General features: G+C 40.5%; 1 protein-coding gene across 1 annotated transcript; it reads left to right on the plus strand.

The window, feature by feature from the left end:
* Positions 1 to 19,788: 19,788 nt before the first annotated feature.
* On the plus strand, positions 19,789 to 149,845 carry CHRNA7 (cholinergic receptor nicotinic alpha 7 subunit; the record flags this gene model as incomplete). The annotated part of the gene is made up of 10 exons (XM_079699708.1): positions 19,789 to 19,834; positions 20,108 to 20,247; positions 73,476 to 73,520; positions 87,998 to 88,107; positions 133,152 to 133,231; positions 137,647 to 137,814; positions 138,783 to 138,977; positions 140,378 to 140,464; positions 143,994 to 144,103; positions 149,327 to 149,845. 10 exons carry the CDS (start codon positions 19,789 to 19,791, stop codon positions 149,843 to 149,845), a joined length of 1,500 nt encoding a protein of 499 aa, XP_079555834.1.
* Between the last annotated feature and the right edge of the window lie 138,513 nt (positions 149,846 to 288,358).

A 288,358-nucleotide genomic window follows, 5' to 3' on the forward strand; every position in this document is an offset into this window, starting at 1 on the left:
CTCTTTACAATAGCCAGGACATGGAAGCAACCTAAGTGTCCATCAACAGATGAATGGATAAAGGATATGTATACATATGTACAATGGAATATTGCTCAGACATAAAAAGTATGAAATAATGCCATTTGCAGCAACATAGATGGACCTAGAGATTATCATACTAAGTGAAGTAAGCCAGATGGAGAAAGATAAATATCATATGATATCGCTTATATGTGGAGTCTACAAGAAAATGATGCAAGTGAATTTATATACAAAACAGAAATAGGGCTTCCCTGGTGGCGCAGTGGTTGAGAGTCCGCCTGCTGATGCAGGGGACACGGGTTCGTGTCCCGGTCCGGGAAGATCCCACATGCCGCGGAGCGGCTGGGCCCGTGGGCCATGGCCACTGAGCCTGCGCATCTGGAGCCTGTGCTCCGTAATGGGAGAGGCCACAGCAGTGAGAGGCCCGCATACCACAAAAAACAAAACAAAACAAAACAGAAATAGACCTACAGACATAGAAAACAAACTTATGGTTACCAAATGGGAAAGGAGAGGGATAAACTAGGAGTTTGGGATTAGCAGATATATAAAATAGATAAACAATGAGGACCTACTGTATATCGCAGGGAATAATACTTAATATTTTATAATAACCTATAAAGGAAAAGAATCTGAAAAAAATAGATATATATGTATGTATAACTGAATCACTTTGCTGTACCCCTGAAACTAACACAACATTGTAAATCAACTATACTTCAATAAAAAAGAAAAGAAAAGGAAAGAAAAATAAAGTACAGAATATGAAATACTTTTAAATGTTATAGGTAGGGAAGTTATCTGCTTCAGGCCATGAAAGAGTACCTTCCACCGTAAACAACTATAAAACTGGGTGAAATATATCAGGCAACTCTTTTTAGATGTTTGACAACAGGCAGTATAGGACTGTGATCCCACAATGAAGAGGAAAAAAGGGAGCCCTGCCCCCCCTTTGCTTTCTGCCTGAGGGAAATTTTGGGACCTTGGGTGGAGAGATGGCACCCAAGCAGAGCAAACTGGTGTTGCTGAGCTGAGGAGGCAAAGGTAGGATTTCTAGGCTGAAAAAAGTGGCTGGAATTTGTGTTGATACCCAAGAGGAGGGTGTAATGTAGAGGGTGGTGGTTTAGAAATTTATGAATTAACCATGAGCTTTTGGCCAAGAACTGGGCTGCACATGCATAAAAAAAGCAAAAGCCACACCCCTGCAACAAGGCCTAAGAGAGATTGCCTGTTATGGGGATAAAACCTGAATAGAGATGCCAAATATTGTGCTAAGTGATATTGGTGTTTTAGACCAACCAGAGTGGAGATATCTTGCTGAGCACCACCATTATTCATTCAAGATCCCAGAAAAGCCAAGGCCTAGGATTAAAGATCACACCCTAGAGTGAGGGCTAGGCCCTGGACTAAGTTTATAACCAAAATAATACACCCAAAAAAGTGTAAAGCCAAGTTGGGCAGGACTAGAACAGTACCTATTAATAACTGCCTACCAGAACATGACTCAGTACTCTTTAAAGCATTCCCTACTATGTACCATCTATGATGTTCAGCATACATTAAAAAATGACTAGACACGTGAAGAAGCAGAAAAAAATGAGGCCCATAGTTAAGGGGAAAAAAAAGACAGTCAATAGAAACAGAATCCACAATGACCCAGATGTAGGAATTAACAGACATAGACATTAAAGCAACTATTTTGAGTTTTTTAAAAACATAATAAAAATATGTTCACAAGGAATGATCAAACTGGGAACATCAGGAGTGAAATTAAAACCACAAAAACAGGGCTTCCCTGGTGGCGCAGTCGTTGAGAGTCCGCCTGCCAATGCAGGGGACACGGGTTCGTGCCCCAGTCTGGGAAGATCCCACATGCTGCGGAGCGGCTGGGCCCGTGAGCCATGGCTGCTGAGCCTGCGCATCCGGAGCCTGTGCTCCGCAACGAGAGAGGCCACAACAGTGAGAGGCCCGCATACCGCAAAAAAAAAAAAAACAAAAAAACCCACAAAAACTAACAAATATAAAATCTAGAAGTAAAAGTATATGAAAAATTTCACCAGATAGGCTTAAACACCAGATTGGAGTCTCCAGAGGAAAGGATTATGGAATTTAAGGATAGATGAATAGAAGTAATCCCACCTCAAGAACAGAGAAAACACAGATTGTAAACAAAATAAGCAGAGCCTCAGTGGTATGTAGAATGGTGGCAAGGAAACTAACATATATAAGCACATTTGTTGCCAGCAGATCTGTTCTATAAGAAGAAGTTCTAAAAGGAAGTTCTACAGGGTGCAGGATATGAGATGGAAACTTGGATTTGAAAATATAATGAGCTCCACAAATAGTAAACATTAATTCTAAAAAATTACCCTTTTCCTAACCTTATTTTTTTAATTGAAGTATAGTTGATTTACAATATTATATTAGTTTCAGGTGTACAGCATAGTGATTCAGTACTTTTATAGATACTAATCTTATCTTTTAAAATAATTCAACTCTCTGTTTAAATACAAAATTAATAACATTATGAGGTGGGGTTTATTACCCATGTAGTTGTAAACTATATGATAATAATTATACAAAGAATAGGAGAGGTTAAATAGAATTTTACTGTTAAAAGATTTTACATTTTACAGAAGGTAGTACAACAGTAACCACAGTAGACAGTCATAAGTTAATGAAGCATATTGTAATTCCTAGAACAAACACTTAATAAATACAAAATAGTATAATTAATAAGGCAATAGAGAAATTAAAAGAAAAAAATCAATCAATGCAGAAAATGGGTTTCATGAAATTAGATACCCATTCATACTCAAATCAAGTGAATGTATAAAAAACCTACAACTAATATCATATTTAATGGTGAGAACTAAACTCTTTTCCTGTAAGACCAGGAAGACGACAAGGATGTCCACTCTCACAACTTCTATTTATTATCATCCTGGAATACAAGAAGAAGAAATAAATGGTATACAGATTGGAAAGGATAAAATAAAGCTATCTTTATTCTCAGATAATATGATTGTTTATGTAGAACACACCAAAGAATCCATACACACAAAAAACACCCCCACAAAACTTGTTAACTAATTAAATGAGTATAGCAAGAGTGCAGGATGTAAAGTCTATATACCAAAGTAAACTGCTTTCCTATATACCAGGAATTGGAATTTAAATTTCAAAAAGCAAAACCATTTACAACAGCACCAAAAGAAATGATGTGCTTTGGTATACATCTAACAAAATATGTTATGCAGAAAACTATAGAACATCAATGAGAGAAATCAAAGAAGGTCTAAATGCAGAAATATTCCATGTTCATGAATTGGAAGAATCAATATTTTTAAGGTACCCATTCTTCCTAATTTGATCCATAGATTCAATGTAATCCCAAATAAAACCTCAGCAAACTATAGGAGAAAACTATAAAATTATAGGAAAAAAATCTATGTGACCTTAGATTTGGTCTCTTTTAGATACACACCACAAGCTCATTTCATGAAAAAAAACATTAATAATTTGGATCTTATTAAAATTAAACCATTTGCTCTGCAATGAACATTGTTAAGTGAATGAAAAGACAATCCACCAACAGGGAGAAAACATTTACAAATCACATGTCTGATAAGGGACATCTAGGCAAAATATACAAAGACTATTGATATTTAAAGCTTAACATTAAGCAAACAAAAAACTGAATTTAAAAATGGGCAAAAGATCTAAACGGACACCTCACCAAACAAGATATATAGATGGCAAATAGGCATATAAAAAGAGGCTTAACATCATTTGTCATTAGGAAAAGACAAATTAAAACAACAATGAAGTACCACTCTTAGAATGGCATATTTACAAAAAATGGTTAATACCAATTGCTGGCAAGGATATAATGCAACAGGGACTCTTCTAATTTCTGTATGAGAATGCAAAATGGTACAGCCACTTGAGAAGATAATTTGGCAAATTTTTTTTTTTTTTTGCCAATTGGATCTGGTTGAATTTATTTATTTATTTATTTATTTAACTTAATTTGTTTGGAGTCAGCCCACATCTTATTATTTATTAATTTATTTATTTTACAACTTTATTGGAGTATAATTGCTTCACAATGGTGTATTAGTTTCTGCTTTATAACAAATTGAATCAGTTATACATATACATCTGTTCCCATATCCCTTCCCTCTTGAGTCTCCCTCCCTCCCACCCTCCCTATGCCACCCCTCCAGTCAGTCACAAAGCACCGAGCTGATCTCCCTGTGCCATGTGGCTACATCCCACTATCTATCTACTTTACGTTTGGTAGTGTATATATGTCCATGCCTCTCTCTCGCTTTGTCACAGCTTAACCTTCCCCCTCCCCATATCCTCAAGTCCATTCTCAAGTAGGTCTGTGTCTTTATTCCTGTTTTACCCCTAGGTTCTTCATGACATTTTTTTTCTTGAATTCCATATATATGTGTTAGCATACGGTATTTGTCTTTCTCTTTCTGACTTACTTCACTCTGTATGACAGACTCTAGGTCTATCCACCTCATTACAAATAGCTCAATGTCGTTTCTTTTTAAGGCTGAGTAATATTCCATTGTATATATGTGCCACATCTTCTTTATCCATTCATCAGATGATGGACACTTACGTCGTTTCCATCTCCGGGCTATTGTAAATAGAGCTGCAATGAACATTTTGGTACATGACAATTTTTGAATTATGGTTTTCTCAGGGTATATGCCTAGTAGTGAGATTGCTGGGTCATATGGTATTTCTATTTGTAGTTTTTTAAGGAACCTCCATACTGTTCTCCATAGTGGCTGTACCAATTCACATTCCCACCAGCAGTGCAAGAGTGTTCCCTTTTCTCCACACCCTCTCCAGCATCTATTGTTTCTAGAGTTTTTGATGATGGCCATTCTGACTGGTGTGAGATGATATCTCATTATAGTTTTGATTTGCATTTCTCTAATAATTAATGATGTTGAGCATTCTTTCATGTGTTTGTTGGTAGCCTGTATATCTTCTTTGGAGAAATGTCTATTTAGGTCTTCTGCCCATTTTTGGACTGGGTTTTTGTTTATTTGCTATTGAGCAGCATGAGCTGCTTATAAGTTTTGGAGATTAATCCCTTGTCAGTTGCTTCATTTGCAAATATTTTCTCCCATTCTGAGGGTTGTCTTTTGGTCTTGTTTATGGTTTCCTTTGCTGTGCAAAAGTTTGAAGTTTCATGAGGTTCCATTTGTTTATTTTTATTTTTATTTCCATTTCTATAGGAGGTGGGGCAAAAAAGATCTTGCTGTGATTTATGTCATAGAGTGTTCTGCCTATGTTTTCCTCTAAGAGTTTGATAGTTTCTGGCCTTACATTTAGGTCTTTAATCCATTCTGAGCTTATTTTTGAGTATGGTGTTAGGGAGTGATCAAATCTCATACTTTTACATGTCCCTGTCCAGTTTTCCCAGCACCACTTATTGAAGAGACTGTCCTTTCTCCACTGTACATTCCTGCCTCCTTTATCAAAGATAAGGTGACCATATGTGTGTGGGTTTATCTCTGGGCTTTCTATCCTGTTCCATTGATCTATCTTTCTGTTTCTGTGCCAGTACCATACTGTCTTGATTACTGTAGCTTTGTAGTATAGTCTGAAGTCAGGGAGCCTGATTCCTCCAGCTCCATTTTTTGTTCTCAAGATTGCTTTGGCTATTCGGGGTCCTTTGTGTCCATACAAATTGTGAAATTTTTTGTTCTAGTTCTGTGAAAAATGCCATTGGTAGTTTGATAGGGATTGCATTGAATCTGTAGATTGCTTTGGGTAGTAGAGTCATTTTCACATTGATTCTTCCAATACAGGAGCATGGTATATCTCTCCATCTATTTGTATCATCTTTAATTTCTTTCATCAGTGTCTTATAATTTTCTGCATACAGGTCCTTTGTCTCCTTAGGTAGGTTTATTCCTAGATATTTTATTCTTTTTGTTGCAATGGTAAATGGGAGTGTTTTCTTGATTTCACTTTCAGATTTTTCATCATTAGTGTACAGGAATGCCAGAGATTTCTGTGCATTAATCTTGTATCCTGCTACTTTACCAAATTCATTGATTAGCTCTAGTAGTTTTCTGGTAGCATCTTTAGGATTCTCTATGTATAGTATCATGTCATCTGCAAACAGTGACAGCTTTACTTCTTCTTTTCCGATTTGGGTTCCTTTTATTTCCTTTTCTTCTCTGATTGCTGTGGCTAAAACTTCCAAAACTATGTTGAATAAGAGTGGTGAGGGTGGGCAGCTTTGTCTTGTTCCTGATCTTAGTGGAAATGGTTTCAGTTTTTCACCATTGAGGACAATGCTGGCTGTGGGTTTGTCATATATGGCTTTTATTATGTTGAGGAAAGTTCCCTCTATGCCTACTTTCTGCAGGGTTTTTATCATAAGTGGGTGTTGAATTTTGTCGAAAGCTTTCTCTGCATCTATTGAGATGATCATATGGTTTTTCTCCTTCAATTTGTTAATATGGTTTATCACATTGATTGATTTTCATATATTGAAGAATCCTTGCATTCCTGGAATAAACCCCACTTGATCATGTTGTATGATCCTTTTAATGTGCTGTTGGATTCTGTTTGCTAGTATTTTGTTGAGGAGTTTTGCATCTATGTTCATCAGTGATATTGGCCTGTAGTTTTCTTTCTTTGTGACATCCTTGTCTGGTTTTGGTATCAAGGTGATGGTGGCCTCGTAGAATGAGTTTGGGAGTGTTCCTCCCTCTGCTATATTTTGGAAGAGTTTGAGAAGGATAGGTGTTATCTCTTCTCTAAATGTCTGATAGAATTCGCCTGTGAAGCCATCTGGTCCTGGGCTTTGTCTGTTGGAAGATTTTTAATCACAGTTTCAATTTCAGTGCTTGTGATTGGTCTGTTCATATTTTCTATTTCTTCCTGAGTCAGTCTTGGCAGGTTGTGCATTTCTAAAAATTTGTTCATTTCCTTCAGGTTGTCCATTTTATTGGCATAAAGTTGGTTGTAGTAATCTCTCATGATCTTTTGTATTTCTGCAGTGTCAGTTGTTACTTCTCCTTTTTCATTTCTAATTCTATTGAGTCTTCTCCCTTTTTTTCTTGATGAGTCTGGCTAATAGTTTATCAATTTTGTTTATCTTCTCAAAGAGACACCTTTTAGTTTTAGTGATCTTTGCTATCGTTTCTTTCATTTCTTTTTCATTTATTTCTGATCTGATCTTTATGATTTCTTTCCTTCTGCTAACTTTGGGGTTTTTTTGTTCTTCTTTCTCTAATTGCTTTAGGTGCAAGGTTTACTCGAGGTGTTTCCTGTTTCTTAAGGTGGGATTGTTTTGCTATAACCTTCCCTCTTAGAACTGCTTTTGCTGCATCCCATAGGTTTTGGGTCATCGTGTCTCCATTGTCATTTGTTTCTAGGTATTTTTTTATTTCCTCTTTGATTTCTTCAGTGATCACTTCGTTATTAAGTAGTGTATTGTTTAGCCTCCATTTGTTTGTATTTTTTACAGATGTTTTCGGTAATTGATATCTAGTCTCATAGCATTGTGGTCGGAAAAGATACTTGATACAATTTCAATTTTCTTAAATTTACCAAGGCTTGATTTGTGGCCCAAGATATGATCTATCCTGGAGAATGTTCCATGAGCACTTGAGAAAAATGTGTATTCTGTTGTTTTTGGATGGGATGTCCTATAAATATCAATTAAGTTCATCTTGTTTAATGTATCATTTAAAGCTTGTGTTTCTTTATTTATTTTCATTTTGAATGATCTGTCCATTGGTGAATGTGGGGTGTTAAAGTCCCCTACTATGAATGTGTTACTGTCGATTTCCCCTTTTATGGCTGTTAGTATTTGCCTTATGTATTGAGGTGCTCCTATATTGGGCGCATAAATATTTACAATTTTTATATCTTCTTCTTGGATTGATCCCTTGATCATTATGTAGTGTCCTTCTTTGTCTGTTCTAGTAGTCTTTATTTTAAAGTCTATTTTGTCTGATATGAGAATTGCTACTCCAGCTTTCTTTTGATTTCCATTTGCATGGAATATCTTTTTCCATCCCCTTACTTTCAGTCTGTATGTGTCTCTAGGTCTGAAGTGGGTCTCTTGTAGACAGCATATATATGGGTCTTGTTTTTGTAACCATTAAGCAAATCTGTGTCTTTTGGTGGGAGTATTTAGTCCATTTACATTTAAGGTAATTATCAATATGTATGTTCCTACTCCCATTTTCTTAACTGTTTTGGGTTCGTTATTGTAGGTATTTTCCTTGTGTTGTGTTTCTTGCCTAGGAAAGTTCCTTTAGCATTTGTTGTAAAGCTGGTGTGGTGGTGCTGAAGTCTCTCAGCTTTTGCTTGTCTGTAAACCTTTTAATTTCTCCATCAAATCTGAATGAGATCCTTGCTGGGTAGAGTCATCTTGGTTGCAGATTTTTCTCCTTCATCACTTTAAATATGTCCTGCCAGTCCCTTCTGGCTTGTAGAGTTTCTGAAAGATCAGCTGTTAACCTTATGGGGATTCCCTTGTGTGTTATTTGTTGTTTTTCCCTTGCTGCTTTTAATATGTTTTCTTTGTGTTTAATTTTTGACAGTTTGATTAATATGTGTCTTGGCATATTTCTCCTTGGATTTATCCTGTATGGGACTCTCTGTGCGTCCTGGACTTGATTAACTATTTCCTTTCCCACATTAGGGAAATTTTCAACTGTAATCTCTTCAAATATTTTCTCAGTCCCTTTCTTCTTCTCTTGTTCTTCTGGAACCCCTATAATTCGAATGTTGGTGCGTTTAATGTTGTCCCAGAGGTCTCTGAGACTGTCCTCAGTTCTTTTCATTCTTTTTTCCTTATTCTGCTCTGCAGCAGTTTTTTTCCACTCTTTTCTCTTTCAGGTCACTTATCCGTTCTTCTGCCTCAGTTATTCTGCTACTGATCCCTTCTAGAGTATTTTTAATTTCATTTATTGTGTTGCTCATCATTGCTTGATTCATCTTTAGTTCTTCTAGGTCCTTGTTAACTGTTTCTTGCATTTTGTCTAATCTATTTCCAAGATTTTGGATCATCTTTACTATCATTATTCTGAGTTCTTTTTCAGGTAGACTGCCTATTTCCTCTTCATTTGTTAGGTCTGGTGGTTTTTTATCTTGCTCCTTCACGTGCTGTGTGTTTTTCTTTCTTCTAATTTTGCTTATCTTACTGTCTTTGGTGTCTCCTTTTCACAGGCTGCAGGTTCATAATTCCCATTGTTTTTGGGGTCTGTCCCCAGTGGCTAAGGTTGTTTCAGTGGGTTGTGTAGGCTTCCTGGTGGAGGGGACTCGTGCCTGTGTTCTGGTGGATGAGGCTCGATCTTGTCTTTCTGGTGGACAGTTCCACATCTAGTGGTGTGTTTTGGGCTGTCTGTGGTCTTATTATGATGTTAGGCAGCCTCTCTGCTAATGGGTGGGGTTGTGTTCCTGTCTTGCTAGTTGTTTGGCATAGCGTGTCCAGCACTGTAGCTCGCTGGATGTTGAGTGAAGCTCGGTGCTGGTGTTGAGATGGAGATCTCTGGGAGATTTTCGCCATTTGATATTATGTGGAGCTGGGAGGTCTCTTGTGGACCAGTGTCCTGAAGTTGGCTCTCCCACCTCAGAGGCACAGCACTGACTCCTGGCTGCAGCACCAAGAGCCTTTCATCCACACGGCTCCTCAATTTGGGATGATTCGTTGTCTATTCATGTATTCCACAGATGCAGGGTACATCAAGTTGATTGTGGAGCTTTAATCCGCTGCTCCTGAGTCTGCTGGGAGAGATTTCCCTTTCTCTTCTTTATTCTCACAGCTCCCGGGTCTCAGCTTTGCATTTGGCCCCACCTCTGCGTGTACGTCGCCGAAGGGCGTCTGTTCTTCGCCCAGACGGGACGGGGTTAAAGGAGCAGCTGCTTCGGGGACTCTGGCTCACTCAGGCCGGGGGGAGGGAGGGGTAGGGAATGAGGGGCAAGACTGCGGCGGCAGAGGCCGGTGTGACATTGCAACAGCCTGAGGCACGCTGTGCGTTCTCCCGGGGAAGCTGTCCCTGGATCCCGGGACCCCGGCAGCGGCGGGCTGCACAGGCTCCCTGGAAAGGGGGCATGGACAGTGACCTGCGCTCGCACACAGGCCTCTTGGCGGCGGCAGCAGCAGCCCCAGCGTCCCATGCCCGTCTCTGGGGTCTGCGCTGTTAGCTCCGGCTCGCGCCTGTCTCTGGAGCTCCTTTAAGCAGCGCTCTTAACCCCCTCTCCTTTTGGGGGGTCTGAGGTCTTCTGCCAGCGTTCAGTAGGTGTTCTGTGGGCGTTGTTCCACGTGTAGACAACGTTCTGGTGTATCTGTGCGGAGGAAGGTGATCTCCGCGTCTTACTATTCCGCCATCTTCCCCTGAGCTCCTCCTGGCAAATTTTTAAAAAACTAAATGTTATGGGTTGAATTCCTCCAGCCCCCACCTCATGCTGAAGTCCTAAACTCCAGTGCCTCAGAATATGACATTATTTGGAAATAGGGTCATTGCAGATATATAGTTATACTGGAGTTGTATACTGGAGCTATAATACTCCAGTATTAGATATACTGGAGTATGATGGGCCCCTAATCCAATATGATTAGTGTTCTTGAGAAAAGGAAATTCAGAGACATGTACACAGAGACAGGCCACCATGCAGGGAGGAAGGCAGAAATCAGGGTCATGCTCCTACATGCCAGGGAATGCCAAAGATTGCCAGCAAACCACCAGAATATAGGAGAGAAATAGAATAGATTCTCCCTCACAGCTCTCAGAAGGAACCAACTCTTGCTAACACTGATAATCAGGCTGTTAGTCTCCAGAACTGTGAGACAGTAAATGTTTATTGTTTAAGCAATTCTGTTTGTGGTTCTTTGTTATGTCAGCCCTAGGAAACTAACACACTAAACATAGTCTGATCCTATGATAGTCAATCACATTTTAGGTATTTATCCAATGATTTGAAACTTTATGTACACTCACACACACACACACAAATCTGCACTTGAATGTTAATTACAGCTTTATTAATAATTACCCCAAGGGACTTCCCTGGCAGTCCAGTGCTAAAGAATCTGCCTTCCAATGCACGGGATGCGGCTTCAATCCCTGGTCGGGGAACTAAGATCCCACATGCCGGGGCAACTAAGCCTGCGCACACAGCTACCGAGCTCGGATGCCTCAACAAGAAGAGCCCACGTGCTGCAAACTACAGAGCCCATGTGCCCTGGACCCCATGCACCATAACTACAGAGCCCACACACCCTGGAGCCCATGCACCACAACTAGAGAAAGAAAACCCGCATACCACAATTGGAGAGAAGGCTGCGTGCCCCAACGAAGAGCCCATGCCCCGCAACTAAGAACCAGCACAGCCGAAACAAAAAAAAAAAAACCCCAAAAACCCAAAAAAGTTAAAAAAAAATTACCCCAAACTGGAAGTAATCAAAATGCCCTTCAATAGATGAATGGGTAAATAAACTATGTTACATTTTTGGAATGGAATAGTATTCAGCAATGAAAAGAAATAAGTTATCAAGCCATGCAAAAACATGGAAGAATCTTAAAAGTATATTGCTACATGAAAGAAACCAGTCTTAAAAGGCTACATACTACATGATTCCATTTATATGACATTGTGGAAAAGACAAAACTATAATGATGATAAATGTATCCGTGGTTTCCAGGGATTTGGGAAGAGAGAGATAAATAGGTGAAGCACAGGGGAGTTTATAGGACAGAGAAACTATCCTGTATAATATTTTAATGGTAGAGGTATTGAGGCAGGAGATAGATGGGCTCCAGGCTAGACAGTTACAACTGGCCTCTTGTTCACATTTCCTGGGGTGAGAAGAAGATGGGCTCCAGGCCAGACATTCATTATCAGCCCCCTGTTTACATTTCCTGAGGCAAGAGACAAACAGGGTCCAGACTACATATTTATGACCGGATTCCTGTCTATATTTCGAGATCTGCACTTCGATTAAGAAACAACAACAGGAATAGGGTAGATAACTGGACATTTGACACTTTTATGGCCGGGACAGAGAGGAGCTAAATGCTGTTAAAAGATCAAGAGGTCATACATTTCCCAACCTTGGGGCAAGAGAGACACTACACATGCACAAAAGGCTTCATGGGGTCAAAAAGGCAGGGGATGCTAGACCATAATAAGTCTTGCCATCGTCCCTCCCAGAGGCCTTTGCGATGAAATCCATCTTGACTGAGGGTTGCGTGAGCACCCAGGGGAGAGTCCAGAGACAAATTAGCCATAGGGTCAAAATAATACGGTTGGGGTCTTCCCTGGTGGCGCAGTGGTTGAGAGTACGCCTGCTGATGCAGGGGACACGGGTTCGTGCCCCGGTCCGGGGGGATCCCACATGCCGCGGAGCGGCTGGGCCCGTGAGCCATGGCCGCTGGGCCTGTGCGTCTGGAGCCTGTGACCCGCAACGGGAGAGGCCACAGTGGTGAGAGGCCCGCGTACCAAAAAAAAAAAAAAAAAGTACGGTTGGCCCAGAAGAAGACAAAGACCCGGAAGGCTGCCCCCTTATAAGGGATTTAAACTTCCCAAAGGCACGGCTCTCTCTCTGAGTTTGCCCATGCGTCTTTCCACATGTACTTTGTTTTTCCAGTAAATGTTTACTTTTCTCTTTACCTTCTGCCTCCTCACCTGAATTCATTCTTGACAAGGCAGGCAAGAACTGGGGGTTTAGGCCCTAGCAGCTGGCCTCTGTGGTCTAGCAGTTAGGACTCCCGGTCCAGGAAATAAGATCTTGCTTCCAGCTACTGCTTGCTGCTGCTTGCTGCAAGCTGCCGCTTACTGCTGCATGCTTCCAAAATCAATATGACATTATGCTTTTTAAAAATCCACAGAACTTTATAGCAAAAAGAATGAGCTTCACTTGATGCAAAATTTTAAAAAATCACTTTGGGATTCAGGGGAATCCCATGATGGAATGTTGACTGTGACAAAAATATCTAACAGTATCTAACAGTGTCAGAAATATCTAAAATAACCTCAGTGAAGGGGATGAGGGAAAATGTACTTACCTAAGTAACTTTGGAAATGAATGGAGACTTAAAGGCAAAAAAGACTACATAAGCACTGTACTCCATTCGGCAAAGCACATGTACATCCCCTAAGGGTACAGGTTAAAAACAGGGAGATCAGCTCGTTGCTTTGTGACCACCTAGAGGGGTGGGATAGGGAGGGTGGGAGGGAGGGAGATGCAAGAGGGAAGAGATATGGGAACATATGTATATGTATAACTGATTCACTTTGTTATAAAGCAGAAATTAACACACCATTGTAAAGCAATTATACTCCAATAAAGATGTTAAAAAAAAAAGAATTCTGAAACCTTTATAGATGCATACTGAAGTTCAACCAGTAAGTAAATAGATGTAATGGTATGAGACAGGTTTCTCACCGTAGGAGATGGGGGTTACCCACAAGCAAGGGGGAGGGGGCTAAGATGATCCATGTTGCATTATAGTTGGAGAATTCAGTGTGGACTTATGTGGAGTTTAATATGGATATAGATGGGTTTGTGCATATATACATGGGTTAGATAAACATATATCTCCTTCCTCTGAAAACTCCAGAGGTCCTAGAAGCAATCTCCCCCAGTAGCAACAAGCACACCCAGGATTCAGATGTTCACTTCTAATACCATTTTCAAACCAAAGGAACTAGGGATCCTTGGAGAAATGGCTGATTCTAGGACTGGGGCCAGAAATATTACAAGTCTGGAGAATCTCGTAGCGCTAGAAAGAATGCAGGTGCTCAAAGACAACCCACAAGGGAGGGTATCAAAGCAACACAGGAGCCAACTGAAAGAGCTCCCAATGACCAAAGCTGGAAGAATATGGGCAATAAAATAAAGTCAGGGGATTAGAACCCAAAGTAGAAAGTAAATGTCCATGAATCTACACTGATATAAATTATTGAATTCATAAATGTGGGAAGAGAGATGAATTTCCCAAGAAGAATAATTTGAGATAATTTATGTAAATACTTTAAGGAGTATTTAAAATGTATGTAAATATTTTAGTAGATAGAGTATAACTCCCCACTCCTTAAATGTGAGCTGCACATTTTGCCTTCCTTCCAAAGACCACAGGACAGAGAGGGAGGTAAAAAAGAGGAGCTTCAGGGTACTTCCCTGGTGGTCCAGTGGTTAAGACTCCACACTTCCACTGCAGGGGGCATGGGTTTGATCCCTGGTCAGAGAACTAAGATGCTGCATGCTGTGTGGCATGGCCCCAAATTAATATAAAATAAAATTAAAGAATACCTATACTATCCCTGACATATATCAGTTCACAATAAAAAAAAAAGAGGAACTTCACAAAGGAGAAATCTGAGAAACATTACCTCAACACAATTGATCAAGGTCAACAACAGCAGTGATAAGTCATGTTAACAGTATGTACCCTTGATATGATGTGATGAGAATGGCACTTTACCTTTGTGGTCTTCTTCCCCAAAACGCACAACCTCAGTCTAATCCTGAGTAAACATCTGATAAACCCACACTGAAGGACTTTCTACAAAATACCTGACAGGTACTCCTCAAAACTATCAAAATTATCAATAAACCGGCATAGCTGAGAATCTATCACAGCCAAGAGGAGCCTAAGGAGACATGATATCTAATGTGATGTGGTGTCCTGGATGGGATCCTGGAACAGAAAGATAGTGGGCAAAAACTAAGAAAATCTGAATAAAGTGTGGTCTTTAGTTAATAATAATGTATTCATATTCTTTCTTTAGTTGGAAAAATATAACATACTGATGTTAGATGTTAACAATAGTGGATCCTGGGTATTGAGTATATAAGAATTCTCTGAACATCTCCACAGCTTTTTTTGTAAAGCTAAAATTATTCTAAAAATAAAAATGTATTCAGAACAAAAACATGACACTTGCTGTAGGCTTTTATAAGGCACACTTGATAAGGTTAAGATAGTTTTCTTCAAACCTAGGTTTGTTGTTTATCTTTTAGTCCTGAATGAGCATTGGATTTTACACAACACACTGAATTTTATTATGTCAGTATATTTTGTTGACATGATATTTTTTATTTGCCTGTTAATGTGGTGATGAGTATTTTGCCTTCGTGGGATAAATTCTCTGTAGCATGCCATGCTGTGTAATAGCATTTTACCCACATTAGAACTTCTTTCAAAATTGCAGTCAATCCTCTCAAACCCTGCCACTGCTTTATCAACTAAGTTTATTCAACATTCTAAACCCTTTGTTGTCATTTCAACAATCTTCACAGCATCTTCACCAGGAGTAGATTGCATCTCAAGAAACCACTTACTTTGCTCATTCATAAGAAGCAACTCCTCATCCATTAAAGTTTTACCATGATATTGCAGCAATTCAGTCACATCTTCAGGCTCAAGTTCTAAGTCTAGTTCTCTTTCTAAGTAATCTGCAGTTACTTCCTCCACTGAAGACTTGAACCCCTCAAAGTCATTCATCAGAGATGGAATCAACTTCTGTCAAATTTTTGTTAATGTTGATATTTTGACCTCTTCCCATGAATCACAAGTGTTCTTAATAGCATCTAGAATGGTGAATCCTTTCTAGAAGGTTTCAATTTACTCTGTCCAGATCCATCAGAGGAAGCATTATCTATGGTAGCTGCAGCCTTGCAAAATGTATTTCTTCAATAATGACATTAAAGTTGAAAGTACTCTTTGATTCATGGGCCACAGAATGAATGTTGTGTTAGCAGGCATGAAAACAACATTAATCTCACTGTCCACCTCCATCAGAGCTCTTGGGTGACTAGGTGCATTGTCAATGAGCAGTAACATTTTGAAAGGGACTTTTTTTTTTTTTTTCTGAGCAGTATGTCTCAACAGTGGGCTTAAAATATTCAGTAAACCATGTTGTAAACAGATGTGCTGTCATCCAGCCTTTGTTGTTTCACTGAGAGCATAGGAAGAGCAGATTTAGCATAATTCTTAGGGCCCCAGGATTTTCAGAATGGCAAATGGCATTGGCTTCAACTTCAAGTCACCAGCTGCATTAGCCCCTAACAAGACAGTCAGCCTGTCCTTTGAAGCTTGGAAGCCAGGCATTGAGTTCTCCTCTCTAGCTATGGAAGTCCTGGATGGCATCTTCTTCCAACAGAATGCTGTTTCATCTACATTGAAAATCTTTTGTATAGTGTAGCCACCTTCATTGATTATCTTAGCTAGATCTTCTGGATAACTTGCTGCAGCTTCTACATCAGCACTTGCTGCTTCACCTTGCACCTCTGTTATGGAGATGGCTTCTTTCCTTAAACCTCATGAACCAGCTTCTGCTAGCTTCAGACATTTCTTTTGCAGCTTCCTCATCTCTCTCAGCCTTCACAAAATTGAAGAGAGTTAGGGTCTTCCTCTGGATTAGACTTTGGCTTAAGGGAATGTTGTGGCTGGTTTTATATTCTATCCAGACCACGAAAATTTTCTCCATATCAATAAGAAGGCTGTTTCATGTTCTTATCATCCATGTGTTGACTGGAGTAGCACTTTCAATTTCCTTCAAGAACTTTTCTTTTGAATTCACAACTTGGTTAACTGTTTGGTGCAAGAGTTCTAGCTATTGGTCTGTCTTGGTTTTCAACATGTCTTCCTCACTATGCTTAATCATTTTTAGCGTTTGATTAAAATGAGATATGTACAATTCTTCCTTTCACTTGAGCACTTAGAGGCCACTGGAGGGTATTAATTGGTCTAATTTCAATACTGTTGTGTCTCGGTGAGTAGGGAGGCCCTAGGAGAGGGAGAGAGACAGGGGAACAGCCAGTCAGTGGAGCAGTCAGAACATAGAACCTTTACTGATTAAGTCTGCCATCTTATATGGGTGTGGTCTGTGGTGTCCCAGAACAACTATAATAGTAACGTCAAAGATCAGCCATAGATCACCATAAAGAACATAATTTTAATGAAACAGTTTGAAATATTATGAGAATTACCAAAATGTGACACAGAGGCATGAAGTGAGCAAATGCTATTGGAAAAATGACGTCAATAAACTTGCTCACTACAGAGTTGCTGCAAACCTTCAATTTGTAAAAAAACATCATATCTGTGAAGTGCAATAAAACGAGGTCTGCTTGTATAGCCAAACTCACAGACCTACTTATTGGCACAGCACAGACTGGAATTTATTTTCCACACTCACATTGGCTCTAAATTGTCAACTGAGTGAGTGGATTGTTCTTGTTGCTGCTCCAGGCACCTAGCAGAAAGAGGGCATAAACCAATACAGATGGTCCCCAATTTAAGATGGTTCAACCTATGATTTTTTGACATCATGATGCTGTGAAAACAATATGCATTCAGAAGAAACTGTACTTCAAAGTTGGCATTTTTATCTTTTCCCAAGCTAGCAATATGTGGTACCATACTCTCGTGATGCTGGGCAGCAACTGTGAGCACAGCCCCCAGTCAGCCACATGATCACGACAAGGATAAACAACTGATACCACCATTCTGTTTTTTACTTTCAGTACAGTGTCACAATAAGTTACATGAGATATTCAACACTTCATTATAAAGTGTTTTGTCTTAGATGATTTTGCCCAACTGTAGGCTGATGCACGGCTTCTAAGCACATTCAAGGTAGGCAAGGTTAAGCTTTGATGTTTGGTAGGTTAGGTTGTATTCAGTGCATTTTCGACTTAAAATATTTTCAACTTATGATGGGTTTATCAAGATGCAACCCCGTTGTAAGTCAAGGTAGATCTGTACTTACTGACCTGTTGTCCCACTGGAAAATGCTTTAATTTGAGGTTTCTGATATTATGGGGTACAAGGGAGGCAAGGAAGTAGTTACGCTTTCAGAAACGTGATCCCCATGACCATATGCACATATATGAAGTCCCTTGGCCTCTCTGGGCTCATATACCTCTAGGATGGAAGGCACGGCTTAAAGGTACCTTCAGGAAATGTGTAGGAGAGTGGGTGCTGCATTCATAGGACCAGTGGAGGTGGTGTGCCAGTGGGAATCTTCCAACTGATGCTTCTTATGTCTCCTCTATTCTGTTGTTGGGTTTTATTTTCCTTGTCTGACTCTCTTTTTGCCAGTGGCCAATACCGTGTAGTTCATTCCTTCACCATATGCCAGCTCTGTGTGTATCCAGACGGCCCCAGATGGTGTGGAACTCAGGAGCCAGATGAAGTGATGAGCATGCCTGTGTGCTCACCAGGAATCCCTACTCTGGTGTTCCCGTCTCCCTGCAAACCCCTCCTTTGAGGCAAGCCCAGGTCAGCAGTCACCTCTTCTATGAACCCTTCTCCAGAAAGAATGAATCCTTCCTTCTTCTAGGATCCTGTTGCAGTTATCAAAGCCTATACTGATTATTTATTTATATGTGCATCAGTTAACGGGTGTGAATTTGCTACAGGACACTTCATTGCAAGGCTGACATAATTCTTTGTTTTTCCATATCAAATAAGTGGCTTGGTCGCCCTTTACTGCTGCTGGGGTAAATTCAAGGGCAGTCACATTTTGGTAAGCCTTTCCCTAGTTTTTGGTGCCATCCAGGAATCCTGGGCCTTATGCACTTCAGAGATGTGGGCATTGCCTCTGCTGGTCCACAGCGATCCCAGATCCTGGTGGAGCTCAGATTCTCTGGGGCCTGAGGAAAGTGAGCTGCAGAACCCCCTAAGTGGGCACAGGGAACCCCTCTGCACTCAGCCTTCTGCAACATGCTTGCTGAGAGCAAAGGGGACAGTGTCTACACACCACTTTTGAAGGCCCTCGTCAGCATTCTCTCTCCCATCCTCTTACAGAACCATGACCCCTCCTCAATATCTAGGATGTAACTAAGCCCCTGACCCCTTCGACTGGTGTCTGCTCTGAGCTTCCTCTTGGCAATTAATTCTCTTGGCCTCAGAAAAAAAAAACAATGCCTAGATCACACCACCAAGTTTTGACTGTCCTTCTGACAAGCCGTGGGGAGTTAACTTTTCAACATTTTCAATCGCCTTTAAAAGAGAATGAGATATAAAGAGGATATACACTGGGAATTCCATGACACACTTTTGCAGAGTCTCCTCCCTGTAGAACGCCTCCCTGGCGGACTTCGCCTCTCCTCTTGGCGCCTCCAGAACCGGCTGAGAAGCAGGCTGGTGATGCCCAGCAAATGGATGCTGGAAGAACATCCACGACCGGCGGGAGGTAGGAGGGGCCTTTCTCAGGTCTGTCTCATCTCCTTGGAGGGAGTCGCGAACCTGTGGGAGCCCGGTTCCCGGGCGCTGCACCCAGCCCCGGCGGGGGGCAGGAAGGGCCCTGGAGAACCGGACCCAGGAGGGTCCCGGCCTTCTCCCATCGACCCGGCGCAGCTTCTGAGAGCATCAGCGAGCGGAGTGGGGACAAAGGACAGAAGGGACCGGCAGAGCCTGGCCTTGGACAGCCTCGGGAGCGCGGGGACCGCTTGGTGGAGACAGAGGCGGGGCGGGGGCGCACCTACCCGGGAGCGTTTGGTCTACTGTTCCCCACTGCGGCCGCCGAGCCGCCCGAGGGCCGGCGGGCGGGGGGTGGGCCCGAAGGGACGGGTGGGAGGGGCGCGGGTGGGCGGGGGCGGGGCTCGTCACGTGGAGAGACGAGCGGGGGTGGGCGGGGCGGGGGCGCGCGCTCGACTCTTTAAAGACGCGCGAGCCGAACCGTGAGAAGCGGCTCTGCGGCCGCAGGCGCAGGCCCGAGCCGACTTCCGAGACGCGCTGCTCCGGCCCCAAAATGCGCCGCTTACTGTGCCTGGTGCTGGCCGCGTCGCTCCTGCACGGTAAAGCCGCTGGTCTCCCCGCCCTCCACTCTTCGTCCGCGGGATCCCGGGCGCATCCCGGGTGGCTTGGGGCGCCCTGCGCCGGCCCCGGGTTTGGGGGTTCGCTCCCGCCGGGGGCGGCGGGGGTCGCTGTCGGCGGTGCCGCGGGAAGGCGAGCCCTGCGCGTCTGGGCTGCGCCGCTTGGGCGGCCGGGGGTGCGGGCAGGGGGCGCGGGGCGCATCCCCTCTGGCCTTCCCTGAGCAGCCCGCTCGGCTCTCCTCTCCTCTCCTGAAGTGTCCCTGCAAGGCGAGTTCCAGAGGAAGCTCTATAAGGACCTGGTCAAGAACTACAACCCCTTGGAGAGGCCCGTGGCCAACGACTCGCAGCCGCTCACCGTCTACTTTTCCCTGAGCCTTCTGCAGATCATGGACGTGGTGAGTCCCGGCCCGGCCCTGCCCGCCGCCGCGTGCCTCGGTTTCCCCGGTCGCCTGGGAGGAGCCTGGCGCGCGCCCCGGCCACCTGTGCGCGGGTACTTCAGACCCGCCTTGCCCTCGGTTTAGAAACTCAGGACGAAAGTATCTCCGTCCCGAGCCGGGAATCCTCAAGAACAGGTCCGAATGATCACGTATTAGTACCCCTTCTGGTATAAGTATTGGCATGCAGTCCGACATTTATAGTCAATTTAGACATTTCTAGGCTTTTCTGCTGCCCGTGGTATGCAACTTCTCTGGGTAGAGGCCTGGCCTTGGGCTTTAAAGCTGGTTCATATGTCCAGGCAAAGGGCCAACTCTGAGCATTTAGACCCCCTCCCCAATTCCAGTAATGGGCATTCTTTGCCTTCCTGGTGAGGGTAGTGTGGGTCGTCTTGCTTTGAGGATGAACAAAGCTCCGCCGCAGGGATACACTTGTCTGCTCCTTCAGGCAGCTGCTTTCAGCCCCACGGGCTTGTGCACTTCAATTGGCAGATCTGTGTAATACCTGGGTAAGTTTGTTCTTTCGCTCTTCTAGACTGCTTTGGATATTCAGTTTCCCATATTAAATATGGATATTGGATATTTAGTTGGCACATCCTCATACGATATAAATATTTTACAAAAGCGTTTAAGTCATTATAAATGGGTTTCAGTGTCTAGCCTGTACAAGGCATTCATTGGACTGTGCTCTGGAGAAGTGTACAGGTGTGACGCTGTTTCAGGGAGGGAAGAATGTGGTAGGAAGGGGGTGTGAGAATAGCTACAATAGGTAGAAAGTGCTAAGAGCCTCCAGAGGTGTGCAGATTAGAGGTGTAAAAAGACAGGTAAGATTTCATAGTCTTGCAAATAAAGAGTGCCCCGTTCTCTTACACTGATGTATGTTGCATCACTTAACCTAGTTAAATTGCTGTGATGAATGGCTTGCTTTCCCACATGACACCTGTGTTAAATGTGTACTTCCTTCTACAGATAGACCTATGCTTCAAAATATTGAATGTGTGTGCGATGACGTGGGCAGGTTATCACAGAGGAGAGCTGTAAAGGCAGACAAGTGCTGTCTCGTGGGTTACCAGGGCAAAAATTCCTGTTTTCAGAGCTTGGGCTGCAGGAAAGGGGAAAGGATGGAGATATGGGGTTAGGGGAAGAGGGCCTGAGAAAGCTGCCCTGGTGTTAAGCGGAGCCATGGTGGAGAAATGGAGTTACAGGGGCGTTGGAGCAGCACAGGCCTGCAGCATTTGGGGAGGCAAGTGCTTTATGGAGCAGCTTCTCTGTTACTTCAGAGAGCTCAGGATTTGTGCTTGGGACCTTTGGTAGGTTCTGGCTCTGCTCGTTTCTGGCTGGTTGTTCTGAGGAAAGTTTCTTAAACATCCTGAGTCTGTATTTTCCAGTTAATACATTGTTCTCACTGTGGATCTAGCCGGGAATGCATTTAACTTCCCAGCCCAGCAATTCTGTGAGCTCATGGAGTGGCCTTGAGCAAATTACTTTACCTTTCTAAGCCCTGTTTCCTCATGTGTAAAATGAGAATAATAATACCCACTTCACAGGGTTTTGAGAGGATTAAATAAGAGAAAGTGCTTGCCACACACTGGTGATTCACAGAAGGTTTGCTTGATCTTCATTATGTAGCTACTCAACTCAAAGGTTGGGATGTCAGTGCCTAGAAAGGTGTGGTCTCTTGCCCAAGGTCGCTCATTGGTTAGAGGCAGGGCTGTGTGGAACATCCACATTTGCCTTGCAAGTCCTTTGCATCTCCTGCCTCTTTTAGAATCTGTAACTTCTTTTGCAGGTAGAAGTCAGCTTAATTTATTTAAACTGCCTGAGTGTAACTGATTGAATGTAACTATCCTGAGATCCTGGGTGAAAAGGAAGTCTCTCCATTAGAAATAATGAAGTATGCAAACATTTGTATTCCAGCAGGACTCGGCTCTGTCTGGTTTTGAAGCAGAGCCAGGGCTTTCCAGCCAGACTCTCGGGGCCCTGGACAGAGATACAGTGACTCATAAGTGATCCATGTGGCAGAGCCCTAACTGTTGTCAGGTTCTCTTTACAAATTTTGTTCCAGGGGTCCTTTGCCCATTCTTACTGGGCTGTTCTAGAGAACATTTTTTCTCCCAAATCTTGTTATTGTTCCTCTTTCTGCCAGCAGAGATTTCCTGGCGGGAGTAATAGGGAAGATAATGTGTGATTCTACATATCTTATTTTCATGGAAGATCATTTACCTGTTTATCAACTTATTCCACACATACTTATTGAACCCTTCTTGTGGACTTTGCTAGATTCTGGGAGTTTATACATGGTTAAGGGATTATTTCTACTTCTAGAATTCACAGTCTATCTAGGGAGACTGACGTGTAAATCCAAGATTATATCATGTGTAATTGAACAGAAATGTCTGTAAAGTGGTACAGACACACATAGTAGGAAATATTTACTTCCAGCCAGGGTGGCTAGGAATTAGATTTCTAAAGGTGAGCAGAAGTTTGCCAGTTGGAGAAAATAAGAAAGGCTTTCCAGGTGAGACGAACAGGGTGAGGAAAGATGAGAGTGGGGTGAGAACAGCACACCCTCAACAAGGTGTGTTCTGTGGAACACTGGCTCCCAGTTGATCTTCGCTGCGGGTTTTGCTGAAAAACTTTTCAGAAACTTGAATGTGCTATGTGTATTGAGAATTTTTTAAAGGAGGGATATCATACTAACAAAACTACTAACTTTCTCTTAGGTACCCTTTTGTAATAATGATGTTCTAGAAACACACCTTGCAAGGATGGGGTTATCTTTTGGTGGGAGGGCTGAGGTGAGTTCATACCGTAGACAGAAGAGATATTGAACATGAGGTGTGTCGAGTGGCTCTGCAGAGTTTACATTTTGCCCTGGACCCTCGCCTGGGTATCTCCCAGTACATGAGGCGGAGGTGGTGGTGTGCCAGAGGATTTGTGAAGCTGCAAGACCAGCTTGCCATTGGATATTTTCCTAGAAATGGAAACAGTCCAAACCATTATATTTGTATTCAACACAACAAGTATAAATTATAGACTAGAATGAAAAAAATGTGCATAAATTTCTAAAGACAAAGCCTGTGTGTTTAGAGGGATAGTTTTACCTGCAGTGGCCTGCTCTAGCTATCCACCAGGCCCCCTTGGTGAGGCATGAGGTGAAGCATGGGAAGGGGTGGTGGATTTTTAATCAAGAGGAGGGATGTTACTAGATCTGTGTTTAGATCGAGGATGCTGAGGGCAGTGTATGTGTGGGACAGATTAAAGAGAAGAGAAAGTGTAGGCAAAGGATGAAGAGGTCGAAACTAGAATGGTCACTGTGTGAATGTGGAGACGTGGACAGATTCCAGAGACATTTTGGGTATACTATCTATGATATATAACCGTGTATGTGAACTTCATGTAGGTATATAGATAAATTTATGAAATGAAAGTACCTAAATGCATACTCTGACTTATGGTGATTATTAATTTACTTCATGGGCTTGTATCTGGGCTGGGAATGAGATAATACCTAAGAAATCATTTTGAAGTGATGCAAGTGTAAGGTTCTTAAACTACCAACAGTTTTCATAATATTTCTCCTTTATGCATGCCATTTAGTCATTTGCCTGTACACATATATCTGAAGGCCATTCCGAGTGTTGATTTGCATAAAATAAATGTGTACAGTTATGAAAGCATGGCCAGAAGGCAAGGTATTTAAAATGAATAATAGGAATCAACAGAAAAGTATACGGAAATGTATAATATATAATGATGCGTGGATGATTTTTGCTCTTTTGTACGTTTGGAATTGCAGATTCAACTTTTTAGAAGCTTTAGTCATAAGACAGCAGAACAAAGTGGTTGTGCATTTGGGGTTTGCTACTGCAGAGGGCAGGCATGGGTGTGGAGCCCAGTATCTGAGGGCTTGTGTGTTATCTGAAATCCCTTGGTGGCCACTGCTCTGGTTTGTCAGACTTATGATTTTATATTTACTTTTCACTATGTAAAAGGCTACAACTCTAACTTAATATTACCAAATATTTGCTGTAAAAATTGCACACCTTGAAGACAGTCTATGAGGAAAACCCAAGGTGCAATAATGTAATTATCCTAATAATGTTTTTATAAGTGATATTTTTTACAACTACAAATATGTGTTTTGTGCAAGAAATCAAATTAAACCAAAAAAGGACTGCAGGGGGGAAAATCACCCAAATCACCAACACTCAAGGCCTTCTGGTGCAGTTCAGGCTGTCTTTTCTCTGTGTTTTGGGATGTTTAGAGAAATATTTAAAAATTAAAATGGCATAACACCATTATGGTGCCTTAAACAATATTAACAGGCATTACTTTTAAAGTGACATAAATAGGCCAAGTAATAAACTGAGTTTTAAAACAAAATTGTGTTCTTTCCCCACTATTACGTAACTCTCACCATCGCTGCATATTCAATCCCTATTCCTATTTTTATTTTAGAAATCTCTTACAAAGTATGTATTGAAATGATTCATGATGTTACTTCTAAGCCTGGATGCTTTTAAATATTGTCCCAGATATTGTATGTGAAAAATCACAGAGCTAATTTGAAGATCTTGACACTACCTCCCTCCAGTTTTATGTTTGCTTCTGACCAACACCCAGGCTATAGGTACCAGCAAGCACAAATCACCTTAATCCAGTTAGTGATTGAGTAGAGGAGGACCTGGGCTTCCGTTCCTGTGAGGGCTGGTTAGTTTCTGAATTTTGCATATATGTTTTAGGGTGTGCAAATAGAGAATTCAGCAGGGTCTTCCTTCTATTCTGTGGATCCTGCACCCCTATTTGTCCTGCTAGCTGTTGAGTCTGCCAAGATCTGTTTAAACTTTTGGCATTGTAGGCGTTGCTTTAGAAATCATCACATGGTTCTGGAAAAATGGCCCCAGATCCTGTTATTTTCCTAAACTTCCCTCCCTTTTCTGGACCTTGGCCCTGCCGTTCGTCATTGCCCTGCTAGTTCTCTGGTGCCTTCATGCACATGGTCATTGCATTTTTCTAATGTAGCCCAGAGGGCTGGTGAGAACTACCTTGTTCATCATTGCTGGTAGCAGAACTGAAATTCTAAATTAAAACTTGTTTACAATGTACCTTTGTAATTGATCCAGATTTATTAAGGTAGAAATTGTATCCCTCTTAAACCTCTTTATGGCTCTGGAACATAAAGGTACAAAATTCTTTTAGCTTTATAGGCTGGGGATTATGGGCACTTTTAATAAAGGAAGCTTTCTTGTAAATGTTGCCTTTCAAGTCTACCCCTGAAGATATTCCCCAAAGGCTCAGTTCTCTCAGAGCTCCTGATTCATCCTTGACATGCTGTTAAAGGAAGAGAAGTGGTCTTGTCATGGAGAGATGCCAGTGAAAATCTCTGCTCCCTTATTGATTTATCAGGATTAGGTAGTGTTTTACTCCTTAGAGAAGACGAAAGTAATTTGGAACTTTCTGATTCCCATGCTCTTTATTTCAGTGATTTCCTTATTCCCACTCTATATTAGCTATAAACTGTTTTAGCAAAAAGAGCCCTCAAAGTAAAAACCAAAACCATTGTAAAAAAAGTTTGCATGTGCACATTTATTTGTATATAAACACACACACACACATACACACACACACACCTACCTATTACTCTTATCTCTCCTTTTTGAATATTTTTTTTGGGATATTACAAGATAAGACATCACATAGTATGCTTGTTAAGTTTCCAAGAGAAAAAGCTAGAAGTTATAGCAAAAGCCATGGAGTCATATCTTCCAGAGAGCCAAATAATTGACTGAAACTAACATGAAATTAAGTAAGGAATTGTTTAAAATCCTGCAGGGGAGGAGGCTGTGGGAGAGGCCTGGACACAGGGCTGACTCCATGCTCTGAGTCAGGTAGTCAGGTAGTAGAAGAAGGAGCTGACCCATCCCCCCTGCAGGTGGAGGTGGGCAGAAAGGGGGGAACGTTGTGGCTGCTGTGGTTAGTGAGTGCCACCTGTGAGATGACTCCCAGCGTGGGAAATTTTCTGGGATCACTGAGGGCAAATTGTCAGTAAAGATTGCTGTCTTGGGGTAAAAGAGGTGGTGTCTGAGCAAGAATAAACGTGTTTGTTTTATTTTGTGGAGAGAAGGCAAGTGGTCAGGTTGAGCTCCAGGTGTTTTGAAACTTTAGAATCGTAAAATGGTTTTCTGCTCTACTGCAGCCATCTTCAGAAGCTCACACATACAGTGTGTCATCTGGGGGGGCTCAGATTAAGCAAATTAAGCCGAGGCTGCTCACTGATTGATTAAACTCAAATTGATAACATTTACAATTGAAATCACTGGTCTGGAAACATTCATTTATTCAGTTTTTTCTTAAGATGTTTTATTGACATTTGCAGTAACCTTTAATATGCTGGCTAGCTCTTAGTCAGATTTCATTTTTGAAGTCATTTTCAACTTTGAATTGCAGTGTAGTATGTATCCACTGTGTAGCACAATATCAAAACCAACTTGGTGAATTATCACAGTGAACCCACGCAGGTAACCTCCACCCAAGACGGCTCTTCCCCCCTTTTTTCCCACTGGAAAACCATTAACATGAAGTCAAGTGCCAGGGTTTAGTTTTGCCCTTCTCCAGAACTTTATAAGTGGAATCACACAAGCACACAATATGTATTCTTTTGTTTTCTTTTACTCACGTTTATTTTTGTGAGAGTCACCCAAGTTCTTGCCTGTTGCTGCAGTTTATTCATTTTTATCAAGTGGATATAACATGATTTATTATTCTGTTGATGGAGATTTAAGTTGTTTCTAGCTTTTGTCTTATGAAGGACACTGCCATGAATATTCTAAATGCTCATGTCTTTTGACGCAGATGTATTTGTATTTCTGTCACGTATGTATATATATAGGAGGGGACTAGCCAGGCCATAGGATGCCATATCTTTAACTTTTCCAGATGAAGCCAAACCCTTTTCAAAATAATTACACCAATTAACGTTCTCACCAGCAGCGTGTGAAAAATTCTTCTTATTCTACATAATCACCCACACTTTGTATTTTAGTCTTTTAAATTTACCATTCTGGTGGGTGGAGAGTGATACTTCCTTGTGATTTTAATTAGCAGTTTCCTGATTACCAATAAAGTCGAGGACATTTTCATTTGTTAATTTTCCACTTGGATATCATCTTCTCTTACAAAGTGTTACTAAGTGTTTATTCATATCTCTTGCCTATTTTTGTGTGTGTTGTGTGTGTGTGTGGTTTTGTTTTTTCCTTATTGGGATTTGTATGAGTTTTTCTGTATTATGGACATGAGCCCTTCGTAAAATATTTTTGCAAGTACTTTCTTTGACTCTTTGGCTGATCTTTTCACCCTTCATGTTCTTTCCCTCTTTTGTAAACTTTTGATTGAAGTAGAATATGCTTACAGATAAATGGTATCTTTTGATGAACAGAAATTCTTAATTGCCTTATTTTGTAATTCGTTACTTCTATGTTTAGGGCTTATGTTATCTTTAGAAAGTCTGACCCTTCCTCAAGCTAATGAAGATACTTTCCTATATATTTGCTTTTAGAGGCTTTTTGTTGTTGTTGTTTTACCTTCACGTGGAAATCTCAACTGATTATTATTTTGTTTTTCAAGGATAATTTAAGGGTTGTTAGTGTAATGACTGCACAATTGGTGAACTTTCTCAAATTTAGACATTGTATTATCCACTGTGTCTGCCCCCAAATGGACATTTCAGTTATTTGGTGTGTGCATAATACGGAGAAAATGTAGGGGCTATGACATTTTTAATATGACACAAATGAACCTATCTACGAAACAGAAAGAGACCCACAGACATAGAAAACAGACTTGTGGTTGCCAAGGAGGGGGTAGGGGAGGGATGGATTGGGAGTTTGGGGTTAGCAGATGCAAAGTAGTAAAAATGAATAAAGCAGGGATTACAAACTATAGCCCACAGGTTAAAAATATGCCCACTGCCTGTTTTTGTAAATAAAGTCTTACTGGAAGACACACACAAATAAATGTCAGTAGGGCACACACAACGTTTTCAGAGCCAACAGTAAAGGATTTCTGAAAAGTCCTGGGCCCTCTCCACATTTCCCATTTCTGACCATTTCCCAAAGACCTTCAGCTGCCTCTGTTTCTGATTATGACTCCAATTTTAATACTCTGCTTATATTCCTCTTCCTGGATTGATCAACTTTACCCATTTTCTGTGAATTCCTGTTATGACAGATATAAACTTGGCTCATTCACAGTTCTCCCCACCTCCCCTCTTAACCTTTGTTCTCACTTCTTCCACTGCTCACTTTTGCACTTTCAGAAGGGCAAAACGGGTTAAGGGCATCAACAGGATGGTGACAGATGGAAATTAACCTTCTGGTGGTGAGCGTGCTGCAGTGTGTACAGAAGTCGAAATGTAACGTACACGTCAAACTTATATGATGTTATAAACCAATATTGTGATACCAATTATATGTGAAATCTAAAATACGACACAAACATATCTAGAAAGAGAAACAGACACGCAGACATAGAGAACAGACTTGTGGTTGCCAAGGGGAGGAGGGGTTGGCAGAGGGGTGGATTGGGAATTTGGGATTAGCAGATGCAAACTATTACATATAGAATGGATAAATAACAAGGTCCTACTGTATAGCACAGGGAGCTATATTCAATATCCTGTGATAAACCATAATGGAAAAGAATATGAAAAAGAATGTAATGTATAACTGAATCACTTTGTTGTATAGCAGAAACTAATACAACATTGCAAATCAACTATACTTCAATAAAATAAATTTAAAAAATTTACCTCAATAAAAAATGAAGAGTAATCTTAACTATATCTACAAACTAACTTGGTGAAAAAAAAAAAAGACAGTCTTAAAGCTTCTTGTTATTTCTGTCACCCGGAATTCAGTTTTCCTTTTCTGTAATCACTCTTGTTCTGTCCCTACTTCTCTCGAAGTCCTTCCATCTCCATGTTGGTAACATGTACATTCCATTCTTTAGCCATATTTAATTTCTTTGTAATTTAAAGTTGGCTTGATTCGACTTAAAAAGAAAAAAAAAAGCAGCCCTCACGATTCTGTGACAGTGTAAGCACTGATCTCTGCAAAACCATTTTTCTGAGCCCCTGTTTTCCTTCTGTGTGCGTTTAGTGCTGTGGCTTCCATGCCATTCAGTTGAGTGTTCCTGTTGTCAGCTGATCTGGGGTCAAGCTAAGATGCTCTCCCTTTTTATCTTCTTCACCAAACCTTATTGTACCTTCCTTTCCCGATGTCCTTGGTCACGCTGTCCGTCCTCCTTTTGCTGTTCCCTCTGTCCTTTGTACATTTGCCCCTCTTTCTCTGAGGATACCGCTTGGAGGGTTGTCCTTTCCTTCTTTATTTTTGTAGTTCATTTGTTTTAAACCAAACAATGTTATTTCTTCTAGGGTAGGGTTACTTTTCTGCCTTTCTTTTAATTTTGCTTATTTGTCTTTCTGTTTATTTTTACTGTTTGTTTGGCAAGACTTCCTAAAGTGCCTTCTGATTCTTAGTATTCTCTTCCTATTTTTAAATTAGGGAACAGAAACATTGGTAGAAGTGCTATATCAGATGGGGGCTGTTACATTTTTGAGGACCCTAAATGCTCAAGGACTGAATGCTTTGCTTCGAGGCACCTCTTTTTTTTTTTTTTTTTTAAATCTTTATTGGAGTATAATTGCTTCACATTACTGTGTTAGTTTCTCTTTTTGTGTTAGCTTCTTTGTTCCCTAATTCAGGGCTGTCCAATAGAAATGTAATATCAGCCCCAGATGTGATTTTAGATTTTCTGGTGGTCACATTTAAAAAGGAAAATGGTGCAGGGAACATTTTAATAAGTATCTTACTTAACCTAGTATTACTAAATTATTAAAGTTGCAACAGGTAGCAAACATAAAAAATGTTAATGAGATAGTTAGTGCTTTTAGGGGAGGGCACAGCTAAGCTGTGCAAATCCTGTGTGTTAGGCTCACAGCACTGGCCACACATCCAGGACTCAAGAGCCACGTTTTGGAGTGGCTACCATATTGTACTGTACAGCACTCACTGATCAGATCAGTTTGTTTGAGTTTTCACTCCTTGGAGTGAGGAGAAACCTGGTTGCTCATTATTGTCAGAAGGGAGTTGACAAAGCTTTCTCTGAATTCACCTGTTACAGCTCCACTCCATACTCCCTGCCCTCCTCCAGACTCAGGGCGCTTCTGAACTCTATGGGTTTCTACATGGCAGACCTGCTACCTCCATCCTGCAGCCCCCTCCCCAGTGTTCAGCACAGGGCTTCCTTCATCTGCTTTTGCAGTTACCAAACCTCCGTCTGTGTGTGTGCTCTCTTCTTGTAGTGTATTGAAATACCTTGTCTTTTTATGGCCCCATTCCCATTCTCTTTGTTTTGGGGAGTTTATACCTGGCGACTGAAAAAAATGCACAAGCTAAAAGTTGAGAGTTATGTTTTATTTGGTGGACAGAACTGAGGACTTAGGCCCGGGAGGCAGCCTCTCAGGTAGCTCGGAGTGACGTCTCTGAAGAGGGAAGGGAGGAGCCAGGGTATATGGGAGTTTTTGCAACAAAGACCAAGTGGTCAGAACATCAGAAGATTACTGTTAATTAAAGAAAACCAGACATCTCAAGTTAAGGAATTCAGCGCTTTTCTATGTATGGGAAGATGCAAGAGTATGGGCTCACTGAAATCATTCCTTTGATATGCACCTCAGCTCTCTGGGGCCAGTATCCTGTGCTTTCTCATCCTGAGTCCCCTCAGGGTGCATGTTTGGGGGTGGCTGCAGTGACCGACTGCTTGATGGCAGCCATCCTGTTTCCATCCCGAGTTCCCTCAGGGCTCACCACCCAGGGAGGCTGTGATATGATGGCTTGATAGCTGCAACATCCTCTGTTTCCTGATATGGCAGGCAACATTTTTTTCATTGACATACTGTTTCCCTTCTTTATTTTAATTTGAGTGGTCTTGGGGGGAAAGGGGAAATAGATTGGTATAAGCTGACATCTTAAGCTAGAAACTTAAAGGATACTCTTATCAGCAAATAAGCAAATGGGCAAAATATATGTCATTTTCTCTTTTTAATTAATTATTTGACTCACAAATCCATGTCAGTATTTCTGCAATATCATTTTGATATATATTTTTTAAATTTATGAGATATACATTTTAAAGTAATAACTAGAATTATGACTTATAACATTATACCAAAACATATAAGATTTTTGGAAATTTCATGTAATGTCTGAAACATTTATATTAACATATTTCCATACAAATTACCCAAGGAAAGTTTAGTATTAGTTTTTTTATTTGTTTGTTTTTTTATACTGCAGGTTCTTATTAGTCATCAGTTTTACACACATCAGTGTATAAATGTCAATCCCAATTGCCCAATTAAGCACACCACCATCCCCACCCCACCACGGTTTTCCCCCCTTGGTGTCCATATGTTTGTTCTCTACATGTGTGTCTCCACTTCCGCCCTGCAAAGCGGTTCATCTGTACCATTTTTCTAGGTTCCACATACATGCGTTAATATACGATATTTGTTTTTCTCTTTCTGACTTACTTCACTCTGTATGACAGTCTCTAGATCCATCCACATCTCAACAAATGACTCAGTTTCGTTCCTTTTTATGGCTGAGTAATATTCCATTGTATATATGTACCACATCTTCTTTATCTATTCGTCTGTTGATGGGCATTTAGGTTGCTTCCATGACCTCGCTATTGTAAATAGTGCTGCAGTGAAGGTAAGGGGGGAATGTGTCTTTTTGAATTACGGTTTTCTCTGGATATATGCCCAGTAGTGGGATTGGTGGATCATATGGTAATTCTATTTTTAGTTTTTTCAGGAACCTCCATACTGTTCTTCATAGTGGCTGTATCAATTTACATTCCCACCAACAGTGCAAGAGGGTTCCCTTTTCTCCACACCCTCTCCAGCATTTGTTGTTTGTACATTTTCTGATGATGACCATTCTAACTGGGGTGAGGTGATACCTCACTGTAGTTTTGATTTGCATTTCTCTATTGATTAGTGATGTTGAGCGGCTTTTCATGTGCTTCTTGGCCATCTGTATGTCTTCTTTGGAGAAATGTCTATTTAGGTCTTCTGCCCATTTTTGGATTGGGTTGTTTCTTTAATATTGGGCTGCATGAGCTGTTTATATATTTTGGAGGTTAATCCTTTGTCCGTTGATTCATTTGCAAATATTTTCTCCAATTCTGAGGGTTGTCTTTCCGTCTTGTTTATGGTTTCCTTTGCTGAGTAAAAGCTTTTAAGTTTCATTAGGTCCCATTTGTTTATTTTTTCTTTTTATTTCCATTACTCTAGGAGGTGGATCAAAAAAGATCTTGCTGTGATTTATGTCAAAGAGTGTTCTTCCTATGTTTTCCTCTAAGAGTTTTATAGTGTCCGGTCTTACATTTAGGTCTTTAATCCATTTTGAGTTTATTTTTGTGTATGGTGTTAGGGAGCGTTCTAATTTCATTCTTCTACACGTAGCTGTCCAGTTTTACCAGCACCACTTATTGGAGACTGTCTTTTCTCCATTGTATATCTTTGCCTCCTTTGTCATAGATTAGTTGACCATAGGTGCGTGGGTTTATCTCTGGGCTTTCTATCTTGTTCCATTGATCTATATTTCTGTTTTTGTGCCAGTACCATATTGTCTTGATTACTGTAGCTTTGTAGTATAGTCTGAAGTCAGGGAGTCTGATTCCTCCAGCTCAGTTTTTTTCCCTCAAGACTGCTTTGGCTATTTGGGGTCTTTTGTGTCTCCATACAAATTTTAAGGTGATTTGTTGTAGTTTAGTAAAAAAATGCCATTGGTAATTTGATAGGGATTGCATTGAATCTGTAGATTGCTTTGGGTAGTATAGTCATTTTCACAATATTGATTCTTCCAATCCAAGAACATGGTATATCTCTCCATCTGTTTGTATCATCTTTAATTTCTTTCATCAGTGTCTTATAGTTTTCTGCATACAGGTCTTTTGTCACCCTAGGTAGGTTTATTCCTAGGTATTTTATTCTTTTTGTTGCAGTGGTAAATGGGAGTGTTCCCTTAATTTCTCTTTCAGATTTTTCATCATTAATGTATAGGAATGTAAGAGATTTCAGTGCAGTAATTTTGTATCCTGCAACTTTACCAAATTCATTGATTAGCTCTAGTAGTTTTCTGGTGGCATCTTTAGGATTCTCTATGTATAGTACCATGTCATCTGCAAACAGTGACAGTTTTAATTCTTCTTTTCCGATTTGTATTCTTTTATTTCTTTATCTTCTTTGATTGATGTGGCTAGGACTTCCAAAACTATGTTGAATAGTAGTGGTGAGAGTGCACATCCTTGTCTTGTTCCTGATCTTAGAGGAAATGCTTTTAGTTTTTCACCATTGAGAATAAAGTTTGCTGTGGGTTTGTCATATATGGCCTTTATTATGTTGAGGTAGGTTCCCTCTATGCCCACTTTCTGGAGAGTTTTTATCATAAATGGGTGTTGAATTTTGTCAAAAGCTTTTTCTGCATCTATTGAGATGATTATATGGTTTTTCTCCTTCAATTTGTTAATATGGTCTGTCACATCGATTGATTTGTGTATATTGAGGAATCCTTTCATCCCTGGGATAAATCCCACTTGATCATGGTGTATGATCCTTTTAATGTGTTGTTGGATTCTGTTTGCTAGTATTTTGTTGAGGAATTTTGCATCTATATTCATCAGTGATATTGGTCTGTAATTTTCTTTTTTTGTAGTCTCTTTGCCTGGTTTTGTATCAGGGTGATGCTGGCCTCATAAAATGAGTTTGGGAGTGTTCCTTCCTCTGCAATTTTTTGGAAGAGTTTGAGAAGGATGGGTGTTAGCTCTTCGCTAGATGTTTGATAGAATTCACCTGTGAAGCCATCTGGTCCTGGACTTTGGTTTGTTGGAAGATTTTTAATCCCAGTTTCTATTTCATTACTTGTGATTGTTCTGTTCATATTTTCTGATTCTTCCTGATTCAGTCTTGGGAGGTTATATCTTTCTAAGAATTTGTCCATTTTTCTAGGTTGTCCATTTTATTGGCATACAGTTGCTTGTAATAGTCTCTTAGGACGCTTTGTATTTCTGCAGTGTCTGTTGTAACTTCTCCTTTTTCATTTATAAGTTTATTGATTTGAGTCCTCTCCCTCTTTTTCTTGATGAGTCTGGCTAATGGTTAATCAATTTTGTTTATCTTCTCAAAGAACCAGCTTTTAGTTTTATTGATCTTTGCTATTGTGTTCTTTGTTTCTATTTCATTTATTTCTGCTCTGATCTTTATGATTTCTTTCCTTCTGCTAACTTTGAGTTTTGTTCGTTCTTCTTTCTCTAGTTCCTTTAGGTGCAAGGTTAGATTGTTTACTTGAGATTTTTCTTGTTTCTTGAGGTAGGCTTGTATAGCCATAAACTTGCTTCTTAGAACTCCCCTTGCTGCATCCCATAGGTTTTGGATCGTCGTGTTTTCATTGTCATTTGTCTCTAGGTATTTTTTGATTTTCTTTTTGATTTCTTCAGTGATCTCTTGGTTATTTAGTAATGTATTGTTTAGCCTCCATGTGTTTGTGTTTTTTACGTTTTTTCCCCTGTAATTCATTTCTAATCTCATAGCATTGTAGTCAGAAAAGATGCTTGATATGATTTCAATTTTCTTAAATTTACTGAGGCTTGATTTGTGACCCAAGATGTGATCTATCCTGGAGAATGTTCCATGCGCACTTGAGAAGAAAGAATCAACTGCTGGTTTTGGATGGAATGTGCTATAAACATCAATTAAATCTATCTGGTCTATTGTGTCATTTAAAGCATCTGTTTCTTATTTATTTACATTTTGGATGATCCGTCCATTGGTGTAAGTGAGGTGTTTAAGTGCCCCACTATTATTGTGTTACTGTTGGTTTCCTCTTTTATAGGTATTAGCAGTTGCCCTATGTATTGAGGTGCTCCTATGTTGGGTGCATATATATTTATAATTGTTATATCTTCTTCTTGGATTGATCCCTTGATCATTATGTAGTGTCCTTCCTTGTCTCTTGTAACATTCTTTATTTTAAAGTGTATTTTATCTGATATGAGTATAGCTACTCCAGCTTTCTTTTGATTTCCACTTGCATGGAATATCTTTTTCCATCCCCTCACTTTCAGTCTGTATGTGTTCCTAGGTCTGAAGTGGGTCTCTTGTAGACAGGATATATATGGGTCTTGTTTTTGTATCCATTCAGCAAGCCTGTGTCTTTTGGTTTGAGCATTTAATCCATTCACATTTAAGGTAAATATCGATATGTATGTTCCTATGACCATTTTCTTAATTGTTTTGGGTTTATTTTTGTAGGTCCTTTTCTTCTCTTGTGTTTCCCACTTAGAGAAGTTCCTTTAGCATTTGTTGTAGAGCTGGTTTGGTGGTGCTGAATTCTCTTAGCTTTTGCTTGTCTGTAAAGCTTTTGATTTCTCCATCACATCTGAATGAGATCCTTTCTGGGTAGAGTAATCTTGGTTGTAGGTTCTTCCCTTTCATCACTTTAAGTAGATCATGCCACTCCCTTCTGGCTTGTAGAGTTTCTGCTGAGAAATCAGTTGTTAACCTTACTGGAGTTCCCTTATATGTTATTTGTCATTTTTCCCTAGCTGCTTTCAATATTTTTTCTTTGTCTTTAATTTTTGCCAGTTTGATTACTATGTGTCTTGGCATGTTTCTCCTTTGGTTTATCCTGTATGGGACTCGCTGCACTTCCTGGACTTGGGTGGCTATTTCCTTGCCCATGTTAGGGAAGTTTTCGACTATAATCTCTTCAGATATTTTCTCTGGTCCTTTCTCTCTCTATTCTCCTTCTGGGACCCCTGTAATGAGAATGTTCTTAAGTTTAATGTTGTCCCAGAGGTCTCTTAGGCTGTCTTCATTTCTTTTCATTCTTTTTTTTTTGTTCTGTTCCGCAGCAGTGAATTCCACCATATTGTCTTCCAGGTCACTTGTCCGTTCTTCTGCCTCTGTTATTCTGCTATTGATTACTTCTAGTGTATTTTTCATTTCAGTTATTTTATTGTTCCTCTCTGTTTGTTTGTACTTTAATTCTTCTAGGTCTTTGTTGAATATTTCTTGCATCTTCTCGATCTTAGCCTCCATTCTTTTTCCGAGTTCTTGGATCATATTCACTATCATTATTCTGAATTCTTTTTCTGGAAGGTTGCCTATCTCCACTTCATTTAGTTGTTTTTCTGGGGTTTCATCTTGTTCCTTCATCTGGTACATAGCCCTCTGCCTTTTCATCTTGTCTATCTTTCTGTGAATGTGTTTTTTTTTTCCGCAGGCTGCAGGATTGTAGTTCTTCTTGCTTCTGCTGTCTTCTCTCTGGTGGATGAGGCTATCTAAGAGGCTTGTGTAAGTTTCCTGATGGGAGGGACTGGTGATGGGTAGAGCTGACTGTTGCTCTGGTGGGCAGAGCTCAGTAAAACTTTAATCCACTTGACTGTTGATGGGTGGGGCTGGGTTCCCTCCCTGTTGGTTGTTTGTCCTGAGGCAACCCAACACTGGAGCCTACCTGGGCTCTTTTGTGGGGCTAATGACAGACTTCTGGACCGCTCACACCAAGGAGTACTTCGCAGAACTTCTGCTGCCCCCACTTGTCCCCACAGTGAGCCACAGCGGCCCCCCCCACCTCTGCAGGAGACCCAACAACACTAGCAGGTAGGTCTGGTTCAGTCTCCATGGGGTCACTGTTCCTTCCCCTGGTTCCCGATGCACAGACTACTTTGCGTTTGCACTCCAAGAGTGGAGTGTCTGTTTCCCCAAGTCCTGCTGAAATCCTGCAATCAATTCCCACTAGACTTCAAAGTCTGATTCTCTAGGAATTCCTCCTCCCGTTGCCGGGCGCCCAGGTTGGGAAGCCTGACGTGTGGCTCTGAACCTTCACTCCAGTGGGTGGACTTCTGTGGTATGAATGTTCTCCAGTGTGTGAGTCACCCACCCAGCAGTTATGGGATTTGATTTTACTGTGATTGCACCCCTCCTACTGTCTCATTGTGCCTTCTCCTTTGTCTTTGGATGTGGGGTATCTTTTTTGGTGAGTTCCAGTGTCTTCCTGTCGATGATTGTCCAGCAGCTCATTGTGATTCTGGTGTTCTCGCAAGAGGGAGTGAGAGCACGTCCTTCTACTCTGCCATCTTGCTTCCTCCCCCTCTCATTTTGATATTTAATGGGTTCCTTTAAACTGATTGAGTGGAGAACACTTGGGCAAAATTGTGTCTGTCATTTTCTTAAATCAGTGCAGTTCCTTGGAAAGGTGTATGAGCATGTCCTTCAGATGGTTTTTAGTGAATTGAATATATGCCTACAAGGTATTATCTAAAAAAAAATACAGTTAGAAGTTGTAATGTCCTATTCCATGGCTACACTTTTGACTTAATCAAGAAAGAGCATTTTACATACTTCTTATATTTATAATTTATTTAAATGTAAATGAATGTTTTCTTCAGTGTAGCCCATGTAGAAGGAGATGCAGTTATTCTAAGAAAGCTATTAAAATATCAAATAGTTTCGGAATCCTGATAGGATTAAAGCCCGATTATTTGAAAATTTTTGGTAGAGATATTCTTCTTTTCAGAATGAGTTTATTTATTAGCACTGGCTGGTGTACCTCAAAGCAGGGTCTCATGATGGATGTTGATGGCTCACAAATGAGATGGAGATGGATTTTCTGTTTTTATTTTTGTTTTGGATGAATATAATCTGACACTGGAGAAAAATAAAAATTCCCCAAAGTGTCCTAAGCAACTTAAAACAGTTCTCTACTGACTATTTTCAAAGACAGCCTTAATGAGGTAATGAACTTTTTGGTATGTTAGTTTGAAAAATTTATAGCTTATATATTAGTAAATGAAACATTTTATGGGTCTTAAAAATCAATTGGTCCAAAACTTTAAAACACTTGAGAAAACATTAAAAAACTATTTTACAAGGTTTTTTTTTTTAATCCAAATATGTTACTCTTAGATGTTTTTCATTAAATGTTGTAGCTATTCAGCAAATTATGACTGAATCATTTAGGACAATATTTTATATTTGCCTAAAATATCTGGAGATTGAGGATCAACAGAATTCCTTGATGGAAACTGAAGAATAACAGGCATGTTGATTAAAAAAACAGACAAAGCCCAGAGAATCCCGATATTTACAAACATTCAAGGCTTCTGGCTAGTCTTCAGGGGCACATTCTGTAGACAAAATTGCATACAGCATAGATATTTAGAAATAGGAGAATATCTCCAAATCAGGCTTATCCTCTGTATTAGTGGTCTTGTGTTTTTAAGTTCCAGAGTGAATGGAAACTGCACCAGAGGCTTTTCTCTGGAAGTCTTTATACCCGGGAGCGGTCTGTACTGACATCTGGTCTCAGGAATGAGAGGCATTGAAGGCAGCTCTCTGTCCAGGAGTTGGACTGATACCCAGCTGCAGGAAGGTCCCCCTTACCTCCTTTATTTCCCTTGGAGGGCATCAGGCCAGTTGGACCCCTCCTCCTGTTCCATGTATGGAACAATTAATGTGATGGCCACTGCCCAGGACGCTTCTTTGTCAATAACCATTGGGTATGCATTAAAGCAACAGTGTGCAGATGGCACCTTCATTGTTGATGACAGGAAAAATTATAGGCAGTGGATTAAATTAAAAACTGAAAGGGAATGAATACTCATGACAGGAAATGTGTTTCCTTTCCAGTGGTGGTTTGCATCTGCAGGGAGCAGCCGGTCATTGATGTGTCATCACAAACCAGCTTTCCACCAGCTCCCTCCATTTTTTTTCAGATGTCACTTTAAAAGCACACAGGGGCTTCCCTGGTGGCGCAGTGGTTGAGAGTCCGCCTGCCGATACAGGGGACACGGGTTTGTGCCCCAGTCTGGGAGGATCCCACATGCCGCGGAGCGGCTGGGCCCGTGAGCCATGGCCGCTGCGCCTGCGCGTCCAGAGCCTGTGCTCCGCAACGGGAGAGGCCACAGCAGTGAGAGGCCCACGTATCACACACACACACAAAAAAAGCACACAGAATTAGACAGAAATACTTTTAAAGGGCTTGAAACTTAATTTCAAATAGAGGAAGGGAAATAGTAAGATGGGATACATGGTGTGGCTTTCTCTGGATTGGAAATATTGCACCTATTTCAGAAAGGCTGCTCTTTTGGAGGAAAATGAGACTCTTTCTGAGTTTATCATCATCGTTGTAGGAAATCTGGAAAGGGTGGTAGGTGTCGACCTGATCTCGGAGAGGCAGCGTTGAGCGGTGGTGTGAAGTGAGATCTTAGTTCCCTTCCCAGGAATTGAACCTGGGTAGCCTGGATGAAAACCAGGAATCCTAGCCACCAGACCAGCAAGGGCTAGAGGTTAGAAGCTATTTTTTCCCTGGCTCTTGCCCCAGTGAAAAATGCATTTCTCAGGGAGGCAAAAACTGTAAAAACAGCTACAAAGTTTATTATTAGAGAGACAGCACCATGGGAGAGCACACAGAGAAACAGTTTGTTTAGTGAAGATAGGAGCAAGGCAGAGAGAGAGAAAGGGTAGGATAGGAGCAAGGCAGAGAGAGAGGAAGGGTGTGGGCCTCCTCCTTAATGAGGAGGAGCTGAGGAGGAGCACAGTAAAGAGGTGGTTAAATCATTCACATAGGGCAGTTCTTCCGGGTCCTTGTTTACCTTTGGCCAATTATCTGGTTTCTTTTTCCACACTTGACCTGCCCTAGGGCCCTCCCCAACATGCTTGCACAACTTTTTTCCAAGATAGATTCCAGCCCAGAGGCCTGTGACACTGCTGCCTTAGCATCACATGTTATGGGGTGGTGCCTCCTTCCTGTTTGACCCCAAGGAGCCTTTCTGCCCATGTGTAGTGTCTCCTGTGCCCCAAGGAAGGGAAATATATGACCTCTTGATCCTTTACTCAAACAAGATTTAGCCCCTGTCTCTTCCTGCCATGACTGTTATCTTAAGGTGTCTGCAGGAGACAAAGCCTGGCTATTTACCCTGTTTCTGTTGTTACTTTCATTTCGGAGAGCAAATAGGAGGCTGGTTGTAAATATCCAACCTGGAGCCCACCTATCTCCTGTCTCAGGAAATGCAAACAGGAGGCTAATTGTAAGTATCTGGCCTGAAGCCCACTTTTTTCTCGCCTGAAGAAATGTAAATAGGAGGCCAGTTGTAAATGCCTAGGCTGGAGCCCATCCATCTCCTGCCTCAGACCTGGGCTGGGGGGTATTCAGGGCCCATCTCCCCTGCTAATAGGTAGATTTGTAGGTGTATATCAGTGTCTGTATTTGAAAAGCCCTAAAATGGCATCATTTCTATGCATGTAAATTTAAAGTTTTCAGACACTTTCACACACCTAATTTTTGTCTCTTCTTTGATCATATGAATGAGGTGTTCTATTATTAGGACCATTCATGTATAGGCAGAGAAGATTTTGGGACTTGAACCTGGGCATTCTTCATATTTTTTGTTTGGGGATATTTTTGTTTGTTTTTTAATTTTTAAATATGTTATGCAGTATTCAAGATAGCCAAATAGATGACCAATGAGATTTTATTATTATTTTGAATAATTTTGGGGGGTATTTGATGTGTCTTATTTCATTCCAGTTATTTTTGTTTCTGATGCTCAGATTATCAAGGTGACTCCTGTCCTTTTGGTAGGGTCATTATGATCCTTGATAGGTGCTCTGCTTTCAAAATGAAATGAGGTGTCCCAAGGCTGTCTTGTACCTCCCACTCAAGACCTGAATCCACTTTTATCAAGAAGCCTGTCAGTGGGAAACTATTTGGAAACCATGGATTGACAGCAGGCATTGGAATAAATTCTCACTGGAGCCCAGTAAGTATCTCAGAAAGAGATAACTGAGCAGATGGGAAGTAAAAATATAAATAAATGATCTTTTTAAAAAAGCTTCTAGAGTTCAAGGAAGACATGAAAACTTGGATGTAAAAGACCCACTGAGCACTTGAATTTCAGCGCACCAAGGATAAGAAAAAGAAAATCTTAAATTCATCCAGAACAGAGGGAAATCATTTGCCGAAGAGTAATTGCCAAACTGGGTTTTGAGAAGACAGTAGGCTATAATGTCATAGCTCAGGTGAGAAATCGATAATTATCCCCAAATTTCTACAAAGCCAAGTAGAAAAATAAACAAAATTTTCAAATATGCAAGGATCAACGTTTTACCACCCACAGATTATCTGAAAGCATTGCTAGATAATGTATTCCAGTTATGCAAAAACCAAAATAAACCCTAACCAAAGTAAGTGGGGTGTAAGAAAAACTAGTCAGAGGTCAGAAAAAAATTTCCATCAAGGCTAATTGTGTCAAACAACAACCATCCCTGAAATGTTAATAGCAATCTGTAACCCAAATATGTGTATTTCTCTCTCTCTCTCTCTATATATATATATAAATGAAAATATGTGTTTTCAAAAATTTTTAAATAACCACTGTACGAGCAGAAAGATGTTCTAACATTTTGAAATTTTGAGGGGGAAACTGGAACAAAGAAACTTGAACATTCCAATAATATTTAGAAATGGTTTTAAGAAGTACAACGAAATACTGTGGGAAAACAGCAGCACATGATGACAGAACAAGCCCAGTCTCATCCATAATCACTCTGTTGTGAGATGGGTAGACACACTTATTTAAAAACAGCAGCCCTGGGTTCACTTTTAAAAAGTTCCAGATGTGTGCCACTTTCAAGAGAAGGACTTAAAAGTACTCAGAGGGCTTCCCTGGTGGTGCAGTGGTTGAGAGTCTGCCTGCCGATGCAGGGGACACAGGTTCGTGCCCCGGTCCGGGAAGATCCCATATGCCTTGGAGCGGCTGGGCCCGTGAGCCATGGCCGCTGAGCCTGCGCGTCCAGAGCCTGTGCTCTGCAACGGGAGAGGCCACAACAGTGAGAGGCCTGTGTACCGCAAAAAAAAAAAAAAGTAGTCAGAAAGGCAAAAATATGTAGACAGACAGACATAGACACAGACAGTGAGTTTGGTAACACTGCAGTGAGCCCTGTCAAATGTACTGTTATTCTCCTTATTCTGTTGATTGCACACCCACATTGGTGCAGTTTATGGGAGCTGTAATAGTGGGGCCACCAGGTGCTGAGAAATTGTAGATGGTTTACAGACTGTTGAGAGCTCGCCAGACCCCCGCATTAGGATCATGCGGTGGGTGGACTGCAGGAGCTCCATCCTTCCCCCACCCCAGATAGGAAGTCAGGTAGTGGCAGGAGAAGAGGGAGGAATATGGTCCAGGCACTTTCCTTGCCTGCAGGGAGCAGCCTGAGATGGCTCGAAGACTAGTTTAAAGGGTACTTTCTATAAAGAGATTTCCCAATCCCTGCCAGTCAGAATTAATCTTTTTTACTCCTGTGATGTCAAAGCACTTTACTTATTGACAGGTTGCTACTAGGAGGATTGAGAGAGAAACACAAGTTTTGGAATCATAAGAACAGAGTTTCAAACTGGATCCAACCCTCCGTAATTGTGTGAGCTCAGGAACCCCGCCGCACCTCTTGGGTTCTGCCCCTTAACTTATACTGCTTCCTGTGATAACATCACAGTGCTGTTGTGGGTAGTGATACTTTTAAAAAAATTGTATTTTTGTTAATATGATTCTTGCACATAGGTTAAACACTGAAATAGTTATACAAGACCTATTTATACCTCTCTCTTTGTTTACATTTTCCGGAAGCATCTGATTCCAGCTCTGGGTGTTTCTTTGAGATTCATATCTATATCTCTAAATAAAATGCTTATAACAACTACTGCTTTTTGGTTTAGAGTTGTGGTCCATATCTAAGGGCTTCCCAATACTGAAGGTGAGGATTTAGTTGTCCTTTCACACACACCCCCACCACCAGATAAGTAATATACTTCCTTTTCTTATTCCTTATCCTCCCAATGAAGTTATATTATCATTTTTGGTTAAATTAATTTACAGTGTATATATTAAAATTGTTATGAAATCACTGTTCACTTGAGCCAAGTAGTGGGCTATGATTGCATTTATCTTGTAGTATTACTTTTTATTTTTCCTCAGGGTTAATGCTATTGTCTTTTCCTAGTTGTTGAATTTTTCATGTAACAATCATTGTTTCATCCCTAAACTTTCAAATGGAAGTGTAAGTTGCTCTCCTTGGTTCAGACACATGTGGTTCTGTATCATCCACATTTTTAGTGACCTTATCTTTAGAAGCATTTGTCTTCGTGCTTGTAACTAAATTGGCAAATGTTGAACTGGTATTTTCGTTCACTATCGGGTTCTGTCAACAAATCTTGGACACCAACTGGTGTCTTACAGTTCAGTCCAATTCTGACCCTGACTACTCTGTGTTGGCATCAAACCCCACAAAGTAAAGGGCATGATTCCCAACGAGGTGCTCTTGCTTCAGACACCAGCTGCAAGTGGGGTCTTCAGGCTGTCTGCACGTCTGTCTGGCTGACTGCAAATTTGGGACTTCCCTAAATCCCAGGTTTTGATAATTCACTAGACTGACTCACACAACTCAGGAAAATGCTGTGCTTACAATGATCATTTTATGATGAAGGATGCAAATGAGCAGCCAGATGAAGAGTATGTAGGGCAAGGTTGAGGAGGTCTCGGAGAACAGGAGCTGGTTTGTGCCACCCTCCTGGTATATGGTGCCACCCTTCCAGCCAGGAAGCTCTCCCAAGAGCTAATATAAACAAACAGTCAAAAATATAAGCAAGGAATAAAAGGGCTTTGAAGAAACAGACAGTACAGGGAGCCGATGAAAACTTCCAAAACTTAAAAAAAATAACTTCAGAAATGTAAGAGAAACAGTTGCATCAATGTAAAAAGAACAAGGTGTATCAGGTTGCAGATACTACCAAAAAGGAACAGAGTGCAAAACAGAGTTCTTGGAAATTGGAACATTGGAAGGTAGAAGACAAAGAAACAGCAAAATTCCAAGGAAAAAATTCTTTAGCTTATCCCCAACCAAACTAACCATCAAGTAGAAGGGACAAAAATAAAGCCACATAAGACCTGGAAAACATATTCTTCTATGCTCCCTTTCTCAGACTGCTCCTGATGGACACCATCCACCAGAATGAGAACATACATATTGAAAGGAAATCACATGGGTCCCTGAAAAGGATATACCTGGAGAAAAGCAACAGGAATTCTCTGCTTGAGTTGTGGTATAATAAAATATAAAAAAACTGTAAAATATAATATATATATATATATATATATTTCCTTTGTCTCAAGTTCCTGACATAACACAGAGCTTCAGAAATGCTTAGAATTTCCTGATAGGAATATCTTCATTATGCTAATAAGGTAATTTATGACGGGTTATCCTGAAGAGCTTCAGGATAGATACTGTCATCAGAAAAACCCTAGAGGAGGTTAGAGGGCTGGAACTTTCAGCTCAACCTTCAGTGAGAGGAGGCAGTGCTGGAAATGGAGCCCAATAATGTAGCCAATAATCTAATCAATCGTCTTTACAAAAGAGAATTTCAATAAAAACTAGCTGGCAAAATAACTTCTGAAGTTATATATATATTTTTAAGTTTTGGAAGTTTTTATTTGCTTCCTGTATTGTCTGTTTCTTGCTTTTTATATTAGAGGCTTTCTCATAATGCTAGGTGATCCCTTGATTGGAGCTGTGTGTGTGTGTGTGTGTGTGTGTGTGTGTGTGTCCGTCCATGTCCCTGAGGGTCTCAGAGAGAGTGGTAGTGTGGGCTTCACTATAGCATGATCTGGCTGGAAAGGTATCAGTATTATTTTGGAGACCTTAGTATGATTAGATCTTTTCTTTGAGGCTGATCAGTTTGCCCAGAGAAAATTTTTCTAGTTTGCCACAGGGGCAGCCTGAGCCTGGCAATTGGAGTTCTGAGAGCCAAGAGGAGACAAGGGCTGGAGGAGTTGGGTATTCTTAACCCCACCTCTATTTGTAGTGTGTTACTTCCGTTGTAGCTCTGCCTGTGTCTGGTGTACAGAATCCTCTGGTCTGTCTTCTCCAGAGAGTAAGATTCTGATATCCTGCCTGGCAGGGAGGAGCAGCTGCCACTCGTGCATATGAGTATATTGGGGCATTTGAATGATTCTTATAAAGACTTGATGTCAGCCCTCCTGTTTTAACCTCATCTGCGCTTCTGCTTTCATGGTTACCTGCTCCTTCCAACTTGTGAGCTGTTCTGGGCTTCATCGCAGTCTCCTCCATGTGGACTTAGATCTGCACTTGGAAGACTGCGTCAGTCATCATTTCTTGTCCATTTACTTTTCAGATTCCAAGTTGTTTATGTTGTCTCACGTTTGTTTTGGTAAGTTTGAAATTATTCCTTAATGCATTTCTTTATCACACATTTTTTTTGAATTTTGGGAAGAAGAGGATGTATGCTTATGCCCAAATCACATTTTTAATAGGAATCCTCTGAATGGTGATTCTTAACCAGGACTTTGTACCAGAACCCCATGAAAAGCTTTGTCAAATATGACTGCTTGAGGGATGGAAGTGAAAATGGTGGGGTAAGGACTTCTGGAAATTCTCTCCTTCATAAAATCAAGGAGAAAACTGTCAAAAATTTCCCAAACAAACTTTTCCAAAACTTTGGAAATTAACCAAACGTATGCAGAAATCCAGGGGAACATTAATTCAAGAAAATTAGCTGACCTTTGGTAAGAACAGTGAGCTTTGTAACTTGCCCTCTATTCCATCCAGGGTACCAGCCACCACAGGGAAAAGAACTCATTGCCAGAAAAGAGTTTTCTTTGATCTGTCTGGTGCATCATTAGAAAACCCCACTTGCAAGGCTGTCTTTAACAGACCTAATCCAGGGCTTTCTAGTCCATAAAGCTTTTCCTGGGAGCATCTGTTGAATTTTTTCCCCACTCATCTCCCATTTCCATATTTCTTCTGTGTGACCATAATTTTTCTTTTTTCTCTTTAACTTTTGACCCCCTTCCCCCATTTCTCCCACCTCCCACCCTCCCTATCAGGTTTTTGTTTTGTTTTCTTAGATTCCACAGGTAAGAGTGATCATACACAGTATTCGTCTTTCTGTATCTGACTTATTTCACTTAGCATAATGCCATTGAGGTTCATCTACATTGTCACAAATGGCAAGATTTCATTCTTTTTTATGATTGATGTATGTATATATATAGTGAAGTATACACATCACAATTTCTTTACTCGTTCATCCATCAATGGATAGTTCAGTTGCTTCCATATCTTGGCTATTATAAACAATGCTACAGTGAACATGGGGATGCATATATCTTTGAGTTAGTGTTTTTCTTTTCTTTGGATAAATACCCAGAAGTGGAATTTCAAATGGTAGTTCTATCTTTAGTTTTTTGAGTAATCTCCATACTGTTTTCCATAGTGGCTGTACCAATTTACATTCCTACCAACTGTGTACAAGAGCTCCCTTTTGTTCATCCTCGCCAGTACTTGCTATTTCTTATCTTTTTGATGATAGCCATTCTAACAGGTATGACATGATATCTTATTGTGGTTTTGATTTGCATTTCCCTGATGATTAGTGATGGCATCTTTTCATGTACCTGTTGGCCATCTCTATGTCTTCTTTGGAAAAATGTGTATTTAGACCTCTGCCCACTTTTTAATTGGTGATATATATATATTTGCTATTGTGTTGTATGTTTTTCATGTTGAAAATTTACTTTTCCATTTTGAAAAGTAATTGCTTAAGCTTGGAGCTGCCTGAAGCAATGGATGACACTTGGGGAAAAAAGATTAAAAGGAAAAGTTGAGGAATTAGATGCCCATAGCATCTTTGAAAAAATCTCCAGAAAGCATGTGTAGGCTATGCACATGCTCAGGAAAAGACCTGAGAAGACCCTCACTTCTCACCTCTGATTGACCTTGAGGCTGCACACAAGCAGGAAGTAAATGCTAAAGCAATGTAGTCAACTGCCTGGCTGAGTGCTGAGGATGTGCCCCAGCACATACAGAAGATCCCATTGACAAAGACTGGGAGCCTTGTTGGTTCCAGGCATTTAAGGAAATTTCTGTTCATTCTATCGTTATCTGAAAACTAAGCTAATCAAACAGAGACTTCAGTGGCCACACACAACAAAGAATACACTTTACAGAATTAATTCAGAAAAATGACTACATAAATAAACAACAACAAGATCAAACCTGGGTGGAGAGAGAATATGATTTCCAGAGTTGTCATGTTATATTATTTTAAATGTCCATTTTCAGCAAAAATATATAACACATGCAATGAAAAAAGAGTTTGATCCATACACAGAAATAAACAATAGAAACTATCCTGAGGAAGCCCACACATTGGATTTATTAAACAAAGACTTTAAATCAGCTGTTGTATATCTTTTCAATGAATTAAAGATCATCTATAAAGAACCAAAGGAAAGTTCAAGAATGATGTCTCATCAAATACAGAATATCAATAATGAGATATAAATTATAAAAAAGATATATATTCTGGCATAGAAAATTCCAAAAACTGAAAGGAAAACTCACTGGAGTGTTTCAACAGCAGATTTGAGTAGGTGGAAGAATGAAACTGGGAACTTGAAGATAAATCAATGGGATTATCCAGTCTGAAGAACTTAAAAAAAAAAAGAATGAAGAAAAGTAAATCTCAGAGACCTGTTAGACACCAACAAATGCAAAATGGGAGTTCTAGACGGAGCAGAAAGAAAGGTGAAGAAAGAATATTTGAAGATATAATGGTTAGAAACTTACCAAATTTGATGAAAAACATTAACCTACACATCCAAAGTGCTCAGTGAACTACAAGTAGGATAAACTCAAAGAGATCCACATGCAGATGCTCATAATTAAACTGTTGGAAGACAAATACAGAGAGAATCTTGAAAATAGTAGGGGAGAACTGACTCATCCCATTCAAAGAATCCTCAATCAGATTAACAGCTGATCTGTGAACAGAAGCAATGAAGGATAGAAGGCAGTGGGATGACATATTCAAAATGCTGAAAGACAAGACTTTCAACCAAGAATTCTATATCTAGCAAAACTACCTTTTAAAAATGAAGGATGAATTAATACACAGTCAGCCCTCTGGATCTGTGGGTTTCACGTCTGCAGATTCAACCAACCTCAGATTGAAAATCTCAGATTGAAAACCTCAGGTTGAAAATCAGATTGAAAATCTGAAATAAAATTTCAGAGAGTTCCAAAAAGCAAAACTTGAATTTGCTACATGCTGGCAACTATTTATATAGCATTTACATTGTATTTACAACCATTTGCATAGCATTTACGTTATATTAGATATTATAAGTAATCTAGAGATGAATTAAAGTATCTGGGAAGATGTATGTAGGTTATATGCAAATACTACACCATTTTTTATACGGGACTTGAGCATCCTTGGATTTTGATATCTGAGGATGGTCCTAGAACCAGTTCCCCTGGATATCAAAGGACAACTGCATTCTCAAATTTTAAAACTCTGAGAGAATTCGTGTCATATGTCATCAGGTAAATGAAAATTAAAACAACGGTGAGATAGCAGTAACACCTATGAAAATGGCCAAAATCCAGAACACCTACAACACCAAATACTGGCAAGGATGTGCCAACAGGAACTCTCATTCATTGCTTGTGGGAATGCAAAATGCTACAACCACTCTGGAAGACAGTTTGGTGATTTCTTATGGAACTAAACATACTCTTACCATAACATCCAGCAATCCCACTCCTTGGCGTTAACGCAAAAGAATTGAAACCTTACGTTCACACAAAAACTTGCACACAGGTGTTTAAAGCAGCCTCATTTAGTATTACTGCCAAAATTTGGAAACAACCAAAATGTCCTTCAGTCAGTGAATAGATAAACACTGTGGTACATCCAGTCGCTGGAATGTTATTCATCACCAAACAGAAATGAGCGATTAAGCCATGAAAAGGCATAGGAACCTTATATACATATTACTAAGTGAAACGTCAATCTGAAAAGTCTTCATACTGAATGATTCCAACCATATGAGTTTCTGAAAAAGGCAAAACTGTGGAGATAATAACAATATCAGTGGTTTCCAAGAGTCAGGGGAGGGAGTGATGAATAGGCAGAGCACAGAGACCTTTTAGGGCAGTGAAACTACTCTGAATGATACTTAAATGATAGATATGTGTCATTATACATTTGTCCAAACTCATAGAATGTACGCCAAGCGTGAACCGTAATGTAAACTATGGAATTTGGTTGGTAATGATGTGTCTATGTAGGTTCATCGGTTGTAATGATTCTAGCACTTCGGTGGGGGGGGGCGGTGTTGGCAATGAGGGAGGCTATGTATGTGGGGGCAGGTAAATCGCTGTACCTTCCCTTCAGTTTTGCCGTGAATCTAAAACTGCTCTAAAAAATAAAGTAAAAAAAGCTGAGATAACTCTTGCTAGTAAACTTACTGTACAAGAAATACTAAAGGGAATCCTTTAGGTGAAATGAAAGGTCAGTAGACAGTATCTTGTATCCACATGAATAATAAATAAAGAGCACCAGTAAGGTAACTACTTAGGTAAATATAAAAGACAGTATAAATCTATGTTTTGTTTATCACTTTTTTCTTCCTATTTGACTTGAAAGGCAACCCAGTAAAGCAATAACTATAAATACGTGTTGATGTGCATACCATATATAAAGTTTGTGTGGTATAAAGGAAGAGGGGAGAGAAAGCAGAACTACAGAGGAGCAGAGTTTTTGTGTAATATTTATTTAAGTTAATATCAATCCAAACAGGATTGTAATAAATTGTTAATTGTAATCCCCAGGAAAAATAGCTCAAAAAATATATGGTAAATGAAATGACAAGGAGATTAAAACGGTAGTCTAGAAGGTTTTGATTTAACACATCAGAGGCAATAAGAGAGGGATTCAGGTAGAGGGAGCCACATAAGACATTGAAACAAATAGCAAAATGTGAACGTAAATCCTCCTTTTATCAGAAATTACATTAAATTTAAATAGTTAAACATTCCAATTGAAAGACAGAGATTGACAGAATGGGTTAAAAAAAAAAGATCTGACTATATGTCTCTACAGGAGTTACTCTTTAGATTCCAAAATGTAAATACACTATCATTTGAATTGCTTTTGCCCTATAGATAAGGTATTGTCTTTCTCTTGCTGTTTCAAAGGTTTTTTCATTGTGTTTAGCTTCTGGAAGTTTGACTCTGATGTATCTTGGTAGGGATTTCTTTAGATTTATCTTGTTTGGGGTTTGCTCACTTCTTGAATCTATAGATTGTGTCTTATCAAATTTGGGAAGTGTCAGCCATTATTTCTTCATGTACTTTTTTAGTTTCACCTTCTTTTTCATCCAAGACTCCAATTATACAATTATTAGATATTTTATTTTAGTCCCATAGGTCCCTGAAGCTCTGTTCATTTTTTAGTTTTTTTCTCTTTTTCAAATTGGGTAATTTCTATTGTCCTATCTCCCAGTTCACTTATTCTTTGACCATTGTGCTGTTGAACCCCTCCATTCAGTTATTTAGGTTATTTTGTTTTTCAGTTCTAAAATTTCCATTTGATTCTCCTGTATATCTTCTATTTCTCTGCTGAGACTTCCTATTTTTTCATTTATTTGTATCATGTTTGCAATTGCTGTTTGGAGCATTTTTTGATGTCTGCTTTCAAATCTCTGTCAGATAATTCTAACGTCTCTTGGTCGTAATCTTGTTGACATCCATTGGTTGTCTTTTTTTTAAATTCAGTTTTAGATCTTCCTGGCTCTTTGTCTGGTAAGTGATTTTCAATAGGAACCTAAACACCGTACTTATTTTGTTAAGAAACTCTGGGTCTTATTTAAAATCTCTGTTTAAATAGGTGGGACCTTCGGAAACTCCTTCTGAGGGCAGAGGGGTAGGTGAGACTTGTGGCATGAGGTTGGTCAGGGGAGGTTAGGGAAGGTAAGGTAAGGGCAGGTAAGAAGAGGTTAGAGAGTGATTCATTCTGGTACTCCATGATAGTTCTTGAACTAGATTATAAGATGTCAAGAGGGTACTTCCTTCCCCAGGAATCTCTCCTTATTTCATAACCTAAGCCTCTCTAATAACCTGTATCTGTGGAATCTAGGTTAGGGCAAATGCATTACTTCATTAAACTGAACAGAAACTGGTGGTTGTTCTAGATGATAATGAATATAAAAGTAGGTACAGATTAATTTTGATCTACAAGTGAGACTGTGATCATCTATAGTCTGGGGTGAGGAGGTGGGGGGTTGTGGGATAGAAGTTCAGCTGTAGCTGTTGTGTAGATACAAGCTCAGGCATCCCCTACATTGCGTACTTTCTTCCTGTCTCCCAGTCCCCCCAGAGTTTATAAGGAAAATATTGTTCCTGACATGTTAAGTGGCTCACACTTAACCAAAGGTCATTTATGAAACAAGGAATGACTTGGGAACTTTATGTAAACTATTTAATCAACTGAATTATGAAAAAGTTCCCGAAGTAATTCCCTTCCTGATTTGGTGATAGGAACATTTTTCTTGGCAATTGATGTCATGTGCTTTATGGCCTGAGTCACTTCATTGTACTTCTCAGAAGCAAAGAGGTCTGTGAATAGTCTGAATTTGGGTTATTTAGCTCCTCATTGTTCCCTGTAAAATAGGAATCCGAATATGCTCTGGATTAGATGGGAAATGGACTTTGGGGCTGGGGAAGGGAGAGGTGTCGAATTTTCCTTTCTGAGTGTTAGAACTCTGTGGTGATTAATGGTTGGTGAATTGCCAAATTATTTCTGGGCACCAGTAATTTATTAGCTTCCTACAAGTCTCTAAAAGATAGAGTCTAAAGATCCGTAGGGGACTCGTTATTTATAGATTTTACAGAAAAACAAAAAGGATTCTATAAACCCGTTTGGGAAGCACAGGCTTAGTCAGATTCTCCAGGACCTCTTAGAGCCCTTGTGATAAATGGTGTGAGCTAGGAATCTGAGAGAGGACATGGTAGTGCTTTCTCTTAGTTGATGTGTATTGTTTGGGCAGTACTCTTAGCCCAACAGGTTTCCAAGGTGACCCTGTCCTGATTTGACAAGGGGAGGACTTTTTTTTTTAAATTTTATTTTATTGAAGTATAGTTGATTTACAGGATTGTGTTGTGTTCATTTATCCTGTACAGCAAAGTGATTGTTATAAATATATATTCTTTTTCATATTCCTTTCCATTATGGTTTATTACAGGATATTGAATACAGTTCCCTGTGCTATACAGTAGGTCCTTGTTATCTATTTTATATATAGTAGTTTGTATCTGTTAACCCCAAATTCCCAATTTATCCCCCATCCCTGCTATCCCCTTTGATAACCATGTTTGTTTTCTATGTCTGTGAGTCTGTTTCTGCTTTGTAAATAAGTTCATTTGTATCCTATTTTAGATTCCAGATATAAGTGATATCATATGGTATTTGTCTTTCTCTTTCTGACTTCACTTAGTAGATTTAGTTTTTTAAATACATATTTTATTTTAGGACAGTTTTGGATTTAGGGAAAACTTGCAAAGATTTACTCATTTACCCCACACCCAGTTTCCCCTATTATTATCATCGTACATTTGTATGCTACCTTTTATTATAATTAATGAACATATATTGATAGATTATTTTAACTCAAGTCCATGCTTTATTAGGATTTTCTTAATTTTTTACTTATTGTATTGTCATTTTTCTGTCCCAGAATCCCATCCAGGTACCACATTCCATTTAGTCATCTCTTTAGGCTCCTCTTGGTTGTGACAGTTTCTCAGACTTTCCTTGTTTTTGATGATTTTGACAGTTTTGAAGAGTGCTGGTCAGGCATTTTGTAGAATGTCCCTCCGTTGGGATTTGTTGGATGTTTTCCTCATAGTTAGACTGGGGTAATATGTTTTGGGGAGGAGGATCACAGAGCTAAAGTACCATCCTCACCCTGTCATATCAAGGGCATATACCGTCAATATGATTTGTCATTGTTGATGTTGACCTTCATCTTATGACCTTAGGTAGGTCAGGCCTCTCCACTGTACAGTTACTCTTTTTCCCGCCCCCCTGTCTATACTGTAGTTTTTTCAAGGAAGTCGCTCTGTGCAGCCCACATTTAAGTAGTGGGGAGGTAAGCTCCATCTCCTTAAAAAGTGGAGTATCTACATAAATTATTTGGAGTTCCTCTGCATGAGAGATTTGTCTGTTTTCTCCCTTTTATTTATTCAATTATTTATTTATGGCAGTGTGGACTCATGGATATTTATCTTATACTCTGGTTATAATTCAATACTACTTTATGAATTTTGTTTCTCAAATTGTTCCAGCTTTGACCACCTGGGTACTTGTTCTGTTTGTTCCTGTGACCCTTTGATGTACCCTCATCATTGTGAATTTATGTATTTATTTTTTGACCACTTTCTTACTTCCTGGCACTCAAAGATGCTCCAGGTCATCTTGTTTATTTCCTGCCCAACACCTGGAGTCAGCTGTTTCTGAAGGACGCCTGATTCTTTTTACTGGAGAATGATTAGGAAACAAAATCTGGGTGCTTGGTGTGTGTGTTCATTGTTCCTGGGGCATGTTTCTAGGCCCTCTAAATTGATGGAGTAAGGGACAGGTGTATGTATACAGTATGTGTACTAATGCATGTATATGCACATATCTATGGTATTTCTATGTATAACACTGGAATCTATACTAAGCTAAACGTGAATTCTGCCTTATGTCTCCAACTCTAATCCATTACCAGATAGGTAATTCTAACCTCCTCTCACCCCAGTGGTGAGAAATCTGACTCCCACTTTCTTCCATCCATTTACATAATTGTTCAATTCCAGTATACATGCAGTGGTTTTAGAATTGTTAGGTCAGACCTCTATGGAGAACAGCTTCATCACCTAGAGTGCAGTGCTAGTGTATGGTGCCTTACAGACTCCCTTATTTTGGAATTTATTTAGGTCAGCACCCTTTTCCTCCAACTCCATCAGGGAGGTTCATACTTTTGTGATGTATTTAGATCCATTTCTCACATTTTGCATTCCATCCTGGATCCTCTGACTTCCTAAATGATTTTCTTTTAAATTTGTGTACATTAAGGTTTACTCTTTGTGCTCTACAGTTATGTGGGTTTTGACAAATGCTTTATGTCTTGTGTTCACTATTGCAATATCATACAAAATTGTTCCCCTGCTCTAAAAATCCCCTGTGCTCCATTTATTCATCCGTATAACCTCACACACAGCACAACTGATCATCTGTTTACCAGCCCTAGTTTTGCAGTGTCTTATAATTGAAATCATATGGTATGTTGCCTTTTCAGCCTGGCTTCTTTCACTTAGCAATATATGTTTAAGGTTTATCTGTATCTTTTGTGGTTTGATAGCTTATTTCATTTTATCCCTGAATAGTAGTAGTTCATTATATGGATGTCACACAGTTTGTTTATCCATTCATCTACTGTAGGACATCTTGGTTGCTTCCAGGTTTTGGCAGTTATGAATAAACTGGCCATAAACATTAACATGAAGGCTTTTGTGTGGATAAAAATTTTCAAACCATTGAGTAAATATCTAGGAGTGCATTTGTCGGAGAGTCTGGTGATACTACGTTTAGTTTTATAAGAAACTGCCAAACTGTCTTCCAGACTGGCACACCATTTTGCGTTCCCACCATCAGTAAATGAGAGTTCTTGCTGCTCCACATCCTCTCAGCTATTGGTATTGTCAGTTTTTTTGGATATTAGTCATTCTAATAGGTGTGTGGCAGTATCTCACTCTTTTAATTTGTAATTCCTTAATGACATGTTGAGCATCTTTTTGTATGCTTTTTTACCATCTGTGTATCTTTGTTGTTCAGGTGTCTGTTCACATCTTTTGCCTATTTTTTAGTTAGGTTGTTTGTTTTCTTATTGTTGACTTTTCTCCCAATATTTCAGATCCAAGTCCTTTATCAGAGATGTTATTTTGAGAAACCGTCTCCCAGTCTGTGGTTTGTTTTTTCATTCTGGTAACTGTCTTTCACAGAGCAGTTTTCAGGTTTAATAAAATCCAACCTAGCAATTTTAATTACTTTATTTTTTGCATGGATCATCATCCCTTTGGCATTGTATCCAAAAACTCATCACCAAGCCTCAGATCACACATATGTTATCCTATGTTTTCTTCTAGTTTTATATTTAGTCTTATGATCCATTTTGATTTTATTTCTGTGATAGGTATTAGGTCCATGTCTATTTTTCTAGATATTTATCTTGCTTGGTGTTCCCTCAGTTTCCGGGCTATGTGATTTGTGTCTGTCATTAATTTTGGAAAGTTTTCAGCCATTATTACTTTGATTATTCATCTGCTCTGCTCCTTATTCTTCTGGTAACACAACTATATAGAGTTCTACATTTTGAAATCATCCCAGAGTTATTGGATGGTCAATTTTTTTCATTCTTTTTCCTTTTTTGCGTTTCAGTTTCAGAAGTTTCTATGACATATTTTCAAGCATACTGATTCTTTCCCTGGTTGTGTCCAGTCTAATCATGAGACCATCAAAGGCTTTCTTTTTTTCTTTATTTTAAAAACGTTTACATTTAATAGAAGTTTGTATATTTTGGACAAAATATATTCAAATTGCATACAGGCATTCTTTATTTCTGTTATGGTGGGTTTTTTGTTTTTTTCTTGGTTTGTTTTTTTTTACATCTTTATTGGAGTATAATTGCTTTACAATGGTGTGTTAGTTTCTGCTTTATAACAAAGTGAATCAGCTATACATATACATATGTTCCCATATCTCTTCCCTCTTGCATCTCCCTCCCTCCCACCCTCCCTATCCCACCCTTCTAGGTGGTCACAGAGCACCGAGTTGATCTCCCTGTGCTATGCGGCTGCTTCCCACTAGCTATCTGTTTTACGTTTGGTAGTGTATATATGTCCATGCCACTCTCTCACTTTGTCACAGCTTACTCTTCCCCCTCCCAATATCCTCAAGTCCATTCGCTAGTAGGTCTGTGTCTTTATTCCTGTCTTACCCCTAGGTTCTTCATGACATTTTTTTTCTTAGATTCCATATATATGTGTTAGCATACGGTATTTGTCTTTCTCTTTCTGACTTACTTCACTCTGTGTGACAGAATCTAGGTCCATGTTATGGTGTTTTTGATTCCTGGTATTTCCTTTAGAGTCTTCCTTAGAGTTTCCATATTCCTGCTGACATTACCCAGCTGTTCTTTTATTCTTTTGTTGTTGTTTGTTTATTTGTTTTTGTTTTTAGCATCTTTATTGGACTATAGTTGCTTTACAATGGTATGTTAGTTTCGGCTGTATAACAAAGTGAATCAGCTATATGTATACATATCCCCATATCTCCTCCCTCTTGCATCTCCCTCCCACACTCCCTATCCCAGCCCTCTAGGTGGACACAAAGTAGTGAGCTGATCTCCCTGTGCTATGTGGCTGCTTCCCACTAGCTATCTGTTTTACATTTCGTAGTGTATATATGTCCATGCCCTCCCTCACTTCATCCCAGCTTACCCTTCACCCTCCCCGTGTCCTCAAGTCCATTCTCTATGTCTGCGTCTTTATTCCTGTCCTGCCCTTAGGTTCTTCAGAACCATTTTCTTTTTTGGGGGGAGGATTCCATATATATGTGTTAGCATACAGTATTTGTTTTTCTCTTTCTGACTTACTTCACTCTGTATGACAGACCATCAGGACAGCAGGTCCATCCAACTCACTACAAATAACTCAATTTCGTTTCTTTTTATGGTTGAGTAATATTCCATTGTACATATGTGCCACACCTTCTTTATCCATTCATCTGTTGATGGACACTTAGGTTGCTTCCATGTCCTGGCTATTGTAAATAGAGCTGCAATGAACATTGTTGTGGTACATGACTCTTTTTGAATTATGGTTTTCTCAGGGTATATGCCCAGGAGTGGATTGCTGGGTGATATGGTATTCTATATTTAGTTTTTTAAGGGACCTCCAAACTGTTCTCCATAGTGGCTATATCAATTTACATTCCCACCAACAGTGCAAGAGGTTTCCCTCTTCTCCACACCCTCTCCAACATTTATTGTTTGTAGATTTTTTGATGATGGCCATTCTGACCAGTGTGAGGTGATACCTCATTGTAGTTTTGATTTGCATTTCTCTAATAATTAGTGATGTTGAGCATCCTTTCATAGGTTTGTTGACAATCTGTATATCTTTGGAGAAATGTCTATTTAGGTCTTTGGCCCATTTTTCGATTGGGTTATTTGTTTTTTTGATATTGAGCTGCATGAGCTGTTTGTATATTTTGGAGATTAATCCTTTGTCAGTTGCTTCGTTTGCAAATTTCATTACATCCCATTTGTTTACTTTTGTTCTTATTTGCATTTCTCTAGGAGGTGGGTCAAAAAGGATCTTGCTGTGATTTATGTCATAGAGTGTTCTGAACATAGGCAGAGTTTCATAGTGTCTGGCATTACATTAGCTCTTTAATCCATTTTGAGTTTATTTTTGTGTATGGTGTCAGGGAGTATTCTAATTTCTTTCTTTTACATGTAGCTGTCCAGTTTTCCCCACACCACTTATTGAAGAGGCTGTCTTTTCTCCATTGTATATTCTTGCCTCCTTTATCAAAGATAAAGTGACCATATGTGCATGGGTTTATCTCTGGGCTTTCTATCCTGTTCCATTGACCTATATTTCTGCTTTTGTGCCAGTACCATACTGTCTGGATTACTGTAGCTTTGTAGTATAGTCTGAAGACCGGGAGCCTGATTCCTCCAGCTCCGTTTTTGTTTCTCAAGATTGCTTTGGCAATTGGGATGTTTTTGAGTTTCCATACAAATTGTGAAATTTTTTGTTCTAGTTCTGTGAAAAATTCTATTGGTAGTTTGATAGGGATGGCATTGAATCTGTAGATTGCTTTGGGTAGTATAGTCATTTTCACAATGTTGATTCTTCCAATCCAGGAACAGGGTATATCTCTCAATCCCTTTATATCATCTTTAATTTCTTTCATCAGTGTCTTATAATTTTCTGCATACAGCTCTTTTGTCTCCTTAGGTAGGTTTATTCCAAGATATTTATTCTTTTTGTTGCAGTGGTAAATGGGTGTGTTTCCTTAATTTCTCTTTCAGATTTTTCATCATTAGTGTATAGGAATGCAGGAGATTTCAGTGGATTAATTTTGTATCCAGCTACTTTACCAAGTTCATTGATTAGCTCTAGTAGTTTTCTGGTAGCATCTTTAGGATTCTCTATGTATAGTATGTTATCTGCAAACAGTGACAGTTTTCTTCTTTTCCAATTTGTATTCCATTTATTTCTTTTTTTTCTCTGATTGCTGTGGCTAAAACTTCCAAAACTATGTTGAATAATAGTGGTGAGCATGGGCAACCTTGTCTTGTTCCTGATCTTAGTGGAAATGTTTTCAGTTTTTCACCATTGAGAATAATGTTGGCTGTGGGTTTGTCATATATGGCCTATATTACGTTGAGTTAAGTTTCCTCTTTGCCTAATTTATGGAGGTTTGTTATCATAAACGGGTGTTGAATTTTGTCAGAAGCTTTTTCTGCATCTATTGAGATTATCATCTGGTTCTTCTGCTTCAGTTTGTTAATATGGTGTACCACATTGATTGATTTGCATATATAGAAGAATCCATGCATTACTGGGATAAACCCCAGTTGATCATGGTGTATGATCCTTTTAATGTGCTGTTAGATTCTGTTTGCTAGTATTTTGTTGAGGAGTTTTGCATCTACGTTCATCAGTGATACTGGCCTGTAGTTTTCTCTTTTTGTGACATCTTTGTCTGGTTTTGGTATCAGGGTGATGGTGGCCTCATAGAATGAGTTTGGGAGTGTTCCTCCCTCTACTATATTTTGGAAGAGTTTGATAAGGATAGGTGTTAGCTCTTCTCTAAATGTTTGATAGAATTTGCCTGTGAATCCGTCTGGTTCTGGGCTTTTGTTTGTTGGAAGATTTTAAATCACAGTGTCAATTTCAGTGCTTGTGATTGTTCTGTTTGTATTTTCTATTTCTTCCTGGTTCAGTCTCGGAAGGTTGTGCTTTGCTAAGAATTTGTCCATTTCTTCCAGGTTGTCCTATTTATTGGCATAGAGTTGCTTGTAGTAATCTCTCATGATCCTTTGTATTTCTGCAGTGTCAGTTGGTACTTCTTTTTCATTTCTAATTTTATTGATGTGAGTCTTCTCCCTTTTTTTCTTGATGAGTCTGGCTAGTGGTTTATCAATTTTGTTTATCTTCTCAAAGAACCAGCTTTTAGTGTTATTCATGTTTGCTATTGTTTCCTTCATTTCTTTTTCATTTATTTCTAATCGGATGTTTATGATTTCTTTCCTTCTGCTAACTTTGGGGTTTTTTTTTTCTTCTTTCTTTAGTGCTTTAGGTGTAAGGTTAGGTTGTTTATTTGATATTTTTCTTGTTTCTTGAGATAGGATTGTATTGCTCTCAACTTCCCTCTTAGAACTGCTTTGCTGCCTTGCATAGGTTTTGGGTCATTGTGTTTTCATTGTCATTTGTTTCTAGGTATGTTTTGATTTCCTCTTTGATTTCTTCAGTGGTCTCTTGGTTATTTAGTAGAGTATTGTTTAGCCTCCTTGTGTTTGTATTTTTTACGTGTTTTTTCCTGTCATTGATATCTAGTCTCATAGCATTGTGGTCAGAAAAGATGCTTGATATGATTTCAATTTTCTTAAATTTACCAAGGCTTGATTTGTGACCCAAGATATGATCTATCCTGCAGAATGTTCAGTGCACACTTTAGAAGAAAGTGGATTCTGTTGTTTTTGGGTGGAATGTCCTATAAATATCAATTAAACCTATCTGGTCTATTGTTCATTTAAAGCTTCTGTTTCTTATTTATTTACATTTTGTATGATCCGTCCATTGTTGTCCCCCACTATTATTGTGTTACTGTTGATTTCCTCTTGTATAGGTGTTAGCAGTTGCCTTATGTATTGAGGTGCTCCTATGTTGGGTTCATATATATTTATAATTGTTATATCTTCTTCTTGGATTGATCCCTTGGTCATTATGTAGTGTCCTTCCTTGTCTCTTGTAACATTCTTTATTTTAAAGTCTATTTTATCTGATATGAGTATAGCTACTCCAGCTTTCTTTTGATTTCCACTTGCATGGAATAACTTTTTCCATCCCCTCACTTTCAGTCTGTATGTGTTCCTAGGTCTGAAGTGGGTCTCTTGTAGACAGCATATATATGGGTCTTGTTTTTGTATCCATTCAGCAAGCCTGTGTCTTTTGGTTGGAGCATTTAATCCATTCACGTTTAAGGTAATTATCTATATGTATGTTCCTACGACCATGTTCTTAATTGTTTTGGGTTTGTTTTTGTAGGTCCTTTTCTTCTGTTGTGTTTCCCACTTAGAGAAGTTTCCTTAGTATTCATTGTAAATCTGGTTGGTGGTGTGAATTCTGTTAGCTTTTGCTTGTCTATAAATGTTTTAGTTTCTCTGTCAAATCTGAATGAGATCCCTGCTGGGTAGAGTAATCTTGGTTGTAATTTTTTCCCTTTCATCACTTTAAATATGTCCTGCCCACTCCCTTCTGGCTTGCAGAGTTCTGCTGAAAGATCAACTGTTAACCTTATGGGGATTCTGTTGTATGTTATTTGTTGCTTTTCCCTTGCTGCTTTTAATATTTTTTCTTTGTATTTAATTTTTGATAGTTTGATAATGTGTGTCTTGGCATGTTTCTCCTTGGATTTATTCTGTAGGGGACTCTCTGTGCTTCCTGTACTTGGGTGGCTATTTCCTTTCCCATATTAGGGAAGTTTTCAGGTATAATCTCTTTAAATATTTCTCAGTCCATTTCTTTTTCTCTTCTTCTTCTGGGATAATTTGAATGTTGTTGCATTTAACGTTTTCCCAGAGGTCTTGAGACTGTCCTCAATTATTTTGTTTCTCTTTTCTTTCTTCTGCTCTGTGGTAGTTACTTCCACTATTTTATCTTCCAGGTCACTTATCCGTTCTTCTGCCTCAGTTATTCTGCTATTGATTCCTTCTGGAGAATTTTTAATGTCATTTATTGTGTTGTTCATCATTGTTTGTTTGCTCTTTAGTTCTTCTAGGTCCTTGTTAAACATTTCTTGTATTTTCTCCATTCTATTTCCAAGGCTTACTATCATTACTCTGGATTCCTTTTCAAGTAGACTGCCTGTTTCCTCTTCATCTGTCAGGTCTGGTGGATTTTTACCTTGCTCCTTCATCTGCTGCGTATTTCTCTGTCTTCTCATGTTGTTTAACTTTCTGTGTTTGGGGTCTCCTTTTCGCAGGCTACATGTTCATAGTTCCCATTGTTTTTGGTGTCTGCTCCCAGTGGGTAATGTTGGTACAGTGGGTTGTGTAGGCTTCCTGGTGGGGGGGACTGGTGCCTGTGTTCTGTTGGATGAGGCTCGACCTTGTCTTTCTAGTGGGCAGGACTGCATTCGGTGGTGTATTTTTTGGTGTCTGTGAACTTACTATGATTTTAGGCAGCCTCCCTGCTAATGGGTGGTGTTGTGTTCCTGTCTTGCTAGTTGTTTGGCATAGTGTGTCCAGCACTGTAGCTTGCTGGTCGTTGAGTGGAGCTGAGTCTTAGTGTTGAGATGGAGATTTCTGGGAGAGCTTTCGCTGTTTGGTATTACCTGGGGCTGGGACGTCTCTGGTAGTTCAATGTTTTGAACTCTTCTCTCCCACCTCAGTGGCTCAGGCCTGACACATGGCTGGAGCACCAAGACCCTGTCAGCCATGTGGCTCAGAAGAAAAGGGGGAGAGAGAGAGAGAGACAGAGAGACAGAGAGACAGAGAGACAGACAGAGACAGAGAGGGAGACTGGGGGGGGAGGGAGACAGAGAGGGAGACAGAGAGAGAGAGAGAGAGAGAGAGGGAGGGAGGGAGACCGAGGGAGACAGAGAGAGAGAGAGAGAGAGAGAGAGGGAGGGAGGGAGACCGAGGGAGACAGAGAGAGAGAGAGAGGGAGAGAGAGGGAGAGGGGGAGGGGGGAGAGGGGAGAAAGGAAGGAAGGAAGGAAGGAAAGAAAGAAAATAAAGTTATTAAACGAAAAAATAAAGAAATTACTAAAATTTAAAAAGTAATAGAAAAAAATAAAGAAAGAAGAGAGCAAGCAAACCAAAAAACAAATCCACCAATGATAACAAGTGCTAAAAACTATACTAAAAAAAAAAAAAAAAAAACCGGACAGACAGAATCCTAGGACAAATGGCAAAAGCAAAGCTATACATATAAAATCACACAAAGAAGCATACACACACACACCTCACAAAAAGAGAAAACGGAAAAATATATATATATAAACAAAAAATGGAAGAGAGCAGTCCAATCAGTAAACAAATCTACCAGTGATATTAAGCTCTAAATACTAAACTAAGATAAACATAAAACCAGAAACAATTTAGATGCAGATAGCAAACCCCAAGTCTACAATTGCTCCAAAAGTCCACTGACTCAATATTGGGATGATTCGTTGCCTATTCAGGTATTCCACAGGTACAGGGTACATCAAGTTGACTGTGGAGATTCAATCCATTGTTCCTGAGGCTGCATGGAGAAATTTCGCTTTCTCTTCTTTGTTTGTATAGCTTCTGGGGTTCAGCTTCGGATTTGGCCCTGCCTGTGTGTGTAGGTTACCTGAGGGCGTCTGTTCCCTGCCCAGACAGGATGGGCTTAAAGTAGCAGCTGATTCGGGGCCCTGGCTCACTTAGGCTGGGGCGTGGGAGGGGTACGGACTGCAGGGTGAGCCTGCGGCAGCAGAGGCTGGCATGATGTTGAAGTTGTCCCTCAATCACGGGACCCTGGCAGTGGCAGGCTCCAGAGGCTCCAGGGAGGGTAGGTGTGGATAGTGAACTGTGCTTGCACACAGGCATCTTGGTGGCTGCAGCAGCAGCCTTAGCGTCTCATGCCTGTCTCCGGGGTCTGCACTGATAGCCGCGTCTCATGCCTGTCTCTGGGGCTCCTTTAAGCGGTGCTCTGAATCCCCTCTCGTTGTGCACCCGGAAATAATGGTCTCTTGCCTGTTAGGCAGTTCCAGACTTTTTCCCGGACTCCCTCCTGGCTAGCTGTGGTGCACTAGCCCCCTTCAGGCTGTGTCCACGCAGCCAACCCCAGTCCTCTCCCTGGGATCTGAACTCTGAAGACCGAGCCTCAGCTCCCAGCCCCCACCCACCCTGGCAGGTGAGCAGACAAGCCTCTCAGGCTGGTGAGTGCTGGTTGGCACCGATCCTCTGTGCGGGAATCTCTCCGCTTTGCCCTCTGCACCCCTATTGCTGCGCTCTCCTCTGTGGCTCTGAGGCTTCCCCCCGGCCACCCCTGTCTCTGCCAGCGAAGGGGCTTCCTAGTGTGTGGAAGCTTTTCCTCCTTCACGGCTCCCTCCTAGAGGTGCAGGTCCTGTCCGTATTCTTTTGTCTCTGTTTTTCCTTTGCCCTACCCAGGTACATAGGGAGTTTCTTGCCTTTTGGGAAGTCTGAGGTCTTCTGCCAGCGTTCAGTAGGTGTTCTGTAGGGGTTGTTCCACATGTAGATGTATTTTTGATATATTTGTGGGGAAGAAGATGATCTCCACATCTTACTCCTCCGCCATCTTGAAGGTTCCCCCTACCCATCTGTTCTTGCATGTTGTTTATTTCTCCTTTAGAGCCCTTTAACATATTGATCATATTATCTTAAATTTAGTGTTTGATAATTTCAACATCTGTGTCATATTACAGTCTTTTCCTGATGCTTGCTTTGTCTCTTCATACTTTTTTCTTGTCTTTTAGTTGCCTTGTAGTTGTTCTGTTATAAATCAGAAATATCCTATAAGGTAATAGAAATTGAAATAAATATACCTTTAATGTGAGAATTTATGTTAGTTTGGCTAGTAGTTGGGCTGTAATGTTCGCTGTAGCTTTCTGTGTCAGAAGTTTCAGATTCTTCTAGTGTCTGTTTTTGTCTCCCCTCTTGATTTTGGTCTTCGCTCAGTACCCCTCCTCAGAGGGAGTCTGCAGCTTTTTCAGTGGTTCCCACTGCCCTTATTCTGGTGTGTTAGTGTGATGGGATGATGTGGGGGAGGGGAAGTGTTCTATAGGTTCTGTAGTGTTAGGGTTAAATCTCAGCCTTTCAGTGGGTCTGTCTGTGCTCCTGGGCTGTGGCCTTAACAAGTGTTTCCCTCCTATGATGGCTTTTGTCCCCTCCTTTGCATGGGATAGAAAGGCTCCAGGGCACCGGTGTGGGAGGAATGGTGGACATCAAGCTCTGGAAAGCTTGGAGAGTAGGCTTTTCTATTGAGAAGGCTTTGGGTGGCCTGTTTCCTAAGAGTTACTCCTTCCCTTCCTGTGCCAGAGTTACAAGGGGATCTTTCTTGCACATTTACCTTGAGAACTTGGTGGGGCTCCTGGAGATGAAATCCATGAGAGTGTAGGGTGTCCCCAAGGTTGTGGCTCCCTGGAGCTTTCTTATTCTCACTCAAGTTTATCCTCAGCAAACAGAGACTCATCAAAATGACCTTGTGGGTGTTACTGCAAGTTTATGGCTCTAGTAGCCTCTGCCCCAGGTAAGCAGATCTTGTCTATGACTCTGAATTCGCCTGTTTTCAGATTTCGGTGTGGCACTTTACACTGTGACATCAAGCTCTCATGGGTCCAACCAAAGTCACTGATTTTCAGTATGTTCAGTTTTTTTTTTCTTGCTATAAGAGCTTAATTCTAAGCTCTTTACATATAGGAGCTGAAAAGAATGATTAAACTTTGATTAGTTTTTGAGTCATATTTATCTTCTTGAGTAACTTGTTGAGCTTCCTTAAACTGAGGATTAGTTCAGCAATTCTGGAAATTTCTCAGTCATTATTTCTTTAAATTTTCTCCTTCTGAAGCTTATTTTATTTTTTTAAAGGTTATTTATTTTTGGCTGTGTTGGGTCTTCTTTGCTGCCCGCGGGCTTTCTCTAGTTGCGGCGAGTGGGGGCTACTCTTCACTGTGGTGACTGGGCTTATTGCAGTGGCTTCTCTTGTTGTGGAGTATGGACTCTAGGCACGTGGGCTTCAGTAGTTGTGGCATGTGGGCTCAGTAGTTGTGGCTTGCAGGCTCTAGAGCACAGGCTCAGTAGTTGTGGCTCATGGGCTTAGTTGCTCTGTGGCATGTGGGATCTTCCTGGACCAGGGATTGAACCCGTGTCCCCTGCACTGGCAGGCAGATTCTTAACCACTGCACCACCAGTGCCCCTAACAGTGTTCTTTTCCGTTTCCTATTGGATCTTTTGTTTTTGAAGATTTCTCTTCCATTTTTGTGAGCTTCCATTTGCATTTAAGAAGGTATTTCTGTGATTTTCTCCAGCATTTCTAGGTGTTTGGTAGCAGGACAGTGTTCAGGTCATGGATTTTACTGTTTTGCTAGAACCAGAAGTGTGTCTCCTGTGCGTGGTCCCAGGACACTTTCTGTTTCACACGTGCGTGTTCTCTGTTTCAGCTCAAGTTGTGCCCTCCTTGTGGCACTTCTGTGTCCACGTCCCTAATTGACTTAATCTCTTTGTGTTTTTCCTCTACATACTGTGGTTGTCTCATGCCTTGCCTTCATGCCAGTAACTCAATTTTCAGCTGGGTCTGTTTTGTTCTTTTCTGGCTCTAATTTATTAGCCATGTAACCGTATTGTTTTGGTTCTCAGTTTGTTTAGCTCTGCAGTCTCCCTTTTATTTCATTCGGTATTTTATAATCTCATATTTGAAATCATGTTTAATTTGATCCAAGGCTTTATTGAGTTATATAGTAGAAAGAATTCATGGGAAGCATGCTTGTCTTAATTGGGCTTTTTTCCAGATTATATTTTGTATTTTAGTTGTGTTTGTCTCCTTGCCTTCCTTTCTTCCTTGCATTTGCTATTTTAAATTATTTATGTATTCATTCATTCATTCATTGCCAAACTATGTGAATCTGCCATTCCAATTTTTTCATCTTGCCCATGCCTTATGAGGGTGTGTCTACTCATAGTTTTTAATTTTCTGAGCTATAATGGTGGTAATTCTTTTCATATATATTCTTTCCTTTTATGTGATCTTTATTTTTGCTTAATTTATTAAACCAATTAATCTACATTGCTTGTAGAAATATTATAAATGTCAAATAACAAAAAAAGAAAACATTACTGCTTTCACTTCCAGCTCCTGCCTTCTTTCATGTATCTCATCCCTTTCCCTTCCCTTTGACCTTTTGAACCCACCTTGGCACCAGTTCCACACTGAGGGTTGTGTTGAGATCCCCTATCACTAGCTCCTGTCTTCAGAGGACCTCGTTTTGATGGGACTTTCCACAGCCAGGTTCCCAAGAGAGTTTGTTGGAGAAGCCTGATGCTGAAGCTCCAGCACTGGTTTCCATGACCCAGGCATTTGTGGAGTCCATCTCTGCGTGCAGTTGCTTACCTTGAGTCCTGTCAGAGATAACTTGTTATGTGTGCTACGTTTGTGAAGGGGATGCTTAGACACTGATTCAGTCAAGATGATGGCTTCAGAATAAAGGGAAATTTATTGTTTCTGTCCAGAGAGAGTTCAGATGAAGCTTGAGTGGTTTACCAGTGTGACTGGAGTCCACCTCTTTCCCCCTCTCTCCTATATCCATAATCCCCTGGCCCCTCCACCCTTCCTCCACTTTCCAGCCCTGCTGCCTCAAGATGGACTCTCTTCTCTGGTTCTGCTCTCATGATCTCAGGCTTCATTCTTCCAGATTTGGGTCCTCTTGGGGGAGACAGGGAGGCTCTCCCTCTAACAGAAGTGGAAAGAAGCCCTTTCAGTCCTAGTAAAAAGTGCACCCTCGAACCCCTTGCCCCTCCCTGGGGAGGCTGGGGCAGACTTTTCACACTGTACTCCCAAAACACAGACTCTGAGCAACCCCCAAATGAGAACAGAGATGGGGCCGGGCCCCTGGGTCCAAGAACCAGGAACGCCTTGTCTTAGGAACGCCAAGCCTGCACCAGTGGCTCTCAAACTTCTAAGCTTCCGGACCCCTCTATTCTCATAAAAGTTATTGCAGATCCCCCCCCGCCCAGTTTTTTTACATGGGTTACATATATCAATATTTATTACCATGTTTGAAATAAAAACTAAGAAAACATTTTCAAGTCCATGAATTCTTTCGAAATAATAACCCCGTGCCTTGTTACCCTAACTAATACTTTAAGAAAAATAACTATATTTTCCCAGGAAAAACACATTTAGTGAGAAGAGTAGCATTGTTTTATATTTTTGCAAATCTCCTTAATGCCCAGCTTCGTAGAAGACAGCTGGATTCTCTGATCCACTTCTGTGGCAGTCTGCTGCATTGTATGTCACGTGGTCTCTGCCAAGCTCTACCAACCGTTCATGAGTAAATGAGGGTGAAATAGGCTAATAACTTCTCATGATTGTGAAAAAGATGTGGCTTCACTGATCCTCTGGAAGCATCTCAGAAACTCAGAGGTTTCCAGCCTGTAGTTTGAGAATGTCTGTGCTGTATAGATGCCAAAGGGAATCATTTTCTGTGACCATCACCAAAGTGTTTCCTTAGGACGTTGGGAGCAGAGTCATCTGGCGGCTGAAACACTGGTGTTGAGCTATGAGATGAGAATAATAATAGTACTGACTTCACTGTGTGGTTGTCACAAGACTGTAATGAGTTTGAAAAAAAAGTGTGTGTGTGTGTGTGTGTGTGTATGTATCACATTCAGAAGACTGCAAACTCTATTTAAGGTTTAGCTGTGTTATTTTCAAATATCATTTACTGTTATTCTCTGTGGTGAAAATCATGGGTTTGTTCATCTTTTGCCCATTTTTCTGTTGGATTGTCTGCCTTTTTCTTATTGACTTTTAGGCGTTTATTTCTTATGCTGGATATGACTCTTCTCTCAGCCCTAATATCTCGCTGACTCAGGGAAAATCACAGCCTCTCAATTTATTTTTCTGTAAAAACAGGACAAAAATATGGTTAATGTAAAGATTAAATTAGATAAAAGAAGTGATCCCTGTTAAAAAAAAACTGCAGAGTACTACATAAATAAAAATTTATGTTATCTTTCTCTGCAAACAAGAATTGAGACACAGATCTATTGTTACCTATTTTTTTTCTCAGCATTTACACAAAAGCAAAGGAAAAGTATTGGGAGCTCTGCAAAATAATGTTGAATAATGTCACCCTGTAACTTCCAGAAGAATAATTGCTGCAGGTGTGCAGGATAGCACATCAGAATGGTTGTACTCTAAAACAGACACATGATTATTCCGGGAGATTAGTTTTAAAAAGCATGGCTACTTAAAGTATACTTTAAAAATCCCTTTATTGAGGTATGACTGACATACAAAAAGCTATACGTGTTTAATGTACACAATATGACAAGTTTGGAGAAAACCATACATTGTGAAACTCTCGCCACAATCTATGCCATAAACATACCCATCACCTCCCAAAGTTTCCTCCTGCCCTCTTTTTTATTTATTATAATTATTATTTCTGTGATAAGAACACCTAACATAAGATCTACCCTCTTAGCAAATGTTTAAGTCTACGCTACAGCATTATTAGTTACAGGCTCTGTGCCTCACAGGAGATCTCTGGGGCTTGTTCATCTTGCAGAACTGAAACTTTGCACCCTTGGACTAATACCTCTCATTTCCCACCCGGCCCCTGGCAGCCACCATTCTACTCTGTACTTCTGTGGGTTGGATTATTTTAGATTCTTTATACAAGTGGAATCATGCAGGATCTTTCTGTGTCTGGTTTCGTTCACTTAACGTAACGTGCTCCAGGTTCATCCACGCTGTCGCAAATAGTGGGATTTCCTTCTTTTTTGAGGCTGAATATATTCTGAAGTGCTCAGTTTGAAAAACAAAGAAGGGGTTGGCTTTGGGGGTGTTTTGTGCACTGGTCTGTGTGATTCCATGGCACTCAGGGGTCCTGTGTCCTCCTGTGAGATCCCAGGGTCAGCAAGAAGCCTGGGTCTTGTGGGGGAGCCGTGTGTGTGTGTGTGTGTGTGTGTGTGTGTGTGTGTGTGAGAGAGAGAGAGAGAGAGAGAGAGAGAGAGCAACCACACAGTGACACACTAGAGCCGAGTCATATGTCACAGCCTGTGTGACTCTACCCTCGTCCCTCCTACACTGGGAGGTGGTGGGGGCAGCTATTGTCTCCCTATTTCTGAGAAGAGAACACTGAAACCACAGACACTGAGTGCCCGATAGGGGGCAGCTGATTGGAGCCCAGGGGTTTTTCTGGCAGCCAGTGTCGGGGGCTCTGCTCCTGTGTGCTGTCCTGCCAGGTTGGGTCAGGGCTGTGATGGGCAGGCGGCTGCTGAGGGTCTGGAATCACCGTAACCCATGCCCGGATCCTGTGCTGTTTGTTCTCAGGGGGTTGTACCTGCTTATTTTTTACAGCCCCTGGGCCAGGGTCTGGAGTCAGGGTTTGGAAGCCTCATCCGCCTCTCCCTCCCGAGAGTCCCAGTGTTGGACCCGTGTGCCTCCAGCCTGTGCCAGTCGTGACTGCTGAGTTCAGCATCAGTGGCTGGTTCCTGATTTCACACAAGCGCGAGAGCAGTACGGGGGTTGGTGACCGGGGTGTCAGTGGAGGAGGACGAGGTGAGAGAGGAGGGAGCTTCCGCCCAGGGTGAGAATTGATTTCCACCCGGCTTCAGTGTGTAGGACGTGCAGCCCCTGAGGCCATGCAGTTGAATGCAGAGGCGAAGACTCCATCAAGAAGCAGGGCACCGTGGGTGGCAGGGTGGTGGGGACGAGGCTGGGAAGCTGTGGCAGGGGCACTGGGTGTGCGGGATCTGGCTCTGCAGACCTTGCAGGCCCTGGTCACCTGGCTTCGCCCTCAGGGGCCAGCCCAGGGGTGGACCAGAAGGGTGGCCATCCTCTGTGCTTACAACTCAGGAACTGGTCTATAGGTCCCCTCTTTTTTTAAATGGAAAATAGATTTATTAAGCATTAAATGATGTTCAGCTAACTTGTTATCCTTGTGGATACATGTTAGGTCCCTTCTAAAGCAGCTGGACAATTGGCAGGAAGGTTCCTCCTTGGGTTGAATTGCACTCTGCTGTCCGAGGCCACAGGTCTGCCCAGGTTGCCGGCTCCCTCCCGGAGCCCCTGGGCTTGTGCAGGAGGAAGGAGGAGGGCATGGGGCAGGGCAGGCACTTGGGGGTTGAGTGGGGAGCAAGATCTCGAAGGGTAGGGGTGCACACAGTGGGCGTGAGGGGTCGTGGCTTTGGTGTTGCAGGGTCATAGGGAGTAAAGGTGATGTCTTTTCCTCAGGATCCCATCCCCGTCACTCTGATGAAGTTCGTCTCCCTGTCATCCTCTGAAGGGGCTCTGTTCCTGTCCTCTGTGACTTGTCACCGTTTGTTAATCATAGGTGTGTCATTGTCGAATTGTGTTATCCCACCCTCCACCGACATTTTATATTCCATGAGCTCAGGGACCGTGTCTATTCAGTTCCCACTGTGCATGTCAGGCTGGCATAATGCCCAAAACAGGAAGTGCTCCAGAAATATTTGTCAAATGAGTGAATGAATGAATGAGCAAATGAACACTTGGCTGGACTGTGGGTTGTAGAAGGGGCTGTGTGCTGCCCTAAGGACTTGAGACTGGATTCTTTGAGCAGTGCAGCTGGAGGAGGGCAGAGAGCCTGTCTGGAGCTGAGCAGAGTTCAGACCCTGTGAGGGCCCTGCGTTCCATCAGCTCGGCTGCTGTAACCAAAGTACCATAGACTGAGTGGCTTAATGACACACATTTATTTCTCATAATTCTGGAGGCTGGGGAGTACAAGATCAAGGTACCTGCAGCTTTGATGTCTGGTGAGAGCCTGCTTCCTGGTTCATAGATGGCTGTTTTCTGACTGGGTCTTCACATGGCAGAAGGGGTGAGGGAGCCCTCTGGGGTCCCTTTATTAAGGACAATAATCCTGGTCATGAGGGTGAAACAACCCTCATGACCTAAACACCTTCCAAAGGCCTCATCTCCTAATACCATCCCCGCGCAGGGTAGGTTTCAACATCGGAAATTTGGGCAACACAAACATTCAGTCTTTGGGGGGAAGGACATACTTCACAAGGGGGTGGGAAGGAGGTGGGACGCCTTGTCACCATGCAGACTGAGAGCTGAGACTCAGCCAGTGGGTGGCCCTGGGATGAGGGTGGTGTGAGGGGCCCACCTTGGGAACACAGAGAGTAGTCTCTCTGCTGGTCCTGCAGGGTTTTCCCGCATCTCCGTGGAGGCTCCCCCACCCACATTGCTGCTCCCTCTGTTGGAGGCTGGCTGCTGCTTTGCGTTGATTACAGTTTGAAATGCCTGCTCAGTCCCATGCTGCCACACACCACAGAAATCTCATTTCCCTCTAATGAGGTTTCAGCTAACATATTGGAAAGAAGAAAGCCTTTTAATTAGATTGGTCGTAATTGAGCTCCCAAACCACAGAAGCCTTTCTCTCAGAAGATCTCTCAGAAGACATGGATGCAATTAAAAGAAAGAAAGCCACGTGAATGGAACACTGGCTAATTTTAAGTCGATTAAAAACAACTCCTTAATAAGTTGAGACAAGGGACATATGTCCTATAAGAGTTTATCAGTGCTTTCAAATAGTACTGGAGATCGGACTGGAACTAGAGCCCTCTTGCAATTCAGATGCATGGCTCTGTCAGGGACTGTTCTCTCTGCACAGAGGATAGAGAGAGGTTAGCTCCACAGCTTTTTCTACCAAAACCCCTGGCATGTGTTATTTTGAAAAAGGGGATGTATTTTTCTTGTAACAGAATTGGCAGCTTCTTCTGGACACAGCCCCTGGCCTGGGACCCTTGGGACTTGGTCCCCTGTCTTTCCTTAGACAGCGTGATCTTCTCTGTGAGATTTACACCCACCTTCCTGCCCCCAACTCTCACCTCTCAGAGGCACCCAGGGTGAGCTACTGGGACAGGGGCATTGATGCATCAAAGAATCTCTGCCAGCTTCTTATCCATTCAACACATTTGTATTTGAAGGAGAAGCAGCATCTATTTCTCACTTGTGTCCCTGCCCTGAGACCATGCACCAGTAGATGGTGTTCTTTCTGCCACTGGGTCTGTCTTTGTGACTGCCATCAGGGAGCCAGGCCAGGTAGTTCCTGCTGGAGGGGCTTATGGCCTCAGCCTCTGGGTATCTCAGCATTAATAAGTACTTTCTCCTGGAGAGGGTGAAAATTGCTAATTTACAGAGTCTTTTAGGTGGAAATTGAACACGAAATAGTGAACAGCGTTCTCAGCAGAACTATTGCATGAAATAGGCTTGTTTGTCTCCGTGTGCACTGTGGCTTTTGCTAGGCCCTTTTGGGCTTTGCCAGCCATGCTAAAAAAACAGTTGCATCCCAGATGGAAAGGCCCCATGTTGACTAGCATCTTCTTTGGGTGCCCAGTGCAGGGGCAAAGCCACGGTCGATGCGCTCTCCGGAGCTTCCTGGAAAGAATGCAGACTTTGGCGCCCAGCTTGGAACCCACTCTGTTTGGAAATGTGGAAAGAGGGGCTGTTGACTCAGATCCAAGTGTGAATGGTTCCTTCATAAAGGAACCACCTTTCTGATCCTTAGTTTGCTCACCTGGACAGGATGTACCCTGCAGGTGTGTGTCAAGGGCCTGGGTGCTGCCAGGCTGATGGAGGATGGGAGGAAAGGCAGGCAGACCCTTGGGGCTCAGGGAGAAATGGGGCCCACGCAGCACTGTTAGCACAGGTGCCGCAGCTGTCACGGGATGGGGCGGGGACTCCCTTTCCCGGGGGGAGGGAAGCCTAAAATATTTCAGTTTGCTTAAAACTCTATCCATTCTGCTAATAAACTTGACTTTAAAAGATTAGAATCTGCACCCAGTCTTATTTTTTAAGTATACAAATGATAAATAATGTGTAAGGAAAAATAAGATAAACCATTAGCAGGTATCATCTCGGGATGGTGGGGTTGCAGGGTTTTAATTTTCTTTTTTATACTTTTCCATCTTTTGTAAGAGCTCTGTAATGAATGTGTATTACTTCAGCATAAATAGAAAAGCTGCACTCTGGGGAAATGCTGGAGTATATTTGGAAATGCTCCATGAATTCTATTTTCCACACACGCCAACCTTCCCAACCATCAAATTGGTGCATGAATAAGGGTATCATTTCTTCTTATGTAAATCATATAAACCATATTTTTGACTTTTTTTTTTCCTTTAAAGGATGAGAAGAACCAAGTGTTGACCACCAACATTTGGCTGCAAATGGTACGTTGCGACCGTGGCTTCCTGCTCTTGCTTCCACAATGCCTGTGCTGGAATCACAGTGAAGGTCCCGTAAGACAAACCAGGACTGTCCTCCCACCTTCACGTATGCAAACAGTGAACCAGACCACCCCGCCTTTGCATGTCCTGCACTAAACCCTGCAAGACAGAAATATGCACAAGTCATAAGTTGCAGGTCTGCATGTGCATGTCCACGGCCTGCACCCTAACTGGTCCTTAGGGCTTGGGAGTGCGTGCCCTGCTCCCCCTGGCTCCAGCCATGCATGTCTGAATGTGACAGAGTGACACGTAAGCCAGAGGCCTTCACACTTCCTGCTCCAGTGACCCCTGCAAGAATTTTGAGAAGCTGTATTTTTTCATTCATGTATTTTAACCTTGACATCTAAAGTTCTAACCCCAGATTAATTAACTACAAATTATGTTACTTACATTGAATTGTAAATATGGACGTTTAAAAATAAAACTGTCAGTCTCTATTTTAAATTGAATCTATTTAAGTGCCATATAATTTGATGCCCATATCATTAATTTAAAAAAATATACAAACAAGCCCTTCTTTAACTGGTTGATATTTTACATACTCCCATTTTCTCTCTGCACTTATATTTCTATTCCACTTTCCACACAGAATTTTATCCAAATGTGATATAACTTTATGTTTGAAACTCTTATATTAATCATTCTGTCTTGGTTCTCTCAAATGTAAGTATTTACATAAAAATTATTCCTTCAGAAAATAAGTGTTAAGAATTTTTCTTCTGGATCGATTTAGGATTATAGTGATTAATGGTACATAATTCCTCAAGGTGACACTAATTACAAATCTTAATAAATAATTATTAAACATAAAAAATGGGAAATCTACCTCTCTACCAAAGATGGGGCTTTGGAAGAGATTGGTTCAAGATGGCGGAGTAGAAGGATGTGCTCTCACTCCCTCTTGTGAGAACACCAGAAGCACAACTAACTGCTGAACAATCATCGACAGGAAGACACTGGAACTCAACAAAAAAGATACCCCACATCCAAAGACAAAGGAGAAGCCACAATGAGATGGTAGGAGGGGCACAATCACAATAAAATCAAATCCCATAACTGCTGGGTGGGTGACTCACAAACTGGAGAACACTTATACCACAGAAGTCCACCCACTGGAGTGAAGGTTCTGAGCCTCACTTCAGGCTTCCAAACCTGGGCATCTGGCAATGGGAGGAGGAATTCCTAGAGAATCAGACTTTGAAGGCTAGCGGGATTTGATTGCAGGACTTCAACAGGACTGGGGGAAACAGAGACTCCACCCTTGGAGGGCACACAGAAAGGAGCAGTGACCCCGTAGGAGACTGAACCAGACCTACCTGCTGGTGTTGGAGGGTCTCCTGCAGAGGTAGGGGGTGGCTCTGTCTCACTGTTAGGACAAGGACACTGGCAGCAGAAGTTCTGGGAAGTACTCCTTGGTGTGTGCCCTCTCAGAGTCTGCCATTAGCCCCACCAAGGAGCCCGGGTAGGCTCCAGTGTTGGGTTGCCTCAGGACAAACAACCAGCAGGGAGGGAACACAGCCCCACCCATCAGCAGACAAGCGGATTAAAGTTCTACTGAGCTCTTCCCACCAGAGAAACAGCCAGCTCTACCCACCACCAGTCCCTCCCATCAGGAAACTTGCACAAGCCTCTTAGATAGCCTCATCCACCAGAGGGCAGACAGCAGAAGCAAGAAGAACTACAAACCTGCAGCCTGTGAAACAAAAACCACATTCACAGAAAGACAAGATGAAAAGGCAGAGGGCTACGTACCAGATGAAGGAACAAGATAAAACCCCAGAAAAACAACTAAATGAAGTGGAGGTAGGCAACAATCCAGAAAAAGAATTCGGAATAATGATAGTGAATATGATCCAGGACCTTGGAAAAAGAATGGAGGCAAAGATCGAGAAGATGCAAGAAATATTTAACAAAGATCTAGAAGAATTAAAGAACAAACAGAGAACAATAAAATAACTGAAATGAAAAAGACACTAGAAGGAATCAATAGCAGAATAACTGAGGCAGAAGAACGGATAAGTGACCTGGAAGACAAAATGGTGGAATTCACTGCTACAGAAGAGAATAAAGAAAAAAGAATGAAAATAAATAAAGACGGCCTAAGAGACATCTGGGACAACATTAAACACAACAACATTCGCATTATAGGGGTCGCAGAAGGAAGAGAGAGAGAGAAAGGACCGAAGAAAATATTTGAAGAGATTATAGTTGAAAACTTCCCTAACACGGGAAAGGAAATAGCCACCCAAGGCCAGGAAGCGCAGTGAGTCCCATACAGGATAAACTGAAGGAGAAACACAGTGAGACACATAGTAATCAGACTGGCAAAAATTAAAGGCAAAGAAAAATTATTGATAGCAGCAAGGGAAAAATGACAAATAACATACATGGGAACTCCCATAAGGTTAACAGCTGATTTCTCAGCAGAAACTCTACAAGCCAGAAGGGAGTGGCATGATCTACTTAAAGTGATGAAAGGGAAGAACCTACAACCAAGATTACTCTACCTGGCAAGGATCTCATTCAAATTCGATGGATAAATCAAAAGCTTTACAGACAAGCAAAAGCTAAGAGAATTCAGCACCACCAAACCAGCTCTACAACAAATGCTAAAGGAACTTCTCTAAGTGGGAAACACAAGAGAAGAAAAGGGCCTACGAAACCAAACCCAACACAATTAAGAAAATGGTAATAGGAACATACATATTGATAATTACCTTAAACATGAATGGATTAAATGCTCCAACCAAAAGACACAGGCTCACTGAATGGATACAAAAACAAGTCCCATATATATGCTGTCTACAAGAGACCCACTTCGGACCTAGGAACACATACAGACTGAAAGTCAGGGGTTGGAAAAAGATATTCCATGCAAGTGGAAATCAAAAGAAAGCTGGAGTAGCTATACTCATATCAGATAAAATACACTTTAAAAAAAAGAATGTTACAAGAGACAAGGAAGGACACTACATAATGATCAAGGGATCAATCCCAGAAGAAGATATAACTTATAAATATATATGCACCCAACATAAGAGCACCTCAATACATAAGACAACTGCTAACAGCTCTAAAAGAGGAAACTGACAGTAACACACTAATAGTGGGAGACTTTAAAACCTCACTTACACCAATGGACGGATCATCCAAACAGAAAATTAATAAAGAAACAGAAGCTTTAAATGACACAATAGACCAGATAGATTTAATTGATATTTATAGCACATTCCATCCAAAAACAGCAGATTACACTTTCTTCTCAAGTGCGCATGGAACATTCTCCAGTATAGATCACATCTTGGGTCACAAATCCAGCCTCAGTAAATTTAAGAAAGTTGAAATCACGTCAGGCATCTTTTCTGACCACAACACTATGAGATTAGAAATAAAGTACAGGGAAAAAAACGTAAAAAACACAAACACATGGAGGCTAAACAATACGTTACTAAATAACCAAGAGGTCACTGAAGAAATCAAAGAGGAAATCAAAAAGTACCTAGAGACAAATGACAATGAAAACACGATGATCCAAAACCTATGGGACGCAGCAAAAGCAGTTCAAAGAGGGAAGTTTATAGCTATACAAGCCTACCTTAGGAAACAAGAAAAATCTCAAATAATCAATCTAACTTTACACCTAAAGGAACTAGGGAAAGAAGAACAAACAAACCCGAAAGTTAGCAGAAGGAAAGAAATCATAAAGATCAGAGCAGAAATAAATGAAGTAGAAACAAAGAAAATAGCAAAGATCAATAAAACTAAAAGCTGGTTCTTTGAGAAGATAAACAAAATTGATAAACCATTAACCAGACTCATCAAGAAAAAGAGGGAGAGGACTCAAATCAATAAATTTAGAAATGAAAATGGAGAAGTTACAACAGACACTGCAGAAATACAAAGTGTCCTAAGAGACTATTACAAGCAACTGTATGCCAATAAAATGGACAACCTGGAAGAAATGGACAAATTCTTAGAAAGATATAACCTCCCAAGACTGAACCAGAAAGAAACAGAAAATATGAACAGAACAATCACAAGTAATGAAATAGAAACTGGGATTAAAAATCTTCCAACAAACAAAAGTCCAGAACCAGATGGCTTCACAGGTGAATTCTATCAAACATTTAGAGAAGAGCTAACACCCATCCTTCTCAAACTCTTCCAAAAAATTGCAGAGGAAGGAACACTCCCAAACTCATTCTGTGAGGCCAGCATCACCCTGATACCAAAACCAGGCAAAGAGACTACAAAAAAAGAAAATTACAGACCAATATCACTGATGAATATAGACGCAAAACTCCTCAACAAAATACTAGCAAACAGAATCCAACAACACATTAAAAGGATCATACACCATGGTCAAGTGGGATTTATCCCAGGGATGCAAGGATTCTTCAATATATGCAAATCAATCAATGTGATACACCATATTAACAAATTGAAGAATAAAAACCATATGAGCATCTCAGTAGATGCAGAAAAAGCTTTTAACATAATTCAACACCTGTTTATGATAAAAACTCTCCAGAAAGTGGGCATAGAGGGAACCTACCTCAACATAATAAAGGCCATATATGACAGGCCCACAGCAAACATCATTCTCAATGGTGAAAAACTAAAAGCATTTCCTCTAAGATCAGGAACAAGACAAGGATGTCCACTCTCAGCACTATTATTTAACATAGTTCTGGAAGTCCTAGCCACGGCAATCAGAGAATAATAAGAGATAAAAGGAATACAAATTGGAAAAGAAGAAGTAAAACTGTCAGTGTTTGCAGATGGCATGGTACTATTCATAGAGAATCCTAAACATGTTACCAGAAAACTACTAGACCTAATCATTGAGTTTGGTAAAGTAGCAGGATACAAAATTAATGCACAGAAATCTCTTGCATTCCTATACACTAATGATGAAAAATCTGAAAGAGAGATTAAGGGAACACTCCCATTTACCAGTGCAACAAAATATAAAATACCTAGGAATAAACCTACCTAGGGTGACAAAATACCTGTACGCAGAAAACTATAAGACATTGATGAAAGAAATTAAAGGTGATACAACAGATGGAGAGATATACCATGTTCTTGGATTGGAAGAATCAATATTGTGAAAATGACTATACTACCCAAAGCAATCTACAGATTCAATGCCACCCCTATCAAATTACCAATGGCATTTTTTACAGAACTAGAACAAAAAATCTTAAAATTTGTATGGAGACAGAAAAGACCCCGAATAGCCAAAGCAGTCTTGAGGGAAAAAAACGGAGCTGGGGGAATCAGAGTCCCTGACTTCAGACTATACTGCAAAGCTACCGTAATCAAGACAATATGGTAGTGGCACAATAACAGAAATATAGATCAATGGAACAAGATAGAAAGCCCAGAGTTAAACCCAGGCACCTATGGTCAACTAATCTATGACAAAGGAGGCAAGGATATACCATGGGGAAAAGACAGTCTCTTCAATAAGTGGTGCTGGGAAAACTGGACAGCTACATGTAGAAGAATGAAATTAGAACACTCTCTAACACCATACACAAAAATAAACTGAAAATGGATTTGAGACCTAAATGTAAGACCGGACACTATAAAACTCTTAGAGGAAAACATAGGAAGAACACTCTTTGACCTAAGTCACAGCAAGATCTTTTTTGATCCACCACCTAGAGTAATGGAAATAAAAACAAAAATAAACAAATGGGACCTAATGAAATTTCAAAGCTTTTGCACAGCAAAGGAAACCGTAAACAAGACAAAAAGGCAACTCTCAGAATGGAAGAAAATATTTGCAAACAAATCAACGGAGAAAGGATTAATCTCCAAAATATATACACAACTCATGCAGCTCAATATTAAAGAAACAACCCAATCCAAAAGGGGAGAAGACCTAAATAGACTTTTCTTCAAAGAAGACGAACAGTTGGCCAAAAAGCACATGAAAAGCTGCTCAACATCACTAATTATTAGAGAAATGCAAGTCAAAACTACAATGAGGTATCACCTCACAGCAGTTAGAATGAGCATCATCAGAAAATCTACAATCAAGAAATGTTGGAGAGGGTGTGGAGAAAAGGGAACCCTCTTGTACTGTTGGTGGGAATGTAAATTGATATAGCCACTACGGAGAATAGTATGGAGGTTCCTGAAAAAACTAAAAATAGAATTACCATATGATCCAGCAATCCCACTACTGGGCATATACACAGAGAAAACCATACTTCAAAAAGACACATGCCCCCCAATGTTTATTGCAGCTCTATATACAATAGCCAGTTCATGGAAGCAACCTAAATGCCCATCAACAGACGAATGGATAAAGAAGAAGTGGTACATATATACAATGGAGTATTACTCAGCCATAAAGAGGAACGAAATTGGATCATTTTTAGAGATGTGGATGGATCTAGAGACTGTCATATAGAGTGAAGTAAGTCAGAAAGAGAAAAACAAATATTGTATATTAACGCATATATGTGGAACCTAGAAAGATGGTACAGATGAACTGGTTTGCAGGGCAGAAACTGAGACACAGATGTAGAGCACAAACGTATGGACACCAAGGGGGGGAAGCGGTGTGGTAGTGGCGGTGGTGATGTGATGAATTGGGAGATTGGGATTGACATGTATACAGTGATGTGTATAAAATGGTTGACTAATAAGAACCTGCTGTATAAAAAAAGAAAAAAAAAGGAAAAAAGATGGGGCTTTATTTTAAATTCATTAATGTATTCATAGATGACATTTTTATTGCTAGAACTGAGACATTGACACAGATTTCACTATCAATTCTATAACTTTTAAAAATAGATGTAGTAACATATATAGTTCAGAATGAAAGGCACTTTGTAACAACAGGTTTACTCAGTTCCTTGAACTTCTTACAGATTACATGCCAAAAATAATAGAGTTTTCATCAAGGTGTATCAGTGGACAACTTGATTAGTTTCTCCTTCAATTTTGCTGAAAACAAAGAATTTAAAGAATCAAAATGCATCTGACCTTTGAAAGTATTTGTCACCCAAGTTTTTAACAAAATTGACATAGACACTGGTATTTTGAATGGACTTTTTCTTGTTTCTTGGGTCAGTGTCCCTAGGTAAGAGTTGAGAAAAGGGAAATAGGTCTTTATTTGTGAAGTGGGAGGGGGATACTTCAACATGGAGGCAAAGGATGCTCCCAGGCAATTCTTGGGCAGGTGAGTTTTAGTTGGATACAAGTGGACATTGAGGGATAGAAAACAGAAAATGGATTTACTTCACACTGTCTGCTGTTTGACCCAGGGGTACCCTTAGCTATGCCTCAGACCACTTGCAGAACTTTCCTGTAGTGAATAAAGTAGGAACCTTTGAGAGTCTCCCCTGCAGGATTTAAAGCAACGTTCTTCAGTGTGTGGATCCCACCTGCACACCTGTGCTTGCCGACTCCAGCATACCTCCTTTTGCCAGGGGTACAGGGTTTGTGTTCCGCTGGAAGCCAGCCCTTCCTCAGTGGGCTTGGTCCTGTCTCCTGGCACCTGCTGAGAGCTGGGCTTTCACAACTGCCCCTATCGCCTGGAGCATCATAATAGTGTCTGTGAGCCACTCCTTAGCATACAGACACGATGCAGTCTGTCCCCGTAAACCTGACCAGTGACTCCCTGGTTCCTCTTAACCTTTATGGCAAGGCTCCCCTGAGCAGTGCCCCTCTGCCCTACTGTCCTCAATCTCTCCACTTGCATTCTCACTTAAACTCACCTTCATCTGGCTGTGTGTAAGCAAAGCACTAACCCCCAGGTTACTACATATTATGAGTAATGTTTTTACCCAATTTTTTTTGATGAGAATTTTCAACTATACCAAGAAGTTGAATTTATAGCACGCACCCATATACCTGCCTCCTGGATTCTATAATTAGCATTTTACTATACTTGCTTTATCCCATATCTGGGAATCTATTCATCTAGTTTATTTTGAAATGCAGCTCAAAGTAGAATAGTGGACAGTGGTGCCCTTTCACCCACATATTTCATGGAGATCTCAAGAGTTCAGAGGTTTTTTTTTTTCTTTCTTTCAAGGTAAAGTATTTGCATACAATGCAATGCACAGATCCTAAGAGTATCTGTCAATGAATTGCCAGTAATGCCTTCAGGTCTGCAGCCCCCGCCCCCATCCCCTGCATTCAGGACTGTCATATAAGGTATAGCTCTGGGAATCCTGGGGCATAATGCAAATGCTTCCTTTTTTACATAAAACTGCTTGTTTCCCAAGCCCTCTAAAGTGCAGAGCTGCTGTGGGCATTTTTCTCATGGAGAGAGAGACACACTGAATTTGCCTCTGGCATGTCAGGTCAGGTTTCCCTGAGTCTCTGTTTCTTAGCCCTCCGTAAGTGATTGATCTTCAGCAATGTATATTATTTGGTGTTTTTTACAAGGGTGTTGGTTTCCAGGAAAAATGTAACTGGATTATTACTTACTGTATTGAGTTCAGGTTCTCCATAAGTAAACATCCTTGCTTTGGAGGATGTCACCAGAAGCCTCTAAATTTCTTTCAAGCACAGTGTATTTCTAATTAAGACTTGCATCTGCAGAGGCATCTGCAGCTTCATTTGTTTTAAAACTCACTTTTTTATCTCATGTACCTATTCAACTAATCTTTTCGAGCACCTGTTTTGTGGAAAGCATTGAACTAGGCCATGTAGGGGGGCCCAGAAAAGGATGAGACCCAGTTTCTACCCAGCAAACCATTTCCAATCCGGCTGTGTAATTTACACTCTAAAGAAGGTTCAAATATCAAGACCAAGTACCTCCCTAGAGAATTGGCAGGAGGCAGGCTGGCTGTGTAGACGTGGAGTTGGCAGGTGGGAGAAATCTCTGCTTTACAGAAACGGGAGGGAGAGGAGGAAAGGCACAGACTCTTCTGAATGTGATGATCAGGGAGCCCGAGTGTTTCTAGGTGTGACCTTGCTAATTAGTGCTTCTTTCCAGGTGCCCACCTTGTGGAAAACAAGTTGGGTGCCTTCGTAGTGCATGTCCTTATAAAGCTGGGTGGCACATTTATCTGGCACCTGTAGCTCATGGAGCAGCTGTAACAGTAGCTCCCAGCTGAATTTTAAGGAATCACAAGTATCTTGGATTTAGAGCAGACCTTAAAAGTTATCTAACCTCTGCCCCACCCAGTGTTTCCATCTGGAAAGCCATGGCATTCCTATTGTGGCCATAGCATGGCCATGGGGAACTCAGATGTCACCCCGACAAGCCTTGGAAGCTGCCCCAGAGCCATGTGTAAGACAACCACCTTGATTCCTGCTCTTTGTGTTCTCCCAACTGGTGACCAGCCTGGCCTGCCCCAGCTATGGGGACAGACAAGAAGTGAGACTCCATGCTGAAGACGGTCAAGGCCAGACTCCCCAGGGAGGGAGGGCAGAAATGTGGACAGGAGAGGACAGAGGACCCAGGAAATTGCTCTCAGCAATTGGTTTTTCTCTCCTCTCATTTCATGTTGCTGAATTCCTGTTCTGAAAACCTGAATCCACATAATCTTTTCTCTAGGTATTTAAACTCTGAGGTCAATATTATACAAATGATGGATTTTCTATACATTCAAAAAGAGAAGCAGAGAAAACATTCTCTTTGACCTACAGTTTCTTGATTGTGTTTTCCTTTCTCTTACCTGCCCTTGATTTGTAGGACTTTCCAGTTATTTAGATAATCTGAAGGAAGAGAAAGTGTCTGATCTTTCTGTTTACCTCTATATTCATAGGAGGAAGCATTTAGTGTATTTTCTCGGCAGATTAGTTTTATCATTTGGGGAGGCCTGTCAGACATAATCTGATTTAATCTACGAGAAGAAACGATAGAAGCCATTTCAGTTTCTAAAGAGACATTTGAGCCATCTAGAGACTTGTAGTTGCTTTAAAAATAAATCTGTTGTCTTTAATTTTGGAATTTTGACCATTCTTCTGGTTTCAGGTTTCCCACCCTTCTTATGCTTATTTTTTACCTCCTAATTCTAATGATGGAATGAATAGCATCATAGAATATTAGATTCTAAACCATATTTAATTCTAAAATGCTTACCTTCTTCATTTCTGCTTTCTTTATCACTTTTCTCTGACAAATAGAAATGCCATACGTTATGCTCATAGATGAGAGGTCGGTGGCTTGCTTAGGGCCATAAGAGTAACCCACAGTTAAGGGTGTTGTTTCAATCAGTGTGTCCCACTGAGAGAAGAAAGTTTTAGGGCAGAAGGAAGGAGGAGGCCCACTCTCTTCTTCTGAGATCAGAACAGTTGACGGGGAAGAATGTTCAGAGCATGTGTGTGTGAGGTGTTTCCTGACACCAGGCGCTTGGCGTCTGCCCATCCAATAGCTGGTTCTGTGATTCTTGGGACTCAACCTTGGTGTCCAGCATTCAGTTTTATTCTGAGTTAGCGTCCAGTCCCTCGAGGTAAGGGCTCAGCCCCACAAACTGCCCCCACTTGAGACACAAACTGTAGATGGGGGAGCCAGGCAACCCACACTTCTGTCCAGCTGAGTTCAAATTCAGACGTTCCCACCACACCCTGCTTGGGTACAGTATTTTCCTAGAACAGCTCCTGGAACTCAAGAGAAACCTTCATCTATGTTTCCAATTTATTATAAAGGATGCAGCTCATGCACAGCTGAAGGAGGAGATGGCAGGGCAGGTATGAGGGGAGGAGTGGAACGTCTGTCCCCCCACCCCCGTCACTGTGTCCCTGCACCTTGATGTGGTCACCAGCCTTTTTTTTTTTTTTTCCTGCTCCAACAGCATCGTTTGTTTGTTTATTTATTTAGTTATTATTAATTTTTATTGGAGTATAGTTGCTTTACAATGTCAGCCTTATTGTTCAGAGTTTAATAACCCAGTCTCCAGCCTCTCTTCTCTTCCCAGAGATTGGGGTGGGGTGGGGATAAGGGTTCCCACCCTCTAATGCAGGGCTGGTCTTTCTGATGACCAGAGGTATTCTGCTGGCCTGAGGCTGACTAGGGGCCCCACCCTAAGCCAGCTCATTAGAATAAAAAATATGCTTAAAAGACATCTGATCACTCAGGAAACTCCCAGGGTTTTAGGAGCTCTGTGCCAGGAACCAAGGAGAAAGGCCAAATATATTTATTATTATACCATACTGTATTTTTTTTAAAATGAAGTAAACTTTCCCTTTCTTCTCTTTCATTCACTTGCTCTCACTCTCTGCTTTCTTTCTTTCTTGCATTAAATATTTCCATGCAAGTGTGCACACACACTTTTTGTGTGTGCTTTCTGTGTGCACACACACATTTAAAAAGAGTTTCCTGTGGGCCCAAGGCAGGTTGTAATAGGGCCAGTTCTCAGACCCCTGAAAGAGTGGGATTCTTACTGTGCATTTTAGATCAAGGGCCCCTTCCTCCCCTGCGTTTCCCCTTAAGCATCCCATGTAATCTTATCTTGATGACTTAATGAGAAGGAATTACACAGAAATAGGGAGAGAATGCAAAGTGCAGCCTCTTCTGATGGGAAGCTCTGGGAGGGTTGGTGTTTCTAGGTTCATGCCTGTTTCCAGGTGCCCACGTGTGGAAGCCGTGCCAGCTGCTGTCTGTGCACAGATTTTGCTCAGTGCCTCTGCCTTCCCGGGCCTTGCAATCTGAGTGGGCAGTCAGTGCTTTGGAGGATAGAAACTCCCCCCGCCACCACCACCACACTTGTTTATGGGCCCCTTTCCACATCCATTCTTAAGAAATCTTCATGCAAACCCAGGAAAACGCAGCACCAAGGTTCCTGCTCCATCCACCTCCTGACACTGAGCTGGCCCTTGCTCTCTCCACTTTGGCTGCAGCTCAGTTATTACAGCTCTCATGTCCTCTGAGATTTTGTGAAAGAGAGGGATCCCTCTTCCTTTTAAAGCCATCGTGTATCACATGCCTTCCAGGGCCATGTGACTTACCTGCTGTGACACTATCTCATTGCATCCTTACAGCGCCTGATGAGGTGTGACACATACAAGCAAACTGCAGCACAGAGAGGGTGGTTTACCTGCTAGAGCTCACACGGTTCTCTGCCGGAGGCTTGGTACAAACCCGCCTGTCTGATTCCAAAGCTCCCGGTAGCCCCCCTTTCTGCTGTGAGGGTGGGAGAGACCCAGCTTGGCTTTGGACTAAGGAAGAGCCCCAGAAGGGCAGTGCCTTCAGGAATGATGAGCAGCCCACCATGTTGGGGTGCAGAATCTGCCTGTGCAGACAGATTGGATGGGAAGAACCAACCACGGTAGAGCCCAGGAGTCACCCAGCTTGAAGTCAAATAATGCCATTCTGAATCCTGATCCAGTGACCAACAAAAAATATATCACTTCTCTGGGCCTCAGATTTCTCTTGTAAATAGGAATAGTAATGCTGGCATCCCGGCATCCTGGTGAGCATGGTACACATAGCAGACACTGAGTGGGCAGGATGGCCGGGATACATGACCTGGGGCACAGGGAGCTAAGTAAGAGCATGAGTAGGGGAGACGGGAGGGGTGAGGAATTGCCAGGGAGGCTTCCTGCAGCTGCCATCAGGTGCCCTTAGGAGAGGTTTGAGTTTGACCAACAGAGTGGTCCCTCTTCCCTGCTTCCCCTTGCCCTGTGGTCATCATTTCAGCAGGCAGAGGAGATGGGTGTCTGCCTGCCACACCTACCTTCCTGCACAGTTCTTGGGGCCCTGGGGCCCTGAGCAGCATGGTGGGGAAGGTGACAGTGTAAGGCTCTGTGATAATCAGCTGCCAGAGAAGCATCCCAGGGCTGGATATGAGGACATGGTCAGGAAAGCACAGATGTTGGGCACATAAGGGCTTGTGCCCAGAGCAGGGGAGAGGAAAGAAGGGAGCGCTGGGCAAATGGGTCAGTGTTGGAGCCACTGGAGCAGACTCAGCATGGCTGGTACCCAGGCCTTCCTGCAAAACCGCTCGAACAGGTCTGGCCCTTTCTGGGTGCTGTGCTGTCCTGTCACAGCAGGGTGAGGGTGGGAGAGACCCTCCCCAGCTGCACGTCTAATTAGAAAAATCGGCCTGGTGGGTCTCTATCCTAAATGCCCCAGATGATACTTCAGCACGTTAGGTATCAATACACCCTCCTTTTCATGGTCCATGGCTGTGAAATGCTGTTACTTGCCTGCATATTCCTTCTTGTCTGACTTCAGGTAGTCCCAGAACTGGGATGCTTGCCTGCCCTTTCCAGAGGATGGTGGGATCTCTGGGACATGCCCTTTGACCCCTGCTGCAAGTTTCAGTAGCTCTAGACCCACAGCCCCTTGGCTGCAATTCTCAAATCTCAGCAACTCTGAACATGACAGGGTTTTTGGTTTGTTTGTTTGTTTTTATAACTTTACATGAAACTGATATTGATATGCATTTATTTTCTCAGTAAAAATATACATGTTTTGCTGCAGAAATAATGATTGATTATAGGGAGTTGTCCCTGGACCAGCTTGGGGTGTTGCATCACTTACCTTTTTAAATCTGAGAAAGTTTGAACTCCAGAGCAGGTGGCCCCAGGGGGACTGAATACAGGATGGGGGCCTTTACTGGGTCTGCTCTGATTATGGACACCTGTAGGAGCTGATGAGTCCAAACCCAGCAGCCCTGCGGTCCTGGCTGGGTGGTGCTGGTTGTCCAGCAGTGCAGGTGGGGTCCTACCTGGGCAGTCTTTACAGAGCTAGTGGACCCCAGGTAGCTCTGGGGTGCATAGTTCTGGGGCGGAGGACCCCAGACATGGGCCTTCATCTCACAAAGATCCCTCAAGAGCCAATTTCAGGCGTAGCTCCAAAGAGATGCACCTGTGTTCACATGTTTATAAATATTTCCTGTACCCTCATGTGCTGATTCATTGTTTTACCGCCAACACCCATGTTTGCATCTTTGAGTTGTGGTGTCAGAAGCACTATTCCTACATGAAAATAATAATTCAAATCCAAAAACAGTGCCTTAGAAATTTCTGAGAGGTATCCCTGCAGCTGGACGAAGTTGTTTTATGGAAATAAATATTCTTCATTTTTCCAGCTTGGTTCTTGTTCTAATTGAAATAATAAATTTATTTGTCCAAAGTGTCTTTACAATGGAAAACTTTGAAAGCGAAACAGTTCTTCATTCGGCTAGGAAAAAAACCCATCTGCTATGGGAGGGGAAGGCTTGGGGGCATTCAGTGAACTGGAATTAACTTTAATGCTACCCTCTGACTGTGGTCATGGTGACAGCAGGATCTTAAATGTGATTTTTTTGCTATTCGTGGTCATTTTGTAAGGGGTTATTTAATTCCCAGTTTCCATATATTTTACAGATAGCAACTCAATTATGTAAATAAGTGTCTGGAACTCTTTTTGGTTTTGAACTTATCTAATAATCTCTTATAAGATATATTAGCAGGCAAGGAAGCAAAGTGCTGCTAATGCCGCCCTCTGTGTTTGTCAGTCTTGGATAGATCACTATTTACAGTGGAATATGTCAGAGTATCCAGGCGTGAAGACGGTTCGTTTCCCAGATGGCCAGATCTGGAAGCCAGACATTCTCCTCTACAACAGGTAAGCACAATGGACAAAGGAAAAAAATGAGTTTATTTTTGGACGTGTTTAACAATCAAGCATATTTGAGTATTTTATAGCAATGCCAGTACATTATCTGTAATTTGGGACTGTGGATCCCCACGAGGCTTTGTAGGAAGCAGCTCTGTCCCATGTCCAGTGTTCTCTGTCCTGGCACGCAGGCCTGCAGCGCCCAGCACACTGCCCCCGATGGCCATGTCCACAGGGCTGTGCATTACAGGTGTGTAGGTACTTGTGTGCATGTTGGCACTGAGACATTTTTGCATGTGGCCATACCTTTGCCCCTGAATGACAGCAGTTACAGTCACAGCACGAGAAGTTGCTGGTCAACGGGACGCATGGCTGGAGTCCACTTTCTGGACCCAGGTCCTCATTTGATGCAGTGTCCTTTGGGCATTGGGAGAGCCCTGTGGGGCAGCTGAGCACAGGAGACTGTCATCTCTAGCCACACTCAGAAGCTTGTACCTGACAGAAGAAAGGCAGATAGCAGTCATGTTCTAATAAATGTAGTCCTTCTCCTGAGGTCAGGAAAGGAAGGATTCATTAGTCACCCAAAACTGTCTAATTTGTAGAGTGGAAGCCCAGAAGGCAGATATCCAGGTAGGGTAAATTTCTAGAAGCATTAAATTATTTGCTAAACTACATAGTCAAAAAAGGGAACCCAGCACCTTTCTTTCTAATAAGGCTTAGGATGTGATAACCAGCTTAATATACAAGAAAGATATTTCCTAGTGATGGCTGCTGCCTCTGGTCCCACCTGGACAAGAAGGAAGCCAAGTACCTTCCTGACTCAGGAAACAGTGCTGCCATTGGCCACTGCCCACGGTCATCCCCCGGGACCAGCTGATGTGTTTGTCCTGCACTGACTCCTTCCAGAAGGCTGGGTATTCCAAGTCTTGTTTTCCCTTTTAATTCTTTTTCTTTCTTACTGACATCACATTTCATTTGAATCATTGGCCCTGTCTCTAGAAGACTACACCTCTTCTAATTTGTTGCCACTCTTCAGTTTCTTAGATTAGTTCAGGCAGCTGAGCTTTGAAAGATGTCTCAGGTCAGAGTAAGTGATCCCAACTGAGTAGAAGCACAGGAGTTCCCATGCCTTCTCCTTGGCTTATCTATTTCCTGGGGGTGGCTATGTTAGTTGCCCAGGGCTGCCAGAACAAAATACCACAGACTGGGTGACTTAAACAACAGAAATTTATTTTCTCTTGGAGGCTGGAAGTCCCAGATCCAGGTGTCTGCAGGGTTGGTTTCTCCTGAGGCCTCTCTCCTTGGCTTGCAGATGGCTACCTTCTCCCTATGTCCCCACAAGATCTTCCCTCTGTGTGTGTCTGTGTCCTCATCTCTTCTTATAAAGACATTAGTCATGTTGGATTAGGGCCTATTCTAATGACCTCATTTTAATTTAGTTACTTCTTTAAAGACTATCTCCAAATACAGTTTCACTCAGAGATACTTGGGCACGTGGATTAGGACTTCAACCGATGACTTTTCGGGGAACACAATTCAGCCTATGACAGGGGCATTGCCGTTGACTGCTTAAGGACAAAGGGTTAGGATTGAACAAGTCTGGGTGTAAATCTTAACCGTAATGTTTACTATGTCTGTAAGTCTCAGGTTCCTCCTTTGCCCAGTGGGGGAAATGCCAACCTCTCAGAGTTTGGAAGGATGACTGCAGATGTACGCTTGGGTGGAACTTGGCAAAGAGTAAACATTCACTAATGGCAGTCGTGTGCTCACAGGCCTGATGATGAGGATTTCTGCTTCAAGTAAGATGGGTTTGACAATTTAAAAAAGAAATGCCAATAATGCTTTTCGTTCTTCCCAATTCAGTTTTTTTATCTGAAATCAAGAATAAATATTATAATATGGTAGAATCTTAAGAATGAGGCTATAAGAGATGGGTCTTATCTGTGAGACCTTAAACCCCAATAAATAAAATGTTTGGAGTTCCTAATATTTTGGCTAATGAAGAGTTACCAAGTATTCTATACATACCTGAATTTTAAGGAGCAAAGATACAGCCGTCTCCGTCTGATGGATGACTCCAGGGACCCGGCCCCCAGGAATAATGCATCCCCTTCTTCCTCTCCTGTATCCCCTGGAGCTCCAAATAACCATCTTCCTCCTGCGTCTCAGTCCCGTATCCCTATTGAATGAGTCCGCCAGCCTCTGTCACGGGATCTGTAGAGGCTGCCTCCTCTTCTGCGTTAGTTTTCTTCCGAGAAGTGAGATACAGGATTTTTTACCTGAAGTAACTGCTAACTATATGGCTGCGCGTCCACGTGAGCACAGCGAGGGCTAAGCAGGTTACGGAAGATATTGAAGCCAGTCGTAGACACGGCGCCAGTTATCTTTTGCTGCTTAACAAATTAACAAATGACCCTGAGCTTAGTGGCTTAAGGAAAAAACACAGCACAGATTATTTCTCGCCATGCTGTGGGCTGGCTGGGCCCGCGTGGCTGCTTGTCTGCTCTGCGAGATGCTGGCAGGAGGCGACGGGCCGGGGCTCAGATGAGCTGGGATGTGGAGATGCACCGCCAGGGCTGGCGGTGGTGGTGATGGTGCCGTGGGTGGGGCCTCAGCTGGGGCTGCACCTGTGCCAGCTCGGCTGTCTCCTCCCTTCCTGAAGGTCTTCCATGTGGCCTGGCGACGCAGGAGAGGCAGGAAGTGGGGGCTCCAGGGCCCTTAGGGACTGAGCATGAGAAACCAGACCAGCCCTTTACCTGGTTCTGTTGGGCAGAGTAGATCTGGGTGCAGCCTGGAGGAGGGAGGAGAAATCAGCTGTCCCCTTATCCAGGGCACCAGGGAGGGAGGTGGGGAGGCTGCCCTGGGGAGACCAGCTGCCCAGGCTGAGAGGGGACAGTGATGACACAGGAAGGTCAGAGTAAAGACTGGGAGGAGTGGAAGGACCAAAACAGACATGTGTAATGAAGGAGCACTCAGCTCAGGGCGCCCTGTGGGGCTAGGAGGAGGGTGAGACACAGGGTGACCCCGTTATCCCTGCCTCCATGGGCTAGCCTCCCTCCGCTGCCACTCCTCCTGCCCCAGGTGTGTGGGGGCCCCCCGCCACCCCCAACCCCGCAGCCTCCTCTTCCACCTGCTGTCCGTCAGCTCAGGAACGTGCCCTGACTCCCACTGGTTACACGTGCCCCCTCTCGGCATGGGACAGTCACCCTTCACTCTGCCCCCAGACCTCAACTCGACACCCCTTTGGCTCCAGACACCTCTCTCTGTCACGTGATCTCCTAGAAGGGCATTCCTGTGCCCAGTAGCACGCATGTTCTGCCCCCTCTCCTGGACACCTGGAAAGCACCTGACTAATTTTTGTGCACAGATGAGATGGAAGCACGGAGGGAGGGTCCAGGTGTGAGGAGGAGCAAAGGGGATGATCTTTGTGATGCCAGTGCCGCTAAGGACAGCAAAGGGAAGAAAGGAAGGAGGGATACCATATTGGCAGCCTGGAAAATGTGAGACTGGGTGACTGAGTCCAGAAACTGACACAGGAAGTAGCAAAAACAGGCCTGAATTCAGTAAGATCCTAACCTTCTGATACTATTCTGTTATGGGGGTTTGGGGAGATGTTGAACTTGATACTTTCCACCAGCCAGAGGGTCTCAGAATGGTATGTTTCCTCAGTGGGCTCATGTGATAGTTCATTATATGTGTGTGGTGGGGCTGGGCGCGCTTCCTTGAGGGGACGTGCCGTCCTTCTGTGTGAGCCATGGTTTGGAAGGGAGCATTGATTCAGGTCAGGGGAAACATCACCAACATGTATGTTACATTTCTCCTTCTATTCCAGCTCAATTTTGTAGTCCAAGTGCGAGCCTCACATGGTTTTTGAGATAGAATACGTTTTCTGTGCTTTGAAGAGGCTGGGTCACTGCAAAACAGCCATCTTTGCATCATTTCTGGGATGCACTGCTTTAGTTCCCTGAGGGATCGTGAACAAGTTACTACTGCTGGCCAGCTGGCTGGGTGGCTCTGAGGAGAGGACGGGCACTGATAAAACCATCCCTGCCAGATGCTGAGCCCAGTGGTTTCTTGGTTACTTTGTTCTGCTTTACTTTAAGCTTGCAGTTCAAGGATTTGTCTGAACACAATCTTGCTCAAAGTGAGTAGCAATTGTGGATGGCTTGTTACAATTTCCTCCCCTTTTTTGGTTATCTTCTGTATGATTATGCTTATTGATGTTCTAGAATAGGGGATACAAATCAATAAAATGGTTGCCTCTGGGAGGGGCATTTGACTGGAAAGGGGCATGAGGGAACTTTCTGAGGTAATGGGAGTGTCTGTATCTTGACTTCATGGTGATTATGGTCACATTAATGTAATCTGCATCAAAATTCAATGAACCAGGACCTCCCTGGTGGTGCAGTGGTTAAGAATCCGCCTGCCAGTGCAGGGGACGTGGATTTGATCTCTGGGCCAGGAAGGTCCCACATGCCGCAGAGAACCTAAGCCTGTGTGCCACAACTACTGTGCCTGCACTCTAGAGCCTGCGAGCCACAGCTGCTGAAGCCTGCGTGCCTAGAGCCCATGCTCTGCAACATGGGCTCTGCATGCTTTGCAGTAAGAGAAGCCACCGCAGTGAGAATCCCGTGCACTGCAACGAAGAGTAGCCCCCGCTCACCACAACTAGAGAAAGCCCACGCACAGCAACGAAGACCCAACACAGCCAAAAAAAAAAAAAAAAATTCAATGAACCACACACCAAAAATCTGTGCTTTCTTCTTGTAAATTATAGATCAATTTGAAACGTGTAATAGGTTGAATAGGAGATGGTTCACAAAGAGATCAGTGAACTGGAAGGCACATTTAAGTCATTTACACAGAATGTAGCAAAGGGATGCAAAAAGATGAAAAATAAGAGAAATGTCGCGACTTGGAGAATAGAGTGAGATGTCCTTAAAATGTTTAATTGGAGTCCGAGATAGAACTAATAGAGAAAATGAGGGAAAAGCAGTGTTTCAAGAAATAATGGCTGGGAATTTTCCAGAAATTATAAAAAATACGAATCATCAGGTAAAGGAACCCCAACCAATCCTAACTGGGACAGATGGTATTTATTGCAGTTCCTGTCTGCAGAACAAATCACTCCAAAATTTAAAATAAGAATCCTTGTGACTTCCCCCCATCACTGTGGGTCAGGGATTTGGGGAGGGGTCCAGCCCGGTGCTCTGACTCCAGGTCTCATGAAGTTTCAGCCCAGTGCTGGCTGGGGCAGCAGTCAGCCAGGAGCCTGACTGGGGCATCCCAACAACCCAGATGGCTCGCAAATTGATTTTGGCCCTCAGTTGGGAGCCTTAATTCTTACGCACATGGGCTTCTTAATGGATTGCATGTCCTCCTGGTGTGGTGGCTGGCTTTCCTCAGAATGAGTCATGCAAGAGACTGACCAGGGAAAAGCTACAATGCCTGTGGGCGGCATGAAAGGCCTGGCTGGTATCAGCATCGCTTTTCAGAGGAAAGCCTGAGCTCCAGCAATGTCTTGGCCACCCCTGCACTGTGCAACCATGGGCGGCTGCCTCAGCCTCTCCAGGCTTCTCAGTTCTTGAGCTGTTTCTTCAGAAAATCTCATGACAATAATGGAATCTTTGTTGATGAATGTAATTTGCTGATGTTTTTGTTGGCTCTGTATTTTTAGGACAGCGTGGGGTGTCAACCATCTCTTTCTCACAGGCTGTGCAAAACCACATTTGCACATCTGCAGGCACCTGTCTGGCTCTGAGGCTGCAGGCCTCTGGCTCCAGCCCTCTTTCTGTCACCTGTTCCCCTGACCCTGTGGCTGATGGCAGACCCTGGGGAGAGGGCAGTGCATGTAGTGTGATCCAGCCCGAGAGGGCTTATAATTGTGCTGATCAGTGAGTCACCAGTGAAATAGAATTTATTCTCTTCCCAAGTGTCTTAAATTCCCTTAGCAATCAAGACAAGGATTCAAATGCACATTGTCTGAGAGAGGACGTGAGACCAGGGAGGGAGGGAAACCAATATAGGATGCATCAAAAAGCTACTGCTGTGGGCAACAGGGCCCATTCTCACCGGGGACATCCGGGGTGTTTATCTGCCAACCGCCTTCTGTCCTAGATTGACAGCTGCTTCCAGGGGTATCATTCTGTTTGCCTGTCCTGTGCACAAACCAGAGCCTCGGTCAGGGCTGCCGATTCTTGGCATGGGCAGCTGTCAGGGCCTCAGGCATGGACAGGACAGCTGTCAGCATGGTCAGCTCAGTGCAGGTGAGTGGCCCACTGAAGTTCCAGTCGTTTTCACCTTGGCCTGATTGGAGGTCCAATCCCAGCTCCTGGGGGCAGGGCAGCAGTGATGTGAGTGATGGGAAAGCATCTTGGGACTCAGGCAAAGTGGAGGAGGCAGGCAGGTGGCAAAGGTAACAGATCAGCTGGGACCTGCATCCTTGTGAGTGGCAGTTGCTCCCCTGGGCAGCATGCGTTGTCATGGTATCACAGTGGTCCACGTGTGGGATGGGATCTTAGGGAGTGAATCTCTTAGAATCAGTGCTGGCGCTGCTATTGGCTCCACAAGGAGGTTCCCAGGTTGATGCTCCCAGGCCCATCACACAGCCGTGGCTGGCCTGGGGGTGGGGGTCAGGGCAGGAGGCATCACTGAAAGGACATCAGTGGCAGCTCTTGTTATGGCAGGAAACTCCAGTTGAGCAAAGGTAATTTTCAGCTTTGGATCTTAGAGAAGGAGGCTTTAGGGCATGCTGTGATAGTATCTGCATTATCAAATCTTCTGACCTAATCTGGAGGGAGGCTGTTTGTAGATAAGGTAAGGTGAGAGGAGGGCGGAGCAGTTTTTAGGAAGTGAGTGGAACCTGCCAACTTTGTCCATCCAAACCTCCCCCTTCTCACCCCTGCCACTGTTGATGTTTGTTTTTCATTTGTCTCTTCACTCAACCAATATTTAATGAAGGATTACATGCTGTTATCACACAGTGTTCTAGGATCTGAGGACATCGCAGCGATCAAGATAGACAGCCCTCTAGAGGAAGGGAGAGAGGGAGGGGAGAGCATGCATCAGGTTTTTGGGGCTTTGAGAATTGGGGAGAGAGCCTCACATGTGCTGGAGCCAGAGGTGGGGTGTGAGACAAGCAGTATGGCTAGAGGGAGGCTGTGGAAGAAGAGCATCAGGGAGGCAAATGCTCTTGGCAGAAAGAACAGGTGCACAGGCCTGTCAGGAAAGGTTGTGAAAGGCTTTGAAATGCAAAACATCATCATCATAAAATAAATAAAATGGTGAAGGAGAGAAAGATGAGTGGGAGTCTATGACATCTCTGTGTGAGGTCACCTGCACCCTCTACTAGAGACTCAGTAGGTCATGGTCTTTGAACTACCTTTCACCTTTGTAAGTTCTAGAACCAGTAGTGGTGGAGATGATTCCAGTCCATAGAGAAGCAAATGGATTCTGTCTGGTGGACTCTGCTGTGAATAGACGGGGTCAGCATTCCTGTTCACCAGTGTCCATGTCTGCTCTTTGGATGCTCCTTAGAATTGGTCTTTGATGCCTTGCTGTTTCCCTCATTAACTAATGACTTAAAAAAAAAATCTTTGACACATGTTCATTTTATATTTGTGTAAGTATCATGATTTTATCTTTTTTAAATGTATCTTTTTTTGATCAACCTGAGGCGGGAACTTGTCATCTAGATCTGTCCTCGGAGCAGAAGGGGCCAGAGTGGCAGGAGTGGCAGGGGAGAGGCTCAGAGACACTGGGGGTGCCGCCCAAGTCTCCCAGGTCTTGGCTTTTACTTTGAATGAGACAGGAGAGCCTCTGAGCCTCTTGGTAGAATTGCATTTCCTTTTTTGCTCTGAATAACTGTCAAAATCCTAATTCATATTCTCCTTTTGACTTGCTAGCAGCTGATTCCCATCCCATGGTTATTTGTCTGGAAGTTATTATCTGTTCTTCTCTGCTTGCACACTCCTCCCAGCTTACAGCAGTGGATGTGTTTTACCTCTGTCATTTCCTCCAGCATCTTGGTAAAATCAGGGGACAGAGGGCACGTGGATGTGCGTCCTCATTCAGCTGCTGGGATCCCAGAGACCCAGCTGCCTCATACTGACTTGGAGCCCAGCCTTCCTGCACAGCATGGACTGTCACTAGCCGACCTTTAGTGCCCCTGCTTTGCTCCACTCTTTCTGCAAAGGGCTGGGTGGCTTCAAAGTCTGTGTTAGCATCCACGTTTCTCAGGGCAGGTAACTGGTGCCTGGAGAAGTTTAGCCACTTGCCCGAGGTTCCCCCCAGGGCATGCTTGACTCTGGAGTGTGATGTACGTGCCTCTAGCTGTGCTTTTAGAGCTCTTGTGTTTTATTTTTCTACAAGTTAGACAAAGTGGAATCACTCCTCTTGCTTCCTGAGAATCAACTCCACTTTCAGACCTTCTCTGGCCACTCTGTCTCAGCCTCTTTTTCTTGCACTCTGGAAGGAGTGAGCCTGTCTCCTCCCAATTTCAGAGCCGCTGGGGGATTTTCATACATCGCTTCTTGCTGACCTTTCCTCAGCATCCGACAACCGAATTTTCCTTGACCAAATCCCTTGCCAGCCAGCGTGGAATGACAAAATGCAAACTGCTGGGTGAGAGTTGGAGCAGAATTTCAAACAGAGAGCCGGGCGCTGCAGCCAGCTGAGTTTTCTAGGGATAGCTTTGTATCCAGGGCTGCCCCGGCAAGACTCTCTTGCTACCTGTGGCACCAGGCCAGCCCATGGAGTCCCCCACCCCCTGCATCCTGAGGGCTGCAAGACCCATCCAGCCCAAGAGCCTGGCTTTGGGAGATGAGCTTATTGATCTTCGTTATGTCAGACATGGAGCCAACTCAGCTGTAAGGGTCTGTGTAGTAAATACGTGAGACAGGAATTCAATGGGGAGTTCAGTCATCCTCAGGAGCATCCTGGGGGAAGGGAGAGGCCAAGATCAGCCCTCACGCTGCCCCCTCCTCGGCCTGCTGTGGGGTCCCTGTGGGATCTCCACTGCCTACCCAGGCTGTGGGCCATCTGTACAGAGGAAGGAGAGCATAGGAGGTTGTGACAGACAGGGACAAGACATGGGGGCGGGGTGCTGGTCCTCCCCCAAAGCCCGGGACTTCAGCTGTGCAGGGGCTGGGTCAAGCTGAGTGTGCCTATGGCATGCATCAAAATCTGGAGGAACTGGGCTGTGGGGCAGGGTCTCTGGGCCGGTGTGTAGCTGATGCTGTCTGTGCAGCTCAGGGGAATCTTCTGAGGACACACCTTCACTGCCCTTGAGGCGTTTGTAATCAGTTACACATTCATCCTGGTGGGCTGATCTGATCTGATTCCTGATTGCAGTGAAGCCATGTGGAATTACTCTCCCTCACTCGCAATTAAGGAAACTGATTCTGAGACACAGGACCAAGGCCTTGACTCCCAAACCTTTGACTTTTCCCAACACTTGACAATCTTGTCATGGGTGTAAGACAGCGGCTCAGAAGATCATCTTACAGAACAGATGATGTGAGTCAGGGGTCGGGCAAGGTCTGGAGGAGAGAGACGCTCATCCAGTGGCGGGGGGAGAAGTTGTTCCTGGGAAGGGGGCCAGACTGGAACTGTCTGCCAGGGGCAGTCCTGGTGCAGCTGTTAACTGTGCCTCTTTCACTTCTAAGAGTGGCCCAGCTTAGATAATAATGTATGTGGTCCTCTCACTTAGGACAAGTGGCTACAGGGAGACAACAGTTAAATGAAGACCTGGAAGGCAACAGGATAGGGCACCTCAGGGGGAAACACTAGGTGAGGCCATGGCACGGAGCTCTTAGGGGGGGACCGTGGGTGACAGTCTTGGAAGGGAACAAATGTTGCAGGACCCCCAAAACATTGCTTTTATTTAATTCAAGGGAGGGGGTAAAGAACAGGATAATAGGCCAGGATGAAGTACAGTAAGGCATTCAGACCAGTCCAGCTGGGCTTCTCCTCCAGGACTCTGCCCTTGATGTCCAGTGCAGTTGTTGCCTCTGGGATGCTGTGGGCCTCAGAGGACTTGGTGTTTCTCAGCATTACATCACGTGCAAATCCAGTTTAACACTCAGGTTCCTCCCCTCCAGCCAGTGAGCTCCATCAAGAGGATCACGTTCTATTCACATCTTTGATTCCTAAAAGTGAGTGTGGCAAACAGCACATGGAAGGCATCAAATTAGAGTGAGTGGATGCAGTGTTGGGGGCTGTGACCCTATTACAGTAGGGAATCGCTGGAGGCCTTAGTGCTTGGCGCTCACAGCTCTGGATTAAGAGATCCATTCCCAACAGCAATAAATAAAAAAATAAGTGAACTCTGGTTGTTTGGGGCAGGGGTGAGGGGTATGGGTCATAAAATGCAAATATCTAGAGTTTATCATTCTCTTTTCTCCTTCACTTCCCTATCAATCTATCATGAAGGATTATCCAATTTAAACTACTCAAGTTATCTTTTAGCATGAGTTATGGTCTTTTATTGAAGATAAACTATACCTTCTTAATCAGATCTTTTTGTTACTCTCATTATGTATCAGTGTGGCTTTGGGTTCCATACTGGAAGATTACACATGCATTCTATTCTAGTATTTTCTCATGCTTTTTGCTTTTCTCATGCTTTTTCCTTTTCATTTTGTGGGTTATTTTTTTTTTTTACTTAAATTTTTTTAATGGTGCAAGGTAAGGGTCTAACTTTACTTTTCTTTAAAGGGTAGAAAATGGTTCTAACGTGATGTACTAAACATTCTGTCTTTTTCCTCCTGAGTTGAAATGGGATAGTTGTATTCATCTATTCAGTATCAGTAGCCTACTTAGTGCTAAGGAGAGAAACAAAAAGAGACATATATTTTGAATATCATGCTGAAATATTAAAATATCCAAAATATAGGGAAAACCTTTAGAAGCCCTCAAAGTGAAAAATTACAGTAACAAGGAACAAATTTGACTTAGTTAATAAGGTCTTACTCAAATATTAGAGGGAAATTATTATTATTTTTTAACATCTTTATTGGAGTATAATTGCTTTACATTGTTGTGTTAGTTGCTGCTGTATAACAAAGTGAATCAGCTATATGTATACATATATCCTCATATCCCCCGCCTCTTGTGTCTCCCTCCCACCCTCGCTATCCCAGCCTTCTAGGTGGAAACAGAGCACCCAGTTGATTTCCTTGTACTGTGCGGCTGCTTCCCACTAGCTTTCTGTTTTACATTTGGTAGTGTATATGTGTCAGTGCTACTCTCTCACTTCATCCCAGCTTCCCCTTCCCCCTCCCCGTGTCCTCAAGTCCATTCTCTACATTTGCGTCTTTATTCCTATCCTGCCCCTAGGTTCTTCATAACCATTTTTTTTTTTTTTTAGATTCCATATATATGTGTTAGCGTACGGTATTTGTTTTTCTCTTTCTGACTTCACTCGTATGACAGACTCTAGATCCATCCACCTCACTACAAAATAACTCAATTTTGTTTCTTTTTATGGCTGAATAATATTCTATTGTATATATGTGCCACATCTTCTTTATCCATTCATCTGTCAGTGGACACTTAGGTTGCTTCCATGTATTGGCTATTGTAAATAGTGCTGCAATGAACATTGTGGTATATGTCTCTTTATGAATTTTGGTTTTTTCAGGGTATATGCCCAGTAGTGGGATTTCTGGGTCATATGGTAGTTCTGTATTTAGTTTTTTGAGGAAATTCCATACGGTTCTCCATAGTGGCTGTATCAATTTATATTCCCACCAACAGTGCAAGAGGGTTCCCTCTTCTCCACACCCTCTCCAGCATTTATTGTTTGTAGATTTTTTGATGATGGCCATTCTGACTGGTGTGAGGTGATACCTCACTGTAGTTTTGATTTTCATTTCTCTAATGATTAGTGATGTTGAGCATCCTTTCATGGGTTTGTTGGCAATCTGTATATCTCCTTTGGAGAAATGTCTATTTAAGTCTTCTGCCCATTTTTGGATTGGGTTGTTTGTTTTTTTGATATTGAGCTGAATGAGCTGTTTGTATATTTTGGAGATTAATCCTTTGTCAGATGCTTCGTTTGAAAATATTTTCTCCCATCCTGAGGGTTGTCTTTTCATCTTGTTTATGGTTTCCTTTGCTGTGCAAAAGCTTTTAAGTTTCATTAGGTCCCATTAGTTTTATTTTTGTTTTTATTTCCATTTCTCTAGGAGGTGGGTCAAAAAGGATCTTGCTGTGATTTATGTCATAGAGTGTTCTGCCTATGTTTTCCTCTAAGAGTTTAATAGTGTCTGGTCTTACATTTAGGTCTTTAATCCATTTTGAGTTTATTTTTGTGTATGGTGTTAGGGAGTGTTCTAATTTCATTCTTTTATATATAGCTGTCCAGCTTTCCCAGCACCACTTATTGAAAAGACTGTCTTTTCTCCATTGTATATTCTTGTCTCCTTTATCAAAGATAAGGTGAGCATATGTGCGTGGGTTTATTTCTGGGCTTTCTATCCTATTGCATTGATCTATATTTCTGTTCTTGTGCCAGTACCACACTGTCTTTTTTTTTTTTTTTGGCTGTGTTGGGTCTTTGTTTCTGTGTGAGGGCTTTCTCTAGTTGCGGCAAGTGGGGGCCGCTCTTCATCACGGTGCACAGGCCTCTCACTATAGCGGCCTCTCTTGTTGCGGAGCACAAGCTCCAGACGCGCAGGCTCAGTAGTTGTGGCTCAAGGGCCCAGTTGCTCCGTGGCATGTGGGATCTTCCCAGACCAGGGCTTGAACCCGTGTCCCCTGCATTGGCAGGCAGATTCTCAACCACTGTGCCACCAGGGAAGCCCCATACTGTCTTGATTACTGTAGCTTTGCAGTGTAGTATGAAGTCCGGGAGCCTGATTCCTCCAGTTCCGTTTTTCTTTCTCAAGATTGCTTTGGCTATTCAGGGCCTTTTGTGTTTCCATACAAATTGTGAAATTTTTTGTTCTAGTTCTGTGAAAAATGCCATTGGTAGTTTGATAGGGATGGCATTGAATCTGTAGATTGCTTTGGGTAGTATAGTCATTTTCACAATGTTCATTCTTCCAGTCCAAGAACATGGTATATCTCTCCATCTGTTTGTATCATCTTTAATTTCTTTCATCAGTGTCTTATAGTTTTCTGCATACAGGTCTTTTGTCTCCTTAGGTAGGTTTATTCCTAGGTATTTTATTCCTTTTGTTGCAGTGGTAAATGGGAGTGTTTCCTTAATTTCTCTTTCAGAGTTTTCATCATCATTAGTGTACAGGAATGCAAGAAATTTCTGTGCATTAATTTTGTATCCTGCTACATTACCAAATTCATGGATTAGCTCTAGTAGTTTTCTGGTAGCATCTTTAGGATTCTTTATGTATAGTTTCATGTCATCTGCAAACAGTGACAGTTTTACTTCTCTTCCGATTTGGATTCCTTGTATTTCTTTTTCACCTCTGATTGCTGCGGCTAAAACTTCCAAAAGTATTTTGAATAATAGTGGTGAGGGTGGGCAACCTGTCTTGTTCCTGACCTTAGTGGAAATGTTTTCAGTTTTTCACCATGGAGAACGATGTTGGCTGTGGGTTTGTCATATATGGCCTTTATTACATTGAGTTAAGTTCCCTCTGTGCCTACTTTCTGGAGAGTTTTTATCATAAATGGGTGTTGAACTTTGTTGAAAGCTTTTTCTGCATCTATTGAGATTATCATATGGTTTTTCTCCTTCAGTTTGTTAGTATGGTATATCACATTGATTGATGTGCATATATTGAAGAATCCTTGCATTCCTGGGATAAACCCCAGTTGGTCATGGTGTATGATCCTTTCAGTGTGCTGCTGGAATCTGTTTGCTAGTATTTTGTTGAGGATTTTTGCAACTATGTTTATCAGTGATATTGGCCTGTAGTTTTCTTTTTTGGTGGCATCTTTGTCTGGTTTTGGTATCAGGGTGATGGTGGCCTTATAGAATGAGTTTGGGAGTGTTCCTCCCTCTACTATACTTTGGAAGAGTTTGATAAGGATAGGTGTTAGCTCTTCTCTGAATGTTTGATAGAATCCGCCTGTGAAGTAATCTGGTCCTGGGCTTTTGTTTGTTGGAAGATTTTTAATCACAGTTTCAATTTCAGTGCTTGTGATTGGTCTGTTCATATTTTCTATTTCTTCCTGGTTTAGTCTCGGCAGGTTGTGCTTTGCTAAGAATTTGTCCATTTCTTCCAGGTTGTCCATTTTATTGGCGTAGAGTTGCTTGTAGTAAGCTCTCATGATCCGTTGTATTTCTGCAGTGTCAGTTGTTACTTCTCTTTTTTCATTTCTAATTCTATTGATTTGAGTCTTCTCCCTTTTTTTCTTGATGAGTCTGGCTAATGCTTTATCAATTTTGTTTATCTTCTCAAAGAACCAGCTTTTAGTTTTATTGATCTTTGCTATCGTTTCCTTCATTTCTTTTTCATTTATTTCTGATCTGATGTTTATGATTTCTTTCCTTCTGCTAACTTTGGGGTTTTTTGTTCTTCTCTCTCTTAAGTGCTTTAGGTGTAAGGTTAGGTTGTTTATTGGAGATATTTCTTGTTTCTTGAGGTAGGATTGTATTGCTGTTAACTTCTCTCTTAAAACTGCTTGTACTGCACCACATAGGTTTTGGACCGTCGTGTTTTTATTGTCATTTGTTTCTAGGTATTATTTGATTTCCTCTTTGATTTCTTCAGTGATCTCTTGCTTATTAAGTAGCGAATTGTTTAGCCTCCTTGTGTTTGTATTTTTTACAGTTTTTTTCCTGTAATTGATATCTAGTCTCATAGTGTTGTGGTTGGAAAAGATAGTTGATACAATTTCAATTTTTAAAAATTTACCAAGGCTTGATTTGTGACCCAAGAAATGATCTATTCTGGAGAATGTTCCATGAGCACTTGAGAAGAAAGTGTATTCTGTTGTTTTTGGATGGAATGTCCTATAAATATCAATTAAGTTCATCTTGTTCAAATGTATCATTTAAAGCTTGTATTTCCTTATTTATTTTCATTTTGGATTATCTGTCCATTGGGCAAAGTGGGGTGTTAAAGTCCCCACTATTATTGTGTTACTGTCGATTTCCCCTTTTATGACTGTTAGCATTTGCCTTATGTATTGAGGTGCTCCTATGTTGGGTGCATAAATATTTACAATTGTTATTTCTTCTTCTTGGGTTGATCCCTTTATCATTATGTAGTGTCCTTCTTTGTCTCTTGTAATAGTCTTTATTTTAAAGTCTATTTTGTCTGATATGAGTATTGCTACTCCAGCTTTCTTTTGATTTCCATTTGCATGGAATATGTTTTTCCATTCCCTCACTTTCAGTCTGTATGTGTCCCTGGGTCTGAAGTGGGTCTCTTGTAGACAGCATATATATGGGTCTTGTTTTTGTATCCATTCAGCCGTTCTTTGTCTTTTGGTTGGAGCATTTAGTGCATTTACATTTAAGGTAATTATTGATATGTATGTTCCTATTAACATTTTCTTAATTGTTTTGAGTTTGTTATTGTAGGTCTTTTCCTTCTCTTGTGTTTCCTGCCTAGAGAAGTTCCTTTAGCATTTGTTGTAAAGCTGCTTTGGTGGTGCTGAATTCTCTTAAACAGTTATGCACCCGACACAGGAGCACCTCAATACATAAGGCAAATGATAATATCTATTGTATTCCAAAATGTAGATATCACATGTCTTCTGTTCTTTCATCACAAAGCTCTAAAAGTGGAATTTATCAATAAAGGGATAGTAATACAGTAATATGTATATATGTATGTATAATATCCACTTAATTGTTTTAAAACACACTCTTAAATTAATCTTGACTATAGGAATTTTTAAGAAATGTCTTTTAAAGAATGAATAGCAATGAGTATGAACATGTCAAGACCAGAGACAGATGTCAAAGTCGTGTCTAAATATAAGAAAACAAGGAAGTTTGAAATTTGATTAATTAATCCTATACCTCAAAAAGTTAGCAGATGCATATCAGAATAAACTGGAAGAATCTAGGAGGAATTAGTAAAGGCATACCAGAAATGATTTTTAAAAGGCATAAAACAAACACACATTTAAAAAAAAGAATATTCAAAACTAAAATCTAGTTCTTTGACAACATCAAAAAAGTGAGTGAATGAAAGAACATATGTATAAATTGAACATCTGGTTGAAATGGGTGCTTTTTGAGGGAAATAAAAATTACTAAATATACCTAAAAAGTAGAAAATCAGAATAGACTTAAAAATACATAAAAATGGAAAAGGTAGGCAAATATATACATTTAAAAGTTACATTTTTACATTTGAATTTTATATCTTCAAAGAATAGATAAATATACATTATATAAATTGTTCTAGAACATGGTAAAAGATAGAAAATTTATAAAGCTAACAGATATTAAACATGACAAAGACGTCTGAATAGAAGAGAACTATTGATAAATCTTACGTGTAAATATGAATGCAGATACCCTAAAAGAATACTGACAGATGAATTCCAGCAGCGCACTAAGTGAAAAATACCAAATAATTTTTATCCCAGGTAGGCAAGGATGGATTAACTTGGTAGATTTACTAATGCAAGTCACATTAATTTGTATCCATGTTAAAGAAGGAAACAAATTAACAGAAAAAATATTAAATTCAGCTCGAATTCTTGATGTAACACATTATAAACCAAGACTAGAAGAAAACTTTCATAATTGGATAAATACAATCCACAGGAAAACTGCAGTAAACATAAACTAATAGTTGAGAAGTTAGATCCACATCCAAGTCAGACATAAGGCAAAGATGCCAGATATCCCTCCTATCAGCAGTCTGCTGGAGGGTGTAGCCAGAGCACGACAAGAAAAAATTAAAAATAAGAGATCTAAGTATAGCAGGAAGACACAGCACTGCTGTTACTTCTAGTTGATTATTGACTTAAAAATAGAATCTGCTGACAAACTTGGAGCTAAATAGAGTTGAGCAAGGAAGACGAGATAATAGCTGAGCTACACATCAGTGACTAACAGGGAAGCAAAATGGAAAACAGGGTCTCATTTACAATAGTGAGTATAACCATGAAATACTGAGGGACAAATCTGGGATAAATGCAGCAGCCCGTGAGAGCTGAATTTAACAATTATTCTGTCTCTGTTAAGATTATGTCTTTGCTTCCTTGTCTAACATGGATATGTAGTGAATTGCATTAGTAAGTCTACCGGTTTCATCCACCTTTGCCTATCCAGGATAAAAACTCACCAAAGCATCTGAAAGAGTGTGTAACCAGAAGCACCGTTGCTGTGGGGGACCAGGTTTCAGGACCAGGGTCTAGCACCGCTCTGCCCCCATGTAAGCCATGTCTGCAGTCCTTCTGCACCAGGTCAGAGAGTTCATGAGGAGACATTCAATGGGCTTTAAAACTTCCAGGCTGCTCAAGAGTTTTCTTTGGTGTGGTCCTCTGAGTCCTTGCAACCCATGTGGGTACTCTCAGTCTTCCTGCTCATTTTGACTTTTCTGATTTGATTTTCTGGCTTCTGCTCTACCTAAGAAACTCCCAAGTACTTATTAGCAATGGGGGCTTCATCTCTGCCTCCCTCAGGGTGCAATGCAGCAGGTGTGGAGTACAGCTGAGGAATATGGTACAGTGGTCTATGGACCAAACTTTGAAAGACTCTGAACTGCTGGGCACAAATACCAACTTACATATCTTTAATTAGGTGGAAACTAGGAGGAATTTGGGGGGTTTGATGTCATGAATTTCAACCCATACAGTAACCTTAATTAAATTCTTGTCTCCCTCTTGCTGTCCAGAGACAGAGACCAACTGAGTGATGAAGGATGCTCATGACATTGGTGGCCTATGGCAAAAGAACAAATGGGAACTTTATTCTAACCATCTGAGTGCTTCTCCCTGGTACTTACCTAGGTATTCTCATTTTCCCAGGGTGTATTAGTGCTTTAGGGAATTATTACAGGATTCCTTATGCATTTTGTAATCAACAGGCAGGATATGTTATGGCTATAACATAGCTCCTTTGATGTTCTCAGTAAGCAGAACATAGGATGGGTTCCATTTTATAGACTTCCAGTGGGTGCCTCTAAAGGCTTGTGGCAAGTGGCATCTGGGTTTGAAGGTGACAGTTGTTCCTGACCTTCCAGTGGACATTGTCACATTCTTTTTATCTTGGCTTTGTTGACCCTTTTACCTCATTTATTGTGAAAGCCAACTTCAGATAGAGAGCCAAAAAAAAAAAAAGTCTTCATGGTTCAAAAGAGCAGTATCATTGGCCATTACAAAGTCAAATTGCTTAATTTCTATCCGCCCTTCCCTAAACAGCTAAATGTCATTTTATATATCTTCTATCAGTCCATCCATTTAATACATTTTGATGTAGCTATAATGACTGCATTTTTCAGTAATTACAAACATTTTCTATGTTTCTATGGGCACTTTCTAATTATAATTTTAATGGTAACATAAGATTCCATTGAGAGGATGTATTTTAATTGACCATTATTGGATATTTGGTGTCTTAATTTAAAAAAAAAATTCTAAAATGGATGACAAATAACCTGCTGTATAAAAAAGTAAATAAAATAAAATTTAAAAATTCAAAAAAAATAAAGTGCTTATTAAGAATATTAAAAAACAAAAAATAATAATTCTACTTTTTATTTTGAAATAATTATAGATTCACAAAAAAACAGAAAAAAATGTACAGGGAGGTACATCTTCCCATCCTTCCCAGTCTTCCCCAGTGGTAACATTTTAAATAAGTCCAGTAAAATGTCATAACCGAGAAATTGACATTGGTACAATCCACAGAGTTTATTCAGGTTTCACCCATTTTACATATGTGCATTTGTGTGTGTGCATAATTCTAAGCAATTTCATCACATGTGTAGATTTGTGTAACTCCTCCTACAGTTAAGCTCTGGCACATACTCATAGGATATCCATCTCTAGAATTATGGCATTTCAGTAATATTATATAAATGGATCCATACAGTATGTAACCTTTTGAGAGTGGCTGAATAACATTCCATGGTATAGATGTACAACATTTGTTTAAATATTTATCGATTGAAGGACATTTGGGGAGTTTACAGTTTTTAGGTATTATAAATCTACCATGAGCATTCATGTACGGGTTTTTATGTGAACATTAGTTTTGATTTTTCTGGTATAAATTAGACAAGAGTATAATTGCTGGGTTGTATAATACATAGGTGTTGAGTTTTCTAAAAAAACTGTCATACCCTTTTTCAGAGCACCTGTACCGTTTACGTTCTCCTCAGAAATACATGACTCAAGTTACACTGCCTCTTCACAAGGATTTGATGTTTTCATTATTTATTACTTTGGTCATTCTGATAGGTATGTAGTAATATCGCATTGTGGTTTTGCATTTCCACAAGGGCTAATAATGTTGAACATTTTTCCATGTATTTATTAGTTATGCATATCCTCTTTAATCAAGTATCTGATCATTTCTTTTGCCTTTTTTCTAATTTGATTGTTGTTGGGTTTTGTTATTATTTATTTTTTACTGTTAGTTTTGAGAGTTCTTTATATATTCTGTGAGTCTTTTTTTGGATATGTGTTGAAAATATTTTTTATCCTTCTATAGCTTGTCTTTTCGTATTCTTTTTGTTTTTGAATTTAATTTAATTTATTTTTTTATGTGGCATCTTTTCATATTCTTAACTGGATTTTTCACAAAGCAAATTTTAAAAAAATTTATGTACATGAAATCTACTTGATGGATTGTATTTAGGTGTCAAGTCTAAGAAATCTTAGCCTACACCTATGTCCTGAAGATTTTCTCCTGTTTCCTTCTGAGTTTTATAGTTTTAAGAGTTACATTTAAGTCTGTGAGTCATTCTGAGTTAATTTTTGTGAATTCTTGTATAATATGTGAGGCTTAGGTCAAAGTTCTTTTCGCCTATGGTTTTCCAATTGCTCCAACTCCATTCTTTGAAAAGGCTGTATTTCTTCTTTGAATTGCCTCAAATCCTTGATAAAGTCAGTTGCGCAGATCTGTGTGGGTTTACTCTTGGGTTCTCTGTTCTGTTCTATCGATCTGTGTCTGTCCCTCTACCAATGCAATACTGCCCTGTTTGCTTTAGCTTTAAGTAAGGCTTAACATTAAATAGAGTTTTTCCTCTCACTTTATTCTTCTTTTACAAAATTGTTTTAGATCTTTTAGTTTCTTTGCCTGTCTATAAATTCAGAATGACCTTGTCCATGTCTACAAAAATCTTACTGGAATTTTGATAGGTACTTTGTTAAACCTACAGATTATTTTGGGGAGAATTGACATACTATGTTGACTCTCCCAACATGTGATTGTGTTTTATCTCTTGTTTAAATCTTCTATGATTTCTTTCATGGGTATTTTGTAATTTTCAGCATGCAGGTCCTGTTCATGTTTTGTTAGATTTATATTTAAGAGTTTTATTTTTTTTAGCAATTATAAATGGTATTGAATATTCAGTTTCCATAGTTGCTAGTATATAGACATACTATTGATTATTTGTTTATTATATAAATTTTGGGTTTACATTATAATCTGACATCTGTATACACTTCAAAGTGATCAGCACTACAAGTCTAGTTACCATCCAGCACCATACAGTTGACCCACTTCACTCATTTTGCCCATTCCCCAAGCCCTCTTTCCCTCTGGTAACCACTGATCTGATCTCTGTACCTTTGAGTTTGTTTTTGCTTTATTTTGTTTGTTTATTTATTTACTTTTTAGATTCCACACATGAGTGAAATCATACAGTATTTATCTTTCTTTGTCTGACTTATTTCACTTAGCATAATACCTTCAAGGTCCATCCATGTTGTTGCAAATGGCAGGATTTCATTCTTTTTTTAATGGCTGAGTAGTATTCCATTTTGTGTGTGTGTGTCTTCTTTATCCATTCATCCAGTGATGGACACTTAGGTTGTTAGGATATCTTGGCTATTGTAAATTATGCTGCAATGAACGTAGAAGTGCATGTATCTAATCAGATTAGTGTTCTTGTGTTATTTGAATAAATAACCAGAAGTGGAATAGCTGGACCATATGATGGTTCTAGTCTTAAGTTTTTAAAGAGTCTCCTTACTGTTTTCCATAGTGGTTGTACCAATTTACAGTCCCACCAACAGTGTACAAAGACTGCCTTTCATCCACATCCTCTCCAACATTAGTTATTTCTTGTCTTTTCAATGATGGCCATTCTGGCAAGTGTGAGATGATATGTCACTGTGGTTTTGATTTGCATTTCCCTAATAATTAGTGATGTTGAACATTTTTTCCATGTGCCTGTTGGCCATCCCTATGTCTTCCTTGGAAAAATGTCCACTCAGATCCACTGCCTATTTTTAATTGGGCTGTTTTGTTGTTGTTGATTTGTGTGAGTTCTTCATATATTTTTTGATATTAACCCCTTATCAGATATATGATTTGCAAATATCTTTTCCCATTCAAGAGGTTGCCTTTTTATTTTGATGATGCTTTTCTTTTCTTTTTTTTTTTTTTTTTTTTTTTTTTGCGGTACGCGGGCCTCTCACTGTTGTGGCCACTCCTGTTGCAGAGCACAGGCTCCGGACGCGCAGGCTCAGCGGCCATGGCTCACGGGCCCAGCCGCTCCGTGGCATGTGGGATCTTCCCAGACCGGGGCACGAACCCGTATCCCCTGCATCGGCAGGCGGACTCTCAACCACTGCGCCACCAGGGAAGCCCTGATGATGCTTTTCTTTGCTCTTCAGAAGCTTATTAGTTTGATGTAGTCCCAATTGTTTATTTTTACTTTTGTTCCTCTGGTCTTTGGAGTCAGATCCACAGAAACATCACTAAGGCCAATGTTAATGAGGTTACCACCTATGTTTTTTGTTTGTTTGTTTGTTTTTAGGAATTTTATGGTCTCAGGTCTTACATTGAAGTCCTTAATCCATCTGAGTTAATTTTTGTTATAGTGTAAGATAGTGGTCTAGTTTTATTGTTTTGCATGTGGCTGCCCAGTTTTTCCACCATTTATTGAAGAGACTGTCATTTCTCCATTTTATGTTCTTTGCTCCTCTCTTGTAAATCAGTGGTCCATATATGTGTGAGTTTATTTTGGGGCTCTCAATTAAAGTTCCATTGACTTGTGTGTCTGTTTATGTACCAGTGCCATATTGTTTTGATTACTATAGCTTTGTAGTATAGTTTGAAATCAGGGCTCATGATATCTCCAGCTTTCTTCTTCTTTCTCAAGATTGTTTTGGTTATTCATGATCTTTTGTGGTTCCATACAAATTTTAGAATTCTTTTTTCTAGTTCTGTGAAACATGATATTAGAATTTTGATAAAGATTGCATTGAATCTGTACATTGCTTTAGGTAATATGGACATTTAAACGATATTAATTTCTCCAGTCCATGAACATGGAATAACTTTCCATTTATTTGTGTCTTCTTCAGTTTCTTTCATTAGTGTCTTATAGCTTTCAGTGTACAGGTTGTCATCTGCTTAGTTAAATTTATTCCTAGGTATATTATTCTTTTTGATGCAGTTATAAATGGGGTTGTTCTCTTAATTTCTCTTCCTGGTAGTTTGTTATTAGTGTATAGAAATATCATGGATTTCTGTATATTGATTTTGTATCCTGTGACTTTACTAAATTCATTTATTAGTTCTAACAGTATTTTGGTGGGAACTTTAGTATTCTCTCTATATAGTATCATGTCATCTTCAAACAGTGACATTCTGATTTGGATGCCATCCATTCTGATTTGGATGCCTTTTATTTCTTTTTGTTGCCTAATTGCTCTAGGCTAGGACATCTGATACTATGTTGAATAAAAGTGTCAAGAGTGGACATCCTTGTCTTATTACTGATCTTAGGGGAAAAGCTTTCAGCTTTTCACCATTGAGTATGATGTTACTTGTAGGTTTGTCATATGTGGCCTTTATTAGGTTGAGGTACACTCTATAGGCACTTTTTTGAGAGTTTTTATCATAAATGGATGTTGAATTAGATGCTTTTTTCTGTATATATTGAGGTGATCATATGATTTTTATTCTTCATTTTGTTAATGTGATGTATCACATTGATCGATACATGGATTTGAACCATCCTTGCATCCCTGGAATAAATCCTGCTTGATCATGATATATGATCTTTTTAATGTATTGTTGGATTAAATTTGCTAATATTTTGTTGAGGATATTTACATCTATCTTCATCGAGTATATTGGCCTGTATTTTTCTTTCTTTTTCTTTTTCTTTCTTTTTTTTTTTTTTTTTTCTCTGTCATGCCCTTATCTGGTTTTGGTATCAGGGTAATGCTGACTTTGTAAAATATATTTGGAAAGTTTCCCTTCTCTTCAGTTTTTGGAAGAGTTTGAGAAAGATGGGTATTAAATTTTCTTTAAATATTATATGCAATTCACCAGTGAAGCCATCTGATCCTGGGTTTTTTGTTAGATTTTGATTACTGTTTTAGGCTCTTTACTATTGATTGCTCTATTTAGATTTTCTATTTCTTCATGATTCAGTCTTGGAAGTTTGTATATTTCTAGGAATTTATCCATTTCTTCTAGGTTATCCAATTTATTGGTGCATAATTGTTTGTAATAATCTCTTATGATCCTTTGTATTTCTGTGGTTTTAGTGTAACTTTTCCTCTTTCATTTCTGATTTTATTTATTTGAGTCCTCTCTTTTTTTTCTGGTTAGTCTAGCTAAAGGTTTGTTAATTTTATCTTTTCAATGAACCACCTCTTAGATTTGTTGCTCTTTTCTATAGCTTTTTGTCTCTATTTCATTTATTTCTGCCCTAGTTTTATTATTTCCTTTCTTCTACTAATTTTGGGCTTTGTTTATTCTTCTTTTTCTAGTTCCTTTAGGTGTAAAGTTACATTTTGGGGGGGGGGGAATTTTCATGTTTTATGAGGTAGGCCTGTATTGATAAGAACTTTTCTCTTAAAGCCACTTTACTGTATCCCATAGATTTTGGTATGTCATATTTCTGTTTCATTTCTCTCTAGGTAATTTTTGATTTCTCCTTTGATTTCATTGATGACCCATTGGTTTTCAGTAGCATGTTATTTAATATCCACATGTTGTGGGTTTTTTCCCCCATTTTTTTCTTGTGATTAATTTCTAATCACCCCATTATTATATAATGCCTGTCTTTGTCTTTTATTTCACTGTTAGTTTTAAATTCTATTTTGTCTCATACGAGTATGGCTACTTCAGCTTTCTTTTCATTTCCCTTTTCATGGAATATCTTTTTCCATCTCTTCACTTTTAGTCTGTGCGTGTCCTTTCTTCTGAAGTGAGTCTCTTGTAGGCAACCTACTTACGGGTCTTGGGTTTTTTGTCCATTCATCTACTCTGTGTATTCTGATTGGCAAATTTAGCCCATTTACATTTAAAGTAAGTATTGATAGGTATGTATTGCCATTTTCTTAATTATTTTCTAGCTATTTTTGTAGTTCCTCTCCGTTCTATTCCTCTTCTCTTCCCTTGTGTTTTGTGGTTTTCTTTAGTGTTATGTTTAGATTCCTTTCTTATTTTCTTTTGTGTATTTACTATAATTTTTTTCCTTTTGGCTACTGTGAGGTTCACATATCACATCCTGTGTAAATAGTAGCCTCTTTTAAGTTAGTAGCAACTTAGGTTTGAACACATTCCAAAACTTTATCTTTTTAATACCCCCCATGTTTTATACTTTTGATGACACATTTTATCTCTTTATTTTATGCATCCCTTAAGTAATTAAGTATTGTAATTTTAGTTAATTTTATTGCTTTTATCTTTTAACCTTCATGCTCGTTTTATGTGATTAATTTACTATATTTATTATTCACCTTTCCAGTGAGATTTTTACTTTTATATGTTTTCTTATTATTAGTTGGTGCCATTTCTTTTCAGCTGAAAGAAGTCCCTTTAACATTTCTTATTGGGTCAGTTTAGTGGTGATGAACTCCTTTAGCTTTTACTTATCTTGGAATATCTTGATCTCTTCTTCAATTCTGAATGATAAGCTTGCTGAGTAGGGAATTATTGGCTGGAAATTTTTTGTTTTTGTTTTTCTTTCAGCACTGTGAATATGTCCTGCCACTGCCTTCTGGGCTGTACAGTTTCTGCTGAGAAATCTACTGATAGCCTTAGGGGTTTACCTTGTATGTAACAAGTTGTTTATCTCTTTCTGCTTTTAGGATTCTCTCTTTATCCTTAACTTTTATTATTTTAATTATAATATGTCTTGGTGTGTGACTCTATAGGTTCATCTTATTTGGAACTTGCTGCACTTCCTGGACCTGGAAGTCTGTTTCCTTCCCCAGAGTAGGGAAGTTTTCAGCCACTGTTTCTTCAAATAATTTTTCTGACCCTTTTTCTTTCTCCTCTTCTTCTGGAACCCCTATAATGCAAATGTAATGTTGTCCCAAAGGTCCATTTAGGTATCTTTGCTTTTTAAGTTCTTTTTCATTTTGTAATAATCCCTGTAATAATGCCCTGTCTGGATGAGTTCCATTTTGTCTTCCAGCTTGTTGATTTGTTCTTCTATCTCATCCAGTCTGCTGTTCAGCTCTTCTAGTGTATTTTTCAGTTTAGTTGTAACTTTTGTTTGGTACTTTCTTATATTTTCTGTCTCTGTTGAAGTTCTCACTGTGTCCATCCATTCTTCTCCTGAGCTTGGTGAGCAGCTGTATAACCATTACTTTTAACTCTTTGTCAGGTAGATTGCTTATCTCCATTTCATTTAGTTATTTTTCTGAGGTTTTGACTTGTTGTTCCAATTGGAGCATATTCCTCTGTCTCCTCATTTTTCTTAATTCTTTGATTCTATGTATTAGGTGAATCAGCTATCCTTCCTAGTCTTGAAGGAGTGGCCTTATTTAGGAAATGTCTTGTGGGGCTCAGAGGTGCAATTCTGCCTGGACACTAGAGCCAGGCATTCAAGGGTTGTCCCCTATTGGGGCTGCATGCACCCTCCTCTATGGTGGGGCCACAGCTGGTTCTGTGGCATGCTGGTGGGCTGGGCTTCCCTCCAGGATGGCTGAGGGACATAGCTACAGCTGCTGTGGTGTGCTGGTGAGTGAGGCAGCCCCCCAGACTGGCTTGGAGGTCTACCTGTGATGGCTGCACCGACTGGTAGGTGGGGCTGATGTGACAGGAGTGGGTGGGGCTCTCAGTGGGGCACACTGGTGCTAACAAGTTAGAGCGAGAATTTCAAAGTGGTGCCCACCAGCACCAGTATTAGCAAGGTAGTCTGAAATGGCAAAAATGGTTCCTGGCACTGTCTTGCATTCCCCAAGGAGCATCTGAAATGGTTCTTGCCTCTCTGGTGATGCTTCAAGGTTAGTAAGTGGGTCCCCGTGACCTACAGTCTATATACTTTTCAATCTGGTGTTTTCATGCTGGCTTTTGGATTGAGTGAGTCTGCATGTGGGCCCTTTAAGAATGAATTTTCTCTTCTCTCAGTTCTGTGGTTGCCCTGGATGTATTCCCTTTTGGTTTTTCTTTTTTTTTATTATTGAAGTATAGTTGATTTACAATGTTGTATTAATTTCAGGTGTATAGCAAAGTGATTCAGTTATATAAAAAATATATATATATATTTTTTCTTTTTCAGATTCTTTTCCATTATAGGTTATTACAAGATATTCAGTATAGTTCCCTGTGCTATACAGTAGGTTCTTGTTTATCTGTTTTATATATAATAGTGTGTATATTTTAATCCCAAACTCCTAATTTATCCCCTCTCTCCCCTTTTGGTAGCCATAAAACTGTTTTCTATGTCTGTGAGTATATTTCTGTTTTGTAAATAAGTGCAAAAACTATGGAATGCTTCACGAATTTGTACATCTTTCTCATGCAGGGGCCCTGCTAATCTTCTCTGTATTGCTCCAATTTTAGTATATGGGCTGCTGAAGTGAGCACTCTGTTTTGGCTTTTAAAATCAGGTGTTTTGGGGGCTTGTCTCTCCTGTGCAGGATCTAGGGGTCAGGGTGCCTGGTGTGGAGCTTGAATCCCTCACTCCTCAGAGAAAAGATCTGGGCCTTTGTGATCCAGCTCTCGATTGTGGATCACTGTGGATCACCGCAGCCAGGGTGTGGTTTCCTCCTTGGTGACACATCTCTCTGCCTCTCCTCACCATCTCAGTGTTGTCCTTTTACTCTTTGTTGTGGAGATTCTGTTCCTCCAGCTTTCGGGTCCCTTTATGAGGGGATTATCCCATATGTAGTTGTGGATCTTCTGTGTCTGTGGAAGGAGGTAAGTTCAGGATCATCCTATGCCGCCATCTTGAACCCTCCTTCACAATTCTTTTTAAATGTTGACCTTGTATCCTCTGACCTTGCTCCACTCATGTATTAGTTTTAGGAGTTGTTGTGGGGTTTTGTTGTTGTTGTTTTTAGAGATTTCTTGGGGCTTTCTACATAGTCATGCAAATGATTTCTGTTATCATGTCAACTGCAAATAAGACGGTTTTCTTTCCTTCTGATCTCTATGCCTTTATTTCTTCTGCTTTCCTGGTGAGGACTCCAGTATTATGTTGAATAAGGGTGTTGAAAGATCAGGAATAAGATCTGCCTTGTTCCTGATCTTAGAGGGAAGGCATTCAGTCTTTTTACCATTATGTATGATACTAGTTGTGGTTTTTTGGATAGATGTTCTTTATCAGGCTGAAGAAGTTCCCCTCTATTCCAGTTTTCTGACAGTTTTTATTCTGCATGAGTGTTGAATATTATCAGTGTCTTTTTCTGCACCAGTTGGTATAAGCATGTGCTTTTTATTCTTCAGCCTCTTAATATGGTTGATTTATTGATCAGTTTTGAAATACTCCAACCAGTGTTGTACTCATGGAATAAACCCCACTTGGTTATGTGTATAATTCTTTATATATGCTGCCAAATTGTATTTGCTAATTTTTTGTTAAGGATTTTTGTGTCTATGAGGGAATGTACTCTATATGTTTCTATATTTTTTCTTATTCTTTTTTTTTTCAGTACTATCCTTGTGGTTTTGGTTTCAGAATAATATTAGCTTCTTAAAATGAGTTGATAGATATTCCCTTATCCTCTGTTTTCTGGGAGAGAGTTATAGAATTGGTATTAATTCTTCTTAATTGTTTGGTAGAATTTTCTAGTGAAACCATCAGGACCTAGAGAGTCCTTTTCAGGAATTTTAAAATTATTAATTCAATTTGTTTAATAATTTTGTACCTATTCAGCTTATTTATATCCTCTTGTTTAAGTTTTAGTAGGTTGTACTTTCCAAGGAATTGGTCTGTTTCATCTAAACTGTCAAATTTGTATGTGAAGAGTTGTTTGTGACATCCTCTTGTCATTCTTCTGATGTGTGCAGGGCTTGTAGTGATATACTCAAATTAATTCCTGATATTGGCTTGTCAAATTTTTTTTTTCCCTCTTATTTTTGTGGTACGCGGGCCTCTCACTGTTGTGGCCTCTCCCGTTGCGGGGCACAGGCTCCAGACGCGCAGGCTCAGCGGCCATGGCTCATGGACCCAGCCACTCCGCGGCATGTGGGATCCTCCTGGACCGGGGCATGAACCCGTGTCCCCAGCATCGGCAGGCGGACTCTCAACCACTGCGCCACCAGGGAAGCCCCGGCTTGTCAATTTAATTGATCTTTTCAAAGAAGTAGATTTTTGTTTCATTGATTTTCCCTGTTGTTTTTCTTTTCTCACTTTCATTGATTTTTCTTCCTATATTTATTATTTCCTTCTCTCTCTACCTGTTATGAGTTTATATTTTTCTTCATTTTTTTTTTTTGTTACATGAGGAGTCAGCATAGAGTTACAGACTTGAGACTTTTTTCTAATGTAAGCATTTACTACTATACATCTCTTTCTCAGCACTCTACCTGCACCTCACAAATTTTGATAAACTGTATTTTTAGTTTCTTCAGTTCACCTTATCTTTTGAGTTTCCCATAGACTTTCTCTTTGACTCATAGATTATTTAGAAATTTAGTGTTTAGATTCCAAGTGTTTGGAAATTCTCATGTTGTCTCCTTTTTACTTGTTTTTAATTTGATTCCATTGTGGAAAATCACACTCCATATGGTTTAAATTCTTATAATATTGTTGAGGCTTTTATGGCACAGTTTGTAGTCTGTCTTAGTATATGCTCCATGGGGACTTGAAAACAATGTGTTTTTGCTGTATTGGGGAAAGGGTTTTCTGCCAATTTGGCCCTATTGGTTGATGGTGTGTGAAGTTCTGTGACTTTCCTGATTTTCTGTCTAGTTGTCCTCTCATCAAGTGTTGACAGAGGAGTGTTGAAGAATGTAGATTTGTATATTTCTTTCTTTCTTTTTCTTTTTTTTTTTTTACTTCCTTCTGATTTTATTCACATACTTTTCAGCTTTTCAGCTCGTTTGGGAAAGAAAGTATGATTGTTGTGTCTTCTTGATATGTGGAGTCTTTATCAGTATGTAAATTTATATCTGCTCTTTGTAATTTTCTTTCCTCTAAAGTCTAGTTTATCTGGTAATACATAGTTGATCTTGCTTGTTTTGATAATATTTTCTTGGAATATGTAATTTTGTTGGTAGCCTACAGGCCTCACCTCTCTGCTGATGGTGTTGTTGGTAGAACATGATTTTTTCTTTTGGTGTTTAGCTGAGGTAGGACTATTACTTAAAAGTTTTCTGTCTCCCTGGCTGCCCTTTCCTGGTCATTTTGCTTTTCTCAGGACATTTTTGTTGTTGTTGTTTTTCTCTGCACCTGTTGGTGCTTCTCCAGTACTCAGTTTGGAATATAAGAGACAAATGGAAAACCCAGGGACTGTGTGAGTCCTTCTGCCTTCTTCTCTGCATTTTCACAGTGGTCCTATGTTTATTTATATTTTATGTCAAGAGTTTTAGGCATAGTTAATGGAAGTAGTAGTGCTGCAAAACACTAATAACAAAATACCATACTCTGGGCATTTTTTTTCACTAAAGTAAATATTCATTTGGGGCAGAATTCCCAGGCCATTACATTTTATTTCTTATTTATTTATATACTGTGTTGTTCCCAAGAAACTCTTAAAGTAACTGTAATGGATACATAAAAATGGAGACGTTTATTTCTGCCAGCCAATTTGGTTCCTGGTGAAAGATCCCATCCTGGCCTGTAGATGCCTGCCTTCACACTGTGTCCTCTATGGAAAAGAGAGAGAGAAAATATGAATATTAATTTCTTCCTATTCTTATAAGGCTACCAGTCCTATTGGATTACGGCCCCATCCTTATGGCTGCATGTACCTTAATTACCCCCTTAAAGGTCCTATTTCCAAATATATTCACACTGGGGGTTAGGACTTCAACATATGAATTGGGGGAGGTGCAATTCAGCCCATGCAAATAGGTAAAAGTGTGTCTATTCTATCCCTAACTGAAAAGTCTGAGCTCTAATTTTTGTTTTATTGAAATTGGTAATAAACATATTTGTGACTATAATTATTTTAATCTTATATATTTTTCAGATGAAACATGGAATTTTTAAGGTTCTTAAATCCTCTTATTACATTTTGTGAAATTTCTTTCCAAACACTTTATACCAGCTTGGTTCACTTGAAGCACTTCTTGCTTCAGTGTTTTGGTAGAAATACTTAGTATAATTTTAGACAGGAAATATGTAGATTAACTTCTTGAAGATAAAAACAATATTTCTGTTTTATCATTTTTAGATTTTATTTATACTGTAATAGCAAGTGCATACACTTAGTTTACTTAGATTTCATATTTATTCAGATGAATGTTGATCAATTTCTTTACTATCTTCCATCTAAAGGGAAAAGCTCCCATTAAGAAGATTAGCCTGGTCACTTTTCAGCCAGTTACTGGGGAACTTCAGGCATGGACTTGGTGGCCCCACTTATGTGGGAGGTTCCCAAGGTGGCATACATGCCAGGTCAGAGGTTACTGAAATACAGGTAGGCAGAGTGCAAAGTCAGCACCTTTCCCTCTGTGTTTTCTACTCACCTTCACTCACGTTTGAATTTCCACACCTGATTCGCAGTCCTTGTGTGAAAAGTAACCAAGGGCACCAGTGGCAGAAATTCTCCCCTCCCCAGCAGGGTTGGCTAACTTTCTTTTGTTCTCTTTGTTTCATGGCTCTGGAGAGAAAGGGCATCACAGGTTACACAGCTCAGAAATGGAAAACTCACTTTTACTTCATGGACTCATTCACATCCATGAAGTAGGCTGCCTGACCTCTGTGTTGGAGGGACTGCAGGGGCTCTGAGCAGCCCGGGAGGATGGAGGCCAGTGCTTTCCCCACATGGAGCCCTGGGAGCTCAGGCAGTTATCCTGGGTCCTGGGTCACCAAACAACTCCCCTAGGGAGGCAAGGGTGACACCTGGGCCCCACCCTCTTGCCCAGACCAGGTGGGCTGGAACTGACTGCTGTGGAAACACTGCCCTCTCTGAGAAGGGGACTGGAGGAGTATCTCCTTCTCAGTGCAGGAAGGTGAACAGGAAGCTTGCCTGTTTCTGGCTGTGTGGGGGAAGCTCCGTGTCACAATCAGGGGGCTCAGAGACTGAAGATTCATTCCAGTTTTTGGCATCTGGAAGCTGAGATGTGCCCTGTCCAAGCTCCATGGTGGTGCATCAGTGTTTGAACCCTGAGTTTTCTGCCACCTGACAAGCAGCACAAACTACAGTGGTTGGTGTCCAGGAGTGGGGGCTGGAAAGCTGTGAGGGGACAGCCATAGGGCTCTGCTTTTCTCCCCCACTCCCCCTTGTCGTTTCGCTTCCACCAACACCGTGGCTACATCTGTGTCCCCTGAGCTCTCGCTCTATATCACCCTTCATTAGATTTTACAGCAAACATTACAAAGACTGTTAAAGGCAAACAAACATATGCAAATAGATGAGTTGAAAATTAAACTTACAAAACATACATAAATAAATAGCAGCTCCCTTGGAGCAGATATTATCAGACATAACAAACTGCAGATCTGGATCTAAACGTTAGATAATAGGAAATAATAAATAATTTAAATAATTAAATACAATTAAGAATTGAAAATGCAAGAAAAACGCAAAACACTCTTTAAAAAACAGCTTTGAAAAAATCACATAAAATTAATAGAGATGAGAAATATAGGCATCAAAATTAAAAACTCAACTTATCTACAAAACAAATAAACCCACAGACATGAAAAACAAACTTATGGTTACCAAAGGGGAAGGGTGGGGGAGGGATAAATTAGGAGTTTGGGATTAACATATACACACTACAATAAATCAAATAGATAAACAACAAGGACCTACTGTATAGCACAGGGAACTATACTCAATATTTTGTGATAACCTAAAAGGGAAAAGAATCTGAAAAAGAATATATATATATGTATAACTGAATCAGTGTGCTGTACACCTGAAACTAACACAACATTGTAAATCTAACAACATTGTAAAACTAACACAACATTGTAAAACTAACACAACATTTCAGTGAAATAAAAAATTAAAAACTCAGTAGAAGCATTGGGTGTCAGATGAGACATGGTTAAAGGAGTAGAGGTAATTTCCTAAATGAATCATAGCCAGCTAAATAGGTGGAAAATATGAAAGAATGGTGAATGGATGCATTGGTGAATGGTGCTTCTATGTATCAGGTCCTGGTCCAAATGTTTTACATATATTTACAAACTTTTTTGAGAAGGGTACTGTTACTATTTTGCAAGTAAGTCAAAAATAGGAAGAGTCATCAAAATAATAGCACAGTGTGTCTGAGGTCATGCAGAAAGCAGATGTGGACGCATGAACCCCATCCTGGATTGACCCCACACTTAACCTTGTGAGACAGGGCATATGAGTTCCTCTCTTGCGTAGGTGCTCCCACGCGTGGTGGCTGGTATTGTAGAAGGAAATAATAGAACGTGGGAGAAGTGTTAGGAGATGATGTTTCAGAGGAAAGGTAAAATTGTGACCCATATACAGATATAAAAAATGAACACATGCTAAAGAATTTATTTTACTCACAAGACAGGGAACCAGGCAGATGTTAGATCCAATTAAAGGAAAAGTCAAACCAGGACAAATGTATATGAAGTAAAGGAATGTTGAGATGAATTGTAAGTGGACATAAAATGTGTTTACTTACTGGGCGCAGGAAGTCAAATCACCACCAGTGAAATCACTCCCAGACAACACATAATTTATACATCTATACTCTGCTTGCAGCTTACAAAGAGCTTCCAAAGAGCTCAGACGTAGTCCCATGCCTTGCTCAGAGCTGTATGCTTTTAGAGGATGCAGTTTTCCGGTGAAATATGACTTTTTCCCCCAGAAGCCATGTTCCAAAAGAATGGCTGAGAATTTAATAATATTGATGAAAAACATAAATCCTCAGTTTCAGGAGATACAAGAAGTCTGAGGAAAGATAGATAATAAGAAACGGGCACCTAGACAACTTTGCTAAAAGCAGCAGAACGCCCCAAACTAAGGAGATATTGGAAAAAATGAAAGAAAAAAAGATAGTTTGCTACAAAGGGGTGACGATTAGACTGACTGCAGGCCTTTTAGAGGCAACAGTAGAAGCCAGAAAAAAATAAGAGTAACTTTAAATTTTGAGAGAAAATAATCGTCAATGTAGAATTCTGTCCCGGCTAAACCCTTCTTTACATGAGGGGCAAAATCAGGACATTTTCAGGAAAACAAAGACTAAAGAAGTTAACACGAAGAGGTAAACTGCCATGATGAAATACCAGAAATACATGTATTAAAGAAACTACCAGAATATACATTTAGGAACAGGGTATGAGAAGGAATGCAATTGTTAAAAATTCAGGTAAATATAAACAGTTTTGAACATATATAATAATAATGATGAACTTGAGGGTGAAAAACAAAGATTAAAATGATGGAAAATAATAACATGAAAGGCAGTATTTGGTTGGTACTTGGAGGTAAAGCACTTAGTTGGACTTAAGTTGCTCTGTCAGAGCATAGAGCTGTCAGCTTTGAGTAAAGTATACACGTTAAAAATGTAAAAATCGAAACTGTCTATGATACATTGCTAAAGTGGGGAAAAAAAGCAAATTCTAAAGAGTATTGTATGTAAGATCTAAAATTTTGTTTAAAATATCTGTGTGTATGCAGGTGCATTATATACAACTGATGTATCCACATGGATAGAAAAAGGTCAGAAAAAAATGTTAAAGAGGTTACCTCTGAGTTACAAAATTGTGTATAAATTTTATTTTTGTTCCTTCAGTCACCTCATAATTATTGCGTCCCTACCAAGTGTTTTCTGTATTTCCCTTTTTGTAAATATGTTTTATTTCTATAATTAGAAAAGAACAATAAATGTTTGTTTTAAAGGGATAAAAATGTAAGAATAACCATCAGAAGCATAAGAATAATTTTTTAAACTTCCAGACAGGTAAGAAGTGAGTAGGGAAAGAATAAAGAAAATGTGAGAAGCCTAAAGAAATGAGGGAAATGCAATCAACGGAGGGTGAAATAAAAAGCACAGGGCTTCCCTGGTGGCGCAGTGGTTGGGAGTCCGCCTGCTGATGCAGGGGACATGGGTTTGTGTCCCGGTCTGGGAGGATCCCGCATGCCGCGGAGTGGCTGGGCCCGTGGGCCATGGCCGCTGGGCCTGCGCGGCCGGAGCCTGTGTTCCATGGCGCGGGGAAGCCACAGCAGTGAGAGGCCCACATACCGCAAAAAAACCCACAAAAAACCCCACAAAATTAAATAGTAGGAATAAAACCAAACATTGTAACAGACAAGATAAAAGGATTAGGCAGCTAGTTAAAAAGACAGAAATCCCCCAACAATATATTTTCTAAAAATCCAACTGTACACCATTTGTGTATATATATATATATATATATATATATATATGTATATATATATATATATATATACACACATATATGTGTGTGTGTGTGTATACACACACACACACACACACCATTTGGATATATATTTGAACTAAAGCATAAGTACACAAGAGACCAAAAAAAAAAAAGGAAAAAGCTATACTTGACCAACAGGAATAAGATAAAATTAGAATGTCTATGTTTACAACAGGAAAATGCACACACACACACATGCACTCTCATGTGCATGCACACGCTATAAGAAAAAGGTGCAATTAAGGTTAAAGGTCAAGTCATAATGATAAAAAAGAACAATTTCTGAGAATACTTAACAAATTTCACATGTATGCACCTAATAAAATAGCTTTGAAACAAATGAAGAAAAATTGGCAGATAAATCCATAATTGTGGTAGAAGATTTTAATGTACTTTTTTAAAAGTAATTGATAGTTCAAGAAGGAAAAATTGTGTCAGGATTTAGAACTTCATAATTAACAAGCCTCATCTAATGTAGAGAAATAGATACAGACAGACACAGATAGAAAAACAGATGTGTCCTTGTTCTACTAAAAATACGTATCTGGAGAACTAAGTACCCAAATGTGAATTAAAAAAGAAAAAACTTTAGTGTGTGTGAATGTGTGTGTGCATGTGTGTATATATGTAGGGAGAAATCCATAGCCTTAAATGCTTACATTAGGCAAGATTTTAAAACTAAAATTTGTGAATTAATTACCAATCCCAAGAAGTTAGGAAAAAAATAATATTAAGTAAACAGAAGGAAGAATAAAGAAAAGAGTAGAAATGTATTAAATGAGAAAAATAAGATAGAAATCAAGAAGGAATAAGTTGGTTTTTAAAAGAACTAATAAAATGAACACACCTCGGGAATAATTATCAAGAAAGTAAAGAAGAGAGAATATTATGGACAACTTTATGCCATTGAATATGGAAACTTAGCCAGAATTTATTTTTTCTAGAAAAATATAACGTGGTTCTAGACAAAATAGAAAAATAGACAAGATAATTGGACCTATCTACCTATCTATCATCTATCTTTAAAATATGCTTTATTTTTTAGAGCCGTTTTAGATCCCCAGCATAGTTGAGAAGGTTCAGAGATTTCCCACATAGCCCTGCCCCCACAATGCACTGCCTCCCCAATTATGAACACCCTCACCAGAGTGGTATGTTTGTTACAATCGATGAGCCAACATTGCCAAATAATGATCAACCAAAGTCCATAGTTTACACTAAGGGTTCGCTTTTTATGTTGTACATTCTATGGATGTGGACAAATGTATAATGACATGTATCCACCATTATAGTATCATACTAGCTTCACTGCCCTAAAAATCCTCTGTGCTCCTCTCATTTATCCCTCTCTCCCCCCAACTCCTGGAAACCACTGAACTTTACTGTCTCCATAGTTTTGCCTGGTCCAGAATGTCATATAGTTGGAATCATACAGCATGTAGCCCTCAGACTGGCTTCTTTCACTTAGTAGTATGCATTTAAGCTTCCTCCAGGTCTTTTCATGGCTTAATAGCTCATTTCATTTTAAGACTAAATAACATATCATTGTCTGGGTATACCACAGTTTATTTATTTATTCATTCACCTACTCAAGAACATCTTGATTGCTTCAGAGTTTTGGCAATTACGAATAAAGCTGCTTTAAGCATCCATGTGCAGATTTCTGTCTGGACATAAGTTTTCAACTCCTTTGAGTAAACGCCAAGGAGTGTGATTGGTGGATTGTATGGTAAGAGGATGTTTAGTTTTGTAAGAAGCTGCCAAAGTGTCTTTCAAAGTGGCTGTTCCATTTTGCATACCCATCAGTAATGAATGAAGGCTCCTGTTGCTCTACATCCTTGCCAGATGTGGTGTTCTCAGTGTTCTGCATTTTGACCATTTACTAGGTGTGTGGTGGTATCTGGTTGTTTAAATTTGCAATTCCCTAATATCTTCTTTGTTGAGGTGTCCAAGGTTTTTTTGATTGGGTTGTTTTCTTACTGTTAAGTGTCATTTGTATATTTTGGATAGCAGTCTTTATCAGGTATATCTTTTTTCAAATATTTTATACCAGTCTGAAGCTTGCCTTTTCATTCTCTTGATTGATATGTTTTTTAAAAGAAATTCAGAAAAGTGGGTTTTGCAGGCAAGTTCCACCTAGTATACAATATCACTTATGAGCATGTATGTATGCATCTTAACTAGAGTATTAACTCACTAAATCTAGCAAAAATTTTTAAAAAATCATAACAGATTTAGTTTTCTAATGAAAAATAAGTTTTGTTTAACTTTAGAAAAATTCATTCATATAATTCATTCTATCAATATTAACAGAATGAAGGAGAAAAATCATACGATCATCTTGGTAGCTGGGGAAAAATCAGTTGATGGTATTTAATACCCATTTGTGAAATAGAAGAAAACTTGTGTAACCTGATGTAAGGTGTTTACCAAAAGCTCATTTAATGCTGAAACATTACAAGTTTCTATATGTGGAACAAAATAAAGATACCCATTGCCATCACTTAAAAAAATATATCTTAAGAATGATAAGAATCTTAAATAACAAGAAAAGTAAAAGAATGAAATATTAAGGATTAGAAAGGAATAAACTAAATTACCATCATTCATCAACTATATGACTTTTTTCCAGTATTTGCAGGTGTTAAAAAGTATCAATAAATAAATCTAAGACCAAAATAAACGGTGAGTTATATATTTATTTCTGGGAAAACTCAGTATCATAAAGATGTCAGAATTTCCCAAACTAGTCTGTAAATTTAATGTGATTCCAACTAAAGTCTCAACTGGGTCTTCATGGGACTGGACAAGTAGATCCTAGAACTTAACAATGATGAGTAAAGGGCCAAGGATAGGTAAGATAATTTTGAAACAAAAGAACAAAGTTGTCGGAGACTTGCCCTGCCAAATACCAACATTTCCATTAAGTTGTAGTGATTAAGATTATGTTGTACTGGATCAGGAATGGTCCTGTTGATCAAGGAACAATATTGGGAGCCCAGAAACTTGACACAGGCTTTGATAACATTATCCCATATTATTTATAACATTGTTATAATTCATCCAATGTTACATCCAATTGTTGTAATCCATGTTGTATGCCATTTAACATATAAATTGGTAGGTAAAGAAAGGATCTTGAATAGATTCTTCTGGAAGCCTCCTGCTGATACCTAGATGTCTGCCTTCTGGGATCTCTGAAAGGTAGAAACGACCATGAAATTTCAGTTCTGCTCAAGACTTTTTGGTCATGGTCTGTGACAAGCCATCTTGCTATCATTTTAACATGTCCTTAACACATTAGAGTAAAATACAAAACAAAATCAAAATATCCAGAGAAAGGACTTACTACTCTCTTTTGAAATAAAATTAATCTATTCTCTACAGACTTTTTTCCTCTGAAACCTGGGCATCAGCGGTATCTTAACATGTAATTGGCAGCTTTTTTTTTTTGCTGTTACCAATGTATTGTTTTTATTTTTTTATTTTTATTTTTTAACACCTTTATTGGAGTATAATTGCTTTACAATGGTGTGTTAGTTTCTGCTTTATAACAAAGTGAATCAGCTATACATAAACATATATCCCCATATCTCCTCCCTCTTGTGTCTCCCTCCCACCCTCCCTATCCCACCCCTCTAGGTGGTCACAAAGCACTGAGCTGACCTCCCTGTGCTATGCGGCTGCTTCCCACTAACTATCTATTTTACATGTGGTAGTATATATAAGTCCATGCTTTTGTCTCCTTAGTTAGGTTTATTCCTAGGTATTTTATTCTTTTTGTTGCAGTGGTAAATGGGAGTGTTCCCTTAATTTCTCTTTCAGATTTTTCATCATTAGTGTATAAGAATGCAAGAGATTTCTGTGTATTAATTTTGTATCCTGCTACTTTACCAAATTCATTGATTACCTCTAGTAGTTTTCTGGTAGAGTCTTTAGGATTCTCTTTGTATAGTATCATGTCATCTGCAGACAGTGACAGCTTTACTTCTTTTCTGATCTGGATTCCTTTTATTTCTTTTTCTTCTCTGATTGCTGTGGCTAAAACTTCCATAACTACATTGAATAATAGTGGTGAGACTGGGCAACCTTGTCTTGTTTCTGATCTTAGTGGAAATGGTTTCAGTTTTTCACTATTGAGAATGATGTGGGCTGTGGGTTTGTTATATATGGCCTTTATTATGTTAAGTTCCCTCTCTACCTACTTTCTGGAGGGGTTTTTTTTTTATCATAAATGGGTGTTGAATTTTGTCAGTGGCTTTTTCTGCATCTGTTGAGATTATCATATGGTTTTTCTCTTTCAATTTGTTAATGTGGTGTACCACATTGATTGAGTTGCATATATTGAGGAATCCTTGCATTCCTGGGATAAACTCCACTTGATCATGGTGTATGATCCTTTTAATGTGCTGTTGGATTCTGTTTGCTAGTATTTTGTTGAGGATTTTTGCATCTATGTTCATCAGTGATATTGGCCTGTAGTTTTCTTTCTTTGCGACATCTTTGTCTGGTTTTGGTATTGGGGTGATGGTGGCCTTGTAGAATGAGTTTGGGAGTGTTCCTCCCTCTGCTATATTTTGGAAGAGTTTGAAAAGGATAGGTGTTAGCCCTTCTGTAAATGTTTGATAGAATTCGCCTGTGAAGCCATCTGGTCCTGGGGTTTTGTTTTTTGGAAGATTTTTAATCACAGTCTCAACTTCAGTGCTTTTGATTAGTCTGTTTATATTTTCTATTTCTTCCTGGTTCAGTCTCAGAAGGTTGTGCTTTTCTAAAAATTTGTCCATTTCTTCCAGGTTGCCCATTTTATTGGCATATAGTTGCTTGTAGTAATCTCTCGTGGTCCTTTTTATCTCTGCAGTGTCAGTTGTTACTTCTCCTTTTTCATTTCTAATTCTATTGATTTGAGTCTTCTCCCTTTTCTTCTTGATGAGTCTGGCTAATGGTTTATCAATTTTGTTTATCTTCACAAAGAACCAGCTTTTAGTTTTATTGATCTTTGATCCATGGCAGCTTTTATTCCTTAAAAGATTTAAGATAAATGGCACCTTAGATTGACAGTCTTTTGAGATAGATGGGTTTCCTCTTTCTTACTCATTTACTTTTTTTCTTACAATATTTTAAATTTTATTTTATTATTTTTATTGAGATACAATTGATATATATATATATATACAACATTTCATGTTTACCATGTACATTGTGTTGATTTGAGACACATATATATTGCAATATGATTACCATTGTAGCATTAGCTGACACCTCTATTCTCATCACATAATCATTATTTCTTTTTTGTGGTAGAGCAATTAAGATCATTTTCGCCTTTTTTGCTCTTCCCTCTCTCTCTTTCGAGGACCATGTGAGCTCAGAGGGAATGGGTCTGATGCCGCCTGAGACCCTATTCATTACAGTCCTCACCTCATGAGCCCACAGTGTGCTCTAGACAGCAGTGCAGTGTACTTGGGGTTTTTTGCTCAGAGATGGGGGTCAGTGTTGTGGGGCGAGATGAGCAGGGGCTGCACCAAGCTGGGATCGGAGGGCTCTGCTTCCAGGGCCAGGAGCCCTTTCCAGGGCTGGGATCAAGCACTGTGTCAGACCCTGTGGATGGGGAGCAGGAAACAGTCTTAGCCCAGACCACCAGGGTTCACCTGTGTCCCTTGAGCTCTGCCTGCCTGTGCTGCCATTGACGTCTGGAAGCACAGTTTGTAATCCTCCCCTAAGGATGGGCCCTTGGGTCCTACAGGCATAGCCACCAGTGGTTAGCTCTCAAGCCCCTGTACTAGCCTTGCTGCTTGGGACAACATCTCATTTACCCCTGCTCCAGGCAAACCTCACCTTCATGAAGCCTCCCTCAGTCCAGTCTACCTCCAGGTGTGTAATCAGACTACGCTCTCTGCTGAGGACACGCCCACCTTTCCTGGTAGGCTCACAGAACCTGTGAGCCTTCTGCCTATCCTTAGAGCCTGTCCAGATGTCCTCTGCTCCTGACTACTTGACGGATGACGTAGGACCTGCACCTTCAATATTGGGGTTAAATATCCCTCCTCTCCATGGGCACTTCTCAGTGGGAGTGCCCAGAGCTCTTCTCACACCAAGTGCAAGCTCACCTGTCCATCACTACCTGGACGAGGACCAAGGCTGCTGGAGGGAAGAGGTTTTGAAGGGAGTGAAGGGCCACGTGCCAGGGTCGTAAAAAGTTCTGAGGGTGTATCCTGTCCTCTAGTAGTCAAGAAAAAATATGTATGTTTGACTGTTTTCTAACAGTTTAATACAGAAAGTTTCAGGTGCACACCAGCACAGAGAGAAGAGTGAGCTGAGTTCTGTGAACCCACCCAGCCTCCAGGGTGACCAGAATCTGCTGGCTGCAAGACTGTGATACCATGTGGCCTCAAGGTCACTGTCAGCTGGCACCCAATGGACATCACTGATATTGTTGCCTGGCAGGTCCTTGCAGTGGTTTTGGTCACTCATGTTTCACAGGGACTTCATCCCCTGCGTGTTTTCAGACTTAGATTTTAGCAACAGAACCCCTTTCCAAACAAACCTTATCTCCAGCCCTAATGGTTAAAACAGATGAAGTGGTATTAGCACATAATTATTACAAGAGTTTACTTTTATATCATTTACGTATTAAATCAATTTGCCCCTGGGAAAGAACCCTAAAACTTCCACAGTGAGTATTAAGATTTGAATTTTGATAATGATGACAGCGGTACATTTATCTCAATATTCTATTTTGGTTGAACGGTATTCAGAAATCACTGAGTCACACAGGTAAACTGTTGCTAATGGCAACAGATTTTTATCTTGTTTTTACCCATTTGCCTTGTGATCTCAAGAGTCTTTTCAATTAAATTGCTCCAAATCCATGGAGAAAGAGCTGTATGATTTTTTTTTCTTTCAGAATTGAATCACTAACAGATGCCCACAGCCTTTATTATAAATATAAAGATCAGCCAGGACGACACCCAAGCTTAAAATAAGCAAAGCTATGCAAGCATCACACAGTGCTTTCTGCTGTTGCTGCTACGGGGTGGGGGGTGGGGGAAGAGGTGCCAAGGCAGATGCAGGTTCTGTGCTGGAATTGTAGATCCAAATGTGAATTTTTTTAAAAAGAGCAATAATGCAAAAGTGAAATCTTACTGGGTGACTCATTTTCAAGAGTTTCAAATACATGCAGTATTCATGGCAAGAGGAGTTTTAGTTTCACGTCCACCGGAAAAGAAGTTAAATGGGCCACGTGAATTAATACATTGGTAGTGTCTGAAGAGTTAAAATTTTGCAAACAATTATTTGAGTGTTTTTGGACTTTTATTAGCATTTTGAAACACAAGGAAAAGAAAATATTGGAATCAAACATTCGCAGAAATCTGAAGCACCTCCACAGAATCTTGGGGTTCCAGAGAACCTAATTTTAAAAGCAGGGTAAAATCCAGGGTGAGTTTGTGAAGGTCCACATCCTCAGATATTTGGTGCCCAGTCACTGTTTGTGTCTCATTAAGACAGTTGGGTACAGACTGCAGTCAAGCAAAGAATATTTACATCTTGAGCCTTCCTCCTCCTCTCTCTCCCTGAGTGTGTTTGGAAGTCAGGGGGTGGATGTGTCCTTTTTCATCTCAGAGGATTATCTTTTTATTGTAGCTTAGTCTTCCTCCCTTCCTTCTTTCTTTAAGCTTCATCACATTTTTGTTTCATATTCAAACCTTGGCTTTCTTATACAGTTTTTTTCCTGAAGTTTCTGGTGGCTTTTTTTAATGAAAGATTTTTGAAAACAATATGCCCTTAATCAAATCCACGGTGTTTTCCACCCTGTTGTTTCTTCTCTTCATTACTCTGAATCCACTTTACTCTCTTCAGAGACCCCTTATATCTTGCTGTAATTTAGACCCCGCCCCTTTTTCTAGACCCACTACACAGCTCATCATGAAAATTCCTTTTCCAGATCTTTAGGTTTAGTCTGAAAGTTTATTTCTTCTTCCTTAGTATTCACCCTCATTTTTCTGGAGCTGATGCTCAAGTCCATGACCAAGAAAATATACATAAGAAACAAGCTCTCTGGCACCTTAATGTTCTTAAAAACACCTTTCTTTGCCTTCACCTTGGAGGGGTTTCTTTCAGCTCTACAATTTCTCTGTGTGATTTCTCTCCCTCCCACTACCCACCCCTGCCCCCATGTCTCTTCCGCTTCTGTTGAGTGCGTTTCTTTGGCCTTTACTCTGAGGCCCTCATCCTTTCGGTCTTACATTTCATCTCAGTGATTCTTATCAGCCAAACCTCCCACCAATTTATAAAGATGTGTTTCATAGATCATGTTTTAACGTCCATATTGCCATTTGTTTTTCTAAATGCAACATCCTCTTGAATTTTTGTGAGGATATTACTTTTTTAAGAGGTAATTTTTCATTCCTTTCATTGACTGTTTCTTCTTGGATCTTTCTTGTCTCTGTCCTTGTCTTTCACAGCGAAGGCTGTCCTCAGATATCTCATGACGGTGAGTTTCCCCTTCAGAGGATTTTGGGAACAGAAAAGGCTGCAGAGGCTCTGTAGACGTGGGCAGCCCTTAGCAGATGTTCTCCAGTTGCTAAAATGAGGGAAACTTAACTCGAGGTGCTGGCACCTTGATTGGCTGCCTACGTTTTCTTGAGGCTGTTTACTTTTTTATTCACCTGTAGGGCGACATTTTTTTTTTTTAACATCTTTATTTGAGTATAATTGCTTTACAATGGCTTTATAACAAAGTGAATCAGCTATACATATACATATGTTCCCATATCTCTTCCCTCTTGCGTCTCCCTCCCACCCTCCCTATCCCACCCCTCTAGGTGGTCACAAAGCACCGAGCTGATCTCCCTGTGCTATGTGGCCGCTTCCCACTAGCTAACTATTTTATATTTGGTAGTGTATATATGTCCATGCCACCTTCTTACTTCATCCTAGCTTACCCTTCCCACTCCCCGTGTCCTCAAGTCCATTCACTACATCTGACATTTTAAGGATATGTTTTAATCAGGCATGGTAAAATGCAGACACAGAAATGACTGTCAGGATCAGGAAGGAAGGAAGTTTATCTTACAGTTCCCTGAAAATAGGAGCCATGCTTGCCGTACAGGGCCACACAGGGAAGCACCAGGGATGGTCAGGAGGCAGAGGGCGTGAGGGGAAAATGTGGTCAAAAGCCTTTATTGTGGTTTCCATGGAATGGAGCTGTTGAGGCAGGGTAAGCAGGGCTAGGACCGGGAATGCCTTCAGCAGGCTTGGGTACATATGGCCTGTCCCTGTTTGGTACCTGGTCCTGGGGTGATTAGGGCAGGTGGATGGTGGCCAGGAGGGTGAGAGCTCCATAAAAGAGATGGTGGGGGTGTGGGCTCTGGATTGGTTGCTTTCCATTTGAGCAAGTTGTTTGCTGTCTCTAGGAATTGGCTGACCTGGGGGGTGGGGTGGGGGTGGGAATAGTCCCTCCAGGATCAGCAAGGCCCCAGATGTCAAAGTGTCAGAACACAGAAAATGAAAGACCTGGATAATAAGGGCTGTTGGTCTTAATTGTTTTTCCTTTCCGTTTTGTGTGCCCCCTTTAACCAGGTTGGTAACTCCTGGCTGTAGGAGGTTCTAACCATGGGCAGGGGGTGGGGCTGGAGTGCGTTCTTCTACACTTGAACCTAATTCTTCTGTTTCCACCTGTTCTCCTTCCTGTCATCACTAATCCTGGAGCCCCGTACTCCTTGGGGCTGCCCAGCTCCCCCATGCACCTGCAGCCTCAGTCACTCAAGATGGATTTCTCAAATACCAACTGAGCTTTAGACCCATTCAAGGGGCTGGAACTAGAGCCTTGAACACAGTGGGTCCAAATCCCACCCTTAAGGGCTGATAGAGGGGTGCTCTATCAGCCCACTCTTTATCTCCTGCAGATAGATTGAAATGCCTCATCTGCCAATGTCCTCCTAAGTTGTCTTCAGGTTTCATTTTTGCTAAGAGCTTTGTTTTATATGCATATGGAAAAAATCGGCATCCCTATGAAACGGAGGTGGGCATTGGTCTCTTCCCCCTGTGCTCTGGGAAGACCTTCCAGGTCAGCCACAGGTGGGGCTTTCAGACCGCCGCTGGCTGCCCCAACTGCAAGCAGCAGCCCCTCTCAGAGCTGCTCAGACTGCAGGAATAACTGCCCTAAGGGCATGGGGAACCCACTGCCCAGCCGGGCTGGCTCACGGATCCTTCTCCTGTTTCCAGTGCTGATGAGCGGTTTGACGCCACGTTCCACACCAATGTGTTAGTGAATTCTTCTGGGCACTGCCAGTACATCCCTCCAGGTAAGTGCTGCTCCCTTTGTCCCCTGCAGTTAGACAGCATGAAGGAGGTTGGGGTGCCCGACAGTTCCCTCAGGGGCAGCGGCTGGCTCTGAGCTCTGAGCATCTTTAGCCTCCATGCACGCCCAGCCCTCCTGACTTCTTCTCCTCTGTGCTTGCATGTATTCCCTGAGCGTGGCAATGCCGTCTTCCTCTTTTTTGTCTTGGGATCATGGCTTAAGCTGTCTTTGCCAACACATGTCCTCTGTCCTTATTGTCTGTCCTGTGTTCTTTAAAGTTCATCCACAACTAAAACAAGTCTCCGTTGTCAAGTCATTTCTGTTCTCCTTATAGCCTGCAAGCCAACCTCCAGGTCATTTCCTCCTCACAGCCTGCGTTTTCCTTCCCACTGCGCTTGGTACCTGGGTATGTGCTGCCCTCCAGTGTCGGGGTGAGATGGTGACCTTGCTGGGCTGGCTTCTTGTGTGCGTGCATTAAAGCCCACCTGCGTGTTAGAGGTGAGAGCAGGTGGTTTCCAAGGGACTCATCAGTGATTTCTTCCTGAAAGAGCTTCTCTCCTTCTCAGGCAGCTGATGGGTAACTGCTGGGGTTGAATCTCCTCCCATCATTCCTGTCAGTTCACAGGGCCCTGGGCTACTTGTGAGTGATCCGTGCCATGGGAAACCCAGACTTCGTGCCCTCAAGATATTAACAGATTTTTTTAAATCTTCTAGATGATTTTTCACATGTTCTTTTCCAGGGTTATTTCCCCACTGCAACTGTTTGTTTAACTTCCTGTTCCCAGGCAGCCTGCAGCCACCTCCCCCCTCACCACCAACACCTATACCACACACAGACACACACACACGTGCACACACACACGTACACACGTCACCCACTAACGCCATACATACACACCACACATATAGACACATCACACAAAAAACATACCACACACTATGCACACACACACCACACACTCTCACAGACACACACACACACACACCCTCCAACAGTCAGCCCCATCTTGTGCCCTTGGATTCATCTCACAGCTCACAGCAAAGCTGGCTTTGCCTCCTGGGTTGTTGTTTACATGCTCTTTCTCATTAGCAGAGGATAAGAGTCCCGAGGGCAGGATCTGTGTTTATTCCCATTAGAACCACCCTCGTCAACCAGCGGCCTGGCCCACATGTAGGTAAACGAACGCATCAGGGATTGAACCTGTCACAGGCAGATACCATCCATTGTTGTCTGAGGAGATGGAAGGACTCCAGACTTTCAGGTTTTTTGTCTTAAACCTTGTGCTTCCTTGCTTCCTCCTCAGCCCCTCCTCTCCTCCCCCAGGCCACGCAAGCCTTCCTCCTAACAAAGACCTCGGGGATGGGTCTTCCATCACTGGTACACTCTTTTACACCAGGACTAGAAGTTACAGCTTCTCTCATGAGAACTATTTTGGAAAACGACCTCCAGCAGTCATCAGCGTAGAAGAATACTGGGCTACGGGTTGTTTTGAAGGCTGAGGCTATTTTCAGCCACAGGAGCAGTACTCCTGACCCCAGAGCCCTCTGTGCAGCAGCCACTTTGGGGCCAGTTCCTACATCCCAGCCTCCATGGCCCCTGGAGTCTGTCAGGAGGGCACATTGAGCTTTGACTGTGGGTCTCTCCTACTCTGGTCTAGAGAGTGTGGGGTTGTCTGGTTCAGGGCAGCAAGACTGCGCCTGGGATCGCGTAGACCTGAACTGGGAAGCTGCTCTGCTTCAGCAACTAAACGGGCAAAAGATGCTTCAGATGCAAGCTTTGAAATAGCAAATGACTTATTAGGAAAAGACTTCTTTCCCTTGTCATATTTTTATTTTTTAATAGCATTATTGAAGTATAAGTTACATATTATACAATTGACCCATCTTAAGTGCACGATTCAATGATTTTTAGTAAATTCACAGAGTTGTACGACCACGACTGCAATCTAGTTCTAGAACATTTTCCATCACTCCCCAAAGATCCCTTTTGCCTGTTTGCGGTTAATCCCCACCCTCACTGCCGGCCCGAGGCAACCACTGACCTGCTTTCTGCCTCTAGAGAGTCTCTTTTTCTGGTCATTTGACAGTGTCATTTTCTACCAGCAGTGAGAGTTTTGGGGGATTCACCCCATTAATGGGAGGGCAGTGTCTATAATGACTTCCAGATTCTTGCGGACATTGGATGTAATGCCGCAAATCCTGTTTAAAGGGACTTGAGGAGACAGGAAGTTTATTATCCTTTCCCAGCTTGACTTAAGGTGGGTGGGGTGTCCCTGTTAGCAAGTTGAGTCCCTCCATTCATTGTTTTAAATTTGGAAGCAGAAATTTACAGAGCGTCTGCCCTGTCCCTGTGAGCACTGGGACCCTTAGCTATTTGTGCCATCACTGCCTTCTGGTCTTTGGGCAGCAAGGAGCACATGGGCATAAATGGCTGGTGTGGGCTTATCTCAGTGACCTGTTGGGAAATTTACTCCCAACTTGTCCTGTCCCTCTTTTCAGTGGAAACTCTAGCTTTTGTCCAAACACTACCTCTTCAACTAAAACCTATCAGGTTTTGTTCTGTTTATAATCTACAATTCAGGCTAGTTAAAATTATCTTCCATATATATTTCTAGATAACCAAGTATGTCCTCAATTTTTAACCTAAAGAAAATGCTTATCCTGCCTCTCACCACACACAGTCACACAGACGCACACAGAGCTTTCAGATTCTGTTTCTAAGCTCTTCATCATTTTTATCAGCTTCTATAGGATTTTTTCACATTCTTTACATCTCTCTTACTGTTTAGAATTTGGAGATGCACATGCATGGCAAGAGCAAGTTTACAGAATGTTTAATTCTTTGCCCAGAAATCTCTCAGAACAGAAGATGTCGATGTAGCCTTTGAAATGTAAAAGACAGTAAAGCTTCAGCTGAACTTCTTTTCTAGAGATTTTTCCAGAAAGACCCAGCTTGTCCTGGACAGGTCTAGTTTGGACGGGCAGGATGGGCTGAAGCCTCTCTGGTCACACCCAGGTGAGAGGCCCCGGTACTCACACTGCCTCCTCCTGAAGGGATCTCAAATGGTCCAGGGGATGTGTGCACAGCATTGATTGTGAGACATGCAGAGCATCAGAAATGATGCATCGTTTAACCTGCCGATGCTTGATCAGGCTAGCAAGCTTTTCACTCCATGAAGAGTAGGCTTTGTGTGTTATGAATAGTGTATGGGATGGAGACCAAGGGATTGCTGTGCATTTATTTTAATTTTTTCCAGCATTATTGAGGTGTAGTTGACAAATGAAATTGTAATATATATATACACATACACATATATGTGTATAATATATGTATGTATATACATGATATATATGCATATGCATGTATATATATATATATATATACACACACACATGCATATGTATATATATTGTGAAATCATTTATTTCCACAATCAGGTTAATTAACACACCCGTCACCTCACATAGTTAATTTCAAGTATAAAATATTATTAACTGTAGTCACCATGCTGTACATCATATCCTCAAAATGAATCCACCTTATAACTGAAAGTTTGTTCCCTTTTTTTTTTTTTTTTTTTTTTTTTTTGCGGTATGCGGGCCTCTCACTGTTGTGGCCTCTCCCGTTGCGGAGCACAGGCTCCGGACGCGCAGGCTCAGCGGCCATGGCTCACGGGCCCAGTCGCTCCGCGGCATGTGGGATTTCCCCGGACTGGGGCACGAACCCGTGTCCCCTGCATCGGCAGGCGGACTCTCAACCACTGCGCCACCAGGGAAGCCCCATGTTCCCTTTTTGATCAACCTCTCCCCCATTTCCCCCACCCACCAGCCCTTGGCAACCACCATTCTACTCTGTTTCTGTGAGTTCAACTTTTTTTTTTTTTTAATTCTTCATGTAAGTGATATTATACAGGATCTTTCTTTCTGTGTGTGGCTTATTTCACTTAGCATAAAGCCCTCCAGTTTCATCCATGTTGTTGCAAATGGCAGGATTTTCATCTTTTTAAAGGCTGAATAATATTCCATATAATCCACATAAATTTGATTTTACGTATATATATATATACACATACACACACACACACACATATATATATATACATATATATATATATAATACTTTATCTGTTTATCCATCGACAAACACTTAGGTTGTTTCCATGTCTTGGCTATTGTGAGTAATGCTGCAGTGGGGTGCAAATATCTTTGTGGGATACTGATTTTGTTTCCTTTCCATGTATACCCAAGAGTGGGATCGCTGGATCATTTTTAGTTCTTTTCGTAATTTTTTGAGGAGCCCCTGTACTGTTTCCATAGTGGCTGCACCAATTTACATTCCCACCAACAGTGTGAGACTGCTGTATGTTTAAAGCAGGTCTCAGCCAGCTTCCATCTTGGTCTGTCTCATTGCCCACGTAGGCATCTTCAAGAGCTCCTGCTACATTGATGTGCGATGGTTCCCCTTTGATGTGCAGCAGTGCAAACTGAAGTTTGGGTCCTGGTCTTATGGAGGGTGGTCCTTGGATCTGCAGATGCAGGAGGCAGACATCAGCGGCTATATCGCAAATGGAGAATGGGACCTTGTGGGTAAGCCCAGCAAAGACGTGATACTGGCAACATAAGAGGAAGCTGCTTTATTACTGTGCTTGCTTAAAAAGTTTGGGATTTTCCACTGTGCTTTTCAGCATGAGCATTTATTGAACCCTGCAACATTCTCCATGATTTACTGAGAGCTCTAGGATGAGAAACAAAAAACAATTAGAAAATTCAGTGCTTTCCATAAGGAACTTGCAGTTATGGTAAGGTCAGTGCTAGTATGGGCATCTCTACATTATTCAAATCTGCTTCATCCCTAAAATCAGGTGGAACAGCAAATTGTAGTTGATGGGAACCTATATTTGATGATTTTAAATAGAAAACGACAACTACATTTATAATGGTGTCGAGTTTACAATGTATTATTTATAATAATGGTGTCTTAGTCTGTTCAGGCTGCTATAACAGAATACCATAGACCGGGTAGCTTATAAACAACAGACAGTTATTTCTCATAGTTTGGAAGCTGCGAGTCCAAGATCAAGGTGCTGGCAGACTCAGCGTCTGGTGAGGACCTGCTTCCTGGTTCATAGACAGCTGTCTTCAAGCTGTGTCCTCACATGGCAGCAGGAACAGGGGAGCTCTCTGGGGTCCCTTTTATAAGGGCACTAATTCCATTCCCAAGGGCTCCCCCTCATGACCTAATCACCTCCCAAAGGCCTCACCTCCAAATAACCATCACTGTGGAGGTTAGGATTTCAACATATGAACCTTGCGGGGGACACAATCAGTCTAGAGCACATGTAATTTGAATACATAAAAAACCTGCCAATTTGTTCAAATATCACTAAGATACCCTTAAATAAATCTATAATAAACCTAAAGTGTTTATTCAGACAACAATTAGCCAGTTTTTTGCACTTAACAAATTCCATGGCTCTGTGTGTGTGTTATAACCCCTTAAAATAAACTGCTTCCTTTTATTCAACGGTGGTTCCTTTCTTCCCCTGGTACTGAAGGGATCCCTGGCAAGCGGAGTGAGAAGTACTATGAGTGCTGCAAAGAGCCATACCCGGATGTGACCTTCACTGTCACCATCCGCCGCAGGACCCTGTACTATGGCCTCAACCTTCTCATTCCTTGTGTGCTCATCTCTGCCCTGGCCCTCCTCGTGTTCTTGCTCCCTGCAGACTCTGGGGAGAAAATCTCCCTGGGTGAGTATCGGGTCTGAGCTGGGATGGGAGGGCCCTGCCTTGAGGGTGGCAGTCTGGGCTCTAGGTGCAGAGATGTCCAGGGCCCACTCCATGCATCCCAGCCCAGGGTGGCTCCCTGACACCACAGCCCGCTGTGCAGGATGGCCAGGCCCTCTTGAGATTCCACAGGCTCCTCTGATCCTGCAGAGAGGATGGGGATGCCCAGGGAAGAACCGATTCCTCCATGGGGGGGCCTGTGCCTTCTCCCCTTCTGCCACCCCACCCCACCCCACCCCACCCCACCCCTTGGTGGCAACCAGCTGGAATTCATTGTGGACAGGACACAGTTTAGTTTAATATAGTATCAGCTTGCATTTATATATGGCCACACACAGTGTAATTCCTGATGATCCTCCAATAGGAAGATAACAAAACTATGATTTAGATTGGTGAAATGAGCTCCACAGCATCTCAAAGAGTTACTAAAGATCCTATTTGGTACACATAGAAGTCATTCTCAAACCTATAACTTCTGACTGTGAGTGTCAACTGAAAAAAAATGTTCAACCAAAAAGTTAAGAATTATATTTTATTTGGTGGACTTTCTGAGGACTTCAAGCCTGAGACACAGCATCTCAGATAGTTCTAGGGACGGCTCTGAGGAGGGAAGGGAGGAGCCAGGGTATATAGGAGTTTTTGCCACAAAGACCAGGTAGTCAAAACATCAAAAGATTACTGTTTATTAAAGAAAACCAAACACCTCAAGTTAATGAATTTAGTGCTTTTCTGTGTATGGGAAGATGCAAGAGTCTGGGCTCACTGAAATCATTCCTTTGATATGCACCTCAGCTCTCTGGGGCCAGTATCCTGTGTTTTCTCATCCCGAGTCCCCTCAGGGTGCACCACTGGGGAGGCTGTAATGTGATGGCTTGATGGCTGCAACATCCTTTGTTTACTGATATGGCAGGTGATATTTTTCATTCATACAAGAGCCTCAGGCACATTAAATGACCTATCCAAGGTTACGCAGCTAGTAAGTAGAAAAGTTAAGAACAAAAGCCAGGTCTTCAAACTGTATATTTTCTTTTTCCTGCTACATGAAACTACCTCTCGATACTAATGTAATAAAGAAAATGAGAGATACATGTGCTGAGGTCAATGATTTATTTTGAGTTGTTCTTCTAAAGTTCTGGCTCCTAAGTTTGTTTTCCCAGGAACTCCTCTGGGACTCTGGTAAATGACACAGACTGTCCCCAGAAAGATGCCCATTCCCATCAATATAGAAAACCGTGCATTTGGTTTCAGGAATATCATGGCCACCACCATCCCTCCCTCCACACCTCCTTTGACTCTTGGGCTGGATGGAGTTCAGGCCTTACCATCTGTTCTGTCTCAGGGGCCACTGTATGTCTCTGTTCCAGGGATCACAGTTTTACTCTCTCTTACCGTCTTCATGCTGCTGGTGGCTGAGATCATGCCTGCGACCTCTGACTCAGTGCCCTTGATAGGTAAGCAAGCATCCAGCTCCTTTAAAGACATGGGCTTAGTGCCTGGGATTTTGCAGCACAGGCAGAGAGTAGAAACATGTCCTGAAGGACCCCGGAGAGCTGCATGGCCCCCCTTTTCTGCTGTGACGAGATGACTTGCTGTAACTACTCAGAATCGACCCATGGCCTCTGCTCACCTGGCACATAGAAGGGGAGGGGGAGTCTGGCTTTGTGGTTTGGCCTTAAGATGCAGAAATGCCCCCTTTTCTCCCACAATGCCCCCCTCACACTTGTTACGGAGTCAGAGATTTTTACCATTAAAGATTCATTATTTTAGCTTGAGTCACTGTTTTTCCACAAATTATTTGTTACACGTTAACTCTCAGCCATTGTTTCTTGAGATAACTCGATGTCTCTGTAGAAAGTTAAAGCTTGTGAGGGAAGGTGAAGAGGACAAATATGTTTTGGCCACATGTTGGGCTGCACCCCGCAGGCCTGCAAGCCCTATACTTGCCCAGACTCAAGACTGAAGAAAGAGTCCAGAGACAGGACATCAGTTGTTTGGTAGACGGGAGATCTTACACATCTGAAGCAAAAGGGTCCTGGAGTGACACCCCACCAGTTATCTAGGGGAATTGAAGTCAGATTGGCCCATCAGTTACCAGGGAAACCAGTAGAGGGGCACAGCCCTCTTAGCCCCTTGGGCTAAGTACCTTCAAGGGGTGGAGGTCTTCCCTTTGTTAAACTATCAAAGGGGAGCCATTCTGAACTAAAGATTAAACAATCACTAGCTTCCGGGCAGCGGGACAAGGATGTAGGTATATACTGATTAGGCTCTGCAATTAGGGGGGAAAATCAGTCATGTGAGTAGGGTGTAGGTGAAGCAGGGACTGGTCCAGCAGGGGATGCACAAACCACACACAAATGCAGGTGTAAGGATGACCTTCTGCCCAAGGAAGGATGACAGAAACAGGAGGCAGCATCACCTGTTGCTGTGAACCTCCCTGGACTGAACTGGAATTAGCAGGAGAGTGCCGAGGGGTGCTCAGTGGCCCAGAGGTTAGGACCCAGTACCCTGGCCACTGCAGCCAGGGTTCTGTTCCTGGTCAGGGAACCAGACCTCCAAGCCAGTTGTGAGGACAGGAAGCAAACATTCTGCCAATAGATACTAGTTTTAATGAGAGTCCCCTCTCCCATCTGGTGGTGGAGGTCAGAAACAGGAAAGCAGTATACCGGGGGCAGTCCTGTGTGGTTAACCAGGGCTAAGTAGGAGGGGGGGCCTTGCATGATATTGGCAAGCTTCACAAATTAAGAAGCCAAGGCCCTTCTTATTGGAGGTTTCTGGATGTGTAATATTTTGACCAGAGAGACTGTTGGTATAAAAAGCCTCTGAGGGTGTCATATTTCTCTCCGTACCATCCTGGAAGCAAGGAACCGTCTTTCAACCTGACATTCTGACCCCATCCTTTCTACCTTCTAGCACAATGCTTTCAATAGAGACCTGCAGCAGAAACCACCCTTAAAGGGGCAGTTGGCAGGCCCTGTTGTGCCTGATGAACCCACAGGCTTGGTTGGTGCATAGCCCACATCTAGAAGGATGGGATGCTGTTGGCCTTTGACCTCTGTTGTTGAGATTTCAGCTGTGGGATCCAGTCAGCCTGGATCCCTCCTTAGGTCGTTGTATTAGTCTGCTAAGGCTACCACAATAAAATTCCACAGACTGGATGCCTTACACAGGAAAAATTTATGTGCTCGCAGTTTTGGAGGCTGGAAGTCCAAGGTCAAGGTGCCGGCAGGGTTGGTTTCTCCTGAGGTCTCTTTCTTTGTCTTGCAGATGGGCACCCTCTGCTGTGTCCCCACATGGTCTTTCCTTTGTATCTTCACATCCCTGTGCCTCTTTGTGTGTCCAAATTTCCCCTTCTTATAATAAGGACACCAGTCAGATTGGACCAGGTGCCACACTAACAATCTCATTTTAACTTAATTCCCTCTTTAAATGCCCTCTCTTCAAACACAGTCACATTCTAAGGTACTTGGGGTTTACAGCTTCAACATATAAGTTTTAGGGGGACACAGTATGCAGCCCATAACAGTCACAGTTTGGTCCCCCCTCCCTTCCCTTCCCAGAGGTCCCTGATGCTGATGTTAAGTCTCAAATGTCCACCTCTGGTAGCTCCTTGTAGGTTCCTCTTGGTCTCCATGGGAGAGCAGTGAGTTCATGCCTGTCTGGAGGGCAGGAGGTGTTTTTAACCAAGTGTGTGGCTGCACACTTAGCCTCGTACCAAGATGCTTTCTTTAAGAGCCCAGCCCCTTGGTGGTTGGCCACACTGAAGCTTTGTTTGTTTGTTTGCTTGCATTTATGTTAGGATAATTTATTCTGTTGCTTAGAGAGGCATTGTGTGTATATATTTTTTGTTTCATTACTTTTTAATACTGTTTTTATACTTGAATCCATCTTTGCTTCTAATCCCTTTTTATTTTATTTATTTTATTGATTTACAATGTTGTGTTGGTTTCAGGTGTACAGCCTGATTCTTTTCCCTTATAGGTTTTTACAAATAACCTACAATTATTACAAAATATTGAGTATTGTTCCCTGTATAGTACAGTAGGTCCTTGTTGGTTATCTATTTTATATATAGCCGTGTGTATGTTAATCCCAACCTCCTGATTTATGCCTCCCCCACACTGAAGGCTTACTAATCAGAGTTGTCAGTTAAGGAATGCCCACCCATGCCAGCTTTCTCCTATACCCTTGGCCCATAAAATTGCTAATCCTTGTGCCAACCCTTCAGAGGAGGCATTCCCATCCCTGTTATACCGGTGAAGAAGCTGAGGCCCAGAGAGGCTGAGTGGTCTGTCCAAGCTCACAGACGGCCGCCAGTGGACCCAGTGGGGAAGCTCCATGCTGCTTGTTACCTGGTCCAAGGTGGAGAAACGTATCCTTGCCCATCAGAGCTGAAGCTGATGTTCTCAGCCTGAAAAGACACTGCAGCTGACCTCTTCTTCCAGCTGCACAGCTGGCACTCCCCACCCCTGTGGCTCTCAGTAAGTGGATGGGGCCAGACTCTATCATTAGTAGAGTCATTTTCCAGGTCTGATAAGTCAGCCGGTGGCACCCGGATCTGCCCTTGCTAGATCCCTGAAGCCTGTCCGTGGCCTACAGTCATCACAGTGGTGATCACACCCTCTGTGTCCAGGTGGTTTCAGTTCTGACAATGGTGCTTTCTCATCGGACAACCTTATCACCATCCTGTGAGGTGCAGTTAGCTTTCACTGAAGGGTGAGGCAGGCAGGGTTCCCAGCAGTGCAGTCAGCTGGTGAGGCTGCTCAGCAGGGTGGGAGGAGGAGGTCTGTGTGCTCTGGATTGGCATCTGCCCTCCAGGAATGTGCGTGGTGGGCTACAGGCCTGGAGGGGGTCCTGCTCTGTTTTTGGGCATTGCTCCCCAGCCCCTGGTTGTCAAGACACAGTCTGGGTCTCCTGCACTGAGCCATGGTGACCCGCTGTGACCTAGGCCCCAGGTCTCCCCTGCATCTGCTCTCTCTGCAGCCCAGTACTTCGCTAGCACCATGATCATCGTGGGCCTCTCTGTGGTCGTCACAGTGATCGTGCTACAGTACCACCACCACGACCCCGACGGTGGCAAGATGCCCAAGTGGGTGAGTTCCTCCCCACCTCCTCCACCAGAGGGGGGGTCAGGGCTGCTCCCCAGAGGAGGCTCTGAGGATGACTTACTACTTTAAAAATCCCACAAACAGCTAGCATTCCTAAACAAAAAGCTGCAATTTCTTACCTGTCTGCATATCTCTGCATCCAGGGCAGTATGGTGAATGCTTTTAGGGTCCCATGGGGCTGTCCTTACAATCTGATATCCCAGAGCAGGGCTCAGGTCGAACACTGTGCACCTTTCACTGGACAGTGTTTCTAAACCTCCTTTTTGCATGTACACTGTTAGAAGCAACACACAAGATGAGCACACAGCTGCAGGTTGGATCTTCAAAACAGAATGGGGAGTGAAAAGAGTAAGAAATAGAGTGAACAGTGTACAAATATATACAATCAGTTGTCAATGAAAATAATCAATAAACTATCAATAAGAAGAATAGAAAAGAGTTTTATTTGAGTCAAACTGAGGACTAGCCTGGAAGCCGGCTTCCCAAATTAACCTGAGAAGCTGTTCTGGAGAAGCAGGGTTTTCAGCACAGTTTTATATCTTGTCAGAACAAAGAACATGAAATGAGTCGGGGTTACATTTCTTCAAGGTAAACAAAACAAAACAAAACAAAAACACAGATTAGCACATACACGACAAGTCAGCATGGCCTTGGCGCCTGAGAAGGGAGTCTTATCATCGGAGGACCAGCATTGGTGTTCCAGGAAGAGAGGAATTTAATCTTTATTTTTATCATGGACATTCTTTACTTCTGGTCAATGTGCCCTTTTCTTTAATAATTAAAGCAGATGCCTGTTTGATAGGCCACAAACAGGCTATTTTAGTTAGCATCAAATTCAAGTTAACTCATGTATAAGCCAGAATGACTTCCCTATATCTCAGTATGTGAAACTTTCTTTTATCACAATACACATAGGAAAGTGATTTAACCAAAAGCCTATAAAATAAAGGTGTAAGTAGTTAACAGTGGAGAAGGAGGATGGGATAAAAGGAAATGGATGGATGGGACTTCCCTGGTGGTCCAATGGGTAAGACTCTGTGCTCCCAATGCAGGGGGCCCAGGTTTGATCCCTGGTCAGGGAACTAGATCCCACATGCCGCAACTAAGAGTTCGCATGCCACAACTCAAGACCCCGCACACGGCAAAGAATATCCTGAGTGCCGCAACTAGGACCTGGTGCAGCTAAATAAATAAATAAATATTAAAAACAAAAAAGGAAATGGATGGTAAATAAATGTTTGTCATCTGAGCCCAGGTCAGGCCATATGGTCCCAGTGCCTCCCAGCACTGATGTGTTGTGGCGTGTGCTGATGCTTCCCCAGCCATGGGCCATGCTCCATTGGAGTCCAATGTCCAAAGCTCTACACCACCCTCGCCGGGCACTTGGGAAAACTTGGTTGGGGGACAAGCCGGGCCTGGACTTTCCCCGCCTCACTTGGTGTGACCAAACCCCCGGCAGGGCAGAGCTGCCCCCCACCCCTCACCCCACTTCTTACTTGGGCCCCACAAACCCTCCAGTCTTCCCATCAAGAGAGCATGGCTTAGGGACAGTTGGGAGCTAAAGAAGCCCTCTCATGCCAAAACAAGCCTGTCTTTGCAGACGCATAAATCTTGCCTCCAAGTTCAGAGTCAATTTAGGACTCACCAGTGCACTAAATGTAACTGCAAGATGTAAGATGCATTCCCTGAATCTCCAGGAGCAGGGAGTTCTTGGCCCTTCTAAAAATATCCATTGTGCAATAATTTACAGTTACCCAAAAATTAACTTAGGCAAGACCACTTTTTTTTTTTAAGAAATTGGCTTTACACAGTGACTGCCCTTGAATTCTTTTCCACAGCAAATCCTTACACTTAATAATTCTCTCGTGGCATTAACAGTGGGCTCCCCAAAATGGTGCCACCTCCCACATGGGTCACATCACCACAGTCTGCGGGCTTGTTTTGAGAAGTGCCTCCCCCCTCAAAAAAAGAAGCTGAGACACGTTTGCACACATTCACCTACATTCTCATCTGACTTCCTTATAACTCTGATACACTTTCTTGTCTATCCACCCATTTGTCTGAAATAACATTTACATGTTTCAGAAGTCAAAATCAAAGAATTATACATGGGCTTCCCTGGTGGCGCAGTGGTTGAGAGTCTGCCTGCCGATGCAGGGGACACGGGTTTGTGTCCCGGTCTGGGAAGATCCCACATGCCGCGGAGCGGCTGGGCCCGTGAGCCATGGCCGCTGAGCCTGCGCGTCCGGAGCCTGTGCTCTGCAACGGGAGAGGCCACAGCAGTGAGAGGCCTGCCTACCGGAAAAAAAAAAAAAAAAAAAAAGAATTATATGTAAGGAACTCCTGCTCCCATTCCTGCCCCTCCCCCCTACTTCCACCACCAATTTCTAACCATTTCAATTAATTTCTTTTTCCTTCCAATGTTTATGCAGATGCCAAAATATAAACACATATTCTTATTTCTTCTGTTTTGACTGATGTAAAGACAAGGGGATTAAGGCAGTAAGATACAAAACCATTTTTAATGATGTGGTAGCACTTTACTGTTCCAGAAAAATCTGAATTAAGAGCATATGCTGATTATTCACCTTTCAGCGCAAGAGCATGTTAAAGCCAATGGTGCAAAGCAGATATGAAACTTGTATTTCTCTTTCACTTTATATAACACACTGCGTTTTTTTTTCTTTCCGTATGTATATGAAACATAAACAGCCTCCGAGGGGCTTTCATTGTGATCTGTTGCCATGAAGAAGACACTGCCGGTGCAGTGGCATTATGTGACATTCACACAGCCAGAAACAAAACCATAACCTAACAGCAGAGGTCACAAGCACAGTCTGAGAAGTGCCAAGAGGATAATCTCATCTTCTGAGATGCTTTAGCCTTGAAAGATAATGATTTAGGCCATGAAATTCAAAATAGATTTAGCTTGAGCTATGCCCCAGGGTATGTGCAGACCCCCACTTGGCAGGCACAGCCCTGGATCTGAGGCTCAGCTGTCCCTTCCAGGCTGCCTCTGGGTTTGGGCACACTCACTGCCCCATGTGCTCCCTTGAGCTCTGGCCCCAACTTTCTGGTGCCTTCTGAGTTGGGGTTTGGCTAAAGTCACAGGGGGCTTGCAGAGAACCTAGCAGACCCCTTTATAGATGAGGCTGCGGAAGTCTGAACACATTAGGTGACCCAAACTCACTGTGTGACCTTGACCCAATTTATTTGCCTCTTTGAGCCTCAGATTCTTTTTTTAAAATTTATTTTATTCAAGTATAGTTGATTTACAATGCTGTGTTAGTTTCTGGTGTACAGCAAAGTGATTCAGTTATACATATACATATATATTCTTTTTCAGATTCTTTTCCATTATGGTTTATTACAGGATATTCAATACAGTTCCCTCTGCTATACAGTAGGACCTTGTTGTTTAACCATTCTATATATAATGGTTTGCACCTGCTCACCCCAAACTCCCCACCACCTCCCCCTGAGCCTCAGCTTCTTTATCTGTAAAATGGGGGAATTATACTCACTTCACTGAACCCTGAGATGCCCAGGTGAGAAGGCTTGTCTTGAGCCTCACGTGGAGTGTCCACATGGGGCTGTGTGTTTCTGCTCCTTACTGATCCTGGAAAACAGAGTCTGCAGTTTGGCTTTTCCAGGCTCTGGAGGTATGTCCATAGGGTGTGGGCAGGATAAAAAGTGCTGCCTATGATGGACAGAGGGTGATCTTTACAGCTGCTGCAAAACTGCTCTTACGCCTTTTTGTTCTTTTCATTGCTGTCTCCAGACCAGATAACTGCAGTTATCTTTGATAAGTGTCATAAAAATGGTTACCAAAACAAGGGTGGCAGACACGAATTTCACAACTTGCTGCCTGCACTTACAGATGGGAAGCATACCTGCTACACTGCTGATGGAAATTTGCCTACAATCATAAACCAAAATTCAAATCAGTATCTGGATCATTTCAGGGAAAGGGCTCACTTTTCTTGCACTTGCCTAAATAGGCTTGCAAGAATTTTTTAAAAGCTGGATTGAGATTTCACAAGGCTCCCTTCTTTCTATTAGAAGGGAGAAACAAATCTCTCCAGCATCTTCTATGCATGCAGGCAATGTATGTTTATAAAACACTTTAGGCCAGAGGTCAGCAAACTATGGCCCTGGTGGCCAAATCCAACCTGCCAACTGCTTTTGCAAATAAAATTTTATTAGAAAAAAAAAGCCTCTTTGCTCTTTTGCATGTATGGCTGACTTTGCACTATATCAGCAAAGCTAAAATATTTACTGTCTGGCCCTTTAAAGAAAGTCTGCCAACCCCAGCTTCAGACTTTTCACAGCATTTTGTCTCATATCATCTCCTTCAGTCTTCACTGCAGCCTAATGAGTTACGTTAGAGTTTCCTAAACTCTCATGGTTCACAGAACCTTTCATGTCTCAGGGTTTGGTTTTTTTTTTTTTTCCCACAGAGCACCTACGACAAGAGGAATACCTAACGGTTCTGTTATTTAAACAGGTCAAAACAACTTACTAAGTACTTAATACCCCGACAGCTTAGCACCTATTGGCACAGCAAACTTCTCTCATCTTGGGAGCATGCTACCCTCCTTGTCTGTTCCACGATGACTCTTGGCACTTGCCTTTTATCAGGACAAGTTCCAAAATCTACTTTGCAAGGATAGGACATCATGCAAGGAATGCAGTGATCTAATGTGACAGTCTGAACTGCTTCAGGCTAGGGGTGCACACAGTGTCTGACACATGCCACAGAGTTGCCCTTGAAACTTCAACATCTCCAGGGGTGCCCTTGTGAGTTTGTCACCACACACTGGCGTACCTCATAGGGAGTTAGAGTTGGTGGTCCCTAGTTCCAGATGAGGAAGGACCGGAGAGGGTGACTTGCTCTGTTCCCCAGCTCAGGGCTCTCTTTAGAAGACAGCCCTCTCCTCCCACACAGGCTGTCCTCCTTGAGATGGCAGTGTGTGCATAGTTCCTTCCCAGGGTGATTTTCTGTATTGCTTTGTCATTGCCTCACATTCAATTCAACCATTGTACCCCACTGGCACTGCTTGCCTGTGTAAACTCGCCTGGGAAGGCCTGGGGACCTGTCACCCCTAGGGTCCACCCCCACGAAGTCTAGCTGGTATCACAGCATCCCCTTGGACGGATCAGCCATGCGCCCTTCCCGGCCACCCTAACGGTGTGCTGTCTCTGCAGACGAGAGTCATCCTCCTGAACTGGTGTGCCTGGTTCCTGCGCATGAAGAGACCGGGGGAGGACAAGGTGCGGCCGGCCTGCCAGCACAAGCAGCGCCGCTGCAGCCTGGCCAGCGTGGAGATGAGCACCGTGGCGGGGCCGCCGGCTACCAACGGCAACCTGCTGTACATCGGCTTCCGTGGCCTGGACAGCGTGCACTGCGCACCCACCCCCGACTCCGGGGTCGTGTGCGGCCGCGTGGCTTGCTCGCCCACGCACGATGAGCACCTGCTGCACGGCGGCCAGCCCTCGGAGGGGGACCCGGACCTGGCCAAGATTCTGGAGGAGGTGCGCTACATCGCCCACCGCTTCCGCTGCCAGGACGAGAGCGAGGCCGTGTGCAGCGAGTGGAAGTTCGCGGCCTGTGTGGTGGACCGCCTGTGCCTCATGGCCTTCTCGGTCTTCACCATCCTCTGCACCATCGGCATCCTGATGTCGGCGCCCAACTTCGTCGAGGCTGTGTCCAAAGATTTCGCTTGACTCCGTCCTGGCTCCCGGCATGTAGGAAATGCAGAGATGGGCGATGACGTTGGCTTAGGGAGAACTTGGGGGTGCTGATTCCACAGCACCGTTAAACCAGAGGACGCAGATGTACCCTATCGCTGTCATGTCGGTTTCAGTTTACTTGTTACTTTCAGTAATAGGATCTCAGCACGTTTCTGTTTAACCCTCTTTGATGGGCCACTCGATATCCTCCGAGCATCCTTATAGTCAGCAGGACCCTGGAGAGGTCGTTTTGCCCATTCTCCACTGCCTGGTGTGCCCTTCAAAGAGGTTCGGGTAGCTCAGGGCTGACTGCCAGGTGAGGCCTGGGTAGCTGGTCTGCATGCCTGCATGTCACTTGCTTTGAGGGCTTACATGAAAATTCATATCTGGTTTGCCTGTGTACAAATCTAGACAAGCTAATCATCATAAGAAACCACACTCAGTAAATCCATCAGATAATTGATGAAACTAAACTAAACTAAACTAAAACTTAAAACCCAACTGCTTGGTTTTTCTTCAATTCAGACTTTAATTTTCTCTACCAAAGACGGTAGAGAGAAACAGTTTTATGCTGTGTCTACATTTAAAAAAAGAGACAGTAATAGTTCATCTTGTAAATTACGCTTTTGCCAGCCTGATTTTTGCCAGCCTACCCTGTGAGGGGAACCAGAAGGGACACAGGTGTGTGTTGATTCTGAACCAGGCCCGGACCCAGTCAAGTTAAGGGGATTTCTGTAGATCCCAGGCACTCCCAAGCTTTCTGTGCTGCCCCCAGACACTGGCAGGTTGAGTCGGTCTGTTCTAGTCGACAAAACCCAAAGGACAAGTAGAATTCTATTAGAATTACCACCCAATGTAATAATAGCTGAAGCTAATTTAAACCATCTATGTGTTTGTTTTTAATGTAAGTAATAGCTGAAGCTAAATTAAACCATATGTGTATTTTTCTTTAAATAATGCATTAGACACTTCACATGTATTGGAGTTGATTAGCCTTACAAACTTGTGAATCCATACAAATGCTCAACATGAAGTCACCAAAGTATTCTATGCCTTTTCTCCATTTGTCAGGGCCAAGGGGCAGGGGTTTGGGCCTCTTCTGGCTCCCTGTGTGGCAGGAACTGGGGAGGGGGTGGCATGGCTGATGGGTTTCCTGAATGGCAGGCCAGTGGTGGTTAGCAGGAGGGGCTTACAGACTAACAGTGGCTGCACACCCAGTAATTCCAGTTTCTGGTTTGGGGGGATCTGCTGTCCCCCAGCTCACACACACAGCTTCAGCCCAGAGAGCTGGCTGAATGGGTGGATTCACTGGAGGTGTGTGCTTTGAAAGCTAGGGAAATTTTTATTTTAAATCCAGGTGGTGATGCAGTTTTCCACTTAGATTGTCTAGCTGACAATCATCCCTTTGCTTCTCCCATCCTTACTGTTTAATGTGATTAGAGGAAGACACAAGACAATCTCTCCTGTTCTGTTGTTTCATCTAGTAACTCTCAGAGCTCAAAACTGCAGAAGGTGTCTGAGCTCCCGGGGATCTTTAATTTGCTTCTAACCCCTGAAATGGATACATCATGAGGGAAGATTTGATTTTCAGAGCAAAAGAAATTGCATGCACTTCTTCAGCCATTTATTTCGCTCATTTCTGGGTGGATCTGTGTGCACTGAAGAAGATGGAGCCTTGTGTATGGTGTGTGTGTATGTGTGTGAGAACACGTGTGTGTGAGCACCTTCAGAAAAGGCCCCTGGTTTACAGCAAGAAGGCTGATAAATAAGGGCATTCCAGCAACATACCATTTGGAGCAGGGTCGTCCTCAGAGTACACTCATTCTATGTGGAGTGGACGAAAAATGCACAATCATTTTTTTTTTTTTTTGGTCTATTAAAGTGTCTTTAGAAACAGCTAGAAGTGTTTTGGTATATAAAGAGAGTGCTTCATTTCTTATTGCTATTTGAAGTTGATCCCTACTAAATTTTCCTGTAATAAAAAACCTTTTTGGTTTTGTATTTTATAGAGAAAAACGTAAAAGGGCAAACAAAAGGGGTTTGTATTTTGACCACCCGAATAACTACTCTGCGATTTAAAAAGTAGTAATAAGGAAAAGATGCACACATAGGAAGACAAGTGTGAAGGGCTGAAAATAAGCCCCCACCCACCCCAGCCCCTGCCTTCTCTCCTCACAGGGGACCATCAGTGAGCTTCTGGGGAGGGATGGGCATTTCCAGAAAAAAAGGAAGGGAGAGAGGCTGAGCAGGGAGGAAGAGGATGTGGAGAGACACCTTCCTTTTCTGTCTGTTTCTAGCGCCCTGCACTTTGCTTTTTTCACTTGGTGTTAAGAGATCTTTCCATAACAACATATAAAGATCTACCTCATTCTTAATAGCTGCTTAGTGTTCCATTGTCCCCGTGCACTATAATTTCCTTGAGTAGTCTTTTATTAGTGAACCTATAGAGTATTTCCTGCCTTTATTTTTATACACAGATCTAAAATTAGCATCCTTGTACTTAGATCATGGCATACTTTTGTGACTGTATCTTGATATCAATTCCAACTTGAAAATGGAGTTGCTGGATTTAAGGTTATGTGCATTTAACACTTTTATCAATATTACCAGATTATTCTTCAAAAATTGCCCCGTGGCTACACACTTAAGAGTATAATGAAAAGGTCGATTTCTCAGTTTTCTCAAACAACTATTTTTTTTCCAGTCTGGTGAAAAATGATATTACAGTATCATTCTGATTTAGTTCACTTTATTAGGAGTGAAGTTGAACATCTTTTCAAATGTTTCCTGGTACTTTTTTGGTAAATTTATGTCCTTTACACAATTTTGGCTTTTTCTTAATTAATTTGGCTGTGTACTTTGAAATCTTTCTTTCTTATGCCTTGAAATATTTTTGTCTTTTGACGTTCTCTATTGATTTGCTTATTAATGGTCATACATATATGTATATATATATATATAGTTTAAAGTTTTTTGTTGTCAACTTACCCGTATTTTCCTTGTTAGATGCCAGAATTTGTTTCCAGTTCTAAAAGACCTTTCTCATTCTGAGATTATAAATAAATTTACTCATATTTTCTTCTAAATCCTTATGGTTTCATCTGTTTATCTTTACATCTTCTAACTCCCAGGAATTCATTTATTGCAGGAAATGGAGGTAAAGATGCGGTTTTTTTCCCTCCAAATGGTTGGTCAGTTCTGCCAGCAAAATACATGACAGTGCATTCTGGTATATAATTGTAATTTTTTCCCCATTTTTTCAAAATGACACCTTATTTGTAAACTAAATTCCTCCAAGTGTTTGGGTCTACTTCTGTTTTATTGATTTGTCTCCCTATGAATTCCTTTAATTTCTGAGGCTTCATTCCAATTAATATAAAATATTCATATTAATGTAAACATTTCAATCAAGGCTCTTCTCTACACTCTCTCCCTCTCTTCCTCTCTCTCTTTTTTTCTGTAACTCTTTCTTTCTCATATACACACACACAACTTTTTAAAAAATTGGGATCACAATGAATTTCTAGATTGTCTTCCTATCGAAGAATACTGCAATCCAGGCTTGTATTCAAATCTAATTTTATATCCCTTGTAGAGTTTTATGGTTTCAGATAGGTCCTATGAATTTGTTATTGTCTATTTCTAGATGTCATTTGGCTACCATTTTTAATGGAATGAGTTTTTACATTTTGTATTCTCACTGGATATATAGGAAAGTAGTCAATTTTGCATATCAGTGTTATAATCAAACACCCTAACTATGATTTCTTACTGTTTCTAAGATTTTCTTTTGCCTCCCCCTTTCCACTAATTTCCCTTTTTTCTTTCTCTTAGCCAACTACATTTGAGAACAGTGTTAAATAATAGTGACTCAGATGGCATACCTGTCTTGTTCCTGACATCAATGGGATGGTTTAATGTCTCACTGTTTAACTTGTATGAAGACATGTATTTTCCTTGTCATAATAAAAAGTATCTGTGTATTCTCAAACTATTAAGGCTTTCTGGGGAAATGTAGATGTTAGTTTTTTGTCACAGCCTTCTCAGTATCCATGGAGATGATCAGAAGGGTTTCCACTTTGCTCTAGTAGTATGTTGTATATTAATAGATTGCTTCAGACCAAACTACTATTATGTTCCTGAGGCGATCTCTACTTACGATTTTTGCTATCAATTTCATACATCAGATGAATCATTCTGCAGCTTGCTTTGTGTGTAAAACCAAAAGAAACCAAAGAATGCTCTATATTCTGCAAGCATTACTTGGTTTTAGAATCATCTTCTACTTAAGTGTCAAATGTCTCACCAGGGCTGGGGGCTGTCTGGGAATACACTGGGGTGCTTCTGAATTTTTCCCACTGGGCACGTTAGGTCCTAGGGCACTTCTGGAGTCAATTTTAGTTACATATTTTTTAAGAAAATTAATTTTAATCCAATTTTCAGTATATTTATGTAGTTTTACAATATGGGAACTTAGGATTTTAAAATTTCCTCTATATTCATAATTATGTCTCCATTTTTCATTTCTAATTGTGTGCATTTCTCCTTTTGTCTTTACTGATTTGGCTCACCAAGGATTTTATTTTTCTATATTTTCAGACACTGAAACCTTAGTCTTATTCATCAGTTCGGGGACCTGGCTGCAGCCCCTGTTGCCCCTGGGCTGATGCAACCCTTCCTGGGATAGCAGGCAAGCAGTACAGGGGGAGCCACAGCAGGGCTCCAGCACCAGGACTGCAGCTTCACTTGGCAGTGAGAGCCAGAGGGTCAAACCAAGCCAGACAGTGGGGATGTGTCTGACGAGGCTGGTCATGTCACCCCTGTGACCACAGTTAGTTGGAGAACAGACCCACCGAAGCTTTAACCAGAAGCTGTCTGAGGCTCTGGACTCCCAGAAGCAATCCTTTCTCACATAATAATTTTTGTTCCCTGGTTACTTCATTCTTTCTGGCCCAAACCTTCCTTTCCGGCCCAATCCTCCTTAGACCTGACTTTACTGCTCCTGGCTCCTTTTCAAATTATAACTTACTTCATTTGCATGTGGCTTTGTCTTTTTAATATCAGAGTTTATCGTGTGATGGGGACTGTCTGCAGTTTCAGGCTTTCTGAACTCTTGTGGTCAAATCTTGCTGAGTCCACAGTACACCCCACTTGGGGAATCACAGGAATGCAAGACATTCTAGCATTCTGCCCTGTTCTTCGCCCTTTCTAATCTGCCTCTCCAATGTCTCATTTAAAAATGTACATTCTTTCCTAATTTTTTTCTTGCTAGAGCCTTATTGCCAATCTCTCCTCTGCTGTGTTAGACTTCTGTAATTCTACCTTCTGACAAATACTGCCCATCAACAAATTCTGCTGTTGTATTTTGTAATTCTTAAATTTCTGCCTTGATTTTTAATATTTCAGTCCTCCTCTACTCTTATTTTTGTATTTTTTATTTTTAAGGCTTTATTTTTTAGAGCAGTTATAGATCCACAGCACAATTGAGGAAGGTGTGGAGATTTCCCAGGTACTCCCTGCCCCCTGCATGCCTAACCTCCCTCATGATGGACATTTGTTACAAGTGATGAAGCTACACATAGTTATCAACCAAAGTCCATAGTTTACACAAGGGTTCACTCTTGATGTGCATTCAGTGACTTTGGACAAATGTATAAAGATGTGTACCCAGCGTTATAGTATCATACAGAGTGGTTTCACTGCCCTAAAAATCATCTGTGCTCGCATCTATTCATTCCTCACTCCCAGCCCCTGGCAATGGTTGATCTTGTCACTGTCTCCATAGTTTTGCCTTGTCTAGAAAGTCATATAGTTGGAATCACACAGTATATGGCCTTTTCAGATTGACTTCTTTCACTTAGTAATATGCATTTAAGGTTCCCCACGTGTCTTTTCATGGCTTGATAGCTCTTTTTTTTTTTTTTTTTTTAACACTGAGTAACAGTTCACTGTCTGTATCATTTACTTCATGATACGGATCCTTGCTCCTTTTCTAATTATTATTTACTATAATTGCATGTGGGTTTGACTTTTTAATATCAGAGCTTATCATAAACATCTGCTATAAACATCTGCATGCAGATTTTTGCCTGGATATAAGTTTTCAACTCCTTTTAGTAAATACCGAGGGGTGTGATTACTAGATTGTATGGTAAAAGTATGTTTAGTTTTTAAAGTAACTGTCTTCCAAAATGGCTGTACCATTTTGCATTCCCACTGGTAATAAAAGACAGTTCCTGTTTCTTCCCTTCCTCGCCAGTATTTGGGGTTGTCCATCTGCCAGATTTTGGCCATCTAATAGGTATGTACTAGTATCTCGTTGTTTTAATTTTAATTTCCCTGATGGCATATGTTGTAGAGCATCTTTTCATATGCTTATTTGCCATCTATATATCTTCTTTGACAGGGTGTTTGTTAAGGTCTTTGGCCCATCTTTTAAATCAGGTTGTTTGTTTTCTTATTGTTGGGTTTTAAGAGTTCTTTGTATATATTGGATAACAATCCTTTATCAGATGTGTCTTTTTCAAATATTTTCTCCTAATCTGTGATTTGTCTTTTCATTTTCTTAGTATTGTCTTTCAAAGAGCAGAATTTTTGCATTTAAATGAAGTCTAGTCTATTATTTATTTCTTTCATGGACATGCCTTTGCTGTTGTATCTAAAAAGTCATCTCCATACCCAAGGTCATCTAGATTTTCTCTTGTTATCTCCCAGGAGTTACATAATTCTGTGTTTTAAAGTTAGGTCTGTGATCCACTTTGAGTTAATTTTTTGGACAGTATATACTCTGTGTCTAGATTTATTTATTTATTATTGCATGTGGATGTTTAGTTGCTCCAGCATTATTTGTCGAATAAATTTTCCTTTCTCCATTGAATTGACTTTGCTTCTTTGTCAAGAATCAGTTGACTATATTTATGTGAGTCTGTTTCTGGGCTCTTTATTTTCTCCCATTGGGTACCATCTGGGTTCTCTATTCTGCTCTATTTGTCTATTCTTTTGTTAATACTACATTGTCATGATTACTATAGATCTATAGTAAGTCTTGAAGTCAAACCCCTATTTAAAAAAATGTTATATATATTTTTGAATTGTGGTAAAATATACAGAACATAAAATTTACCATCTTTAAGTGTACAGTTTGGTGGCATTAATTGCATTCACATTTTTGTACAACCATCACCACCATCCATCACCAGAACTCTTTTCATTTTGCAAAATTGAACTCTGTATGCATTAAACACTAATTCCCCATTTCCCATCCCCCAGACCCTGGCAACCACAATTCTACTCTGTCTCTATGAATTTGATTATTCTAGGTACCTCACATCAGTGGAATCATGCAGGATTTGTCATTCTGTGATTGGCTTATTTCACTTTGCATAAGGCCCTCAAGCTTTATCCAAGTTGGTGCTCCTCTTCTGCTTTTACTGTTTACTTTATTGTTGTTGTGCTTCTAACTTATGCAGTTGATACCTAGTTCATTTATCTCCATTTATTCTGATTTAATCATATAAGTAATTTTGGCTCTTAATTTTCTTCTCATTAGAGCTTTAACAGCAACCTATATGTTTTGATATGTAGCGTTTTTATCTTCACTTTCTAAATATTCTATAAATTCAGTTTTGAAATATTCTTTGAACTGATATTTTTTGAATATTTGAAAATTTCCAAAATTTTTAAAAGTTACAAATTAATTTCCTTTTGTATTACATTGTGATTTGAGCAGCATGTATTCTGTACTACTTCTAATATTTATAATTTATTGATGTATATTTTGAGTTTTTTTAATATAATCATTTTGTGCAAATGAGCACTTCCCAGAGTATGCCCTTGGAGTTCTGGCCTTTTAGACTGACCAGTGGGAGCCAGGTAGGAGGGGCTACACTCCTTACTAGCAGTATTTCTCCTTTAGTTTTCCTTCCTTTTACTATATGACATTTAACAATTGATATCATTTGTTGATTCTATATTTTCCTTGAATTCACACTTTAAAATCAGGGCCCCAGATTTTTTTTCTGAGCTTATGCCTAGTATATCCTTAACCATAATTTTATTTTTAACCTTTTTTGAGTCACTTTGTTATAGGTTTGTCTTGAGAATGCATTTACATTTTAATATAACTTCTATATTTTGTTCTTTTTTTTATATTTTTTTATTTTTTATTAGTTTCTGCTTTATAACAGAGTGAATCAGTCATACATATACATCTGTTCCCACATCCCCTCCCTCATGCATCTCCCTCCCTCCCACCCTCCCCATCCCACCCCTCCAGGCGGTCACAAAGCACCGAGCTGATCTCCCTGTGCTCTGCGGCTGCTTCCCACTATCTATCTACCTTACGTTTGGTAGTGTATATATGTCCATGCCTCTCTTTCCCTTTGTCACAGCTTACCCTTCCCCTTCCCCATATCCTCAAGTCCATTCTCAAGTAGGTCTGTGTCTTTATTCCCGTTTTACCCCTAGGTTCTTCATGACATTTTTTTTTTTTTAAATTCCATATATATGTGTTAGCGTACGGTATTTGTCTTTCTCTTTCTGACTTACTTCACTCTGTATGACAGACTCTAGGTCTATCCACCTCATTACAAATAGCTCAGTTTCGTTTCTTTTTATGGCTGAGTAATATTCCATTGTATATATGTGCCACATCTTCTTTATCCATTCATCCGATGATGGACACTTAGGTTGTTTCCAGCTCCGGGCTATTGTGAATAGAGCTGCAATGAACATATTGGTACATGTCTCTTTTTGAATTATGGTTTTCTCAGGGTATATGCCTAGTAGTGGGATTGCTGGGTCATATGGTAGTTCTATTTTTAGTTTTTTAAGGAACCTCCATACTGTTCTCCATAGTGGCTGTACCAATTCACATTCCCACCAGCAGTGCAAGAGTGTTCCCTTTTCTCCACACCCTCTCCAGCATTTATTGTTTCTAGATTTCTTGATGATGGCCATTCTGACTGGTGTGAGATGATATCTCATTGTAGTTTTGATTTGCATTTCTCTAATGATTAATGATGTTGAGCATTCTTTCATGTGTTTGTTGGCAGTCTGTATATCTTCTTTGGAGAAATGCCTATTTAAGTCTTCTGCCCATTTTTGGATTGGGTTGTTTGTTTTTTTGCTATTGAGCTGCATGAGCTGTTTATAAATTTTGGAGATTAATCCTTTGTCAGTTGCTTCATTTGCAAATATTTTCTCCCATTCTGAGGGTTGTCTTTTGGTCTTGTTTATGGTTTCCTTTGCTGTGCAAAAGCTTTGAAGTTTCATTAGGTCCCATTTGTTTATCTTTGTTTTTATTTCCATTTCTCTAGGAGGTGGGTCCAAAAGGATCTTGCTGTGATTTATGTCATAGAGTGTTCTACCTATGTTTTCCTCTAAGAGTTTGATAGTTTCTGGCCTTACATTTAGGTCTTTAATCCATTTTGAGCTTATTTTTGTGTATGGTGTTAGGGAATGATCTAATCTCATACTTTTACATGTCCCTGTCCAGTTTTCCCAGCACCACTTATTGAAGAGGCTGTCCTTTCTCCACTGTACATTCCTGCCTCCTTTATCAAAGATAAGTTGGCCATACGTGCGTGGGTTTATCTCTGGGCTTTCTATCCTGATCCACTGATCTATCTTTCTGTTTTTATGCCAGTACCACACTGTCTTAATTACTGTAGCTTTGTAGTATAGTCTGAAGTCAGGGAGCCTGATTCCTCCAGCTCCGTTTTTCGTTCTCAAGATTGCTTTGGCTATTCGGGGTCTTTTGTTTTTCCAAACAAATTTTGCAATTTTTTGTTCTACTTCTGTGAAAAATGCCAGTGGTAGTTTGATAGGGATTGCATTGAATCTGTAGATTGCTTTGGGTAGTAGAGTCATTTTCACAATATTGATTCTTCCAATCCAGGAGCATGGTATATCTCTCCATCTATTTGTATCATCTTTAATTTCTTTCATCAGTGTCTTATAATTTTCTGCATACAGGTCTTTTGTCTCCTTAGGTAGGTTTATTCCTAGATATTTTATTCTTTTTGTTGCAATGGTAAATGGGAGTGTTTTCTTGATTTCATTTTCAGATTTTTCATCATTAGTGTACAGGAATGCCAGAGATTTCTGTGCATTAATTTTGTATCCTGCTACTTTACCAAATTCATTGATTAGCTCTAGTAGTTTTTCGGTAGCATCTTTAGGATTCTCTATGTATAGTATCATGTCATCTGCAAACAGTGACAGCTTTACTTCTTCTTTTCCAATTTGGATTCCTTTTATTTCCTTTTCTTCTCTGATTGCTGTGGCTAAAACTTCCAAAACTATGTTGAATAAGAGTGGTGAGAGTGGGCAGCCTTGTCTTGTTCCTGATCTTAGTGGAAATGGTTTCAGTTTTTCACCATTGAGGACAATGTTGGCTGTGGGTTTGTCATATATGGCCTTTATTATGTTGAGGAAAGTTCCCTCTATGCCTACTTTCTGCAGGGTTTTTATCATAAATGGGTGTTGAATTTTGTCGAAAGCTTTCTCTGCATCTATTGAGATGATCATATGGTTTTTCTCCTTCAACTTGTTAATATGGTGTATCACATTGATTGATTTGCGTATATTGAAGAATCCTTGCATTCCTGGAATAAACCCCACTTGATCATGGTGTATGATCCTTTTAATGTGCTGTTGGATTCTGTTTGCTAGTATTTTGTTGAGGATTTTTGCATCTATGTTCATCAGTGATATTGGCCTGTAGTTTTCTTTCTTTGTGACATCCTTGCCTGGTTTTGGTATCAAGGTGATGGTGGCCTCGTAGAATGAGTTTGGGAGTGTTCCTTCCTCTGATATTGTTTGGAAGAGTTTGAGAAGGATGGGTGTTAGCTCTTCTCTAAATGTTTGATAGAATTCGCCTGTGAAGCCATCTGGTCCTGGGCTTTTGTTTGATGGAAGATTTTTAATCACAGTTTCAATTTCAGTGCTTGTGATTGGTCTATTCATATTTTCTATTTCTTCCTGAGTCAGTCTTGGTAGGTTGTGCATGAATTTGTCCATTTCTTCCAGGTTGTCCATTTTATTGGCATAGAGTTGCTTATAGTAATCTCTCATGATCTTTTGTATTTCTGCAGTGTCAGTTGTTACTTCTCCTTCTTCATTTCTAATTCTACTGATTTGAGTCTTCTCCCTTCTTTTCTTGATGAGTCTGGCTAATGGTTTGTCAATTTTGTTTATCTTCTCAAAGAACCAGCTTTTAGTTTGGTTGATCTTTGCTATCGTTTCCTTCATTTCTTTTTCATTTATTTCTGATCTGATCTTTATGATTTCTTTCCTTCTGCTAACTTTGGGGGTTTTTTGTTCTTCTTTCTCTAATTGCTTTAGGTGCAGGGTCAGGTTGTTTACTCGAAATGTTTCCTGTTTCTTAAGGTGGGATTGTATTGCTATAAACTTCCCCCTTAGAACTGCTTTTGCTGCGTCCCATAGGTTTTGGGTCGTCGTGTCTCCATTGTCATTTGTTTCTAAGTATTTCTTAATTTCCTCTTTGATTTCTTCAGTGATCACTTCGTTATTGAGTAGTGTATTGTTTAGCCTCCATGTGTTTGTATTTTTTACAGATCTTTTCCTGTAATTGATGTCTAGTCTCATAGCATTGTGGTCGGAAAAGATACTTGATACAATTTCAATTTTCTTAAATTTACCAAGGCTTGATTTGTGACCCAAGATATGATCTATCCTGGAGAATGTTCCATGAGCACTTGAGAAAAATGTGTATTCTGTTGTTTTTGGGTGGAATGTCCTATAAATATCAATTAAGTCCATCTTGTTTAATGTATCATTTAAAGCTTGTGTTTCCTTATTTATTTTCATTTTGGATGATCTGTCCATTGGTGAAAGTGGGGTGTTAAAGTCCCCTACTATGATTGTGTTACTGTCGATTTCCCCTTTTATGGCTGTTAGTATTTGCCTTATGTATTGAGGTGCTCCTATGTTGGGTGCATAAATATTTACAATTGTTATATCTTCTTCTTGGATCGATCCCTTTATCGTTATGTAGTGTCCTTCTTTGTCTCTTCTAATAGTCTTTATTTTAAAGCCTATTTTGTCTGATATAAGAATTGCTACTCCAGCTTTCTTTTGATTTCCATTTGCATGGAATATCTTTTTCCATCCCCTTACTTTCAATCTGTATGTGTCTCTAGGTCTGAAGTGGGTCTCTTGTAGACAGCATATATATGGGTCTTGTTTTTGTATCCATTCAGCCACTCTGTGTCTTTTGGTGGGAGCATTTAATCCATTTACATTTAAGGTAATTATTGATATGTATGTTCCTATTCCCATTTCCTTAATGGCTTTGGGTTCGTTATTGTAGGTATAGTCCTTCTGTTGTGTTTCTTGCCTAGAGAAGTTCCTTTAGCATTTGTTGTAAAGCTGGTTTGGTGGTGCTGAACTCTCTCAGCTTTTGCTTGTCTGTAAAGGTTTTAATTTCTCCATCAAATCTGAATGAGATCCTTGCTGGGTAGAGTAATCTTGGTTGCAGGTTTCTCTCCTTCATCACTTTAATTATGTCCTGCCACTCCCTTCTGGCTTGTAGAGTTTCTGCTGAGAGATCAGCTGTTAACCTGATGGGGATTCCCTTGTGTGTTATTTGTTGTTTTTCCCTTGCTGCTTTTAATATGATTTCTTTGTGTTTAATTTTTGACAGTTTGATTAATATGTGTCTTGGCGTATTTCTTCTTGGATTTATTCTGTATGGGACTCTCTGTGCCTCCTGGACTTGATTAACTATTTCCTTTCCCATATTAGGGAAGTTTTCAACTATAATCTCTTCAAATATTTTCTCAGTCCCTTTCTTTTTCTCTTCTTCTTCTGGAACCCCTATAATTCGAATGTTGGTGCGTTTAATGTTGTCCCAGAGGTCTCTGAGACTGTCCTCTGTTCTTTTCATTCTTTTTTCTTTATTTTGCTCTGCATCAGTTATTTCCACTATTTTATCTTCCACCTCACTTATCCGTTCTTCTGCCTCAGTTATTCTGCTATTGATCCCATCTAGAGTATTTTTCATTTCATTTATTGTGCTTTTAATCGATGCTTGATTCATCTTTAGTTCTTCTAGGTCCTTGTTAACTGTTTCTTGCATATTGTCTATTCTATTTCCAAGATTTTGGATCTGGGAAATAGAATCTTGGATCAGCTTTACTATCATTATTCTGAATTCTTTTTCAGGTAGACTGCCTATTACCTCTTCATTTGTTAGGTCTGGTAGCTTTTTATCTTGCTCCTTCACCTGCTGTGTGTTTTTCTGCTTTCTCATTTTGCTTATGTTACTGTGTTTGGGGTCTCCTTTTTGCAGGCTGCAGATTCGTAGTTCCCGTTGTTTTTGGTGTCTGTCCCCCGTGGCTAAGGTTGTTTCAGTAGGTTGTGTAGGCTTCCTGGTGGGGGGGACTAATGCCTGTGTTCTGGTGGTTGAAGCTCGATCTTGTCTTTCTGGTGGACAGGTCCACGTCTGGTGGTGTGTTTTGGGGTGCCTGTGGCCTTATTATGTTTTTAGGTATCCTCTCTGCTAATGGGTGGGGTTGTGTTCCTGCCTTGCTAGTTGCTTGGCATAGGGTGACCAGCACTGTAGCTTGCTGGTCGTTGACTGAAGCTGGGTGCTGGTGTTGAGATGGAGATCCCTGGGAGATTTTCGCTGCTTGATATTATGTGGAGCTGGGAGGTCTCTTGTGGACCCGTGTCCTGAAGTTGGCTCTCCCACTTCAGAGGCACAGCACTAACTCCTGGCTGCAGCACCAAGAGCCTTTCATCCACCCGGCTCAGAATAACAGTGAGAAAAAGTAGAAAGAAATAATTAGTAGAAGAAAGAAAGAGAGATTGAAAGAAAGGAAGAAGGGAAGTAAGGAAGGAAGGAAGGAAGAAAGAAAGAAAGGAGGGAGGGAGGAAGGATGGAAAGAAAGGAAAGAAAGGAGGGAGGGAGGGAGGAATGAAAGCAAAAGGAAGAGTGAATGGAAGAAGAGAGGGAGGGAGGGAGGAAGGAAAGAAAGAAAGAAAGACAGGAGGGAGGGAGGGAGGGAGGAAGGAAAGAAAAAGAAAGTGGAAAGAAGAAGGGTGGGAGGGAGGGAGGGATGGAGGAAAGAAAAAGAAAGAAGGAAAGGAGGAGCGGAGGGAGGGAGGGAGGAAGGGAAGGGAGGAAAAAAAGAAAGAGCAGGTAAAGTAAAATAGAATAAAGTATGAAATATAGTAGCGTTATTAAAATTAAAAAGTAATTATTGAAAAAAAACACGGACCGAAAGAACCCTGGGACATATGGTGGAAGCAAAGCTATACAGAGAGAATCTTACACAGAAGATTACACATACACATTCACAAAAAGAGAGCAGGGGGAAAAATCAAAAATCTTGCTCTCCAAGTCCACCTCCTCGATTTGGGATAATTCGTTGTAAAAAGAGGAAAAGGGCGAAAAGTCTGAAATCTTGCTAAGTCCACCTCCTTAATTTGAGATAATTCGTTGTAAAAAGAGGGAAAAAAAAGGGGGGGGGAAGTCTTAAATCTTGTCCTCAAGGTCCACTTCCTCAATTTGGGATGATTCGCTGTCCATTCATGCACTCCACAGACGCAGGGCACATCAAATGGACCGTGGAGCTTTAATCCGCTGCCTCGGAGGCTGCACAGAGAGATTTCCCTGTCTCTGCTCTCACAGCTCCCGGGTCTCAGCCTTGGACCTGGCCCCGCCTCTGCGCGTAGGTCGCCGGAGGGCGTCCGTTCTTCGCTCAGACAGGACGGGTTTAAAGGAGCCGCTGATTCGGGGGCTCTGGCTCACTCAGGCAGAGGGGAGGGAGGGGAATGCCCTCTCCTCGCGCACCAGGCAACAAAAGGGAAAAAAGTCTCTTGCCTCTCCGGTAGCTCCAGACCCTTTCCCCGGACTCCCTCCGGGCTAGCACTAACCCCTTCAGGGTCTCTTCCTGCCGCCAGCCCCAGACCTCTCCCTGCGCTCCGACTGAAAGCCGATACCCGAGCCTCAGCTCCCAGCCCCGCCCGCCCTGGCGGCCGAGCAGACAAGTCTCTCGGGCTGGTGTGTGCCTGAGGGCACCGATCCTCTGTGCCAAAATCTCTCTGCTTTGCCCTCCACACCCCTGTTGCTGTGCTCTCCTCCGCTACTCCGAAGCTTTCCCCCTCCGCCACCTGCAGTCTCCGCCCTCGAAGGGGCTTGTAGTGTGTAGAAACCTTCCCTCCTTCACGGCTCCCTCCCACTGGTGCAGGTCCCGTCCATATCCTATTGTCTCTGTTTATTCTTTTTTTCTTTTGACCTACCCAGGTATGTGGGGAGTTTCTTGCCTTTTGGGGGGCCTGAGGTCTTCTGTCAGCGTTCAGTAGGTGTTCTGTTGGAGTTGTTCCACGTGTAGATGAATTTCTGATGTATCTGTGGGGAGGAAGGTGATCTCCGCGTCTTACTCTTCCGCCATCTTCCTCCGGCTCCTATATTTTGTTCTAATATCATTTTTCCTTAAATAGTTTCTGTATATGAAGTTCATATTTTTTTTGCATCTTATGTTTTCGATTTTCTTTCTTTTTCCTCCTTTGGTGTATATGTATTCCTTTTGTTAAAATGGAAGACATTATAGGTATGTGTTTCAAGTGGTCACCTATATACTTTTACATAATATAATCAAACCATTATTTCATGATTAATCAACCTGAACCTGTTCTCAGTGTTTCCACATGTTCTGAAATGGTGAGTTTTAGGTCCACTGTTTTTTTCCAAAGCTCTGCAACTTACCACTTATTTTATTTGTCCATCCTGTCTTTTAGCACTTATTTTATATAAATCCAGTTCTCATTCTCATACAACATTTTGGAGAATTTTCTTCTGTTTGTTTGGTTCTTCCTTTGCAGAAAGGGAACTTCCCATCTCTGCCACATGCCAGGGTCCACACTTTCTCTTCTGTTCTCCCATGGTGTGTTTGAGTGAATGCCTTCCCATTTATGTTCATCTTGCTTCTGCTTATTGGGCAGCTCTGTGTGGACATTCTTTTTCCTCTCAGGGAAGGTCTCTGAACTTCTTCCCAAATTCTCTATCCTCCCATTCAAGCTGGAGATGAAGGCTCAGATGCCCCTCTTCTTTCTGCTCTTTTGCCCTGAGGTTCTGGAAGGAAAGTTGGAGGATTTGGGTTTGTATGTTTTTACTCTTCTGCTGCAGTTGTTGGTCTGTTAATTGCCCCTAACACTCAGGCAGAGGAGACCTGCATTGGCATTTACTTCTCTAATTTAGCATGAAACCCTGGGGCCTCCCATCAGCTGGTTATTTTAGGTTCATCTCCCCAGCAGCATTGCCAACCCCTATCCTTAACCCACCTCCAGTCAGGACAGAAAGAAGATAACCATGGATTGGGCACTGTGCTGGCAGCTCGTAGGAATGGGGAGCATTATCTTTTGCTCTGATTGTGCCTTGGAAGTGGTTACAGTCACATCCCCGTTTCTTTCTGCCCATCTGGAAAAGAAAACACGAAGACCTTGGATGGGTTTCCTGCTTCTGTGGAGACCCTCGAGGGCTCTGTAGGGGATTCTGCACTCGTGAGATTTTTATAAATTTCCCCTCCAGGTTACAGCTTCCCTTCCCAGTCACCTCACTCCACGTTGGCAGGGATGGGGTGGGGACAACACAATCAGGTCCTTCAGTAGGATGTGTATGTAGGGGTGTCTCCCTGAGGCAGGGTTTTCCCCACCACGATTGACTCTCTTTTCTTGGCTGCAGCATTTTGAAGAGTGTGGCATGTGGCTCTGTCAAGTCACTTATTTCGCTGCTGCTGGTTAGTATTGTTGTTAGGGGCTGGAGCATCTCTGGCCCTGATTTCCTCCACCCATGATTTTTAAGGCCCTTGACCTATGTTAAAAAGGATGAGTATCAGTGGACAGTGATATACTCAAGTACCAAGGCTAGTGGTAAATTATATTATCAATAATTTGAGAGTATCATGGCAGATGTTTTCAACTTTATGTTGAAGCTGTTGATCTTTATGGTGAAGGAGCCTCTGTAGTTGTGGGCTTAGGATTTCTCCACCTATATTTGTCCATTTTTCTCTCTATGGTAGGTGAAAATAACCAAGCATCAGCCATTTCTTTGTAGTACATATTTTTATTAATACTATCTGCATAACTGTTTTCTAAAGCATGTTGCTTTGGACTATCACTTAAGATAAAGATAGTCTGGCAGACATAAATACTTTAGAGTTAAAATGAGTGTTATGTTTCTGCCTGTGCATTTTGGTAGTTACTATACATTAGGAACTGCTGTTACATTTTTCAAACATGATAAGGCTCAGAAAATCGCCACCCACTTGAAATGACAACCTGAGCTAGTCCCATCCATACTGCAGTGTGCTCCCTATACACTGTCATCCTCAGTCTCTGGCTTCTATGTGACAGTATTATACTCCCTTTAGCACCCTTATTTACAGAGCCCTGCATACTGAGACAGTCTGGGACCTGGGACCCTTTGCTGCAGTGCTTGCACCTGGAAAAAGGTCTCCTCGAGCAACAGAATACAAAGAAACTATAATGGACTAAAAATTACCTCACACATGCGCAATTGGGGAAAATTATGAACAAGGTACAAAAAGACCAAAAATCCAACCGTCACTTCTGAGGAGCCGGGAGCAAAAGCAGGGTGCTGTGCATGCCCCCTGCACACACCACCATCAAGGGGGTGGGGAGATCACCTAAGCCACCCCTCCGGCCCGACCCCTGGTCACACCCCTACCCTCACCCCATATAAGGAATCAGCTCACCCCTCCCCTCAGGGAGCAAACAAGGGAATCTCTTACTTGTTTTAGCTCCCCCCTGCTGCAGCAGGAGTCCCAATAAAGCCTTGCCTGAATTTCTTGTCCGGTCTCTTATCAATTTCTATTGATTGAGGAGGCCAAGGATCCTGGTCGGTAACAATACTGTTTACAGAGGGAGGCCTGGTGACTCATTTGAGGAGGCAGTGCCTCAAACCCTTCATGGATAGGGGCAAGTTCACTATATTCAATTAGATTCATAATTTCCAAAATAGACAAAAGCTTAGAGCTCATCTCTGCCATCCATTTCCAAACTTAAAGAAGAGAGAAAGGGCTATTTCTTCAAACTGAAGAGAACAGACTCTCAGTTCCAGAGTGGGAGTCTGGGGTCCTGTTTTGCCCCTAAAGAGAAGCTGTGAAGGAAACATTTTGAAAAGGGTCTTAGTAAACATTGGGGCATCAGCCAAAGCAATGTGGGCTCAGGAGGCGGTGGATCAGTGAGGGGTCATGGGGTCACTTCCAACTGCGTCTGTGTTTGGGGGAGGTGGGGACCCCACTCTCAGGATGGAGCAGTGGTGGTAGCCAACATTTGGTGCTTTGCTTCAAGGAGGCTTCCTGAACTCTCCTGAGGGTCCTCCAGACTCCTAGAAATAAACGGGGAGAGGAGAGCCAAAGCCACTGGCTGAGACTAACCTACCACTTAAATTCAGATTTCGTGACCCCACGGGAACCATAGGCTGAGATTTAATACATTCACTTAAAGTATGTTGGGCTGTGTTACAGGCTGAATTGTGTCCCTCCACCCCACCAAGTCCATATGTCGACGTCCTAACCACCCCAGTACCTCAGAATGTGACTGTATTTGAAGATGAGGCCTTTAAAGAAGTGATTAAGTTAAATGAGGTCGTATGGGTGGGGTCTAATCCAATATGCCTGGTGTCCTTACAAGAAGAGATTAGGACACAGATGTGCACAGAAGGAAGACCCTGTGAGGACACAGGGAGAAGATGGCTATTTGCAAACCAAGGAAAGTGGCCCCAGTAAAAAACTAACCCTGCTGACATCTTGATCTCAGATTTCCAGCTTCCAGAACTGTGAGCAAATAAACATGTGTTTTTTAAATCACCCAGCCTGTGGGACTGTATTGGCTGCCCTCGCAGACTAATGCACCACCTACAACAGGGCATCCCCTCCACCAGGCACTGGGTGGGGTGCAGATACAGTCCTGTGAAAGAATGACTCCTCAGCTGCAATGATCTCTTTCTCAGTAAGGGGCTTAGATATGTAAACAGACAAGGGCCACCCAGTGAGGAATCCCAGCCTTGAGAAATCCTGGCCAGCTTCCCAGATATGGTGGTGCTTCAGCTAGAACCAGACAGCAGGATTGAGGCTCACACCAGCAGCTTGCTCCATCTCTCACAAATGGCTGTTTTTGAATGAGGATGAGAAAATGTCCTGACAGGGCTTTCATTTACTTCCAATATCTCTGCCCTCCAAACTCCTGTGGCAGTGGCAGGGAACTGCACGTGGAATCCTTAAATGGTCTGGAATGAAAGGGAAACTGGAGAGGCTGCCTTGTTCACCCCAGCTTTGCTTTCATTCAAAGTATTGTTTTTGTCACTGGTATGTGCTGTCTTCATTAGCTGTGAATGAAATTTTTGGCCAAAACAATTTTTCTTTGAAAGTAAATATTTCAATACCATGATGGTGGAAGACACTCATGGTCCCTAAAACTGCCTTTAGCTGGGGCCTGGGCAGTTGGGGGGGCAGGTGAGGATGAATGTCCTGAGGACCAGGCAGTGAGAACTTCCTGAGTGCTTCAGGGCCCTGTGAACATATCACAAAGGAATAAGCTTGGAAAGGATGTATATATATGTATAACTGAATCACTTTGCTGTACAGCAGAAATTAACACAACATTATAAATCAATGACATTTCAATAAAATAAATTTAAAAAGAAAAGAATAACTTGGGTTGGCAGTGATTAAGAAAACCTCTCCAAGATTTTCTTTAAGGTTGGCAAGTCTGCTCTCTCCACACACCTTCCCTCCTTTCTCTAGTGCAGAGAAGAAAACTGGCTGCCCCGGGTTGGCTGCCACACCTGCAAACCCATTTCTGCCCCTACTGACCTCCAGCATGCTCCTCACCTTATCCAAACCTCAGTTTCCCCATCTTTTAAGAGCAAACAACTAATACTAGTACCCACTGAGGCAGGAGCCTGGATACAGCCTGGAACATGGGAAACACTCAGAAAATGTCAGTTAAGTTAGTTTCCATCAGGATCAAACCTCAGCCTTCCCACACAGGGAACACACTATTCTTGTCTTAAAAGGCTTTATGACAAACAGGCTGCCTGGTCCTGTCACAAGTGTCCCTTTCAAGTTTAGCAAACTCTTCCCACCACTATTGGCAATGACATCAAGCAGCAAGTTCTCTGGTGAGAAAAAGGAAAGCTTAGAGAGACACTGTCAACTGTCTCTTTCTGGGGATATTTTCTGGGACCCCAAACTGAAAAGCACAAGTCAAAAATGAAGAAAGGGGCTTTAGCAGTGAGTTGTGGGAGAATCTGGTGGAGTCCTTAGGGAGGGGCCATTATACTTGGAAACCAGCAGAGACCCTTCACAGAATGGCTGTCTGTTGAATGCCTTCTACATGCCTGGCATGTTCACAAGATAAATGGGGAGAGAGGCTTATCCACATGGAGCTGGAGTCTGGTAGACAGGGTGGTAAATTAATAAACAGACATGGACACGAACGTGACAGCATGACTGATGGGGTGAAGACCTGGGAGCAGGGAAATGGGTTCAGGCCAGCTCCCCCTGCAGGCAATGTGTGCAGCAAACAGTGAGAGCTGATTAGAAGTTACCCAGCGGGAAGATTTGGAAGGGCAAGGGTAGCAGCCAGTTTTCCTGCCACTGTTCCTTCCTCCCCAGGGTCTCAAGCGAGCCCTCTGTCCTCTGACCAGCTTTCAGAGTCCTCTGATTGCTGCTGGTGTTATTCGAGGTGTCCAGCTATGCTTAGAGCAGCAAGCAAGGGTTCTCCTATCTTGCTGGGATGGATCAGTGGTGAGATGGAGGCAGCTTTCATCTTTGTCATAGACTGTCCTTGAGGTGGGAGGATGCACTGCCAGGGACCGCTGAGAAACACTCCCGAGTAAAGGCGGGTTACGTGGTGGACAGATATGTGTGGGGCTGTGGACAGAGAGAGCAGAAGTGAGGGGGCTGCCTGCTGTGAGGAAAATGAGGGAGGTGCCTGGCCCTATGAGGACAGACTCAGCCTCCGTTGTCTCCTGGGGCTTGTTTTAGTGGCTGCCACAAGACCATTGCATCTTTGTATATTGCAATTAGGCTGTCTTTAGCCCAAGACCTTTCTGTTACTTTTCCTTTCTGCATCCCATGATTTGAAATAGCATATCTACCCCATTAATAACTCTATTCCAGTGTTTCTAAAGAAAGGAATATGATGAAACATTATTCCATAATAACCCCGCAGTAAACAACGACAAAGCGAGTGCTAAACTTGGTCTTATTTTGCAGTGGTTATTATTGCTTCATAATGAGAAAGGGGAGAGCTGCCCCGACCGACCGGCCGAGCTGGCCTGGCGCTCACAGCTTGGTGTCTCCTGATGAACCTAAACAACTTCACAGAACATCATCAGGCAAGGCCACCCAGTGAAAGTGAGAGGTCAGGACAAGAGCAAGGTCACAATGTCATCACGTCTGAACACAGATGAAACAGGAAGCCACACAAAGGGCCAAACATCCACCTTGCCGCAAGTAAAGGGAGAGGGGCTGCTTCTATACAGTGAAGACTGCCGCCTCGCTTTCATCTGCACGTCTTCTAGACATGATTTATTAAGATGTCCAAGCATAGGATTCCCCTCTTCCTGACAGCATCACAGCATCCAATCTAGAGCAAAGCCCAGCTTCCTGGACCCCTCTCCCCAAATCACCCAACACAAGCCTATAATGAGTCCCTTCTGGCTCCCTTTTACTGGGATGCCCCTGGCTCCCTCTCAGGTGACTTGTGTGTAGTCTCTCTTGCTCTGGCAAATAATAAGTCCAACTCGCTCAACCGCAGGGCTGTTCCTAGGGGTCTTCAGTTGGAGGACATTTTCAGTTAAAATATATTCACATAGGATGGCATTCACGGGCTAATTTCCATGAGAGCTTTTGAAACACATAAAGCAGCTGATATATTCCACCCGCAACTGGCCACCAACTCCATGATAGTATAATTTTTACTAAACCCTAGGATTCTGGAACACAGGATATTAAGTCTGAGCTGAGAACATCCTTGCATTTTTTGTGGTGTCTAAATGACACCAGGAGTAACTTCATGAAAGTGGAGATCATATTTTCTCCATTCATTCATCTAATGAGTCTACTAGTGACTAATGGGAACCACCCAGGCCTTTAAACTCTTCTTCCCGGCTCTCCTGCTGTCTGTTCCTAAGACACACACTCCATTCATTTTCAATGACTGTGTATCTGCTTTCAAAGAACATCTTTCAGAAAACCAAAAGAGACATTATAATGGATGTTTAGCACCACTGTAATTCATTGAATGGCTGAAAATTAACTTCTCACACAGTAACATAAAGACATAAAAAATAAATAAATACAATCTACTTAAAGTTTCTGGTTACAGACTTTTAGCAAAATGGCACTCAAAGTATATTCAAAGTCAGGGAGGCTTTGCATATAATATGGAGCCTTTGACCGTACATCTGAGCATCCTACACGTCTCTTTGTCTGGAGTTGACGATGGAGTTTGGGAAGCTTCAAGGAGACATCTTGCTGAGATCTGCATAGCAATTCTTTTCACCCCTTTCAGGAGTATAAGACATGGCAGAGACAAATGATCTGAAGCCATGCAATTCACACCATTGGATGACCCTGCCTTCGTGGAATTCATGGTGTGGGCTGGCCCCCTAAAAGTTGCCACATTATTCTACTTCCCACATCAATTTCAACAAATGAAAATCTTTTAATCAGGTTTTACTTATACTCTACAATCGTGATAGGATTTTGGACAATAACTCCTTGGGTTCTGGGGAAAGGGAGTGGGGGAAGGTAGGGCTAGTATATTTATGAAATAAAAATAGAGAATGAAATAAATATTACATGAGACCTACTTCTACTCCCCAAAAGTTGTTTATCTGAAATTCAAATTTAACTGGGCATCCTGTGTTTTATCTCACCACCCCAGGGAGAAGGAGAGTGGGAAGGACATCACAAAGATTAATATTAAAGACTGGGTAGGTTGAAGCGGAGTTCTAAATTAAGAGAGGCTTGGTCTGTGATGGGATTCAAGGCATGCTCTGCCAATGACCTAGGGGCTTTGGGCATCTGTCTTAGGAACTGGGAACTTAGTGGATGGCCAGAAGAGGACTTGGGAACTATGTGTGTAGCAGAGGATTGATGCTGATGGGTTGTGGAGAAGTGCTGACTACAGAAGGTCTAGTTACAGACCAGAGCCTAGACCAGCCCCAGGAAGCTGGGCTATATGCTGGTCTCAACTGAGTCAAGTTCCCTGCCTGGGAAAGCAGCTGGCTCTGGTCCAGGTGATGTTCTAGGAGGAAGGGAATGAGGAAACCCACGTCCTGTTTCTCTACCCCTCATTTCCCCAAGAGGGCTCTCTGCTCAGCCCTCAGGGCTTCTGGAGGGCTCTCCTGGAAACCCAAGACAGCCACAAGCTTGCATGCTCCATGTGAACAAGTGAAGATGCGGGCCTCTGATGGAGGGCCCTCCTGCCCTTACTCTCCCTGCCTGACTGTGGTCCCACTCTGGGGGACAGTGCCACTGTCTGGTTGGAGCTTGCCTGTTCCAACAGATACCCAGTCTCAAGTCAGCAATGCTGCTTTGAATGCAGGAGTGTCCTGCTGTGGATGATAAATTATATGATCATCCTATTCTTAGCCCAGGGGACTCTGTGCATTGAACTGGCTGCATCTGCTTTGTTTTAACCACAGAACCCAACTTTACAATCGGTTGGCAATAGGATTTTGGCAGACAGAGTGAGGATGAGGAAAAATGGAACAAAAAAGACACAGATTGAGAGAGCTAGCAGACAAAATGGTAGGGGTGGGGAGGAAAAAACTCTACCCTTCCTGCTGGGCCTCCTGACCTGGGCAGACCCCCTAAGGAACAGGAATGGACCCGAGAAAATGATTACAGGAAGCTGTATCTGAAGACACTGCGACCCACCTCTGAGGGAGACTGAGCCTGCCTGGCTCTATCATAGATCTGCATTTGGTATTCTTCCCAGAGATGCTTCGGGGTTGGGGGCGAAGGAAATGGGGACACACACGACCTTAGATTGTGTCAGACTGACATTGAGCTGCTCTGCGCCAGATCCTTAGTGTGTGCCCTGTCAGTGCTGGTGGAGTAATGGATATGAGTCCAAACCACCTTATTAGAGTTTCAGATACTTCTCTATAAATTACTAAAGGATTTCCCTTACTTTCTTAGAAATATTTTTATTTTAAAACCCACCTGTATTAGTTTTCTATGGCTGATATAACAAAATACCATCAACGTGGGGACTTAAAACAATATGCATTATTCCCTTATAGTTCTAGTGGTCAGAAGTCTTCAATGAGTCTCATGGGGACAACACCAAGGTGTAAGCAGGACCCCAGTGTTCATAGCAGCACTATTCACAATAGCCAAGACATGGAAGCAACCTAAATGTCCATCGACAGGTGAATGGATAAAGAAGCTGTGGTATATATATATATATATAACTGAATATTATTCAGCCATAAAAAGAATGATATAATGCCAGTTGCAGCAACAAGGATGGACTTAGAGGTGATCATACTAAGTGAAGTAAGTCAGAAGAGAAAGACAAATGCCATATGATATGACTTATATGTGGAATCTAAAATATGACACAAATGAACTTATTTATGAAACAGAAATAGACTCACAGACATAGAACACAAACTTATGGTTACCAAAGGGGAAAGGGTAGTGATGAATTAGGAGTTTGGGATTAGCAGATACAAACTACTATACATAAAATAGATAAACAACAAGGTCCTACTGTATAGCACAGGGAGCTATACTCAATATTTTGTAATAATCTATAAAGGAAAAGAATCTGAAAAAGAAAAAATATATATATCACTTGACCATACACCTGAAACTAACAAAACATTGTAAATCAACTCTACTTAAAAAAAAAAAAAAGGGGTATAAGCAGGATTGGTTCCTTCTGGAGGCTCTAAGAGAGGAACTGTTTCCTTGACTTTTCTAGCTTCTGGAAGCTGCCTACATTGTTTGGATCTGACCCCTTCCTTGCACACATGGCTTTTTCATCCCCTACTTCCTTGTCATATTGGCTCTGTCCTTTCATAGTCAAATCTCCTTCTGCATCTCTTTTACAAGGACATTTATGATAACATTTAGGGCCCACCTGGATAATCCAAGATAACCTCCCCATCTCAAAGTTCTTAATCACATCTGCAAAGTCCCTTTTGCTGTGTAAGGTAACATACTTACAGGTTCCAGGGATTAGGACCTGGACATCCTAGGGGCCCATTATTTGTCCAGTCACACAACTCTTCTCTCAGACTGAACTGGTGGCCTTTTCTGTTCCTCTTTCAAGGCAAGGAAAGGAATTCAGGGGCCCCGCTCTTCACAATGCTATCTGTAGAGGGTATCCTTAACGTGCATCTAACGTGATCTTCAAAACAACCCACAAGCCGGGGGGTGCTGTCATCATCATCTTGCAGGTAGGAAATTGGGAAGGGAACTAGCATATACTGAGTTAAATCTAATATCAATGGAGCATCACCGTATACAAGATCCTGTACTTTCATCACTTCATTTAATCCTCTTGCAATCTGGGAAGCCATTTTTTTTTTCTGTGTTTACTCTCATTTTACAGGTAGAGAACTTGAAATTAGAGTGGTTAAGTGCTGTAACTAAGACTGCAAAATCAGAAATGGAGACACTGAACTTGAACCCAGATCCGTGATCTCCAGCCCTTATGTATTCCCCAGCCCTATTGTGTCCTGTGTGTTCTCCTGACCACAGTCCTGTGATGGTCTGAGGATGGGGTGGCTGATGGCTGCAGGGGACCCTGTGGGTACTCCTTTGTGGTATACACTGACACATTAGATGTTTCCAAAGCCACAGAACATTAGGGCAGAGATGAGTCTCAGTGCAAACCTACCCCAAATGATTCTCAAAGTATAATACAATGGGTACAGAAGTATCTGGAATTTTATTAAAAAGTAAAATTTCCTGATCCTCATTCTGGGAGATTTTAATTAGCAGGTCCGGGGTGAAGACCAGGAATCCAGCTTTTAATGTACACAGAAGCTGATTCTGATGCAAGTGGACAGAAAAAAAGATACCTGGATGAGCAGGGTAATACATTTTCTCTGGATTGTAGGATTAACCTTTCTTTCGGTGGGGCAGGGGGGTGGGGGTAGGTTTGTGTGTTAGGAAGCCAATCACGGTGGCCACACCATTAGAAAATGCCAAAGGATTCTTAACAGATTTCTGGTTCTTTCAGTAGATTTGGTCAGGTGAAGAATTTTGGTTCAGTCTGGGCTCTGATTTGAATGAGAGAAACAGTGAAAGGTGGATTCTATGCTGTGGAATGTAACATTTGGAGATGCCTACAGTCTAAGCTTGTGCATTTGCCAGAAAGAAATCCAGAGTGGTCCCTGCAATGTCTGTGTTACAACCTGTCTAACTGGACTTTCCAGAATATGGGATCTACTAACTACTAAGAAATTTTCCAAATCCGGAAGTAGATGGGCAGCATGCATTCACCAGAGACGTTAACGCAGACTTAACTGAGGTTTGTTATTGCTTAGAATATTGAGAAATGGAGCATCAGAACGTATCATCAGCTAGGGGAGAGCGTATTCAGACCAGGTGCCTGGACATCTGGTGGTCTCGGGCACATTTACCCCATAGGCCCCTGCTTTCTTTAGATTTATAAACTTAGCAAGTTGCCTGTTACACTGTGTTACATTTCAAGCCAAATTACCAGGGACAGATGCATGGTGAATTTGCTTGTCTGGCATATTTGTCACATTACAAACAAGATGCTGCATGAGTGATGATTCACAGCTAATCACAGATAATATAACTGTTATCACACTGGGGTCTGGACTTTGCAGTTCACTTGGGCTTATTACCAGCTGATTTCCTGAAAGAGCTCAGATTCCTGGCTCAGCATGTCTTTGCTAGAAGAGCATGCTCTGAATGGAAGAGAAGCAGTTGTTACACATTTCTCTCAGTGGGTCACTTCTAAAGTGAAGTCAGAGTTTTAACCAGGGTTCAGTGTCTCCCTTTAAAATCCCCCACTCTCCATTTTTCAGTGTGAAGGGATCCAGGCCCTGTTTTCTGCAGACAGTATTTTTTGATGGCATGGTCAGCAAATTGTGCTAAGTGTGTGTCCTGTGATCTCCATAAAAGGGAATCATTGAATTTTCTGTCCACTTAGTGGTGTCTTTTGTTAATCATAGGCAGGGGACTTGCATTATTTATGGGGCACTCAGACAACTCAGCAGTTTATGGAGTATAGTATATGAAGAAAGGGAGCTCTTTACCATCTAATAAAATGCTGCATTAGAACCTCAGTATTGAACTTTTTAAAATTAATTAATTAATTAATTATTATTTTAAAAATATCTTTATTGGAGTATAATTGCTTTACAATGGTGTGTTAGTTTCTGCTTTATAACAAAGTGAATCAGTTATACATATACATATCTCCCCATATCTCTTCCCTCTTCCATTTCCCTCCTTCCCACCCTCCCTATCCCACCCCTCTAGATGGTCACAAAGCACCTAGCTGATCTCCCTGTGCTATGCGGCTGCTTCCCACTAGCTATCTATTTTACGTTTGGTAGTGTATACACGTCCATGCCACTCTCTCACTTTGTCACAGGAATCTTGGATTATTGTGTGCACAAGTACAAATGACATACTTTGGGCTCACATTCAAGCTAACCTACAACCTTTGTGACTCTGTGTGTCTGCTGGCACAAGTGAGGTATTACTTCAAAGATAAGGAGATTTATTATAGATTCTTCCCAAAGCAAAGAGCCATCTTATTAAAATGCTGTAAGTTCAACCATGTGGGATTTGGGTGAAGGCAATTTTGGACAAGCCATTGTGTACCAGTAATGAAAACAGAAATGAATTCAACCTTCTAATGGGAAAGTGAAAAGTAAATAAATTAGTCTCCAGGTTATCCAACTTTAGAAAATTATCTAAGGTAAAATATGACCAAAAATTGAAATAACAAGTTAAAAGTGTTTCCAGGTTTCCGATGGATAATTTGGAATTTAAATTGATTGGGGCAGGGGTGCCCAGGGCAAATCTGAATATAAAGATTTGCCCCCAGCCTCTCTGATTGCTGCTTCTTACACTTTTACGGAACCTCTTCCTTTTCTACTTCCTCTTAAGTGTGAGAAAAATTCACATGTACCTTTTACCAGCATAAAGTAACATACTGTGTTTGCTGTCTGACACTGTCCAGAGAATGCCTTTGTTTTGTCTTTTACACTTCTGCTTAACCACAGGAAAAATAGATATTGCATGTTTAGTCCGGGAAATGTGACTAGCATTAAGTTATATCTTAAGGAAAGGGACAGGGAACAACCAGTCCTGGGCACAGTTAAGAACTCTCTTTTGCCTTTAGAATGGAGTTTCCTTGAAGAACTAAAAAAAAATGGAGCTACCATATGATCCTGCAGTCCTACTCCTGGGCATATGGTTTCCGGAGAAAACTATAATTTGAAAAGATACATGCATCCCAATGTTCATAATAGCACTATTTACAGTAGCCAAGACATGGAAATAACCTAAATGTCCATTGACAGATGAATGGATAAAGAAGATGTGGTACATATATACAATAGAATATTCCTCAGCCATAAAAAAAATGAAATAATGCCATTTGCAGCAGCAACATAGATGGACCTGGAGATTATCATACTAAGTGAAGTCAGACAGAGAAAGACAAATATTATATGATATCACTTATATGTGGAATCTAAAAAATAATACAAATGAATCTGTTTACATAGTAGAAACAGACTCATAGGCATTGAAAACAAACTTATGGTTACTGAAGGGGAAGCAAGGGGAAGGATTAATTAGGAGTATAGGATTAATAGATGCACACTACTGTATATAAAATAGCTAAACAGCAAGGATGTACTGTATAACACAGGGAACAATATTCAATATCTTGTAATAACCTATAATGGAAAATAATCTGAAATATATATATATGTGTGTATATATATGTATATATATATATACATATATATATATATATAAAACTGAATCATTTTGCTGTACACCTGAAACTAACATGATATTGTAAATCAACTATACGTCAATAAAAAAAAGAACTTTATTTTGCCTTGGTGCTCTCATACCTTTCTCTTTCCCATTATGTGTTGTTCTCCTACCCTAAGATTTTGAGACACTCATGGTATCCTCTAGTTCTAAAAAGTCCTTCCCCAAGTCTCTCTTTCCTCAATGTGCAGCATGCCCCAGAATTGGAGCTTGACCCTCCTGCCCCATACTTAGTCCTACTTCCTCATATAAGGCAGGCTTGTCAGAATGCCAGCCTCTCTGCACACCCCGGAGTGCTGGCTTCTATAAGTAGCATTATTGCTCTGGCCTTCATGACAGCATGAAGACAAGCACGTAGAAAGGAGGTGGATGTGGGGCTCCTATACGTCCCCAGCTCTTGCTCCAGAGCAGTGGCCCAATAAGCCATGTGAGGTCCTAGTTCTTAACTCAGGGTCTCAGCCCAGAACTTGTGTCTGGAGCTGAGCAGCTGAGACAAGGGTGAGCCAGGACTGAGCTTGGTTTTAAGATCCTTACATCTCCCTCTTGGCAATCTACAGCTTCAATACAATCTTTATTAAAACACCAGTGGCATTTATTGAAGAGGCTGTCTTTTCCCCATTGTATATTCTCGCCTCCTTTGTCATAGATTAATTGACCATACAACTGTGGGTTCATTTCTGGGCTGTCTATTCTGTTCCATGAGCTGTGTGTCTGTTTTTGTGCCAGTACCATACTGTTTGCAGTACCATAGCTTGGTAATGTAGTTTGAACTAAGGGAGCTTGATAACTCCAACTTTGTCCTTCATTTTCAAGATTGTTTTGGCTATTCAGGGTCTTTTGTGTTCCCATAAAAATTTTAGAATTATTTGTTCTAGCTCTGTGAAAAAATGTCAAATGCTATATATGTATATGTCTATCATCTATCTATCTATCTATCTATCTAGAAATGGGGGAGGGGAAGAGAGAGGATATTTAAAATATAAGAAGATAGTGTATAAAATTATACCAATACATTTAAATGTCTAGGGAAAATGGACATTTTTTGAAGATGCGATCTATGAATTATCAGTTCTAAGTCACAAAGAGACAAAATCCAAACAAAGTAACAAAACCAAAACTGAAAGGGTAATAAAAAGAAAGAAAAACCTATCCATAAGAATGACACCAGGTTCAGATAGTTTCTTGAGTGAATTTTACTAAACCTTATTTGTTAGATGATCATTGTATTATGGACACACTTGCATAGTATAGGTGTGTGAGAAGCCTAATGCATATCAAATGGCATCTGTGTTACATTGCACAGTTTTGATCGTACACAACCATATTCATACCAAACCATTTGATTACCTTCAGAAACCAACAATGCAGCTTCTGAGTCCTGCAGGAGTGATAAGATAGTTGCCTCTACAGAAGGTTGTGGGTTACTGTCATCAGGTTCTGAACGTGACTGAACATGGGCAGCCAACCCAGGGGAACTGCTGGCCAGCATCCCTGTGCCAGGGTTTTGGGATGACATACAACCCATTGCCCTCACCCCCAGCAGCACCCCTGGGCCCAGCACCCTGGGCACTACAGGTGGACATGGCCCATGGTCCTTAGGCTCAGTTCTTCCTCAAGAGGCACCCCTGCCAATATCACGGATGCTGTAGCTGCCCTTCCAACCGAATGTGTGTTTACTGTGGGCTATATAACTTCTGGTTCCTTTAGTCAAGATGCCTAATCCAACTTTTGTTTCTCCGATTAATCCAATGTATAAATCCAACATTGCATGGCTCATGCATAACTATTCTAAAGAATCTTATTTTATGGACTATATGTATCAGAATAGTGTACATTGCCATGCAACGTGAAAAGAAAAGTCTACATAAATAATGTGACCAACTATCCAAGTGTCCTACCAGCTAAAACACCAACTAAACCTTGAACAGTGAAAAAACAAAGCCAAACAAGAAAACCCCATTGTTTAACCACTTAGGACTGCCCTCCAGGTGCCATGCACAGGCAATGAAACCACCGGGGCCCAAGTCCCCCAGAGTGCTACACGCACGTGCTGTTGGTCATAGAGGAGAAAGGCAAAGACATCCAGCGCCCCTGTGCTGACAGTAAGGGTGCCAGGGAGCCCTTGAAGGGAGGCATCATCACCGCTCAGACCCTGGTTGGAGTGGAGAGTGCCTGGCAGACACGGTGCAGACGCCCTCCCCACCCCTGCAACAGGATGCACCTAGGCCTCAGCCACTTCAGAGCCCTTGCTTTCCCTGGCCTCCACCCCAAGTTACACTTCCCATTCTGGGCTTCCTGACCTGTGTCCCTCCAGGAACCAGGGGGCGACTCTCACTCCAGTCTGCAGCACTAACTGACACCCCCACCCCCCAAAGCAATAATTAGCAGTGAGATGACTGTGAGTCCTGCCCATGACCTGACATCAGTGTGGATCCATCTGGACCTTTCTCCTCTCTGTGCCCCGCCCCCCACTCTGCTCTTACTGGGTACTGCTTCTTACTTTGTCCCAGCCCTCTCCTCCCCTAGCAGGGCCTCCAAACACTTGTCATCTCCCTGCCTTGTCTCCTGGACCATAGTGACTCTTATTTCAGTGTGCCTTTTGCTAAATATGCCATTTTTTCTATAAATAAAAGAGAATTCCAAGAGGCTAATATAATACTAACTTCCACACTATACAAGGCTGAAGACAGCAATCTAAAAACTATCAACCAATCACACTAATACATAGATATGGACAAATTAAATACAAAATATCTCAGCAGATTTTACTCAGTAATGATCTTTGTGATTCACATATCAGGTCAAAACAATACTTAGAGTGCAAACGTGATTCAGTAGTTTCAAAATCTATTTATTCTCTGTATCTACAAATTAAAGTAGGAAAAGAAGATAATCTTAATAAATATTAAGAAAGCATTTCTAAAATTCAACATCTATTTGTAATAAAAATATAAATAAAATAACACAGTAAAGTTAGAAATAAAGGTTTAACTTGATATAAAAAGTATCTCCGGGCTTCCCTGGTGGCGCAGTGGTTGAGAGTCTACCTGCCGATGCAGGGGACATGGGTTCGTGCCCCGGTCCGGGAAGATCCCACATGCCACGGAGCAGCTGGGCCCGTGAGCCATGGCCGCTGAGCCTGCGCATCCGGAGCCTGTGCTCCACAACGGGAGAGGCCACAGCAGTGAGAGGCCCACGTACCGCAAAAAAAAAAAGTATCTCCTAGAAAACTGAAGCAAACATGATAGCTAATGGTGAAATATCAGAAGTACTCATATTAAAATCATAAACAAGAAAAAGACACCGACTATTGTGATTTTTACTTACATTATTACATTATTCAATGTTTTGAATAGAAAATCTTAGTAATAAATTAAAAGAAAAACGAAGTATAAGAAACAAAACTGAGTTATTTGTAGTGAGGTGGATGGACCTAGAGTCTGTCATACAGAGTGAAGTAAGTCAGAAAGAGAAAAACAAATACTGTATGCTAACACACATATAGGGAATTAAAAAAAAAAAAGTTCTGAGGAGCCTAGGGACAAGACGGGAATAAAGACACAGACCTACTAGAGAATGGACTTGAGGATACAGGGAAGGGGAAGGGTAAGCTGGGATGAAGTGAGAGAGTGGCATGGACATATATACATTACCAAACATAAAATAGATAGCTAGTGGGAAGCAGCCACATAGCACAGGGAGATCAGCTAGGTGCTTTGTGACCATCTAGAGGGGTGGGATAGGGTGGGAGGGAGGGAGACGCAAGAGGGAGGAGATATGGGGATATATGTATATGTATAACTGATTCACTTTGTTATAAAGCAGAAACTAACACACCATTGTAAAGCAATTATACTCCAATAAAGATGTTAAAAAATAAAAAATAAAATAATGGAATAAAAGAGACAAACCTGCCATTTAAAAACTTTTATCTGATAATCTACCCCAAAACTCCAAAGAATTAATTGATAAAAAATATTAACTAAAAAGATGGTCTTGAAATGGAGCAGGACCCTATGGTCCTTCCCCGCCATGTCCTCTGCCTGCCTTTTGTCTATGGGAAAACTTTAGCCAAAGAATAAGTTTAATCAGAGAAGTGAGAAAATGCAGAAGCAAAAAAACAAACAAACAAACAAACAAAAAAAACGGGTCAAACAGGACAAAACAGTAATAGGTTAGTCAGTAAGCAAAGTCAAGGACTTTTAGTTCCTCCTCTGGGGCTATAAATAATATTCTGAGCCATGCCCTGTGAGCTGTCTTATAGATACTGAAACCCCCACCAGGTGGAAGAAGTTAACTACATGATGACCAGACTGTAGCCATGACATAAGCTGCCACAATTCCAACAACTGGCCTCAAAAAAATGGGAACAAACTGACCCTGGAACTGAAGACTAACTGTACCTAAAACAATCAAGATGATGCTGGTCAGACCACTGCATGACCAGTTTCAAGATGACTGTCAGAGCTGACTGTGTTGTTTCTGCATGTAGCTCCCTCCCTCTGCCTATAAAAACTCTTGGCCCCTGATTGTTAGAGGGGAGTCAGCCTTTGGACAGGCATCTGCCCTCCCCGCCAGTTGCCAGCAGCCAAAATAAAGCAAACTTTCCTTTCCACCAACCTGGCCTCTTTATTGGCTTTTGAGCGGCGAGCAGCCAGACCCCACTTTCGGTTACAGTCTGATGTACAATATACATTTAAAACATACTTACCAATAATAACCAATCAGAAAATGCAATGGAAAAAAATGGATTCCATTATCAATTGTTTAAGTTAACACAAAACACCATGAAATAAACTACATTTTCTGAGTGGGCCACAGGGCAGCCTTAACTAGGCCCAGATACCTAAAGTCTCACTTGACAACATGAGGTGATTCCAGGGAAGTGCGGAGGTTCCGCTGCACCAGATATCCTGGTGCACAGGTAACCGTGACCCTGCTGTCTTCCACACCTGGCTTCCAAGCTGGCCAGAAGAGGAGAGGAGCACAGAAGAGTGTGCACTGAAGTGCTTTATGAGCCGGGCTGAAAGTGGCATTCACTCTCCAGCAGCCAGTGCTCAACCACACAGCCATGTGTGAGTGCAAGGCAGCCTGGGTAAGGAAGAGGAGGCACAGATTTTTAGGAACCTCTGCATTAATCTTGTTGTGAAAATCTGTCTGCACCCTTCTTCCCACATACAGAACTCATTCAAGCCCGTCCCCAGGGGACCAACCCCAAGTTTCATCCAGCTCAGTCTGGGATCTGGGTGAAGTCTTCTCTTCATCCATCTGGATGTGGCTCGCCATCATCCAGCTGCCTGTAAACTAAATGCTGTGGTGGAGCAGACAGAGAGTAGCCCCAATGCAACTGCCCTTAAAAGGGAGACGTACAGGGGGAAACACCAGGAGATGTGCAGCAGTCACCATCCCCAGCAAGAGTGTACTCTTACGGGGCCAGCATTTTGGAAGAAGGGCCTTGATTAGACGTTGGATTTGGGCTCCAGGAAAATCTCCTTTGCCCCTGGTTCTACCCTTTGGCAAGGTTTACTTTTTCCTTCCATTTTCTTTCATGACTATATTTGAAGTAGGCATTGGAGAATATGTCACCCTTGGGGTAGGGGTGTGTGTACAGTTTTTGTAGCAGTTTTCCTGCTGGTGCCGATTTGGGGGCCCAAATTTATTTTACATTTCCAAGTTTGTTTTTGTTTTTAAGCTCATGGTTTCTTTGGTAATATAACTTCCTCAGAAATTTTGTAGACTTCTGATCTTCTGTCAGTCAATTTCACATGCCAGCAACCACATCCATACTTCCATGAAGTCTTATTCATTGTTTACCTGAAATTTAAATCTAACAGGGTGTCCTATATTTTTATTTGGTAAATCTGGCAAGCCCAAAGTTAGCAGGAAGTGTTGGACCAAATGTCCAACACTGCTGGCTGGGGCCTCTCTCTTTCTGGATCTTCCTGTGCCCAACACCCAAGCACTAAGTTAGGCCATGAAATTCAAACCTTGTCTATGGCACTGCCCCTCTTCAAGGTGGAGATTTCTATACTGATTATACAAGATTTAGCTGTGGTAACAGACTTAAACATCTAACAGTTCTACCCAAGAGAAGATCATTTCTCACACATCTAACAGCCCCAGGCAGCAACCCACGTGCTCCATTCCAACATTCTGGGCCCCAGGGATCCCCTGACAGGGTTTTGCCATCCTCATCAATTTCTTCTAAGGACCCTCTGGGGATTACTATTCCAGGCAGGCAGGAGAGGGAGAGAGCTTAGGAGAAAGTGAGGGTGTGTTTTAGGGGTCTGGCTTGGAAACAACACCCATTACTTCTGTTCACCTTCCACTGGCTAAGACCTGAGTTATATGACCCAACCTAATTGCAAAGATTGCTGTAAGTTTAGCTGCTTGCCCAAGAAGAAAAGTCAACTAGATTTTGAGGAACTGCTAGCAAATTCTGCCCCAGACCTAACAAAGAATGTACAAGCCTTATGTGAATAAAACTTCAAATTTTGTTAAAGCACATTAAAAAAAAAAAACTAAATAAGAGGAGAGACATATTACGTCCAGATATGGAAAGATATAGGCATGTAAAAATGTTAATTCTCCCCCACATTAATCTAAAAATTGCATAAAATCTTAGTCAAAATTGGAATGTTTCATGGAAGCTGATAAAATGATTTTAAATTTCATGTGGTAGAGAATATCTAATTTTTTAAAGAGAACAATATAGTGTAATTATCACTACAGATCAATTATAATTAAAACATGGTGGTATTGGTACAAAAGTAGATAAATAAAAGAGATAAACAAATTAGAGAATTCAGGAAATATTCTTCATAGTATTCAACCTTAAGAAAAAAAAGGAAGTCCTGTCACATGCTACAGCATGGATGAATCTTGAGGACATTAAGTGAAATTAGCTAGTCACACACACAAATACCGTATGACACTGCTTGTATGAGGTACCTAGAGGAGTCAAATTTATAGAGACAGAAAGTAGATGGTGGTTGCCAGGGGCTTGGGGAGGAGGATGGGGAGTTGTTTAAGGAGGTACAGAGTTTCAGTTTTTCAAGATGAAGAAGTTTTGGAAATCTTTCCCACAACAATGTGAATACACTTAACACTACTGGACTCTACACTTAAAATGGTTTAAGTTATCTTTTAACCACAATTGAAAATTTATTAAGTTAAAAATATTCATATTATTTTTTTTTTTTTTTTTTTTTTTTTTTTTTGCGTTACTTGGGCCTTCCACTGCTGTGGCCTCTCCCGTTGAGGAGCACAGGCTCCGGACGCACAGGCTCACCGGCCATGGCTCACGGGCCCAGCCGCTCCGCGGCATGTGGGATCTTCCCAGACCGGGGCACGAACCCGCGTCCCCTGCATCGGCAGGCGGACTCCCAACCACTGCGCCACCAGGGAAGTCCTATTCATATTATTGTACTAATAGGATAGTAGCTTATTAAAATAAAAAAAAATCAAGTTTCAAGTGTTTCAAGTCAGTGGTAAATGGATAGTGCATTCAAGAAATAATTTCCTTCTGGAAAAAAAATAAGTTTCCTTACATTATAAAAACAATAAAATTTTGATAAAAAGAAGGACTGTAAACTTAGAAAAAATGTTAGAGTGTTTTCCTAATATTGAGGTGTTGCAAAGGCCAAATAAAAATCAAAATTGTACACTTAGAAAATATAGAGAGTTGCCTCATTATATTGGAATGGTGTAAAAGTATTTCTAAGCAAAGTGTAAAACTCAGAATCCATAAATAAATCTATGAAATGTTTGCCTTCATATAATCTGAAATCGCCTTTAGAAAAAAAAGTCACCATAAAGTTAAAAGGCAAGTAAGTGACTAGTAGAAGATATTGCAACATATTTAATCAGTAAAGAGTTGATAACTGGAATATATAAATAGATCTAAAAATTAATAAGAAAGGAAAACATTTTAATAGAAAAATTTAAACTATGAACATGACCCTCACAGAAGACTGGAACATAGCCAATAAACATATGAAACGAGGTTAATTCTTACTCAAAATCAAGAAGTAGCAAAATAAAACCATACTGAAATTATTTTTCCTCATTTATTAGTTTGGGATTAATTTAAAGGCTGCAGAATAGTGGATGTTCTCATTCATTGCTCTTGGGAATTGCATGTTCTTTCTAGTTTTTCAGAAAAACTGGATGCATTTGTCAAAATTGTAAATGTGTATGTATTTTTACTCATGAACTTTGCACTAGGAATCTATCTTAAATATTCCCATATGTGAAAAGGAATGCATACTAAAAATATTCACTGCAGCATTGTTGACTTGAGGAAAGAGCGGAAGTTAAATACTCATCAACAGGATTTGGCTAAATAAATTGTGTTACATCCATACCATGGAATACTATGTAGCCCTTACAAAGAATACTGTTGGTTTATAGGTACTGACACTGGAGGATTCCTAAGACATATCATTAAAAAACAAAAACAAAAACAATGCATCCCACGTAATCAATTCTGTAGGTGCCTGATAAAATCATGGGAAAGATGCATACTGCCTTGGTTAGATATTGCCACAATTCTTCTGTGTCCCAAACTCAGTGAACCTGAACAACCATCTCTTATTGTGATGACTCTCTGGGTCATGGAGCAGCTCTGCTTCAACATGTAAGCCGTGTTCTAGTCTCTCTTGCGTGTTTCTCACCCTCCTTGGATCAGCAGGCTGGCCAGGACGTGCAGTTCTCATGCTGGGGGCAGACCCTCAAGAGCCTAAACAGAAACATGTAAGACTTCTTAATGCCTGTCTTGGAACTGGAACACAATTGCTTCTGCCCTCTGCCCTTGGCCAAGGAAGGTCCCACAGCCCAGCCCAAAGTCAAGACACTCTGGCCAAAAGTCCATGCACAAAGGAGTGGACGACTGAATAGTTATTCCTCAGGAGAAGATTTTGCATGATCACTTTATGCATTTATTTGTTAAATATTTACTAGCCTTTACTCATTACGAAGCCCTATTCTTGGCACTGGACCATGAGCAGTGAACAAAAGACACCACCCCAACAAACACCATTCCCGCATGGACCTTACATTCTAGAGGAGACACCTTAAAGGAGGTAAATGAGGAAAACGTGTAGTGTGTTAGATAGTGATAAATGCTAAAGAGGAAAATAAAACAGAGAAAGGAGACATACATTTGGTCTGTAGGGAGAGGGAATATAAACATTCAGATCATGTGTCAGGGAAAGCCACCAACTGAGAAGATGACTTTTAAGTGAAACTCTGAAGGAAGTGAGGAAATGAGCCATGGGGTTATCGGGGAAGGGCCTTCCAAGGGATGGAGAAACAGCATGTGCAAAGCCCTGAGACAGGAGCATGACCAGCAAGTTCAAAACAGAGGAGGGGCCATAGTGGTTGGGGGCAGAATGAACAAGGGAAGGAGGGGAAGGCTTTCTCCAGAGAGACCACAGAACCCAGTCATGTCCCTGACAGGTGCCTCCCTAGGGACTGCAGACACCAGCCCAGGACCCACACCAGGTGAGTGCTTGCCTGCTTTCCTGCTTTGGATTTTCAGAAACTCATTTCCTGTTCCTATTCTCTGGCACTTTTTCATACCTGCTGAGCTGGACTTCTTCCAATGACAGGAGATCCCTCAGAACCACCTCCTGGGTTCTGTGGGTCTCTTATCCCAGTTCCTGGCCCCATCCAACAGCCTCCTCTCCAATTAACCAAGGTATGACAGACAGATCAAGAGCTCTGTGGAATATGCAGTGACTGGCAAGTGGATGGGTCAAGGGTCAGGAAAATTATGATCAAGATGATGCCTGAAAGGCCCATTTAATTATAAAATCGATAGACAGTTTAAGTACCCCAGCCATGGCTCCCAATTCTAGACCTTGGAAGCTCCTTTCAGAGGACACAGAGGGATTGAACCCAAATAAGAAGAGCCATTAAATCTATTGGGCACAGAATGGTACCTGTTATTTCCAATATCACAGAAATAGCCAGAAAACCAAAACCACTGGTGAAGTACATAGCATGGAAAAAAATGAAGCTCTCTTGCTATAGAATTCAAACAAATTAAATTATATAGAAAATTACACACACACACACACCCCAAATGGTCCAGATGTAAAACATCTTTTTCTCACTCTCTTAAGTATCAAAGAAGTGGGGGTCGGTGGGGACAAGTTCCCTAAAAGACAAAATGTTTTCCCACTGCATTAATGATAGTGCATTTCAGCTAATTCCTGTAGTTACTATTGATGCAATAAATGGAGAAATCTATTAAGTCCTTGAATTTTAATAACCTTGATGCTACAAGTCACAGTAACAAATTAAGATTGCTTCTCTGAGCTAACACATTAACCAGGTTTGCCATTTTGGACCTCACACAGACCACAGGCTGCATCCAGCCAATATCATTAGGTAAGGACCCTGAAGATTAGACGTAGACAGGTTCCCAATACACAGCCAGGAGCCCACAGGTAATGTGGTTGTGGTGTATCTAGCCCTCTGGGATACTTCCAGGATGTATGTTTCAAAGACAAGATGGGGATGAAGTCAAAAGAGCACTAATAAGTACTAATGAGTTTGTATGGTTGTGTACTTAATAGTTATTGTCAGGAAATCTACAATGACCAAAACATACCCCTACCTGTATCCAGGAAGTAGTGTTTAAACACCTATTTTTTGAAGTTTAAAAATAAGCATGGGCTTCCCTGGTGGCGCAGTGGTTGAGAGTCCGCCTGCCGATGCAGGGGACACGGGTTCGTGCCCCGGTCTGGGAAGATCCCACATGCAGCGGAGCGGCTGGGCCTGTGAGCCATGGCCGCTGGGCCTGTGTGTCCGGAGCCTGTGCTCCACAACGGGAGAGGCCACAACAGTTAGAGGCCCGCGTACCGCAAAAAAAAAAAAAAAAAAAAAAATAAGCATGGACCCCATTAGCAATGGGGCTCCTCCCCCCGAGATGTCCCCCTGCTACCTGACATTTTTAGGAGTGAAAAATATGTATAAAATACAGCCTGTTACTAATGTCTGATGTGGGATTTCAGGACTGATTTGATGATGTCCTTCACCTTGAATGCAATGCTGAGTAGAAAATGGGATTCCAATAATCCACAGCGTGCAGTGGCATTAGGATTCAATTACCACCTGGGGTTGCTAAGGAAGCAATGCCTATTGACGCAAGTGCCTTGGGTGCTGTACTTGACATTCACAGTGGTGACAAGAATGACAAGGCCTGCAGGGAGGCATAGGAAAGTCACATGTGACTGCACAGGAAGGCAGTCACAAGCTGGCATGACTGACTAACATGATTTCAGTACTTTAACCCCTTGGCTCCTGTCACGATCAGAGAATCAGACAGCTTCTGCAGTGACACTCAAGACAAAATAGGATAAAACATTTTCCTTTCTTAAAGCAACAGGACAGATATGGTTGTAACAGACTCAGAATGTAACTGAGTAGGTTGTATCACTACAATGTAACTTGCCGATGCCCTTGTATACAAGTGAGGCTGGATTGTGGTGCAGGGGCACCCTGAGATTTGGAACTGGGACACATGTGGATTCCAGAAAAGCTGGGAATTTTGAATTCTCCAAAATGCCCTGTTCCACCCTTGCTGGAAGAAGTGGCCCATGCACCCTGTGTGAAGAACTTTCCCTTATCTGAAGATCCTTTAATAACTTTCATGGGAGAGTCCCCTCACAAGGTGATGCTTATGATCCTCCAACCCACCTCCTCAACTGATACTGCCTTGAGACTCATAATTAGGGTCGCATCTATCAAGTAAGGTTCACAGGGACAAATGCAAAATCTGATCCATGAAGATATTTTTACACTTAGCAGGGGTGAGGGAGAGAGAGAGAGTGAGAGAGAGAGAGAGAGACAGAAAGGGGAAGGGAAAAGATAAAAAGGGAAAGATTTGCTAATTCAAACCACCAGACACAGGTAAAATGGGCATGGATCTTAAGAAAGTTAAACCATGAAGTGCAGAATTCAGTACTAGATAAGGCTGAATTTACCCAGGCGAGGGCCCTTCCAGAGTGTTAAAAGAAATGTTCACAATTGAGATATAGGGAAGTCATTCTGGTTTATACGTGAGTTAACTTGAATTTGATGCTAACTAAAATAGACTCTTTGTAGTCTATCAAACATGCATTGTACACCTGCTTTAATTATTAAAGAAAAGGGCACATTGGCCAGAAGTGAAGAATGTCCATGTTAAAAATAGAAAGATTAAATGCCTCCCTTCCTGGGATATCAATGTTGGTCCTCCTTTGATGATAAGACTCCCTTCCCAGGTGCCAAGGCCATGCTGACTCACTGTGTACATGCTGGGCTGTTCTTTTTTTCTGAAACCTTGAAGAAATGTAACCCTGACTTGTTTAATGTTCTTTGTTCTGACAAGATATAAAACTGTGCTGAAAACCCTGCTTCTCAGGAGCGGTTTCTCAGAGTCATCTGGGAAGTGGGCTTCTGGGCTAGTCCTCAGTTTGACTCAAATAAGACTCTTTTCTATTCTTCTTATTGATTGTTTATTGATTATTTTCATTGACAAGAGATTCAGGTCGAGTGGCTTAATGGAGCTCCTTAGGGGAGCTCTCAGCTTGCTTGGTTGCTGGGGTGAAATCCAGACTGGACGTTGGCCCACATCTGATAAGGCCGTCTCTGCTCTCTGTGATGGTCTGTGTGCAGAAATCTCTGCATTCTACAGAAGACCATACTCATCCACTACACCCATGATATCAAGATGATTGAACCTGGTGAGCAGGAACAGCAAGAGCCTTAAATGTCGTATTGAGACATGTGTGTGGCAGAGGGTGAGCAAGAAACCCCATGAAACTACAGGGTTCAGACCGTGGGGAGGTTTCTAAGGGCCAGGTGGTCTGAAGCATGTTGGAACATCCCTTCCAAAGTGAAAGAAAAGTTGCTATTTCTTCGATTGCCTACTGCTCAAAAGTGGACAGTTTTGGGTGGGTCTCTTTGGAGGCAACGTATGCCGTATTTGAAAGGGCTGCCCCAATCCATTTACTGAAAATCTTCAAAGCTCCAGATTTTGAGTGGGGTCTGGATTAGGTGTCTTGGGCCTTGTGCATCACGGTAATTGAAATGTCTGTTTCCAACAGGGATACTGTATATAACAATGAAAATATCTAGGTTTGGGGTGCAAAGTTATTATTATTATTTATTATTATTATTTTTTGCGGTAGGCGGGCCTCTCACTGTTGTGGCCTCTCCCTTTGTGGAGCACAGGCTCCAGACACGCAGGCTCAGCGGCCATGGCTCACGGGCCCAGCCGCTCTGCAGCATGTGGGATCTTCCCGGACCAGGGCATGAACCCGTGTCCCCTGCATCGGCAGGCGGACTCTCAACCACTGCGCCACCAGGGAAGCCCCAAAGTTATTATTTTAAGAATCGGCTCTTTCTGTGCAACTGAACTTTGTAGCAGAATGGAGATTCAATGACCCTGTGACTGAAGCTGATCACCATGAATTGGATATGCTCTGACACAGAGCCACAGGCAGAAGTTGTTTGTAAGAGAACAGGTTTGCAAGTCTGGGAAGCACAAGTACATTTCATGAGCAGGTGGCTCAGACTCCTATCACATCTTCTGCTTCTCCATCTTTTTTCCCCACGATTTACATGTATGACCTCATGGGGAATTCCTTATGACAGGCTGGTTCACAGATGGTTCTGCCTGAGATGCTGGCACCAACTAACTCTAAGGGGACAGCTGGACCACAACAGCCTCACTCAAGGGAGGCCCTAAAGAACAGGGCAAGGGATATCCTCCAAGTGGGCAAAACCTTGAGTAGGACATTTAGTTTTTCACTTTGTCTGGAATGACACATTTGCCATGGTGTTATTTCATACAATACTGCTTCTGATCAAGGCATTCACTTCACAATCAAAGGAACAGGGTAATAAGCTCATGAAATTCACACATCCTACTCTATTCCCTGTTACCCAGAAGCAGTGGTCATTATATGTTGATAGAACGGCCTGAGAAGACTCCATTATGGTACCCACTGGGAGGGAGCACCCTATATGTGGTATATGCTTTGAACCAGCAAGCAATCATCAGAATACATGAGTCTAGAAGTCAAAGAAGCATAATTGGAAATGGTTTTTCTCACTAGTATGCCTAATATCTCTTCTGCAGAATTGTTGCTTCCCATCCCTAAAACTGTGTGCATTGCTGGTTTGGAGGTCCTAGTTCTAAGGGGAGGGATACTTCTGCCAGAGAACTCAACAATGTGTCCATTGGATTGGAAGCTGAGGCTGTATCCTGTCACGTGAGACTCTTTATTACACTGTAAAGAGGAGAGTTACTGTCCTGGCCGGGGTAAATGATTCTGATTACTACAGAGAAACTGAGTTTCTGCTACACAAAGGAGGTAGGGAGGACGTACCTGGAAGATTCACTGGAGCGCCTCTCATGTGCCTCTCCCATGTCCAATGGGAAATGTTAGTGGACAATCTTGTGGATTAAATTGTGTCCCCCCAAAAGATCTGTTTAAGTCCTAAACTCTGGTACCCGTGAATGTGATCTTATTTGGAAATAGGGTCCTCGCAGTTGTAATCAAGTTAAGATTAGGTCACATTGGATTAGGGTGGGGGATCAATATGACCTCCAATATGATGGGTGCCCTTATAAGAAGTAGAGAAGAGACACAAACACACAGAGGAAGAATGCCACCTGACAACAGAGGCAGAGATTGGAGTTATGTAGGACCAAAGCAAGTAATGACAAGGTTTACAGCCACCACCAGAAGATAGTGTTACCGAATTAATTCCTATGGGTCCTAGCTTGGCTGAGGCCCTCTACCTTGACGAGGGAGGGCTCGTTTCCCATTTGGGTTTGAATAGGTGAATAACGAAACTGAAGCTAATTTTAAACAGTAGAGACAAACGGAGGAGGAGTGAGGCTAATGATGGAAAGGCATAAGCATTAGTCTACTGGGAAAGGAGCATGTGAGGGAGTGGGAGTGTCACCCCCTTTTCATCCATTTTTGTCCTAATGTTCAGTCATGGCCATTGGTTGGTATGTCATTTAATATACTCATATGGTAAAATCAATGTATAATGAGACTCAGGGTCTGTTGGAGGTCCGATCCGTTGCCATCTTAGTCCAGGCTGGTGCCATCTGGGTTTTTGTTTGTTTATAGCTTCCTTTTTTTTTTAATCTCTGGACCCTTTTTTTAGTTTTCTCAGATGTGGGATTTATTTTAGATAGAGAAATTCTATTGTCTTTTCTTTTTTAACATTTTTATTGGAGTATAATTGCTTTACAATGGTGCGTTAGTTTCTGCTTTATAAAAAGTGAATCAGTTATACATGTACATATATCATATCTCTTCCCTCTTGCGTCTCCCTCCCTCCCACCCTCCCTATCCCACCCTTCTAGCTGGTACATGGCACTGAGCTGATCTCTCTGTGCTATGCGACTGCTTCTCACTAGCTATCTATTTTATATTTGGTAGTGTATATATGTCCACTACCACTCTCTCACTTTGTCCCAGCTTACTCTTCCCCCTCCCTGTATCCTCAAGTCCATTCTCTAGTAGGTCGGTGTCTTTATTCCCATCTTGCCCCTAGGTTCTTCATGACCTTTTTTTTTTTTTTTTTTGGCTTCCATATATGTGTTAGCATATGGCATTTGTTTTTCTCTTTCTGACTTACTTCACTCTGTGTGACAGACTTTAGGTCTATCCACCTCACAACAAATAACTCAATTTTGTTTCTTTTTATGGCTGAGTAATATTCCATTGTATATATGTGCCACATCTTCTTTATCCATTCATCTGTTGATGAACACTTAGGTTGTTTCCATGTCCTGGCTATTGTAAATAGAGCTGCAATGAACATTGTGGTACATGACTCTTTTTGAATTATGGTTTTCTCAGGGTATATGCCCAGTAGTGGGATTGCTGGGTCGTATGGTAGTTCTATTTTTCATTTTTTAAGGAACCTCCATACTGTTCTGCATAGTGGCTGTATCAATTTACATTCTCACCAACAGTGTATGAAGGTTCCCTTTTCTCCACACCCTCTCCAGCATTTATTGTTTGTAGATTTTTTGATGATGGCCATTCTGACTGGTGTGAGATGATATCGCATTGTAGTTTTGATTCGCATTTCTCTAGTGATTAATGATGTTGAACATTCCTTCATGTGTTTGTTGGCAATCTGTATATCTTCTTTGGAGAAATGTCTATTTAGGTCTTCTGCCAATTTTTGGATTGGGTTGTTTGTTTTTTGGATATGGAGCTGCATGAGCTGCTGGTAAATTTTGGAGATTAATCCTTTGTCAGTTGCTTCATTTGCAAATATTCTCTCCCATTCTGAGGGTTGTCTTTTGGTCGTGTTTATGGTTTCTTTGCTATGCAAAAGCTTTTAAGTTTCATTAGGTCCCATTAGTTTATTTTTGTTTTTATTTCCATTTCTCTAGGAGCTGGGTCAAAAAGGATCTTGCTGTGATTTATGTCATAGAGTGTTCTGGCTATGTTTTCCTCTAAGAGTTTGATAGTGCCTTGCGTTACATTTAGGTCTTTAATCCATTATGAGTTTATTTTTGTGTGTGGTGTTAGGGAGAGTTCTAATTTCATTCTTTTACATGTAGCTGTCCAGTTTTCCCAGCACAAGTTTTTGAAAAGGCTGTCTTGTCTCCATTGTATATTCTTGCCTCCTTTGTCAAAGATAAGGTGACCATAGTGTGTGGGTATATCTCTGGGCTTTCTATCCTGTTCCATTGATCTATATTTCTGTTCTTGTGACAGTGCCATACTGTCTCGATTACTGTAGCTTTGTAGTCTAGTCTGAAGTCCAGGAGCCTGATTCCTCCACCTCCATTTTTCGTTCTCAAGATTGCTTTGGCTATTCGGGGTCTATTGTGTTTCCATACAAATTGTGAAATTTTTTGTTCTAGTTCTGTGAAAAATGCCATTGGTAGTTTGATAGGGATGGCATTGAATCTGTAGATTGCTTTGGGTAGTAGAGTCATTTTCACAATGTTGATTCTTCCGATCCAAGAACATGGTATATCTCTACATCTATTTCTATCATCTTTAATTTCTTTCATCAGTGTCTTATAATTTTCTGCATACAGGTCCTTTGTCTCCTTAGGTAGGTTTATATCTGGATATTTTATTCTTTTTTTGCAATGGTAAATGGGAGTGTTTTCTTAATTTCTCTTTCAGATTTTCATCATTAGTGTATAGGAATGCCACAGATTTCTGTGCATTAATTTTGTATCCTGCTACTTTACCAGATTCATTGATTAGCTCTAGTAGTTTTCTGGTAGCATCTTTAGGATTCTCTATGTATAGTATCATGTCATCTGCAAACACTGACAGCTTTACTTCTTCTTTTCTGATTTGGCTTCCTTTTATTTCTTTTTCTTCTCTGCTTGCTGAGGCTAAAACTTCCAAACCTATGTTGAATAAGAGTGGTGAGAGTGGACAATCTTGTCTTGTTCCTGATCTTACTGGGAATGGTTTCAGATTTCACCATTGAGGATGATGTTGGCTGTGGGTTTGTCATATACAGCTTTTATTATGTTGAAGAAAGTTCCTTCTACGCCTACTTTCTGCAGGGATTTTATCATAAATGGAAGTTGAATTTTGTCAAAAGCTTTCTCTGCATCTATTGAGATGATCATATGGTTATTCTCCTTCAATTTGTTAATATAGTGTTTCACACTGATTGATTTGTGTATATTGAAGAATCCTTGCATTCCTGCGATAAACCCCACTTGATCATGGTGTATGATCCTTTTAATGTGCTGTTGGATTGTGTTTGCTAGTATTTTGTTGAGGATTTTTGCATCTATGTTTATCAGTGTTACTGGCCCGAAGTTTTCTTTTTCTGTTACATCTTTGTCTGGTTTTGGTATCAGGGTAATGGTGGCCTCGTAGAATGAATTTGGGAGTGTTCCTAACTCTGTTATATTTTGCAAGCATTTGAAAAGGGTAGGTGTTAGCTCTTCTCTAAATGTTTGATAGAATTTGCCCGGGAAGCCATCTGGTCTAGAGCTTTTGTTTTTTGGAAGATTTTTAATTACAGTTTCAATTTCAGCACTTGTGATTTGTCTTTTTGTATTTTCTATTTCTTCCTGGTTCAGTCTCAGAAGGTTGTGCTTTTCTAAGAATTTGTCCATTTCGTCCAGGTTGTCCATTTTATTGGCATATAGTTGCTTGTAGTAATCTCTCATGATCCTTTGTATTTCTGCAGTGTCAGTTGTTACTTCTCCTTTTTCATTTCTAATTCTATTGATTTCAGTCTTCTCCCTTTTTTTCTTGATGAATCTGGCTAATGGTTTATCAATTTTGTTTATCTTCTCAAAGAACCAATTTTTAGTTTTATTGATCTTTGCTATCATTTCCTTCATTTCTTTTTCATTTATTTCTGAACTGATCTTTGTGATTTCTTTCCTTCTGCTAACTTTGGGGGTTTTTTTGCTTTTCTTTCTCTAATTGCTTTAGTTGTAAGGTTAGCTTGTTTATTTAAGATGTTTCTTTTTGCTTAAGGTAGGATTGTATTGCTATAAACTTCCCTCTTAGAATTGCTTTTGCTGCATTCCATAGATTTTGGGTCATAACGTTTTCGCTGTCATTATTTTCTAGGTATTATTTGATTTCCTTTTTTTATTTCTTCACTGATCTCTTGGTTATTAAGTAGTGTATTGTTTAGGCTCCATGTGTTTGTATTTTTTACAGACTTTTTCCCCATAATTGGTAGCTAGTCTCATAGCATTGTGGTCAGAAAAGATACTTGATATGATTTCAATTTCCTTAAATTTACAAAGGCTTGATTTGTGACCTAAGCTATGATCTATCCTGGAATCTTCCATGAGCACTTGAGAAGAAAGTGTATTCTGTTGTTTTTGGATGGAATGTCCTATAAATATCAATTAAGTTAATCTTGCTTAATGTATCATTTAATGCTTGTGTTTCCCTATTTATTTATCATTTTGGATGATCTGTCCATTGGTGAAAGTGGGGTGTTAAGGTCCACTACTATGATTGTGTTACTGTGATTTCCCCTTTTATGGCTGTTAGTATTTGCCTTATATATTGAGGTGCTCTAATGTTGGGTGCATAAATATTTACAATTCTTATGTCTTCTTCTTGGATTGATCCCTTGATCATTATGTAGTGTCCTCCTTTGTCTGTTTTTGTTTGTTTGTTTGTTTGTTTGTTTTTTGGGGTATGCAGGCCTCTCACTCTTGTGGCCTCTCCCATTGTGGAGCACAGGCTCTGGACGTGCAGGCTCAGCGGCCATGGCTCATGGACCTAGCTACTCTGCGGCATGTGGGATCTTCCCGGACTGGGGCACGAACCCGCATCCCCTGAGTCAGCAGGTGGAATCTCAACCACTGCGCCACCAGAGAAGCCCCTTTGTTTCTTTTAATAGTCTTTGTTTTAAAGTCTATTTTGTCTGATATGCGAATTGCTACTCCAGCTTTCTTTTAATTTCCATTTGCATGGAATATATTTTTCCATCCCCTCACTTTCAGTCTGTATGTGTCCCTAGGTCTGAAGTGGGTCTCTTGTAGACAGCATATATATGGGTCTCATTTTTGTATCCATTCAGCCAGTCTATGTCTTTTGGTGGGAGCATTTAATCCATTTACATTTAAGGTAATTATCAGTAGGTATGTTCCTATTGCCATTTTCTTAATTGTTTTGGGTTTATTATTGTAGGTCTTTTCCTTCTCTGTGTTTCCTGCCTAGAGAAGTTCCTTTAGCATTTGTTGTAAAGCTGTTTTGCCGGTGCTGAAGTCTCTTAGTTTTTGCTTGTCTGTAAAGCTTTTAATTTCTCTGTCAAATCTGAATGAGATCCTTGCTGGGTAGAGTAATCTTGGTTGTAGGTTTTTCTCCTTCATCACTTTAAATATGTCATGCCACTCCCTTCTGGCTTGCAGAGTTTCTGCTGAAAGATCAGCTGTTAACCTTATGGGGATTCCCTTGTGTGTTATCAGTTGTTTTTCCCTTGCTGCTTTTAATATGTTTTCTTTGTATTTAATTTTTGACAGTTTGATTAATACGTGTCTTGGCATGTTTCTCCTTGGATTTATCCTGTATGGGACTCTCTGTTCTTCCTGGACTTGATTACCTATTTCCTTTCCCATATTAGGGAAGTTTTCAACTATAATCTCTTCAAATATTTTCTCAGTCCCTTTCTTTTTCTCTTTTTCTTCTGGGACCCCTATAATTTGAATGTTGGTGCTTTTAATGTTGTCCCAGAAGTCTCTGAGCCTATCCTCAATTCTTTTCATTCTTGTTTCTTTATTGTGCTCTGCAGTAGTTATTTCCACTATTTTATCTTCCAGGTCACTTATCCGTTCTTCTGCCTCAGTTATTCTGCTATTGATCCCTTCTAGAGAATTTTAATTTTCATTTATTGTGTTGTTCACCACTGTTTGTTTGCTCTTTAGTTCTTCTAGGTCCTTGTTAAATGTTTCCTGTATTTACTCCATTCTATTTCCAAGATTTTTGAACATCTTTGCTATCATTATTCTGAATTATTTTTCAGGTAGACTGCCTATTTCCTCCTCATTTGTTAGGTGTGGTGAGTTTTTACCTTGCTCCTTCATCTGCTGTGTTTTTCTCTGTCTTCTCATTTTGCTTAACTTACTGTGTTTGGGGTCTCCTTTTCACAGGCTGCATGTTTGTAATTTCCATTGATTTTGGTGTCTGCCCCCAGTGGCTAAGCTTGGTTCGGTGAGTTGTGTAGGCTTGCTGGTGGAGGGGACTAGTGCCTGTTTTCTGGTGGGTGAGGCTGGATCTTGCCTTTCTGGTGGGCAGGTCCATGTCTGGTGGTGTGTTTTGGGGTGTCTGTGTCCTTATTATGATTTTAGGCAACCTCTCTGCTAATGGGTGGGGTTATGTTCCTGTCTTGCTAGTTGTTTAGCATAGGGTGTCCAGCACTGTAGCTTGCTGGTTGATGAGTGGAGCTGGGTGTTGGTGTTGAGATGGAGATCTCTGGGAGATTTTCACCATTTAATATTATGTGGGGCTGGGAGGTCTCTTGTGGACCAATGTTATGAACTTGGCTCTCCCACCTCAGAGGCACAACCCTGACTCCTGGCTGGAGCACCGAAACCCTGTCATCCACATGGCTCAGAATAAAAGGGAGAAAAAAAGAGATAAAGAAAAAAAGATAAAATTAAATTAAATTAAATTAAAGTTATTAAAATAAAAACCAAAAAATAATTGTTAAAAAAATTTAAAAATTATTTTAAAAAAAGAAATAAAGAAGGAAGGGAACACCCAAACCAAAAAACAAATCCACCAATGATAACAAGTACTCAAAACTATACTAAAAAAAAAAAAAAAAAAAAAAACACTGAAAACCGACAGACAGAACCCTAGGACAAATGGTAAATCAAAGCTATACAGACAAAATCACACACAGAAGCATATGCATACACACTCACAAAAAAGAGAAAAAGGGAGCAAATTATATATATCGTTGCTCCCAAAGTCCACCTCCTCAATTTGGGATGATTCATTGTGCATTCAGGTATTCCACAAATGCAGGGTACATCAAGTTGATTGTGGAGATTTAATCCGCTGCTCCTGAGGCTGCTGGGAGAGATTTCCCATTCTCTTCTTTGTTTGCACAGATCCCGGGATTCAGCTTTGCATTTGGCCCTGCCTCTGCCTGTAGGTCACCTGAGGGCATCTTTTCTTCCCTCAGACAGGACGGGGTTAAAGGAGCAGCTGACTCGGGGGCTCTGGCTCACTCAAGCCGGGGGGAGGGAGGGGCAAGGATGTGGAGCGAGCCTTGCGCGGCAGAGTCTGGTGGGACGTTGCACCAGTCTGAGGTGTGCTGTGCGTTCTCCCGGGGAAGTTGTTCCTGGACCACGGGACCCTGGCAGTGGCAGGCTGCACAGGCTCCCAGGAGGGGAGGTGTGGATAGTGACCTGTGCTTGCACACAGGCTTCTTGGTGGCTACAGCAGCAGCCTTAGCATCTCATGCCTGTCTCTGGGGCCCATGCTGATAGCCACAGCTTGCACCCATCTCTGGAGCTCCTTTAAGCAGTGCTCTTAATCCCTTCTCCTCACGCACCAGGAAACAGAGGCAAGAAAATGTCTCTTGTCTCTGTGGCAGTTCCAGATCTTTTCCTGGACTCCCTCTGGGCTAGCTGTGGTGCACTAGCCCCCTTCAGGCTGTGTTCATGCAGCCAACCCCAGTCCTCTCCCTGGGATCTGACCTCCGAAGCCCAAAGCCCGAGCCTCAGCTTCCAGCCTCCACTCATCCCCGCGGGTGAGCAGACAAGCCTCTCGGGCTGGTGAGTGCTGGTAGACACCGATCCTCTGTGCGGGAATCTCTCTGCTTGGCCCTCTGCATCCCTGTTGCTGTGCTCTCCTCTGAGGCTCTGAAGCTCCCCCCCTCTGCCACCCGCAGCCTCTGCCCATGAAGGGGCTTCCTAGTGTGTGGAAACCTTTCCTCCTTCACAGCTCCCTCCCACTGGTGCATGTCCCATCCCTATTATTTTGTCTCTGCTTATTATTTTTTTCTTTTGCCCTACCCAGGTACATGGGGAGTTTCTTGCCTTTTGGGAGGTCTGAAGTCTTCTGCCAGCTTTCAGTAGGTGTTCTGTAGGGGTTGTTCCATGTGTATATGTATTTCTGATGTACTTGTGGGGAGGAAGGTGATCTCCACGTCTTACTCTTTGGCCATCTTGAAGCTCCTCTATCTCTGAACCCTTTAACTTAAAGATTATGTTAACTCTTAACGGAATTCCTTGGTTGTCCAGTGGTTAGAGCTCTGCGCTTCCACTGCAAGGGGCATGGGTTTGATGACTGGTCAGAGAACTAAGCTCATGTGGCTTAATATCATAAAAACAGACAACCCAGTCAAAAGATGGGCAGAAGACCTAAATAGACATTTCTCCAAAGAAGACATACAGATGGCCAAGACGCACATGAAAAGATGCTCAACATCACTAATTATTAGAGAAATGGAAATCAAAACTACAATGAGATATCGCTTCACACCAGTCAGAATGGTTATCATCAAAATATCCACAAACAATAAATACTGGAGAGGGTGTGGAGAGAAGGGAACTATCCTACACTGTTGGTGGGAATTCAAATTGGTACAACCACTGTGGAGAACAGTATGGAGGTTTCTTTAAAAACTAAAAATAGAGCTACCATATGATCCTTCATTCCTTCTCCTGGACATATACCTAGAGAAAAACATGGTCTGAAAGGATACATGCACCACAATGTTCATAGCAGCACTATTGACAACAGCCAAGACATGGAAGCAACGAAAATGTCGATCTACAGATGAATGAATAAAGAATATGTGATACGTATATATAATGGAATATTACTCAGCCATAAAAAAACCAAAATAATGCCATTTGTAGCAACATGAATGGACCTAGAGATTATCATACTAAGTGAAGTAAGTCAGACAGAGAAAAACAAATATCTTATGATATCATATTGCTTATATGTGGAATCTAAAAAATGATACAAATGAGCTTATTTACAAAAAAGAAACAGACTCACAGACTTAGAGAACGAACTTATGGTTACTGGGGAGGGAGGGATAGTTAAGGAGTTTGGGATTGACATGTACACACTGCTCTATTTAAAATGGATAACCAGCAAGGACCTATTGTATAGCACGGGGAACTCTGCTCAGTATTATGTAACAACCTAAATGGGAAAAGAATTTGAAAAAGAATAGATACATGTATATGTATAATTGAATCACTTTGCTGTACACTTGAAACTAACACAACATTTTTAATCAACTATAGTCCAATATAAAATTAAAAACTTAAAAAATATTATGTTAACTCTTGCTAAAGGTAGGGGTTGGAGGGTGTTGAGCAAACACCTGGAGCAGCCCTGGCAACACTAGGAAAGCGGCATGAGATGGATTCTCCCTCAGAACTTCCAGAATAAACTGACCCTGCTGATGCATTGATTTCAGACTTCTGGCCTCCAGAACTGTGACAAAATAATTTTTTGTTGTTTTTAAGCCACCTGGTTTGTGGTAATTTGTTCCAGCAGCCCTTGGAAATGAATACAAATGACAATAGCAATTTCATAAAGGCAAGACAGCTAAGGACTCAGACCCTTCAGGAATTAGAGTTTGGGTCACCTCTTCCTTAGGGGCCTGTGTGTTTGTGTCCATTTAAACTTTCGGATGGAAGTGTGTAAGTGTTTAGTATGAGAATGTGGCATATATTCAGTGTGAAGGTGACATGAGTTACCATCAGTTTTACCAGAAGGTGCCCACCCAACAGGGACCTAAAGAGGGAATCTCTGTCATTTCCATTGAGTCACTTGCTTGCTCTCTCATAGCAGATGCTGGGTGAGACCCCTGCCCCCACTCACTCAGTTCCAAACTCAGTGGCAGAGTTCTCACCTCACTCAGAATGGGGTCCACATTCTGTCAGAAGGCAGAACCAGTCCTCTTCTCAGACCTCCACACATTCCCCATAAAGAAGCTCCCATGAGCTCCTTTCATCTTCTCGCTAATCTCAATTACAAGTTGTCTTCCTCCCATTGCATGAACTCCTCCAGTCCCATGAATTCTGTGATCATCACAGCTTTGATCCTAGCCACATCTTCCCCCCCCACCAGTACTACCCTCCACTTACCCAGAAACCCGCTAATTTCCAAAATGCTCTATTCATGTACCATACCTCCTGTGACATCCTCACATGGCTGTAACTCGCTAGTACTGTGTAATGTGTGTTTAATTCCTCTCCATTCAGTTTATGAGCTTTTGCTTTGTCAATGAAAAGATATTGCCTGCCATATCAGTAAACAAAGAATGTTGCAGCCATCAAGCCATCACATTACAGCCACCCAGATGGATGGTGAGCCCTGAGGGAACTCAGGATGGAAGAGGACGCCCACCACCAAACCATCAGACACTGCAGCCACCCCCAATGGTGCAGCCTGAGGAGACTCAGGATGAGAAAGCACAGGATACTGACCCCAGAGAGCTGAGGTACATATCAAAGGAATGATTTCAGTGAGCCCAGACTGTTGCATCTCCCCATACATAGAAAAACACTAAATTCATTAACTTGAGATATCTGCTTTCCTTTAATTAACAGTAATCTTTTGATGTTCTGACCACCTGGTCTTTGCTGCAGAAACTCCTATATGTCCTGGCTCCTCCCTTACCTCTTTGGAGCAGTCCCTCAGAGCTACCTGAGAGGCTGTGTCCCAGGCTTAAGTCTTCAGTTTTGTCTGGAAATTAAAACATATTTCTCAACTTTTAAGTTGTGCATTTGTTTTTATTCAACAGTTTCATTAGCTCATGCTCCCATATTCCTTAAGATTTCTTCCACCCGGCTTGAAATTCTCCCTATTGTCTCCTTTGCTCGCTAAAGTTGATAGGTCACTAAGTTATATTTACTCTTCTCCGAAAGTATTTTTGTTATTGTTGCCTGCTCTACTCTTACTGGTGTTGTCAGCACTAGTTCTACAACTACAAGAGCAATAATTGTAAAGATGATGGCATACAGTAAGTGTTCACTGTCCTCTCAGCACTGTATGATACGGAGTACTTTCCCTGGATCATCTCATAATCCTCACCTTAACCTCATGAAATAGATGTTATCATTATTTTCAGTTTACTTATAAGGAAACTGAGGCTTCTGGAGGTTAAGCAATTTGCCCAAAGTCACAAAGCATGGAAAACTCTAATTCATTTGTGACAGAAATAGCTTTAAACAGAGACCATCCACACCGAAGATATTTTGGGAGATCCTAACTAAGGGTGTAGGATGTCCAAGATTCAGACTCACTGAACTCACTGAATTCACTCACTGGTTCTTAAAGGAAGTTTGCTTTTTGACAAATTTAATCCCACAAAATTGAAGTATTGTCCCATTTCCTTCAAGAGAATTTGGCCTCAGGCAGCACTGATTCATGTAAACATCCACATTTTCAGATTTGCCAGCAAGCTGGTTGGTGGGAACAGGTCTTTGACTTTGTTTTTTTAATGATTTATTTATTTATTTATTTTTGGCTGTGTTGGGTCTTGGTTGCGGCATGTGGGATCTTTCGTTGTGGCACACAGGGCTTTTTATTGCGGCGCGTGGGCTCTGTAGTTGTGGCGAGCGGGTTCCAGGGCACGTGGGCTCTTTAGTTGTGGTGAGTGTGTTCCAGAGCACATGGGCTCTGTAGTTTGTGGCACATGGGCTCTAGTGGAGACATGAGAGCTCAGTAGTTGTGGCGTGTGGGCTTAGTTACCCTGCTGCGTGTGGGATCTTAGTTCCATGGCCAGGGATCAAACCTACATCCTTTGCACTCTAAGGCAGATTCTTTACCACTGGACCACCAGGGAAGTCCCCAGGCCTTTGACTTGGAATATAAAACCTCGTGGTTTTAAAGCAGAGCTGAGTGGTGCCCAAGAGTTTTGCGATGGTGCCCTGGTGTCACCATGAAGGCCAGACTGGGAGGCAGGGGGCAGAGACCAAGCTTCACCAACCACAGCTGCACTTTTGTATATGTATATGCATGTATCTGTGTATATGTACATGTGTGTATGTGATATGATATGCATATGTGCATACACATAGGATATGTGTATATATGGCTACATGTACTTACATATGAAATGTACATGACAGGCACATGCATGTGTGCATTTATATGAATGTACATGTGTATACATAAATGTGTGTGTATATACTGGGTTAATTTTCACCTGGAAACAACATTCAGATGCCTTAGAAACATAGTTTGAGATCCACAGCTTTAGGATTACCTACTCATTTTAACAGAAGACAGCAATAAAAAAACAAAGAACTGAGGGTCAGAGAGAGTAAATCTATAGCAGAAGAAACATGAATATTTAATGACAACTACTAAAATGTTTCCCCATTGTGATCAGATGATTGTTCCCTGGGGTCTTCTCTCTCGAAGGCCAAGAGTAGGAACTCCTTGAGGATAAGGATGAGTCATTGACACCCTTCAGGCCTGGGGCTGGCTGTGGCTGTTAGTCTGGGGCTCTAGAACTCAGAACTCATCAGCCAGTGAGGAGTGACCACAAGGCATGGAAAAGGTCAGAGCAGTGCTTCCTGATGCAGTGACTTTTCATACCCCCTCACTGGGGCAGGTGAGGCTTGTACTATTTTTGTTGCTGATCTCCAGCTAGCCTGGGAATCACAGTGTCTGGGGACTTGATTGTATGATGTACCTTTTATCCTCTGGATAATTTTTATGATTCTGCTTGTTACTTTATAGGGTGAGTTCAGTGGCCCCTGTGAACCCAGCCATGATCTGCAACTTTACTCTTAAATGATGATCTTATTAAGGAACAGGTACCACAGAACTAGCATAAGGATAACAGAAGCCATTATTTCAAATTAGTAAATGTTTAGTTTTTTTGTCTCACTAAAATTTACCTCTCACAGACCCCAAGAGAAGAGAAAAAAAGAAAGATGAAAAGATGTAACCAGCAATGGAAATTATTCTCTTACTTCAAATTATGCCTAGGATAATTTGACCTGTAGCTAGAAATGGCCAGTTCCATCTGGATTTAGGCTCAGAGAACCAAAAGGCAGGGGCTTCATGTGGGGAGGGAGTTGGGTGAACCTTGCCAAGGCCTGCCATCCCATCCAGGACTATGGGAGGTTCTGCCCTATGCTAAAAATTAGCACACTGAGCTCCCGGATTCATTTGATTCTTCCTAGATTGCAGCATGCCAAGTGGTGTCCATAACGTGGCACTCAGGCGATATGGCTTCCTTCAGACTGTGGACAAAGAATGTCAGTAAACAAAGAACACTGTGGCCATGGAGTTATCAGCTACTGCAGCTGCCCCCTAAGGTGCACCCTGAGAATTCAGGATGGAGAAAAACAGGATACTGGCCCTAGATAGTTAAGATGAATATCAAAGGAATAATTTCAATGAGCCCAGAATCTTACATCTTGTCATACGTAGAAAAGCACTAAAATCATTAACTTGAGATGTCTGAGGGTTTTTTTCTGTGATTAACAGTAATCTTTTGATATTAGACTACATGATTTTTTTTTTCAGCAAAATCTTTTTTCTTTTTTTTTTTTGTGGTACGCGGGCCTCTCACTGTTGTGGCTTAGCCCGTTGCGGAGCACAGGCTCCGGACGCGCAGGCTCAGCGGCCATGGCTCACGGGCCCAGCCGCTCCACTGCCTGTGGGATCTTCCCAGGCCGGGGCACGAACCCGCGTCCCCTGCACTGGCAGGCGGACTGTCAACCACTGCGCCACCAGGAAAGCCCTCAGCAAAAACTTCTATATGGCTCCTCCCTTACCTCTCTGCAACAGTTCCTCAGAGCTATCTGAGAGGCTGCCTTCCTGGGCTGTAGTCATCAGTAATGTCCTCGAATAAAACATGATTCTCAACTTTCCGGTTGTGCAGGTATTTCAGTCGACAAGACTCAAAAGAGCAAACACAAATTAAAAGGCTAAGGTAGCTTTCTTTTTAGCAGATTACTAACAGAGACTTATGTTCTTTGCAAACATTTATTTAAAAAAAAAATCTTGTTCTAGTCCTGATCTGGACCAGAACTTTTTGTGTGACATAATGCATAAACCTTATCCTAGGAAGAAATTAGCATTCTGGATTAATGCTTTAGCGTTTTTACAAAGGATTTTAATGGACTAAGAATTCTTCCAAAATATGACATAAATGAACCTATCTACAAAACAGAAACAGACTCACAGACATAGAGAACAGACTTGTGGTTTCCAAGGGGGAGGGAGGGTGGGGGAAGGATGGAGTGGGAGATTGGAATTAGTGGATGCAAACTAGTATATATAGAATGGATAAACAACAAGGTCCTACTGTATAGCACAGGGAACTATATTCAATATCCTGTGATAAACCATAATGGAAGAGTATGAAAAATAACTTATATATGTATAACTGAATCACTTGGCTGTACAGCAGAAATTAACTCTACATTGTAAATCAACTATGCTTCAATAAAATTTAAAAAAAAGAATTCTTCTGGACATTAGCTACACACCTGCTCTGCTGACCATCAGCCTTGAGAGGGGTTGACAACCCTGACTGGGTCCCTAGGACTGGACAGACTCAACTCTGCCTTCAGCAGGTGTGCTGTTCCTTGCATCCACACCTTCAACCATTTAGCCATTGTTTTCTATAAAATTTCTTACCAAAAGTCAGTCTTTGAATTGGCTTGCAGGAAGTCTTATCCCTTGTAGCATGCCTAACTAAAGTTATAAGAAATGTATGACATACTGAAAGGTGAGTGGAAGGCATAGTAGATGTAGATTACTTTTTCCCTGATGTTTTCAATTATTTGAAAATACCCATTATCTCCTTTGACAGCATCCATGTATGGTAGGCATCACTGGCCCCATTTTAAGGGTGAGGAAGTATAGAGTTAAGAAGGTGAAGGGATCTGCCATAAAGCTCATGACAAAGAAAGGTTCAGGTTTTACTTAGACCCCCATTTGGTTTTTAACTATGATGTTCTTGGGTCTTTCCTTGACACCAGAAGTGCCTTCAGAAGGATGCTTATACATCACCATTGACTGCTGGAGTGGAAAGAAGGGAGTGCAAAGACCAACATACAGATTTATGGGGAATCAAACTTGCCTGGAATATACAAACCTGCCCTGGAACTCTCTTTTTGTTCCTGAGCCAAGGACAGATGCCAAGGCATCTCTGTGCTTATGGACACACAGCACCTGAAAGACACATGATGTTGTGGGAATTTGAAAGTGAAAAGTCAAGGTGCTTTTCCCAAAGCTTCCTTTGTTTTCCATCAGCAATAGCCATGAGGGTGCAATCGGGTTTGTTTTCTCTCCTCTCTCAGCAATCCCTCCATCTGCGGCCGTCCGCCTACCTCCTTATGGAAAAGAACTTGCAAAGGGTTGTAACCGAGCAGGACCCTATGAGGCCTTCCCAGAATAGACCCCCACCTCTGCCTGCCTTTTGTCTGTAGAAGAACTTTAGTCAAAGAATAAATTTAATCAGAGAAGTGAGAAAATGCAGAAAGAAAGGAATACAGTCAAGCAAAACAAAATAATAATACTTTAGCCATTAAACAAAGTCAAGGACCTTTAGTTCCTCCTCAAGGACTATAGATAATATTCTGAGCCATGTCCTTTGAGCTGTTTTGCAGATACTGAAGCCCCCACCAGGTGGAAGAAGTAAACCATATGCTGCTGACAAACATGTAGACCTCAGACAAACTGGAACCCGAAGGTTGATGATCCTGACTCTGGGTTACCTCACCAGCAACCAATCAGAAGAATGTCCACAAGCTGACCACGCCCAGCTCCTTGAATACTATAAGATGCCTCACTACCCCCTCCAGGGTGGGTCACACAGTCTTGAGGACATTAGCCCTCTGTAGCCCCCTTTGCCTGGCAAAACAATAAAGCTATTCTTTTCTACTTCACTCAGAACTCTGTCTCTGTGTTTCTATTTGACACTGTTGAACAGCGGCTGAATTGCAGCAACAGGGTTGCAGACTTTTCACTCTTTTTGTTAGTAGATGTATTAATAGCACATAATTTCTGAAGAATTGGCTCTGGAAATTCCAGAATAAGAGCACAGATACAATTAAGAAACTAAGTCTTCCAAACATAATACTCTAAGAGATTTTTAACAGAGGGAAAAGATGTTGAGTCAGCCTTTTCAAGGCTTTTCAATGTGTGCTTTGAATTTTATGCTGGGGGTGGAGAGGAGCACAATCTGCTAGAGAGGCAGAGTGAGCATATCTGATTCCCTTCCACAGACTTGGAAACTGAGAAGAAATGAAGCAGACTTTGGAGACGCGATGTAATTGCAGTTTTCTGAGAACCAGCTTTATGTCTCCATCGTTTGTGTGCAGCCAAAGGGTGACAGCAGCAAGGAGGGCCTTTAAGGACCTTGATATTCAGGCTGGCCAACTTCATAGTAAGAATGCTGAATGAGGCAAAACTTCCTTGGAAAAGTGTTGAATCAGTGAATTTCAATGAAATGGCCCTCAGAAGCATAATATTTAATGATTTCAGCCTGCATTATTTATTGACTTGTGGGGAGTTTGTGGGTTTAACATTTTATTAATATGGCACCTGAGAAATAGGTCATCTGAGAAAGTTGTAGCCACTGGGAAATCTCCCCAGAAATACATTTTCATATTATCCACAGTGCACTTTGAGAACAGAGCAGAAGCTCTAGTATGTCTCTGGGGACAGATATAAAGTGTCAGTTCTTCTATAAGCCTTCTCTTCTCCAAGGAAATCAAATGGGAGTGAGGAAAATCCACACCTACTTTATTTCTCTCTTGATGACCTTGTGATTCTTTATTTTGTGCCTTCGAACCCATTAGGGCTGGGGAAGCTGCAATCTCTATCACCTAAGGTACCTTTGGCATCTAAGTGAGTCCTTTCTGTTATCATCCATTTAATGACCTCAGGGTATCAGGCATTATATAAAGCTTTCAGCATTGAGAATATAGCATCAAGAACAAACACAATCCATGTATAAGGGAATCTGAGAAGGGAGTCAATCTATAGCATGAGATTTAAATGAGGAACAATTCATTAATTTTCAGAACAAAAGGAAGACTCAATGTTCAGAATTGTTCCCTCCTATATTACATTACATACTACTTTAAGAAAGTGACAAATACAGAACAAACCACTATCAGATATTCTCCCTAAAGAGATTTTTAGAGATTTGCTTTAGAGATTTCATTGAATCTCCTCAACTGTTAACATTTCTATAAATTTATATTGATTAATAATACAACATTCTAAAATGCCATTTAAGGGATCAAGTGAGAAGTAAAGTTGTTAAGAGTGGTGAGAGTGGTTTTCTGTTTAATTAGTTGAACATTTTTATACATATACATATTTAAACATATATATGTATGTATGTATGTATGTATATGGCTGCCAGAGCTAGCACTGTGCCTGAAACACAGTAAGTGTTAAATGTGTATTTGTTGTTATTTTCCTATGTTCATGTGTTTATTAATTCTTTTTTGGACCTCAAGTGCAAAAATATATAGCTCACATCAGTGCCCTTAGAGCACAGCATCTCTTTTGTTTTATACCCTTTATCCCCATCCCTTACGCCGTTCCATCTGCCTACTGCAGGCCCCATTTTAATTACTCCCTTGTATGTGCTATTGTAAAACATGTAAACCTATTTTGTGTGCATATATTTTAAATCACATGAATGGGATGTTGCTGTATGTCCTGTTCAGCTTCTCACTTTTTCCCTCCAATATGTGTCCTTACAGTATCCTTGTTGATATGCGCACATCTTGTCTGTAGCATGCATCTAACATATTTTTAACATATCTATTACTTCAGTTGTTGTTGATTGAATTGTGTCTCCCCCAGGAGATATGCTGTACCCATGACTAGACCTTATTTAGAAGTAGGGTCTTTGCTGATGTAATCAAGCTAAGATTAGGTCAAACTGGATTAGGGTAGACCCTACTTCCAATGACTAGCATCCTTATAAGGAGAGAGATTTGAAGACACACATACACAGGAAAAAATTATGTGTGAAGACAGAGGCAGAGAATGGAGTCCTAGTGTCACAAAACAAAGAATGCCAAGGATTGCTGGCAACTACCAGAAGCTACAAGGGGCAAGAAAGTATTCTTTTATAGAGGCTTTAGAGGAAGCATTGCCCTGCTGACACCTTGATCTCAGACTTTCAGGTGCCACAACTGTGAAAGATTAAATCTATGTTGTTTTAGCCACCCAGTTTGTGGTAATTTGTTACAGTAGCCATAGAAAACTAGTACAAAGTCTCCAACTGTTACTGTAAAATTGTCTATTTCTTCCTTTAATTCTGTAAATGTTTGTTTCATACATTTTGGGACTCTGTTTTTTGACACATATATGCTTATAATTGTTATATCATCTTGATGAATTGAAAATTCATACTTAAAAGTCTGTTCCTCTAGAACTGCTATCAGTACCAAAATCTATATTAGAGTTATCCAGAGAAACACAACCAATAAACGTGTCTATAGATTGAAAAAGTTTTATTATAAGGATTTGGATCTCATTATTGTGGGGATTGGAATCCAAATCTGCAGTGTGGGCTGGTAAGCTCAAGACCTAGCAGAGCTGATGTTGCTGTTCTGGTTCTGAGGCTGGCAGACTGGAGACCCAGGATAACTGATGGCTCAACTGAAGTCTTAAGGCAATATACTGTAGAATTCTCTCTTACTCTGGGGAAGATTGGTCTTTTTATGTTCAGGCCTTCAACTGACTGGATGTGGTCCACCCACATTACAGAGGGCAGTCTGCTGCACTCTACTGTACCCTATTTTACTGATTAAAATGTTAATCTCATCCAAATACACTTTGCAGAAACACCTAGAACAATGTTTGACCAAACATCTGGGCATCCCATGGCCCAGTGTGTTTCATACATAAAATTAACCATCATATCACTCTTGCCGAGTCACCAAGTCAGGATGCTGCCACTTCAACTGCCAACTTTATGAGCACATGATGTAATAATGATGCTTCAGGGACTTCTAGTTTTAGCCTCAACATGTAAAGAGATTGGAAGTCAACCAAATTTACAATAAGAAAAAAGCTGAACAAACTTAAATTCAAAGACTTTTTTTGAACCCAAGAGAGAATTGAAGTCATGGGGAAAATTGTTCCCTGAAATCTAGAAATACAGGCAAATACAGAGAAAAAGAGTGCAGATAAATTTGCGAGGAACAAAAGTTTCTGGAAGCATAAACTTGTAGAATCTCATAAATAGAAATTTTGATGAATTTCTAGACAATGAGTATACAGTAGCTTGAGAGCAAGAAACTTCTGGGGTCCACAGTCTTAGAGGGTTTCCACACTTTTGTGAATTTTACCTCCAGGCACCTCATCAGGTTCTTATCAAAAGGAGCCAAGAAAAATCACCTCATTGCCTAGGAGGGAGAGGGGAAAAGTAACCATTTTGAAATATGCCCAGAATATTCTCTATAACAAAGACCTACTCTCCACAGAAAAAAACTTTATCTCACTTAGGTGGAAGGGCGATTATCCAATTCCAGTCCCTTCTAACCTTCCTGCCTCACTTAAAATAAATTACATTAAAGTTACTGCCAAGAGATTGAGGCCCACTAAAAACAAACAAACAAACAAACAAAAAAACCCACTTGAGATTGAATCATAAGATTATAGAACACTTTCCTGCCTGTCTTACCACTATGTCAACAGGGCTCCAATAAGTTAACAGTGGATTATAGCTAAAAGAGCTGCAAGACTCAGACTCTACTTAAGAAGTTCTTAGAGAAACTCAGACAACAACAGAGACAAAAACCAGAAAACTAGAGGAATTTGAAGCCCCTGGCACCTACACCTACAATAAACATTAATCTAGCCAGATTAACATAAAACCTCAGAGTAAAGGCAAATTTATATCAGTTTGTATTAACCTATCACGTTCAGATATCAAGAAAAATAACATTATAAGGCATGTTAAAAGGCAGGATAAAACAGAACGTGAAGCAAAGCAAATATCGGAACAAAACTCACATATGTCACATATTTTGGACTTATCAGAGAGGAAATTTAAGATAATTTTGATTAATTTGTTAAGAAATCTAATGAAAAGAAGTAAAATATGAAAGAATAGATGGATAGTTAAGAGGTGAAAGCTCTAAGAAAATTAAAAGAAAATGATAGAAATAAACATACACACAAACTGTTAACAAAATAAAAAATGCCTTTGATGGATTGATGAATAGACTGGATGAAAACAACCAAGGAAAGAATCAGTAAGCTTGAAACTATGTCAGCAGAAACTTCCCAAACTGAAATGCAAAAAAAAAAAAAAAAAGGGAAAAAAGAACAGTATATCCAAGAAAGAACTTTGAGAACTTTGGGACAATTTCAAAAGGTGTAACACATGTATGCAAAATGGAATACCAGTAAGAGAAAAAAAGAAAGAATGGAGAAGAATAAATATTTGAAGTAATAATTGCTAAAAGCCTTCCAGAGTTAATGATGGGCACCAAATCATAGATCTAAGAAGCTCAGAGAACACCAAGCCGTATAAATAACAAAGAATCTGCACCCAGGTATACCATAATATTCAAACTATTGAAAGAAAAAAACCCCACAAATATAAAATTCTATATCCAAAAAAATGAACCTATTTGTAGGGCAGGCATAGAGACATAGATATAGAGAACGGACATGTGGACACGGTGGGGAAGGGGAGGGTGGGGTTAATTGGGAGATTAGGTTTGACATAAATACACTACCATGCATAAAAAGATAGCTAGTGGGAACCTGCTGTATAGCACAGGGAGCTCAGCTCGGTGCTCTGTGATGACCTAGATGGGGGGGAAGGGGGAAGGGAGGTCCAAGATGGAGGGGATATAGGTATACATATAGCTGATTCACTTCATTGTACAACAGAAACGAACACAACATTGTAAAGCAATTTTACTCCAATAAAAAAGAGGAACCCCCCCCACAAATATAAAATTCTATATCCAAAAAATTTTTTTCAAAAGAGAATATAAAGAATTTTTCAAATGAACAAAAACTGAATGAATTCATCCCCCCCACAAGAAATGTTAAAAGAAGTTCTTCAAGAGAAGGAAAATGATAGAACAGAAACTTGGGTCTACATTTTAAAAATAAAAGGGAAACATTGGAGATGGAATAAATGAAAGTAAAATAAAATCTTTTAAAAAGTTCTTATTGATTCAATAGATACAAATTTGTTCAAAGCCATAATAGTAGCAATGCATTATGTAATTATATAAAATAGACAAGTGGAATAAAACACAGCAATTTTATAAGAGGAGACAGGGAGAGATTGGGAATATTCTGTTACAAGCTACCTGTACTACCAAGGAAGTGGTATCATGTGAAAGTAGATTTAGATTAGTTGTAAATGTATATAGAAAACTCTAGAGCAACCACTAAACATTTTTAAAGCATAATTGCTATGCTAAGAAAGAAGAAAAATATAATTATATTTTGTGCTACAGTAGAACCAGAGAAGATAGAAAAAGAGGGGAAAAAAGAAGGAAGTGTATGAATAGAAAAACTGTTACAAACATGGTAAATATGAATCCAACTATATCAATAATCACATTAAATGTAAAAGTTTTAAATATACCAATTAAAGGGCATATATTGTCAGAATGGATGAAAGAAACAAGATCCAACTGTATGTTGTCTACAATTTACTCATTTTGAATACAAAGACACAGACACATTAACAGTAAATGGGTGGAGGAAGATGACAGAGAAGGAAGCATCAGGAAACTGTCTTCCCGACTAGACAACAATTGCACTGGCAGAATCTGTCCAATATAACTATTTTGGACCCCAGGAGTCTATTAAAGGTTTGCAACTACCATGGGAAGAGTTGAACAGTAAATTGCAGTTAACTTCAGATGATTTCAGCTTTCATCAGAGTAGCAGCTATTCATCTCCTCCCCTTTGTCTCATGCAGGCAGCTGTATATGTGTTTCACCAGATATCTGCACACAATTTACAAGAACAAGAGTGGAAGAAAATAACACTGTTCTTCAAGTATAAGGAATCTGTGTTCTGATTGTTGCTTCTGATCACAGAAGTGCAGACAAAGAGGCAGGTGGCCACTGTTGTTGCACCTGCCCCATGTGCTGCAATCCCCTCCCCTTCTGGCTGAAATAACTTTCAGGGGATTTAAAGAGCAGACACCCTTTACTCTTCCCATTAATTTTTTTTCCTTTTGGGACCCAAGCATTAAAGACTAGAACATTAAAAAACAAACAAACAACAAAACAACAACAAAAACTTCATATATACAGAAAATTAAAAGGTAGATGCACCTGCCCAGGGAAAGATGCAGGCTTAGAAAAGATCTGACAAGACCTTAAGTCTACACCTCAGGTTGATCTTTAACACAGAGACAGACTTCAACAATTAAAAAAAAATAAACAACAGCAATAATAAAACCCAGTAAACCCTGGGAAAGGGGGAGAATCTCATTTTCAGTGTTACCACATTATTAGATTCAAACGTCCATTTCTCAGCCATAACAAATCATGAGGCATGTGAAGATACAGGAATTTATAGCCCATCCAAAGGGAAAAAAATAAATCAATAAAAACTGTCCTTGAAAAAGACCTGATGGCAAATCTACTAGACAAAGAATGTAAAACAACTGTATGCAAGATGCTCAGAGTACTAAAGAAAGATGTGAAGAAAGCCAAGAAAATGATGTATGAACAAAATGGAAATATCAATAAAGAGACAGAAAACCTAAAAAGAAACAAAATTTCTGGAGCCACAAAGTACAATAAATGAAATGAAAAATACACTAGAGGAACTCAAAGGCAGATGTGAGCAAGCAGAAGAAAGAAACAGTAACTTAGAAGACAGGATTTTGGGAATTGTCCAGTCTAACGGACAGAAAGAAAGAAAATAATTGAAGAAAAGTGAACAGGGCCTAAGGGACCTGTGGGACATCATGAAGCAGATCAACATATGCATTATGGGAGTCCCAGAAGGAGAAGAGGGAGCTGAAGGGGCTGAGAGATTATTTGAAGAAATAATGACTGAAAACTTCCTAAATTTTATGAAAGACATGAATATAAACATCTAAGAAACAACAAACTTCATGTAATATGAAAAAGCAGTACTAAGATGGAAGTTTATAGCAATACACAGGCCTATCTTGAGGAACAAGAAAAATCTCAAATAAACGGTCTAACCTTACATCTAAAGGAACTAGAAAAAGAATAACAAATGAAGTCCAAATCATTAGAAGGAAGGAAATTATAAAGATCATAGAAGAAATAAATAAAATAGAGACTAAAAAGACAATAGAAAAGGTCAATAAAACTAACAGCTGGTTGTTTGAAAAGATAAACAAAATTGACAAACCTTTAGCTAGACTCACTAAGAAAAAAAGAGACAAGGCTCAGATAAATAAAATCATAAGTGAAAGAGGAGAAATAACAATGGACACCACAGAAATGCAAAGGATTATAAAAGAATAAATATTGAGACTATGAAAACTATACAACAACAAATTGGACAACCTAGAAGAAGCAAATAAATTCTTAGAATCAAGGCAACCTTCTAAGACTTAACCCTTGAAAGAAGAATTGATAAGTTGGACTTTATTAAAATTAAACACTCTGCTCTTCAAAATACATTGTTCAGAGAATGAGAAGACAAACCACAGACTGGGAGAAAACATTTGCAAAACACATATCTGATAAAGGACTTATATTCAAAATATACAATTAACTTTATAATGCAACAGTAAGAAATCAATCAACTAAATAAAACAAAATTGGATAAAAGATCTGAACATAAATTTCATCAAAGAAAATAAACTGATGGCAATATGAAATAATTTCAAAATGATTTTGTCAATTGGAAATTGCAAATTAAAACAACAATGAGATACTACTATACCTATATTAGAAGAGATGAGATTTATAAAAGTGACACTACCAGTTGCTGGAGAAGATGTGGAATCAGGAACTCACATCATTGCTGGTGAGAGTAAAAAATGGTACAGCCACTTTGGAAGGCAGTTTGACATTTTCTTACAAAGCTAAAAATAGTCTCACCATAAACCCAGCAATCACATCCCTCAGTAATAGCTGATTTGAAAATTTATGCTCACACAAAAGCCTACATGCAAGTGTTTTTAGCAGTTTTATTTATAAACACAAAAACCTGGAAGCAACTTAGATGTCCTTCAATAGGTGAATGGATAAAGAAACTGTAGAACATCCAGACAATGGAATATTATTTTGGCAATAAAAGAAATGAACCATCAAGCCAAGAAAGGCCACGGATGAATTTCAAATGCATATTGCTATGTGAAAGAAATCAATTTGAAAAGGTTAAATATTGTATGATTCTAATTGTATGGCATTCTCAAAAATGCACAATCAGAGTGAGTAAAAAGATCAGTGGTTGCCAGGGGCTTAGGATTGTGGGAAGGTTGACTAGGTGAAGCACAGGGGGATTTTAGAGTGGTGAAATTTTGGGTGTGCTTAAATCCCCACTACTTAAGTGTGAGCTGAACATAGTGACTTCATTACTAAAAGTAAAGTATGGAAAGCAGGGAAAAAAAGAGTAACTTGATAGTGAAGAGCCCTGACAAACACTACCCCAGCCAGGTGGTCAAAGTCAACATTGACAGTGATTAGTGATGTTGATAGAAATTACCCTTGTTGTGATGAGGTGAAAATGGCACTTTACCTCTGTGGTCCTTGTCCCCAAAACCTATAACCCCACTCCAATCATGAGAAAAATTTCAGACAAATTCCATTTGAGATGTATCCTACAAAATACTTGACCTCTACCCTTAGATATGTCGAGATTGTCAAAAACAAAGAATCTGTCACAGCCAAGAGGAGCCTAGGAGACATGACAAGTAAATATAATGGGACCCTGGATGAGATCCTGGAGCAGAAAAAGACATTTTGTAAAAACTAAGAAGATCTGAGTAAACTAAGGATTTTAGTTAATAATAAAGATAGTAAAAAGTCCTATTGGTTTATTCATTTTAACAAATGTTAAATGTTAAGATGGTAAAAATAGGGAAAGCTGAGTATGTGAGTATTATGGGACCTCTCTGTATTAGCTTCTCAATTTTTCTGTAAATGTATTTCTGTAATGTAAAATTTTTAGAACAGAATTCTGTTCTAAAAGTTAAAATATTTTACTTAAAAAATGATGTTTCATGCTGCCTCTATCTCCTTTAACAGACATCCAAAGCCAAATCATACATGAGAGCTTCTAATGGTGAACCTAAGTCATGTTTGTAACCAAAGGAGCCTAGAAAAATAAAGTTTCCAGCTTTCCAGCCCCTGAAGTACAGGGAAACATACAAGAGGAATGCTGAAAATGATACTGACTGAGCCAGTCCACAGGAATGACCTACAGGTGGTTGTATTAACATTCATTAACCATCCCCTTATTAGTGGAACTCTGAGCCTTATCCAGTTTTTCTCTTTTATCAATAGTGCATCTAAGTAAAAGCTTCTAGAAGGTAAATAGAAGGCAATTAGAGGTCACAGTCTATGCATAGTTATCATCCAAAAAAGCATCAATTTATATTTTCATCCAAACTATTGCCAACACTGGTTATTATTAGTTATTCATAATTTTGTGAGTCTGTTGGGTAAAAATATTCCATATTATTGTTGTTTCACTTACTGTTTCTCTGATATCCAATGAAGTGACGGTTCTGATCATCTCTTATGTTGGTGAGGGAGAGATCCCTTGCCCTAAATACGATGAGACACGTGACACCTGACACTGGGACGGCAAGATGTGCAGAAGTTTATTACTCACCTATGCTCACAGTCTGGGGGAGGAGGACATGGCACACACACAGGTCCACACTGGAATTGTGCTTGGGAACAGAGTGAACAAACAGGGTCTGTGGGAGGCAGGCTTTGCAGTATCAAGGAGTTGGGGTGCCTCCCATCCCCACTGGAGGATGTGATTGGCTTGCTTGAATAACTTCATGGGCTGGCAGGGAAATCAAGCCCTTTAGGGTGAGAACCAGGTGGAATGCAGCTGCTCCTGCTGATAGGGGACTAGTAGGCAGTGGGGAGACTTTCCCACAGGTGGGGGCATATCTGGAAGGCAGGAGAACTCATGCTTAGACCTTGGGGCCTGTGAGGCTTGAAGATGTCAAGATAGCACATTCAATTTTAGGCCTTACAGTATGGTGACCATCTTTTCAATGTTTATCAGTCAATTATATCTCCTTTTCCTCTAAATTGCCTATTTATGTTTTCTAACCAATTTTATTTGTATTGTTTTCAGGATTTTAAAAAAATTTCTGCTTACCAGTTCTATTTTTTGTGATACTCATATTACCAGTATTTTTGCCCCATCTGCTGTTTTCATTAAGAATGCCCTTAAAATTTTTTCTGCTCTCCCTTTTCCTTTCTGTTTTTCAAAAAAAATTTACTGAAATATAGTTAATTTACAATGTTGTGTTAGTTTCAGGTGTAAAACACAGTGATTCAGTTATATATATATATATAAATAATATATATGTATGTATATATATATAAATAATATATATATGTATATATATACATATATATACGTATATATATTCTGTTTTACATTCCTTTCCATTATAGGTTATTACAAGATATTGAGTATAGTTCCCTGTGCTATATAGTAGGCTCTTGTTGGTTATCTATTTTATATACATTAGTTTGTATCTGTTAATCCCAAACTTCTAATTTATCCCTCCCTCCTTTAGTAACTATAATTTTGTTTTCTATGTCTGTGAGTCTATCTCTTTTTGTAAATAAGTTATAGCATTTGTTTAGATTCCTTGTATAAGTGAAATCATATGGTATTTATCTTTGTCTGACTGACTTCACTTCATATGATAATCTCTAGGTCCATCTATCTTGCTGCAAATGGCATTATTTCATTCTTTTTATGGCTGAGTAATATTCCATTGTATATATGTACCACATCTTCTTTATCCATTCATCTGTCAGTGGATAGTTAGGTTGTTTCTATGTGTTGGGAATTGTAAATAACGCCCTTAAAAATTTTTAAATCTGACATAGTAACTGTGCTGGTTAGAACACTTCAATGAGTTTTTAAGCAAATTCCAGAATTTGTGCTGTAGTAGTGTATCCTGCGTGAGCTCCCTTATTATCTGTTGCTCATGCTCTTTCTGTCTTTACTTCTTCCCATGTGCCAACCAGCTTCCTCTGCTCCTCACAGATTGGATTCTTCCACCTTGGGGCCCCTTGCTGGAGATTCTCTTCTCTTCCTGCATTGACATGAAAGACTCATGGACACACAGTGAAGAAGAAAGAGTAGCAGCTGCAGTAGAGCTAAGATGGTCGTAAACCCAAGTGCTGTGGGACTTTATCATGTTTCTTTTCTTCTCCACTGAATTCTGAAATAGCCATTTAATTTATTAATTTTAAACTGGAAACACACATGCATGGTACGAAATTCAAAAGAATAGAGAATCTGTAGTAAAAAGAAAGGCATACTTCCTCCCTGTGTTCCAGGCATTTCTTTTTCCAGGGGGCAACCTCTGTGATTGGTTTCTTGGTTCTTCAGGCCTACATCGTGCTCACACCAGATACATTGTCTTCCACCTCATCACTTTGCGGTTTTCACTTGTTTCATTCTTTTGTGGTGTATGTAGAGCTTTCTCCTTCTTTTCTTTTGCTGTATAATATTAAATTTCATGGATCTTTTGCAATTCAAGTCAACATCTCTCTAATGATGGATATTTATGCATTTCCAACATATTGCTATTACAAACAATGTTGCTATAAGTAATTTTGTTCACACCTCATGTAGTCCAGTGTGAGTTTGTGAAAAGTAGATGTGTACTTTTATGTGAGAGTATGTGAACTTTTAATTTCTGGTAAGACAGGACCTTACTGTTTCTTATAGTGTTTGCACCAAAGAGCACTTCCACCAGCAATGTATGAACTATATCTTCTCCAATCACTTATCAAATCTGATAAGTAAAAACTATACTATTGGTTTTAGTCTACATCTTTAAATGAAGAAAGGGGCATGGCAGTTGTTCTTGTGTGCTTTTCTTATGCACTGAAATGTTTTCTTATCTTTTGCAGGTTTTTATTGGGGGTTTGGTCTTTTTTCTCATGGATTTATAGATACTCTTTACATAGTATGGGAATATATAATCACTCTTTTACAATCACATAAGTTGCAAATATTTCATTTCTGTTTTTCATTTCTCTTTTGACTTTATTTTTTCAAGCAGAATTTATCATATTCATATAGTTAATTTCTCAATACTTTTACGGCTTTGGGTTTTGTGTAATAGTTTAAAATGAAGCCTTCCCCATTCCACTTGCTAATAAAAATGTCCTTGCTTTTCTAATATTTTTATGGTTTTCTCTTAGAATTTGAGACTTAGATTGTTTAGGATTTATTTTGTGTGCCATATCAGCTAGTGCTCCAACAATCTTTTCAGATGGACACAAATTGTCAACATCATATTTTGAATAACCTAAAATGTTACCACAATAACTAACTGTCAAAAGTTCAGAAATAATGGAAGTAAAACCAATGAATCACTGAAGCAGTAATTAGTAAAATTTTATTGTGTACACACCAAAAAAAGACAGTTCACAAACAAGGAGTCCTCAAACGAAAACATGGAATGAAGCTCAGGGGAATATCGTTATAAAGCAGCTTATATAGTGAGAAAGCAGTGACTGTTTATTCTTCACAGTAGTTGGTTATAATATTAGAATTTTCTTAAATGATAGGGAATTGGTTAGTGGTTATGTCATATCAGTTTTGGGAAACAAGTTAAATTTTGTTTATGTTTTCCAGAAGCATAAAGAAGAAATGACCCAGGTCAAGTTAGCTTTACAAAATAAGCTAAATTAAGCAGATAAAACTGGTTTTGGGCTTCCCTGTTGGTGCAGTGGTTGAGGGTCCACCTGCCGATGCAGGGGACACGGGTTCATGCCCTGGTCTGGGAGGATCCCACATGCAGCTGAGCGGCTGGGCCCATGAGCCATGGCCGCTGAGCCTGCGCATCTGGAGCCTGTGCTGCACAACAGGAGAGGCCACAACAGTGAGAGGCCCGCATACCACAAAAAAAAAAAAAAAAAAAATGGTTTCAACTGCTCAGGGAATTTTTACAGTTGGTCTCCATTTTTTTTTAACATGCTTGTTATTTTTATTTTTAACAATGCCTTTATATATATATATAGTGTGTGTATATATATAAAGTATATATATATACTCTACTATATAGAATATATAGTATTCTATTTATGGACTTTTCATTCTGTTTTGTTGATTTCTTGATTTTGTACCAGTACCACAATCTTGTATTCAGTGTACATTTATAGTAAAGTTTAATATTTGAATGGGCTTCACACCCTCATTATTCTTCACATGCATAATTTTCCTAACTACTTTCCTTCGGTGTTTTTATCTTTAGAATCTAGAATCAACTTATCTGGTTCCAAAGGGGGAAGAAAAAAAAAGATAAATCCTACTGGCACTTTTATTGGATCTCAAATACAGGTTAATGTCATTGACATCTAATTACTCTCATTCAATCCAAGAGTATTGTATGGTTTTCCATTTGTTTAAGACTTCTTTTAATAAAAGTCTCTCAATAATATTTTATAGTTTTCCTAAACGTCTTACAGATTTCTTACTTAAATCCAGGGTAATTCTTTTTTTATTCATTCTTGTTGCTATCACTTCTGATTGTTGCATGCAAATTGATGGCTTTTATATATTATTATTTTTTACATAGTCCCTTTACTGAATTCTTTCACTTGTCTTATATAAGTTGATTCTCCTGGTTTATCCAGGTATACAATCATATTAACTACAATCAAATATAACTTTACCTCTTCGCTTCCAGTTTCCATATGTCTTACTTCTTCCTAAAATTTTCAGCTAGTACCACTATAGCAATGCTCAATGGTAATAATGATGCCAGTCTTGTCCCTGCCTTTAATGGCAATGCTTCTGGTTTTCTTCCATCAAGCATAAGAATGGATTTGGGGTCAATATATATACATTCTGTCAGTCACAGTTTTAATAAGTCTATTATTCAAACCAAGAATGGATATTGAAGGTTATTAAAATATCTTTTCTGTATTTGTAAAAGTGATTCTATTTTTTCCATTTTTTACTTAACATAATGCATCATGTGAATCTATAATGAACTAGATAAATAGGTTTTGCAATATTAAACCACCCTGGTATTACTGAGAAAATGCTACCCTGCTGCCTTCTGTGTCTAATATTTTATTTATAACATTTACATAAATACTCATAATAAAGATTGATCTGTATCTTTTTGTGCCATCTTGGTTAGGATTATTATAAATTTTGTTTGTTTCATTAAAAGAATTTGGAAAATGTCCTTTTTTTACTAAGCTGTGAAGCTTAAATATAGCATTTATGCAGTCCTTAAAGATTTGGTAAACTTTTTTATGTGAGAGTGTCTTAGCCTAGTGTTTAACTTGCTTACTGACAATTTGTTTTTCTGAATTTTCAAGAAAAATCATTCTGTTTGAATTTTTAATTTCCCCTGGGATCATTTCTGGTATTTTTCCCAAGAATTTCCTGGAAATCATCCAGTTCATCCAGGTTCTTCCATATATTTTCATAAAACTGAGCAAATTAGTCTTGTTTATTAATGTTCTCTTTTTTGATGTTTATAAACTTTCTTCCCCCTTGATTATGTTAGCTAATGATTTTAAATTTTATTTTAAAAAATCTGATTCTAGAATTATTGGTTATACAGTTTTTATACTTCTAGGTCATTAAAAAAATTTTATCCTGACTAATGTCTTTCTGCTCCAGTTTATTTTGTTGAATTTCATGAATTTTACCCTGAGCATAGTTTTAGCTGTATCCCATAGGACCTGATATGTGTTTCCATGATCATTTCTTTATATTATGTAACATTGGATTTAATTTGCTTTTTTTTTTTTTTGGCTGTGCCACTTGGCTTGCAGGATCTTAGTTCCCCAACCAGAGATCCAATCTGTGCTCCCTAGAGTGGAAACATGGAGTCCTAACCATTGGACTGCCAGGGAATTCCCAGGTTTAATTTACTTTTTAACCCAAGAGTTTTTGATTTCTAACTTTTTTTAAAACATAAATTTATTTATTTATTTTTGGCTGCATTGGGTCTTTTTTGTTGCGCGTGGGCTTTCTCTAGTTGCGGTGAGCAGGGACTACTCTTCCTTGCGGTGTGTGGGCTTCTCATTGCAGAGGCTTCTCTTGCTGCGGAGCATGGGCTCTAGGAGCACGGGCTTCAGTAGTTGTAGCATGCGGACTCAGTAGTTGTGACTTATGGGCTCTAGAGCACAGGCTCAGTAGTTGTGGTGCACGGGCTTAGTTGCTCTGCAGCACGTGGGCTCTTCCCAGACCAGGGCTCGAACCCATGTCCCTTGTATTGGTAGGCAGATTCTTAACCACTGCACCACCAGGGAAACCCAGATTTCTATCTTTTTGATTTTTGCATTTGATATTTTTGCTGTAAGACTTTAGTTTTACAGGAATGGGATTAGAAAATATTCCTTCTATTTTATTCTCAGGAACTTTTTGTTTTTACTCTGTGGCTTAATATGTGGTTATGTTTTGTGTATGTTTCTTGGTCACCTGAACTAATGATGGCATATTATCTATAAGTGTGGAGTTTGATGTATATATATATATATATATATAGTGAATTATACACATATATAGTGAATTATACATGTATATGTATCAAGTGAATTATACACACACATATCCATATCCATATACACACATATATGTTTAATTCACTGATGTATACATGTGTATATAAATACATTTATACACACCCCCCCCAAACTCCACATTGATCAATAATAAAAATGATTCACCTGGTCAATTATGGTTTAAATGTTTCTAGCCTCCTTGGTGGCAACACTTCCTTCTCAAGGACCAAGTGCATTCAAGTCTTTCACCACTCTTTCTTGTATTTTCTGTAGTTTTCGGGTTATTTTTGTTTTTGTTTTTGTGGTATGCGGGCCTCTCACTGTTGTGGCCTCTCCTGTTGTGGAGCACAGGCTCCAGACGCACAGGCTCAGCGGCCATGGCTCACGGGCCCAGCCGCCCCGAGGCATGTGGGATCCTCCCGGACAGGGGCACGAACCCGTGTCCCCTGCATCAGCAGGTGGGCTCTCAACCACTGCACCACAAGTGAAGCCCAGTTTTCGTTTTTTAATTGTTGATTTATGTCATTAGGTGCAGGTTTTCATGACTGGTACACTTCACTGAGAATTATATCCTTTCCTATTTTAAGGAGCCTTCCTTTGGATCTGATGAAATTGAACTTGTTTTCTCTTAGATCATTGCCACGGCAGCCAGGGCGTTGATCAGTGTGGATGTGAAGCATGTCATGAAAGTGTCAGAGTGAAAATCCTGGGATCCCCTGGGGAATGCCATCCCACGTGCTCTGTGGTCAGTGAGGGCAAGTGCGAGGTCAAAGGGAACTCTGCCGATGACCACTGAACTGTGGGATTTAAAGGGGAAGGAAATTTAGAGATGAGTTGTTGTCACTGCAGCTGCTGAAGGCATGAGAACCAGAATTCATGAGGGAGGTTTCACAGAGAAAACTACACAAGAAAATATTTGGATAAAGCAAAGGATATTATATATCTGGCAGGGAAAGCAGGAAGGATGATTGCAGTCAAACAGCTTAACCCAAGGAAAGGTACAAAGTGATGGCAATGGGCCAGCATTTTCTTGCCCTGCCAAGGCCAGCGGTGTGAACGGTTAGGCGGGGGGTAGGGGTTAAAAGCAGCAGGGTGAGAGTTGTGTCACCCTTGCTTGCTTGCCTCTCTGCCACCTTTTCTATAAACATATATTTTTAAATTCTCTAATTCTTCTTAATACTTAAAAGATTTCCCCCAGATCTATCTGTCAATACCTAATTGTAGCATCTGCCTTTTCCCCCCTTCATATAGATTTTTCATTTCTGCAGTGTGCTTCCTCTTTTCCATTTTCTCCTGGACCCTGGCAGCTCTGCTCACATCCTTCCCCTTTGTCATATAGCCTATTCTTTGAAAATCCTAACTCTCACGTGAGCTCTTGTTCCAGGGGTGGAATGCTGTCTGCTATATATATCTTTTGGCAGCAGTGAAGAATGATTGGTAACAATTCCCGTTCCCTTGAATAGTGCCTCTTGTGACATATGCCCTTGACTTGTCTTCTTGTCTTTCCTCCCTCCACTTGACTGCTTGAAGGCAGTGGTTTTTGTTTTATTTAAATTTTATTGGAGTATAGTTGATTTACAAACTTGTGTTAGTTTCAGGTGTACAGCAAAGTGATTCAGTTATACACATACATGTATTCATTCTTTTTCAGATTCTTATATATATGTTATCAGAAAATATTGAGTAGAGTTCCCTGTGGTATACAGTAGGTCCATGTTGGTTATATATCTTATATATTGCGTGTGTGTGTATGTTAATCCCATACTCCTGATTTATCCCTCCCCCAACCACATTTCCCTGTGGTAACCATAAGTTTGTAAGTCTGTTTTTGATTTGTAAATAATTTGTATCTTTTTGCAGTGTTCACACTTAGGGCCAGGCTCTTTATTTCTGTATGATTCATTTTTGAAGGGGCCAGTGAGTAGCCCCATTCAGTTAGTGGGAGGGTGGGGTGGAAGTGGGAAAGTGGCAGGAAGTGGGTAAGGGATCCTGTCTCCCACTTCCACATGCATTTTTCCTTCGAGGTCCTCCAATAAAACCTGCTTTTTTTTTTTTGCCCTGAGGATCTTCCTCCCTGCAGGTATATACTCTCAAGCCCTTTACAGGATGTCCACTTGATGCTGGCAATAGCTGTCATCACCCTTTGGGTCCTGTACACCTATGACACTCTTCCAATAATGAAAACAGCTGGGGCAGGAACATGCAGATGGACCATAGACCATGGACCCTCCCTTTTAGAAGCACCTCTGGGCTGACCTGAGGTTCAGGTGGTAGAGGTTAACTTTTTATGTGATCTGTAACTCCTGTAAAGATGTCACAGCTTTTCTTTTAAGATTGTGGCCATTATCTTGTTTTATATGATCGATAGATCATTTTCCCTATTTAAGATGGATGTCTTTTTCTCTATTTTTCTTTTGTTGTTGTTGTTGTTTATATATTTTTGGGGGGCTGTGAGGGAGACTGAGAGCAAGGAAAGACATCTTTAAACAGAAGTGAATTTACGGTTTTTAATGAGTAAATACTTTTTTTTTACATCTTTATTGGAGTATAATTGCTTTACAATAGTGTGTTAGTTTCTGCTTTATAACAAAGTGAATCAATTACACATATACATATGTTCCCATATCTCCTCCCACTTGTGTCTCCCTCCCTCCCGCCCTCCTTATCCCACCCATCCAGGTGGTCAAAAAGAACTGAGCTGATCTCCCTGTGCTATGCGGCTGCTTCCCACTAGCTATCTATTTTACGTTTGGTAGTGTATATATGTCCATGCCACTCCCTCACTTTGTCACAGCTTACACTTCCCCCTCCCCATATCCTCAGGTCCATTCTCTAGTAGGTCTGTGTCTTTATTCCTGTCTTGCCCCTAGGTTCTTCATGACATTTTTTTTCTTAGACTCCATATATATGTGTTAGCATATGGTATTTGTCTTTCTCTTTCTGATTTTCTTCACTGTATGACAGACTCTAGGTCCATCCACCTCATTACAAATAGCTCAATCTCATTTCTTTTTATGGCTGAGTAATATTCCATTGTATATATGTGACACATTTTCTTTATTCATTCATCCGTTGATGGACACTTAGGTTGTTTCCATCTCCTGGCTATTGTAAATAGAGCTGCAATGAACGTTTTGGTACATGACTCTTTTTGAATTATGGTTTTCTCAGGGTATATGCCCAGTAGTGGGATTGCTGAGTCATATGGTAGTTCTATTTGTAGTTTTTTAAGGAACCTCCATACTGTTCTCCATAGTGGCTGTACCAATTCACATTCCCAAGAGCAATGCAAGAGTGTTCCCTTTTCTCCACACCCTCTCCAGCATTTATTATTTCTAGATTTTTTGATGATGGCCATTCTGACTGGTGTGAGATGATATCTCATTGTAGTTTTGATTTGCATTTCTCTAATGATTAATGATGTTGAGCATTCTTTCATGTGTTTGTTGGCAGTCTGTATATCTTCTGTGGAGAAATGTCTATTTAGGTCTTCTGCCCATTTTTGGATTGGGTTGTTTATTTTTTTGTTATTTAGCTGCATGAGCTGCTTATAAATTTTGGAGATTAATCCTTTGTCAGCTGCTTCATTGGCAAATATTTTCTCCCATTCTGAGGGTTGTCTTTTGGTCTTGCTTATGGTTTCCTTTGCTGTGCAAAAGCTTTGAAGTTTCATTAGGTCCCTTTTGTTTATTTTTGTTTTTATTTCCATTTCTCTAGGAGGTGGGTCAAAAAGGATCTTGCTATGATTTATGTCATAGAGTATTCTGCCTATGTTTTCCTTTAAGAGTTTGATAGTTTCTGGCCTTACATTTAGGTCTTTAATCCATTTTGAGTTTATTTTTGTGTATGGTGTTAGGGAGTGATCTAATCTCATACTTTTACATGTACCTGTCCAGTTTTCCCAGCACCACTTATTGAAGAGGCTGTCCTTTCTCCATTGTAATTCCTGCCTCCTTTATCAAAGATAAGGTGACCATATGTGTGTGGGTTTATATCTGGACTTTCTATCCTGTTCCATTGATCTATCTTTCTGTTTTTTTGCCAGTACCATACTGTCTTGATTACTGTAGCTTTGTAGTATAGTCTGAAGTGAGGGAGCCTGATTCCTCCAGCTCCGTTTTTCGTTCTCAAGATGGCTTTGACTATTCAGGGTCTTTTGTGTTTCCATACAAATTGTGAAATTTTTTGTTCTAGTTCTGTGAAAAATGCCATTGGTAGTTTGATAGGGATGACATTGAATCTGTACATTGCTTTGCATAGTAGAGTCATTTTCACAATGTTGATTCTTCCAATCCAACATGGTATATCTCTCCTTCAATTTGTATCATCTTTAATTTCTTTCATCAGTGTCTTATATTTTCTGCATACAGGTCTTTTGTCTGCTTAGGTAGGTTTATTCCTAGATATTTTATTCTTTTTGTTGCAGTGGTAAATGGGAGTGTTTTCTTGACTTCACTTTCAGATTTTTCATCATTAGTGTATAGAAATGCCAGAGATTTCTGTGCATTAATTATTTATCCTGCTACTTTACCAAATTCATTTATTAGCCCTAGGAGTTTTCTGGTAGCATCTTTAGGATTCTCTATGTATAGTATCATGTAATTTGCAAACACTGACAGCTTTATTTCTTCTTTTTTGATTTGGATTCCTTTTATTTCCTTTTCTTCTCTGATTGCTGTGGCTAAAACTTCCAAAACGATGTTGAATAAGAATGGTGAGACTGAGCAACCTTGTCATTTTCCTGATGTTAGTGGAAATGCTTTCAGTTTTTCACCATTGAGGACAATGCTGGCTGTGAGTTTGTCATATATGGCCTTTATTATGTTGAGGAAAGTTCCCTCTATGCCTACTTTCTGCAGGGTTTTTATCAGAAATGGGTGTTCAATTTTGTCGAAAGCTTTCTCTGCATCTATTGAGGTGATCATATGCTTTTTCTCCTTCAGTTTGTTAATATGGTCTATCACGTTGATTGATTTGAGTATATTGAAGAATCTTTGCATTACCAGAATGAACCCCACTTGATCATGGTGTATGATCCTTTTAATGTGCTGTTGGATTCTGTTTGCTAGTATTTTGTTGAGAATTTTTTCATCTATGTTCATCAGTGATATTGGCCTGAAGCTTTCTTTCTTTGTGACATCCTTGTCTGGTTTTGGTATCAGGGCGATAGTGACCTCGTAGAATGAGTTTGGGAGTGTTCCTCTGTCAGCTATATTTTGGAAGAGTTTGAGAAGGTTAGGTGTTAGCTCTTCTCTAAATGTTTGATAGAATTCACCTGTGAGGCCATCTGGTCCTGGGCTTTTGTTTGTTGGAAGATTTTTCATCACAGTTTCAATTTCAGTGCTTGTGATTGGTCTATTCATATTTTCTATTTCTTCCTGAGTCAGTCTTGGCAGGTTGTGCATTTCTACACATTTGTGCATTTCTTCCAGTTTATCCATTTATTGGCATAGAGTTGCTTTTAGTAATCTCTCACAATCTTTTGTGTTTCTGCAGTGTCAGTTGTTACTTCTCCTTTTTCGTTTCTAATTCTATTGATTTGAGTCTTCTTTTTTTTCTTGATGAGTCTGGCTAATGGTTTATCAATATTGTTTATCTTCTCAAATAACCAGCTTTTAGTTTTATTGATCTTTGCTATCGTTTCCTTCATTTCTTTTTCATTTATTTCTGATCTGATCTTTATGATTTCTTTCTGTCTGCTAACTTTGGGGTTTTTTGTTCTTTCTCTAAGTGCTTTAGGTGTAAGGTTAGATTGTTTATTCGAGATGTTTCCTGTTTCTTACGGTAGGACTGTATTGCTATAAACTTCCCTCTTAGAACTGCTTTTCTGCATCCCATAGGTTTTGGGGTGTCGTGTCTCCATTTTCATTTTTTCTAGGTATTTTTTGATTTCCTCTTTGATTTCTTCAGTGATCACTTCGTTATTAAGTAGTGTGTTGTTTAACCTCCATGTGTTTGTATTTTTTACAGATCTTTTCCTATAATTGATATCTAGTCTCATAGCATTGTGGTCGGAAAAGATACTTGATACAATTTCAATTTTCTTAAATTTACCAAGGCTTGATTTGTGACCCAAGATATCATCTATGTTGGAGAATGTTCCATGAGCACTTGAGAAAAATGTGAATTCTGTTGTTTTTGGATGGAATGTCCTATAAATATCAGTTAAGTCCATCTTGTTTAATGTATCATTTAAAGCTGTGTTTCCTTATTTATTTTCATTTTGGATGATCTGTCCATTGGTGAAAGTGGGGTGTTAAAGTCCCCTACTATGAATATGGTACTGTCAATTTCCCCTTTTATTACTGTTAGTATTTGCCTTATGTGCTATGGTGCTCCTATGTTGGGTGCATAAATATTTACAATTGTTATATCTTCTTCTTGGATAAATCCCTTGATCATTATGTAGTGTCCTTCTTTGTCTCTTCTAATAGTCTTCATTTTAAAGTCTATTTTGTCTGATATGAGAATTTCTACTGCAGCTTTCTTTTGGTTTCAATTTGCATGGAATATCTTTTTCCATCCCCTCACTTTCAGTCTGTATGTGTCTCTATGTCTGAAGTCAGTCTCTTGTAGACAGCATATATATGGGTCTTGTTTTTGTATCCATTCAGCTAGTCTGTGTCTTTTGGTGGGAGCATTTAATCCAGTTACATTTAAGGAAATTATCGATATGTATGTCCTTATTCCCATTTTCTTAGTTGTTTTGGGTTTGTTATTATAGGTCTTTTCCTTCTCTTGTGTTTCCTGCCTAGAGAAGTTCCTTTAGCATTTGTTGTAAAGCTGGTTTGGTGGTGCTGAACTCTCTGAGCTTTTGCTTGTCTGTAAAGTTTTAAATTTCTCCAACAAATCTGAATGAGATCCTTGCTGGGTAGAGCAACCTTAGTTCTAGTTGTTTCTCCTTCACCATTTTAAATATGTCCTGCCACTTCCTTCTGGCTTGAAGAGTTTCTGCTGAAAGATCATCTGTTAACCTTATGGGGATTCCCTTGTGTGTTATCTGTTGTTTTTCCCTTGCTGCTTTTAATATGTTTTCTTTGTATTTAATTTTTGACAATTTGATTAATATGTGTCTTGGCATGTTTCTCCTTGGATTTATCCTGTATGGTACTCTCTGTGCTTCCTGGACTTGATTAACTATTTCCTTTTCCACATAAGGGAAGTTTTCAACCATAATCTCTTCAAATATTTTCTCAGTCCGTTTCTTTTTCTCTTCTTCTTCTGGAACCCTTTTAATTCGAATGTTGGTGTGTTTAATGTTGTCCCAGAGTTCTCTGAGACTGTCATCAATTCTTTTCATTCTTTTCTCTTTATTCTGCTCTGCAGTAGTTACTTTCACTATTTTATCCTCCAGGTCACTTATCCGTTTTTCTGTCTCAGTTATTCTGATATTGGTCCCTTCTAGAGTATTTTTAATTTCAGTTATTGTGTTGTTCATCATTGCTGGTTTCACCTTTAGTTCTTCTAGATCCCTGTTAAATGTTTCTTGCATTTTCTCTATTCTATTTCCAAGATTTCAGATCATCTTTACTATCATTATTCTGAATTCTTTTTCAGGTATACTGCCTATATCCTCTTCATTTGTTAGGTCTGATGGGTTTTTATCTTGCTCCTTCATCTTCTGTGTGTTTTTGTGTATTCTCATTTTGCTTATCTTACTGTGTTTGGGGTCTCCTTTTTGCAGGATACAGGTTCGTAGTTCCCGTTGTTTTTGGTGTTTGTCCCCAGTGGCTAAAGTTGGTTCAGTGGGTTGTGTAGGTTTCGTGGTGATGGGTACTAGTGCCTGTGTTCTGGTGGATGAGGCTGGATCCTGTCTTTTTAGTGGGCAGACCCATATCTGGTGGTGTGTTTTTGGGTGTCTGTGGACTTATTATGATTTTAGGCAGCCTCTCTGCTAATGGATGGTGTTGTGTTCCTGTCTTGTTATTTGTTTGGCATAGGGTGTCCAACACTGTAGCTCGCTGGATGTTGAGTGATGTTGGGTGCTTGTGTTGAGATGGAGATCTCTGGGAGATTTTCGCCATTTGATATTATGTGGATCTGGGAAGTCTCTTGTGGACCAGTGTCCTGAAGTTGGCTCTCCCCCCTCAGAGGCACAGCACTGACTCCTGGCTGCAGCACCAAGAGACTTTCATCCACACTGCTCAGAATAAAAGGGAGAAAAAGTAGAAAGAAAGAAAGAGGATAAAAGAAATTAAAATACTGTAAAATACAACAAAGTTATTAAAATAAATATATAATTATTAAAGAAAAGAAAATACGGACAGATAGATACCTAAGACAAATGGTGAAAGCAAAGTTATACAGACAAAATCTCACACAGAAGCATGCACATACAGACTCACAAAAAGTGGAAAAGGGGAAAAATAATAAATATTGCTCTCAAAGTCCACCTCCTCAATTTGGGATGGTTCATAGTCTATTCAGGTATTCAACGGATGCAGGGTACATCAAGTTGATTGTGGAGATTTAATCCGCTGCTCCTGAGGCTGCTGGGAGAGATTTCTCTTTCTCTTTTTTGTTCGCACAGCTCCCGGGGTTCAGCTTTGGATTTGCCCACGCCTCTGCATGTAGGTCACCGGAGGGCGTCTATTCTTTGTTCAGACAGGACAGGGTTAAAGGAGCCGCTGATACGGGGGCTCTGGCTCTACACTTCCTCTTTAACTCATGGATTCTATGGAAGCATATTAATTTCCACATGTTTAGATATTCTACTGTCTTTCTGTTATTGACTTTATTCGATTTCATCATGGTCAAAGGGCACTCTATAATGGTATGTAGAGAATTATATTCTATATGATTTCAATTCATTTACATTTTTTCAGGTGTGTTTTATGGCCCAGTATATGGTTTATCTTGTGAATGTTCCATGATCACTTGGAAAAATGTGTATTCTTCTCTTGTTTGGTGAAGTGTTTTATATATTTCAGTTAGATCTTACTGATTGTGTTGTTTTGATTTTCAGTATCTTTGTTGATTTTATGTCTGGTAGTTCTGAGCTTCTGAGACTGAGTTGTTAATGTCTCCAATAATAAAAATGAAATTATCTATTCATATATTTTAATCTATACCAATTCTTCTTTCTTTGTTTTGAGGTTTTGTTGTTTTTTTCACACATATTTAAGCTCACTATGTCTTCCTGGTGGATTGATCCTTTTATTATTATATAATATCCCTCTTTTGACTCTTAATTTTATTTGCTCTGAAATCATATATTAATATTTCCACTCATACTTTTATTGATTAAAATTTTCCTGGCACATATTTTGCCAAACTTTACTTTTTAATTGTCTATGTCATTGAATTTGGAGTTTCTTGTAAGAAGCACATGGTTGGATTGTGTGTGTGTGTTTTAGTTCTCTCTGCCAACCTCTGACTTTAAAAATTGCGATATAATTCATATACCATAAAATTCACCCTATTAAAATGTACTTAAAAATAAATCCAGGAGGTTTTGCATCCATCACCATTGCATAATTCTGGAACACCCTATTTTGGGATTTCTAATCCCTAAAAGAAGCATCACATTCCTTAAGCAGTCGACTGCCCCTCTCCCAGACCCTGACATTACTAATCTATTTTCTGTCTCTATGGATTTGCCTATTATGGACTTGTCATGTAAATAGTTTATGGACATATAAAAGGAATCAGACAATGTGTGGCCTTTGTTCATTGTAAGATGTCCTTCTATGTCTTTAGTCACAATTTTTGTATTAGAGTCTATTTTTTTTTTCTGATATTAGTTAGCTGCTCTAACTCTTTTTTAGGTGCTGTTTACCTGATATATATATATATATAGATAGATAGGTATAGATATCCTTTTACTTTCAACTTATTTGTTTTTTGAAATTAAAGTGTGTTTCTTCTACACAGAATTTCATTGGCTCCTGTTTTTATAAAATCTATTTTTACTAATTTCTGCTTTTTAACTGGAATCCTTAATCCTAATGTAATTACTGTTAAGATAGGTTTGACATCTGTCATTTTGTTGTTTTCTCTACGTGTTTCTCTTATGTCTTAAGTGGTTTTTGTTCCTCTATTCCCTCATTACTGTTCATTTTACTACACTTTTTGAGCTATAGTCATAGTGGTTATCCTGAGGATTGCAATTAACATCTTAACTTAAAAACATCTAGTTTGAACAGTACCAACTTAATTTCAATAGTAATCTAAAACATTATTTCTATATAGTCCCATTCTTTCTCCTCTATTTTTTTTGCTGTAACTGTCATAAAAATTACATTTGTATACATCATGTGTCCATCAACATAGATATTATTAATTGTTTTGTGCAGCTGTCTTTTAAATTATATATGAGAATAAATGGGTTATAAACAAAACTTAATTTACATTGTTAATATTTTATCATGCACTTACCTTTACCAGTGTTCTTTAATTTTCATGTTAATTAAACTTACTGCCTAGTGTCCTTTCATTTCAAACTTCTAGTATTGCTTGTAGGATAGGTCTGCTTCAGATACATTCTCTTAGTTTTTGTTCATTTGGAGATATCTTTCCCCCTCATTTATTGAAGGGTAATTCTGTTGTATATAAAATTCTTGGTTAATAATTATTTTCTGTCAGATATTTGAATATGTCATCTGGCCTCCATTGTTTGGGAGAGAAATCAGCTGTAAACCTTATTGATATTCTCTTGTGTGTGACAGCCACTTCTCTCTTGTTGCTTTTTACAATTTGATTTTAACGTGTTCATGTGAGGATCTCTTTGGGTTTATACTCCTAGGAGTTTGTTGAGTTTCTTGGATGTATAGATTATTTCTTCACTGAGTAGTTCTTCAAATATTCTTTCTCCCCCTTTCTCTCTTTCCTCTTCTAGGACTCTCAATATATGTATATAGATATGCTTGCTTGGTAATATTCTACAAGTCTTTGATCTCAGTTATGTTTTCTTCATTATTTTTCTTCTCAGCTCATCAAACTGGATGGTATCAATTGACCTATCTTTACATTTACTGATTCTTTTCTGTGCCTGTTCAAATATGCTGTCAAGTCACCCCAGAGAATTTTTAGTTCCATTTTTGTACTTTCAAACTCTAAAATTTCTGTTTTTTTTAAGATGTTGGAGGTAGGAGTTTTTATTAATTAATTTATTTATTTTTGCTGTGTTGGGTCTTCGTTTCTGTGTGAGGGCTTTCTCTAGTTGTGGCAGGCGGGGGCCACTCTTCATCACGGTGCACGGGCCTCTCACTATCGCGGCCTCTCTTGTTGCGGAGCACAGGCTCCAGACACGCAGGCTCAGTAGTTGTGGCTCACAGGCCTAGTTGCTCCGTGGCATGTGGGATCCTCCCAGACCAAGGCTTGAACCCGTGTCCCCTGCATTAGAAGGCAGATTCTCAACCACTGCTCCACCAGCGTAACCCTCTGTTTGGTTTTTTAAAAAAAATAATTTCTGGCTCTTTATTGATATTGTGCATTTGGTGAGATGTCATTCTCATACTTTCCTTAGGTCTTAAGACATGGTTTCCTTTCATTCTTTTAACATGTTTTAAAATAGCTGATTTAAATTCTTTGTCTAGTAAGTCTAACTTCTGGGCTTCCTCAGGGAAGTTTCCATTAATCACATTTTTTCCCTGTGTATGGGCAAGGCTTCTTTTTTTGTATGTCTTATTTTTATTGTTGCTGTTGAAAATTGGGCATTTAAAATAATATAATGTGGCAATCCTGAAAATCATATTCTTCACCCTCCCCAAGGTTTGTTGTTTTTGTTTGTTGGATTTATTTTTATGACCTAATTCTGTAATATTTGGTCACTGAAGTTGCTGCTCAGTTAGCTTATTGGTCTGCTAATAATTGAGTGGAGATTTCCTCAATGCCTGGAACCAATACATCTCTTAGTCTTTACAAATAGACTCTGTAAAGATTGGGACATGTCTTAAACACTTAGCCAGGCAGTTGACAACTCTGTTTTAGCTTTCACTTCCTACTTGCAGACATCCTCAAGGCCAGACAGAGATGAAAGCTTAGAACCTTTGCAGGACTTTCCTGAGCATGTACGTAACCCTGGGCATGCACAGTGTTCTATACATGCATATGGTCATCTAGATTCCTAGGTATATGTCAGAGATTCAAAGTCAGTAGAGAAATCTCACTACTTAGTTTTTCCTTTTAGGTATTTTAGCTAGACTATTGTTTTCCCGAAATGTTATCCTCTGCCTCAGGCATTCAAGAAGTTAAACTATTTTCTCTAATTATTTTCAACAATCACCCCTGGGAAAATGTTTTTCCCACTTTGTGAACTCCAGGTTAAGTCAAATAGAAACATCCTTATGAATGCAGTCTTCTGGGGAACCACTGGACAGGTCACATAAGGACAAATTCTCTGAGAATGGGGCTTTGAAGTCACTCCATCCACCTTTTATTCTTTCAGGAGTGCTGCCAAGATGCTGCTTTTCATTGTGATTGTGGGCCATTTATTGTCAAGGCTACTACAAAGCTAGATAAGGTCAGAATGGGAATAGTGCAAGTTAAAATATCACAAAACTCACTTTTCTTACTAATATTCATCTCATTTTCTTGAATAAACACTCCCCTAATTAGTTTAAGCATTTGACTAATTTCCAGAGTCCAGAAAAAGATGACTCTGACAAGTTTAATCTGTTTTCTCCTATTTTTATAAAAGAGAGAATTTTCAGAAGTCCTATTCCATCATTTTTGTTACTGTCACTCCAATTTCTTCCTTTTGGTTGGGCAATTAAACACTTAATATTTAAAGTAAATATTGATATATTAAGTCTTAAGTTTTCCATTTTACTCTTTGTTTTCTGTTTTTTTTCTTATTATTATTCCTCTGTTTCTCTTTTCTTGTCTTCCTGTGAGTTATTTGAAAACTCATTAGGATTTTTATCTTGATGTATTTATAGTATGTTTGAATATATCTCTTGGTATACAGTTGATATTTTTTAAAATTATTGATCTGAGCAGTACAGTATAGAAATGTGACTTTTTACAGCCTATGGTATCAACTCTGACCATTTCCAGGGAAGTATAGAAATCTACTTCTATTTAAGGCTCTTTACCTCCCACTTTTAAATGTTACTGTCTTGAGTATCAGATGATATTATAATTTATGCTTCAATCATCAAACTTAATTTTAAAAACTCATGAGGAAATAGTCTTTTGTATATACTTATATTTCTTCCTTTTTGTGTTTTTTTTCCCTCCCTTCTTAATGCTCTGAGGTTTCTTCCTTCATCAGTTCCCATTTGACAAACATCCTTAGCCAACATTTAAGGTAAGTTTGCAAGTAACAACCTCCTTTAGGTTCCTTTACTGAGGGTATCTTTAGTTCTCCTTTATTTCTGAAGAATAATTTTGCCATATATAGAATATATGTTTGATAGTTTTTCTTTGAGCACTTGAAAAACATTGTGCTACTTCCTTCATGGTTTCATATGATAAATCTGTGGTTATATAAATTTGTGTTTTACTATAGGTAAACTCTGGTGGCTTTCACAATTTTTTATTTTCTTTATTTTTCAAAAGTTTAACTATAATGTATCTTGGTGTGGATTTCTTTGGATTTATTCTATTTGAATTTCATTAAGTTTCTTGGACTTATAGACTTGTATCTTTTGCCAAATTTAAAAAGCTCTCGGCCATTATTTTAACTCTATTCTTTCTACCTTACTCTCTCCTCTTGCTTTGGGAATCTAATTATATGAATTTTGAATCTTTTGCACTTACTGCAAGTTCATGAAGCTCTGTTAGATATTTTTCAGTGTTCTTAGAAAGAAAATTTTTTCTCTGTGCTGTTTACTTTCAGTGAATTTTATTGATCCATCCTCAAGTTCACTCCATCATCTCCATTCTACTATTGGGCCCATTTGACAAGTTTTCTTTTTTTATATTTCAGTTTTATAATATCCACTTTTAAAATAACTTCTATTTCTTTTATTTGTTTTCAGGGAATCTGTAATTTATTGTTGAAGCTTAACCTATGAGATGCCTTGAAAATCCTTACTGGCATCAGTTAATACTTTTCTTTTTTTTCATTCAAGTTGTATATTTCTTGGTTTTGGCTGATGGGTGATTTTTTTTATCAGTCCTTTATATTTTGTCTGTTATGTTAGGAGTTTCTGGGTCCTGTGTATATCTTTCATTTTAGCAGGTAGTCATCCTGTGTCGGTTCAGAATGCAGGACTTAGTCTACTTATGTGGGATATGGTTCTAGTGGAAGTCTAATTTCCTTAAAATTGCCTGTATACATCAAATATTTATTGAGCACTAAAATTATAGGAGAGTAAATTTCCTGTCACAATAGGGATTCAACTGAAATGAAGCAACCACTTGTCAGGGACACTATTAAAATTTTTCACACTTCAGCCAGGAATTAACTCTAGGGGACTTTTAAGATCCTTAGTCATACTGAGATTCTATGTTTGAAACATATTTTCTTTATCAAAGATGGAACCAATGAAAGAGCAATCACTTTTTAAAGAATCTCAGAGCACCCCATCAGCTCTCTTTTAGTAGAGCCCTAAAAGATGGTGTGAGCCTGTTTTGTCTGAGAGCTCCGACTGTCTTGTGCATGAAGAGGAATAGGATATTAGTGGGTGTAAAGGACATCATATTTCCAAGACAAAAGCAGCAACAATGACTGGGACCCCAAAATGATCCCCAACAGACGTACCTACAAGTTTGCTAACTGCCATGCTTTCAAAAGAGCCCCACTGGAAGGGCACACCAATGGTTAGAGAGTATTTCCTGATCTTTAGCATCCAGTGGAATCAAACCCAACTCGTTTTGAATTGGAGGACAGAGCTAGACAGGAAGGGATGGGGCAGGGAGGAAAAGGAGGGTGGTTTGTTTCACATACAATTTATTTATAATACATTTGTGTGTATGGGAGTCCCTATGCTTTTCTGATAAAAGTTGCAGGAATACAAAAGAATAATTTCAGGCTGCTTGGAATGACTAGGCTGGTATTACAAAATTAATTGGATGTAATTATACTGTCTTCACAGCAACAATCACATGCATAGGATTTGGCAAAGTGCAAAGCACTTCCATGTGTATTCTTTCATTTTACCTTCACTACCACCTTAGGGAGTGAGCTTAATTATGATTAGTTGTTATTATCTTCATATTAATATCCAGGAAAGTGAGACATCAAGAGGTTAGCAGACTTGGTCATCTAGAAAGTGGAGGACCATAGACTGCAGCTCCAAAAAAAGAGCATGTATATTCTATTTCACTATTAACCATGTGAATCTTAACACTAAAAAGTCTTAAATTTATTACTAGACAGTAAGACCAACACCCCTGAGATGTGGTCCTTGCCTCTAATTCTTCTCCATATACTTCCCAGCACAAATTGCAAGGAGGTACCCTGACACCAATATCCTCAATATAAATTTTGGTCTAGTGTCAATTGTTTTTCTTGGAATTCCTTAACACTCCTCCCACTGGTGCCATTTTCCTCATGTTGGCCATTTTCCTAGTACATATATAATCCCTTTCTAAAACTTTTGGAGAATCACCTAATCTCTTCTCTCTCCATATTCTCAAATAATTTATTTTTTAACGTCTTTATTGGAGTATAATTGCTTTACAATGGTATGATGCTTCCTGCTGTATAACAGAGTGAATCAGCTATACATAAACATATATCCCCATATCACCTCCCTCTTGAGTCTCCCTCCCACCCTCCCTATCCCACCCCTCGATGTGGACACAAAGCACCGAGCTGATCTCCCTCTGCTATGTGGCTGCTTCCCACTAGCTATCTATTTTATATTTGGTAGTGTATATATGTCCATGCCACTCTCTCACTTCGTTCCAGCTTACATTTCCCCCTCCCCATATCCTCAAGTCCATTCTCTGCATCTGTGTTTTTATTCCTGTCCTGCCCCTAGGTCCTTCAGAATCAATTTTTTTTCTTTTTTTAGTTTCCAAGTATATGTGCTAGCATATGGTATTTGTTTTTCTCTTTCTGACTTACTTCACTCTGTATGACAGACTTTAGGTCCAACCACCTCACTACAAATAACTCAGTTTCGTGTGTTTTTATGGCTGAGTAATATTCCATTGTACATATGTGCCACATCTTCTGTATCCATTCATCTGTCAATAGACACATAGGTTGCTTCCATGTCCTGGCTATTGTAAATAGAGCTGCAATGAACTTTGTGGTACATGACTCTTTTTGAATTATGGTTTCCTCAGGGTATATGCCCAGTAGTCGGATGGCTGGGTAATACAGTAGTTCTATTCTTAGTTCTTTAAGGAACCTCCATACTGTTCTCCATGGTGGCTGTATCAATTTACATTCCCACCAGCAGTGCAAGAGGGTTCCCTTTTCTCCACACCCTCTCCAGCATTTATTGTTTGTAAATTTTTTGATGACGGCCATTCTGACTGGTGTGAAGTGATACTTCATTGGAGTTTTGATTGGCATTTCTCTAATGACTTGCGATGCTGAGCATCCTTTCATGTGTTTGTTAGCAATCTGTATATCTTCTTTGGAGAAATGTCTATTTAGATCTTCAGCCCGTTTTTGGATTGGGTTGTTTGTGTTTTTGATATTGAGCTGCAGGAGCTGCTTGTTCATATTGGGAGATTAATCCTTTGTCAGTTGCTTCATTTGCGAATATTTTCTCCCATTCTGAGGGTTGTCTTTTGGTCTTGTTTATGGTTTCCTTTGCTGTGCAAAAGCTTTTAAGTTTCATTAGGTCCCATTAATTTATTTTTGTTTTTATTTCCATTTCTGTAGGAGGTGGGTCAAAAAAGCATCTCTAGGAGGTGCTGTGATGTATGTCATAGAGTGTTCTGTCTATGTTTCTCTCTAAGAGTTTTATAGTGTCTGGTCTTACATTTAGGCCTTTAATCCATTTCGAGTTTATTTTTGTGTATGGTGTTAGGGAGTGTTCTAATTTCATTCTTTTATATGTAGCTGTCCAGTTTTCCCAGCACCATTTATTGAAGAGGCTGTCTTTTCTCCATTGTATATTCTTGCCTCCTGTATCAAAGATAAGGTGACTATATGTGCATGGGTTTATCTCTGGGCTTTCTATCCTGTTCCATTGCTCTATATTTCTGTTTCTGTGCCAGTACCATACTGTCTTGATTACTGTAGCTTTATAGTATAGTCTGAAGTCAGGGAGCCTGATTCCTCCAGCTCTGTTTTTCGTTCTCAAGATTGCTTTGGCTATTAGGGGTCTTTTGTGTTTCCATATAAATTGTGAATTTTTTTGTTGTAATTCTGTGAAAAATGCCATTAGTAGTTTGATAGGGATGGGATTGAATCTGTAGATTGCTTTGGGTAGTAGAGTCATTTTCACAATGTTGATTCTTCCAATCCAAGAACATGGTATATCTCTCCATCTATTTGTATCATCTTTAATTTCTTTCATCAGTGTCTTATAGTTTTCTACATGCAGGTCTTTTGTCTCCTTAGGTAGGTTTATTCCCAGGCATTTTATTCTTTTTGTTGCAGTGGTAAATGGGAGTGTTTCCTTAGTTTCTCTTTCAGATTTTTCATCATTAGTGCATAGGAATGCAAGGGATTTCTGTGCATTAATTTTGTGTCCTGCTACTTTACCAAATTTATTGATTAGCTGTAGTAGTTTTCTGGTAGCATCTTTAGGATTCTCTATGTATATTATCATGTAATTTGCAAACACTGACAGCTTTATTTCTTCTTTTTTGATTTGGATTCCTTTTATTTCTTTTTCTTCTCTGATTGCTGTGGCTAAAACTTCCAAAACTGTTTTGAATAATAGTGATGAGAGTGGGCAACTTTGTCTTGTTCCTGATCTTAGTGAAAATGGTTTTAATTTTTCACCATTGAGAACTATGTTGGCTGTGAGTTTGTCATATATGGCCTTTATTATGTTGAGGTAAGTTCCCTGTATGCCTACTTCCTGGAGGGTTTTTATCATAAATGGGTGTTGAATTTTGTCGAAAGTCTTCTCTGCATCTATTCAGATGATCATATGGTTTTTCTCCTTCAATTTGTTAATATGCTGTATTATATTGATTGATTTGTGTATATTGAAGAATCCTTGCATTCCTGTGATAAACCCCACTTGATCATGGTGTTTGACCATTTTAATGTGCTGTTGGATTCTGTTTGCTAGTATTTTGTTGAGGATTTTTGCATCTCTGTTCATCAGTGATATTGGCCTGTAGTTTTCTTTCTTCGTGACATCTTTCTCTGGTTTTGGTGTGAGGGTGATGGTTGCCTTGTAGCATGAGTTTGGGAGTGTCCCTCCCTCTGCTCTATTTTGAAGAGTTTGAAAAATATCTCTGCACTTCCTAGAGTTGATTGACTATTTCCTTTCCCATATTAGGGAAGTTTTCAACTATAATCTCTTCAAATATTTTCTCAGTCCCCTTTTTTCTCTCTCCTTCTTCTGGAACCCCTGTAATTCGAATGTTGGTGCATTTAATGTTGTCCCAGGGGTCTCTGAGACTGTCCTCAACTCTTTTCATTATTTTTTCTTTATTCTGCTCTGTAGTAGTTATTTCCACTCTTTTATCTTTCAGGTCACTAATCTGTTCTTCTGCCTTAATTTTTCTGCTATTGATTTCTTCTAGAGAATTTTTAATTTCATTTATTGTGTTGTTCATCATTGTTTGTTTGATCTTTAGTTCTTGTAGTTTCTTATTAAACTGTTTCTAGTATTTCCTCCATTCTATTTCCAAGATTTTGGATCATATTTAGTATCATTACTCTGAATTCTTTTTCAAGTAGCCTGCTTATTTCCTCTTCATTTGTTTGGTCTGATGGGTTTTTACCTTGCTCCTTCATCTTCTGTGTATTTTTCTGCCTTCTCATTTTGCTTAACTTACTGCATTTGGGGTCTCCTTTTCTCAGGCTGCAGGTTCATAGTTCCTGTTGTTTTTGGTGTCTCCCCCTAGTGGCTAAGGTTGCTTCAGTGGGTCATGTAGGCTTCCTGGTGGAGGGTATTGGTGCCTGTGTCCTGGTGGATGAGGCTGGGTTTTCTCTTTCTGCTGGGCAGGACTGTATCTGGTTGTATGTTTTGGAGTGTCTTGACCTATTATGATTTTAGGCAGCCTCTCTGCTAATGGGTGGGATTGTGTTCCTGTCTTGCTAGTTGTTTGGCATAGGGTGTACAGCACTGTAGCTTGCTGGTCTTTGAGTGGAGCTGGGTCTTAGCCTTCAGATGGCGATCTCTGGGAGAGCTTTTGTTGTTTGATATTATTTGTGGCCGGGAGGTCTCTGGAGGACCAATGCCCTGAACTCACCTCTCCCACCTCAGAGGCACAGGCCTGACACCCGGGCAGAGCATGAAGACCCTGTCAGCCATACAGCTCAGAAGGAAAAGGAGAAAAAATAAATAAAGAAAGAAAAATAAAATAAAATATATTTATTAAAATAAAAAATCAATTATTAAAAATGAAAAAAAGAAAAAGTAATAAAAGAAAGAAAGAAAGAAGAGAGCAACCAAACCAAAAAACAAACCCACCAATGATAACAAACAGTAAAAACTATACTGAAAAAAAAAATGGACAGACAGAACCCCAGGAGAAATGGTAAAAGCAAAGCTATACAAATGAAATCACACAGAGAAGCATACACATACACAGTCACAAATGTAGAAAAAGGAAAAATATCTATATATATTTAAAAAAAGGAAGAGAGCAACCAAATCAATAAGCAAATCTACCAACGATAATAAGCTCTACATACTAAACTAAGATAAACGTAAAACCAGAAACAAATTAGATGCAGAAAGCAAACCCCAAGTCTAGAGTTGCTCTGAAAGTCCACCGCCTCAATTTTGGGATGATTCCATTGTCTACTCAGGTATTCCACAGATGCAGGGTACATCAAGTTGATTGTGGAGATTTCTTCCACTGCTCCTGAGGCTGCTGGGAGAGATTTCCCTTTCTCTTCTTTGTTTGCACAGCTCCTAGTGTTCAGCTTTGGATTTGGCCCCGCCTCTGCCCATAGTTCACCTGAGGGCGTCTGTTCCCTGCCCAGAGAGGTTGGGGTTAAAGTAGCAGCTAGTTAGGGGGTTCTGGCTCAATCAGGCCTGGGTGAGGGAGGGGTACAGAATGCAGGGAGAGTCTGTGGCAGCAGAGGCCACAGTGATGTTGCAACAGCCTGAGGTGTGCCATGTGTTCTCCAAGGAAATTGTCCCTGGATCACGGGACCCTGGCAGTGGCAAGCTGCACAGGCTCCCATGAGGGTAGGTGTGGATAGTGACCTGTGCTTGCACACAGGCTTCCTGGTGGCTGCAGTAGCAGCCTTAGCATTTCATGCCCTTCTCTGGGGTTGCATGATAGGTCGCGGCTGATAGCCGTGGCTCCTGCCCATCTCTGGAGCTCGTTTAGGTGGTGCTCTGTATCTCCTCTCCTCACACTCCCTGAAACAATGGTCTCTTGCCTCTTAGGCAGTTTCAGACTTTTTCCTGGACTCCCTCCAGGCTAGCTGTGGTGCACTAGCCCCCTTCAGGCTGTGTTCACGCAGCCAACCCCAGCCCTCTCCCTGGGATCTGAACTCCAAAGCCGGAGCCTCAGCTCCCAGTCCCCACCCACCCTGGCGTGTGAGCAGACAAGCCTCTTGAGCTGGTGAGTGCTGGTCAGCACTGATCCTCTGTGCTTTGCCCTCTGCACCCCTATTGCTGCCTTCTCCTCTGTGGCCCCAAAGCTTACCCCCTGCCACTCCCTCTCTCCACCAGTGAAGTGGCTTCCTAGCGTGTGGAAACTTTTCCTCCTTCACAGTTCCCTCCCAGAGGTGCAGGCCCCATCCCTATTCTTTTGTATGTTTTTTTTTTTTCTTTTGCCCTACCCAGGTACGTGGGGGGAGTTTCTTGCCTTTTGGGAAGTCTGAAGTCTTCTGCCAGCATTCAGTAGGTGTTCTGTAGGAACTGTTCCACATGTAGATGTATTTTTTATGTATTTGTGGGGAGGAAGGTGATCTCTATGTCTTACTCCTCTGCCATGTTGAAGGTCCTCAAAGAATTTTTTAAGAAGCGTAGCCACTGGGCTTCCCTGGTGGCGCGGTGGTTGAGAGTCTGCCTGCTGATGCAGGGGACACGGGTTCGTGCCCCGGTCTGGGAGGATCCCACATGCCGCAGAGCGGCTGGGCCCGTGAGCCATGGCTGCTGAGCCTGCGCGTCCGGAGCCTGTGCTCTGCAACGGGAGCGGCCACAACAGTGAGAGGCCCATGTACCAAAAAAAAAAAAAAAAAAAAAAAAAAAAAAAAGAAGCGTAGCCATTTGGTTTTAATGCTGGTTTTTCTGGGGGCCAGAAATGCAGGCATTGAGCTTTATTCATTTATGAAAACTCCATGGCCTTGTTGCACCCTACAGTTCAGTCAGGTAGCTCTCAATTTAAGTCTAGGAGTTAACATGAAATTTATTTGAATTGCAGTCACATTCTCAGAAATTCTAGTTACTGGAAAATTATTACTCCAAGCATCATCAATGCCAAAATATGTCACAATAGGAAAAACACACTCTGTGCAGCAAACTAAATTGATGACAATGATGCTAAACTAGCAAAGCAGCAGAAATGAACAATGGCAGATAAAACACATGAAAATTGTGGCCCAGATCAAGATAACCTTGACATTTGGAGAACAATGTGCTCTTTTCCCTAATTGTAGGAGTTTTCATCATCTGCATAGCTCATGCATCTTACAAGATTGTTTATTGTTACCAAACATTGCAAGGCAACAAAACACCTGCATAAACCACTGAAACAAAGTTCTCTGTGCATTCTGCTCTTGCATTAGGTGAACTGGTAGGTTTATAATGTTAGAAACCCTTGAAGACACACTGGTGGGTGAGTGAAAATAATCCCAAAGTCAGCCGTAACAGTACAAGTCGAAAGCACGAGAGTCATTCACCATTGAAGCCAGAGAAATTACATTTATTATTTTTTAAATTTTATTTTATATTAGAATATAGTTGATTTACAATGTTTTGTCAGTCTCAGGTGTACAACAAAGTGATTCATTTATACATATGCATATATCAATTCTTTTTCAGATTTTTTTCCCATATAGGTTGTTACAGAATATTGAATAGAATTCCCTGTACTATACAGTAGGTCTATTTTATATACAGAAGTGTAGATTTGTTAATCCCAAACTCCTAATTTATCCCTCCCTGCCACGTTTCCATTTTAGTAACCATAAGTTTGTTTTTGAAGTCTGTGAGTCTGTTTCTGTTATGTAAATAAGTTCATTTGTATCATTTCTTTTAGATTCTACATATGTGATATCATATGATATTTGTCTTTGTCTGACTTATTTCACTTAGTATGATAATCTCTAGGTCCATCCATATTGTGTAAATGGTATTATTTCATCCTTTTTATGGGTGAGTAGTATTCCATTGTATATATTATATACACCACATCTTCTTTACCCATTCAGTGGACATTTAGCTTGCTTCCATGTCTTGGCTATTGTAAATAGTGCTGCAGTGAACATTGGGGTGCATGTGAGAAATTGCATTTAAATGTGCTCCAGCAGTCATGGGGGCCTATCTCTGCCCAGTGTGGGAGGACTGTCCTCTGAGAAGCCGTGGCAGGTGGCACACTATCCAGTTGACCAGTGTCAACACCCACATCCCTGGGTTCCCTGAGGCTTCAGTTTCACCTGGTGAAAATGTCTTTCTTACAGTTTCTTCTCCCAGCACAGCTCTTCTGAGCAGCCTTAATTGTTGTTCACAGCATGCCTTTAACCATTGTTGTAACTACAATTGACAGTATTCCATATTGTTACTTTTTGCAATATTGCTTTGAATTACCATTTACTTCCTTTATTTATTTTGATTTTTTCTGTACGTACATCTTATTTCAGCAACCAGACTGTGAGGTCTTTGAAAATGTAGGTCTTTGGGTAAAACTCTCAACAGAAAGATCTCAGAGGAGTCATTTTCCAGGTATCTCAGTAAGTGGGTATCCCAAGCCTGAAGGGCCCTGGAAATGCAAATTACCAGCAGAAATTAGAGGATGCTGATTTCTCTGCCCTATTGGATGAGGAAGGGGGTTTTATGGAAATAGAAGTCAGCAAAACTCCAGAATAACTGATTTCTAAAGGAAACCATAGCCTCCCATAGAAATTAAAAGAAAATGAGGCAGGAGCTCTAGTTGGACCAAGGCCTGTGTGCCCCTCACCCATTACTGTTCCCTGCCCTGTAGGGAAAGCCGTGGAGCTGGGGTCCCTGGGCTCAAGAAGGGCTGCATGACCACACCCTGTCTGAGGTCCTTGGATGTCAATCACTGAATCTTCCAAGAAGAAATCAGGACCCCTCCGTCCTTTTCAGCCCCTCATAAGGCCTCATGTATGGGTGCTACCCACCACATTGGATGATCAGGGCAGTGAACACAGTCATTTTCAAATGTTTATTTACAATGATTCCAACACTGCAATTATCTGGTCACATTTCCAGGGATAATGGCTAAATCTGGGTTAAATGTTTTTTTATCCCTGGCTCCTCCCTCTCCCACCTTTTTTGTCCCTCTATTAAGTGGATTTTGTAAGCATGCAAAACAATCTCTATTTAAGTCATTTTCACTAATACATCTCCCCAGATAGCACTTTTTCTTCAAAATATATGAATGCTCCCCGAACTAGAGGGGCTTTGGAAGGACTCAAACATAAGGTGATGAGATAATTTTGTAAAAAATACCCTTGACTTATATCTGGGTACATGTTCACTCCATCTGCCTTATCAACACTGTGAAGTCGTTACGTGCAGGCACCATGGTGGTTGTGTGTGTCCTGAGACCAGAGCCCCCTACGTGGGCTTTGTACCAATGTCCAGTCTCCTCCACAAAGAGTAATCTGGAACTACATTCTGTTGCCCTTTCTGTGCCTTTGAAAATCCTGTTCTTTCTCCCTGAAATGTCTTCCTTCTCTGCTTAAAATGCATAGCTCATGGGCCACAATCTCTGTGCAGCTGCACAGACCTGCAGGAGCCAGCCCAGTGCCTTGTGGGTGCCCTTTGGATCTTGGATGTAATATCAGCCACATGGAACTTAGCTTCATGTATCTTACATTACAGGTTCCTGGCTCCTTCAGTTCTCTCCTCATTCTGACCTCTCCAATTGATACCACCTGCAGTGTGTGGTTCAATTCTGAGACCTGTGAAAGTGCACAGGTTGGGACTTGAATTCTGGACCCTGAAGTTTACAATCACAGTAATTACTTACCCACATCTTATGACTCAGCCTTCTTCCTCTCAGAGACAGACTGTTGGAAGAGGACAGAAAGACAGACAATCAATCTCTTTCTACGAGGGACAGGTGACTGATTGTCAGAGCATCTCTGAAGATGAGGACTACAAAATGAGATTAGCATCACAGCCAGTGACAACACAAAGGCAACAGGTAGAAAACCATATAAAGTATCGGGTTTTGAAGATTTTCAGACCCAAACAAGCCATATTCTTGAGAAGCAATATATAAAGAGGTATGCAGAAAATGGAAGAACTCTATAGGCATCAGAATGAAGAAGGTGATGTGAACTTGGACATAATCTCCCAGGAGAATCAAGGCATGGCCAGTCTGTGTGCTGACTCACATCCTCACCCTTACCTGGAAGGAATGCCCAGCAAAGTGACATCAGAGCTCACATACTAATCCTGTGGCACACTAGCTGCTTGACCCCAACTCTACAGGATACCTGGTCAGCTCCCATCAGCCTGGGAGCCAAAAAGTGTTGACCAGACAGTCATGGAGCTGTTCCTCTATTCCAGCCACAGGAGGACATTCTAGCAGTCATTCCTTATTAAGCAGTATGGCCATCTTAGTGTCTCCTGGTTCTGTTGAGTCTTCTTTGCCTTTTCTGCTGTGAGAGCTGCATTGTCCTGAATCCCAAAGAGAAACCACAACTAATATTTATTGTATTGTTGTTGTTTGTGTGTGTTTGTAGCCTCCCTTTTTTCCAGGAAACTCCTCTGTCAGTCCAGGATGTCCACTACCTGTGAGTGGATCAGTGATCATGTGTTATGCAATCATGAACAAGATCCTTAATCTTTATCAGCCTCAATCTCCTCACCTGTAAGGAGATTTGGATCAACTCAACAGTCTTTTGTTGTGTGACTGCCATGAGGCTGTCACTGGCCTATGTGTTAGTGGGAAAAGAGGGGGATAGAAGCCCAAGGATGAGGACAGACATGGCCCCATTCTCAGGGAGCTCACAGTCAGGAAATGGGATGCCTCTTCTTTAGTTCCGAGTCAAAGTCCCCATGGCAGGCCAATAACTGAGAGTCCACTTGTAGGAATGATGCTACAGTAAGTAAGATGTATACCCCACCCCCATGGAACCCACTGCACCCAAAATTGCCACAGAGTGAGCCAGGCACAAAACAACCCTAAACAGTACTGCTTAGAATCTTACAACAAAGTTACAAGCAAACTTAATGCAGGAAAGGAAGGCAATTGATACTGTTTTTGCATATTATTTTTTAAAAAGACATTCTGATTATACAAATGACCTGTGTCAAGTGCAGGATAATTTTCAGATGCTGGTAAAAAATAAGAAGAAAAGGAAAATAACCAAATAACTGATATCCAGGAATCTGTGCTGTTAAACAGGGCTCTGTCTCTCCACCTGCATTTTCTCAGAAGCGGAAAACTCACATCCATCCTGCATTGCAACATGCTTCGGACTTAAATGTACTATCCAGGCTCGTACAAATGAGCAAATCTCTACAGTGTTATTATTTATTTATTTATTTATTTATTTATTTTTGGCTGTGCTGGGTCTTCATTGCTGTGTGAGAGCTTTCTCTAGTTGCAGTGATCGGGGGCTACTCTTCCTTGCAGTGCACAGGCTTCTCATTGTCGTGGCTTTTCTTGTTGTGGAGCATGAGCTCTAGGTGCGCAGGCTTCAGTAGTTGTGACACATGGGCTCAGTAGTTGTGGCTCGTGGGCTCTAGAGCGCAGGCACAGTAGTTGTGACTCACGGGCTTAGTTGCTCCGCGGCATGTGGGATCTTCCCGGGCCAGGGCTCCAACCCGTGTCCCTTGCATTGGCAGGCGGATTGTTAACCACTGCGTCACCAGGGAAGCCCTACAGTGTCATTTTAATGAATGCAGAGTGATTCGGTTTGGATTCACCATGATTCGACTTTCCTAAAGAAACTGTAATAGCCATCTTTATATCTAAATATCTGTATACATCTTTATACATTCTTAGAAATTGTATTGATGAATCAAGACCCATTTTATACATATTGCCAAATTGATTAGTTTTTTGGTAATCTACTTTGTCAGGGTGCTATACTGAACCTTATTTTTTCACACCGTGCCCCCAATCTCCTCCCGTGAGTTGCCTTTCCCACTTCAAATGACCCACTCGAACAAACTCACATGCATGACGTTGTCCCACCTACTTGACTACATCCCAAAAGTTGTAAAGTAGATCATGTTCTCACACTAATTAGCATGGAACGGTGGTAATGTTTTATTCTCATTTTTACCACACCACATTTCCAATATCTTCCTTGCATTGTAACATGCTTATGCGTTGTCCCACCTACATGATTGCACCCCAAAAGTTGTAGGGTAGATCATGTTCTCACACTAATTAGCATGGAAAAGTGGTAATGTTTTATTCTCATTTTTACTACACCACATTTCCAATATCTTCCTTGCATTGTAACATGCTTATGTCAACCCATGTGAACTATAATAACAGAGAGAAAAGAGAGCTGGTTGGGGCAGGAGAGAGGGAAAATAAGAATATTCATTGAGATGTCTGCCACCACATCTTCTAAAATTTAAAAATCCTTAACAAAAAGCATTAACAATTTTTTTAAGCCTTTAACACAAAACAGGATCTAATCCTCTCTGCTGGTCCACAGAAAGGGCACATGGCCCAGAGGTGAGGACTCAGAGCCCAGGGGGAGAGGCGGGGCCCTGGGTCTTGTTCCTTACCTTAAAGCTTTGTGAACAAATTCGAGCAGCTCAATTAAGTTTTCCGTCTGGAAACATGAAAATGCTTGCCAGGCCTACCTCACATGACAACATAATTCTCTATGAAAATTACTATTCAATTAAGGAGTTATGATTAAGGCCAACTGGCCTACCTGCTTGGGTTTGGTGGTCCTCCAGATATGATTAATATTTTATAAGTTTAATTAGATTTTCTTGCAGTTATTTGAAAAGGTACTTTTCTAAGGGTGTTGGGACACGATTACACTTAATGTTTGGCTATAAGCAGAGAAGTACAGGTCATGACCTGTCTGTCTTCCTATGTCCAGAGCATCATCCATCAGATATCCCCAGAAAAAAGCCAAGATAGTAGAAAAATGATCACTTGGCATTGCTAAGTCTGAAGACGGAGGCTAAAATGCAGTTTTACTGCACACAGACAGATATACTGAATGTACTAGGTTATTTTAAAATCATAAATGATCCTAATTTTCTATTTGTTTCATTAGCTGTCTCCGTGGAATAGGGCCAATGGAGTTAACTAAAATCCATAACGTATTTTGGTGACAGTCTCCCACCGGATACACTTTTTCCTCAAATTGCTGATAGCAAAACTGACAAATTAGCGATTTCCCATCCATCTACTGGTGGAACAGCCAATGATCAGAAGAAAAAGAGGTCTGCATAACAGGTGAGAGATATAAGATGGGAAAGCAGAAGGATCTGAGGTTGGTGCTATAAAAGTGGAAATCACGGGCAGGAGGGGAGGGAAGGACAGTGGGAACTGTTGGGTGCTGACCCCACTCTGGGCACCACACTCTACGTTTTAGACCCAGCTTATCAGCCATCATCGTTCATCTTCATTTAACAGATAAGGAAATAAAGGCTCAGAGATGAGTCACTTTTAGATACTTACAAGGTCAGTCAATAGGTGTTTGAAGTAGGGTTTTCTGTGCTTTTCTTATGCAAAATACTAAACTCTTTCCTCCACCAGAGTCTGGGGATCTTTAAATCATGAAGTTCAATTATTTACAAAGCAGAAATAGACTCACAGACATAGAAAACAAACTTATGGTTACCAAATGGGGTAGTGGGGGTAGAGGGAGGGAAGGAGGAGAGATAAATTAGGTATTTGGGATTAACATATATGCACTGCTATATATAAAATAATCAACAAGGATCTACTGTATAGCACAGGGAAATATATTCAATATCTTGTAATAACCTATAATAGAAAAGAATCTGAAAAAGAATATATATATGTATAACTGAATCACTTTGCTGTACACTTGAAATTAACACAACATTGTAAAATAACTATACTGCAATTTAAAAAAATGTTAAACCAAAAACAGCAAGTTGCAGAATAATATGTACAGTATATTGTAACTCACACCAAATTTTAAATCCAGCAAAACCATTTCATATAATGTTTATGGTTGTATAAATGTGTAATCAAATTATTAAAACCTAGATAATAAACAATGGATTCATAAGTTGTTTCCTCTAGGTAAGGTATCTGGTGGGAGGTGGGAGGGGAGGAGAATCTCAACTTCATCTGTAAAATTTTATTTTAAAGAAAAATCACCTAAAACATATATGGTCTATGATAGCTACATGAGTGATTTTATATCTGTTTGTATATTTAAAAAAAATATCATGAAGTTCAATACTAGCCTGGATATAGATAGGCAGAGCTGTGGCTGTTTCAAATATCAATATCAATGATGATGATGATAATAATAATATTTACCTAGCACTGAATCTGTGCCAAGCACTAGTTCAGGCACTTTATATGCTGCTTCAGTTAAGATGGGATAGGCTACACTCCAGTGGTGTAAAGTGACAAAGACTTATTTCTCACTCCACTATGTGTCCATTGTGGATTGTCTAGGAACTGGGCTCTGTGTCATTTTAGTGTCTGGCAGAGGGTGAGTAAGAACATATCACCACCTACTAAGTTGTTCACCTAGAAGCAACGCAAGGCACGATGCCATGGGCCAAAGCACTGTCACAAGGTCTGGCCCAATTTCAAGGGGAGCAGCTGTGCCTAGGAAGCAGGACCAGAGATGCTAGGTGCCAGCAACAATGACCTCTGTGCATGCACCGTGTCCATTAACTCCCAAACAGCTGTTCTGCAGAGAGGAAATGAGGCCCTGAGAGCCTTAGGGCCTTGTCTTAGGTCACACACAGCCAGGATCTATAGAGCTTGACCTTGATTCCATCTGACTCCTCACCATCATACATGTCGGTCTCTCTAGTTATGACTGACTGAGTGCCAGCCACTGACTAGACACCGCACTCAACATTTACATGATTTTTATCCATGACTCCTTCTAATCCTGTAGGTTTTATTCTCACATCTCACCATGAGGGCAATGAAGATAGATAACAAAGTCCACTCAGAATTTGAACACTTGCCCAAAGCCTACTTTCTTTGGCTTTACTTAGTAAAATCCCTGGAAGACTTAGCACAGCCCTGAGTTTAATAAATACTAATTAAGTACCTATGCTGCACAAGGTATGTGAAATTCAAACACCTCTCATGTAGGCTTCTGGCAGCAGTGATATTTGAGATCAAGGAGCTGCCTGGAAGGAACAAAGAAGAGACTGAAATGTGTGAAAACCTTTAGGGTTTGTGATATACACTGGCAATGTTCTTTCCTGAAAGACTGAACCAGTTTGTCTTTGATGGGACTTCAAAGTATGATAAACTCCTTGGCCTTTTTTTAAGACAAAATGAATAGGTAGATAGACAGATACTCACTTTTTAGAGTGATTTTTAGAATGCGATTCTCATCCTGTTTTAAAGAAACAAAGTAAAGTAATATCAAATATCAGTAATAACCTAGAAACACTTTAAAAAGCCACAAGAAGCAAATTGTCATATTGGGTATGAAAAAAACTCATATAGAGCCATATAAATAATATTTGAGGGCTTCCCTGGTGGCACAGTGGTTAAAAATGTGCCTGCCAATGCAGGGGACATGGGTTCGAGCTCTGGTCCAGGAAGATCACAAATGCCATGGAGCAACTAAACCCATATGCCACGACTACTGAGCCTGCGCTCTAGAGCCCACGAGCCACAACTACTGAGCCTGCATGCCGCAACTACTGAAGCCTGCTCACCTAGAGCCCGTGCTCTGCAACAAGAGAAGCCACCACAATGCGAAGCCCGTGCACTCCAATGAATAGTAGCCCCCACTTGCTGCAACTAGAGAAAGCCCTCGCACAGCAACAAAGATCCAAAACAGCCAAAAATAAAGTAAATAAATAAATAAAATAATATTTGGAAATTATTTCTTCATGTTGTGAGTATGTGTCACAAATGGAAGCCCATTGTTAGCAACTGCAATTCTTCCAAACCCTAAGATTTAAGACCATGGCACTGGGAAAAATTAAATAGCAGTGTGTAATGAAGTTTGAGAAACTTGTTTGGAACAACTTGATTATTAAAAAGAAATTTTGGGGGCTAATGTATACTTCACTAAAAAAACAGATAAAGTATTTTAAAAGAATACTAAAGGAAGGAAGGAAGGAAAGAAGGAAGGAAGGAAAGGAGAGACTAGACCTTGGTAATTACCTGCCATAATGAGGATTAGAAAAAGTCACTTTACTTCTAGGTCTCAGAATACTGTCATAATGCACTGTTCTTGTTAGAATAAGACCCTTTACTGCCATATGTTGCAGAACTGCTGTCATATACATGAAGTCTATGGTAGCTATCACATGTCCGATACCCCTAAGGATGTGCACTACACTGCACGCCCACTCTAACTGGGTAATCTGACTGCACTCACTGAAGAGCTCCTTGGCCTGTTTCTCCATTTTCCAGGCTGGGTTCCCATTGCATCTTCCTGTTCTGGGACACATAAAAGCAGCTTTGTAGTCATCCAGTAGTGATGGATAGAAATAGTTTACCAGTGCCCCACCCCTACCATGAGAAAAGGCATAAGCATCTAAGAATATGCAGGCTTCCTGTCTTTTTATTATGTTGGAAGAGAGTGATTTGGGAGACTGCAGATGATGTATAGTCTTCAGATTTGAGTGTCATCTCTACAAATCACTCTGAGTGCTCAATGTCCCTAGACTGTGTGCCTCACACCAGAGCCCTAATTCTGCTCTGAGAGGGCGACTTGGAAGCATGCAGGGAGTTGGCATGCACCACACACGTAATGGTTGCTATGTCAATGAGCTCACTTGTGACTGACATCAGACTTTGAGCACCTGTTACCAAACCAGGCTCTATGCCAGAAGTTTAGATACAGGAATGAAGAAAACTTTACCTGTATAATTAACTCGTGTTTACTCACCAGATTAGGTGGGATTTTTTCTCTGAAACCTCACCTTTGTACCTAGAACAGCTCCAAGATCATCCGAAGTGCAAAATGAGAATTTTTTTGAGTTAAGCAATTTCAGTGATAAATCTCTGCATGTGGCCCAGTGTCTCCTTGGTGCCAGATTGTTTGTAGAACTGGATAGTCTGTATTAACTAGTCTCATGATTTCAGAAGATAAAGACTTATTATCTTAACCCACCCCCTGTCAAGTTTGAAAGCAAAGTGTTTGGGAGAATTTAGATAATAACGTGTTGATTACTGTGAATGAACAACAATGATACTAATAACTAAAATTTATTGAGTGATTCCTATACATCAGCTTTACCAGATCCAGGTTCACTGGGAGTATTTCAGGCTCAATGGAAGATATTGTGATTGCCCTTTAGACTGGAGTGTGTTGTACATCTTGATTTTAGCTGAGTACTTACTGCATCTATCTGTATCCTGATGGGTAATTAATGCCCTGGGTATGTGTCAAACTGAAAGGCAATCTGTAATGGTGAGTCACCAGGACACATCGGTTAGTAGTTTTACTAGAAGCTCAACTGAAGACAAATTTGCTGCTGTCGCAGCTACAGAGGACAGAGCCAATGTAAAACAACAAACAAACAAACAAACAAAACACTTTCCAATATTGACAGACAACAATTATGAGCTTCAGAAGAATGAAATTTATTACCAAAAAATGTAATTGCTTGCATTACAGAAAGTCACTTGCAAGGTACAAAGGATTCTTGGTTTGGTGATGGCTCACATGAGGGAGGATTGGGATTTTAGACAGTGAAACTTCACATGAACAAATCCTGTGATGAGGCTGTCAAAATAGTGAGAACAGTTGAAAGCTAGCACCCAAGTAAAGGGTGACAATAGTTCTACTGCTGTCTCTGTAAATATTACTCTAGCTAGAATTATTTTTTAATTCTTAATAACACTTTTAAATTCTAAAATACTTCTATTAAAAATTTCCCATCAAAATGTATATAGTCATATAGCCTCAATGGATGTTGAAATTTAGAAGTATTTTATCAAGATTTTTAAAATAGGAGCTTCCCTGGTGGCGCAGTGGTTAAGAATCCACCTGCCAATGCAGGGAACACAGGTTCGAGCCCTGGTTCAGGAAGATCCCACATGCCGCTGAGCAACTAAGCCCATGTGCCACGACCACTGAGCCTGTGCTTTAGAGCCCACCAAACAACAACTACTGAGCCTGCATGAAATGTAGATCCCACCAGCCAAAACTAGAGAAAGGCTGCACACAGCAGCAAAGACCCAACACAGCCAAAATGAAATAAATAAAATAAATAAATTTTTTTAAAAAAGATTGAAAAAATAATAAACTCTAGAGAACTTTAGGGTAGTTTTTCTCCACTTCATATTCATCACTGTTGAAAAAGCTTGTAGCATATATTTGTATAGACACTTAAAAAACTTTTTTTGGGGGGGTTCTGTTAACTCTGATAAAATGGGGAAGGATCATAAATTCCTTTTAAGAGGAAAATGAAATTGAGGTGTAGTCCTGTCATGATATCTCATTCAGGAATCCCATACAAACATCTTTAGTTGAGTAGTTTTGGTGGGAGCAAGGCAGCTTCTTTCAAGATTGATATTGACAGAGAATGTGATGAAGGTGTCATGGAATCTGAAAACCATCTTATACGTAGAATCCTAAAACACTTGTCCTAGGAGTCATACATAATAAAGTCTTCCATATGTGAAAGCATATCCTATAATGAAGTAATCCCTATGTATCTCCAATGTCAGGACCAGGGTCAAAGAGAGAAATTCTCAGGAAGGACGACTAAGGTCAGTCATAAGAAATAAATACATAAAAAGAAAAACTTTTTCAGAATGAGATAGCCTGCCTCTCAGTGGAGATTTCTCTAGTACATATGCTCTTCAGAGAATCTGTGGATTTTAGGAGAATCTATGGAGTGATTCACAAGGCTCTTTCCAGGTGTAAGGTTATGTGCCCCCATGGCTATGCCTTTCAGTGCTAGATTATTGTCTGGACTTGCCTTTCCTGTGAGAGTCACTCTCTTTGTCCCAATTGCAAAATATTTGTATTTTCAAAATCAATTTGCCTAGGTATTGACATGCTTGTACAAATTCTGGGTTTCTTGTTATGAAGGCAACTTGTGAACTGTGTACATGACCTGAGGCATCCAGAAATGTTTTAGAGTCAGTTTCCATTAATGCTTTCCTATTCTGGTAACATTAACTTTGTGGGAAATAGCTAGATTTGGAGACAGTGTTTGAACAAAGAACAAAGTGTTTCCAGTAATCAGTGTGCCTTTTTCTTCCCATAAAAAATATATTTCCTGTGAATTTGGGGAAAGTCAGGTCACCACAATTTATTTCCTTGTTTTCTTCAGGTTTGAAATACTGTTTTTGCTCCCCACTTTTTAAATTGAAATATGATCGACAAATAATATTGTACAAGTTTAAGGTGTTCAACGTGTTGATTTGATAAATTTTTATATTACAACATGATTACCACCATAGCCTTAGTTCCAAATGTACACTAGATCTCCAGAACTTATTCACCTTTTAGATGCATGTTTGTACCCTTTGATCAACATTTCCCCAATTCCCTCACCCCCAGCCCCTTGTAAGTAACCACCATTCTACTTTGTGTCTATGAGTTCAGCTTTTTAAGTATCCACATATGAGTGCGTACAGTACATATCATACAGCATTTGTCTTTATCTGAATTACTTCACTTAGCAAAAAGCCCTCATGATACATCCATGTTTCAAAAATAGCAGGATATCCTTCTTTCTCATGGCTGAATAATATTCCATTATATATGTATCACATCTTCTTTATCCATTCAAATATTATTGGACACATGGGGTGTTTCCATGTCTTGGCTATTGTGAATAATGCTGAAATAAGCATGGGAATACAGATATTTTTTCCATATATAATAAGGCAAATGGATTGACATTGGACCTGGGCCTGAAAGGATAAGAAGGATTTGGAATACAAAAATGGAAAAGTCAGCATCGTTAGGTAATCTACACAAATACAAAGAAGATATGAAACTAGAGGACTCTCAAGTGTATGAAAAGAGCCACCTCAGGAAAACATTACCAATATAAAACTCAACTGTGATACTAAGTTGCATTTGATGACTTATTAAATAGAAATTGGATATTAAGATTTGCCGGTAGTCTTGTTCTCTGTACCACATGGATCTGGGATAATTTTCCAGATTGTTATGACCCACGCGGAACATGCTGAAAGCACACAATTTCCCGGAGCCTCACTGTGTCCAGGGCCCCCCACCCGCCCAAGTCACATGTCCTCCACCCTCTACCATGTGCTCCAGGCTTCCCTGCACTTTCAGGGCAGTTCTGTTGGGGCAGTCCACCTGCTCATGCAAGAATTCAGCGTTGTGTAGTCAGATTTGCTGTGGGAACTGACAACCCTAAAAATCTCAGTGGCTTCCACCAACAAACATGTTATATGATGCCTGCATGTTGGTTACAGGTCTCCTGGGCTCCAGGATCCAGGCTGAAGGAGATGCCTCCTCCTGGGAAATGCCATACTGCTGGGAGAGGGAAAGTTTTGTGTATACCTGGCACTCTGCCCCTGCTCTTCTCATTTTATCAGCAGGTAATCATTATGGGGCAGGCAACTGTTCCCACTTGTGGGGATGCTGACCTGAGCTGGGAATGGGGATGAGAGCTGGGAATGATGACAAAGTCCACCACAACTTGAGGCCACTTTCTCACTGAATGAATCCTCACCCAGTGGTCCCAATTTGAAAGATGTGGCAGAGTTTCTCTCTTGGAATCCTAATTCCTCTCTGGTAGATGTTGCTGTTCTCTTGCCAAGTTCCTGTCAAGAGGTCTGAACCTCTGACCCTAAGCTCAGCGACTCCAGCTCCTCCTCCATAGCCTCTCTTCTGGCTGACATCCCCATGCAGACTTCTTGCCTGGAGTGCTGAGCCTTTCAACATCCTAATTGCTTATCCCAGGCTCCAACTGCTTTTGGAGAAACCCTATAAAGGGGTATCAGATCCTCTCCCCAACTCAGCACTACATCACAGTGTTAGGCTATCACATATTGATTTCTCTCTGGATAAAGGATGTTCTGCTCAGTAGATTGGACTTCCTCCAGCAGTGACAGCTGGACCACTGCTCTTGTGCCCTCATACCTGCCGCCTCTCAGCTACTGGCCTACCGGCCTCATCCTCTAGAGGCAACTGATCCATGATAGCTGAGGAATGAATGATGACACACTGCTTTGCTTCTTGACTTGTCAAGGAACTTTCTGACTACTAATTTTGTGTAGCAGGTTTGACTTTTAATCCACATCTTCAGGTGTGTATGAAATAAAGCTTGTATATGGCTTTTGGTACCCATGACCCGGAACTGAAATTGCCAGGTTGTAGGGATGTACTTTTGTTCAAACTTGGCATACTACAAAATAGTTTTCCAGAGTGGTGGTGCCAATTTATACTTGCGTCAGCAATAGAATGCAGTTCCTGACAGCCTTGAAATAAATGATGGGTATGTAATGTTGTCTCTTGGTTGTTTTAATGTACATTTCCTGATGACTAATGATGTTGAGCAACTTTTTATATAAACATTGATCATTCAAAAACCTCCCTTTCGAGAAGCTCTTGCTCAAATGTCTTCCCAATTTTTTAAACAAGTCTTTTTCTTACTGATGTGTAGAAGCACATTATATAATATAGAGAGGGGGGCCTTTCTCTGCTGTGTGTCTCTGACATATTTTCTCCTAGGCTGTGACTTATATTTTCATTATTATTGATGAAATTATTATTATTATTAATCACTATTTCAGTGAAGATGTGTTCACAATTTTAATGTAATCTGATTCATCAATCTTCTTATATTTTTAAGCTTTTTGTAGGGTGTTTAAGAAATCTTTTCCTACACCAAGATCATTAACATACCCCATTAGAATATATTCTAACATTTTTATTGTTTACCTTTCACATGTAGATTTAAAATCCACATAGCCATTGTTTTGTGTGCGTGTGTATGGTGTGAAGTAAGAATCAATATTCATTTCTTTTTTCATGAATCTCCAATTGGTTCATCACCATCATTAAAGGACCTGTTATTTCTTTATTGCTCTGCAATGCCACATCCATCCCACTTAAGTGTATGTATGACTACTTTTGTACTTTTATTATGTTCTGTTAGCCTGCTTGTCTGTACTTTTGTCCCTACCGTATTATCCTACTTATCATTGCCACTTTTCATATTCAATATTGACTTGTTTATTCATGATCATTTGAATTTCCTGTAAGTTTTACATTTAGCTTACCAAATTTCACAAAGTTAGCTAGCCAATAGTTTGTTATGATTCCATTAAATCAATATATCAATTTTGAAAGAATTGATTACTTTACAATATTTCATAGTCAATTCTCCTGATTCATGAACACACACATTTTATGGTTTATAATTTTAAGTGTGGGGGTTTTGCACATTTTGTTTTTATTGACTTCTTGATATTCTAGTGTTTGATACTGGTTTTACCTGGAATCTATTTAAAAATTTATTTCACAATTATTGCTAATTAAAAATACATTTAAGTTTTCTGTATTAACCTTGCTTTCAGCAATTTTGCTAAATATATATCTGTAGATTCTTTGGGGTTTTTTATATATACAATTATGCTCTCTAGAAATAATAAAAGCTTTATTAATACCTCATTCCAACCTTATAGATAATAAACATTTTACTTTGGGAATAATTTTAGATTTACAGAAAGGTTGCAAACATAGTATAGAGATAGACTATTCAGCTTCCCTAAAGTTAACATCTTCTATGACCATGGTACCCTTGTCAACAATATATTGCTGTTAAATAAAATCCAGAGATTATTCAGATCCCCCAGTTTTTATACTAGCATACTTTTTCTGTTCCCAGAGCCAATCCAGGATGCCCTACTGTGTTCCATCACATGTTTCTTTGATGTCCTTGGTCTAGGACAGTGCCTCAGTCTTTCACTGTCTTCATGACCTTGATAGTTTTGAGGGGTGCTGACCAGGTATTTAGTAGAATGTTACTCAATCTGGATTTGTCTGTTTTTTTTTTTTTCATGGTTAGATTGGTGTTATGAGGTTTTGGAAAGAATGTCACAGAGGTTAAGTTCCCTCTTCATCACAGCATATCAGGGGCACACGCTAGCAACATGACCTACCATGGGTGATGTGCCTTGACCATTTGGTTAAGGTACTATTTGCTATGTTTCTCTGCTGCAGCGGTACTCCTTCTCCCCTTTCAATGCTCTATGCTTTGGACATGAGTCACTGAGTCCAGTCCATACCCAATGTAGAGGACAGGTTGGGCATTATGTTCCCTTCCTGGAACAGTAAGTATATTATTTGGAATATTTCTGTAAAGATTTGTCCTTTCTCTCTCTCTATTCTCTGGAATTTTGTGTATTAGTGTTCTTTCTCAAATTTTTGGTGAAATTTATTAGTGATTAAATTTGGACCCAGGGTTTTTTTGTGACAAAGTATTCAATTACAGAATCAACTTCATTAATAATTATAGGATTGTGAAGATTTTCAATTTCTTTTGGATTGACTTTAATAAATTATATTTTCTAAGAATTTATTTTTCAAAATTTTGACAAAAAGTTGTTAATAATATTTACTAGTCATCTATTTTATACCTATGGATAAGGAACTTTGGTGATATTCCAGTTTCATTTCTAATATTTGTTATTTGTGCCTTCTCTCATAAGTATATATGTAATATATACTTCATATATAATTATATACTCATATATTTAATTATATATGAGTATATAATTATATATACTTAACATTTATAATTCATATATGCTTAAATTATATGCTTAGTTATATTTAATTTTAATTATATATTTATATATGTATGATTTCATATATGTATACATATAGAGAGAGAGAAAGAGAAAGGAAGAAAGAGAGAGAGAGAGAGAGAGAATAGTATAGCAAACTGCCATTAATTCATCACCCAGCTTCAAAAATTATCAACTCATGTCCAAATTTTTCTCTGAAATCCCATAAACCTCTTGACATGAACACATATGCCAAATTATTTACAAATACATTTCAGAGAGCTTTTGGCCACTGAGTGAATTCAAAGGAGAATAACCTTTTTCTATTGGGTTATTTTCCTTCTCGTACTGACTTGTAGTCTATTAGGTTCAAGAATAGTGTTTTTTATTGTTCCTACCTGAACAGCCTATCTATAATAACATCCTTCATCTCCTGCAAAGCTCTATGTTCACTCACATGCTTTATTTATTTCCATGGTACTTACTAAAACCTGAAATTTATAACTGCTTTTATTCATTTATTTATTATTGCCTGCCTCTCCTGTGAGAGAAGGCTATTGTCTGTTTTACTTCTTAAAGTTTCCCCAGTAACTAGAACAGTACCTTGCATATAACAGACATTCAATAAGGATTTGTTGGAGGGACTAATTTATTTGTGGTATATTGATATATATTCTGGATATACTAATCTGAATATATTAAGCCCTTGTCAGTCATATCACATCTATTTAATCTGTGTAGGTTTATGGTGTCTTTTGGCATGCAGGTGTTTAATTTTAATGTTGTCAAGTTAATAAATATTTTCTTTTATGATTGTGTACTTTAATAAAGCTGTCACTATGCTGAAAATATAAAAATATTATTATATATATTCTTTTAAGAATATATTGCATTTTGCTTTTCACATTTAGGCTTTTGTATCTAAAACATTTTTATAAATGGTATCTTGATAGAAATCCACACTTCTTTTTCCTGAATGGGTAGTCTTGATCAATTTGTTCAGTGATTTATCTTTTATCTGGTGATCTGTGATGCCATTTCTTCACATTTAATGTTTAATTCTCTTTTAGCCTATTTTCTGTCTCTATGCCATTGCAACACTTTAAATTTCCATAGCTTCATAATTAGTTTTGATAGGTTTGACCTAGTGAGTGTCCACCTACTCCACAGAGTGGACAAGCATGGCTATGGGTGGCTGACTTTGCAGTAACAAGACGGTGAGGTTGTGCCTACTTCCTGTGCCTGGTACCCACTAAAATGGGATTATTTGCCTAAAGGATCTTCCATGGGAGCAGAGTGGGTAGAGGGACTTACAGCTAGGCTACTCAGGATCCTCCAGAATTTAGATGTCAAGATGGCCATAATTTTATGCCTTACACCAGACATCTTTTGTTTACATTTATTACATTTACCAACACATTTAGATTTATTTCAGCCAATTTGTTGTATGCTATAAAATTACCCTAACTTTTCTGTTTTTGTGTTTTTTTAATGTCTTTTGCCAGATAACTATAGATTCTATTTGTCTATTTTTAAAATTCCCTTCTAGGATTTAATAGATATAACTATTGTCCCAGTTCACAAATATTTTATCACTCTAATTACTTGCCCATTTCTTTTTGTAATTCTGACTAAATATAGTTGATATTATATTATTAAGTATTGACAAGCTTAACATTGACTGTTTCTTTTCTTTTTTAACTGATTTTTAAAAATACATACATTGGAGTATAATTGCTTTACAATGGTGTCTTAGTTTCTGCTTTATAACAAAGTGAATCAGCTATACATATACATATATCTCCATAACTCCTCCCTCTTGTTTCTCCCTCTCACCCTCCTTATGCCACCCCTCTATGTGGTCACAAATCACCAACCTGATCTCCCTGTGCTATGTGGCTTCTTCTCACTAGCTATCTATTTTATATTTGGTAGTGTATATATGTCCATGCCACTCTCTCACTTCGCCCCAGCTTACCCTTACCACTCGCTGTGTCCTCAAGTCCATTCTCTACATCTGCATCTTTATTCCTGCCCTGCCCTAGGTTTTTCAGAACCATTCTATTTTATTTTTTTTGTATTCCATATATATGTGTTAGCATATGGTATTTGTTTTTCTCTTTCTGACTTACTTCACTCTGTATGACAAGCTCTAGGTCCATCCACCTCACTACAAATAGCTCTATTTCATTTATTTTTGTGGCTGAGTAATATTCCATTGTATACATGTGCCACATCTACTTTATCCATTCATCTGTTGGTGGACACCTAGGTTGCTTCCATGTCGTGACTATTGTAAATAGAGCTGCAGTGAACATTGTGGTACATGACTCTTTTATTTTTTTTACACCTTTATTGGAGTATAATTGCTTTACAACAGTGTGTTAGTTTCTGCTTTATAACAAAGTGAATCAGCTATACATATATATGTATCCCCATATCTCTTCCCTCTTGCATCTCCCTCCCTCCCAACCTCCCTATCCCACCCCTCTAGGTGGTCACAAAGCACGGAGCTGATCTCCCTGTGCTATGAGGCTGCTTCCCACTAGCTATCCATTTAACGTTTGGTAGTGTATATATGTCCATGCCACTCTCTCACTTTGTCACAGCTTACCCATCCCCCTCCCCATATCCTCAAGTCCATTCTCTAGTAGGTCTGTGTCTTTATTCCTGTCTTACCCATAGGTTCTTCATGACATTTTTTCCCTTAAATTCCATATATCTGTGTTAGCATACTGTATTTGCCTTTCTCTTTCTGACTTATTTCACTCTGTATGACAGACTATAGGTCCATCCACCTCATTACAAATAGCTCAATTTCATTTCTTTTTATGGCGGAGTAACATTCTATTGTATATATGTGGCAAGTCTTCTTTATCCATTCATCTGATGATGGACACTTAGGTTGCTTCCATGTCCTGGCTATTGTAAATAGAGCTGCAATGAATATTTTAGCTCATGACTCTTTTTGAATTATGCTTTTCTCATGGAATATGCCCAGTAGTGGGATTGCTGAGTCATATGGTAGTTATATTTGTAGATTTTTAAGGAACCTCCATACTGTTCTCTAGAGTGGCTGTACCAATTCACATTCCAAACAGCAGTGCAAGACTGTTCCCTTTTCTCCCAGTCTCTGCAGCATTTATTGTTTCTAGATTTCTTGATGATGGCCGTTCTGAGGGCTGTGAGATGATATCTCATTGTAGTTTTGATTTGCATTTCTCTAATGATTAATGATGTTGAACATTCATTCATGTGTTTGTTGGCAGTCTGTATATCTTCTTTGGAGAAATATCTATTTAGGTCTTCTGTCCATTTTTGGATTGGTTTGTTTGTTTTTTTTTGTTATTGAGCTGCATGAGCTGCCTATAAATTTTGGTGATTAATCCTTTGTCAGTGGCTTCATTTGCAAATATTTTCTCCCATTCTGAGGGTTGTCTTTTGGTCTTGTTTATGGTTTCTTTTGCTGTGCAAAAGCTTTGCAGTTTCAGTAGGTCCCATTTGTTTATTTTTGTTTTTATTTCCATTTCTCTAGGATTGGGTCACCTCTCTAGGAGGTGGGTCAAAAAGGATCTTGCTGTGATTTATGTCATAGAGTGTTCTGCCTATGTTTTCCTCTAAGAGTTTGATAGTGTCTGGCCTTACATTTAGGTCTTTAATCCATTTTGAGCTTATTTTTGTGTATGGTGTTAGGGAGTGATCTAATCTCATACTTTTACATGTAGCTGTCCAGTTTTCCCAGCACCACCTATTGAAGAGGCTGTCCTTTCTCCACTGTACATTCCTGCCTCCTTTATCAAAGATAAAGGTGACCATACGTCCGTGGGTTTATCTCTGGGCTTTCTATCCTGTTCCACTGATCTATATTTCTGTTTCTGTGCCAGTACCATACTGTCTTGATTATTGTAGCTTTGTAGTATAGTCTGAAGTCAGGGAGCCTGATTCCTCCAGCTCCGTTATTCGTTCTCAAGTTTGCTTTGGCTATTTGGGGTCTTTTTGTTTCCATACAAATTGTGACATTTGTTGTTCTAGTTCTGTGAAAAATGCCAGTGGTAGTTTGATAGGGATTGCATTGAATCTGTAGATTACTTTGGGTAGTAGAGTCATTTTCACAATGTTGATTCTTCCAATCCAAGAACATGGTATATCTCTACATCTATTTGTATTATCCTTAATTTCTTTCATCAGTGTCTTATAATTTTCTGCATACAGGTCTTTTGTCTCCTTAAGTAGGTTTATTCCTAGATATTTTATTCTTTTTGTTGCAATGGTAAATGCGAGTGTTTTCTTGATTTCACTTTCAGATTTTTCATCATTAGTGTATAAGAATGCCAGAGATTACTGTGCATTAATTTTGTATCCTGCTACTTTACCAAATTCATTGATTAGCTCTAGTAGTTTTCTGGTAGCATCTTTAGGATTCTCTATGTACAGTATCATGTCATCTGCAAACACTGTCAGCTTTACTTCTTCTTTTCCAATTTGGATTCCTTTTATTTCCTTTTCTTCTCTGATTGCTGTGGCTAAAACTTCCAAAACTATTTTGAATAAGAGTGATGAGAGTGGGCAAAATGTCTTTTTACTGATCTTAGTGGAAATGGTTTCAGTTTTTCACCATTGAGGATGATGGTGGCTGTAGGTTTGTCATATACGGCTTTTATTATGTTGGGGAGCGTTCCCTCTATGCCTACTTTCTGGAGGATTTTTATCATAAATGGGTGTTGAATTTTGTCGAAAGTTTTCTCTGCATCTATTGAGATGATCATATGGATTTTCTCCTTCAGTTTGTTAATATGGTGTATCATGTTGATTCATTAGCGTATATTGAAGAATCCTTGCATTCCTGCAATAAACCCCACCTGATCATGGTGTATGTTCCTTTTAATGTGCTGTTGGATTCTGTTTGCTAGTATTTTTTTGAGGATTTTTGCATCTATGCTCATCAGTGATATTGGCCTATAGTTTTCTTTCTTTGTGAAATCCTTGTCTGGTTTTGGTATTGGTGATGGTGGCCGCATCAAATGAGTTTGGGAGTGTTTCTCCCTCTGCTATATTAGGAAGTGTTTGAGAAGGATAGGTGTTAGCTCTTCTCTAAATGTTTGATAGAATTCGCCTGTGAAGCCGTCTAGTTCTGGGCTTTTGTTTGTTGGAAGATTTTTAATCACAGTTTCAATTTCAGTGCTTGTGATTGGTCTGTTCATATTTTCTATTTCTTCCTGATTCAGTCTTGGCAGGTTGTGCATTTCTACACATTTGTCCATTTCTTCCAGGTTGTCCATTTTATTGGCATAGAGTTGCTTGTAGTAATCTCTCATGATCTTTTGTATTTCTGCAGTGTCACTTGTTACTTCTCCTTTTTCATTTCTAATTCTATTGATTTGAGTCTTCTCCCTTTTTTTCTTGATGAGTCTGGCTAATGGTTTATCAATTTTATTTATCTTCTCAAACAACCAGCTTTTAGTTTTATTGATCTTTGCTATTGTTTCCTTCATTTCTTTTTCATTTATTTCTGATCTGATCTTTATGATTTCTTTCCTTCTGCTAACTTTGGGTTTTTTTTTGTTCTTCTTTCTCTAATTGTTTTAGGTGCAAGGTCAGGTTGTTTGTTTGCGATGTTTCCTGTTTCATAAGGTAGCATTGTATTGCTATAAACTTTCCTCTTAGAACTGCTTTTGCTGCATCCCATAGGTTTTGGGTTGTCATGTCTCCATTGTCATGTGTTTCTAGGTATTTTTTTATTTCCTCTTTGATTTTTTTCAGTGATCACTTCGTTAATATGTAGTGTATTGTTTAGTCTCCATGTGTTTGTATTTTTTAGAGATCTTTTCCTGTAATTGATATCTAGTCTCATAGCGTTTTGGTTGGAAAAGATAGTTGACACATTTTCAATTTTCGTAAATTTACCAAGGCTTTATTTGTGACCCAAGATATGATCTATCCTGGAGAATGTTCCATGAGCACTTGAGAGAAATGTGTATTCTGTTATTTTTGGATGGAATGTCCTATAAATATCTGTTAAGTCCATCTTGGTTAATGTGTCATTTCAAGCTTGTATTCCCTCATTTATTTTCATTTTGGATGATCTGTCCATTGGTGAAAATGGGGTGGTAAAGTCCCCTACTATGAATGTGTTACTGTCAATTTCCTCTTTCATGGCTGTTAGTATTTGCCTTATATATTGAGGTGCTCCTATGTTGGGTGCATATATATTTACATTTTTTACATCTTCTTCTTGGATCGATCCATTGATCATTATGTAGTGTCCTTCTTTGTCACTTCTAATAGTCTTTATTTTAAAGTCTATTTTGTCTGATATGAGAATTGCTACTCCAGCTTTCTTTTGGTTTCCATTTGCATGGAATATCTTTTTCCATCCCCTTACTTTCAGTCTGTATGTGTCTCTAGGTGTGAAGTGGGTCTCCTGTAGACAGCATATATATGGGTCTTGTTTTTGTATCCATTCAGCCACTCTGTGTCTTTTGGTGGGAGCATTTAATCCATTTACATTTTAGGTAATTATTGATATGTGTGTTCCTACTCCCATTTTCTTAATTGTTTTGGGTTTTTTATTATAGGTCTTTTCCTTCTGTTGTGTTTCTTGCCTAGAGAAGATCCTTTAGCATTTGCTGTAAAGCTGGTTTGGTGGTGCTGAACTCTCTCAGCTTTTGCTTGTCTGTTAAGTTTTTAATTTCTCCATCAAATCTGAATGAGATCCTTGCTGGGTAGAGTAATCTTGGTTGTAGGTGTTTTTCCTTCATCACTTTAAATATGTCGTGCCAGTCCCTTATGGCTTGCAGTGTTTGTGCTGAAAGATCAGCTGTTAATTATATGGAGATTCCTTTGTATGTTATTTGTTGTTTTTCCCTTGCTGCTTTTAATATGTTTTCTTTGTATTTAATTTTTGACAGTTTGATTAATATGTGTCTTGGTGTGTTTCTCCGTGGATTAACCCTGTATGGGACTCTCTGTGCTTCCTGGACTTGACTGACTATTTCCTTTCCCATATTAGGGAAGTTTTCAACTATAATCTCTTCAAATATTTTCTCAGTCACTTTCTTTTTCTCTTCTTCTTCTGGAACCCCTATAATTCGAATGTTGGTGTGTTTAATGTTGTCCCAGAGCTCTCTGAGACTGTCCTCAGTTCTTTTTATTCTTTTTTTCTTTATTCTGCTCTGCAGTAGTTATTTCCACTATTTTATCTTCCACGTCACTTATTCATTCTTCTTCCTCAATTATTCTGCTATTGATCACTTCTAGAGTATTTTTAATTTTATTTATTGTGTTGTTCATCGTTGCTTGCTTCATCTTTAGTTCTTCTAGGTCCTTGTTAAATGTTTCTTGCATTTTCTCTATTCTATTTCCAAGATTTTGGATCATCTTTACTATCATTATTCTGAATTCTTTTTCAGGTAGACTGCCTATTTCCTCTTCATTTGTTAGGTCTGGTGTGTTTTTATCTTGCTCCTTCATCTGCTGTGTGATTTTCTGTCTTCTCATTTTGCTTATCTTACTGTGTTTGAGGTCCTCTTTTTGCAGGCTGCAGGTTCGTAGTTCCCGTCCTTTTTGGTGTCTCTCCCCAGTGGCTAAGGTTGGTTCAATGGGTTGTGTAGGCTTCCTTGTGGAGGGGACTACTGCTTGTGTTCTGATGGATGAGGCTGGATCTTGTCTTTCTTCTGGGCAGGTCCATGTCTGGTGGTGTGTTTTGGGGTGTCTGTGGTCTTATTATGATTTTAGGCAGCCTCTCTGCTAATGGGTGTGGTTGTGTTCCTCTCTTGCTAGTTGTTTGGCATAGGGTGTCCAGCACTGTAGCTTGCTGGTCGTTGAGTGAAGCTGGGTGTTGGTTGAGATGGAGAGCTCTGGGAGATTTTCACCATTTGATATTACGTGGAGCTGGGAGGTCTCTTGTGGACCAGTGTCCTGAAGTTGGCTCTCCCACCTCAGAGGCACAGCACTGACTCCTGGCTACAGCACCAAGAGCCTTTCATCCACAGGGCTCAGAATGAAAGGGAGAAAAATTAGAAAGAAAGAAAGAGGATAAAATAAAATAAGGTAAAATAAAATAGTTATTAAAATAAAAATGTAATTAATAAGAAAAAATATTTTTAAAAAATAAAAACAAAAGAAAACAAAACAAAAAAACGGATGGATAGAACCCTAGGACAAATGGTGAAAGCAAAGCTATACAGACAAAATCTCACACAGAAGCATACACATACACAATCACAAAAAGAGGAAAAGGGAAAAAAATAATAAATCTTGCTCTCTAAGCCCAGCTCCTCAATTTGGGATGATTCATTGTCTATTCAGGTATTCCACAGATACAAGGTACATCAAGTTGATTGTGGAGTTTTAATCCGCTGCTCCTGAGGCTGCTGGGACCTATTTCCCTTTCTCTTCTTTGTTCGCACAGCTCCCGTGGTTCAGCTTTGGATTTGGCCCCGCCTCTCCATGTAGGTCACTGGAGGGTGTCTTTTCTTCTCTCAGACAGGACAGGGTTAAAGGAGCAGCTGATTCAGGGGCTCTGGCTCACTCAGGCAGTGGGGAGGGAGGGGTATGTACTGCGGGGCGAGCCTCTGGTGGCGGAGGCTGGCATGACGTTGCACCAGCCTGAGGCATGCCGTGCGTTCTCCTGGGGAATTTGTCCCTGGATCCCAGGACCCTGGCAGTGGCAGGCTGCACAGACTCCCCGGAAGGGAGGTGTGGAGAGTGACCTGTGCTCGCACACAGGCTTCTTGGTGGCTACAGCAGCAGCCTTAGCATCTCATGCCCGTCTCTGGGGTACGCGCTGTTAGCCACGGCTTGCGCCCATCTCTGGACCACCTTTAAGCAGTGCTCTTAAACCCCTCTCCTCGCGAACCAGGAAACAAAGAGGGAAGAAAATGTCTCTTGCCTCTTTGGCAGGTCCAGGCGTTTTCCCAGACTCCCTCCCGGCTAGCTGTGGTGCACTAACCCCTTCAGGCTCTGTTCACACCTACAGTCCTCTCCCTGTGCTCTGACCAAAGCCTGAACCTCAGCTCCCAGCCCCACCCGCCCCAGCGGGTGAGCAGACAAGCCTCTTGGGCTGGTTAGTCCTTGTCAGCACCGATCCTCTGTGCAGGAATCTGTCCGCTTTGCCCTCCACACCCCTGTGGCTGCGCTCTCCTCCGTGGCTCCAAAGCTCCGCCCCCCGCCACCCACAGTCTCCACCCGCAAAGGGGCTTCTAGTGTGTGGAAATCTTTCCTCCTTCATGGTTCCCTCCCACTGGTGCAGGTCCCATCCCTATTCTTTTGTCTCTGTTTATTCTTTTTTCTTTTGCCCTACCCAGGTACGTGGGGAGTTTCTTGACCTTTAGGAGGTCTGAGGTGTTCTGCCAGCGTTCAGTGGGTGTTCTGTAGGAGTGTTCCACGTGTAGGTGTATTTCTGATGTATCTGTGGGGATGAAGGTGATCTCTGCATCTTACTCTTCCAACATCTTCCCCCTCTCCCATGACTCTTTTTGAATTATGGTTTTCTCAGGTTATATGCCCAGTAGTGGGATTGCTGGGTCATATGGTATTTCTATTTTTAGTTTTTTAAGGAACCTCCATACTGTTCTCAATAGTGGCTGTATCAATTTACATTTCCACCAACAGTGCAAGAGGGTTCCATTTTTTTCCACACCCTCTGCAGCATTTATTGTTTGTAGATTTTTTGATATCGACCATTCTGACTGGTGTGAGTTGATACCTCATTGTAGTTTTGATTTGCATTTCTCTAATGATTACTGATGTTGATCATCCTTTCATGTGTTTGTTGGCAATCCGTATATCGGAGAAATGCCTATTTAGGTCTTCTGCCCATTTTTGGATTGGATTTTTTGATATTGGGCTGCATGAGCTGCCTGTAAATTTTGGAGATTAATCCTTTGTCAGTTGCTTCAGCTGCAACTGTTTTCTCCCATTCTGAAGATTGTCTTTTTGTCTTGTTTATAGTTTCCTTTGCTGTGCAAAAGCTTTTATGTTTCATTAGGTCCCATTTGTTTATTTTTGTTTTTATTTCCATTTATCTAGGAGTTGGGTCAAAAAGGACCTTGCTGTGATTTATGTCATACAGTGTTCTGCTTATCATTCCCTCTAAGAGTTTTATAGAGTCTGGTCTTACACTTAGGTCTTTAATCCATTTTGAGTTTATTTTCATGTATGGTGTTAGGGAGTATTCTAATTTCATTCTTCTACATGTAGCTGTCCAGTTTTCCCAGCACCACTTATGGAAGAGGATGTCTTTTCTCCATTGTATATTGTTGTCTCCTTTATCAAAGATAGGGTGACCATATGTGCATGGGTTTATCTCTGGGCTTTCTATCCTGTTCCATTGATCTATATTTCTGGTTTTGTGCCAGTACCACACTGCCTTGATTAATGTAACTTTGTAGTATAGTCTGAAGTCCAGGAGCCTGATTCCTCCAGCTCCATTTTTTTTTAAATTAAGGGTACTTTAATTAATTAATTAATTAATTAATTAATTTGTTCTTGGCTGTGTTGCATCTTTGTTTCTGTGTAAGGCCTTTCTCTAGTTGTGGCAAGCGGGGGCCATTCTTCATCGCGGTGCAAGGGCTTTTCACTGTCGTGGCCTCTCTAGTTGCGGAGCACAGGCTCCAGATGCGTAGGCCCAGTAGTTGTGGCTCACGGGTCTAGTTGCTCCACAGCATGTGGGATCTTCCCAGAACAGGGCTCGAACCCATGTCCCCTGCATTAGCAGGCAGATTCTCAACCACTGAGCCACTAGGGAAGCCCCTCCAGCACTGTTTATAATTCTCAAGTTTGCATTGGCTATTGGGGGTCTTTTGTGTTGCCATACAAATTGTGAAATTTTTTGTTCTACTTTTGTGAAAAATGCCAGTGGTAGTTTGCTATGGATTGCATTGAATCTGTAGATTGCTTTCTGTAGTATAGTCATTTGAACCAATGTTGATTCTTTCATCCAAGAACATGGTATATCTCTCCATCTGTTTGTACCATCTTTATTTCATCAATGTCTTATAAGTTTTCATACAGGTATTTTGTCTCATTAGGTATGTTTATTCCTAGGTATTTTATTCTTTTTGTTGCAATGGTAAATGGTAGTGTTTACTAATTTCACTTTCAGATTTTTCACCATTAGTATATAGGAATGCAAGAGATTTCTGTGAATTAATTTTGTATCCTGCTACTTTACCAAATTCATTGATTAGCTCTAACAGTTTTCTGGTAGCATCTTTAGAATTCTCTATGTATGGTATCATGTCATCTGCAAACAGTGACAGATTTAATTCTTCTTTTCTGATTGGAATCCTTTTATTTCTTTTTCTTCTCTGATTGCTGTGGCTAAAACTTCCAAAACTATGTTGAATAAGAGTGGTGAGAGTGGGCAACCTTGTCTTGTTCCTGATCTTAGAGTAAATGGTTTCAGTTTTTCACCATTGAGGATGATGTTGGCTGTGGGTTTGTCATATATGGCCTTTATTATGTAGAGGTAAGTTCCCTCTATGCTTACTTACTGGAGGGTTTTTATCATACATGGGTGTTGAATTTGTCAAAATTTTTTTTCTCCCTGTACTGAGATGATCATATGGTATTTCTCCTTCAATTTGTTAATATGGTTTATCACATTGATTGATTTGTGTATATTGAAGAATCCTCACATTCCTGGGATAAACCCCACTTGATCACGGTGTATGATCCTTTTAATGTGCTGTTAGATCTGCTTGCTAGTATTTTGTTGGGGATTTTTGCATCTATGTTCATCAGCGATATTGGTCTGTAGTTTTCTTTCTTTGTAATATCTTTGTCTGGTTTTGATATCAGGGTTATGGTGGCCTTATAGAATGAGTTGGAGAGTGTTCCTCCTGCTGCTATATTTTGGAAGAATTTGAGAAGGATAGGTGTTAGCTCTTCTCTAAGTGTTTGATGGAATTTGCTTGTGAATCCATCTGCATCTGGGCTTTTGTTTGTTGGCAGGTTTTTAATCACAGTCTCAATTTCAGTGCTTGTGATTGGTTTGTTTATATTCTCTATTTCTTCCTGGTTCAATCTTGGAAGGTTGTGCTTTTCTAAGAATTTGTCCATTTCTTCCAGGTTGTGCATCTTATTGGCATATAGTTGCTTGCAGTAATCTCTCATGATCTTTTGTATTTCTGTAGTGTCAGTGGTTACTTCTCCTTTTTCATTTCTAATTCTATTGATTTGAATCTTCTCCCTTTTTTTAACACACACACACTGTATTTTATTTTTACAAGAGATAAATAAGCTGACAGCAAGCATTGTAAATGGATGACCACAAAAAATACAACAATGATTGCAATTACAAAACATGGAACACACTCATAGTATGTCATAATATTGACATTCAGTCCAGTAATCCTCCACTGTAACAGATCCTTTACTTTGCAGTGAAAATTGATTTGTATATTTTTTGCCTCTGAGTCCTTGTGGGATTTCTTTTTTTTTATTCAAACAGAAAGTCACAAAAATTATAATCATCCTCATCAGTTCACTCAGTCCCATGTAATTAATTTTTTTATCTTGATCTTTTGTTAGCACTTTTATGAATTCATCAGTTTTCCATTATAGTTCTGAAAATGCTTATTCATTCAGTTCAGCAGTATAGTCAGTTACCAGAAACCTGTGCTTGTCAGAGTCTGTTCCGTGAATTCCTTGAAGATGAAACCGTTTTATAGGAACATTTTTGCAAAAGCATCAGAGTACACCCAGAACTGTCTGTAAATGACAAAAGACTTAAAAATGACCATGGTTAAAGATTTGATGAAAGTTCATAATAATGCAAGTGACAAGGAAATTTAATTATTTCTGAGATATACATTTGTGTGCTTTTTTGTTTTGTTTTGTTTTTGTTTTTTTTGCTGTACGTGGGCCTCTCACTGTTGTGGCCTCTCCCGTTGTGGGGCACAGGCTCCGGATACCCAGGCTCAGCGGACATAGCTCGCGGGCCCAGCCACTCCATGGCATGTGGTATCTTACCAGACTGGGGCACGAACCCATGTCCCCTGCATCGACAGGCAGACGCTCAACCACTGCGCCACCAGGGAAGACCTCTGAGATATACATTTTAAAGTAATAACTAGAATTATGACTTATAACATTATACCAGAACATATAAGGTTTTTAGAAATTTCTTGTAATGTCTGAAACATTTATATTAACATATTTCCATACAAATAACCCAAAGATAGTTTAGTATTACTTGTTTGTTTGTTTGTTTATACTGAAGGTTCTTATTAGTCATCAATTTTATACACATCAGTGTATACATGTCCATCCCAATTGCCCAATTCAGCACACCACCATCCCCACCCCACAGCGGTTTTCCCCAGTTGGTGTCCATACGTTTGTTCTCTACATCTGTGTCTCAGCTTCTGACTGCAAACCGGTTCATCTGTACCATTTTTCTAGGTTCCACATACATGCATTAATATACGATATTTGTTTTTCTCTTTCTGATTTACTTCACTCTCTATGACAGTCTCTAGGTCCATTCACGTCTCAACAAATGACTCAATTTTTTTATGAGTGAGTAATATTCCATTGTATATATGTACCACAACTTCTTTATCTGTTGATGGGCATTTAGCTTGCTCCCCTGACCTGGCTATTGTAAATAGTGCTGCAATGAACATTGGGATGCATGTGCCTTTTTGAATTATGGTATTCTCTGGGTCTATGCCCAGTAGTGGGATTGCTGGGTCATATGGTATTTCTACTTTTAGTTTTTTAAGGAACCTCCATACTATTATCCATAGTTGCTGTATCAATTTACATTCCCAACAACAGTGCAAGAGGGTTCCCTTTTCTCCACACCCTCTCTAGCCTTTGTTGTTTGCAGATTTTCTGATTCCCATTCTAACTGGTGTGAGTTGATAACTCATTGTAGTTTTGAATTGCATTTCTTTAATAATTAGTGATGTTGAGCAGCTTTTCATGTGCATCTTGGCCATCTTTCTGTCTTCTTCGGAGACATGTCTATTTAGGTCTTCTGCCCATTTTTGGATTGGGTTGTTTGTTTCTTTATTTTATTTTTTTAACATCTTTATTGGAGTATAATTGCTTTACAATGGTGTGTTAGTTTCTGCTTTATAACAAAGTGAATCAGTTATACGTATACGTATGTTCCCATAACTCTTCCCTCTTGCATCTCCCTCCCTCCAACCCTCCCTATCCCACCCCTCTAGGTGGTCACAAAGCACCGAGCTGATCTCCTTGTGCTATGCGACTCCTTCCCACTACTTATCTATTTTATGTTTGGTAGTGTATATATGTCCATGCCACTGTCTCACTTTGTCACAGCTTACCATTCCCCCTCCCCATATCCTCAACTCCATTGTCTAGTAGGTCTGTGTCTTTATTCCCGTCTTACCCCTAGGTTCTTCATTACATTTTTTTCTTAAATTCCATATATATATATGTTAGCATACAGTATTTGTTTTTCTCTTTCTGACTTACTTCACTCTCTATGACAGACTCTAGGTCCATCCACCTCACCGCAAATAACTCTATTTTGTTTCTTTTTATGGCTGAGTAATATTCCATTGTATATATGTGCCACATCTTCTTTATAAATTCATCCGATGATGGACACTTAGGTTGCTTCCATGTCCTGGCTATTGTAAATAGAGGTGCAATGAACATTTTGGTACATGACTCTTTTTGAATTATGGTTTTCTCAGGGTATATGCCCAGTAGTGAGATTGCTGGGTTGTATAGTAGTTCTACTTGTAGTTGTTTAAGGAACCTCCATACTGTTCTCCATAATGGCTGTATCAATTTACATTCCCACCAAAAGTGCAACAGTGTTCCCTCTTCTCCACACCCTCTCCAGCATTTATGGTTTCTAGATATTTTGATGATGTTTCTTTAATATTGAGCTGCATGAGCTGTTTAAACATTTTGGAGATTAATCCTTGGTCCCTTGATTCATTGCAGATATTTAATCCCATTCTGTGGGTTGTCTTTTCATCTTGTTTATGGCTTCCTTTGCTGTGCAAAAGCTTTGAAGTTTCATTAGGTCCCATTTGTTTATTTTTCTTTTTATTTCCATTACTCTAGGAGGTGGATCAAAAAAGATCTTGCTGTGATTTATGTCAAAAAGTCTTCTTCCTATGTTTTCCTCTAAGAGTTTTATAGTGTCTTGTCTTACATTTAGGTCTCGAATCCATTTTGAGTTTATTTTTGTGTATGGTGTTAGGGAGTGTTCTAATTTCATTCTTTTACATGTAGCTCTTCAGTTTTCCCAGCACCACTTATTGAAGAGACTGTCTTTTCTCCATTGTATATCTTTGCCTCCTTTGTCATCATTTAGTTGACCAGATGTGCATGGGTTTATCTCTGGGCTTTCTATCTTGTTCCATTGATCTATATTTCTCTGTTTGTGCCAGTATCATATAATCTTGATTACTGTAGCTTTGTAGTATAGTCTGAAGTCAGGGATACTGATTGCTCCAGCTCCGTTTTTTCCTCTCAAGATTGCTTTAGGTATTTGGGGTCTTTTGTGTCTACATAGAAATTTTAAGATGATTTTTTCTAGTTCCGTAAAAAATGCCATTGGTAATTTGGCAGGGATTGCATTGAATCTGTAGATTGCTTTGGGTAGTATAGTCATTTTCACAATATTGATCCTTCCAATCCAAAACATCATATATCTCTCTATCAGTTGTTATCCTCTTTAATTTCTTTCATCAGTGCCATATAGTTTTCTGCATACAGGTCTTTTGTCTCCCTAGGTAGGTTTATTCCTAGGTATTTTTTTTCTTTTTGTTGCAATGGTGAAAGAGAGTGTTTCCATAATGTCTCTTTCCGATTTTTCATCTTTAGTATATAGGAATGCAAGAGACTTCTGTGCATTAATTTTGGATCCTGAAACTTTACCAAGTTCATTGTTATCTCTAGTAGATTTCTGGAGGCATTTTTAGGATTCTCTATGTATAGTATCATGTCATCTGCAAACAGTGACAGTTTTACTTCTTCTTTTCCAATTTGTATTCCTATTATTTCTTTTTCATTTCTGATTGCCATGGTTAGGACTTCCAAAACTATGTTGAATAATAGTGGTGAGAGTGGATATCCTTGTCTTGCTCCTGATCTTAGAGGAAATATTTTCACCATTGAGAATGGTGTTTGCTGTGGGTTAGTCATATATGGTCTTTATTATGTTGAGATAGGTTCCCTCTCTGCTCACTTTCTGTAGAGTTTTTGTCATAAATGGGTGTTGAATTTTGTCAAAAGCTTTTTCTGCATCTATTGAGATGATCATAGAGTTTTTATTCTTCAATTTGTTAATAAGGTGTATCACATTGATTGTTTTGTGTATAGTGAAGAATCCTTGCATCACTGGGATAAATCCCACTTTATCATGGTATATGATCCTTTTAATGTGTTGTTGGATTCTATTCGCTAGTATTTTATTGAGGACTTTTCCATCTATATTCGTCAAAGTTATTGGTCTGTAATTTTTTTGGTTGTTGTATCTTTGTCTGGTTTTGGTATCAGGGTGATGGTGGCCTCATGGAATGAGTTTGAGAGTGTTCCTTCCTTTGAAGTTTTTTGGAAGAGTTTGGGAAGGATGGGTGTTAGCTCTCTCTAAGTGTTTGATAGAATTCACCTGTGAAGCCATCTGGTCCCGGACTTTTGTTTGTTGGAAGATTTTTAATCCCAGTTTCAATTTCATTACTGTGATTGGTCTGTTCATATTTTCTGTTTCTTCCTGGTTCAGTCTTGGAAGCTTATACCTTTCTAGGAATTTGTCAGTTCCTTCCAGGTTGTCCATTTTATTGGCATTGAGTTGCTTGTAGTAGTCTCTTAGGATGCTTTGTATATCTGCAGTGTCTGTTGTAACTTCTCCTTTTTTATATATAATTTTATTGATTTGAGTCCTCTCCCTCTTTTTCTTGATGACTGTACCTAAATGTTGATCAATTTTGTTTATCTTCTCAAAGAACCAGCTTTTAGTTTTATTGATCTTTGCTATTGTTTTCTTTGTTTCTATTTCATTTATTTCTGCTCTGATCTTTATGATTTCTTTCCTTCTGCTAACTTTCAGTTTTGTTTGTTTTTCTTTCTCTAATTGCTTTAGTTGTAAGGTTACGTTGTTTACTTGAGATTTTTCTTGTTTCTTGAGGTAGATTTGTATAGCTATAAACTTCTCTCTTAGAACTGCTTTTTCTACATTGCATAGGTTTTGGATCATCGTGTTTTCATTTTCATTTGTCTCTAGGTATTTTTTGATTTCCTCTTTGAGTTCTTCAGTGATCTCTTGGATATTTAGTATCGTATTGTTTTGCCTCCATGTATTTGTGTTTTTTAAGTTTTTTCCCCTATAATTCATTTCTAATCTCATAGCTTTGTGGTCAGAGGTGCTTGATATGATTTCAATTTTCTTAAATTTACTGAGGCTTGATTTGTGACCCAAGATGTGATCTATCCTGGAGAATTTTCCGGGTGCACTTTGGAAGAAAATGTAATCTGCTGTTTTTGGATGGAATATGCTATAAATATCAATTAAATCTATCTGGTCAGTTGTGTCATTTAAAGCTTCTGTTTCCTTATTTATTTCCTTTTGGATGATCTGTGCATTGGTGTAAGTGAGGTTTTAAAGTCCCCCACTATTATTTTTTTTTTTTTTTTTTTTTTTTTTTTTTTTTTTTTTTTTTTGCGGTACGCGGGCCTCTCACTGCTGTGGCCTCTCCCATTGCGGAGCACAGGCTCCGGACGCGCAGGCTCAGCAGCCATGGCTCACGGGCCCAGCCGCTCCGCGGCACGTGGGATCCTCCCAGACCGGGGCACGAACTCATTTCCCCTGCATCGGCAGGCGGACTCGCAACCACTGCGCCACCAGGGAAGCCCTCCCCCGCTATTATTGTGTTACTGTCGATTTCCTCTTTTAGAGCTGTTAGCAGGTGCCTTATGTATTGAGGTGCTCCTATATTGGGTGCATATATAATTATAATTCTTATATCTTCTTCTTGGATTGATCCCTTGCTCATTATGTATTGTCCTTCTTTCCTTGTCTCTTGTAACATTCTTTATTTTAAAGTGTATTTTATCTGATATGAGTATAGCTACTCCAGCTTTCTTTTGATTTCCATTTGCATGGAATACCTTTTTCCATCCCCTCACTTTCAGTCTCTATGTGTCCCCAGGTCTGAAGTGGATCTCTAGTAGACAGCATACATATGGGCCTTGTTTTTGTATCCATTCAGCAAGCCTGTGTCTTTTGGTTGGAGCATTTAATCCATTCATGTTTAAGATAATTATTGATATATATGTTCCTATGACCATTTTTTAAATTATTTTGGGTTTGTTTTTGTAGACCCTTTTCTTCTCTTGTGTTTCTCACTTAGAGAAGTTCCTTTAGTATTTGTTGTAGAGCTGGTTTGGTGGTGCTGAATTATCTTAGTTTTGCTTGTCTGTAAAGGTTTTGATTTCTCCATCGAACCTGAATGAGATCCTTGCCGGGTAGAGTAATCTTGGTTGTAGTTTCTTCCCTTTTATCACTTTAAATAGATCATGCCACTCCCTTCTGGCTTGTAGAGTTTCTGCTGAGAAATCACCTGTTAACCTTATGGGAGTTCCCTTGTATATTATTTGTCATTTTCCCCTTGCTGCTTTCATTAATTTTTCTTTGTCTTTAATGTTTGCTAATTTGATTACTATGTGTCTCAGCATGTTTCTCCTTGGGTTTATCCTGTATGGGACTCGCTGCACTTCCTGGACTTGGGTGGCTATTTCCTTTCCCATGTTAGGGAAGTTTTCGACTGTAATCTCCTCAAATATTTTCTCGGGTCCTTTCTCTCTCTCTCTTTTCCGTCTGGTTCCTTTATAATGTGAATATTGTTGTGTTTAATGTTATCCCAGAGGTCTCTTAGGCTGCCTTCATTTCTTTTCATTCTTTTTTCTTTATTCTGTTCCACAGCAGTGAATTCCACCATTCTGTCTTCCTGGTCACTTATCCGTTCTTCTTCCTCAGTTGTTCTGCTATTGATTCCTTCTAGTGTAATTTTCATTTCAGTAATTGTATTGTTCATCTCTGTTTGTTTGTTCTTTAATTTTTCTAGGTCTTTGTTAAACATTTCTTGCATCTTCTCAATCTTTGCCTCCATTCTTTTTCCAAGATCCTGGATTGTCTTCACTATCATTATTCTGAGTTCTTTTTCTGGAAGGTTGCCTATCTCCATTTCATTTCATTGTTTTTCTGGCGTTTTATCTTGTTCCTTCATCTGGTACATAACCCTCTGCTTTTCATCTTGTCTATCTTTCTGTGAATGTGGTTTTTGTTCCACAGGCTGCAGGATTGTAGTTCTTCTTGCTTCCGCTGTCTACCCTCTGGTGGATGATGCTATCTAAGGGGGTTGTGTAAGTTTCCTGATAGGAGGGACTGGTGGTGGGTAGAGCTGACTGTTGCGCTGGTGGACAGAGCTCAGTAACTTTAATCCACTTGACTGTTGATGGGTGGGGCTGTGTTCCCTCCCTGTTGGTTGTTTGGCCTGAGGCAACCCAACACTGGAGCCTACCTGGGGTCTTTTGTGGGGCTAATGACAGACTCTGCGTTGGCTCACACCAAGGAGTACTTCCCAGAACTTTTGCTGCCAGTGTCTTTGTCCCCATGGTGAGCCACAGCCCCCACCCCCGCCTCTGCAGGAGACCCTCCAACAAAGCAGGTAGGTCTGGTTCAGTCTCCCCTGGGGTCACTGCTCCTTTCCCTGGGTCCCATTGAGCACCCTACTTTATGTGTGCCCTCCAAGAGTTGAGTGTCTGTTTCCTCTGTCCTGTCGAAGTCCTGCAATCAATTCCCACTAGGCTTCAAAGTCTGATTCTCTAGGAATTCCTCCTCCCGTTGCCAGACCCCCAGGTTGGGAAGCTTGACTTGGGGCTCAGAACCTTAACTCCAGTGGGTGGACTTCTGTGGTATAAGTGTTCTCTAGTCTGTGAGTCACCCACCCAGCAGTTATGGGATTTGATTTTATTGTGATTATGCCCCTCCTACTGTCTCATGTGGCTTCTCCTTTGTCTTTGGATGTGGGGTATTTTTTTGGTGAGTTCCAGTGTCGTCTGTCGATGATTGTCCAGCAGCTAGTTGTGATTCTGGTGTTCTCACAAGAGGGAGTGAGAGCACTTCCTTCTACTCTGCCATCTTGTTTCGTCCCCTCTTCTCCATTTTTTTTCTCCATTTTTTTTCTCCCTGTGTCTGGCTAATGGTTAATCAATTTGATGTATCTTCTCCAAGAACCAGCTTTTAGTTTTATTGATCTTTGTTTCCTTCATCTCTTTTTCATTTATTACTGATCTGATCTTTATGATTTCTTCCCTTGTGCTAACTTTAGGGTATTTTTGTTCTTCTTTCTGGAATTGGTTTAGCTGTAAGGTTAGCTTATTTATTTGAGATGTTTCTTGTTTCTTAAGGTAGGATTGTATTGTTATAAACTTCCCTCTTAGATCTGCTTTTCCTGCATCCCAGTGTTTGGGTCATTGTGGTTTCATTGTCATTTGTTTCCCAGTATTTTTTGATTTCCTCTTTGATTTCTTCAGTGATCTCTTGTTTATTTTGTAGTGGATTGTCTAACCTTCATGTGTTTGTATTGTTTTGTTTTGTTTTTGTGGTACACGGGCCTCTCACTGTTGTGGCCTCTCCCGTTGCGGAGCACAGGCTCCGGACGCACAGGCTCAGCAGCCATGGCTCACGGGCTCAGCCTCTCCACGTCATGTGGGATCTTCACCGAGTGGGGCACGAACCCACATCCCCTGCATTGGCAGGTGGACTCTCAACCACTGCGCCACCAGGGAAGCCCATGTTTGTATTTTTTACAGTTTTTTTTTTTACCTGTAATTGATAACTAGTCTCATAGTGTTATGTTTGGAAAAGATACTTGATAAGATTTCAATTTTTGTAAATTTACCAAGGCTTAATTTATGACCCAAGATATGATCTATCCTGGAAAATGTCCTATGAGCACTTGAGAAGAAAGTGTATTCTGTTGTTTTTGGATGGAATGTCCTGTAAATATCAATTAAGTCCATCTTATTTAATGCATCATTTAAAGACTGTTTTTCCTTATTTTCATTTTGGATGATCTTTCCATTAGTGAAAGTGGGGTGTTAAAGTCCCCTACCATGATTGTGTTACTGTTGACTTCCCATTTTATAACTGTTAGCCTTTGCCTTATGTATTGAGGTGCTCCTATGTTGGGTGCAATATTGTCAATAATATTGACAATTGTTACCTCTTCTTCTTGAATTGATCCCTTGATCATTATGTAGTGTCCTTCTTTGTCTCTGTAATAGTATTTATTTTAAAGTCTATTTTTTCTGAAATGAGAATTGCTACTCCAGCTTTCTTTTGATTTCCATTTGCATGGACTCTCTTTTTCCATTCCTTCACTTTCCATCTATATGTGTCCCCAGGTGTGAAGTGGGTCTGTTGTAGACAGCGTATATATGAGACTTGTTTTTGTATCCACTCAGCCAGTCTATATCTTTTGGTTGAAGCCTTTAGTCCAATTACATTTAAGGTAATGATCGACATGTATGTTCTTATGACCATTTTCTTAATTGTTTTGGGTTCGCTATTGTAGGTGTTTTCCTTCTCTTGTGCTTCCTGCCTAGAGAAGTTCCTTTCACATTTGTTGTAAAGCTGGTTTTGTGGTGCTGAAATCTCTTGGCTTTTGCTTGTCTGTAAAGATTTTAATTTCTCAGTCAAATCTGAATGATATCCTTGCTGGGTAGAATAATCTTGGTTGTTGGTTTTTCTCTTTCATCACTTTAAATATATCTTGCCACTCCCTTCTGGCTTGCAGGATTTCTGCTGAAAGATCAGCTGTTAAACTTATGGGGATTCCCTTGTTTGTTATTTGCTGCTTTTCCCTTGTTGTTTAAATATTTTTTATATTTAATTTTTGATAGTTTGATTAATATGTGTCTTGGCATGTTTCTCCTTGGTTTTATCCTGGACTTGACTGACTATTTCCTTCCCAATATAGGGAAGTTTTCAACTATAATCTCTTCAAATATTTTCTCAGTCCCTTTCTTTTCCTCTTCATCTTCTGGCACCCCTATAATTCTAATGTTGGTGCATTTAATGTTGTCCCAGATGTCTCTGAGAAAGTCCTCAATTCTTTTCATTCTTTTTTCTTTATTCTGCTCTGCAGTAGTTATTTCCACTATTTTACCTTCCCAGTCACTTATCCGTTCTTCTGCCTCAGTTACTCTGCTCTTGATTCCCTCCAGAGAATTTTTATTTTCATTTATTGTGTTCTTCATCATTGTTTCTTTGCTCTTTAGTTCTTCTGGGTACTTGGTAAACATTTATTTTATTTTCTCCATTCTATTTTTAACATTTTATATCATCTTTACTATCATTACTCTGAATTCTTTTTCAGGTAGACTGCTTATTTCCTCTTCATTAGTTTGGTCTGGTGTGTTTTTATCTTGCTCGTTCATCTGCTGTGTGTTTCTCTGTCTTCTCATTTTGCTTAACTTACTGTGTTTGGGGTCTCCTTTTTGCAGGGTGCACGTTTATAATTCCCGTTGTTTTTGGTGTCTGCTCCCAGTGGCTAAGGTTGGTTCAATGGGTTTTGTAGGCTTCCAGGTGGAGGGGACTGGTGCCTGTGTTCTGGTTAATGAGGCTGGATCTTGTCTTATTGGTGGGCAGGACTGTATCCAGTGGTGTGTTTTGGGGTGTCTGTGAACTTATTATGATTTTAGGCTGCCTCTCTGCTGATGGATTCAGTTGTGTACCTGTCATGCTAGTTGTTTGGAATAGGGTGTCCAGTACTGTAGCTTGCTGGTCGTTGAGTGGAGCTGGGTCTTAGCACTGAGATGGAGATCTCTAGGAAAGCTTTAGCCATTTGATATTATGTGGAGCCAGGAGGTCTCTGCTGGACCAATGGTCTGAACTTGGCTTTCCCGTCTCAGAGGCACAGGCCTTACATATGGCCGAAGCACCAAGACCCTGTCAGCCACATGGCTCTGAAGGAAAGGGAGAAAAAAAGAAAGAAAGAAAGAAAGAAAGAAATAAAATAAAATAAAATAAAGTTATTAAAATAAAAAATATTAAAAATAAAAACATTTTTAAAGTAAGAAAAAAAAGAAGGAAAGAAGAGATCAACCAAACCACAAAACAAATCCTCCAATGATATGAATCACTAAAAATTATACAAAAAAAAAAAAAACCAAAACCAACAATGGACTGAGAGAACCCTAGGACAAATGGTAAAAACAAAGCTATACAGACAAAGTCATACAAAGAAGCATACACATACCACAAAAACACAAAAAGGATATATATATATATATATTAGAAAAAGGAAGCGAGCAACCAAATCAATAAACAAATCTACCAATGATAATAAGGGCTACATACTAAACTAAAATAAACATAAAACCAGAAACAAATTAGATGCAGAAAGTAAACCCCCTAGTCTACAGTTGTTCCCAAAGTCCACCGCCTCAATTTTGGGATGATTTGTTGTCTATTCAGGTATTCCTCAGATGCAGGGTACATCAAGTTGACTGTGGAGATTTAATTCGCTGCTCCTGAGGCTGCATGGAGAAAGTTCCTTTTCTCTTCTTTGTTCACACAGCTTCTGGGTTTCAGCTTTGGATTTGGCACTGCCTCTGCATGTAGGTCTCCTGAGGGCATCTGTTCTTTGCTCAGACAGGACAGGGTTAAGTTTGCAGCTGATTAGGGTGCTCTGGCTCACTCAGACCAGGAGAAGGGAGGGGTACGGAATGCAGGGTGAGCCTGCAGCAGCACAGGCCAGCATGATGTTTCAACAGCCTGAGGTGGACCATGTGTTCACCCAGGGAAGTTGTCCCTGGATCAAGGGACCCTGGAAGTTTCAGGTTGCAAGGGCTCCTGGGCGGGGCAGTGTGGATAGTGACCTGTGCTGCACACAGGGTTCTTGGTGGCTGCAGTAGCAGCCTAAGCATTTCATGCTCGTCTCTGTGGTCCACACTGATAGCCGCGGCTCGCGCCAATATCTGGAGCTCATTTAGGCAGTGCTCTGAATCCCCTCTCCTTGTGCACCCTGAAACAATGGTCTCTTGCCTCTTAGCCAGTTCCAGACATTTTCCCAGACTCCCTCCAGGCTAGCTGTGGTGCACTACCCCCCTTCAGGCTGTGTTCACACAGCCAACCCCAGTCCTCTCTCTGGGATCTGACCTGCAAAGCCGGAGCCTCAGCTCCCAGACCCCACCCGGCCTCGCAGGTGAGCAGACAAGCCTCCAGGCTGTTGAGTGCTGGTGAGCACCGATCCTCTGTGCAGGAATCTCTCTGCATTGCCCTCTACACCCCTATTTCTGAGTTCTCATCTGTGGCTCTGAAGCTTTCCCCCACTCCCCCCCATCTTCGCCAGTGAAGGGGCTTCTTACTGTGTGGAAACTTATCTTCCTTCACAGCTCCCTTCCAGAGGTGCAGGTCCTGTCCCTATTCTTTTGTCTCTGTTTTTTCTTTTGCACTACTCAAGTATGTGGGGAGTTTCTTGCCTTTTGGGAAGTCTGAGGTCTTCTGCCAGCATTCAGTAGGTGTTTTGTAGGAGTTGTTCCACATGTAGATGTATTTCTGATGTATTTGTGGGGAGGAAGGTAATCTCCTGGTCTTACTCCTCCTCCATCTTGAAGGTCTCCTCAATATTGCCTACTTCTGATGAGTTGTATACTTGCCCCTCATGTAGTGAATTTATTTATTCCTAATAATGCTTTTTACCTTATGATTTATTTTGCTGGATGTTAACATTAATGCAGGGGCTTTATTTTGGTTCAAAAATATCTGCTATATATTTCCCACTTTTTTGACCTTAATACTTTTGTTTCTTTATATTATATGCACGTTTACTCTTGACAAGAATTTTCCTGCCAAAAAAATATTGGAGTCTAAATAGCTCTGTCTTTTTATTATCTCTGTTTCATGCACTTTCTCTTCCTTCATCAGTGAGGGAGAGATTCCTGACCTTGTAATGGAAATGGCCAAACTCCTGATGGCTGCACTCAGGAACAGAGTGGAAGTATGTTTGCTGAAGTAACCAGCATTTCTAAATATTTTACACTAGTGAGATACTAAATAATATGAGCTTTTGTTTATACATTGTTGTCTTCTGAGTTTAGTTTGCAAGAATCATCCTTTCAGAGGTCTAGTTTTTTATGAACTTTTGCAATGAGGTTCCATACCTGAAAAGCATGGAACCTCAGGCCCTGTAGCCATGGAAACTTCTCCAAATGCAG

Source organism: Hyperoodon ampullatus (genome assembly GCF_949752795.1).
Source record: "Hyperoodon ampullatus genome assembly, chromosome: 3".
Lineage (NCBI taxonomy): Eukaryota > Metazoa > Chordata > Mammalia > Artiodactyla > Ziphiidae > Hyperoodon > Hyperoodon ampullatus.